At 44.8% G+C, this 223006-nt stretch overlaps 1 protein-coding gene across 1 annotated transcript; it reads left to right on the top strand.

Annotated features, from left to right (window-relative positions):
- The first annotated feature begins 12720 nt into the window (after window positions 1-12720).
- Window positions 12721-199758, top strand: Map3k5 (mitogen-activated protein kinase kinase kinase 5). Its single transcript, XM_051164552.1, has 30 exons — window positions 12721-13301; window positions 69425-69564; window positions 82669-82692; window positions 86790-86983; window positions 87844-88012; window positions 89994-90100; window positions 93300-93470; window positions 114806-114918; window positions 124710-124869; window positions 127116-127269; window positions 133335-133442; window positions 142021-142070; window positions 144569-144664; window positions 147413-147497; window positions 156465-156598; window positions 160789-160916; window positions 161334-161470; window positions 163589-163694; window positions 167086-167243; window positions 168841-169018; window positions 169749-169769; window positions 177040-177217; window positions 177311-177479; window positions 184201-184386; window positions 186984-187089; window positions 191331-191580; window positions 195344-195456; window positions 196513-196625; window positions 198214-198290; window positions 199457-199758. Exons 1-30 carry the CDS (start codon window positions 12851-12853, stop codon window positions 199515-199517), a joined length of 4137 nt encoding a protein of 1378 aa, XP_051020509.1. The 5' UTR covers window positions 12721-12850; the 3' UTR covers window positions 199518-199758.
- Window positions 199759-223006: the final 23248 nt, after the last annotated feature.

The raw sequence follows: 223006 nt of genomic DNA, 5'->3' as shown, positions 1-223006 counted from the left end.
TGGAGTGGGTGGAAAGGCCCCATGTTATTTTCAGGGTCCCCTTTCTATTACCACATAAGCTGGGACTCCAATTGAGATATGCAAACACTTAGAGATGAGGCAGGCAGAATCTTATTCACACACAAGACAAAAACATAATTACTATGTTTGGTTACAAATAGTCATAATGGAATGATAAAGCTGTCAGAATTCATTGATGGGGGCTCAAGAGAGAACTCAGCAGTTAAAAGCACAATGAAATAGTTCTCTTGAGCAGAGGACCCAGATAAGGTTCCCAGCACCCATACTGGGCAGCTGCTTGTAACTTGAGCTCCATGGAATATGATGCCCTCTTCTGGCTTCCCCAGGCATCTGCACTCACATGCACATACCCACCCATAGGCAAGCATGTACACACGATTTAAAAATAGAACATAAATCTTTTAAAAGTAATTTGTTGTATAAACAGGAAGTGCTTTTGCCATTCAGTAGTTCCACTGACTTGTCCAATCCCGTTGACGCTGGGTAGTAGGACTAGAGACCACAACAGTCTCTCTTGTGCTCTTTAATATTTGAGTACTTAGGGAGTACTAATAGAGTCACAACAGCTAAAGGAAACATGGGTGGGAATAATGTTATGGAATTCATCTCAGAGCTGTTAGGGCCAGCAAATTCCTCAAAGCCACGAGTTAGTAGCCATGGATCTCTGCAATGGCTGTCTGTTTCTTCTGCCCACACCTTTGGTTATTCTTACCACGGTTCTTATGGGAACACTCTGGACCCATACCTATGAAAGACCCCCGAAGGGAGACCCTCACTCAAGCCTCGGGATGGCGCACACCCCAAAACACACAAACGACCGTCTTGCTGTAAACACATGAGGCAGTTTATTGGCGGAGCTCCAGATCGACACGTATCTCACGCAGGAGACAGAAGGGTCGACCCGGAAGCCCAGGGGTTTAGGGTTTATATGGACAAAGGTCAGGGGGAGCGGGAAGTTTTGGCGCGGCCATACACGATTGGTTGTTTCAAACATTTGAACATCAGCAAATTGTGTAGGCAGATCTGGGGTAAGGTCAGACTTAATCACACGGGAACAGTCCTTGGTTCCTGTTTTTCTCAGAACCCGAGGGTAGATGTTTATCTGAGCTAACAACACATCTGGTTAAACTCAAACCTGGAACATTGTGTGCGGGCCTCAAGGGGGGATTAAGCAAACATCATAAGATCAGATGAGGGGTCTTAGCTCATAACTCACTTGACCATGTCCGGTACCTGTTTCTCTCAGGAATTTGTCCTTGTGTATCCTCCCTATCTTTTACAGGCAGCCGGTCCCTGGAACACTCAATAGGCCTTTGTCTCCTAGCTCCACATTCTTTGTGACTTATCATCTGGGACCTTGGGCTGGCATACCTGCCGACCTGCACTTATGAGTTAGAGAGCTCTGCTGTTCTGGTTGCTTTAATGCTAATTAAAAATTTTCCCTTTCACCTACACAAATCTGGGCTTAAGACCAAGGCTCAGCCTCACATAATATATGTGAGTCTGGGTCTGTGCATGGCCCGTGAAACAATAGTCAAAGTCAACCCTTGTTGAGATGGGAGTGGGGGATTCTTTCTGTTTTCCACTTTGAAGAGGAGCTGGCCAGAGAGAATGTTCTTGAAATAGTGGGCTTAGAGTGACTGAGATGTGTGGCTTATAAAAATGCTGCACTACATTATCACTTATCCTGCTCTTTTTGCTTTTATTTTTCTTTTATGATTTTTGAATTATTTTATTTTATTTTGAGACAGAGTCTCTTTACATAGCTTTGGCTGTCCTGGAACTCAGTATGTCAGCCAGGCTGGCCTCAAACTCATAGAGATCCACCTGCCTCTGCCTCCCAAGTGCTGGAGTTAAAGGCATGCTCCTCAACGCTCAGCTTACCCTGTCCTTATATGAATAGAAAACACCTCATCTGGAGAGGCAAGGTGTTAAAGTTATTTTTATAAAGCTGTGTTTATCTCTTATCCTGGCTATCACACACATAATTGAGACTATTATATTATTTTAACAAGCTTTACCAGCACAAGAACTGAGCAGTTATTACTTTATTCTTAACCCTCTAAGCTAATCTGGCTTCCTCCAGCTAACATCCCAGTGATACTTGCACTTTGTAGCTTTTCCTGTCCTAGCTCTATCTCCTGATGCCACCAAGACATTTTCCCTCAGCTCAATCCCCATACTTCCTCCTCTAACTTCTCCTCCCCTGGCTGGCAGGAAGTCCTGTCCTCTCTCCCCTGCTCAGCAATTGGCTGTAAGCTGCTTTATTGCCATATCAGGGAACAATTCAGGAGTAGTGTTTACATAACACTGAGACAGGAGATTCTCAGAACAAGGATTGCAACCAAATATGGGGCAGTGGGGTACAGAAATCAGCATTTGAATTACACAGTAACCTAAGCCTACAGCCAAGAAATTACCTTCTGAATAGCCTGGGTATCTTAGAAATCAGAAGTCAGAATAAGCCTAGAGTATAAAGGATAATAGGACTGTCTGTATTTGAAAAGAAGAATTCCAGAGAAGCAGCAGGCAGAGTTAGCACCAGATTTTAAACATTTATAAATGCTAAGACGTGGGTTTATAGAGTAAGGTCACTTGTTTTACAGGTAAAATTTCCAGTTCTTTCCAAAAAGAGCAAGGACTGCTGTGAGTCACACAAATGCTGGAAGTCTGTTGGATTGGAAAAGACACTCAGAAATCTCAGGGTTCATGGGTGATCATCCGAAGTCTGCACCCTCCAGGCATGCTTAGGCTGTGGTGGGTGCCTGATTCTCTCACTGAATACTGTTTTTATTCAGAAGGGGCAACTAGGAGTGCATCTGCATGAAACTAAAAGGTGAAGTTTGTGGCAAGTGCAAAATACAAAATAAAATAACAACAAAAACCAGAGGGAAATGTAATAGTGCACAGGAGAAGAACAGAGACATCGAAGACAGGAAAACAAGGAGCGGCAAGGAGAGCGGGGGATGGTAATTCTGCATCTCCTTCTATGGCGAGGTCTCTGATTTTACAAAGGTACAAACTGACTTGCCCCATCATTGGCAGAGCACCTTTGCCTGCTAAACCATCTTGTTAGCCCTTCCTTTCTTTTAAACAAGCCATGCTATGTTGCCCGGGCTGACATTAGACTGCTTTAAAAATATACATTTGTCCTTTTGCAACTTACTGTTTTTGACATTTATTTAAATATGTCTCCTATGTATATATACTCATATATGCAAATACACACATATATATGTATTTTAAACACACTTATACATGTGTGTATGTACATATACAGGTATACAAGATGTATGCTTATAAATACATATATATAGCAAAATGACAAGTATATATTTTAAAAACTATTATTTGGTAGCAACACACACTGTTAAAGCAAAAAAAAAAAAGAAAAGAAAGAAAAAATTCAGAGTAATATATTTTCTTCCAGGGGGGAAAGTAGGGATAATCAACTTCTTTCTTGGCGTGCTCTTATGTGGAAGATATCACACTTCCTTGACATAGTTGACTTTTACTATTTCTACATCCATAAATGAGGCTAGTATAGCTTAGCATTAACAATACTGAATTTTCTTTTATTTTACTTTTTACTTTTCTTTACACACACGCATACATGCACACACACAAACATGCATACACAAATGCACATGCATACACACACACACACTGTCCTGATTTCAGATACAGTAAGCACGCCATTTTCACTTTTCTTTATAATTATACTTGTTAGTTTTAATTATTTAATTTAATATAAAATTTAGGATCTGTTTATCCAAAGCTTAAGTTAGTTGAGTTTGAAATTCATTGACTTTACAAATTGAGGTCAATATAAGTTAATCTGTCCTAGGCTTTCAGCTTTACCATGCATATTTATGAAAAAACTATTATTTAAATGCTTTATTTTTTTTATTATTTAACAATAATTATTATTGTTACTTATTATTTCTTAGTTTATTGTTTATTAGAGCTTATTATTTTTTGTTTCTTGGAGTGGAGAAATTACAGTGGAGAGATTAGTATGTCAGCAAAACATTTCTCTGTGCGTTGCCATCTTCTTTTAAAATTTTTCCTTTATTTTTGAGAATTTCTTACATGTATACAAAGAGATATAATATACAATCATATCTACCCCATCCCTTCCAACTGCCTCAAAATTCCCCCCCCCCCTTCTAATTTTGTGGTTTTGCTTTTGTTTCTAATAATCCATTAAGATCAGTTAGTACTGCCTGCACATATGCCGGGGTGTGGAGCTGTCCACTGGAACACGGAAAATCCACTAGTGGCCACATCTTCAACAAAGGATGGTTCTCCCTCTCAGCAGCTACCCACTGCTAGGAGCTCCTCAGTAAGGGGTGGGGCCTGGCAACCCTTTCCCCCATCTATACTGGGATCTTGGCTGACTTGATCTTGCACAGGTATTTGTGCCAGTGAACACGGTGCTTGAGTTCACGACTGCAATACCCGGGTCAGATCCAGAAAACTGGATCCCTTCCATCCTCCAGCTCTCACATTCTCTTTGATGGTGGTGGGGTTCTATTTCGACATCCCATTCAGGAGCGAACACAGAGTCTCTTATTCCCAGCCCTTTGACCAGTTATGTGTTTCTTCATTGTCTGCTGCACACTCCAGAAAGACGTTTCTTCAACCAAGGTTGAGAGAAGTCCTTGTCTATGTCTATAAATACGAATTTGTAGAAGACAAGTGGATAGCATAGCCACCTAACAAAATAATAGTAACTGTTTCCAACCTAGGCCTTATAAGCTCCCCAGGGTGGACTTTTGGCTAGGATCACGGTGCCAGGAATGAGATGCAATTCTATGAAGTAATCCTCCAATCCAACCCAGAGAGTGATTGGGTACCCCGTAACTGCCATGCCACCGTTCCATCAGTGGACATATATTGCCAGGCAGGTAACTATTTCATCAGGCAAGGTCCTGGGTTGAGTAAGGCCTTTGATGTTTTTTCTTTTTTTCACTCCTCCAACAGAACAGCCTCCTACCACCATCAAGGAAGACATTTCCTGGTCAGCTTGAGACTGATTTCTCTACGTTCTGCCGTCTTGTTTCATTTACGCTCTACACAATTTTACTTTCCTTCTAGTTTTGTTTGCAGTTTTGGTTATTTGTATGTGTGTGTGTGCAGAATTTATGTTCATATAAATAAATTTTTTACAATTCACAATGACCCAATAGTATTTATAATAGCAGCCAGAACAAAGTAAGGCACATGTCTTTTTGTTGAGGTTTGACTTTTGTTGGTTGCATCCCTATGGTGTACTTACTTTCACATGTTCCTTTGTCTTCTATTAAAAGTATTTCGATCTAGACACATGTCCATGTTTATAATGAGTTTTTATTTCTTTGTAGGTGAAACTATTTCCTAGCCAGTGGTGGTATGGCCTTCTCTCAAGAGCCTTTGAGCTGTTTGGCCTGCTCTCTTTTTCAGACACTGTTAGCAGGTGACAGTAACTCATTAAATGCTGCAAATGTTTACATCTTAATCCCACCATTTGTCCTTTATTTGTTGGTTAGGCTGTGTGTGTGGGCACTCCCCGAAACAGCCGGGACATGCACGTTTTTCCTGTTCCTGTGGGTTTTACTATGAGGTCCTGGAAGGCCTTGAACTCATGGCTCAACAGCCTCAGCTTTATCACAGGACCGACTGCACCACTATGTCCAGGTCACGCTGGGCTGAGGGAAGTGGCATAGACATTTAATTCTTCCTTTTCTTCTTGCCAGGTCAGTGATATTATCCATGTTTAGCCAATTAGGTTTTCTAGCTTCACTATTGACTCACGAATTTAAATGTGGACAGTGTGTTTCCATTAGTTGGGCTTATTGTCCTTATGCCTTCAAATTCTCCCGTTTGGTCGTGTCTGTGCAGATTGTCTCGTGACGCAACCTATCAAATAGGATATGCCCTAGGTTTAGTTAGTATTGTCTTTTTTTTTTTTTTTTTTAAATCGTAAGCTTCCTTTATTTCCTTTATTGTTACAACGGTGTATAACAATATATATTTCCAATGTTTTACTCATGTCTTCTCTACCGATTTCCACCCTCCCCACTGTTTGCTCAGAACTCACTGTGTCGTGCAGGCTGGCCTTGAACATGTGGCTCCACAGCTCCGCTTCTTCTTGAATGCTGCGATTATAGCCCTCTCATCATGCCCAACTACAAACCCACGTAACTATTCAATAAAGTCAGCCATTATACGCACCCTGAGGCCAAGCTGTCCTCTCTAGAGAATGACTTCTGTCCCATCTCCTGTCACTGTGGGGTGCAGCAGCCTTTTCGACATTCCATACCGAGGTGTACATTTCTGCTACTTTCATCTTTCATCCACGATGATGCTTTTGATTATCCAGTGTTGATTTCGTTATTATTCACACAGCTTTTAGAATGCAAACAACTTTATTACATCATAAGCGATGTCAGTAGAGCACACACACTTCTGCTGTACGGCTTGGAACTATTCTGAGGGTTAACAGGCTTAAGACTGCTATTCTTAGAAATGTCAGAGTTCAAGGTTGGGGTTCCTTTTTTTCTCTTTTCTTTTTTTTTAAGATTTGTTTGTGTTTCCCTCTCTTACCTTTACTCCTTTTCCCTCTACCTCTTCCTCTCTTCCACTGTCTCTGTGTCACTCTCTCTGGGGTACCCCTCCCCTCTTTCCTCCTCCCTCATGCTCATTTAATAAACCTCATATAATCTAGAAAAAGAGATTTTTATTATTTTATGAATGAGTGCTCTATCTACACATATGGCTGTATGCCAGAAGAGGGCATCAGATCCCAGTATATAGGTGGTTCTGAGCCACTATGTGGTTGCTGGGAATTGAACTCAGGACCTCTGGAAGAGCATACAGTGCTCTTAACCACTGAGCCATCTCTCCAACCCCAAGGTTGGATTTCTGAGCATTTTCTTCATCCCCTCCTAAAAATATCTTGCTGTGCCTAAACTGTGTGGCTTGTGCTAGGCACCTGTTTTCCTTATGGACTCCTGAATCTTTGTGAGCTCCTGGGTACCCACTCTCTGAGCTTCCTGGGTAGGTAACATTTCACGTGTGTTGCTAGCACGCACTGCTGAGAAAACTGTCCTGAGTGACTACCGGGAAAATTCCAAGTTTGAATCTTGTGCCTGATTTCCTCTGGACTTAAGTTCAAACCACATGCTGAGCTGTGTATGTCCTCTTAGTGAATCTTGTACTTAGAGGGGATCTTGAGGTAAAATTTGACATTGAAATTAAATTGTGTATTTATGTATTGCTTCTATGACTTCATTGAGCTGGTCTTCCACGGTGTCTAATTTGTTAATTGCATCCAATTAAAAGTAAAATTTAGGGGTCCCGCTCAAACTATGGCACCAGCCAAGGACAATACAGGCCATAAACTTCAAACCCTTACCTAGATCTAGCCAATGGACAGGACATTCTCCACAGTTGAATGGAGAGTGGGGTCTGACTTCCACATGTACTCTGGTACCCCATATTTGACCATGTCCCCTGAATAGGGAGACCTGGTGGCACTCAGAGGAAGGATAGCAGGCTACCAAGAAGAGACCTGATACCCTATGAGCATATACAGGGAAGGAGGTCCCCCTCAGTCACAGTAATAGGGGAGGGGAGTAAGGGGAAAATGGGAGGGAGGGAGGAATGGGAGGATACAAGGGAGGGGATAACAATTGAGATGTAATATGAATAAATTAATAAAATAAAAATTTAAAAAAAAGTAAATTTTAATCTGGGCATGGTGGTACACACCTTTGATCCCAATACCTAGGAGGCAGGTCTCTGACTTTGGGGTCAGCCTCGTCTGCAGCGTGAGCTCCAAACAGCCAGGGCTACACAGAGAACCCTGTCACAAAAACAAAAACAAACCACCAACCAAACAAATTTTAGACACGGTTTCTACACCATTCCATTTTTCTGTTTTGTTTTGCTCTTCAAGTTGCTCGGGCACTTATTTGCATCCTATATTTTCAGTAATTAATAAATGAATTTAAAGTCTTTACTACATCACCTGTTCATTTCTGTGGCTGCATTTTGCTGCTTATTCTCGTTATTTTTTTTTTTATCTTTTTTTTTTTTATTAATTTATTCTTGTTACATCTCAATGTTTATCCCATCCCTTGTATCCTCCCATTCCTCCCCCCCCCCATTTTCCCATTATTCCCCTCCCCTATGACTGTTCCTGAGGGGGATTACCTCCCCCTATATATTCTCATAGGGTATCAAGTCTCTTCTTGGCTACTTGCTGTCCTTCCTCTGAGTGCTACCAGGTCTCCCCCTCCAGGGGACATGGTCAAATGTGAGGCACCAGAACACGTGAGAAAGTCGTATCACACTCTCCACTCAACTGTGGAGAATATTCTGACCATAGGCTAGATCTGGGAAGGGGTTTAAAGTTTACCTCCTGTATTGTCCTTGGCTGGTGCCTTAGTTTGAGCGGGACCCCTGGGCCCAAATCTGCCTATCATATTGTTCTACTTGTAGATTTCTAGGACCCTCTGTATCCTTTTATTTTGCTGTTCTCCCATGCGTCTCTCATTTAGAGTCCCAATAGGATGCCTTCCCCTCTGTCCCAGTTTCCTGGTAAGTGAAGGCTTTTGTGGGACATGCCCCTTGGGCTAGTATGCAGATATAAGTGAGTATATACCAGTTGATTCTTTCTGCTTTTATTCTCGTTATTAAGTGCCATGGTTTTCTTGTTCAGTGAGCTTTAGTACACATCACCTGTGTTTTACCCATCGAATACTTGTTACATCCTTCAAAAGTTTAGGTTTTCTGTTTATATATCTTGATTACATTTTTCTGATAAGTAATTAGTTACTTATGAGTGAAAAAAATTTTTTTTTCTCATGAGACAGAGTTTGTCTGTGAAGCCTTGGCTATCCTGGAACTCACTCTGTAGACCAGACTGGCCTCACAGAGACCCACCTGCCTGTGCCTCCCCAGTGCTGGGATTACAGGCATGCACCCCCACTGCCTATGTGAACGTTTTGGTTTTTAAGCTGATCTAGGACATACCTAAAACAACCTTTAGAATGATCTGATTTCATTTTTAAGTTGTGGTATTTTGGGCTCGCTTCCAAGTGTCCGGTGTACTCTGTAAGGTCTCTAACCTGGCTAAGGGAGGGAAGTCCTCCCTGGCTCTGCGCTGGCTATGGAAACTGCCCACTTTACACCCACCTGATGCCCATGCTGTGCCCAGAAGAGGCTCTTGCTTGAACCGAAGCAATTTTTACCCTATATGTGTGCTGAGTAACATTCAGCAAAATACCTAAAGAGTCCTGTATACACATTCCTGAAGTTCTTCTCTGCTTTCTTCTCTTGGAATCTAAGTGCCTCAGCCGGGAGGAATTCTAGCTCTTCTGTGCTCACCTGAGGGCTGCTGGCCTCTCTCTGTCCTATTATCTAGAAGGTTCCTTTTCATCTGAAGGCTCATCTCTTTCACTCTCCCTTTTCCCTTCCTTTCCCTGTTGATTGTGCAATATTAAAAAAAAAATACTAAGGGGATGAATATAATAAAAATACATAGTATGAAATTCTCAAATAAGTTATAACAATATTTTAAAAGAACAACATATAGACAATATATTGCCATTTGCTTAAGGAAATGAGATATAGTTTTGGTTTCTCAGTACTCATTTGAAAAAAAAATCTGTGGTGTGTGCGCACACGCACGCATACATGCATGTGCACTCAGTGTATGTTTATGTGTGTGCATCTGCGTATTCAGGTGCATATGCAAGTGTGTGTAGAAGTGCACATATAGGGTCTCTCATTAGACCTGGAGCTCATCAATTTGTCTGGGTGACCAGTCAATAAACTTCAGTGATCTATCAGTCTCTGACCTCCCCTGGTTCCCAGTGTTGTAGATGCAGACACAGGCTGTGTGCCTGGCTTTTTAAAGTGCTGGGTGAGGAAGCAGGTTGGCGGTGGGGGGGGGGGTCCCAAGTCAGGTTCTGATGCTTGCATGACCCCAGCTCTTGTCTTGAGATATGTTGGATTTCTATGTCAAGCATAAATGTGTATTTTTGCTAGATACTAACAATCTCAATCTCTCTCTCTCTCTCTCTCTCTCTCTCTCTCTCTCAATATATATATATGACAAGTTCTTGCTAGGTAGCATAGGCTGACTTCAAGCTTGTGATCTTTTTGGCCCAGCCTCCCACATGCTGGGATCACAGGCGTGTTCCAACACACCCATTGTTTTCATTACTTCCTATTCCACCAGAAATAAGAGTGTCTATTTTCTTACGTCCAGTCTCAAGGAGTGTGTTGTAAAACTCCAGGAGTTTTGCCAATACATTTGCTGAAAATGGCTATAATAATATAGATTTTAATTTGCACTTATCTCGTTATGAATAGAGTAGAATTTCTTTTTATATAGGGAAGAGTCACTTGCGTTCCCATGATCATGAACTGTGTATGGCTTTATGTTTCTTTCTGAAGAAGTTTTAGGGGCAGGAGAGATGGCTCATTAGTTAAGCACACACACTACTCTTACAGAGGAGCAGGACTTAGTTCCTAGTACCTACATGAGGCAGCTCACAAACACCTAACACTCCCTGCTCTCTGAGGCCACCTGCACCCACATGCACATGCCCACAGGCAGACACAAGCACAACATATTTTAAAAAAGAAAACTTTTTATCTTTTTCCTATTTTTAGAAACTCAGATAACATTTTATTTGTCTACTTTGTGCTCCATTTGCCATGGAAAGATTTTGTTATCGAGTTTATATATATATATATTTTCCTTTTAGATTTTCAGGTCCCAGTCCTGGCATTATTTTCATTCCTATGATGTAAAACACTATGATGTAAGCTCCATTTTCAACAGGTAAAGTTCACCCGGTGTGTGGGGTGGGGAATGAATCCAATTCTATCCTTGTGTTGACCCAGGGTTGTCTCCCTCACCCCACCCTCGGACTCATCTAAACGGGGGAGACTTAAGAAGCACTGGTAAAACAGCCTGGCAATTGGTATTTACTACTTATAAATTGGAAGTGACCATGCCATTCAGGAGAAAATGAACTGAGTGACTGCTTTAAAGGAATTGGAGTGGGCAGATGAGTCTTCCAGGTGTCCACGGTTTGTTTGGGGGAATCCAATAAAGTCAAAAAAAGGAAAGTATTATTATTTGGAAGCTATCAATAAAATGCTATCACAATTTAAGATTTGGGCATTGTTATGGTCTGAATGTGTCCTTTCCTTACAAGTTCTCCTTACTTAATGCGGTATGAAGTAAGGCTTTGGGGAGCTTGACATCCAATTTGCAGTTTTTTCTTCTTCTTCTATAATTTGACTTACTAACCCCGAGTTAGGAAATCCAAGTCTTTCATCTCTTACAACTTGCACTGGCTTTCCTAACACGACCTACAGCATTTTGGAAGAGTTCTCTGGGAATTTTCACATCTGGTTTTGCTTCCTAAAATAAATGGGGGGGGGGGACTTTCTGATTGCGCTCAAACAATCGACCCATTTCTTTTGTGTGTGGTGAAAGAAAGAAAGAAAGAAAGAAAGAAAGAAAGAAAGAAAGAAAGAAAGAAAGAGGAAAGGAAAAAATCAACCACATACCTTCTATCTTAAGTATCTGGCATTTTGGGGGGTAGGGGTGTGTGCCTTTAAGATGATAAACGAAATGAGAATATTAAATCGTTCGGCAGCGGCGCTAATCAATTACTCATTAATGATAACAGCGTCAGCAACTGGAAATTGTACCGTGAAAAGTACCAGCGGCTGCCACGATAGATAAATTTAGCCGACCACTTCTAAATTTAGCGCCCCTGTCAGTTATAAACCACTTTCCACTCGAGGCCTGGGCTCTAGGGCTCCTGCTGGGATCCTACCACCTGTCGGCACGGGGGTCGCCACCGCGCTCCCAGCGCCACGCGCGGTCCGAGCGCACGTGGGCCCCACCGCCAGCTGGCTGCGCGCAGCGCTGCAAACGCCTAGTGGGCTGACGCCGACGGTGCGGGATAGAGAACGCTCGCTCCTTTAGCGCCCTCCAGCAGGCAGAGGTGCGCGCTCCGGGCTTCAGCCCCCTTTCCAGGTTCTTAGGGGTCCGGGAGCTGTGGGTTCGGTCGGTCCAGCCCGCAGCTTCCTAGCAACGCCCTCCGCAGGGGCGGGCCCGGGCTCTCTGTGCTGCTGCAAAGAGTAGGCGGCCGGAGGCGGGTGGCCGAGAGAACTCGCGGCTGCCAGACCGAAGCAGGGACTCGGAGTGCGCGGCGGAGCGGTGAAAGAGGAGGGGAAGGAAGAAGACGGAGTCGGTGCAGGCAGGGGAGCTGCTGTGGAGTAGAGAGGCGGGTCCTTTCGGGCGCGGCCACCACGGTTCCGGGACGAGGCCCGGGGCAGCCCGCCCACCGCGCGTAAGGTGTTCTCCAGGTGGCGCGGCACCCAGAGGGCGCCCTAACCCGGCCCGCGCTCCGAAGGGCGACGCCTCGCGGCTCCCCGAGCGCGGCGCCCTTGAGCCGCCCCGGGCCGCGCAGGTTGGCCCGCCGGACTGGTCCGCCCGCCGAGAGGAGGAGGAAGCGCTGTCCCTTCCCGCTCGCCTCGGCCGGCGTCCCCACCCCGTGGACTCTCCACCCCTGTGCAGCGGGCGAGCGGCGCGGCCACGGAGGCGCCGAGGAGGGGCGAGCCGCCGCCGGGCAGCGGCGTGGCCCCGGGGGACAGGGCGCCCGAGCGGAGGCGTCGGCGCGGCGGCGGCGAAGGCGCGGCGCGCGATGGCAGCTGCCTAGCCCGGCGCGCGCGGAGCAGCCCGGAGCTGTGGCTGGCCAGACGGGGCGTGTGGACTGGGGACCCCGGGGTCGACGCCTCCCGGCAGGCAGAGATGGGTACCGAACCCGGCGAGGGCATCACTTTCTCCGTGCCGCCCTTTGCGTCCGCGGGCTTCTGCACCATCCCGGAGGGCGGCAGCTGCCGGAGGGGAGGAGGAGCGGCGGCAGAGGGTGAGCTGAGCCAGCTGCCTCCTCCACCGCCGCCGCCGGGCAGTTTCTGGAACGTGGAGAGCGCGGCCGCTCCTGGCACCGGGTGCCCTGCTACCACCCCCGGGAGCAGCGCCACCCGAGGCCGGGGCAACACTGGCAGCGGAGGCGGTCGGAGGACCACCGTGGCTTATGTGATAAACGAGGCGAGCCAGGGGCAGCTGGTGGTGGCGGAGAGCGAGGCCCTGCAGAGCCTGCGAGAGGCGTGCGAGGCGGTGGGCGCCACCCTGGAGACGCTGCATTTCGGGAAACTGGACTTCGGGGAAACCACCGTGCTGGACCGTTTTTACAACGCAGGTGAGTGGCAGCTTCCTCGCCGCCGTGGTCAATGGGTTTATTCCGGCCGTCTTCGCGGGGGCGGGCCAGGGGGTTGTTTTGTTTTGTTTTTCTCGTGGGCGGGAAGCAAGCTTCCTATTTACACCGCGTCTCATCTTGGGAGCAGCAGGAGGGGTTGCGGGACTAATCTAGCGCGCCGGGGCTCCTCGCAGAGACGGTGGGTGTGCTGGTGCAAGAGACTATTTGTGCGGGAGGTCCTCTGGTTTATTCTTCATCCCGCGGTGGAGCCTCTTGGGTCCAAGTCCAAGGCATGAAGGACCCCCCGCCCCCCAGCACTGCTAGGTAATTGCTTCAACCCAAGTGTTTCCTTGGATTTTTCTTCTTCTACACACACCTGTGGCCCTCTGAGGCGATGTGCATTACTGGGTGTACAGAAATGCCTTACGCCAAGCAGTGAGCTGCATGTTTGTGTTTGCATGCACGTTGCGCGTTTGAGTTTTTAAAGCATGCCCTGACCTTTCCCAACTCATTTCACCGTCAAGTTTTTGGCGGCTTGAATTTCCTGTGTCTTACCGATTTAAACGGTAAAATAACTACACCCTAGAGTAAGAATACTGTGAAATAGCCAATTGTGTAATCTTTGTTAGAATCTTAACAGAAGAACCAGTTAAAAAAAAAAAAAATTACCCCAGATACTGTGGTGGGTGGAAGAGTTTATAATTTAATGTCGTTTAAAGAGTTTCTATGCTATTTTAATGATAGATTCGGTTGGTCATTAACGTAATTGCTAACATAATGGAGCCGGGGATGTGCCCCTTTTAGGCTTTTTCAGGTTTCAGAAAGGACTGAAGCTCTGTTACTAAGTGGCTTGCTTCATGCTACCAAAAAACAGTGAAATCAAAGAAACAGACATACTAATTTTTATAATCGTGGTGGTGGGAAATCTCATCTTTTGTCTTCAAGAACAGTAAGCATCTTAAATTTGTGATCACAAGGTTTTATATTTCAATCTAATTCTCTTACAGCCTCCTCAGAATACCTGAAGTAGGCTTATGTCTGTTTTGGAATTCAGCCGAAGCTGAGTATTTTAAGAACAAGAAGAACTTAATGTTAAAGAAGCCAGACTAAATAAACTGAGACTTTCTGGTTTGGGTTTTTTTTTTTTTTTTTTTTTTTTAAACAGTCTGTGTCTTCATAACTGAACATGAACATAATATATTATAGCTTGGTTCTTGGGGGTGGCTAGCTATAAAAATTACACAAACATAACTTTTCTAAAAATTATGGCACTCTTATTTTTGGATTATAGTTTGGAAGAAGCTTCAAAGAAGCAAATGATATGAGAGGCAAAAGGCCAAATGAAAACTTGAGCTTATTTTTATTGCAATGATAGAGTGGGCACATTTTTCCTAAGAGCCCAGGGGGAAAAAAAAAAGTAAATGCTCTGCTAGTATGAAGGAAAGTTTCCTAACAAGGCTGCCCTCTGTTACTCTCCCAATACCATCTCTGCAGAAGGGAGAAGGACGTTTGAACCCTGTCTCACTTTGCCCTGTGACCCGGCCTGGGTGAGTTGACGAGTGGTTCTACAGCCAGTGCACAGTGCTGACTCAGAAAGTTTGCAGGGTCCCTAGCTCCATTATGTAGGCGTACTATTAGAATCGGGGCGGGGGTCGTGGGATCAAGAGCTGGTAAAGGTCTTCAGAGACTTTTAGGTATTGTGAAGAAGAGGGGAGAGAACGTGCTGGGCTCCGGGGACTCCTTTATTGGTAGCCATCCTCCCAACTCACTGTTTCTTTCAGCTGAGTCAGGCCTGGGTCTAATCTCTGCCCAGCTAGAAGATACCTTATTCGGCCGGCCCGAGGCTGGGATGGAAAGAGGAATGGTCGAGGTTTGACCCACCCCCACTTTGCTTTCATGATAGTCCGACTTAAGTTTTCCCCTGATGTCTAAGAGAGTGGTCACTCTCCTTCCTTCCGTCATGAATTGGTCACCTGTTTTTGTTGTTCTTTTTCTGTCAGAGGCCAGGTAGTAAATACCTGAGCCCCTGCAGGCTTTCAGGTTTCTCTCACAGGTATCCAAGTCCACTGCGAGAGCCGCTGTAAACACTTGTCTAAAGAAATGATTTTGCCGCTGAGAGTTTGCGGCCAGCCTGAGCTACACAGTGAGTGAAACTCTTTTTCAAAAACAAAAACCAAAGCAAGCAAGCAAGAGAGTATGGCTGTGTATAATAAAACTGCACTAGTAGACAGTTTTAGCTTGTAAGCTAGCTCAGCATAGAAACTGCAGGCCCCTGGGCCATGCTGGCCTTTTCGTTTTTTTTTTTTTTTTTTTTCCTTTTTCTAGTTTTTCGAGAGAGGGTCTCTCTGTGTTAGCCCTGGCTGTCCTGGACTCACTTTGTAGACCAGGCTGGCCTCAAACTCAGAGCGATCCGCCTGCCTCTGCCTCCTGAGTGCTGGGATCAAAGGCGTGTGCCACCAAGCCTGGCATGCTGGCTTTTTCTATACACCCCTTCCTTCTTCTGAAGAGTGAGCCCTTGTGATACCCTTGGAAGGGCACGGCCCCTCCTGGTGGAGCCGAATGTTTATTCAGTTCTGTGAGAAAAGTTTTTCCACACCTTCCAGTAGAGTTTCTTTATCTGAAAAATTAACCAAAGCAGAAGTGGCGGGAGAATGGAATCACATGTCTAAGATTCCCCTAAGATCCCCTGAATCCGGTACAGGTCTGTGAAAGCAAGAAGGCATGAGCATTGAAACAAGAGCTCCGGTCCCTGGATTCTGGTCCAGCTTCTGTCATTTTGAATGAGTCGTTCAAACTTTTCAGAGAGTAGGCAGTTGGTCGGAGTGATCTGTGTTGTTCTGTAAAACTTCAGCATTGTTGCAGCAGGTGACCCTACCGTGCATCGTAAAGATCTGTAACTGCTCATTTATGGCCTATCGGTGGTTCTGAGATCCGAGTTTGGGGGCCTGTCACAGAGCCACAGGTTACCAGCACTCAGAGCTAGGTTGGGGGGTGGCTCTTTAAAGGAAGTGATGGGAAGCCAGAAGGGAAGAGGCAGGGAGGACAGCCCAACCTGTGTCTCCTTTAGCAGTTTTTTCTCCAGTGTTGGGAATCCCACCTGGAGGCCCTTTGCCTGCCTAACAGGAGCTCTGCCACCGAACTGCAGCCCGGAGCCTGGCCTTTAGCAAGGAAGGATGGAACCAAAGTAGTTCAACTTAGTAGATCGCTGATTAACAGAATAAAGGTCGCTGGTATTGTGTGTACCGGTGTCTCTTTAAAGAATACATCGGAGTTAAACGCTTTCACTTCGTTCTGCATTCTCTTGTTACTTATTTCTGGCTTGCTTCCTGACTATATTTGTCATTCTCTTATTCTGTTGAGCAAAAGTGGATTTGTGCTTAATTAACGCTGCTATGGAAAACATTTAGGCGTCTTAAAGATAGTTATGGCTCTACATATAAGAGGGTGTTACTCAGATGGTAGATACCAAGCTAAACCGTGCCTGCTCCAAGCCTCTTGCATGGTAGGCAACAGGTGTCAGCGACCAAGGTGCTGCCTTTGTGGACAGGCCTTACGTGCTGAGATTTTGTACTCACTACACCATGGAGCATGACCTTGAACATCCATTTCTCTGGCTTCCATCTCTTGAGTGCTGGGTTTACAGTCACCCATTTATGCAGCACAGGGAAGCGAGCCCAGGGCTTCATGCATCTGAGGCAAGCCCTCTACCACCTGAGTAACATTCCCAGCGCCTAAAAATACTTCATGAGCACTAGTTTTATGCGTATTGCTGGAATGACCTTCATTATCTCCTTATTTTGCTTATGAAAAACACTGAACCGTGTAAAGGCCCTCTGTGTATCCATCCAGGTGAATGTATGATTTAAGATTACTTCACCCTTTTCCTCAGAATCAAGTATTACAGGTAGCAGATGCTGGAACTCGCCTTCCGAAGCCTTGCTAGCTCAAGCATATGGAACCCATTCGCTCCTCTGTAAAATGTTCAGGAAATGATGTTTCTGATACCTTACACTGGGGCTCTGATAGACTTTTCTGCGGGTTAGTTAGGCGACTTTTGCTCTCATGCAGATTTTGGTTGTGCTGTGGCCACTGGTAGGAGGAGCATCGACTTGGATTTGGGGAGGGGCCAAGAGAAAGCAGAGAAAGGAAGATGCCCAGTGAGAGGGGCTGCCAGCAAGACGGCAAAACACTTCCATCTCTTTTAGTTTTCTTCCTATCCTTACCTGCTTATGGGCCTTCACCTCCCTGCTGATGTAAGGCTTGGGGACCCAGCGTCCTTTTGGTGGGCACTGAATCAGATGGACTGCCCATTTCCCCTTTCCTTGCCATGAGCCATTCTTGCATCTGCCAGGGCCTTCCTTTTATAAAGCCTGACTCACTGCAGATCACAATCTCTTACTCGGTCTTTCATGGTGTAGCAGTAGTGGGGAACCGGAAGGAAGTGTGTGTGTGTGTGTGTGTGTGTGTGTGTGTGTGTGTATGCGCGCGCGCGCGCTAGTTGAAATTCTCAGCATTTAGCTTTTCTATTTTCATCCACATTGTGTTTTCAGCGCAGCAGGGTTTGGGCTAAAAGTGGCCCTTATGCTGCTTGGCCGGACTGCCACCCGGACCTTTCTGGCCTTTTTCTTGTTTGTTGCTAGCTCACCTTCTTAGGGCTCCCGGTTTTGTTCGGTAAAATAAAAACATGACCCTTGTACCTGTCTACCTTCGACTGAGTTCTTGAAAGTCTTGCTGCTGACTTCTGCGTTTCTGCTCTCAAGTCTGGCCCAGATTTTGTAAGTATTGATTGTTGTCATTTACTTTGAGGGAGGGGATGAAGAGTGCATGCCTGATGAACCGGTGTTTCCCATAAACAGGTAAAATGGCTCAAGTGAGCAAGTGCCTGCTTCACAAGCTTAAGGACCTGGGTTCGGATCCTCAGAGTGTACACACACACACACACACACACACACACACACACACACACACACACTGTAAGAGTGCACTCACACAGTTTAGGAGGGACTGGGGAGCATAATTCAACGCTAGAAGGCTCTGCTAGCTTTTGCGGGAACCTGATTTCAGTCTCCCGCACTGCAGACAGCGACAGCAACAACCACAACAATGGGGGGGGGGGGACAATAGCAAGACAACTCTTTAAGTGTGGTGTTCTAAGCCTGGGGGTGGGGACCAGGGGATTAGGAGTTCAAGGTCACCCTGGGCTACACATAAGACCATGGGGTGGGGGATGAGGGGAGAAGCAAAGCAAAACAAAACTAGGTAGGACACAACCTCAGAAGGAAGGATAGGTCTTTGCATACAGTAAATGTATGGAAAAACTCAGTCTTACTCATTTTCCCCATAATACCTTGAGTGAGTGAAAACTTGTGTTTTGTCAGTCAACATAGCAGTTAGTGTTTTTTAACCTCTGGTCTGAACTGCCCCGCATCCTCTTTGTAATTTTTAGTCACTGTAGTTCTCGAGAGAGACAAGCCTTAGTATAGACTTAAAAAGAAATAATGGTAAGTTCATCAAAACCAAGAAACCTACCGACGTACCTCTGGTAAGTTAGACTTAGAAAAAAGAATAGCCCCTGTGGTCACCCACACATGTACTGGCATACCTTTGGGTCAGCTATTGCTGCCCCAGCTAAACGCAGAGCACAGTGCTGCCTCTTGGTTTCTGGAATAACTGGCTAACTGAAATGAGGTATGCTTTTCCTAAACAAACTTTAATAGAAACTTTGGAGGGGGAAAAAAAGTGTGGGGTGAGGAATCTAAAAGCAAAAGTTGTCAGTATAAAAAACAGCTTTCTTTTTAGAGCTCCCATTTCTTACCCGGAATAGCCAACTACACAGATCCTCACAACTGGCCATGCTTCCTGTTCCCCAACTTGGCTGGCTTGGCCTGCTTGAGACATTGCCAGTTGATAGCCAGAGTTGGTTCCCTCCCTAGGTGAGACCTATGTGTGATGCATAGCACCACCCTGTGTCACCGGCGCTCCAGGCTGGTGCCAGTTTCCTGGGAGATCGCAGACATAGGTCAGTTCCTCTGCCCTAGCCACAGGGACTATCCCCTGCTTCCTGTTTCAGGGGCTTGGTTTGAGCCCTGTTTAGTTCCTGTTTGGGGCCCAATTGGTTCATAGTTTCTTTGTGGTGCAGTGGGAAATTCCCAAGCATAAAGCCCAACAAATGATATGCAGGTCTTCCCACAGTAAGGTACCAAAGCCGTGTGCTTTCTTAGTGCTTCGTCCAGCCCATCTCCTCCAACACTAGCCCAAAACAGCACTACTACAGGGGACTGCTTTTTTGGCCAGGGTTCTAAGGCTCTTTTTCCTCACCTTTGTTTCCTTTCCCTCTTCTCAGTTTGTTTGTTTGTTTGTTTGTTTGGTTGGTTGGTTTTTCAAGACAGGGTTTCTCTGTGTAGCCTTGGCTGTCCTGGACTTATTTTTAGACCAGGCTGGCCTCAAACTCAACAGCGATCCGCCTGCCTCTGCCTCCTGAGTGCTGCAATTAAAGGTGTGTGCCACCAACCGCCCGGCTTCTCTGTTATATATATATTTTAAAGCACAAAAGCTAAGAGAGGAAAAAAAAAAAAACCCAAGCTACATTGTGGTGATTGTCTTAGGAGAGACAAGAGGGAAGGGAGAGAGATACAAGTGTGAGCAGCATCTCCTGTAGAGCAGAGCAGGCCCCTGTGACTTAGAGCCATCCAAGCCACACAGGATGTCAGGACGTATTCCTTCCAAACAAATCTCGTGTCATGCGTGGGTAGTCAATAATGGGGAAAGCCACTGCCCCCAGCACGTGATTCATTCATTCAAGGAGTTGTATCCTGTCACACAGGGGCTCCGAAAATGCCTGTAAGCACTTAGTGCTTGCCAGCACCCTCAGTGCCTTTCACACCTGTGTCCTTCTTGCTCAGCAGACACACGGGAGAGCCACCCCAGTATCAGGGAATGCCCATCTGTCTGCTCACTGACCACAGACTGTTTGAAACCAAGTGTTTCCTAAGCCAGAAAGCTCTTCCTTATTTAGAAATCTTGATTCCATTGGAGCCTGGGAGATGACTCAGTTGGTAAGGAGCCTACTGTGCGAGCACAAGGACCTGGGTTTAGATATCCAGAATCTACGTTAAGGAAAGAAAGGAAGGAGAGAGGGAGGGAAGGAAAGGAAGAGAAGAAGGGAATGGAGAGGAGGGGAGGAGAGGGCTAGGCGTGGTGGCTGATTTCTGTATATGCCAGAGGATGAATTTATAGGAGAAGACAGATCCCTGAAGCTCATTGGCCAGCAAGTCTAGCCAAGTCACTGAACTTCAGGTTCACTGAGGGACCCTATTTCAAAACACAAAGAGTGATGGACAAATGACACCCTGGCTTAACCTTGGACATCCACATGTGCACACTCCCCCATATGCACACATTTATACCAACAAGGGATTGAGAACGTACAACACACACACACACACACACACACACACACACACACACGATTAAAAAAAAATCTTGATTAGTTTGTTACCTAAATTGTGGGCTGTGGCTGGAGAGATGGCTCAATGGCTAAGAGCATTGGTTGCTATTACACAGCTTTGTTGTTGTTTGAGAGGGTCTCACTTTAACCCTTCTCACACTAGCAATCCTCCTGTCTCAGCTCAATGTTGGGATTACTGGTATGCACTGTTCTGCCCAGCTCAAATGCCTGTCGATGCTGTATTCAAGATTTCTAATTTGTTTATCGTGAAAAGAATAGTTAAGAGCTGGGAGAGCCAGGGCCAGGGCTGTCATTCCTGTGGTCATTGCTTTCGCCTCCATCTTGGCATGTCTGTGTGTGTGCTGGTCACACTGGTACACGGATCCCTGAAGCTCATTGGCCAGCAAGTCTAGCCAAGTCACTGAACTTCAGGTTCACTGAGAGACCCTATTTCAAAACACAAAGAATGATGGACAAGAGCACTGAACTTCAGTGCTATGTCATCCACTTTTGACCATCTTCTTAGCTGAATAGAAGAGATAGACACAGTACTATTTTGTCCATATTTTAAAGATACATATACACACAGACAGACATACAGACAGACACATATAATACATCAGCATTAATCAAGAAATTGAATAGAAATCAAATATTCCCACTTTTTTAATGACTCAAGTTGTTTTCTTCCTGTAACACTTGGTATATGTGTACTGTGCTAGATACTGCAGGTGTTCTTTGCAATAGTGGACATTAAGGACCAGGCTGACATCTTTGTCCACAGTCGTGGACTAAGCTTCATTCTGAGGATGAGCAGCCACTGTGGCACCTCACTCTGGTCTCTTTTCGCTAATACATTTCAGTGTCTTCTTACCAGTTCCATGACACCAGCTGGGGAGACAGAGACCTAGGTCAAATGCTGATTGCCAGTTGCTGGGACCCTTTTTTTTAATTTTTAAAACCAGGCAATTCTTGAGCCAGATTCTGGGTATGAGAGTCAAACAGATCACAAATGTTGATAAACCAGAGAAACCTTTCTGTGGAAAGGTTGCACAGAGAGAGCCTCTGATCATAGCTTGTTCCCACTTTCCTGTGTAGTTCTGGTTCCTGCATCTGATTTGCTTATCCACAATAAGATAGCACAAGCCTTTGGGAGTGAAAAGGTTGATAATGTCTGTCTGTTTCCATGGGAACAGCTGATGCTGAAGAAATCAAGAATGCCCTATATTCCACATCCCTCCCCACCCAACTAACTAGAAACAGCAGTAACAGTCAGAACAGCCTCGGGGCCTGGAGGTGTGTCTCAGTGGTGGAGGCTCCATCTGTCACAGCAGCGGCCCTGAGATGGTCCCCAGCACCACCAAAATAAATAAACAGTCTTAAAATGGGACCAACCATTTCCTTAGTAAAAATAGCACCACAGAGGTGCAGCAGACGACAGACATGCAGCCTCAGCCTGTATATCAAGGGTGTTAAACACATGGAGAGATGTGTGTAATTTCTCTCCCTTTTAGAGCCTTTCAGGAGAAAACTAAAAGCCCTTTTCTCTTTTGTCATTCTCTTTTGTCAGATTCTTTTCCTGGGAAAACCCTTTCTTCCTGGGAAGTGCCATATTGTTCTATTGTAAAATATGCTTTTCAAATGCATAGAACCACAAACCCACACATGTATGTCAAATATTTAATTAAGCCATTTAAAGTCATGTGTGTGTGTACATGTGTGCACACACCTGGGTGTAGAGACCAGAGACCAGCCTCCAGTGCTGTTCCTCAGGAACTGCACCTCTTTCTTGCTTTTTTTTTTTTTTTTTTCTTTTTAAAAAAAATGGTATAGGTATAGGATTTTGGTGTGTTAACCAAACAAGTCTTCAAACTTGTAATCTTCTTGTCTCAGTCTCTTGAGTGTTGGTCACCACACCTAACCAACTAACTCATTACTTAATAGTAAACCAAACATATAAGTGTGTATATATACATATAATAGATATATAAACTAGATCAAATGAGATGTTATATCACATATAGATATACACACAATCAGAAAGGTAGAAATGAATTTGCTAATAGATGAAATACTGATTACTGCTGTGTAAGGCAAGTCTGTATATGCAGGTATAAATATTGAATATAAATACATAGGTACAAATATTGAAGAAATTTTTTTTATACCAGAAGATGTTCGAGTGTGTTCCTATGGAGGGGAAGCGTTTGCGTTCCTGTCAGGTGTGCACATTACCAGTCGATGTTGCCTAATACCCGGTTAGTGTAGGGACAATCTAAGGACCACTGATCTTTCACACTGGGTCATTAATTCCCAGACGATATGCTATGAATGCCAGCCCCCCAGGGAGAGGATCCTAACACTCTCTTTTGCCCACACATGTGCCTTTGACCATGTCTGGACTGAACTTTGGTCAGTCTCTCCGTCCCTAGTGCTCTCTCCCGGGAGCTCTGTCTGACCTAAAGCAAGTGTTGCTCCCTTCTGTCTGCTGCTGGTGCTCTCTGAAGCTCTTCCTGCCCTGAGGAGGCCCTAGAAAATGTACTGTGTGAGACACTCCAAATTGTGGTTGGAGTTGTGGTACCATTTGAACAGCAGGATATTAGTCCCCAAGGTTTGAATGTGATGAGAGGTACAAGGTCTGTGGTAGAAACCCATCAAGAATATGTCAGGGTGATTCCTGTAGGGCCTGAAAAACCCCACTTCAATATGTTGGAAAACCACTGTTGTTAACCAGTGGCCCTGGTATTCCACACAGCTTCGGATAGGTTTACTTTTTTGATTGAAAACAAACCTGTTGCAGAGGGCTTGTAGATGCTGTAAAGTTCTACGTGCCAAAGACATGACTTCGGCCTTATAATTTCAGGCAGGTCATACCTAAATAAACAACATGACTGTGTACGCTTGAGTGCTGTGCCAGGGGCTCCACTCGTGAGATCTTACCCAGTCTTTAAAACAGCTCCAGAAGGCAGATAGCGCTAGGTGAATGCTAGGTTACTGAATGGCTGGCCCACAATGGGAACGGTAAACAAATAAAATTCCATTTAGATAATGAAAGGCAAACACAGATTGGAGACATTGTTGGTGGTGAGCCACAGGTAAATTAAGATTTAGGCGTAAAAAATGAGTCAGAGGGCCTGGGGGGAGGGGGATGCCGGAATTGCTTAGCAGGTAAAGGCACTCGCCATGCAAACCTGATGGCCCAAGTTCATTCCTTGGAACCCATAGAAAGGAAGGAGAGGACTAACTCTACAGAGTTGTCCTCTGCCTCCACACATGGACCCTGTCATGTGTGTAGCCAGACACATACACACTAATCTATGAATTTTTTTTCTTTTGTTGTTGTTTTTTTTGTTTTGTTTTGTTTTGTTTTTGGTTTTTCAAGACAGGGTCTCTCTGTGTAGCCTTGCCTTGCCTTGCCTGTCCTGGACTCATTTTGTAAACCAGGCTGGCCTCGAACTCACATCGATCTGCCTGCCTCTGCCTCCCGAGTGTTAGGAGTAAAGGTGTGTGCCATCACTCCTGGTCCCCCCCCCCTTTTTTTTTTAAATGAGGCAGAAGTATGCATTTCTCTAAACAGCATTGTGCTTGATGATAACTAGAGAATTTCTCTGGTAGCCTGCGTAGCACCTTCTAGTACTTCCAGCCAGCAGGGATAAAACTTCCAGGTCCACACCAGCGTTTGTGGTGTCTTCAGCAATAGAATTCTGGAGGGTAACCAAGAGCACTGGCACTAGCTTACAATATTTGAGGGGTCTCTGGGCCTAAACAACTTTATGGATACCCCGTCTAGTTACATTTGTAACTATTTGGGGGCAGTCACATAACATGTACAGAGTCGACCTGTGTTAATCTCACTATGGCAAAGCCTAGGTTTGGAAGAAGTTGTCTTGGGAAACTAGATTGATCTAGTGACAATTTCAGTCTTCGGTGCTGGACAGTAGAATTTTATTTTCCCCCCCAGAATTCCTCATTTCTGAGGTGTACCTAGTGTTTACAGTTTAGCTACAGCACAGTAAGAAAAGGCCTACAGACCATCTAAATGAGCAGGAGGCTTGGCATACAGACTTTATTTATTAGTGTGGGCGTATATGGGTAGCTGTAAAGCAGGGTTGGGGTACAAGTCACTTGGCGTGGCCTACTGAAATCAGAGACCAGTGTTGTGCGTGCGTGCGCATGAGTCACGACAGAGCAGTCAGCTCACCTCTGTTTCCAAGCAGACCAGTGCTGCAGATGTTTTCTGTGCTTCAAGCGTACTTGAGTGTTGTTGGTAAATCTGAAATAAAGCCTGAAAGAAAATGCTGGCCTAGGTTCCCAGTAGAGTTCTATACCCTTCTTTGTCTTACAGCAGTGATTCTCAACCTGTGGGTCGCAACACCTTTGGGGGTCAAATGACCCTTTTACAAGGGTTGCCCAAGACCACTAGAAAACACAGATATTTGTGTTATGGATCGTAACAGTAGTAAAATTACAGTTATGAAGTAGCAGTGAAATAATTTTATGGTTGGGAAAATCACTACAAAGGAGGAACTGTATTTAAGGGAAATGGTATTGGGAAAATTGAGAACCACTGTCTTTTAAGATCAGCAGTGTAGAAAATTTATTTAACTGTAACATATGACGTGTGTGTGTGTTCGTGTGTGTTACCCAAGGACTGATCCTTCTGTACGTACATAATGTCGTTCAGCAGATCCATCTTTGTTGCTTCTGAAGTCAGTGTTATGAAGTCTTCACACAGACACTCAGACTGTTGACTTTATCACCATTAATTTATAGGAAGTCCATGTTAATACTCAATAGTCCATCTAGCACATACTAGAGTGGCACATTTGCATCATCAATATTAATTTTGTTTATATAAGATCAAAAATTTTAATTTACTCTGTGTGTGTGTGTGTGTGTGAGAAAGAGAGACAGAGAGACAGAGAGAGAGAGAGAGAGACAGAGACAGAGAGACAGAGGGCGGAGGGAGGGAGGGAGAGAGAGAGAGAGGCAGGTGTGGTGGGGAGGGGTTGGGAAAATAAACCTGTGTGGATGGCAGAGATTACACATGTGGGGTTGCTTCTCTGCTTCCCCTGGGTTATGGGGCTGGAACTCAGGTCCTCAGGCTTGCATTTTTCAGGTGCTGAGACTCTTTACTTTTTAAATGACAAAAATTCACACTATCATGAACATAACGTACACGCATAGTTTATTTATTTATTTACTTTAACATTCTTTTGAAGAAGCAAGTTAGATGCAAAGACAACACTAGCTCAGAAGGAAAATTGCATTTTAAGGCTGGTGACATGTAAGTGGTCCTCAGTGTTCATTAGCAGCAGGCATAGAGGCGGGCTTGCCTGTGTGTACAGCTGTCGGTGTGTCCATTAGTGGCGGGCTTAGAGGCAGGCTGACCTCCATCCCTTTAGAAGTCCAGACCTTCTGTAATTTTACTCTGTTGAAGGCACCAGATGTCAAGTGAGTGGCAGACAGCCCCAAGCTGAGGAATTAGTAGGTGTCTGAGGCCAGGGAACCCTCTGGAGTGTCATTTGTTGACGCCATCACCTGGGGCTCATGGGTCGTCATGATACCTTTCCAGAAGGCTTGATATTGTACAAGTGACGCTCCTCTATGTCAGCAAAATCTTACATCCACTTGGAACTAAGAGATTTGACTTAATCCCCAGTTTGCCTGCAACACTAGGTCACATACTTTTATGGTTTTGTGACATATAAATAGTAACGGAGAGTGCACCCACCACCCGCTCCCTCAGCTTTTAAGCTTTACAGAACCATGCGTGGTGAAGAGTTCTATTTCAGAGTCATGTTCATCTTGAGGAACAGTGCAGCTCTTATCGATGGTCACCCCTCGATGCTCCAGCATCGGCTCGTTGCATTACATACTCTCAGGCTGCACGGCTAATTCTCCTGCTTCATCCTTCAAAGCGTTGGGATGCCAGGACGCGCCGCCCCACGTGGATGTAGAATCTTGGGAGTGTTCCTAAGAAAGCAGGAAGTTGTTCATACTTAAACGCTGTTGCCCGTTGTATTGTGACACTGCCTGGGGACCTTGAGGCAAACTTGTGCTGTCTGTGCATCACAATGCCTTCATTTTCCCAGAGTACAGCTGCTTTGATCACGCTTTTGTTTTCCCCTAAAAAAAAAAAAAATGCCATTAGGCACACTGGAATTAGTTTGCAAGGCAGACACACGATGCAGCCCTCACTTTTCCGTTTATAAACTCCGCGCTCTCTGCTTTGTTCTTGGTTCATTTGTCAGACAGACATGTGTTGCCCTAAGAGAGTTCTGTGCCAGAGGATAAGCCATGTTACATTTGAGAAGATTTTCCAAGAATGTAAAAGAAGAGGACATAAGCTGTGACTTGCGGCTCTCGGGACTAGTGTGCTTTTAGCCTTCTGTTACCTGCTCTAAGTCCTGGGAGATTAACTTGAGACTTGGGCTAAAGCAGAAACTGCTGATGACTTTATGAGAATTATCTTTTCAGCACTCGCAACATTCCCATTTACCCACAAGAGCCTCTTAGCCAGCTTTTGAGCTATATATCTGGTATGTGGTCACAAGGGAAATTCCTCCTGAGTCCAGCCTATCACAGAGCTATTTATAAATGCAACCTTAACATCCATTTTCACTTAAGTTAAATAACCACTTAACGATTTATCTTTCTCTGTTTCTCTGTTCTTTCTTTAAGAGCCGTGTGATTGTAAATTGCATGTTTTGTTTAGTAGCTTTACTTATTCCCTCTAAACCTGACTTTTTGTTTTGTTTTGTTTTGTTTTGAGACAGGGTTTCTCTGTGTAGCCTTGGCTGTCCTGTACTCACTTTGTAGAACAGGATGGCCTTGAACTCACAGCCATCTGCTTGCCTCTGCCTCCCGAGTGCTGGGATTAAAGGTGTGCACCATCACACCTGGCAAAACCTGATCTTTTTTTAAAAAAAGAGGCTAACTAAGCTTTGATTTTCTTTCAAGATCCAGTATGCAAGTCAGAGTTGGTTCTTTGTGAGATATTAAAAATGCTGTTTAGTAGCGTGTGGTGACATATGTCTGTAATCCCAGCACTTGGGAAGTAGAGGCAGGAGCTCAGACCCACCCTGAGCTACATAAAACCCGGTCTCAAAAAGCAGAACAAGGTGCTGGGAAGATGGCTTAGCAGGTGACGGTGCTTGCCACACCTGATGGCCTGAGTTCGGTCCCTGGGACCCACATAAGAAGCTGGGTATGGATCTGCACATCTGTCCTCCCAGCACTTTTACAGTGAGTTGGGAGGCAAAGGCCGGAGGTTCACCAGAAGCTTATGGACCAGCTGGGAAGCCTGGCGTATACAGCCCGGTGACAGAAACAAGAAAGGCCCTGAGAGGAGAGAACTGACTTCCAAATGTTGTCCTTTGACCTCCACACATGACTTAAGGAGTCCCACGAATGTATATGCACATATAGTCGTGTGTGTGTGTGTGTGTGTATGTGTGTGTGTGTGTGTGTGGTGGCAAAGGCCTTTACCTGCTGAGCCATCATCTTACCAGCCCAAGTCGAATGTTTAAAAGAAATAACTGCAGTTGAAGGCTGTAGAGTTTTAAGTAATTTTCGTCGGGGGAATTTCTGGAAAGTAACCGATGTTAGGTGTCCGGCTGACTGCTGGTGAATAAGCCGAAGCATGTGATTTTGCAAAGTATGTTTTTCAGCCAGTGAAATGGCTCCGCTGGGCAAATCACTTGCTGACCGCCGGAGTTCTGTGCCCAGATCACACAATGGAAGGGGGAACCAACTCCGGAAAGCTACCCCTTGTGCTGTGCCATTCCCCCTACCACCTTTCATTCACACACACAAATAATAATAATAATAATAATAATAATAATAATAATAATAATAATAATAATAATAATAACAACAACAACAACAACAACAACAACAATAACAACAACAACAATAATAATACAATAATAAAGTGAAAAATTACAGCTCAAAGGACAAGTACTTGTGAAAGGTGCAGAAAGGGAAGATAGTGTGGTAGGAAGCAGTAGAAACTGCTATGAGCAGAAGGTACCTCGCTTTGCCCTACCGTCGACGGCCTGAGAGTCAGGATGGGGTCAGGATGCCCTGCCTGTGATAGCGTGGAAAACAAGTTTCCAAGTCCATTTCCATAGGAAGAACCTTAGGTTACCATAGTAGTAAATGTATATAAGCCAGATTCAGTGTGCTGGAGTTTTTCGCTAAATTTATTTTGTAAAGTGTAGTCGGTGTTTTCTTTAGTTGATTTGATTTTCCGGGGCTTGAACCTAGGGTGCTGTGGCAGATGAGACAAATGCCCTACTTTGAAGCTATACTGGCTTTGGCATTTTCTTCTAACTTTAATTGGTTTGAAATAGAGTTGCTTTTCTGGTGCCCTTCGATAACTCAGGTGTCTGCAAACTTACAATGAGACACCTTAAGCTCAGGACTTCGTTACTGGCGAGACTCAGTTTATGTAAGTGTGGGACCTGTTCAGGGAGTGAAGGGAGAGATATCTGAAGCCAGGTAAGTTTTTATCGTCATCTCTTCCCCTGCAGCCAGATTTCTCAGGCTTTCCCATGTTAAAGAGCAGGTCCTGGAAGCCATATGCTCTTGCTGTTTTTTCAGCTACTTGGAATACTTCATTGCTTGTAGCACCGGCTACGTATAAAACGATTTGCCCTTTTAAAATGTGAGATCTCTTTGCTCTGCTTCCCTCTTTATAAGTCCACAGTGGAAACACGTCACGGTTTTCAAAGCTGCTTAATGTTTATGCTTTCTTCACTTTAGCCTCTTTCTGGCCAGGGCTCGGTGGAAGACTGCTCTGACTGCATTCTTAAGTGAGCCCTGGAGTACACGCCTGCTGCCAGCTGTATCTATTCATTTGTAGCCGCTGCCTATTTGTCCGTTGCAAAAAGAAGCTGCCCAATCAAAAACCAATCCTGCTGTGAAGCGCTGCTAATGTTTTTACCCGTATTTTTGGGATCAGCATCCTTACTGTTTCACATACTGCGCCGAGAAGAGCGCCCTGCACTGACTGGTGTTTCTGAGGATGCGTGCCATCATCTTCTGTGCTGTGGTCACCACGGTAGGACACGGACGGAGGATGCTACATAGAAACATCTAAAGCTTCTTATGTCCCTTAAGGGTGACTGTAGCAGGGACGGGGTCTCCTGGGTTTGTATAAAGTGTGAAAACATACATCCAAATACAGCTTTATAGTGATGCTCAGGTGCATCCTCGGCAGCCCCCTCCACATCCAGGAGTACCAAAATGCAAGGATGCCCACACCCTGTATTTAAAATGGTACGCTATTTCAAATAGCCTGTAATGTGTGAGCACCCCCATAATCTTCAAGTCATAATGCCACTGCAGCATAAATGCTGTGTTAAGTCCTTCATACAAGAACAACAGCCACAAAAAAAATCAGTACATGTCTAGTACAGATCCATTTTTCTTCCAATTCCCTTATTCATTTACTTATTTTTCAGTCTGTATAGCCCAGGTTAGCTTATAATTCCCAAGCCTCATGCTTCAGCCTCTCAAGACTACGTTTCCAGGCTGAAATTAAGATATTTATATGGGAAAAGAAATCACAGAAAATTGCTTTTCCTGTATGAGACTTACTAGCTTGTACTTATTCTGAAAGAGTGAACGCATTAGCCTGGCTTTTGAAGGCTGCGTTTTGACATTCAGATACAAGGTGAAGGAGTGGAATGTATTAGGGATTGAATTTGGTCTCCTGATTAGTCTAATGAGACTTTCCCTGAGGTGTCACATCTGATGCAGGAGGTCACTGCGGCATACTTTTGCTCTGTAAGTCTTTTAACAGCCCTGAGCAACTTCTCATCACCAATACTGATCTGTCCAGTTTGCTGAGCTAGAGGTTATAGTTACTCAAGCCCTAAAACCCACTTGTGGGCCCATGCATCTGATGATGAAGGGAGGGAAAACCTGAAGGAACCTCCGACTCGGCTGGTCACAGTGGGCACACTGTGGGGCAGAGCAGGTGGGGAAGGGCAGAGCTGTCAGGATCCCTCATCCCCACTTTGACCCACTTGCTGTGAGGTCAGTGGTGTCCAGCTATTTTAGTTTGCAAATCTTAAAGTGTTCCCGGAGATGATCTTCGTTCGCATTTCTTGGCTCGTTCTGGCCTTGCTTCGTTTTTTGTACCAAAAAGAGTCTGGAGCCCAGAGCCAGAAGGGTTTTCTGTAGAGCAGTCGCAGATAGGTGGGCGAGGTGTTCAGACAGTTCCCACTTGCTGGGGTGGGGTCTCGGCGGGAGCAGTTCCCGTGCTTTAGGGACGGCATCAAACGAATAGTGTCTTGCCTATCTCATGACCTGTAGTGTGGCCAGGATGGCTGTCTGGGGACAGAGGTTATTTCTCGAGATAAGTGCAGACCCATGTATCCCCAGTGGTCAGAAGGGGAAAGAGTCCTGTTAGTAGAGTTGTGTGCATTACATACACACTACATATAGACCAAAACTGAGGCCAAATTGTGAAGACTTCTGTTTTTTTTTACATTATTAATTAATTAATTAATTTTTTGATATTTCGAGACAGGGTTTCTCTGTTGTAGCCTTGGCTGTCCTAGACTTACTTTGTAGCCCAGGCTGGCCTCGAACTTGCAGTGATCTGCTTGCCTCTGCCTCCCGAATGACTTCTGTTTTTTAATCTTGGTCCTGCCAGTTCCCAACTCCGTGTTCGTGCTTCTTACTCTAAGACGCCCGAGTTTTTAACTTGTGGTCTGTTTCGCTAGGGATTAAGCTTTAGGGCCTTGCATGTGTCGGGCAAGTGCTTGGCACTGAGTTCCTTCCTAAAGCTCCGAGCTTCTTCCTCTGTGCCGTATCTGCAACTTAGAAATAGAGGCAGTTACAGCTCTGCAGGCTAATTGAGAACTCCTTACAGGCATGGTCACATTTGTTAGCTTTCCTGTATTGTACACAAAATATACCCGAGATAATCAATATAAAAAGAGAGAGGGGGGAGGTTTATTTTGAGTTCATTTTAGAGTTTCGGTGCATGGTTGATTGGCCCTGTTGCTTTGGGGCCTGTTGCAAGGCAGCGTATAGCAGAGGAAGCCTGTCAACTGTGGGCTGGAAGGGTCCAGCGTTCTTGTTCCCTACCTCTAGTGGGCCAACTGCCCCTCTCTAGGCCCTATCTCCTGAAGAGGCCAATAGAGGCATGGCTCGAGGAGCAGACTTCCAACTGGGGTCTCTGGGGGCGACATTCAGGATTTAAATGGTAGCCTTAGGGATTAGTGGCTGAAATGGTAGAGGGACCATTGTATTAGGAACCCAACCTGGTCACAACGATCACAAAAACTAGACAGTGATGTCTTTCATAGAGCTGAGAGTTGACGTCATGGACTCGTTCGTCCTGGCATCTGCCGTGCAATGGGAAAATCCTACTGTCTAGAACCAGGAGGATGGCTCCGAATGTCAGTCCTGCCTCTTCTGTATTCGTTTGACAGCGAGAAAGCCGGCATTTTAACACTGTTAGGAAGATCAAGCCGAGAAACATGTACAAAGACAAGCAAATGTTGGCTTGACCAACATGTATGTTTCAGTGCTGCCTTATTTTGAGAGGTCCGCATTCCGTTTTTCTGTTGTTGTATCACCACACAAAACATATTGGCTTCAAACAGCAACCTGTTACCTCATAGCTTACTGGGTTGACTAGGCCCCTGGGTGTATCCCCGCTTTGTTGGGTCTATAATCACCTGGAGTCTTAACTGGGCTGCAGTGTTCAAGAAGGCTCATTCTAATGACTGCATGTTGACACAGCTGTCTGCTGGCCTCGGACAGACAGCCCTCCTACGTCTGCTGCATGGTCTTTCCGTACAACTAGGTTGGCCTTCTTGTATATCTTCTGAGAGGAGCATTCTGTGAGTGACACTGCCAGTCACCTCAGGTTGATCTCAGCTTTTAAAGAATGTTCCAGAGCAGCCACATTGCCAACCTGGAGTTAAAGGAAGAGAGATACCTCAATGGGAGAGAGGGCGTGTTCACACAGAGGGGTCAGGAGTTGATGGTGGCCATCTTTGGAGAAACATTTGCCAGAGTCTGAAGTTCTTGCCTGTGTTACTCAGATGTGCACAAATGCAGCTGGCTGACCAGCAGGTCAGTGGCTTTCATTCTGTTTTGTGCATCCATCTCATAGCCATGTCCTGGAGAGGAACTGAGGCCATTACCTTTTCAGAAAGTGGCCACTGGAAATAGAATAAGAACGATTACAGAGCATGGAAATGTGTTTTCCTTCTATGAGTTTTCAGTGTCTTTAGCTAGGCCTAGTAGAAAGTCATTGGGGGAGAAAGGAGTCTATTTTAGCTTACAATTCCAGGTTACAGCCCATCATGAACCAAGGCAAGAATGTCAAAACAGTCACATCACTTCCACAGTCAAGAATAGAGAGAAATGAATGCCTGTTTGCTTGCTGTGCTTTGCTCAAATTCTCCTTTAAAAGACCACCACCATCACCACCACCATCATCACCACGACCACCACCACCACCACTATGACCACCACCACCATCTCCACCACCATCACCACCACCACCACCACGATGACGACCACCACCACCCAGATGTGTCTCATTGGGCCGGCATGTTGCCTAGGACTTATTCTGGTAAACCAGGCTGCTCTTGAACTCCTAGAGATCTGCCTCTGTTTCCCAGGTGTGCACCACCACGCCCAGCAAGGCCTCTGTCCTTACACAGTACAGCAGTACCCCTTGCCTCCCACATCACTTGACTTGATTAAGGCGGCTTCTCACAAACCATCCACAGATCAGCACAGTGCAGACAGCCTCTCTTTGCAACCCTGTGCCCAGATGATGCTAGGTTGGGTCAAGCTGACAGTTACAGCTAACCATTGAACTGTCGAAGTGAAGACCTGTTGGCTTATATGTTGTTGACCTGACTCCCTATGGTTGAGCATGTTGTGTGACATAGCTGACCAGAGACGGGGCAGCAGCAATCCGCACTGGCTGATTTGTGAGATGGAGGCAGTGAACAAAACTGTAAAGATCCTATTTATAGATGAAGTGCTGCCCAAAAGCCAGTGCTCCTCAACCTTCCTAACGCTGTGACCCTTTAATACAGCTCCTCATGTTGCCGTGACCCCGAGCCATGAAGTTATTTTTGTGGCTACTTCATGATTGTAATATTGCTGTTGTTATGAGTAGTAATACAGATATCTGCATTGTCCAATGGTCTTAGGTAACCCCTGTGAAAAGGTCATCCAACCCTCAAAGGGGTTGAGACCCACACGTTGAGAACTGCTGCTTTGAGCTAACTACTTATACAAAAAAGTTGGGATTATTACCTTTTTGAAAAAGCATCTTTGTGAACTACTTTATTCCCCCTGCCAATGGGCTCATTTGTCACCTTTATTTTCTCCCTTTGGAAAAGGCGAAGAGGCTGGTGGTGGTGTAGGTTTTCAGAGAACTTGGGGTAGCTACAGTGGTAGAAACCTTGGAAGTCAGGGAGTAGGGAGAAGCCTTTTCTGCTGGTCAAGTGCAGATGCAGGTGTGTGGTTCCTGGACTGGTTTAATTTGCAGACGTCCTGCATCTCCAGAGGGTTTTGCAGCCAGTGTTGGTCGGTCTCTAGAGAAAGACCAAGAATCCAGGAGGTTCCTCAGGATTTTTCCCTGCTCTATCCCACTTGGCCTTAGGAACATAGTGAGTTTATTTTCCTTTTAGTAATTTCCCTAATCTAAATTCTCCTCAAGCCTTGTCCTCACACACTTGCCGTCTTATTTCTGGTACAGTCTGTTGGCAGGCTGGAGCGGTTAGGAGCAGGAGCCAATCCCCCCTTTAATGTTTGGCTGGGGCACTCTACACCTGAAAGTCATGTGCAAACACAGGACAGTTCTTGGCTGCGTGTCTTATCTATCGTCTGTACTGTTTACATTTGGAAAAAGCATTGGTTCTTCCTATTGGGTGAACAGAATGTTTCCAGCTCAGAAAGTTTGCCGCAGAAAGTCAGGAAAGCTGGGCCTTTCTGGAAGTGACAGTCTTCTCACCTCCACCACCCCCACCCTGCTTTCCTGCTCTTTTCTTCATTTCTCGGGCTAGCTGTCAGTATAGATTTTCCTTTCTTAACTTTTGTCACTTGCTCCACATGCGGCAGTGAGATCCTCATCTCAGACGAGAAACAATGCGATTTTCTTTAAGGCTATTGATTTTGAGTTGTATAACGGTTGGAGAATTAAATTGTAAAAAATCTTGTTTCTAATGTGAACGAACCCTGCTTAAGAATTTTTTTTTTTTTTTAAATTATTGGGTAGATTTGCTGGCTGGTTCGAAGAAGATGCTACAGTCCTTGGGCTGTTTCTGTCCTTTGCCCTTCTTACCTCTCTCTCCAGTTTTTCTCTTCTGAGCTGAGTCCGAAAGGACTTTCTTAGCATCCTTCTGAGCTCCCCTCATTGGCCCTTGACCAATGGAAAGGACACTTGTTATAACGCCCACCATGTAGGGCCCTGGGAGGTCATTGCAGCCCTCTGTGACCAGGCTTAGCCCTACCCCTGCCTGCTTTCCCCTGAGCTGATATCTCTCAGGGGTCTCTCTATTCCCGCTCCAACAGCCCTCTGCGTATCCTTCCCATGTCTCCCCTTGAGGGCCCATAGCTTTACTGTGCTGGGACCAATAATTTAGGAAACAGGAGGATTCTTCTAGATGCTTTGGTGTAGTGACAGTTTTGAGAGTTCCGGAATGTTGGTTTCATTAGAGAACGCAGGCATACTATAAGAATGAATGTGCTTTCGTTTTAAACCCAAGTCTAGGTATGTTGGGGCAGCTTTGGACTGTCTGCAGCTGACAGTGATTGGCCTCGTGCGCTAGCAGAGCCACGGTCTTGCCAGCTGCAGACAGTTTCTGCACTTGTGTGACATTTGGAACTCTGGGAACTTTTCAGGGGGTATGTAAATGCTAGCCCCTCCCCTGGCAGGTGCGGGGCGGGCAGTGGTTGTTGGTTGTTCAGGGGGGTTTGGTTGCTGTTTGTTAGTGGTCCTGCACAAAGAAGGAACAAAAGCAAAGAAATTAGATTTAAAGATCCTCCTCCTCTTCTGTCTAGTGATAGGGGGTGGATCTGTGGAGGGGAGATAAAGCGTGGGCAAAAGAAGGACCCACAAAGTAGCAAAGACCAGCTACAAGAAAAGAAAAAAGAAAAAAAAAGGAGAAATTAGGTCAAAAGTCTCTCCCCCCTACCCTCCCCACCCCCCGCTCCTGTCTAGGGGTGGGAGTGGGGTAAAGGGTGGGATAAAAGGTTACTCTTCAGTCCTTCCTTTCTGGAGACTGCCTTCTGCCGGTCAGTGTCCTGTGGTCCTCCTGACACAGCCTGCTCTGCCTTTCCTGCCTGTTGCAGTATCCCAGCTTGAATCCACTGTTGGATAATGCTGGTCCCCCCCCCCCCACAAGGCATGTGTTTTTTAAGTTAGGGTCACTTTGTTCCTTGTTGTGTCCCTAGAGCTGGCATGTGACTCTCAAAAGCATTTGTCATAGCATGTTCAGGCTTCTGTAGGAAACTTCTGTAGGCTTTGTGGCTTATAAACCGACAAGATTTTCTCACAGTCTACAGACTGGGAAATCCAAGATGAAGGCACTGGCAGATTTGGTGTCTGATGAGGGCCACTTCCTCATAGACTGAGTCTTCTAATTATAGCCACAGGTGGCACAGGAGACATGGTATCTCTCTGGAGTACCTTTTATAAGGGCACTTATTCTGTTTATGAGGGCTTGTGTAGTGCACTGAGTGGACCATTAACACATGGGACTGTTAATTAAATTCCTCCAGCAGATGTGATTTTCCATCAACAACTCAGGAAACCACACCTGTGATCCCAGCACTCAGAGAGGCAGAGGCAGGCAGATCTCTGTGAGTTCAAGGCCAGCTTGGTCTACAAAGGGAGTGCGGGACAGCCAGTGCTACACAGAGAAACCTTGACTTGCAAACCAAAAAAAAAAAAAAAAAAAAAAAAAGAAGAAGAAGAAGGGGAAAAAAAGGGACTCAGGAAATTTTCTGCCATATCTTCTATTTGTTGCTGTGGCCTAAAAGGGGAAGTTAATCAATAAGGAACCAACAGTGCTTGTAGTGTAGTACAGACTTACAGATTGTAACTGCCTTTTATTGTTTCTGGAAGAAAGAGAAATCCAGACTCGTGGCTGTTAAATTCCGTTGACTGCATGCTAGTTTGTGCTGCATAACTTTGATAGTGCACGCTTACCCCATCTTAGTGCACACGGAGCTTACTGAGTGGGAGCGTACAAAGGCACCGCAGTGCTCTTGCACAAGATGACAGAAGGCATATGGACTAAGTGAATAGTACTATGCGTCCTGTCTGTCACCTTCCCTGTCTATAAGAACAGAATTCAAGTCACGCGATGGTCTTACTCCTTACAAAGCAAATGTGCTGTATTTGCTTAGCACATTTGGATATTCTACTAAAAAACTTAGGCAAGGACCTCCCTCCCCTCTTCTTTCCTCCCTCCCTCCCTCCCTCCCACCCCCTCCCTCCCCCCTCCCTCCCTCCTCCCCTCCCTCCCACCTTCTGTGTTTTTATAGAAGGTGTCTAGTATCCTAGGCTGGCCTCCAGCTCTTCAGATCCTCCTGCCTGAGCACTATCTGTATCACCAAAACCATCTTATGCGGTGTTGGGACTTGAACCCAGGGCCGTTCTCTGCTAGGCTAGCACTCTACCGACTAAGCCACATCCCCAGCCTGTGTAAGTTCAAAGTTCTCTGGGATTTTCTTACGAGAACTGTACACAGAACACGTTCTTGGTGAATAGGAGCCAGTTTGTATACAGAGTGCTTCTTTTTTCTTTTTTGTTTTTCTCCTTCTCTCCAGACTTTTAAATTGACTTTATGTGTTGCTTCAATGTAAAGATATCTCATGAAACTCTTTTCAAGAATAATGCAAATCCAGGATGGTGTTACTCTTAGTTGCAGCATGGTTTTTGCCGCTGATCTCTGCTTTTTGCCCACAGTGGAAATGTGGGTAGCTTTTTATTCACCTTTGTTTCTTATTGGTTAAGAGGAACACCAGGTGCACGATATTTATTCAGTAAATGCTTACCAAATGAATGAGGAAATAAAGTTACACAGAGTAACAATTTGCTTTTGTGGGTCTGTATGTAATAACCAGAAACACAGAGACAGGATTCCTCCTGTGAAGGTACAGTGCCCAGAAGCCCACTTTTTGGCAGGGTGGACAGGGTCTCACTATGTTGCCCTAACTGACCTCTCAAGTTCAGGGATGAATAAGTGAGCCACCATGTCCTGCTCAAACCACAGTTTGCCCTCCCTCCCTCCCCCTCCCTCCCTCCGTCCCTCCCTCCCTCCTTTTGCGTGTGGGGGGGCGGTATCTCATCATGTAGCTATGGCTGTCGTGGTCTTCACTTTGTAGATCAGGCTGTACTCAAACTCACTGAGATCTATTTGTTTCTGCCTTGTAAGTGCTAGGATTACATATGTGTGCCACTATGTATTTCTTAAGATAGAATACATATAAATATAATAATTGGCTACTTAAACAAGTTTTTTTGGGGGGTTCTTTGAGACAGGGTCTCTCTCTGTTAGGCTTGGTTGTCCTGAACTCGCTTTGTAGACCAGGCTGGTCTCAAACTCACAGCGATCAGCTTGCCTCTGCCTCCCGAGTGCTGGGATTAAAGACATGCGCCACCACGCCCAGCTTTTAAACAAAGTTGCTAAAGGTTTTTTCCCCCCAGTCTCTTATTTTATTGAGTTATTTGCTGCATAGACATGGGAGGCAGGGGGAAATAAATTGCTTCAAAGTCCTAAGGATCTGGATTGATTGCCCAAAGTGTAAATTATTTGGTGTGGCAATTGAAAATATTGAGTAAGTGGGTGAATCCTAGTTTTTTTTAAAAATAAGAAATACATATTACTTTTTAAAAAGTTGTATTTTTACTTATTTTACTACTTTATTTTGTGTATTCATGTCTACCTATCTGTGTTTGTCTATATATATGTCCCCAAGAATGCCCACGGAATCCTGAAGAGATGTTTGGATTTCTGGGAGCTGGAGTTAGATGCAGTTGCGAGAGACTTATAATATGTACTAGGAATTAGGTTCTGTTCCTCTGGAAGAGCAGCAAATGTTCTGACTGCCGAAACATCTCTGTAGCCCCACACCGCAAAAGGTGTTGTTATGGGTTGGGGCTATAGCTCAGTTGGCAGAATACTTGCCTACAGTCTTAGTTAGGGTTTTATTGCTGTGAAGAGACAACAAGTCCATGGCAACTCTTATAAAGGAAAACATTTAACTGAGGCTGGCTTACAGCTTCAGAGGTTTACTCCATTTTCATCATAACGGGAAGCACGGCAGCCTGCGGGCAACATGGTGATGGAGGAGCCAAGAGTACTGTATCTTGTTCCACAGGCCGCAAGGAGAGACGGTGTCACCGGATGTAGCATCAGAGCCTGCCTCCACAGTGACACGCTTCCTCCAGCAAGGTCACACCTACTCCAGTAAGGCTGCACCCCTACTAATGCCACTCCATGTGGGCCAAGCATCCAAACGCACGAGCCTGTGAGGGTCGTATCTATTCAGTCTACCACACTTAACATTCACAAAGCACTGGGTTTGATCCCAACCTCTGTACAAGCCAGGCATGGTGGATTAAAGATATATCCACCACATAGCAAGATTGAGGCTAGCCTGGGCTACATGAGACCCTTTCCTTAAACCACTTCCTCTGTCCCCTCACAAAGAAAAAAAAAAAGGGTTAGGGTTATGCAGAGTCTTAGAAGAATGTCTCAAGAGAGCCCTTGAGGCACTGTAACTTCCAAGACAATTTTTTATTTTGGTTAGATTTTCATCGCTTGTAAAGTTAAAAGATGTTAAAATATGTATCATGGGCTATCATAAAGAATTTTAAAAAATTGTTAAAACAATAGAAGTGACTGGAAAAACTGCAGGACTTTGTTATATAATAACTAAAATTAATAAGAAAGAATGAATGCTGGAGCAAAGAAAAAAACTGATGAAGATCATTTAAATTTTATCATGATATAATGACACTAAATTGCAGTATATTTAAGTGAAAGAGAAGTGAAAATAGTATTTGTTACTAAATTACTAAAGAACCTAATGTACTCAAGATCTTTTCTCAAAAATCTTAGACTGGCTGCTGGTATTAAAATAGAAAGACTGTTTCTGTAGTTCTGATAATTTTATGTAACACTCCTGCTACCACTCTATCCCTTTGAATGCTTCACTTTTTTGTTTCCCCAGTTTATACCCAAAATGAATTCATTCACATACTGCAGTGTATGGAAACAGTTCTCCAAGACATGTAGTGGGTTTCTGGCTAATTCCACTGGACTTCCAGTATTTCTAATAGGCAAACACGATAGCAACAGTGAGTTGAGAATGATTAGTGTAAGAGCCATACTCACACGTGTGTGGACCTATCTGACCAGTCAGAGCACGAGTCCATAAATTCTTGCTTCCTAAGACTGATCCAGCTCCTTTGACCTTGTTTCTCTAAAGCCCTGACTATCTTCCAGTAAGCTGTGCTGAGTCTGATAGGCTGTTTGAGTTGTATTTGGCTAGGTTGCTAAGGAACACCACAGTCTTGATGAGAAGTCTAAGAGGTGGGCATGTAGTCAGAAAATAAAACAAGGAAAGATAGCCCTTGGTTACTCAAGTGTCCTGCCTCTAGGTCCCATGGAGAACACTGCTGAGCCAGGCTGCAGCTCTGCAACTCTGTGGACTGTGCGGCCTGCATGATTTAGAACAAAGCAAGGAAAATATCCTTTCTACCCATTTCTTCTGTAGCGGAAACAGGACTGTCTTTAGATCGTATTACTGACTCCGTGGAAGACCCTAACAACCCTGGAAAACCCCAATGGCCTGGGGTGACCGTGGCAACAAAGCTCATGTGCCCCTAAAGGAAAATCTTCTAGGAGAGTCCTGGGTTGATTCTTCTGACAAATAGGAAGAGGGAAGAGAGTTTATTTGCACATACTGGACTTGAGGCTGATGTAGTTTCTATCCTTTGGTCTCTGTTCATCGTCTGACTCCTGCGGCATCCTTTGTCCCACAAGCTAGCTTTCTGTCACCATAACAAAATACACAAGATAATCAGTTTCGTAAAAGGGAATAGGTTTGTCTGAACTGAAAGATTTAGGAGGGTCAAGGCCATGCTTGATTCGACCTCCTGTGTTTGAGACTGTGGCAAGGCAGCCTATCGTGGTAGAAGCACATGAACTACCAAAACAGCGTGCGTCATTGCTAGAAAGCAAAGCAAGCAAACAGCAACAAAACCTCACAATGCTCTCTAAGGGCACCCCGCCACGACCCAGCCACTCAGGAGGGCTGGTGACAGGCTGTGACAGGTTCCACTATCAGTAATGACAGCCCAGAATCAACCTTTTAACATCAGCGAGGGCTTCGGGCGTTCACGATGTTGCCTGTTAATCTTCATTCCCCTTAAAGGGGATCAGTAAGACTGGCAACCCCCTTTTTTCTTGAAGTACTCTTCTCTCATCTTTTATGGAACCTGGAATACAAAGATGGGCACCATGTGGGTAGACCCCGCAATGTGCCCACTGTCTCTTTGGAAAGAGGTGTTTCCATGTGTCCGACGTAGCTTTACCATCCGTGACCAGCTCTCTGGAAATGACCATAAAGGGCTTTACATGTGCTGGTCTGTCACCAAGACCCATCTACAGTCTTTTTTTTTTTTCTTTTCTTTTCTTTCTTTCTTTCTTTCTTTTTTTTTTTTTTTTAATAAATCTGTGGTAACACTAGGCTCACAGACTTTCATGGCAAGACTTCTAGTATTAACAGCGACAGTGTAATAAAGGCCATTGTTGTTTTGGTAGAATAACAACCAGATAGAACAGTTCTCAGGCAGATAGTGTTTTTGCATAGTATTCATGAGTACTGCAGTGTGTCTGGAAAGAGATCACGCAGTAAGCAAGCAGGCAGCAGTACGTTTCTCGTGTCTCCCTCTTGGCACAAGTATGATGGAGAAGAACTAATGCCCCTCGCTGCTGTGGTAGAATGCCTAGCAGAAACAGCGATGACTGGAAGAAAAGGTGTTCATTCGGCTCAGGGCTCAAAGGGATCCGTGTATCATGGTGCAGAAGGCATGTCGGTGGCCCCCGGGCAGTCTGCGGCGGCAGGAGCTCACAGCGGCAGTGTCTTCACGTGGAGATGATAAAGAAGCCGAGCCAGACTGGAAGCTGGGTTGGTCTGTACCCCTAAAAGCTCCGTCAGCGCACTCCACCCCCACTCCCTTCGCAGCCCAATAGCTCCCCCCCCCCCTTTCCACACATCTGCTGTTTTAGCCACCCCAACTTCTGCACTTTTCAGCTCTGCCTCTCTGTGCTTTCCTCTGTCAGGAGCATGCTTTCTCTTGCTTGAGTGAACTCGCAACCCTAGAACCTACACGGAGCATGGGCTACCCGCTCCTGGCTCCCCACTGTCCCCTCCCACCTTCTATCACTTCTCTCCAGGGAGGTATAGTCTCTGCTTTCATGGCTTCCTATGCACCGTAGACATTTGTCAAATGGCCCCTTCTGATTTAAATTACAGAGGATTTCTTTGAAGTTCTCCTTTCCCCTCTAATGAAGAGTCATTAAGGGAAGGGAGCGAATGTCACGACCATCTCGGCTGTAGCACTGCTGAATAAATGATGAGGAGAAAGAATGAGGGAAGAAAGGGAAGTAAAATTGTTTTTAAAAAGAACCTTGAGAAAAAGCACATTTAACTTAAAATTACACCTGAGGTGTTTCACTTAATTTAGCTAGCAATCAAGTGATTGACATGGTCACTTTGATTGCATCGAGTCATAATCAAACTGAAAATTCACCTACATTTCTAGGGTGGCGACCTCCTGAAAGTAGGAGTGGCTTGGCATTGCCTTTTTGAAGTCAGCATGTTTTCAGTGTTTTACATATTTGGTGGGTTAGATTACAAGAATGCTCGCCCGAGTCTGCTTTCTGTATAACCACATCCCTTCCAGCCCGGGCTGGAAAATAACACTCCAGGCCAGAAGACAAGAAGCTTGACAGTTTGCTGTTCTCTTCGCAGGCAGTGTGCTGAATCCCTGTCTTCAGATTTCACAACACATTAGAGCTTGATTGTTTAGCGAACGAGAAAAGGCTGCTCAGTCTGCACTCGTGGGCTGTAATTGCCTGAGGATTGCTGGATCTGGGGACGCTTGGATACTTTTCCTGTCCACTGGACAAAAGGAAGAAGTAAATAGATCTTTATAGTACGTTCCTTTTTGTCTGCGTATATGGTGTGTGCACATGTGTGTTGGTGTTCACTTGCACATCTGTGCACATGTGTGGATGGAAACCAGATGTTGGTGTTGGGGGTCTTCCTTAGTTGCACTGCACTTTATGTCTTTGAGACAGAGTCTCTCCCTCAACTGTGAACTCAGCTAGACTAGCTAGTCATAGAATTGCATGCGTCCAGTTGTCCTTTTTACATGGGTGCTGGGGGTGTGACCCTAGGTCCTCATGCTTGCCCAGGGAGCGCTCTACTCACCGAGCCTCTGCCTGGTCCTTCTTTAAAAGTCACTTCCAGGCCTGGGAGGATGGCGTAGTGGATAAGGGTGCTCGCTGCCGCGCCTGATAAACAGATTTGAGCTGTGAGTTTTACGTGATAGAATGAGAGAACTAATGAGTGGAAATTGTCCTCCGACCTCTACATGTGCATCACATGTGTGCATACTCGTGTGTAAACACACACACACACACACACACACACACACACCAGATAAATGTTACTAGTTTTTTGCTTACTTAAAAAGTTATTACCAGCTTTAACAATGAATGGAGGCTAGCCACCCACTGGAGTTAGGGGTGATGGGAAAATTCGATGTAACAGGGGTCCCAAGAAGAGGGGAACATTCTCCGAGCCATCTTTCTGACAAGCGTAGTTGAAAAGTTAGAGCATGAAACTTTGGAACTTCAACAATTCCTGAAATACTTTGGTAAAACATTCCTGGAAGAGCAACAGTGGGGAACTGCATTCTTCAGCCGAGTTTCAGAAGATGGAGACAGTTGGGTAAACATCCTGCAGGTCTGGGAGGAGGAACAAGATGAAACATAGGGGAATTACAGATTAGGAACAAGCTTCTCCATCAGTTGGAAAAATAAGGAAGCGTAACTTTGATGTCTGTACTCAAGACTGCTTTTAAAAGGGATTTTTGAAGTGAGCGAGGGGCGGGGGAAGGAGGGAGTGTGTGTGTGTGTGTGTGTGTGTGTGTGTGTGTGTGTATGTGCGCGCACGCGCAGTTTGGGTGCTCACAGAGTCCAGACGAGGGTGTTGTGTCCTCTGGAATTAGGGTTACAGGGCTTGTAAGCCACCTGAAGTGGGTAACGTGAGTGCTGGGAGACTGAACTGGGATTTTCTGCAAGGTCAGCAGTTTCTCTTATTAACCACTGAGCCATTTCTCCAACTCAGAAAGACAACTTCAGATCAGCACATTCTGAGTCTTGCCAAAGGAGTCATTTAAGGTGTTTATTTTTATCAACAAAAACACTCAAGTGCCGCATGAACTCCAGCACTTGGCCCCTTTGCCATAGGGAACTGATGGTCCTCACAGTTCTTAGAAACCCCTAACTGGTCCCGAGAAAAGTAGATTGTCTCTCAGAAGCCCGCCAGGGTTATCTGTGGACTATTCCATATTAGCTAATGAAAGGCAGGAAAGCTCAGCATCCTGTAACTCGCCCAGTCAGTAAGGTGTGGAGGCAGGTGTGGGGCTGGGATGTTTGTGGGCACCGATGGATTCAGGTGCTCCTCTGTGAACAGCACTGGGCGTCACCTTAAATCTCGGCGTCACCTTAAATCTCGGCCTCCCCACCAGCTTCCTCGTCCTTCTGGTCTGTGATTGATCCCAGCATCGTTCATCCTGTCACTTGGTCACTCGCTCAGTAGACCCCTGATGAGACTCATGTGATGTTATGTGTGTTAGGCTTGGTGCCTACCTGAGGAGTTCTTACTCTAGTGGACAAAACTGACAAAGGACAAGTTCTGAATTCATGGCAATTGCTAACTCAAGTTGGCTTTGTGGGTAACAGGAAGTCATAACGATTTCTTTGAGCTTGACCCTGGTGTTAAAAAAGCACTTCATAAATAGAGGATCAGCTAGCTACACCTACGACAGTAGGTCTTCAGAGAGCAGTTACTTGAGATAGTGGCACCTGTCCAAAGGGACTATGGAGCGATTACATTTTCTCTGAGGACAAAAGCTACAAACATGTGTAGCTTTTGAACATATTGCATAACTTTTTGTCTATTAGTTTACTTTTATTCCCTTCCTCTCCCCTCTCCCTTCTTCTCTTTTCTGACAAGGCCTTAATGTGTAGCTGGGGCTAGCCTGAACTCAGGATCTTCTTGCCTCAGTCACCAAGTGCTAGGATTACACGTGTGTGCAGTCATGTCCAAACCCAAGTTTTGTTTCTTCACAAAGTGCTGTAATTTGCCTATGATAATACTTGGTATCTGAATGGTACTAAGTCAAGCCTCTTCGGCTGACTGAACTGTTTTATTTTTATCATGAAGATATATTCATGTGCAGGTGTCCAAGAAGTTTAATTGGTGCTAACATAAATGAGGTCATTTTTAAAAGAACTCCACACCCCTTTCCTGAAAGTATCTCTCTCGATAAGTTTCATTGTGAATCACTTTAAATTTCCTTTGAATTTTAAAGTCTTAATTTTAAAAGTACTTTTAAGATTAAAATTTAATCTTTAATTTTAAAATGTTAAAATTTCAGATTTATTTCTATCTTTATTCTTTTAAAAGTTAACCTTAAATTGATATCATGTAGTCTTTTTTTTCCCCCTTCCTTAGCTTTTGTTTACCCTATGACTTTCTTTGCGTGTGGTTTGTGGAGGCCCTCTTCTCAGATTTTTCAAGGAAAAATGTCTGTAGGTTGTTTTTAATGAGTATATTTGAATGAGCATATAGACGCCGTGGGAGGTCTTTTTTTTGGGATAGTTGTGAAGTCCAGGTATGGGAATCTAGTGGTAAATGGTAACATTTCCCCCAGCATATTCTTTGTCCAAATATATTCCAGAAGCTTCCCAGATAGGTATTCACTCTTGGTGCAGAAAGATGGGCCAGAGTCCTGGGTAAGGATGAAACGTGGAGAGCAGTGATTATTCTGTGCCTTCGCGTGCACCCACACATAATTCAGGGACTCCCGATTTCTTTAGGATTTCTTACTTTGGAGCAGGCAATGCATACATCTGTGATTCTTTTAGAGACTCTGGCATTTTGGTCTCTCTTGATTTGTTCATGGTACTGGACGCAGGGCTTCCAAAGAACCACAGTATGCCTGGTAGAGCTGCTTTTACTTATCTAGTAACCGGGCACACTGGCTGGTTCGCTCCATAGCATGCTTTTAACATGCCTTTTACCCTCTCTGTGGAATAACCATATGCTGATAGCTTGTGAGTGTCATGTTAGGCTCACATTCAGGACTTCACATGTGGTAGGTAAATATCCCTAAGCCACACCCAGCCTTATATTAAAATTCTGCCCCTGCACCTGCATTGACTGTGTCGAGATAACAGTTTCTACTTTGGCTGTCCAGAGTGTGACGCCTGTACTATCATCCTGCCTGTCACTCATCCGGATGCTCATGAGAAGGGTAGGTTCTTGTAATTCCTGCCTGTCACAACTGAATCAGAACCTGTTTTTGTGTTTTGTTTTGTTTTGTTTTTAAATCAGGACGCCCAGCTGCTTCATGTACACGTTACATGTGCATACTAGTCTGAACTTGGTTTTTTTTTTTTACACCTTACAAACTCCCACACGTTCTTTGATTCGTTATTTTTGTCTACTACATCTGAAGAAGAGTCTAATGATCTATTATTAATAGTGAACCATGTACAGTGCTCTTGCCCGTGTCACACGTTCCCAGCAGGCACCATCGTGTAGGTTAGTCAGTATGCAGGCTCTATTAGGAGTTACATAGTGAGTGGTAGCTTTGCCTTGTTCTCCTCCAGAATGCCCTTTGATGGTCATTGGCTTCTTGTACATTCCTGGGCCACGTTATACCCAGAGTAGCCATGTTAAATGAGATTAGGAGCCCTGTTGCCTTATGAAAGGACTAGAAGTGTTGTGGCCAGGAGGAGCACCTGTCAGAGATGCCACGGTCTTTGTTCTTAAATGTCTGAATGTTTCTGGAAGAAAGAAAATTTTACTTGATTTTTTTCAGTGTTGTTTTAAGAAAGCAGAAATAGAAGCAGTGACTAAGAAGTTAGAAAAAAAGGCAAGGACGTGGCTCGAGGATGGAACCCCTGCCCAACATGTGGTAGGCGCAGGGGTAGCTCTCCAACACTAGGAAGGATAAATGTCAAACACGGGCTGGAGAGATGGCTCAGCAGCTAAGTGCTTTCTGGGCTTCCCGTTGACCCAAATTTGGTTCCCAGCACCTGCATCATCCACTTGTAACACCCCCCCCCCCCCCCCGTCTCTCTCTCTCTCTCTCTCTCTCTCTCACACACACACACACACACACACACACACAGATGGCAGGCATATACTCACACACGCATGTGTGAAAAATGTTTTTGAAAGAATTTAGCGAGGAAACATATCATACTTTCCTGTTGAAAGATAATTTTTAAAGGATTTGGATATTCCAGTAATGTGTGTCCATCTCTTAGGCCACAGAGATGTTCAAGATGAAGGCCATGGGTTGTGCTGCAGAGAAGTGGTGGGAAGGGGCCCCTGGCGATTCCTACACATCGCCTTCTCGATCCTAATCCCCGTTGCCTTTTCTATTGCAAAAGCAGAGAGGATTCTGTAGACTTGGGCTTTCCTCTCAGTCTTAATGACATGTAAGGTTTGTGTTAGCACGCGACATGGTTTTCCTGTGTGTGTGTGTGTGTGTGTGTGTGTGTGTGTGTGTGTGTGTTGGTGTCTGTCTGCTGCTGAATTGCCAGGAGGCTGCACCACGATCCACTATGTGTTCAAGCCTTTCATCTGGGATCAATGCTCTGTTCCTCACTGGTTATTTTAAGATGTTTTACTGCATTTGTTTATATTTGTATGGATGTTTATGGGCGCGCGTATGCCGTGTCACACATGTGGAAGTCAGGGGACAGCTGGTGAGGTTATTACCTTCTGGGCTGTTTAATCAGACTTGCTGAGTACTTTAATCTAAGGAGACCATTGTCAAACATTTCCGTGGAACAAGCTCAGAAATTTCTGTCTTTAATGTAGTTGCACCCAATAGTGAAACTACCATTGTAGGACCTGCCATTGTAGTTTTTGTTTTCTCTGTGTATGACTTTTTATGGATCTAGAAATGGACACAGCCGTATTTTCCCGTCCGTGCAAAGCTTCGTTAGACTTCTTGCACGGATCCTCTTATGTGTAGTTTTAAGCAAGAGGCAACTTTAAAGATCATGGTAACTTAGAATGTGATAAAGAAACCATGGGAGGAGGGGTCAGGGAGAAAGTATTAGCCTTAAGACCTGAGTGTGATCCACAGAACACACATTAAAACACATTCAAGCGGTGGTGGGCACCTGTAATCCCAGCACTCCGTGTTCCTAGGTGGGAGACTTGGCAGCAGGAGGGCCAGCTAGCCTGGAGTATGAAGTGCACCAGCCAAATAAAGGCAAGGTGGAAGGCAAGAACTGACTCCTGAAAGTTAGCCTTGATCTTCACAAGTGGCCAGTGGCACTTCCTACACACGCGCACGCACACACACATGCACACACGCACACATGCACATATGTGCACACAGAGAGAAAGAGAGAGGGAGAGAAGCTTACTTACTTTCTAGGGAACCCTTACACATATTAAATTACTGAAACTACAGAAAGGACAGGTCATACGTATCTTTACTGTCAAATAGCACATGCAAATAGCACATGCAAATCTGAACTTTCCTACATGTCTTTTCTGCATGAAGTACCGAGTGAGCAGGCGACAAAACATACATGGTTCTTGAAGAGAAAACGGAAGTGAGGGAAAGAGCAGGAGCCGGGCTTGCGAATTAAGAGGGTTTCCGCTCACAGTCTATTTTGTGAACAGGTTTCTGTGATTTTCATGGTTGGGATTGTAGGTGTGCTGGGGGCTCAGGCACTGCTGTCCCCTGTCCCAACGTTCCTTTTGGCCCAGCAGCCTGAGCTGCTAGCTTTTCATGTCATGCTGTGTGCCCCAAGGGGAAATGTCCAGGTCAGGGCTATTTCATTATCATAAATTATTATCATTGTGTTCATGACGGTGGAAAGTTGAAAATACAAGGAAGCAACTTCTCTTCCCTGAAATTCGTGTGTAGATAAAATAAACGTATTTGAAGAAGTAACAACTTAGAGAAACTGCTAAACAGGACACATAACAGATGCAAAAACTCCAACTAAATGTCTAAAAAGAAAACGGTTTAATGACGGGCAAGTGTGTGCCAGCTGCTGTCCTGTCAGCCTTGTGACTGGGAGGGATTAGGTTCCATCCAAATTCTGCTGACGCTGGTTTACGCTAGAGGAGCAGCAATTTATTTCCAATAATGTGAAAGTGAATATTTGCTGACATGTTTTCTGAGGAGCGTGGAGTGGGCAGCCTGTTCTCTGCATGGGTGCGGTGAGTGGGCATTTTTTAAAGGCAGCTTCCAAATCAGTGGTTCTCAGTCTTGACAAAAACTAGAGTCACCTGATTCTAAAACAAACAAACAAACAAACAAACACCTGGTTGTCCACACCACTCCCCGCAGTAACCTAGCATCTCCTGGGTGAGGACTGGACTCGGTGTGTTTTGACGCCCCTCTGATTGCAGATTGCAGTGTGCACCGGAGGCCGGGCACGAATCGTGCTCTGCATGGCAAGGCCTTGCAAGTACACTTTGTCTAGCCAGGGGTTCCAGGTGTGGGCGCTGATGAGCATGGCGCAGGACTGGATGCCGGTGTATATTGGAGTGTGTGGTGTCAGAGGTGCCGGCTGGTTTGCTGCTGCTGGATTGGTGGCCTGGCCGGATCTTACTTTTAGCAGGATCTTGATGTAGCCTGAGAGTGCTTTGGCTTTTGTTAAATTATCAGCAGACTTCCTCGTAATCCTGACACTTACGCTCACAGATTTCGGGGACAGGCAGGAAGGAGGTCTGTGTGTGTGTGTGTGTGTGTGATTTTAGTGTATATATGACTATCCTCTTTTTAGAATATGTTGTATACATACATATAAATCATGTTTTAGAGAAAAATATAACTCCATAGCAATAAAGAACACACAATATAGGACCTCTCTTAAACCCTCCCTATTCCTGCGGATATACCGCCACTCCCACTGTCAACCTCCTTGACATTACAACCGATAAACTTTCGATAGCTTCTTGTCACTGTCCCAGATCTATACCTTGTGGCTTCGGTGGTATAGTGGTGAGCATAGCCATCTTCCAGATCTACACCTTACGATAGGATTTATTCTTGGTGCAAATTCTACAAGTTTGGATAAATGTCTGATGTCATATCCCTGTAATTACCATACTGTACAGAAAAGTCTCACTGCCTGAAAAAGAGCCTCTGTGCTCTCCTTGTTCGTCCCTCTCTGTCAGTGCCGATCCCTTTGCATCCCAGTGCGCCCTCCCGACACGGTCTCGCCATTGCACCGGGTGACATTTCACCTTGTAACATGCATTTGCTCCCATCTTTTCATGGCTTGGCAACCCCATTTCTCATGACCCACGGGGACCTCAGTTTACCCATTCCCTTTACAGAGAGGTATCTCGGCTTCTAAGTTCTGACAGTTAATGAGTGAAGCAGTTAGCGCACACCTGTGTGCAGAGATAGTGTCTCTTTTGTCAGTGTGAGTTTCAGCTCACTGGATAGAGTGTAGAGGAATAGGGTCTCTGGATATAGGGACAAGCTGCCTAGCTGACTTCCACAGCGCTGGGCCATCCTGCCCTCCCGCCTGGAGTGTGTGTCCGTTGTTTGCACCCTTTCTCTTCATCTTGCTGGCCACACGTCCTGATGCCATACAGTGCCGGTGCACTGTTGTTTCATTTGCACGTTCCTCGGGGCAGTAGGTGCTGATTAAATTTTCATGTGCTTTCTTTTTTGCCATCTGTTTATCCTCTTTGCTAAAGTGTGTGTTCAAGTGTTTGGTGTACTTTTCAGTCTGATTGGTTTCATTGCGGGTTTCAAGAATTTTTTTTGTATGTTTTTGCATAACTACTCTGTGTCAGATACGTCTCAACTATCTATCTCCTACTCCGTGGCTTGTGTTCTGATTCTTGACAGTGTCTTCTTCATTGGCAGCAGAAGGCTCTGTGTGTGTGTGTGTGTGTGTGTGTGTGTGTGTGTGTGTGTGTGTGTGTTTTGTTGTTGGTGGTTTTAGTTTCTTTTTGTTTTGTTCTTTTGAGAGAGAGGGTTTTACTATATTGTCTAGCCTAAAACGTACTGTGTAGATCAGGCTGGCCTGGAACTCACAGCAAGCTGCTTGCCTCTGCTTTCTAAGTGCTGGGATTAAAGGCGTGCACCACCATGCCTGGCCAAAGCAGCAGCCCTAAATTCAGCCTAACCGTTCTTTCTTTTGTGGACCAGTCTCTCGCTGTCCTGTTTAAGAGGTGACCACCCTGTCTGTCGGTGACCACCTAGTTATTCCCTTGTGGTATCTTCCAGGAGATTCAAGTCTATGATCCATTTGGGTTAGTTTTTCTGGAGAACTTAAGGCCTAGATCCATTTTCTTTAACATGTGGACACGCAGTTGCTGTAGCCCCATTTATTGCAGAGCCTGCCTTTTGTTCCATTGTACGGCTTTTGCTCACCCTGTTTGTGGGGACTCATCTCGGGTTCTCTTTTCTCTTCCATTCAGCAGTTCATCTGTTTCGTTTGCTTGCTTTTGCTTTCACCGGTAACACGTTGGGGGTGATTTCTGTAACTTCATAGTAAGCTGTGACTTTGAGTAACGCCGGTACAATGGCCACCTTGGTTGTCAGCCCAATGCGCCTGGCACAAAGGGACCTCAGCTGAAGACCTCCATCTGACTGGCTTGTGGTTATATCTGTGGGGGCACGGTCTTGTCTGATGATTGATGTGAGGGTGCTCAGGGTCAGCTGAGCGGGTGGTCCTGGGGTGTGTGAGAAACAGGCTGAACACCAGTGAGGGAAGCGAGCGGTGACCTGTGTTCTTCCCCCGCCTCCAGCTGCCCTTGATGATGGGCTTGTGCGCTCAAATAAACCCCTTTCTCCTCAGGTTTCTTTTGGTTGTGTTTATCACAGCAACCAAGAACCGAACTAGGACAGCCAGTTTTGCAGCTTCAGGCTTCATCCCAAATCCTTTGTCTCTTTATGTAAACTTTAGGCCGGTGGCAGCTCTCAACCTTCCCAGTGCTTGCTACTCTTTAATACAATTCCTCATGTTGTGGTGACCCCCCTCCCCAACCACAAAATTATCTTCATTGCTACCTCGTAACTGTAATTGTGCTACTGTTATGAATCATAGTGTAAAAATCTGACCTTTCCAATGGTCTTAAAGGGGCCGCAACCCACAGGTTGAGGACCACTGTGTTAGGACCACTGCTTGCCAAAATTCACAGGGCACCCTACAGAGATTGTTCTTAAAATTCCTTTCCCTACGTGTGTGTGTGTGTGTGTGTGTGTTGGTAGAGTGTTTACAAGCATGAGGACCTGAGTTTGGTCCCCAGAGTCTACTTAAAAGAGCCAGGCATGGTCAAGATTCTAGTGTGGAGAGGGACGGGGCTCACAAGCCCCAGTTCTTATCTGAGGACCTTTTGACAGCTGATAGCTTGGGGTGAGAGCCAGTTTTTCCTAAGAATGCGGCCAGTGGTGGGCCGACCATGCTTCAGCTGATGGCCCCACACCTGTGAGTATATAGGTTGCACAAATTGGACTTGGGTGGTATTTTTGTTTTGTTACGTTTTGTTTTTTTAAGGCATGCTCTTGGTAAGGGGAGAAGAAGCAAGAGATGGACTTGGAGCTGTTTAAACACAGACTTTTATCTTCTGACTCAGTAGCAATTGTGAACATCTTCCCTAGGCTTCCCCCGCTGCAGGACAGCATTAGAAGGGGTTATTACTGATGCATTGTTTATCGAGCAATAGTAATTTTCCACCCAAACGATATGGGAATATGTATGATAATGCATGAATGAAATGCACCAACATGTCCGGTATTTCTGCTTGATAATTGAGTTATCTTAGCAAATATATTCTGTGACAATGAGGATTATATATAACATATATACATATATGTATATATTTAAGACAGGTGTCATATTGCTGAGGCTGGCCTTGAACTCACTGCAACCCTGTCTCACCCTCCTGAGTGATGGGATTTTAAGTCAAAGGCCACACATCTTTAGATGCACTGTATTTTTAAGGGCTATTAACCTTGAAACCATTAAATTGTTATCATTTACCTAGATGTACATTTCCTCTCTGGTGCATTTTATTAATGGTGACATTGCCACAGTCAGCCTGCTATGGAACTAAGCGAAGCTGTTGACAGGAACGTATGTGCAGTACCATAGTGAGATGTGTGGTAAGGGCTCCTGGAAACCCAACATCAAGACTAACAGTGGGTCTAGAAGTGAAAACATCCACCACTTGAAATGATCTCTTATTCCTCCCCCCCCCCCAAAAAAAAAAGTTATACCCAACTGAATGGCCGAAAATTACTTTATTTAGTACTTAAGTTCATTTTCTTTTCTTTTCTTTTCCTTCCTTCCTTCCCTTCTTCTTCTTCTTCTTCTTCTTCTTCTTCTTCTTCTTCTTCTTCTTCTTCTTCTTCTTCTTCTTCTTCTTCTTCTTCTTCTTCTTCTAAAGTTTTTTGAGGCAGGGTTTCTCTGTGTAGCTTTGGCTGTTGTGGACTCACTTTGTAGACCAGGCTGGCTTCGAACTCCCAGCGATCTGCCTGCCTCTGCGTCCCAAGTACTGGGATTAAAGGCATGTGCTACCACCACGCCGGGCCATCAAGTTCATTTTTATAGTCTGTTGTCTGTGATGATACGTTGAGCCAGCAGTCCTTGGGAACCCTTGTACGCGCCAGTTTGTTAGTAGTGGGATTGTGCGTGGTAGGATTTCAGGTTATCTTATTCCTTCTCTGCCCTCCTCCATATCTCTCCTCCTTCTCTGTCTCTGTGTCTGTCTCTGTCTCTGTCTCTCTCTTTCTCTCTGCCTATGCTCCTCTGAAATAAATCACAGTGGGCCAAAAGAACTGTGGAGAGTACAGTCTGGAACTGGCCCTCTGGATCAAACTGGTTCCCAAAGAAAAGTGTGAACTTTCGGTTCAGGTCAAGGAACATATGGTCTGACTCATAAAGTTACTTTGTCTTGTGGATGTCTGAAAAAGAAAACCTTAGCCTTGGCGTGGGTGCTTCCAGTAAGAGATGACAAATACAGAGCAGAAACCTGTGGGGACAAAGGTAAACTCTTGGAGGAGAGCCAGCAAAGGAAGTCAAGAAAGGAAGAGGAATATTGAGGGGAGGGCAAGTAGGCCTTTTCACGTTCCTCCCTCCACTTCAGGGCACTGACAAAAGCCAAGGCGAAAGTCTGTACTGGATGAAGTGCATTTTATCCCCAGGTATGGAAGGGCTTACGTTTAAACCCTGGCTGAGGCCATCCTATACCATTCATGGAATATTTCTTCTTTCTTTTCTTTCTTTCTTTTTTTTCTTTTTCTTTCTTTCTTTCTTTCTTTCTTTCTTTCTTTCTTTCTTTCTTTTTTTCTTTTTGAGACAGGGTTTCTCTGTGTAGCCTTGATTGTCCTGGACTCACTTTGTAGACCAGGCTGGCCTCGAACTCACAGAGATCCACCTGCCTCTGCCTCCCAAGTGCTGGGATTAAAGGCGTGCACTACCGCCGCCGCCCGGCCCGGCTATTCCTTCTTTCTTAGGCCTGGGTCATTTGAAGGATGCAGCTTGTCTGAAAGAAATGAGACTAGTCTGTGGCTGAGTTCTTGGTCCCAGGACAAGTGCACTGGGTGACAGTAGTGTGGAGCGTTCTCACTGAGGTTTTAGGCCTCTGTGGGCGTCTTGGCACTGTCCCTTGGCGGAGCATTTGCAACACAGCCTCTGCCCCCATTGCTCAGATACTGGAGAGCGAAAAGAGACTCAACTAGAAACGGTAGTGGGCTGGGCTGAGATAGTGGGATCATGGGCGTCTGGGGCTGTATGAAGGAGACTAGGATATGTATTCAGCTGTTCGTCCTCGTGGTTTCTGGGACCTTAAAACTAGCTGCTCTCCAGACCTTAAAAGTGCCTGCAGTGCCTGCGGCGTCCCCAAGTCAGAGTCTCCAGAAAATACTCTTTACAGATTTTTGTCAAACCACCCAAAGTTCATGGGAGGAGATTCCAACCAAAATTGCTGATTACACAGGCCCTGTAATTAGGAAGAGAGTAGAAACCTGTCCGTGGCCTGTTGTTGACAGGTCCCTGTGGTGACAGAAAGGTGTGAGTGAGGGTGCCTCCCCACCCATCGCTCATTCTGCAGCAGTGACTACCAGTCGCTAAGAGCTCATTGTTGATGATCCCTTATCACAACAGGGACTGTCCTTACCCTCATATGACAGGCAGAAGTATGAGCTTGAGGGTCTGGGGCCAGGGCTCCTGGTATTGCTTGCCGCGTGGTGCAGCTGTGGACTTGGACAGCCTGACTCCATCCAGCTGCCCCCACCCCCCTGCAGGAGGTGGACCTTGACTATTAGTCAGCTCTGCCCATTGATGAGGCATATTGCTTCCCATGACTTTTGTTTCTGCTACTGCTTAGGATTTGATCACCTTGTCAGGGGACCTCCCATATATCAACCAGATCTGTATCTTACAGTTCAAAGTGCCCGGCATCTGCTCAGCACGCCCACAGCACTTTGCTTGTTTTTTTATTGTCTGTTCTCTTGTCTGTCTTATCAGCTTTCTGGGGCCATAAATCCTGCGTACATCTGTGTGTGTGTGTGTGTGTGTGTGTGTGTGTGTGTGTGTGTGTGTGCGCGCACGCTTTGTTTGGTTTATTTTGAATCCCCAGCACTCAGCATATAGCAGAGACTTAATGAACATGGGGTGAGCTGGTGATTGCACTGGTCTCCTGTGTGTTGGAGCTGATGTGGCTGCCAGTCACGCAGTCTGAGAGCAGATTGCTCCCAGCGCAGGCTTACCTGACATCTCAGAGATGCTCGCTGTCTTTTTTTTCTTTTTCTTTTCTTTTCTTTCTTTCTTTCTTTTTTTTTCCTGCTGGCTGCTTTGTTTCCGATGGTTAATTAGGCAGATAGGAGCAAATGCTGAGGATTTAGGAGATAAGTAACTCTCTTTCAAATGAATTTTGTCCATACCTTTGGAAATTTTACAGTTTGTCTCTCAAGGCCTCTGACTCTGTCCTGCTGGTATGGTGACGTTGTGTGGACTTGGATTTGGGTGATTCTCGGTGAATCTCTCTGGCTGTTTTAGGCAATGGCTCTTTTGTTTGTTTCTCTTGTCTTGCTGGCAGAATCATATTTACACACCTATTGTGTCAGAATTACAGAACCATTATGAGAAGATTTGAAATTCTGATCAGGGGTCAGTCATTCGTTGACAAGGCTTTGAAAAGATGTGTGACAGAAGGGAAAGACCAAGCACCTCTTGGCACCTCAGTGGAAGCCCAGGGAGAAATTGCTCTTGCTGACACCGTAGGAATCCTGGAGCTTTCAGGGATCACTCACACCTCTGAGATCCAGCTGGATCTTATGAGCACAGGGAATAACCTCCCCATCCCACCACCCCCTGCCCGTGTGTGTGTGTGTGTGTGTGTGTGTGTGTGTGTTTCCTCCAGGCTGGCCTGCTCACCAGGGTGGCATTCTCTGCCAGATAGGCGATGTGCGTCTTGTTTCATTTATTTACCACGTATCTCATACATGCTAGACAAGTACTCTGATTACTGACCTGTACCCTGAGCCCTCGAAATTATAATCTTTTAGACAAAGAATGCATGTATCGTGTAGCTAGACACCACCTTTCATTTTTATCACGCAGACAATTTAATTATCATGTTATATACCTATTTTCTAAAAGATAAGGCTTACTGCCATAGTGTCTTGTGAGACTTAGAATAAATCTTTTATTTTTTTCCCACTTTATTTTATATGTAACGGGTGTTTTACTTGTATGTGTCTGTGGAGCACATGTGTTCAGTGTCTTTGGAGTCCAGAAGAGGGAGTTGGGCTGACGTTACAGATGGTGGTGAGCTGCCATGGGGGTGCTGGTCATCGAAGTGGGTCCTCTGGAAGAGCAGCCAGGGCTACCGACCTTTGAGCCATCTCTCCAACCCCAGTAAAATAGTTATTTTCTTAATGTCGTGAGATATCCTGTCCATTTTCAAATTTTTAATTTTTACAAAGCTGATGAATCTGCAGTTTGTTTTAGTAGAACACGGATAAGATCTACATTGCAGTTCACTCTGTCTCTTTAATCTTTTAATTTCTATTTTTTTCTCCTCTCCCTCATGTTTAAAAAATAAATAAAGCCAGATAATCCTTCCTATATATTTTTCTAGAGTCTGAATTGTGCTGATTGGATCACTGTGTTGTAATAACATAACACACATAAATGACAGCTGGAATTTTTTCCCCCTCACCAAAGATCGGAAAATATTTCAATCAAAATAGTCAAACATGATGGAATTGCCATGGCTGATTTTGCTGGAGAACACGGTCAAGGGGGTGTGAAAGTTCTTCCTGGCTGCACTCTCCTGTGGCTGTGGAGAAGTCGCTACTGTCTAGAATGGTAGAGACCAGCGTTCTGCTGAGGATACACACCCACGGAAAACAGTCAGCCATCCCAGCCGATTGCCGGAGGTTCGTGCAGCTGCGGTACCTGCCGGTTCGCCGAGGCCGGTGCGTGGTTTGGGTCGGGGAGGGGGAGGGGTCTTGTGTAAGATTCTTACAGTTACAGAGGTCTCTGTGTGCTTGAGGCCTCGCTGAAGCATGGTTGAAGATGGGAGCTTGGAGGACTTAATTAAAGTTGAGCAAGAAAGACAAGAAACAAAAAACACACTTCAGCGACAACCCAAAGCACACCAGACTCTTAAAATAGACTGCTTAGCCTTCCCAGCGTCTTAAGATAGATTAATTATTTAAAGGCTGCGATATATTACACGATCCAGGTTTATAGAGAGCTGGATTTACGATGATTCAAGCCCAGAGTACCTTTAGGGAGTGTAAGAATTCTGAGGAGGAAAACAGCAGTTTGCAGCGTTGATACTGACATTCGTACTGTGAGGCCTCGTTATCCTGTTCCTACCACTTGTGTACAGGGTGTTCCCTGTCTTATAACAGGTCTTAGGATTTTTGACTCCACCCCACACACACTTGACCTCATGGCCATCGTCCTGCCCTGCTGGCCTGAGTACCAGGATCACAGGCACGCCACACCGTGCCCATCCTAAATCGTCCCTCAGTCTGTTGTTATTACCACAGTGTTAAGAAATAAACTCTTAGCCAGATGTAATGACCAGAACCTGTGATGTGGGTACCTGAGAGGCTTAGGTGGGAGGCGTGCTTGAGGCCACCATGGAGCTATGTAAGAAGACACAGTAGATAATATACGCATAAAATCTTAAAGTATAATTAGATCCTATTCTAACTGCGAAAGAGATAGCATGTTCTAGTATAAGACCCAGTTTTGTGTCTCTAATAAGCAGAATTGCACAGGGGACTGTCCTGCGTGTGAGCACTCTCCCCCTTCAGTGTGCGATGGCTGAGTCCTGTGATGTGTGTGTGAGGACCTGAGTTCTATCCTCAGAACCTATATATTTCTAGCAGACAGGTATGGTGGTGCTCACTTGTAATCCTGGTAGTGAGCAACGCGTTGACAGGCAACCCCTGGGCCTTTATGGCCAGCCTGACCTTCTTAGTGAACTCCCGGTTAGTGCGAGGCCTGGTTCTAAAACAAGGACATAATGGCCTAGGAGTGACACCTAGGACTGTCCTCTCCCCATATGCTGCCACACGCGCGCGTGCACACTTGCAGAAAATATTCCTTCATAAAGTATTTGCTGCCTACTAGAAGTTGCAAAGGTGGATGTATCTAGTCGCTCCTTTGTGAGCTGATGTGAAGGAGTCCTTCAAGACAGAATTTGGGTGCAGACTTTGCCATTTAAATGGCATATGCTCAAGATTGTTCTTTGCCAGAAAGGAAGGATTCTTTGCCAGCCTGTAACTAAGAAGGGTTTGTCTCTGAGAGTGAAGTTTCTCTGCCTGGATCAGGCTTTTGTCTCTGGTCGTTGAGCTCTGTGGGATTGACTAGTCTTGGGCTCCTCTCATTACGCCCTTTGCTCCTTTACACAGAAAGTGTAGGGCTTTGGGGTCTCCTGAGTGTTCTCGTCTTTGTTCAGTTGCTGTGGTACCAGTGTCACTCCCGCTAGTGACAGAAACACTAACAAATCCCTCTGAGAGCAACTGAGGTATGCAGGCTCTCAGGCAGGTCGCCCTATTTGGTTGGCCATGTTTCCAAGCATGCGCCCAGGATTCAGGCGAATCCAGCTCTACCTGGTTGGGCCTTTCTCTCTAAGGAAGGGCCCCCAGCTCTCTGTCGGAGAAGAGTCACCAGCGGAAGTGAGAGGCCTCAGGGTGCTCCCTTCCATTTCATTGCCTTCTTGTGTTTGCTATTAATCCTCTTTTCTGCCCTTAAAATATCCTTTCTTTATTAACATTTTCTCTCTGCCTCAGAACCTAACTCTAAATATCCTGACAGGAGGTACAGGAGGCATTTTGATATTGCATGCACACACAGCACAAGCCCTGGCGCTCAGACACTTAGATTTTGGACTTTTGATCTTCAAAACACAGAATAAACTACTGTTGTTTCCTGGCATAAAGGTGTCCTTTAACATTCTGGGCCAAATGATTAACTGGAGATGAGTTGGTTTCCACCAAGTGAACATGCCCAGGATGCCAGCACCTAGATGTAGAGGCAGAACCTCACTGGCACGCCCACCAGAAGGCCTTCCTTGTCGTCGTCCCCCCCCCCCCCCCCCCCCCCCCCGTGTTCACTGCTATGACTTTTAACACTGTCACTGTCACCCCATCCACCATCTTCACATTGTACCCTTTTTATTTCTCCTCTTAGCGGCTTACACACAGGGCTGCAGTAAGCATTGTTGCACATCTTTTGGTGAATGTGTATGAGTGTTTCCGTTGGGTACATAGCAAGGAGGGGAATTCCTGAGTCCCAGAAGCCTTCACGGTTTGTTCCGTGCTGACGTGACATGCTCTTCTGTACTCACCACTTCCATTATTACCTGTCGGCTGAGACGCGTACATCTTTTCCTCTGATTCTGATCTTTTCGCTGAGAGTCAAAGGTAGCTGTCAGTGTGTGTGTGTGTGTGTGTGTATACATATGAAGTGTAACAATGCACACCCCCACACACATACATGCACACATGTGCGCATGCATGCGCGCACACACACACACGACATTTATTATGAGTCAGTCTAAACTCAGTTCCTGCAAATGTATAATAATTCTTTTGCTCTGTGTCCCTTTCTAGGTTCGTGTCAAATTACCATCCTTAATTATATGGGTTCAGATCATAATCTCTCATTTTTCTTTGCCTGTATTCACCCAAACTCTAAACCCTACCACTATATTTTCTCTATCTTATCTTGGGGCCACATTTTCTGCTGGATAATTCGTAAATGATTCCTTCTCCTCCTCCTCTTCCCGCTTGTCTTCCTCTTCTTCTTCCTCCTCCTCCTTTTTTTTTTTTTTTTGTCAGTCATCCATCTATAGACTGTAGGTTTAATACTCTCAAAGCACAGCTTTGATCCTGCACATTCCTCCTTAAAACTCATGCACAGGGGTAGACTATAGAGTCATGCACAGGGGTAGACTATAGAGTCATGCACAGGGGTAGACTATAGAGTCATGCACAGGGGTAGACTATAGAGTCATGCAGAGGGGTAGACTATAGAGTCATGCACAGGGGTAGACTATAGAGTCATGCACAGGGGTAGACTATAGAGTCAAGGCATAACTGTTTATCTTAGCTTTCTACTCATGTTTTTATAAACTTGACTTCAAGATCATTTCTCTGTTCTCATAGACTCATAAGTCTTTACCACAAGATATTGTCTTCCTAAATATTTTTATGCTACGTTGCTCAAAGGGCCTCCCATGAGCATTTCTTGCACTGGTTACATTTGATTATCATTCATAAAATCTTTACTGTCTTTAGCACCCATAAGATCCTAATAGTTTTATACAGTTATTACTACTACCATTGTTATTATTGTATTGTATATGTGTACACACACGCGCATGTGTATGTATGTGTTCGTTCGTGTGTGCCTGTGTTTGTGGAGGTCAGAGATCAACAGTAGGTGTCTCCCTCAGCAGATGTTTACCTTAGTTTTTGAGACAGCCTTTCACTGAACCTGGAGCTCACTGATTGAGATAGCGTATCTGCCCAGTGAGCCTCAAGGGTCTCCCTGACTCTGCCTCCCCAGCGCCGGGATTACAAGTGTCCTGCCTGCTGTACTGGCTTTTTTATGTGAGCTGTGAGGTTAGGACTGAGGTCTTTATGCTTGCAAGGCTGTTTGTAGCTAAGCTACCTGCAGATGCTAAACACCCCTCCAATACCAGGCTTGCTTCTCAGGTAAAAACCCAACAGCAGCAACAAACTTCCTAGGTCTAATAATAAGGCATTAGCAACTAAGCAAGATAGGACTAGGTTGGGGAGATTGCGTTTGCACCTCTTTAGCAGTATAAGAATGATTAATGGGTGGGGGCGCCTGGAGAGATAGATGGCTTGCCTGGCAAGAATGCTTGTTCTCCAGAAGATCCGGGTTCAGTTCCCACCACCCACATGGCAGTGTACAACCATCTTTAACTCTTCCTCCAGGGGAGTAAGCACCATTCTCAGTTCTCTGTTGACAGCAGGTATGTGTGGTGCATGTGTGCATGTATGCATGTATGTGCATGCACACATACACAGGAGCATGTGTATAAATTCAGGCAAAACACTCATACACATAAAATAAAAATAATAAATCCTTAAAAAGAAAAGAGTGATTTATTGATGTAGATATACTTCAGTGGCAGTGACTGACTGGTATGCCTAAGGGTCTGAGGGTCTAGTTCTACTCCTCAGTGCGTACCTGCGCGCGCGTGCACATACACACACACACACACACACACACACACACACACACACACGGGGAAGCAGGCAGGGAGAGGGAGATGGACAGACAGAGACAGAAAGAGACAGAGAGGGGAGGGAGGGAGAATGTTTCATGTGGGATGCATGTTGGAGTTTGGTGATGAGGCCAATGTGGGCCAACATACACAGTTGATAGAAATGTACATCATTCTACATGATGGCGTTAACCACGTAATGACTAAGAGACTGAAGCGATGCTGCCCAAGCTGAGTAGGTAGTGATTTTTGTAGGAGGAATTGACACTTAAACATGACAGCGATAGATTCTTCTTTTACCCCTCTTGAGAATTCCCACATTCTCAATGTATAATAGGAATGGTGGCGTTTTCCCAATAGCATATGCTTGTCGCTTGTGAGAGGGAACACATCAGGTCTTCAGAACTTTCATAGGCCACTGCTTGCAGGTCAGGAGCGATAGTTTAGACATTGCCATGAAATGGTTTAGTTGTAACTTGCGTCAAATTGTTTCATGAAATGGGGAAACCAGTAGAATGCAGGTAACCCTTCTTTCAGGAATCAAAGGACTGGTGTTTGGGGGATGGCAGGCTCCTTAGGGGGGCATTCTTGCTTCATCCTTTGGGAATGCTATGCGTTGTCCACTCTTCTCCAATCCCCAGGCAAACAATACCCTGCTCACATGGGTGTGCTTCGCCTATCCTCACAGCACTGAATGCCCTAACCCCTGAGTTCCCCTATTGATTTTTCCACAGTGCCAGCTGCCTTCATCTTTTTATCAGCGCTTGCCAATGTGTGTTTCTAACCACTCCCAAAGGAGGCAGAACTATATTTCCCTGTTAACTCTCGTAGCACATCCAAGATAACAGTGTGTGGTAGGTGTTCAGGATGTTTGCCAAATTAAATTGATGTCAGTTAGTTGCCTTGCGAATGACCCCATTGTGATTGGACAGGAAGTGTCTGTGTGGTAACTTGTGGATCTCTTTTTTGATTGTGGTATTTGCTGGGGAGGAGGGCAGCACCCTGTGGACTGTGTTGTACTAGCCACGTTGGTTCTTGCTTTGTTGTGAGTGACTGTGCACACGCACACACATAGTGAGTAGATAAAGAGTAATGAGAGGTTTTGGGGTTTTTGTTTGTTTGTTTGTTTTGTTTTTTCAGCTCTGGCTTTTAGAAGCAGCGGTAACTCATGGGATATTTAACAAACATACTGTGCCACGAAAGGAAAATTCAATTAGAGAGGAAGAAAGCAAACCTCACGCACTCTGAATCCTGTTATTTGATGATCGAAGTGCAATTGGCCTCAACAGATTTGCGATTGCCCTGAGCTTCAGTGTGCTTCAGTAATCTTCCTGGAAGCCTAATGTTCTGCTCCATTTAACATTAACCCGGTTGGGAAAAGGAAACAAAGTTCGCTCTAAGTAGAAATCTTGGAGATTTTTTATGTTTTTGGATTATTTAACATGACAGCTTTGCTTGCGCTGTTACCATAGAACTCAGCTGGGCGGTGATTAAAGGCTCTTGCTCCAGCGCTGAGGCCCCGTCATCAATCCTGCACTCAGTAATTAGAGGCAAGCTCATGTCTCCGGGTTCAAGGCCAATCTGGTCTGTGTAACGGGGGTTGGGGTGGGGAGATTGCATTTACTCATGAATCACATGACAGGAGGAGTATGCTTTGGTCCTCAAGTTTCCTTTGACCATGTGACCATCTCACTTCTGTTCTAAGATCACGAACTTCCATCCTCCTGCAGTTGTGGGATGTCACTCAGGGAAGGTCTAAGAGCCATATCCCTGCATCTGAATTCTGACGCTTCGTTCCACCTTTTTAGTCAGTCTTTGCAGAGACAGCGTCTGGTTGAAGTGCCCCGAAATCCTAATATGAATTACCGCCGAGGGCCATCCTGAAGGTGAATTGAGTTCATATTCGAAAGCGTGTTGTGCTTGAAGCGTAGTAAGTACTAAAGGCGTCAGAGATGCTCAGCTGCCCCTCCTGTGAGTGCCTTCGGGAAGCGCAGAGTGTCACCTGTCTTCTCTGTAATGTCATCCTTCAGATTCTTGTCAGGCCCTCAGGTTGCCTCTCAGGGAAGCTCCGTCCCAACTGTTCGTATCGTACTCATGAGAAGCTGCCCATCAGAGTCAGAAGGTTGTCATAAAGATGCCTTTTCCAGTTAGATAATGGTATATGGGTTACTACAGTAACTGCTGGAAGCCCTAGCTAAGGAAAAAGCAAACAAGAGATGTCAAAAGCACAGACATTGGATGAGAAGAAGCAAAAACATTGTGAGTCACAGATGACACAGCTGTGTAAAAAGCTCAACTCGTGCACCAACAACACACTCATATGTGCACAACTGGGCTTCATCTTATAGAGCCGCACGTGCACAATAGATATTAGACGCTTGGAAAAGTGCATCATTTACAGCAGCACTCGAAGTTTGAAACATGTTCATTTGACAAATTATGTGTAAGATCGATATATTTTGAAATATAAAATACTAATTAAACAAATCAAAGAAAAACTTAAAAGATCTGTCCCATGTTCACAGATTCAAAGATTCACTATGTTAAGATGATTATTTCCTCAAAATGATTTTTATATTTAACACTCTTAGAAAGATTATTTTTATGAAACTGTCAGTTTGCAGTTGTTCATTACCAAATGAACTCTAAAACCTATGCAGGAAAACAGCTGCTGAGTACTGGCCTCAGAATTAACCAGGTCTTCCGTGGCCAGGGCATAGCTCAAGTCCCTTTGTGTACACATACCCAACAGCGTTCACCCTGACAGCGTCTGTTGTAGGCGCCAGGAGCTCCTGTGCTGTGCCTTCTTTCTAGGAGTAGCCAGAGAAAGGGGGGGGCCTTCCAACCTGTGGAGGTGAAACCTCACTTCACTCCGGAGTCCAGCCTGTCTGTTTGGTTGGTCATGTTGCATGAACCGTGAAACTGGCTTCGAGTCAGTTGTGAGGGAGGGGACTCACAGACTGGAGAGAGCCCAGGTACTCGTTGGTCCCTTGGGTCCTGAAGTCTGGCAAGGAATGGAAACCCACAGGTAGCAGACACCATCAGCCCATGTTCTACACCCTGAAGCTGTGAAGAGCATAGCAAGGGTCAGACGCAGAGTGAGGGGGAGGGAGCCGGGGGGAGTCCTCGTGGCTTGTGCAGATTCGCCTGGACTAGCTGTGGCTGTCGCAGTGCCACGTACAGAGAATGAGGGAGGCTACCAGGAGGAATCCTTTCCTTTACCTATAGACTGTATTGGGTAGTCTTCCTTGTTCTAGTTCGTTCAGGCCCTATTGAAGAGTAGCCTGGGCAAGGTCCTTCAGGAAAGCTTTACTTTCCTGAAGGGAATGAGACCTTGTTATCTTGTAACATGACGGCTGACAGCAGTCTACTGTCACAGCTCCAAGGCCTTTGGCTCTCACTGAAGAGCTGTCCCAGACAGAGGTTTTCAGTTGCCCAGTGCTCAGCTGACAGCTCTAAGCACCAGAGTGAAGAGAGGTCAAGGGAGGTGAAGAGAGCATTCTCCATCAGGCATCAAAAACGTGCTGGGAATGAGAGGCTCAGGGCATGGTGGCAAAAGTATCAGCCAGACCAGAATCGACACAGAAGTTTTAATAAAGAAAATATGGAGCTGGCGAGGTGACTCAGTGGGTAGAGCATGTGCCGCACAAGCCTCGGGGCCCGAGTTTTCATTTCCCGGAACCTGTGTAATGCCAGACATGCTAGGAAAGTGCACGACTGATCCTAGCACTCCCACAGTGAGGTGGGAATAGAGCCAGGAGAATAACCGCACAGGCCAGCCTGCCGGTGTAGGCATTGCTGAATAAGAGACCCTGTTTTAAGCAAGGATGGGCACCCAGCTTTGTCCTGTGACCCCCACATGTGCAGTGATACGCACAGGCCTACACCCATACACTTGAGCATGTGCAGAGAGTCTAAACAGATACTAGTGTAGGAGACAGACAGAAAGCACAGCAGGTGAATTCTCAAAGGAAAAGAGAGAGACTCTCCCTACTGCAAGGGAATAGAGATTTAGCAGTTAGAAAAACTTAGTTACTGTTCTGTTGTTGTCATGAAACACCACATGGCTGAGGTGGTTTGAATAAGAATGGGCCCTTAGGCTCATATATTTGAATGCTTAGCCACAGGGGAGAGGAACTGTTTGAAAGGATCAGAAGAATTAGGAGGCGTGGCCTTGTTGGAGAAGTATGTTACTGGGGGCGGGCTTTGAGGCTTTAAAAGCCCAGCTAGGTCCAGGCCCAATCCTTATGTCTCTGTCTCTGTCTAGGTCTCTGTCTCTCTCTCTCCCTCCCTCCTTCCCTCCCTCCCTCCCTCTCCCGCTCTCGCTCTCTCGTGCCCTCTCTCTCTCCCCCCTTCTCTCCCCCCTCTCTCCCTCTCTCCCTTCCTCCCCCTTCTCACTTTCTTGCTGGCTCTCTCTCTCTCTCTCTCTCTCTCTCTCTCTCTCTCTCTCTCTCTCTTCCTCTCTCGCTCTCTCTCCCTCTCTTGCTCTCTTCCTCTCACTCTAGCTCTTTCACTTACTCCTTCCCATCCCCTCTCTCTCAGGATGGATAGCTCTTAGCTACTGCTCCACACCTGCCTCCATGCTCCCTGCCATGCTGATAATGGACTAAACCTCTAAGCAAGCCCTCTATTTAAGTATATGTTCTAAGTATATGTTTTTGTTTTAATCCCAGATGTGGGATATGGGGCTGCTCCACAGCAGCTGACTATGATTTGCCTCGTGCTCTAGCAGAGGCGTGGTTTTGCCAGCTGCAGACAGTTTCCACAGTTTGTGACATTTGGAATTCTGGGAAGTTTTACTAAGGCCCCAGGAGGTGGGGTTGGTGGTGGTTGGTCATTCAGGGGGGTTGGTTGCTGTTTGCTATTTGTACTTATCGAAGGAGAAACAAGAAATCAGATTCAAGGCTTGCTTTCTTGTCATCCTCCCCCCCCCCCCCCCCCACCAACAAAGACAAGCTACAAGGTTTGGCATGTTCTAAGTTAACACACATAGTTACCATATGGCCCAGATTTCTGGGTGTTTGTCCAAGACAAATAGAAACACATCTGTAGAAGGTCTTGTATTACAAGAATAGCAGCCTTGTTCAGTTTTACCACCTGGAGACAGTGCACATGTCCTCTAACTACTGAACACACATCTAGGGATGGATCTCGGATGGCTCTTGCGAGGTGAAGGGAGCCAAACCCCAAAGGGTCTGAACTGTGTGATTCGTTTTGACGATGTTCTGGAAAAGGCAATACTGTAGGGACAGAAATCAGATGACGGTCACCAGGGGATGGCAACCTGAGAGGAGAAGCTGGAGGGAAGGGCATATTCTGCAGCGTACAGAACACAGGACAAGTTGCCTGTCAGTATTTAAAATGGGAGAAGATGGAGCCTCTTCTGAGTTGCTATATTATGTGACAGGGTTTTAAAATTTCTTCTTAATGTCTTGGGTAGCTTCCTCCTTCAATGTTGGCATCTAATGGCTAGACCCCAGCGTACTTATGTCACTTATCTTTAATATCTAGTTTCTCTCTTCATCTGAAAACCCTCTGCAATGTTTTTATTTTAGCATCAAATTCCAGAGTCCATCCGTCCGTCAGTCAGTCAGTCTGTCTGTCTGTCTGTCTGTCTCTGAAAGCTCCCTTCCCCTTCTATTACTTTAACTTAACTTGCTTTAATTTTTCTTCCCAAATCTCTTATTTCCCATCATCCACTACTCTGCCTGCCTTCGTTTAGCCCCACTCAGGCTCCCCCTGTTTAAGGTTGTATGGCTGACTACTGAGAGCTGGTGCCTGGGGAAAGCAGAAGCTTTGTCCAGGCAGGAGGAAGCTGGGTGCATGAGTGGAGTCCCACGATCTGTTTGTTTCTTGTGTTGTTTTTTTTTTTTTTTTTTTTTTTTTTTTGATGTGTAAATAAATGTTAGGGATCCCACCTCCCCTCAAGATAAGACCTGGGTCATGGTTCTTGCAGTCAGTGTTAGCTTCGAGGAAGGGGGCTTTGTAAGCAAGTTTTTCATCAGTAAATCTGTGTCTTTTACCTTTGTTGTATCCTACTTAAATTCAGCTCACTATGTAAGTCAGAGCCTCCGTATGTTTAAAGTCCCGGGTTCTATCCCCAGCAGCACGGAAAAGAGAAGGAGAACCTTATTCCTGCGTTACATTTAGTCACGGTTCATTTCTAACTTACACATCGGTGTTCGTAGGAGACACGCTGAGAAGTGGTAGGGAGCATAGGGAGAAAAGCAGAATATCCTTCACCATGATTTACACTGTGGTGTGAACGTTGCCGGCTACTTTTTTTTTAATTTACAGGAATATACCTAAAGAATGTCTGTGTTATCTTTTAGTGCATTAAAATTTGATTTATTTCCCATTTCTAAGCAGTTTTCTACCTTCTGATTTTTGGCTGCTACACAATATGCTTGAAATTATCAGCATAGGTATATAATAGACAACTTCATTATTCTGTAAGGACATATATAACCATTCTTTTGCTTGTTTGATTTTTTGAGACAAGATTTCTCTATGTTATCTTGGCTGTCCTGGACTCACTTTGTAGACCAGGCTGGCCTTGAACTCACAGTGATCTGCCTGCTTCTGCCTCCCAAGTGCTTGGATTAAAGGTGTGCGCCACCACCGCCTGGCTCTATATAACCATTCTTTTACATTTTTATTAGCATATAACTTACTAGGTTTCCTAATGGCAATCTTAAAGTGAAGTCTGTTTTTATTGATAGTCTTCTCTGATCTTTTCCACCATCCCTCTTTTCCCTGGCGGGTCCCCTCCCTCTCTCCTTGCTGGGACCCCCATGACTGCCTTTGCACTTCGGAGTCGTGTGTCCCTCTGCCCTTCTGCAACACCTCCTCTCTCAGCCTCTCATCTCCCAACTCAGTCTCATCGCTGTATGCCCCCGCATGTTCGGTACCTCACGTCAGTTTCTCTTACACATCGTTATTTATGTGCATGAATGAGTTGGAGTGTAGTCTCAACTTTATTCCTGTGACGTAATCTCTAATTCTGGGATGAGATTTTTGTTACGTGATATGAGGCGTCATTGAATTGTGGAGTATTTGCATCTGTGATCATATTGTTCTTCCTAGTCATATGGATCTGTGCCTCAGATTTGCTTTCTCCATAGTAGTTGCCGCAAACTGACCCTACAATAATAACAACTAGTTTTTAAGATAGCTGTGTACTAATGAATTTATATTTTTAAAAACAACCTTACGTTTGTGACTTCGATATCCTATGGACCATTTGAAGGTTTTCTTTTAACTTGTAAACTTACTTTGTTGTAACGTTGAAATTTGACAGAAGCTCAGCTGCTGTTTCTAACCATTGCATGCGTCCCTTAATTTGCAATGCTTGTTTGATTTTTTTTTTTTTCTTGTTAAAAACAAAACAAAACAAGTACAGGTTTGTTGAGTTTTTTAAAAACCCACTTCTGGTAGACCTGCATTCAAAATTCAGGGTAAACAAACAGGGAAAGCCCCTTCCCTACCCTTCCCTTCGCCTGTCGAGTTACTGAAACCCAAATGTGCTTATCGGGCACGATGCAGGCATCGTCTTTGAGTGACTTTTTTTTTCTGCTTGCAGATATTGCTGTGGTGGAGATGAGCGATGCCTTCCGGCAGCCGTCCTTATTCTACCATCTTGGGGTGAGAGAAAGCTTCAGTATGGCCAACAACATCATCCTCTACTGTGACACCAACTCAGACTCTCTTCAGTCCCTGAAGGTAACCAGCAGCGAGGGGGGGCAATTTCCAAAACGCTTAAAGTAGCTTACCTTTGGGAAAAGTTACTCTCCTTAGTGGGATGACTGGGCAGGGATCATTGCTAACCTTGTGAGGTCTATCAAATCGAGTATAAAAATGCGATCATGAACGAGTGGAGAAACTTCGTGTGGATGTCTGAGTTACAGGTCAAATGACACAGCTAGGAAGAGTGTGTTAAGTCATCATCAGTGATCACGGTGGCTTGTGTCTGAATCTCAGCTCTTAAGATCTCTGGGCAGAAGGATTGTGAGTTCTAGGTCAGCCTGGGCTATACAGGAAGAGATCCTGTCTCAAAAACACCAAAAACAAAACAAGTATCCTACAGTAACAAAACTCACACAACAGGAAGTCATCAGTCCCCATACCTTGAGAAAGCAAGCTTGCATGAGATGTGCCGGGCCTAACCGGACCACTAGGGACTCTACTGCGCCCTACCTGGCACAGCCTGAAAGTGTGCTTGCTTCTTGAAAGTGCCTTCCTGGAACTTCTCACTGCATAACCCCAGAAACCTGGCCACAGTTTCAACTAAGGTGGGAGAGGACAAGAGAAGCTTTGCTTTCTGTAAAACAGTTGACTGAAAAGCCCTTGCCATGAGGGGTGTGGTGAGGAGGCACAGGCGAGTGGTTCTCTGTGAGCTCGAAGCCAGCCTGATGGATCTATGTAGTGATCTCAGGTACAGCCAGAGCTACATAGTGAGAACCTGTGTCAAAAACAACAGGAAAAAAAAAAGAAAACAAACAAACAAACAAAAACAACCATAATAAAGGGCACTTGCTAAGCAAGTGATTTTACACTGTGCGATTCTTTGAAAAGCTTACTGTTAAAAGAAAAAAAAAAAAAAAGACTCATGTCATTTGTGGAACCTGCAGTGAGCTTCGTGAGGCTTTTCCTCATCTTCATCTTCCAGGTTCCACATCAGAGTCAAGCTTGGGAGATGGAGCTTAGCAATGGTGTCAACGCCTCCAGCCAAAGAGCCATGCAAAAGTCTCAATACCAGCTCACCTTTATCTGAGCACTGAAGGCATAAGCAGCGTTGCTTCCTTTCTCTGGATGGCTTGCCAGACAACCCTAGTTCTGGGCATGAGAGGCACATCCAAGCTCAGTCCCAAGACATTCCCACCTATGTGGCCTAAATCTGTTTTTCACCAGGAACAGTCCTTTGAGAAACCTCTACTTAATTTTCTCTCAGATTCGATCTTTGTCTTACAGAATGCCAACTTGTACCTTTTTTCTTTCTTTCTTTCTTTCTTTCTTTCTTTCTTTCTTTCTTCCTTTCTTTTTTCCTTTCTTCCTTTCTACTTTTGTTACGTTAGCTGTTGATAAAAGAAAGGGATTGCTTTATTTATTCTTGGTGTTCATTTGTCTTGGGATCAAACTCCTTTAGGGTTTTACACTGAGAGACTTGGTCCATTGGAATGGATTTTTGTGCAGTGTGACAGATACAAACAAGGCTGATTTCATCTTCTTCCTGTGGACACCCAGGGTTTTCAGCACTATCTGTTGAGGCCGTTGCCTTTCCTCCAGTGTGTTTTTGACATCTTTCACAAATATCATGGCTGTAATTGTGTGGGTAGGACAGAGTACACCCTCTCGGAACTCTTTACCTTAAAAAAAAAAAAAAAAAAAAGACAGGGTCTCTCATTGGCCTATAGCTTGTCAAGTAGCCGCGGCTGTCTAGCAAGCCCCAGGAATTAGCCTCTCCCCATTTTTTTCTAAATGATGAGATTACACTTGTGCACCGTCACACGTGGGTTTCTTTTCTTTTCTTTTTTCTTTTTTCTTTGGTTTTTCGAGACAGGGTTTCTCTGTGTAGCCTTGGCCATCCTGGACTCACTTTGTAGACCAGGCTGGCCTCGAACTCACAGCAATCCGCCTGCCTCTGCCTCCCGAGTGCTGGGATTAAAGGCGTGCGCCACCACGCCCGGCTCTTTTCTTTTTTTTAAATGTGGGTTCTGGGGCTTGGAATCTGGTCATCATAGCTGGATTGTTTATTTAGACTGTTTGAGCAAGGTAGTCCAGTTGCAAAGGCTGGAAATAATAGAGGGTAACTTCTGTAGCCTCAACAATTTCCTAAGTACTAAAAAGTTCTGTGCTACTGAGAAAGGGGGGGCACTTGTGCAGGGGCCAGTTGCTGCTTCACTTTATTTCTGTATGTTGTAGTTTGTGGTGAGTGTGACTAGGCTGTTCCTACTGTCTTCTGCCAGAAAGCAGAGCTGCAGTGAACAGCAGCAGCTGTTGACCACTGTGTACCATGGGAGAGGCAAATGAAAGCAAAAGTGAATGCCCTCCCGTGATTCCTGGGATTAGAGAGCTGTTCTCCTCATTCTAGCTTCACTTAGAGATGTGCCTTGGACATCAAGGAAAGTGCTGCTGAGCCTGCTTCATTTTCATTTACTCCTCGGCGGTAGAGGGAAAAAAAAAAACCAAACTTAAATATGTAGGCTCCTCAAAAAACTAATTAAAAGAAACTATAAACACTCTTTTTTTAAAAATCTATGGCTGAATTGTTTAAAAGGATATTTAGAATCCAACCGTGTCATGCATTTGTGGTAAAATTTATAATTGTTTCTGGTTTTATTGGAAATAAAATTTTCATACAGCATACCTGATCATGGTTCCCCTCCCCAACTCCTTTTAGTTCCTCCCAATCTCCCCACCCACCCACCTCCACGCCCTTTTCTTCTCTCTCTCTCTTTTTAGAAAGCAAACAAACCAGAAAAACACACACACACATACACACACACACACACACACACGAACAACCATGCAAAAAGTAAACCCATAAAAGCATAAAATCAGGACCCACAATGCCCAAGCAAAAGTCTAGTGAGCCAAAATAAATAAATAAAAGTCTAAAAAAACGCCCTATGAGACAAAAATACCATTAAGTTCATTTTGTGCTGACTGAGGCCTGCCCCCAAGCGTGGTTAGTATACCCATGAGAAATAAACTCTTTTAAAAACTTTTCACTTGGAGAAACTGAAGTTGACTCTGCCTTTCACAGTTTTCTACGAGTACTTACAGGATTCTGTGCTGAGAGCCCTCCTTCTGTAAAACATGGACTGCTGCTGACCATTAACTTCTGACTTACTTCATGCACGTAAAGTGGTCACGGGTCACTCAGCGTGTGGGAAAGGGTGTCTGGACGCCGCTGGCTGTGGTGCAGAGGCACGCTTTCACAAAGACATTCCTCCCGTCCTCTGACAGCATGATGACCAAGTCTTCCAAAAGAGAGAAAGAGACAGAGTATGAGAGGAGGCGTACCCATCTGATAACATGCGGGCACGCAGCTTACATGGTGTACAAGCAAAGAAGGGCCGAGAGCCGAAACTTCAGCACTTGGGAGAGGGAAGTGGGGGATGTGTCCAGTTTTAGAGGATCGAATGGGTTTTATTTCCCCTTCAGCATGTGTACGTGCATGTGCACATGTGAGTGTGTCCTTGTGTGTGTGTGTGTGGTGTGCTTGCTGTGTATCCGTGCCTTTACATTGTGTGCATGTGTGTGGATGATTGCACATAGGTGCAGTGTGCATATGGAAGCCCAAGGTTGATGCTTACCTTTTTCGTTGAGGTGTCTCAGGGAAAGCCGGAGCTTGTTGCTATCATTAGTCTTGCTAGGTAGAGACAGAAACGACAGGAGGGCTGCTGTGCCCGGTGGCGGTCATTTATATGGCTTTCTGGGGTTCTGTCCTTAGGTTTCCACACTCCTATGGCAAGCCCTTTTACCTCTGAGCCATCTCCCCAACCTTGAGTGCAATGTTTGTGTTTAGTTTTCGGTGCGAGGAATTCAGCCTAGGGGTCTGGTGCCATGCAGGTGCTCTACCACTGAGCTGCATCCTGGGCATTGAGTAAAACAGGTTTTTAGGGCTGAGAAGTAGCTCGAGAACAGACACTAGCCTAGGCCGCGGTGTACATGGGCTTTGAATGTGGCATGTGGTGTCAGTTCTAGATTTTCTTCCTGCTATCTGCTAGAGGATCTGGATGTTAGATAGATAAGGACATTAGAGAGGGGAGGAGAACACACACACGGGGACACACACACACACACACACGGGGACACACACATACACACACACACACACACACACATTTTAGTTCACAGTGACCAGCACAGCAGCGTCTCCCTGGCATATTGTTTTTGTTGAGTTCCAACAACCATTTCTTTCATCACCAGAAATTCTGTTAAGGGAAAACAAACAAACAAACAAAAACCACTGTACCCCTTACACTTGTTGTCTTCTTTTTTTTTTTTTTTTAAGACTTATTTATTTATTTATTTATTATGTATACAGTGCTCTGCCTGCATATAGACTCACCGGCCAGAAGAGGGCATGAAATTAACACTCTAGATGGTTGTGAGCCACCATGTGGTTGCTGGGAATTGAACTCAGGACCTCTGGAAGAGCTGTCAGTGCTCTTAACCACTGAGCTGTCTCTCCAGCCCTCACTTGTCTTCTTTCTGCTCCCTCCCTTCATCCGGGGACACCTCCCACGCACATCTGCTCTGCTTGTACAACAGATTAGAATGAAAACAGTAAACACCGCTGCTCAGCATCAGATGCTGGGGAGCTGCAAGCTCTTGTAGACACTTGGGGTGTGGATCAGTGGTAGAGGCCTTCCCCTGACGCTGTGTACCAAAGTCAAAACTGAAACCCGGAAAACCTGCTTGTAATCCAGACAACAGGGCTGTTGGACTTGAACATGCTCCTGGCAGCCAGGTATATTGGCAGCTTCTAATAAAAGAGCAATTTGGCAGTGCCTTATAATGTCAAACACAGCGAGATGGGACAGTTTTCACCCTGGATATGTATTGTAGAAGACATGGATGAGGGAATACCACCAAGAAGGGTTATATAACATAATTTTATAATCCCTCTTCTGTGTGGAGGAAATAGTAAATACATCTAGCAGGAGAGTGACTTTTTGGAAGTTATTTAATGGAGAATTATGGTACACGTAAGGCAGACCAACTAGAATTGTTACAAATCTACATCAGTATATTCAGGGTCACGTGTGAAATCATATTACATATGTGTAAGGCGTCATACTGGCTAATCAAAGTGTAATGATGTGTGTGACAGTGGGTCATACACATCTGCATTAGGAATGCATAGATGCATACTTGGGGGTTACAGGCAGCATTCAGAATAATCACCTCTCTGGAGTGGAGGAGGGGAATTGAGGGGTGAGACGGCATCAAGTACATCTGTAATGTAACACAGCTTTAGGTGGTAGACGCGGGTGGGGGGGTGTATGCTGGTATATTAGACGTTTTATATACTTGAAACTGTTAATAGTTCTGAAGGAAATGATTGTGTATACCTCATTTTTTATGTACATCAGGATAACTGCATATGTTTGCCTACATCTCAGGCATTTGAACTCCCAAATAATCTTAGCTTCATTTTCCTCATGTTCTGGCTGTGGTTGGAAGTCTCAGAGCCATCTTTTCCTCTTCCTGAATGATAATCTGATTTCCTCCTATTTGTTCCACCGCAGCAGAAATGCTTCTCCAGAGATGGGAGTGTATGCGGCAGGTGGCGATGCAGTTTATGCCAAATGTGACGACTGTGTTGCTTTTTCCTTAGTTGAGGAGTTTGGCTGTGTTTTTCTCTTAAACCATTGCCTGGAAAGCGCTTTACAGACGGGACTCTCCTTAACAGACCATTGCCTATGGCCGTCTGACTGTGTCCTTGCCCCATACTCTTTTTGCAGGATATGGTGGATACACGCTGCTTCCACACACCCTCTCCTTGCCTCGGTTCATCTATTTTCTTTTACTTGGCATCTGATCAGCACCTCTCTAGAGTGACACTAAGCAAACCCACATTTGTAACAACATCATTAAGTCATCTCTTAAAAACCAGCTGCTTCTAAACAGCAGAGTAGTTCCTAAAAACAGTAAAAAAAAAAAAAAAAACAAAAACAAACAAACAAACAAAAACCAGATTCAATAGCATGATCCAGCAGTCTTGCTTCTGGCTGTGTACACAAAGGGACTAAAAGCAAGACACGAAAGAAGTATTTGTAATGCCTGTGTTTCTAGGAAACGTTACTCATGATAGCAGGGAAGTGGGAGAGAGACAAGATGTCAGTGATGGAGGAGTGGGTAAACAAAATGTGCTGATGATGGAATACCAGTCAGTAATGAAGGAGATTCTGCCATGTGCTACAGTGCGGATGACCTTTAATTAATGAACATGATTGGCCTTCAAGCAGTTCTGTGCCATCTTTGACCTGTGACATTTTTCTGTGGGTGCAGAGATTTAATTTCCTTTAAAACTCATATATGAAGTTGGACATTAAATCTTGTTTTGAGATCCACACTTATATATAACTGAAGTAAACAGATATTGTTTAGAAAGACTTATGGTATCCATATTTTAGATTTTGATATTTATGCTAGTTTGTAGTAAATTAGAGCATCAGAGTGATTTTTATTACAAATACTTTTAAGTTTAAACTGAATTCGTAGCTGTACTGTATAAAGCCAACTTCCTGTAGACGAGCTTCAGGAAGAGAGAAGAAAAAGTCTTGGTGGTTCTGAGGTTAGGAGAATTGAGGCGGCAGGCAACAGCTGGCCAGAGGAACCACCTGTTGGTTAAACAATTAGCTAAGGGAACTAATTGTTGAAGAGCTTGAGGAATAGAGGAGAAAGGAAATATTGAGGCCCATGCATAAATTGTGGTGCAAAACTGAAAGGTCTTCTAGCCCAGGAGAACTTTATTTTTCTTCTGTCTTCTTTGGGCCAACCCCAGTACTTTATTTAAATTAAAGTTCAATTTTTTTCATTACAGATTACCTCATGATTTTCTTATCTTTTACAATCAGTAGAGCATTTAAAAATCAATAGAGCAAGAAAACAATCTAACAAAGAGATACAAACAGTTCTGTATAACCTACAATAAAGCATATAGCATAAGTCAATTGATTTCCAAGCAATAGTCAACATGACCTGATTATTATTTCTTAAACAATACTTGGGAAAGTTTAACCATAAATTTCCCAGGGCTAAAGCCATTGTGTTTACATGATAGTCATAGTAACATAGCTCGAAACTAAATATTCCTAACACGGAAAGAACTTGACTTGCTTCCCATCCCAAACCAACAGGTGTGCTATCCAAGCCTAGGCTAACTGTCAAGGGGTCCTCTATTGTAAAATATCTGTAAAGCATGACCTTCCAGGCCCACCTTCTAGTGCTCTCAAAGCAGATCCTAAAGAAACTTTTTTTATTCATTATAAGAAAGTTTTACTTTTTTTACAGCTAACAATATCTTGCCATGTACTATTATGTCAAAGTCCTAACTTTCTTTTTAAGAAGTTTCTGCCTGACTGATCACAATTGTCAGAGCCAAGACTCTCTCATTGTCTCACGCTTTGGGCCAGATGCCTTCTTTTTTCAACATTCTCTGTGGGGAAAAGTTACAGTGTAAATTTCATTAGGGCTGAGAAATAGAGAGAAAGGCAGTTTTAGGAGAAAAAGCAGATTTCAAAGTAGTTTTTAGTTTAGGCAAAATTAGACTGGGACCATAGACAATATTTAAGGGCGTGATCAGCTGTAGATCTTCAGAACTTAGTCAAGCAAAGCCTCTATGACTTGTCCTCATGTCTCTGACACCACTCAGATTCCAAAATGCCATTTTAAAGTTTATTTATTCACTTTACATTCCTATTGCAACTCCCTCCCTCCTCTCCTCCTGGTCCCACCTTCATATCCTTTCCCCCCTTTCCTCTCCCCTTCTTCTCAGAAAAGGGAACCCCTTCCACCATTATATCAATCCATCCCAGCACATCAAGTCACATCAGGACTGAGTGCATCCTCTTCCACTGAGGCAAGACAAGGCAACCCCACTAGGAGGAAGTGATCCAAAAGCAGGCAGCAGAGTCCATATCAGAAACGTCTCCCATCTGACTTGTTAGGAGACCCAAGCTGCCCATAAGCTACATATGTGTATGGGGCCTAGGTCCAGACCTCGTGTATGCTCTTTGGTTGGTGCTTTAGTCTCTAAGTTCCCCATGGGCGTAGTTTAGTTAACTCTGTAGATCTTCTTGTTGAGTTCCTGCCCTTTCTGGGTCCTTCTATTCTTCTACCCACACTACCACAAGACTTCTGAGTTGTGCCCCAGCTTTTGGCTGCAAATCTTTTAAACATGTAAAAACAACTCCAAGTCTACAATATTGCTTCCTTCTCTTAAAGATTTATCTTTCTGGAATTTAATTAAAATTTCAATTATAGTTAAAACTAAACTTAACTTTTACAAAGGCATATGACTCTAAGCCTACTAATGGATGTTCCCAGCACTTTAAATATACCAACTTAGTTGGTGGTACAAAGTGATCACTCATTAAAGCTTCTTTAGAAGCCACTTAAATATGTCTCTATGAAATCCTCTCAAGCAGTGAACTGGAAGCATTGACCCCAACCCTTTAGTCAGCACTGCCCGTGACCCCTCCCACATGGTTCACCAGCGGTCATATGGAATCAGCGCTTCAAAAACTGGCATTCTGACCTCCATGTTCCACTCATTTACTGTGTCACAGGAAGCCTATATCCCATACACTTACTGTATCGCAGGAAGCCTAAATCCCATACACTTACTGTGTCACAGGAAACCTATATCCCATACACTTACTGTGTCCCAGGAAGCCTATACCTCATACACTATGTCATAGGAAGCACTCCATCCCATACACATACTTGCTATGTCACAGGAAGCTCTCTATTTCATACATTTATGATGGATGCCACAGGGAGCCTTTTTGTTGTTGCTGAAAGAGGAAACCTTTTGTTTTCTTCAATTTACTTATTTCAGGATTACTTTCATCTGAGCTGTAATCATTCCTTATTCAACTTGAGGGAAAGGCACTTTGAGGGAAGAGCAGAGAGACCCTATGTACACCAGTGCTTTACGGAGATTTCTCTAAGGATCTTAAATCCATAGGAACTCAGCAATGTCGCATCTCCTAAGGTATTAGCTGTGGACTGCATTAAACAACACTCTCCATTTTTTTTTGTAACACCCACTCCTACCCCACCTGCCCACCCACTCCATCCAGCCTCTTATTGGCATTTGTCAAAGGGAAAATATAAATTGTGGTCTGCACAGGAGCTGGCAGATGTCATATTCCTGGGTTGACACCAGTCATTGGCATCATTTGGACAGACTCCTGTTAGACAGTGTGAGTCTCAGTATCCTAAAGAGCAGAAGAAGTAGAGCAAGCCATCTTGTCCATTACACAGTGGTCCTTGCTGTGGAGTTCGATAGTCATGGGAGTTCAACCCATCATTCCCTCTGGGTCCCTCATCTTTGAAATTACCAGTGATTTCCTATGTCAAGTGTGACTTTCTGTAGAGAAAGCTTTTATACCTATAACTTTTTAACAATATTTTTCTTTTGAAAAAATTTTATTTGCAAAATTCTATACCAGTGAATTAAAAATAACCTTGTGAGTGAGAATTGAGGCATTAAGTTGAGGAGTAGATTCACTAATCTACTTTTTGTTCTGTCTTCCCTATATATTTCTACATTCCCCCTTCTTTCTTTTCAACCCCTATCTCCAAACCTAAGAATGTCAGGTAAGGGGAAAGAGAGACATTGTTGAGTCTAACCTTGTTTGCTTTCTAAGTAAGACCAATAATAACTTGTAACCAACTCCCATAGAGAATAACCCTCCGTAGCCCAAGAAACCAACCTGACCCCCCTTAAAGGAAATGGTGTATTATAATATTTTTAATATAAATGTGTACTAGGATAATTTGGTTCAATTAGGTGTCACTGAAAGAGATAGCTGGTGGCAAAAACAAACAAACATACAAAAAAAAAAAACAAAACAAAAACAAAACAAAACAGTGTAAAATGAAGTTGGTGTTGAAATGTTGTCAATGCTGTATGGGAAAAAATGTCATTCATGAGACCCAACTGAGAGAATATGCCTACCAGTGGCAGAGTTCTCCCAAGAAGAGTTTTTAAATTTTTATTTTTTAAACGTGAAAAGAAAAAGCTAGGGAAAAAGAGGAGGAGGAGGAGGTGGTGGTGGCAGCAGCACAGAATGTCTTTTTCCCAGCTTTGGTGTAATAGAACTTGATTTTGACACAGATTATCTTAAGTGAAAGAGTCTTCATATTGTTTTTTTCCTAACCAAGAACAACACAAGTGCACGGTGTCCCTAGGTCTGATAAGTAGGAATTAAGTTGTTTCCTCTGATGTGATTAATGTCTCATATTGCAGATGGCTTTTAAGTACTTTGGATAACTTCACAAACTTACGTCGCTTAGTTTTAATATATGATCCAGTGAGAGAGACAGCTTAAGGATCAGAAAAGATTTTCTTACGGTTAAGTAATTAGCCCAGGGCTACAAAATTTAGGGCTCGAGCAGCTGGCGAGTGTCAGAGTGAGGACTCCTGCCTTCCTTGGTGCATCATATAATCTGTGATTTATTACCGTGCTTGCACGACGTGGAATGAACACACAGGACATGTAGGCTCAGTTCTGCAGGAAACAGCGTGCGGGCTGCAGCCAGCAGAAGCTGTGGTGATGTTCCCCCAGCGTCCTCAGTCCTATCACTTCTCTCCCCTGCTCCCTCGATGCCTGCGTCTGCTGTACCAAAGCAGGGACAATGGAGAAGGAGCTCCTATTTCAGGGATGTTAGGATATACTATAGTTTATTCAACCAGTTCCTGGACAATGGACGTTTACAGTGTTCCCTGCCTCTGCAGTTGCACTGCACCGGTGTGTTCCCAAACCACTCAGCATGAAGACTCTTGAAGGGGCTAGGTGTGCAGATCGGTTGACAGAGTGAGAGCGATGGCCTAGCATACAGGAAGGCTTGGCTCCCAGCATCACACAAGCTGGATGTGGTAGCACACTCCAGAAGCAGAGGCAGAAAGGCAAAGAAGTTCAAAGCCATCCATGGCTACGCAGTAAACTTGAGACCAGTCTGGCTTACATCAGGATTCTTTCTCAACAAACAACCAAACTCCAGTTGACCACTGAGCGGTTGCAGGGTTCTTTGCTTTGTGCCTAAAAGCCTTTTCTTCACTAAGGCCTAAAATAACATTCTCTCCTTATTTGGGGGTTAAAATGAACATTCTGCTATAGATCAATGATTGTATTGAAACTCCTTTTCAAATACTTTTTTTGATTATCTATATATGCCTCCAAGTGAAATGTCTCCCTTGGCTCCCAAGGAAGCATTTACTGACAATTCCTTGGTAACATGTATTGATTCCCCCCCCCCCCATGAGCCTCTACTTTCCATCTGTCTCCAGAAACGATACCCACCCTCCCCTGTATTGCCCTTGTAGTTTTCTGTTCTGCACAGCTCGGCTTCTGACCCACCTTCTTAGCTGACCTACAGCTCTGTAAGAATATCTTCTATGAGAAACCATAGCTTATATGCCACATGCGTTTCTCTTCTGCCTTCTGTCATGTATGGGAGTCCCTCTGTGGTTGTTACCTCTCATTGCTGTGATAAAATATATAACAAGAAACAAATAGTGGAAGAAAGGAGTTATTTTAGCTTGTGATTGAGGGGATGGCTCATTGTTGCTGACGTTCATGGTAATAGGAGCGTAGGGGCTGGGAATCCTTACATCAGCGATACAGAGACTTGGTAGATAAGTAGATGATAGGTAGGTAGGTAGATAGATAGATAGAGATAGAGAGAGAGAGAGAGACAGACAGACAGACAGACAGACGGATGTATAGACAGACAACAGGCAGAAGTAGAGTCACCTTCCAGTGACTCTTCCATCTAGTCCCTGTGTCCTAAAGGTTCCACAGCCTCTCAAAACAATACCACCAACGACCTGGTGTTCCAACACGTGAGCTGGGAGAGGCTGTTTCACACTCAAACCCTAACAGAATATGTGTGTGCATGCATGTCCACCCAGACGTCCTTTAAAAAAAAAAAAACATAAAAAGGTCTGTTTGTTTGTTTGATTGCTTGAAACAAGGTCTTAACTCTATAGCCCAGGATGGCCAGGAACTTACTGTATATCTCATGCTAGTCTAAAATGTGTGGCAAGTCTTTTGAATTAGCCTCCCAAGTACTGGGATTACAGGTATGAGCCTGGATTGCAAGCGCTTTGTACCAACAAGATGGTGAGGTATTGAAGGGTAAACACACACACACACACACACACACACACACACACACACACACACACACACACACGGAGGGTGCTGGCTCCCCTTGTGTCGGATGCTGGCCACTCTGCTGGGCTCTGTATCTCTGCTTGCACCTTGCTGATCTGGCTGCTCTCCTTAGGCAGATGGACTCTCCAGAAAGACTCCACATGTGCCTTATACTTCCTGTCTCCATGACAACAAACACCCCATCTTTCCTTGTATGCAGTCTCATTTTCTATTTTCTGAATCACGATTCCCTCACCACCAGTGGGGCTAGTATAATAACAGCCTTTTCCACGGTCTCTCCCCAGTGTCTCGAGTTATTGTAATGTCTAGTAATAATAGGAAGAATGGCAGGTGCCTCTTACTAAGAACTTTGGTGTGGAAAGCTGCATATCTAAATTATTTATTTTCCTCACTGCTTACAACCTAGGAAATTGGGATATTGTCCACGTGGTGTATTTATCCCATTACATGTCTCACTGAAAAATGTCTAAATGACGACTTTTGTCGTCAGATGTCCTTATTATCTATGGGTGAGGTTGCCATTGGCCAAAGTGCCCTCTCTTATCTCCAGTTACCCAGCAGGACGTGCTCTGCTTGCTAGCCCAGTTTGTGAGGGAGACCAGGGTTAGGCAAATACAGGTCTTTTCTCCAGAAGTAAATTTTAGTTCACGCTTGTGTTGTTGTCATCAAACTGCAGACAACACTCTTGTGTTCTCTTATCTCCCCTGGATTGTAAATTTGTCGTATGCAGAAACTTAAATGTCTTGATTTCTGACTGTAAACATGATTGCTTTTGCCATGTTCCTCTGACATTTCCAATTGTTGATACAAGTGTTAATACAAAATTTACCCACATAGGATAGTTAGAAGGGCCACAGGTTTTTGTTATAACATTTGCTAAGATTTTTTTTCTCTTATTTTTTAGGAAATCATTTGCCAGAAGAATACTGTGAGTATTTTGCTTAACTTTACAAAAACTTAAATCTTTTCTTTCCCATTAATTAATCTGTTATTTTTAAATCTTCACAGATTATCAAGTTTTATTTCTTTTAGTCCTTTTTAGAGCTTCTTGTATATTTATATAAACACAATTATATTCTCTAACCCGACATAGTGAAATATAACTGTTTTAGAAAAAGCTTTCATGGTACATTCAATCTTAAGGAACTACAATTGGTAATCAAGGCATATATATATATATATATATATATATATATATATATATATATGTGTGTGTGTGTGTGTGTGTGTGTGTGTGTGTGTGTGTGTGTGTGTATAATGTATAATCTGTAAATACGTATATAACACATATTGTCTGTGGTTTTATTTGTCTATAATGTATCTTCTCTTCTGAGACAGTCAGTCAGATTCTTAGGTTGGCTCTTTGGTTTTGTTTTTGCTTTTCCTGGTGCTGGGGACTGAACCCCTGACCATGTGCTTGTTAGGCAAGTGCTTTTCAGATGAGCTAAACCCCCAGCCCTGGCTCCTAAGCACTGAAGTCTTTCTTTGAGATTACACTACAGAATGCTAACCCCTCATACAGCATTAAATTAATAAGAAAATCAGAGACATTTAAAATTTTAAAATTAAAAAGACTGCATAAAAAATGTTGAATTATTACAGTAGAGATGGGAAGAGCCGTGCGGGCCAGTGGTTGTGTATATAAGGCAGTCTTTAAGAACCCTGAAACAGATATGCTTCTATTACTTATTTTATTTTTTGTTGATAATTAATTTTTATTAATTAATTAATTAATTTATTTATTTACTTTACATCTTGGTTGTAACCCTCCCTACTCTCCTCCTAATTCCCCCTCCCTACGCCCTCCCCTATACCTCAGAAAAGGGAAGCCCCAGCCACTCACCCACCCACCCCCAGTTCATCAAGTCCCATTAGGACCATACCTACAATTTATAGAGTGAAAATACTATATGACGTAAGACCACACATGATTTCACACGAGATTATGAGACTAACGTTACAATTGGTACTTTTTACTTGGATCAGAAAACTTAAAACATCCGGTTACGATTTCAGCCCGAGGAAGGCTCGTTGCAGCGTGGCTAATGCTGCTCGTATCTTTCACATCTCATCAGGAAATGAGCGCTAATCGCCCCATGCTTCAGTGAGGCGTAACGCGTCTTATTCAGCAGGTGTTGGCCAAACACGAACTGATGTACGCCAGGACCTGGGCTTGTTGCCTACCAAGGAGGCTCGCACTAGTGGTTGAGGAGGAAAACGGCCATATTTGTAACTATGGCGTGTGATGAAAAAGTAGGAGAGCTAGTGTGTAGCTGTGAAAGAATACAAGTCAAAGAGGCACATTTTAGGAAGTGAGGGCAGCGTGGCCTGCTGCAGAGGTGATGGTTGTCGTCATAGCAAGGTACATCAAGGGAGGTCACATTCCCTAAGCTTAAAGAGCAAGAAGGATACTTACTTGGTGAACAAGTTGATTTGCCAGTTGATTTAGGTTCTGCTGTGATCTGGGGACAAGGTGTCCTTTAAAAATCTGACTTGAGCACACTTCCTTTGGCATGTTTGAGAGCTGTGACCGTTTCCTTCCAGGTGTTTGACTCCTTTTCCACACACAATTTTGTTCCTTCATACACTTCCTAAAGATTGAAGAGCAAGATCATCATTCTTAATTTTTTAAAACAGCAGAGATATAATTTATTCGATTAAGACTAGCTTTTGGTGGCTCTTCTATGCTTTGGATTCGATCAAGTATAGGTTTGAGATTTTGAGCATCGGGATTTAACACACACACACACACACACACACACACACACACACCACGCACACGCGCATCACGTTACAGCCTTTTCCCTCTTTCCTGCTTGGGCAGTGGCTTGAGCAAAGATTTAAGTTAGTAGGTTGTGCTCTGAGATCCAGGTAGCCTGGTAGAAGGACAGGTTCGGTTTCAGTCTTCCCGGTTGCTCTCCCATCCCCGTGAAGGACAACGGTGACCTGTCCACGTCTCCACCCCTGTAAGTTCTTCTCCTACTCACATGACAGTCTCATTTCTGCTTCACTGCCGATGAGCGGGTGCTTCAAAGCATAACGTGCTCATAAATAATTAACTCTGGCCATAAAAGCACTTGGCATGAGCTGTCACTTAGTGCATTCGGGTTCCTGTGAAGGTGACCATTGGGTGGGAAGGCAGGTGGACTGCCCTGAGAAGCTCATGTGAGACTGTCCGTTCACCCCAGCAGCAACCACGTGCACTGCAGATAAAGCACTCGGACTCGAATCTTAAATATACAAGGCCAAGTGCCAGATCTAAAGCTATTTGTCACCTCACCTGTAGAGTGGAGCCATAGCCTCTTTCTTATGTTGTAGTCATTTGAGCTCTGAGGTTGTAGTGACAGTGGGGCCATGCTTGCTTCTGCACAGGTCCTGAGCGAATGTTTGCTCTTGCCAGGCTAGGACTCCTAGTGATGTCTGGGAGGAATTTGTTAGCGTCCAGTCTACTGCTCAGCCCTCTGCATGTGCATTTCTCTATGGGTCCCCAACATTTCATTCAGAGTTTTATCAAATAATACCCCGACCCATGCTTACATTCCCATCACACACCCCAGATCCTCTTGTGGAAAGTTTTGCATTCATTCCCGGTCCCTTTGATCTATGAAATCCATATTCCTTCAAAACGAGTACCCTACTGCAGCCCACCACAAGTTTCAGTCTCTTGAGGTATTCTCACAGTTTAGCTGGGGAGCTGACTCTGCATCGGGTTTGTTACCTGTGGTTCCTCAGAGAGCAGCATGCACATCAGTGAGTCCTCCAGGGCCTGCAGGCTGCTGCATCCTTTGCTTTCTCTTAATGTAACCAATCTTGTAAGTATGGATTTACCTTTGGCTCCTCCTCCTTTCTCCTGTGTGCAGGTGGCTGGTTCCCTGACCCAGGGATTCTCCTTTTGGGGGCTGCTCCTGTCTGTCTGTGCCAAGAAGCTTCCTGCCTTCTTTCTTTAAGTCGTGGCCCTTGCTCTTCCAGTCCATCTTGTTGTCTACCCAGAATGCCAGAGTGCACAGCCACTGTTGTATTGTCTTTCCTGCTCAGGACCCTCTGTTGATTCCCCACTGCTCAGAATATGTAGTTGAAAATTTTTTCAGCTTGTCTTCTGGTCCCTTCCTTGGGCCCTACACTGCAGTCATCAGATCTGCTCACTCATCTTCCCAAGAGTGCTTTTCTTGGCACAAATATCCCCTCGATCTGGCATAATCCGGAAACTGATAGGTCAGCCAACACAGGCCTCAGTGACTGGAGGGAGAAGGCACAGGCTGCAGCTAGCAAAGGGCAGGATGTGAAGGGGTCAGGCTCCTGTGGACAGCGGTGGAAGCCTCCCTTTTATTACAGGCTCCCGGGGCGGGGGTGGGGGGTGCCTCTGGGAACCCATGTGATGGACATGTTTGTGTAGGGAAAAGATGGCAGGCAGTCAATGTGGGGGCGAGAGTGGAGCAGGGAAGTCAGTGAGAGCCAGTGGCAGAGAGGCAGATAGGTGTGAGGTGTATGGACCTCGGCGCTTGCAGAGAGGAGGCAGACAGGGACACCTGAGACCCATTGTAGGGGGTAAATAGCGAGGGCTCTGACAGTCTCAGGGGAACCTGGAGGGAAATGGCTGCATCTGGGCCTTGCTTCCTGCACGGCCTTCCCAGGGACGCCTCATAGCCACAGTTCTCAGTATTTCACTCTCCTTACCTTGTACCTGACTGAATTTCCGATTCCCTGGAGGCTGGAGGTTATGCTTAAATTATTCTTGTTTTAGCATGCATCCTAGTAGCTATGTGCGACAGTGCTTACATATTTAACGCCCGGTAAAAGATATAACACGTAAGTCCTAATCACATTGAAGTACGCAGTTAAGGAGATTGGAAAATTCCATTTTCATGAGCCATCAATCAGAAACGAATCTCTTCTGTTGACCTTTGCCGTCAGAGTTGCTACTTCAAATAATAATCTAAGTCACTGAAACACGGCCTGGCATTTCTTTTGTCGGTGTGGTGTCCCCTAGGCACGCTCCCTACTGCCTGGTGCCTCCTGTCTCCACAGATGTGCACTGGGAACTACACCTTCGTCTCCTACATGGTGACTCCGCATAACAAGGTCTACTGCTGTGACAGCAGCTTCATGAAGGGCTTGACGGAGCTCATGCAGCCCAACTTCGAGCTGCTGCTGGGGCCCATCTGCTTGCCTCTTGTGGACCGCTTTGTTCAGCTTCTGAAGGCGGCGCAGGCGAGTTCCAGGTAAGGCTTTGCGCCCACACTGGGTGAGGACCAAGCCGTGCTGTTCTGCCTCATTTGCTTGTATATCTTGTCACATGTTTCAAATTAAGAGCCAGGAAATGTTTATAGTATCCTCTGAGTGGGGAAAAAAAGAGATGTCATTTTAGTTCACAAGTTAAACCTCATTCACTTTGCCTATAAACAACTTGGCTCCCAATCTATTAACTGTTTTATAGTCATGACAAATATATATACACATATTCATAGATATATATTATTTATTTTAAAGTAAACTTATCTATTTATATATAAGTGTATTATTTATAGGTATACATATACTTATATATACACACAGAAGTACATATACATGCTATAAGTAAGAAATGTAAAATGGTAGCTGGGTGCAGTCACACATGCCTGTAATCCCAACACTTGCGGAGGCAGAGGCAGGTGGATCTCTGTGAGTTCGAGGCCAGCCTAGTCTACAAAAACAAGTCCAGGACAGCCAAGGCTACACAGAGAAACCCTGTCTTGAAAAAGAAAATAAAAGAAATGTAAAATATTTTCTTAATTCAATATAGCTCTGGCTAGCCTGCTACTTTCAATGCATTCTCAAACTCTTTATGAAGGTGGGCTTTCAATGCTCAAATGAGCAAAAGGAACAGTGAAGTTCGGATGTTTTTTGAAATACGGCAGAAAGTGAAAAGAGATAGATGGCCTCCCAAAGTTTTTGATAATGTAAATACGTGAGCTGTTCATTCAGCATGTCTCCTTGAGCTGAGAACTACTCACAGACAAATGCCGTGCACACCCTTATAAAAGCGGCTTTCACTGAATTGTCTTCTAGGGTTAAATCTTTGCAATGTGTGCTTTTTCACCAGCCAGTACTTCCGGGAATCTATACTCAATGATATCAGGAAGGCTCGGAATCTATACACTGGGAAAGAATTGGCGGCTGAACTGGCAAGGATCCGGCAGCGAGTAGACAATATTGAAGTTTTGACAGCAGACATTGTCATCAACCTGTTGCTTTCGTACAGAGATATCCAGGTGAGAAGATGCTCCAAGTGTCGCTCAGGTAGCACGTTGGAGGAGGAGGGCATGCTAGGGTTGAATTTCTGTTCCTTAGTAAGTCATCTGTGGTGCTGCTCGGAGCTGACTGGCAACTTTTCACTATTCGGTTTTGTTATGAGTGGGAGAGTCTCACACGTGGCCACAGGTATCGGGGATTATGACTGACTGGTGTCTACTCTTCCTCAAAATCTGATTGTATACCTGCCCCTTGGGGGTCTGTTCTCCTCTGTGAGCCTCTGGCACACCTGTCAGCCAGCCAGTGAGGGCTTTGATTTGGCAAACAGCAGAGATTCTTAGCGCTTTCTGGATATACTTTCCACTTCCTGAAGTTACGCTACTGAAAAGTGCCAGCGCCATGAGCAAGAACCGTTCGGCGGATGTGTTGTGAAATAGTGGCAGTGCCACGGTCCGACTTTATCATTTCTATTGGCATGTCTTAGGCTTTTTAAGATCTGGCAAGTGGACTGAAATCTCTCAGTGAAGGGTGTGGGTTAGCGGTGTATCCTAAAAGCCAGGCTGTCTAGCTTCTTTGCCTGTGTACATCTCACCCAGGAGAAAGGACCAGGCCAGCCAGGAGCCCGTGGCTAGAGCGACTCACTCACAAGAGATGAAATAATTTTGCTACTTGCAACAGGAGTCCAGTCAGTTGACCCGTGACCTTCAAATTTTTAATGACTTTGATGGAACCATTTTATCGTCCTTGATGTAACCCTGCCAACCAGGAGCCTGACAATGTGAAAAGAGTCAACCATGCTTCTGTGGTTTATTTGTCTTGTTTCTTTGGGTTTTATCAAAACACATAACTATATTTTTTCATCCCTTAATTCATGTTATTAGGAACTTAGAGGAAACACAGGTGTGGCTTCTAGGATCTTTAAAGATCTCAGAACATACTTTTTTCCCCCAACATAATACTTTCATTGACTGTTTGGGAATTTTACATAACATTTCACTATCACACTCACTCTCCAGTCCTTCCAGGTGCACCTTGCCTCTTCTGACCTTCCCCCTTCTGACCTTCCCCCTTCTGACCTTCCCCCTTATGGCCTTCCCCCTCTGACCTTCTCCCTTTAGACCTTCCCCCTCTGACCTTCCCCCTTCTGACCCTTCCCTTATGGCCTTCCCCCTTCTGACCTTCCCCCTCCTGACCTTCCCCCCCTCACCTTCCTTCTTCTGACCTTCTCCCTTCTGACCTTCCCCCTTATGGCCTTCCCCCTTCTGACCTTCCCCTTCTGACCTTTACCCTCTGACCTTCCCCCTTCTGACTTTCCCCCTCTGACCTTCCCCCTTCTGACCTTCCCCCTCTGACCTTCCCCCTCTCACCTTCCCTCTTCTGACCTTCCCCCTTCTGACCTTCCCCCTCTGACCTTCCCCCTCCTGACCTTCCCCCTCTCACCTTCCCTCTTCTGACCTTCTCCCTTCTGACCTTCCCCCTTTTGACCTTCCCCCTCTGGCCTTCCCCTTGTGACCTTCCCCCTTTTGACCTTTACCCTCTGACCTTCCCCCTTGTGACCTTCCCTCTTTTGACCTTTACTCTCTGACTTTCATCCTTCTGACCTTTCCCCGCACCAAAAAAAAAAAAAAAAAAAAAGAAAGAAAGAAAGAAAGAAAGAAAGAAAAAATATATACTAAGTCCATTTTGTGCTGCCCACATACTCACTGGAGCATGGTCAAACTCCCAGCTGCCGGCCCTTTGAAGAAAACCGATTTCTTTCCCACCCTCAGCCCTGTGAAGCCCTGCACCTCAGCATCCCTGTCACAGCTTTTAAGAGTTCTCTTTAATGGTTTCCGGTCTAGACTATACCTTGGCGGAAGAGGGGAGAGGAGCTTGTCACAGCCGCCTTCCCTCCCCCTCAACAGGTCTAACTTTGCATTTAATCCCCTTCTCAGCTTCAGATGCTGTCTTGATGGGGCTTCTCCTCAGGGTTTAATTCTGTGCTGTTCTTCTTGTTGAAAGGACTATGACTCTATCGTGAAGCTGGTGGAGACTTTAGAGAAACTGCCAACCTTTGATTTGGCCTCGCATCACCATGTGAAGTTTCATTACGCCTTTGCACTGAACAGGTAATCTAGTCCCTTCTGGGATCCTGTGGCATGATGGTTTGAGACTTACCAAAGCCCCCCAGCTTCCCGGCAGCTCCCAACAAGAACATGCCTGTACTGTGTCTACCTTAGCCGTGTGAAGCACTGAGGCATGCCTTCTGATTTCTCTCCGATTTTTGTGTGTGTTTGGGGGACAGGGTCTTGCTGTATATCTCAGGCTGGCCTTGAGTTTTTTTTGTTTTTTTTTTTTTTAAGATTTATTTATTATGTATACAGTATGCATCAGATTGCATTATAGATGGTGTGAGCCACCATGTGGTTGCTGGGAATTGAACTCAGGACCTCTGGAAGAGCAGTCAGTGCTCTTAACCACTGAACCATCTCTCCAGCCCCCTGGCCTTGAATTTTCGATCCCACTGCTTCTTTCTTTTCAATGCTGTTATTTTTATTTATTTATTTATTTATTTATTTATTTATTTATTTACCAACCTGTGTGTTTTTCCTCTGTCTCTCTGTGAGTAAAAGCCTCTCATGCTATTTTTAGGTTCAACTTTTTATAATTCCTTTTTCCCCCCCTCTGACAAAGTTTGTATTTACTATTTATACTTTTATAACATTCGATATTTTATCAATAGGACACTACTTTTTTAAGCAAATATAGTTGTTGTTGTGTATTTGTTGGAACTTGGTTCTAAAACCCTTTAATGGTACCCAGCTCCAAGGATGTTCAAGTCATTATTTAGTGGCATAGCATCTCATGTAACATGTATAGTCTCTATATATTTAAAACCATCTCTAGATGAGTGTGATATCCAACACAATGCGTCGCTATATAAATGGCTGTTGTTCTGTAGGGTTGAGGGGTGAAATCTGTGCATGTTCAACAAAGCCATTTCCCAAAATACTTTCAATGAGTATTTGATTGAAGCCACACGAATGTAGGACCGCCTTGACAGCATGTGTTCCTTCTTCTACCAGTTAGCTCAAACATGGGGGTAGTTAGGAGGGACTGCGTGTTTTGCTCATCCAGACACAGGTCTTCCCAGGACTGCCGTGAACATAGTTATGACCAAAGCTCTGCTGGTGACATTTTAAGTCCTGTGCCCACGCGCCTGTCTGAGTCACTTCTGACTGAGCTTCTCTTAGTCCCTCCCGATCCTGCCTTCTGTCTGCATAGCAGCACACCTCAGTCTGCCTTCCCAGCTGGAGTCGTCAAGGAGGGTCACCTGTGCTCTCACCATGAGCTCTGAGCAGTCCAAAAATTACTTAGCTGTGCCATTTTCATCTGCCATGATAATGCAGAAGAAAGTTGCTTTTTGAAAAAAAAAAAAAAAAAAGGAAGGGATAGTTAATTTATATAGAGCACACTGTGTGTCTTATAAGCCTTAATTTCCCTCATTTTACAGCTAAGGCCACTGCAGATTAGAAAGATTGAGTGTAGCTGTCCCTGAGGGTTCCCAGTAGATGCATGCTGTTCTAGAAAGCCAGCATGGTGCTCAACCAGAACTGCCTTGTTTCCTTCACTATCCAACTAAGCGGAGACCTTGCCAACTTTCTCAACTAATGTGGAGTGAAAGTCCCCACAGAGCTTGCCTGCTCTCTCCTCAAACACATCTTTTTTTTTTTTTTTTTTTTTTTTTTTTTTTTTTAATTTTCTGAGTAAAATATATTTTGAAACAAAGTGAGAAAGTCCCGAGACTCTCTTAGAATTTTATTTTGTGTGCTTTGTCTCGCTTTCCAAAAGTAACATGTTTTTATAAAGCAACAATCTCAGTTCAAGATAGTAAGTATAAAAGCTAATGATCGATTTTATGAACAAAAAAACTTAAATAGTTGAGAGTATGAGAAAGCATATGATAACTTTTTTGTTTGTTTTTTGTTTTTTTTCGAGAAAGGCTTTCTCTGTGTAGCTTTGGCTGTCCTGGATTCACTTTGTAAACCAGGCTGGCCTTGAACTCACAGAGATCTACCTACCTCTGCCTCCTTGATTGCTAAGAAGGCGTGCACCACCATGCCCAGCTTCTAATGATAATGATAACTTTTAAGATAATAATTTTATTTGAAATGCATTTCATATATTATATAACTTACTCATTTAAATGTCATATATCTTTGATTTTAGTATATTAATTGAGTTATATAACTGCCATCCCTATGAATTATGGAGTAATTTTTCAACCTTTTGCAGTCACCTTTTCCCACATCCCAGATCCTCCTGCCCCTGGCAACCTCTAATGCCCTTCCGTCTGTCGATTGTTCTATTTTAAAGATTTTATGTAAGTAGAAGCATATTGTTGGTGGCCTTCTGCGACTTATTTTTCAGTTAGCATAATATTTACATCATCAAAGAAATGCATGGTTTTGAGAATTATCTACACCTATTACTTAAAAATGAACTCAGTGAGTTCCTGTCTCAAAAGTAAAAGTGAGAAAAAGACAAGGGACATGGCTCAGCAGTAGAGTGCTTGTCTAGCATGCATAAGGCCTTATCTTCAAGTTCAGTACAGTAAGAACCACATGAAACAACTTCCGTGAATGCTCAGCTGCATGGAAAAACCAGTCAGCCCTTGGGAGGACTTGGATTTTGGCAATACCTGTGAATTAGTTTTCTTGTTGTTTTGGAACAAAAGCCTTTGAAAACTAATGTCAACACTTTCTCCTTGGACTGGAGAGATGGCTCAGTGGTTAAGAGCACTGACTGCTCTTCCAGAAGTTCCGGGTTCAATTCCCAGAGTCCACATGGCAGCTCACAACTGTCTATAACTCCAGTTCTGGGCCATCGGACACCTTCACATAGACATACACGCAGGCAAAACACCAGTGCACGTAAAATAAAAATAAATAAGTTATTTTTAAAAAGAGTTTCTCCTTCTTTGAAGTAACTGGTTCTGCTCTGTTCAGGACACAGGGTGCACAGGTAAGAGAATTTCACCCCCTTGAACCTGCTCGTAGGCAGCAGGGAGATTAGGACTGTGGGTGAATACAGAGCCATCATGTTGCTCACTCTCAATTCACAAGAGATCCTTGGCAGACCCAGCAGATGTGCCCTAGAATCAGGAAGCTTAGGACTGAGTCCGTTGAGGAACCTCAGCGTCTAATTTATTTTTATTCTGCCAAACTTGACTGATTCAAATCAGTACATGAAGTAGAGTTTTTATAAGACAGCTGGTCTATAATTGCCTTTGTGATCTACATGGAAGCAACGTTTCTTTAACTTCAGGAGAAATCTCCCTGGAGACAGAGCAAAAGCCCTGGACATCATGATCCCCATGGTAAAAAGCGAAGGACAAGTTGCCTCGGATATGTATTGTCTTGTTGGCCGCATCTACAAAGATATGTTTTTGGATTCGAATTTCACCGACACTGAAAGCAGGGACCACGGAGCATCCTGGTAAGACTGGGGATGGGAACTGTCTGCTCGCTCCCAAAGTCCATGATATGTCAGACCGTGTGGGGGTGAGAGGAGGAGAGCATTCCCACTGTCTCTGATTGTGTATCCTGAGCTAAATTTAGATTTTCTAACTTTAGTATATAATCTGATGAACTCCATTCAACATGTTGCTCTACCAGATAGTACAGCCCACTGTAAAAGCTGGAGTAACGAGGTTGTAGCACCACTGTAGCCTGGGCAAACAAAACACCTGAGCAAAATAGTCTATATGCAGGAGACCAGATTTGTGACAGGGAGTGCAAAGCTGATGGGCCACAGGAGGTTTGGACCTTTGGTAGTGGTACTAGGAAATAGATTTATCTCATCAGAAACATAAGTAAAGTTGGATCTCTATTTTAACTTCAATCTTATTTTAATTTGTTAATTGTTTCTGGTGGTAGGGATGAAACCCAGGGCCTTATTTATGTTGGGCTAGCCTGAGCTACAATCCCAGCTCAGGATCTCTCTCTTAAGCTTTCTGCAAAAATGTAATTCTAAGTGAGTTGAAAGATCCAAAACACACACACACACACACACACACACACACACACACACACACACAATGTTAAGGAAAACACTTTTAGCTTAAAATCTGAAAATTATCTTTATGTTTTTGGGTTGGGAGTGAATTTTATAAACAAGGCTTTGAAATGCTAAACAAACGCGCAAGGAAACCCCAAGGAACAACACACAAAAAAGAAAAGCAAAGCTTCTGAGGAACAGACTATATTAAAATGCACAGCTGCTCCTAAGGTTCTGGCTTCTGGGAGGGACAGAGTAGTTTCTGCTGTGTTAATCTTCCAGTGGATGACAACTACAACTGTTGGGAAAAGTTAGGCAGGAGTGAGGAGTCACCAGAGGACCAGAACCTGGAGGGTTTTGGTCCTTGGATAAGGGAAGCACGTGGACTTGAAGCCTCATTAGCTGATTTTCACCCGGAACTCTCTCTGGACCTCAGGGCATAGGACAGTTGGAGCTCAGATAGAAAATCACAGTCTTAGCGGCCTAAGGAGTCGATGTTAGGTGCCCGAGTTTCCAGAAGGAACCCTGGAGTAATGAATATGCCACAGAGGGAGGAGAACCCTTGGCGGAACCCTGGGTGTGTTTGCACAGAGTGAAACCAAAGTAGCCTCCAAGTGAAATGGCAGCTGGAATGCTGTCTGCAGACTGGCTCAGAAGTCTCAGCAGCTGCCCATTGCAGAAGAGACAGTCATTGAGTCATTGAGTCATTGAGTTAGAGAATCTTAAGTCTTTCAACTGAAACTCTGTAAGGCCAAGCCTAGGATGAAGGGCGAACAGTGAGTTAAGACCATCACAGAACTGTGTTAATAAAACTAAAACCAAGGCTCAATACACTAAGACACTGCTAATGTTCTATTTGTGTCTTATAACCTATGGAGGTTTGAATAAGAATGGTCTTCATAGGCTTAATCACCAGGGAGAGGAACTGTTTGAGAAGGATTAGGAGGTGTGGCCTTGTTGGATGGTGTCTGTCTGTCTTTCTGTCTCTCTTCCCCCTTCCACTCCCCCTTACTGTCCCTGTCCTCCCCCCTCTCTCCCTCTCCCCCTTTCCCCTTCTCCTCCCCTTCCCTCTCCTCCCCTCCTCCTCCCCCTCTGCTCCCCTCCCTCTCCCCCTCTCTCAACCCCCTACCCCCTACCCCCTGCTGCCTGTGGATCAGTGTGTAAAGCTCTCAGCTGTGCTCTAATTCTGTGCCAGTCTGCTTCTTGCCATGATGATCATGGACTAGATCTTAAAAAATTTAAGCCAGCCCCCAATTTTAATTGCTTCCTTTTATATTTGCCTTTGTCATGGTGTCTGTTCACAGCAACAGGACAGTCACTAAGACAGAAGTTCATATTATAGATATAGGTTTTGTTGTGACAAGCCTGACCATGCTGTTTGTTGGAGGAATATGGAAGACTTTGGGCCTTGGAACTAGAAAAGTGGTTGAAGGCTTTGAGTAGGACTTCCTGGGCCTTCGTAACAGCCTGGAAGACAGTGGTGCTGAGGGTGCTTGGACTGTGCAGGCCCTGCTCAAGAGGTTTCAAAAGGGATCTGGCCTAGAGCCCATTCTTGTGATATTTTGTCAAAAAAATGTGGCTGCATTTTGCCCTTGTCCTAAAAACATGGCGGGGGGGGGGTGGCTAAATTAAAGAGTTTTGAATTAATGATGTTGGCAAAAGAGATTTCAAGACAGCCCAATAATTACCGGGTCACATGACCATTCTTATGCAGATCCACAAGGAAAAGGAACAAATGGAGCAAGGAAAAAATACAAAACGTATAGTTTGAGGAGAAAAAGAATACCAGAAAGTGTAATGTTGGAGCTAAATCTAGCGTTGAAGGAGGTAAACTAAAGAATAGCCTGATGCTAACTGGAGTGAAGGGAGTGGTAACCTCAGGGCAGGACCACACCCAACTAACCTTCTAAGTGTGAAATCTGAGGGATTTCCTAGGCCTAAACCAAGGAAGGCTTACGCAAATGTAATGCAAGGAAGGGGGGTGGGGGTGGGGGTTGCGCAGGTTCTAGCTCTAGCAAACAGAAGAACTTGGCAGCTTTGGCCATGTTATTCTGCATTTAAGTCAAGAAGGGTTAGGAGTAAAAGGGTTGTAGGCTTCCTCTGCTGGTTGAGGAAAGCCACTGAGGCGTAACTCGCGGGAGTCACCTGCAGAAGCCATTGCATGAAGCTGTGATGGTGAAGCCTGGATTGCGTTGGAGATCTCCAGATGTTGGCGATGCCAGAGCCCTGGGATACAGCCAGGGAGGGCTGCTGGCAGAGTATGAAGCCATCCCCAAAGAGAGAAGCGAGAAATGTGTTACAGTCAACAAAGCTGGAAGGAGATTGGACGTTGCCGCATACAGAATTTGGAGTTTGCCCAGCTGGGTTTTGCTCTTGCTTTGGTCCAGTATTTCCTCCACTGTGCTCCCTTTACTCCCTTTTATGATGGTGATGTAGATTCTGTGCCATTTTTTTGTTGGAAGTCTGTGATCTGCTTTTTTATTTTGATTTTATAGTAGGTTATAGTTCAGAGATTGCCTTCAGTCTCTCTCAGGAGAAGCTTTGGTCTTTAGGCTTTTGAACAGTGTTGAGACCGTGAAAGACTATGGAGAGTTTTGAAGTTGAACTGAGTGGATTTTTGTATCATGATGTGGGTACAGCCTGTGGGGTGGGGTAGTAGAATGTGGTGGTTTAAAAGAGACCGGCCTATATAAATATATGAGAATGACTCATGTATTTTAAAGCTTAGTCACCAGGGTGTGGAACTGTTTGAGAAAGATTGGAAGGACTAGGAGGTGTGGCCTTGTTGGAGGAAGTCTTATCACTGAGAGAGGGTTTTGAGGTTTCAGAAGCCCAGGACATCCCAGTCTGGCTGCTCCCCAAACACCTCACCCCACCCTACCTGCTGTTTGTGGAAGAATATGTAAAGGTCTCAGCCATTGTTCCAGCACCGTATCTGTCTTGGTCATGATGTCGCTTTACAGCAATAGAACAGTAACTAAGACATAACCAAACTCTTAAAAAAAAAAAAAAAAAAAGGAAAAAAAAGGGAGAGCCCGGACTCTACAGCGTATCCACTATGTCTGTTACCCCATGAAAAGTTAGTGAAAGTGTAAACAAGTGTGATCCACAATCAGGAGAAAAGCCAGGCATAGAAACACATCCATGGGGTTGGTCATGTTGGTGTGTGTATGCCTGTAGTCCCAGAGGTAGAGACAGCAGGAGGAGAAATTCAGTGTAAGTCTTAGCTACACAGTGAGTTTGCGACCTGTCTGGGTTCCATGAGTCTCAGATGAAGGGAGGGAGGCAGGGAGAGGGCCAACCTATGGGCAAGGTAGGTTTTGGAACCATCAAAAAGACAAGGACATAAAAACAATGATAAAATATTAAAGAATTTACGTGAAAAGATGACCACGATGAACAGTAATATCAGGAATTATGGGATGGGAAGAAAACAATAAAAACAACAAAGATTCTAGACCTGAAAAATACCACATTAGAGGTTAAATATAATAGGTTAGGGCTGATAGCACATAGGTCAAATATAATATAAGAAAAGGTCAGTAACCTGGAGAATAGGTTATTCAAAATCAGATTGGAGCAGAGGGAAGAAAAAGATTGAGAAATTAACAGTCACAGTGCTCTGTGGAGAACATTGCTGTATCTAAGAAGGAAAAAGGCTTGAAGCATTAATGGCTGATGGCCACCCCAGCTTGATTAAATGTATGCATCGCCCTCACCCCCAGGAAGCCACTCACAGACTAAACAAAGAAAAGCGGGTATTGACACACCAGAGTGAAACTGGTAAAAATCAGAAATGCAAGATTATGTCATGAGTACCCTAAGGGAGCCTGTGTTGCGTAAGGGCGAGGACCCAGTTCTCCTCAAGGGAAGCCACTGGAAAGTGCTGAAAGAAAAGAAAGACCAGCAGAGGACTCACACACAGTGACATTCTGGGCAAATAAAGTTTGGCGTCTTTTGTTTTAAGCGGCTCTTCCTTAGAGGAATGTTACAGGTAAGTCTTTAGGATGAAGGAAACTTGAATATATAGGAAAAAATATAGAGCACTGGAGATAGTAAATACATGAGTAACTGTAAAACCCGTTGAAGACAGGTAGTCTGAGGTAAACATGCACGTAACCGGTATAAGACTGTATTCAATATATATGGCCTCGCCTAAAAATATAAATAATTATTTGTAAAAGAGAAAGCACCAGATACTTTAAATATGTAAAATAAAGGCCTTTTATAGCCCAAATGGTGACATACAAAATTACACTATTCAGATTTTCCAAATTTTATTATCTGACAATATTAGTTTTTGGCAAGGTTGATAAAGAAACAGGAATTCCATTGCTGGGTGGGTATTTACTTTCATAGCCACCTGGAGACATTGGCACTGCCCAGAGAAGTTAGCAACTCTAGACACAACAGATGTGTAACTTAGAGAATGTTGAGACTTAGGAAAGCCTTTTAGAACAGAGACAGGGCAGGGAATGTAGCTCAGTGGTAAAGTGCTTACCAGGCATGAACGACGGCCCGCATTCTAGTACTGATTGTGCATGTGTCTGTGTGTGTACGTTGAACAAAATTGGCCAGCGGCAATTTCTTATCTTATTTATAGTATTTATAAGTGTCATGTGTATATAGATCAGTATAGATGCATGGATGGGTACCATAACCTCTAAATCCAGTATAGTAGGTACCGAGAGAGAGGAGCTGAGGGAGAGCTAGGAGTGATTCACATGCTGTTTTAGGAATATTTAATACACTTCATTTTAAGCTGGATGGTGGCTGTATAAAGGCACTACTTACATTGTTGTCCTTTTGCACTTCCTACTATTCCGAAAATAGTCACCAATTAATGTATAGTTTTCTTTTTTTATTAATTTTTAAAGTATATATATATTTATATTATTACACATATATACAATAAACTACCTATAGCAAGAAGAACCATGGCACAATCAGGAATTATATTTAAATGTTACATTCTTAATGTTTTGGGTGTTTGTATTTGACAGCCTTGAAGAAAACATCTTTCCTACCTTGGTGCATCTAAAATTCTGAATGTGAATCAATATCTATCATATCTCATTGTTATTAACTTAAAACATCTATCTAGACCTAAAAACATCTTTAACCCCTAAACAACTAAGCTTAACTCTAAGACAGCTGTCTGGTCTTCAACGCCATCAGAGACTTGAAAAGGAATAAAATTGATTACCTGAGTATACAGGAAGTGGGTAAAATAGTTAGATAAGGTCTTCAAAAAACCTCAGAGACATACAGAATATGGGATTTAATAATGTATGATTTTCTGTTTACAACTGTACTGGTGCATCTCGTCTGTCTGTCTGTATATTAAAGGAGATTAATCCTTCAGGAGTTCCCCATAGCCAATAACACATTGTTAATATGTGAAGCTGAAATAATCATATTTAAAATTTGTGTCATCCTAGTACCTTAGCAGGAGATCATAAAGAGCAATGCCTTGGGAGTCTGGGTAAAACTAGAGGGACAGTGATCTGCACCCTTCACGGGACGCTTTGGTTTGAAACTTTGAGTTTGTACCTCAGATTATTTCTACAGTGCAAAAAACTTTGTTGTGGCTCTTAACCTTGGTTTTTTTTTTTTTTTTTAATCCCTCTCTCCTGTTGCAAAAGAGGAATGCAATTACGCAGCATGTTTATTATTGTGAGGTTTACTCACTAGATGATTCCTCATGGTAGGGGCATTAGAATCTGTTGTTTGGGAAGCTTTGTGCCCACTTGGATGTGGTTGAGACAGCCTGCCCACAGTGCCCCAAACAACTTGTTTTCACGGTCTGTGAATTCAAGTGGAAAATGTGTTCAGGGAAGTTCATATGCATCTGGCTCAGGAGCAGAATAGCAGTTTCCGCTTTTCAGAACCGGTTTGGACTGCTGAGAGACACGTCAAGGCTGTGTTAGGGTCACTTTAGGAAAGCAGGGATTTTTCTGTCTTCTTCTGGTTTAGTTTCAGTTCTTACTGGTTCCTTTTTTCATGCTTCCTGTTTAGCCTGAGATTAACTGTCTTCAGAAAAACTTTGCGGTCAAGGTCTTGAGGGCCAGCAAAGATGCCCCTGTTTTTATGATCTCATTCCGAGCTACCTCTGAATTTTCTAGTAATAGGAAAGGCTGCTAAGAGTCAGCCAACTCAGTGGCAGACCTTAGGAACTGATCTCCACCACTTACTGACTTACTTAGCGATGATGTCACTTCATCAGAGTGCCTGCTCATAACTTACCTTTAGCGTCTCCACATCCATTTATCCTGCTAGACACTAAGACTGGCCCTATTTTCAAGTGGATTAGTTTTAATGCTTGTACACTTATTTAGCCGTTGCATTTTCTTACTGTTTCAGTCCACCTCGTAGGGCATGCATGGCCTTTTCTCATTAGCACTGGCCCTTCCCTTTCTGTTAGAGCTGAGAACGAAGGCTGCCCCCATTAGGGTGCTGACATTTAAGGCACCGCCGAGTTTACCAAGCACCAAGCCCTAGTATTCACATCTGCCCTGGTGCCTCATCCCAACCTGATGTCTCAACTGACCTTCTTTTTTTTTTTTGTGAGTTGTAATCATCTGAGTCTTTGCTTGTCAACTGCAGGTGCTGGGATTAAAAACTACAGTCAAGTCAAAACTGCAAGCAGTCAGCCCCTCAAGCCTCAGTCATAGCCTGAATCATTTTGTGTTTGTTTGAATAAGCTGTGATCCATGCGCTGTAGGAAGTTTAAAGACAAGGGCTAGAGAGTTGGTTCAGTGGTTAAGAGCACTGTCTGCTCTTCCAAAGGTCCCGGGTTCAATTCCCAGCACCCACATGGCAGCTCACAACTGTCTGTAACTCCAAGATCTGACACCCTCACACCAATGCACATAAATTAAAAAAAAAAAAAAAAAAAAAGAGCTTCAACTCAACAGAGAGGACCCCACCCACCTAGGCAGTCGGGATGGCGTGTCTCATGGAGCCCTTCCTGCAGGTCTCCTTTAAATATTGTTAGGAAGTCCAGGGTTCTGCTTCATAGTGGATAGTAAAGGTCCCATGCTCCTTTGCGTGTCACCTGACATAGGGGCCATGCATGGCATCCTTTTACTGCACTGGGCACACTCCAATCCACAGCTAAGTCCAGTTAGGGATACAGAATGTCAAGATACAAAATATGAAAAAAAGGGGTATTTTTTCTTTTAGTGATGCACATTACGATATGTCGTTAGTGAACCCGATGGGACCCAAAGGGCAGGGTTGGAATCAATATGTGGATTCATCCCAATGCAGATTGAAGCATTAGGAAAGAATGTGTTTTAACGTGTTTCTGTGGTCAGTGGCTTAGTTGTTTTATTCATTGAAGCTAGTGACGTTGGCTGGAATAAAGTTACTACATTCATTCTTTGGTGTCCATAGGGAGTTAGTTATTGAGGAATTAGTTATTGACACCCAAGTATCCAAATCCATGGGAACTCAAATCTGTAGATGAAATGGTGTGTAATTGCATAGGCCCTATTCACACAGTCCTCTATGTACCCAACTTCTGTCTACACTGCTTAGAATACCTGACACACTGTAAGTTCTACACTCATAACTGTTTCACTGTATTGCTTAGGGGAAAGGGACAAGACAACATCTGTACTAATTCGGTATTGACATAATATTTTAATAAATATTTTCAACCTGTCATGTGTTAAATATTGGGATGAGGAACCTATAGATATGGAAGTCCAGTTGTATTTCTATATGGACATTTCTGTGATCTAGGTTAATATTGCAAAATTGTGTGTGTGTGTGTGTGTGTGTGTGTGTGTGTGTGTACATGTATATGCATGTAGAAGTTAAAGGACAACCTTAGATCTCATTGTTCGGGTGCTGTCACTTTCTTTCTTCCTCGCTCCCTTTCTTCCTCCCTTCCTCCCTCCCTCCCTCCCTCCCTTCCTCTCTTCCTCCCTTCCTCTCTTCCTCCCTTCCCGCCCCCCCCTTCCCGCCCCCCTTCACTGGCCTGGACCTCATCGAGTTGGCTATGCTTGCCAGTGAGCATCAGGGACCTTCGGCAGTGCTGGCCACCAAGGCCTTCCTTGGTTCTAGAAGTCAAACTCAGGTCTTCATGTATGGACCAAGCTGTCTCTCATGCACTCGAAATGACTGTTTTTCATCTTCGTGGGATGAGTCTGTGGTTCACTTTTTAGGCTATGCCTTTTTTTGTTTTGTTTTTTTTTTGTTTTTTTTTTTTTGTTTTTGTTTTTTGAGACAGGGTTTCACTGTGTAACCTTGGCCATCCTGGACTCACTTTGTAGACCAGGCTGGCCTCGAACTCACAGCAATCCGCTTGCCTCTGCCTCCCGAGTGCTGGGATTAAAGGTGTGCGCCACCATGCCCGGCAACATCATGGATGGTAAATAAGTCAGGGAAGACAGCCATGGGATCACACTGGCTAGAAGATGTTTGGGAGGTGTAGGAGACAGTGAGACGAGACAAGGAGAGTGAAGCAGGAAGGGCAGCGAGCTTTGAGAAGACGTGAGGCTTTGACCCGGGAGCCTTGGCAACCCCTGAATAACTCTGATCTGACATTCTTCACAGTTGGAAATGTTCCGAGGGGATAAGGACGGACCGCCGTGCCTTGAGGACCACAGAAATGCTTATTGGCAGGATGGACACCACGTCTCCTTTAAGACCTTACCTATAAAGAGAAAATGATATAATAGTTAGAGTTAATTCTTTGGTGGCACGAGTGGCTTAGAATATTAATATTGTCTTTGAACATACATTTGAGGTCTCTGGAATTTCATCTGACTCAGTCTCGCTAGGTGACATTCCTATACGGCTGCTGATTTTTTGAGAACTTGTGTTGCCATGGTTTCATGTTTTCCATGTATCTCTATTGGGATTTATACATCTGCTGTCATTTTGGGGGGGGGGCTTGGTGTTTTTGTTGTTGTTGTTGTTGTTTCTGTTGTTTTGTGATTTTTGGCTTGTTTGATTTTGTTATTTTGGGTTTTTGTTTTGTTATTTTTTGAGGTTTTTTTTTTTTTTTTTTTTTTTTTTTTTTTGGTTGGTTCGTTTTTTATTATTTTGGTTGTGTTTGTTTTGTTTTTTAATCAGCTCTATTCTTTCCAGTGAAGTTGCCATGCTCACGTGGGACTTGGCTGTTGTGGATTTGCATGTGCAGTTCAGAAAATAATTTCTCAGACCAGAACTCCTTGGTACCTGGCATCAATGATTTGCTGTTTCCGAGTAGGATATTACCTGGCCTAGCAACCACAGCTGCTAGCTATAACCACAATGCAATTGTTGTACTAACCAATTAATGACAGAAGCCTCTTTGACTTCAGTAGCTGTTGGAGTATCAGGGCATTCAAATTATTTCGTTATCTCTTGGCAAAGGGAAAAGAGATGAGATTTTTTTTTTTTTTTTTTTTTTTTTTAACATGGGCACAGTGTGGAAGTCATCTTGGGTATATAAGTCAACCGTATCTTTCTGGGATGCAGTGTGGCATTGTGCATCTAGAGCTCCGAAAAAATTCATGTTCTTTGATGCAGTTATAGTATTTGGAGCCTATCCTAAAGAAATAGCAGATGCAACACAAAGTTTATTAACAGTGACCTTCACTGCAGTGCATGTGTGGTAACAAGAAATAAGCCTAGATGTTAACTTAAAAAACAAACAAACAAACAAAGAATAGCATCTTTACATGATGGAGGGTCAGTCTCCCAAAGTTGTGGGGCTGGTTTCTTTGTGTTGTTTGCTTTGATGGTGGCAGTACATAATGTGCTTTAAAAGAAATTTGCCACCCTAACCAGTTTTGAGAATACAGTTCAACAGCGTCAAGTGTGCGTCTGTCATACTGGTGTGTGTCTGTCACCACTACCCATCCACAGACCCATCTCCATCCTACAAAGCTGAAATTCTGTACCCGTGAGATATTTCCACTCCTCCCTTATCTCCGCCCCGGCAAGCGGTTCTACTTCTGGTTTCTGTGACTCTGTTGGAGGTACCTTATATTTGCTTTGTGATTATTTTAGCTGACTTACCAGCATATTGGCTCTCTCATCTTCTGCACATTGTGAAAAGTGCTGCTATGAGTGTGTTGAGGTACAGATGTCTCCTTAGAGATCTCAATTTCAGTTCTTTTGGGTGTTTGCTCAGAAGAAATATGTGGCCTTTAAAGAGATGATATATCAAATTGAACAGCAGACCATAACACAACATGGCTTTTCTCTTTTCAGGGGGAAAAAGCCATTTTTTATAAGTGGAGGGAATAAATACTGTTTGGAATTAGAGAGAAGGCTATCCCCTGGTCAGCAGGTCACCTTAGCTGATGACTTGACATTCGTTTCCTGCTCATACTGTTCGCTTTACCTTTGAAAGTTCCATGGGTGATAATTTCAGAAGTCCGTAGATACATTAAGGAGCTTGGCTTTCTAGTTTAATTGCCCCCGTCTTAGTGGGAGAATCGCAGCTGTTACGGCGCAGACAGGAATGACAGTGAGATGGACCGTTGAGTCTGGCAACTCCCAGCTGGAGAGCACGTCAGGAATACTTGTCTGTACTCAGGGTTAGACACTTGCTCGCTGTCTTGGCCACGGTGAAAATGCGCAGAGTCCTTACTACAAGAACACCGCTCACTGCCAAGGCCTCGCTCTGCCACAGTCAGCTAAGGGACCGGGCCTAACTACAGGAAGTTCTTAAGCCAAGTCTGTTACTTTGGGAGTTTGAGTGAGAAGTGCTTCACTTTAAATATAGTCATGATATAACTGCGTTTAGATGCAAAGTATTGCTTGTCGGATGTAATAGGAAACTGGGTGTAGCACAATGCACTAGCTCCCTTTCAACAAATGTTTAGTGTGAAAGCAGAGAAACCGACAGGAATGGAAGTGACTTCATGCTGTTATATTATCGTAATTTTCTTAACATGTGACTGTTTCTTTCTTTCTTTTTGTGTGTGTGTGTGTGTGTGTGTGTGTGTGTGTGTGTGTGTTTGTTGTTTTTTGATACAGGGTTTCTCTGTGTAGCCCTGGCTGTCCTGGACATACTTTGTAGATCACGCTGGCCTCGAACTCACAGAGATCCTCCTGCCTCTGTCTCTCAGCGTGCTGGGATTACAGGTATGCACCACCACACCCAGCTATGTTTAGTTTTTTTGCTAAAGTTTCTTTTTTTCCCCAAATGAAGTTATCTTGATTTGTTTTCTATTGCTGTGATACAGTGTGGCCAGAATACAACTTACAGGAGCAAAGGTTCCGTCATAAGGAAGCTAAGTTAGGAAGTCGAGCCGGACGCCCAAGACAGGAACTGAATGAAGCAGAGACCACAGAGAAATGCTGCTTGCTGGCTTGCTCCCTTGGTTTTTTCAGCTGGCTTTACACGGCATAGGACCACTGCCTTAGGGATGGTGCCGCCCAGAGTGGCTTGGGCCCTCCTGTGTCAATTAGCCATTACAGAAAAGCCTCATGGCCACACACCCAAAGGCCAGTCTGTCTAGGCTGTTCAGCTGAGGCTCCCTCTTCCCAGGTCATTAAGTTTGTGACAAGCTGACAGCTGAGGCTGTGGCAGAAGTTCCCTCTGCTTTAATGTTACTCTCAGCCCATCATTTTAGTTCCATCTTAATAATTGTGCCCTGCTAGCCACTGTAGACTTCTTGACATAAAGCTACGTCCATTTGCCCTCCTGCTAATTGGATTGTGAAGATTTTGACGGTGTAAAATGTCTTCTTTGACGTTTTGTATGGGCATATTCTAGTAGTGCCACCGTAACAACTTCTTAAGTATTAGTTTTTAGCCCAATAAAACTGATGAAATATGGTTGGTATGAAAACTCCATTTTCCTAGAATATATTAATATCAATAGAAGATACAAACATTATTCTTAATAGAAACGCAGTTCTTTCTACCTTCTCCTCTTCGGTTCTTTTATGTTTTCCTGTCCAACTCACCTCTCTTTTACTGTGTGAAACAGAAGAGGCCAGGGATATGTCCCTAAATACAGAACACTTCCAACATAGGCATGAAGAGAGTCAGATCCACAGCACCCCCTGAAAAGCACCGTGGTGGGGACAGGGTGAATTCGAGAGCTTATTGGCTAGTTTGTTAGCTGATTCACTGAGATACCGTGTCTCATAAAGTCAGTCAGAGACACCTTACGTTGACCTCTGGACTCCACATGTGTACCCACACTCACACAAGTACATGCAAGTGCATGTACAGGCACCCATATGTGTGTGCGCGCGCACACATGTAATAAAAAGCAACTAAACTAGTTTTTAAAGTACAAACCAAGAGTGGCGAGGGATAGAGGAGAAGGCTTATACTGTGGAATCCAGAAAACAAAGTCAAGTTCCTGCTTGACCGCTCCATATTGCATAACTTCCTTCCTTGCTTACAGTTCCCTCTGGCTTAAACAGTTGTCAAAGTTGTAAATACTGGACCCAAAGGTCGCATACAGAGCCACTGCCTAGTAAAACCTCATGAATGGGAGGCTGCTACTTTTGTACTCAGCATTTGGGTGACAGCCACAGCCTTTTCTGGTGGACACGGTGACTGGATTGCCTTACTAGAAACATTCTCTGTAGGAAGAGCACACATCCCTACTCCAGACTCCTAGGCTTGGTGTACATCTTCATGGACATTTTAACCTGCAAGAATCGTTTGTGGTTGTGATTGTAAGCATTTTTACCCCTGGCCGTTCCATCAGTGGCTGCTCCTTTTGGCCAGATCTCAGAGGGATGGCAGAGCAGGGCAGGCCAAATCATCTGCCGAGTTCATGACACAGAAGTGCAGCACAGACATGAGTTAGGATGGTTGAGCAGTTCGCTTCCGCGGCTTGCTTACTCTAAAATGACTCAGCTTCACCCGAAATAGTTTCATTAGTTTAGCATCCGTGTGTAGTTTTTACCCAAGTGTGAATCTTAAATACACACAAACTCGGTAGATCTCAGAGAAAATGAATGTTTGAAAGGGATTTGTAGGGAGGCAAGTAGGGGTTAGTTTATAAGAGTGGGAGGGTAGGAGGATTCTAGTCATTAATTCACTTTATATGTGTATGAGATTGAGGGGGGAGAGAGAGAAAGAGGAGGGACGGGCGGAGGGGAGAGGGAGCGGGGGGGGGCAGTGAGAGGGGAGTAACATCAAGGAACAAGAGAATACAATAACATAATTGTTCTTAATATTGATCTAATAATTTGTGTGACAGATTTCTAATCAGTAAGCCTTTTAGTGATGATAAATCTATACATTTTCTTCAGGAGAAACTCAACCTAGCTGCAAATTAACTTCTAGCAAAAAGTGTTACACGGGGAAAAATATCTTTTTATGAATAATATCCTCAATATGTTTAATAGACAATAAATTCCAACAATATTAAAATATGACACAGGGAAGGTGGAGTGCAAACCACCAATTTAATGCTGTCCTAGGATGTATTTGATGGTCCTGCAGTTTGTGAAGATGAAGGGCTGAGAGCTGTAATGGAAGCCAACGGATCTTCTCTACATTGCATGACCTGCTGTGTGCGTCACTTCCTGCCTTTGGTTCTTGGGAGGAAGTGGTACCTTCATTGCACAGCTGCGTTGATTGAGTCAGGGCCTGGGGGTTCATTGCTAGCAGGAACTGCAAAGTCTTTGCTGGCGCTCACATTCTAGGAGGGGATGGATACAAGGATCACTTATAGTTAGTCTGTGCTCTGGGACAGCTAGGAGGAACCAGGGATTGCTGTTCTCTTGCACCATGATATTTGGTTTTCAAGAAATACTTTCATTTCATCCACACTGTTATCCTCATTGGCATAACATTGACTGCTCGGAAGTGGCTTTTGATCTTTTTTTAGTATCAGTGTGTGATATACATACATATATATATGAGATACATTATATAGGATAATATATGATACCATACATATTAGAGCTATAATGATGCCCCTCTTTGTTCCTTTATCTTGCAATAGCTTCTCTTTCCCTCCCCTTCTCTCTCTCTCCTCTCTTTCACACTTTCATTCTCTATTGAACTCTCTGTTTAGGGGTCTTTCCATTTTACTGAGTTTTAAGTTGCATATCTACTTTATATTTTGTATATGCATGTATAATTTTTTTAGACTTCAGGAATAATAGCTGTTTTTTTTTCCAATCTTGTTTCTTTCCCAACACATGCATTTAAAGGTGTAAGTTTTTCTACACCCCAGGAATGTCGTTGTATTGGACTTTCTGTGTAGTTCCATTCAAACACAAGTGCCAGGGTGATTTGTCCTGTGATCTTCAGAAGTGGATTGTCCTGCTGTTGTGTGTGTGTGTGTGTGTGTGTGTGTGTGTGTGTGTGTGTGTGTGTGTGAGAGAGAGAGAGAGAGAGAGAGAGAGAGAGAGAGAGAGAGAGACACTGACTGCCTTTTCCCCAGTTCTTTGAAGCCTGCCGAGAGCTCCTTTCTGCCCAGGAGTTCTGCAGGTGTTGGGTGCAGGGTCGCAGATAAGACAGGGTAACCTGGTTTACCCCCACACATCTGCTGTTGTTTTTGTTTACGTGTTTGCTCATTGTTGCTTTGGGGTGGTTGTTTGTTTGTTTTGTTTTGTTTTTCTAGACAAGGTTTCTGTGTGTAGCCTTGGCTGTCCTAGATTCAGTTTGTAGACCAGGCTAGCCTTGAACTCACAGCCTGCCTCTGCCTCCTGAGTGCTGGGATTAAAGGCATGCATCACCAAACCCAGCCATTGTTGCACTTTTAACTTACTTGTGTCCTTATATTTAAAGTGTCTCTTTAAAATATATGTATTTGTGTCTGTCTTTCTTCTTTTCTTTCCCTCCCTCCCTCCCTCCCTCCTTCCCTTCCTTCCTTCTTTCCTTCTTTCCTGTTAAATTGTTTGGGGAAATCTTTGTATTTTAAGTCATTTACATTTAATGTGGTAACTGAAAACTGGGGTTATATTTTTCACCTTACTGTTCATTATGTCATGTTCTTTGTTTTTTGATTTCTTTTTTAACAAGATAATTGAGCATTACGTTGTCTTCTCTACTAGCTCTTTAGTAATACTTTTCATGCCGTTCCTTTAGTAGCTCCCTAGTGGTTACAGGATTACATCCGTCAGGGCTCTCAAAAGGAACAGACAGCAGTGCTTCTCAACCTTGCTAAGGCTGCGGACCTTTAATATGCTTCCTCATGTTGTGGTGACCCCCATCCATGAAATTATTTTCATTGCTACTTCACAACCACAATTTTGTTATGAATTGTAAATTTCTGGGTTTTTTTTTTTTGTTGTTGTTGTTGTTGTTGTTTTAATGTTCATAGGTGACCCCTGTGAAAGAGTTGTTTGAACCTGGAGGGGTCATGACCCACTGGTTGAGAACCACAGGCTTTCAGTCTGGCGTCTGGCAGTTCTAACATTGTCTCCCCCTGGAAAGGCCAAGGATCCAGTAGTTATTCAGCTGAGTGTCTCTCAGGAGACCCAGTCTGGCAGTGGAGTCCTAGGGGATTCTTGGAGAGCTAGCTATTGAACTCTTCTGTGTTGGAGTCACAAAGAAGTAGGTGAAAAACAGTGAAGGAATGCCTCAGCAGCAGCAGCAGAGAAGATGAGCTTACCAACAAGAGTGAGGGCAAGCAGGCAAAAAGCGAAAGCTTCCTTCTTCCGTGTCCTTTTATGTAGGTTGTTACTAGAAAGTGTGGCCCAAGTTAGGTGGGTCTTGACTTCTCAAATAATCTGACCAAGAAAGGCCTGGGTGGCGCATACCTTTAGTTGCAGCACTCAAGAGAACTCTGTGAGTTCGAAGCCAGCCTAGTCTACAAAGTGAGTCCAAGAGAGTCAGAACTACACAGAGAAAACAAACAAACAAAAACAAAAAAACAAAAAAAAGAAAGAAAGAAAGAAAGAAAAGAAAGCTTAATTTAAATAGTCAATAGACTCAGTGCTATAGTTAGTTGACTTTATGTATAGTCATGTGTTTACCCATTTTGATGCTTGTTCTTTCTGCAGTTCAGTATTTCCGACTAGAATCAGTCTTCTTTTGGTCTGAAAACACTGGTGTTTGTGGGGTGGATCAGCAGGCAACGAGTTCTAGTTTTTTGCTTGTCTCAAAACATCGTTTCATTACCCTAGAGATGAAGTCCTGTTTCCTCTACTGTCTATTGTTTGAGCTGCACAACCAACTCAGTTTTATTGGTTCTTTGAGGATGTTACTCCTTTATTCTTCTCTGGCCAACTTCCTTTTCTTGCTTTTTCTTCTTTCCTGTCCCCCACCCCCACCCCACCCCCGGCACTTTCTTCCTTCTTCCTCAGGGGTGATGGCTGGACTCAGGCCTCTAATAAAATATGGTAAAGGTTCTTCCACTAAGCTATGCTATAGCTCCCCTCTGGTCAGTTTTAAGACTTCATTAATTTATTCAGATTGCATCCCAGTTGTTATCCCCTTACTTGTATCCTCCTATTTCTCCCTCCCTCCCCTCTTTCACCCTATACCCTTCCCTTCCCCTAGGTCTATGACAGAAGGGGACATCCTCCCCCACCATATGGTCACAGCCTATCAAGTCTCAGCCTGGTAGCCTGCTTATCCTTTCTCTGAGTGCCACCAAGCCTCCTCACCAAGCGGAAATGGTCAAATAGGGGGCACCAGAGTTCATGTCAGAATCAGTCCCCACTCTCTACACAACTGGAAAATGTCCTGTCCATTGGGTAGATGTGAGTAGGGATTCAGTGTTTACTGCATGTATTGTCCTTGGTTGGTGCAGTAGTTCGAGCAGACCCCCTTGGGTCTAGGTCCACCCATCATGAAAATCTTATTGTGGGATTCTAGTACCCTCTGGATCCTTCTATTTCCCCCCTTAAACCCGCTTGAGCGATGCATACCTGTAGATGGGCTGAGACAGAAGGCCACAGCCTGACACCGGCTGGGCAATAAAGCTAGGAGGCCACACGTGTCCACAGCCTGACACCAGCTGGAAATTAAAGCCAGGAGGCCACACGTGTCCACAGCCTGACACCAGCTGAGCAATTAAAGTCAGGAGACCACTCATGTCCACAGCCTGACACCAGCTGGGCAATTAAAGTCAGGAGGCCACTCGTGTCTACAGCCTGACACCAGCTGGGCAATAAAGCCAGGATTTGACTCCACAATACTTTTTCTCTGTGTGCTTTTGGGTCTTGGCATTTGCACTATTTTATTTCATGCTTCTTGCACTTTTCTAAACTTCCGAAATCTGTGGGCTAATGTTTTCAGCGGCTTTTGGATATTTTTATCCACTTCTTTGAGCTATTTCTTGTGTTATGTGTTTGCTTGCCTTTCTTCTGGAAATACATGAATACATATCCTAGGGCTTTTAACTAGGGTCCCATATGTCTCCTATGCCTTTAAATTTTTTCCTCTTTTTTTTTTTTTCTTATTTTGTTTCTGTGCCTAACTTTAAATACTTTATTTACTCTTTCGTTTTGTATTTTACTTCACCAACACTGTCTTCTGTGGTGTTCAGTGTGCTCTTAAGCCCATTTTTATTTTCAAGTATGGTGTCTGTCAGGTGTATGTATATTTTTAAGACTCCGACTCTGTTAAAATTGTTAGTCTTTCATTCATTTTTTCCCCCATCTTTTCCTGTTTCCTTTATCTTACGTGTAGTCATTTTAAAGTTGGTGTCTTAAAGACTCCAACCTCTGGGCTGTGTTTTTCTCCCTGGCTTTTCTCATTGGCTTTTCTCCCTGGGTTGACCCCGTTAGTGGCTCACTCGCCTCGACTCTTTCCAGGCTTCATAACTCTTCATTATACACAAAGCATGTGTGTTCCAGAATTATATTAGGACTAACAGTCACTTTGCTTTCTCTCACAGAGCATGTAGGTCAAAAGGCTGCCGGTGTCAGCGTGTGCAGCTGGGTTGAACTGTGTCTGAATTCAGCTTGGGTTGAGCTCATCTGTCTGTTTCGTCCTTGTCTCAGCTGTGGCCGTCCTTGACTTTGATGGCGAGCCTGGAAGGCTTACCTCTTGATCCCTTAAACACTATGGAAGATTTTTTTTTTTTTTGTCCACATTTTGGAGTTTTGAGATTCATATTTTTATTCTTTAGCTCCAAACTTTATTAAATCCCTCGTGTATTGAATTGCTTGTGTGTGTGTGTGTGTGTATGCATGTTCTGTATGTGTGCTTTGAGACATGTATATAAATATGTGTCTGTGTGGAGGCTAGAGGTCACCGCAGAGTGTTTTCCTCAGTCTTTTTCCAGCTTATTTTTTAGACAGTCTCTCAGTGACCCCGGAGCTCGCGGACTCAGCTAACCTGCCTAGCCAATGCGGTCCAGGTACCCAGATTTTTTTGTGGATGCTGGCAATCCAAACTCAGGTTCCCATGCTTGATAAGACATCTCCCCAGCTTCAGTAACATCTTTAGAGTGAGGCCTTTTATACGTTAAGTCCAAGCTCTTTTGCCTAATGAGGCTTTAACTGAGGACATGTGGGCATTACCTGGCATCAGTTTTCACCCTGCCATCCAAGCATGCCCCACCCAGGCTTCTGTAGAACCCAACCTATTCTTCAACATGTGTGCTATGGGGGAAACTTCAGCCATATTGTCTGAGGTTCCTTCAAGTTTCCAACCTATACAGTTAACACAGCACATACTCCACTGGTTTCACTTCTCCATACCATGGAAGCAGAAGGCCAGGGAGACAAGCACTGCCCAAACAAAGTACCTTCGGGCAGCTGCTGCAGTGATGAAACACCGTGCCCAAAACTAACTTGGTGAGGAAAGGGTTTATTTCCACATCAGAGTTCATCATCAAAAGTAGTGAGGGTAGGAACTCAAGCAGGGCAGGAACCTGGAGGCAGGAGCTGACATAGAGGCCATGGAGGGTGCTGCTTACCGGTTTGCTCCTCATGAGTGGCTCAGCCTGCTTTCTTAAAGAACCCAGAACCACCAGCCCAGGGATGGCCCCACCCACCATGAGCTGGGCCCTCCCCCATTGATCACTAACTGAGCAGATGTCATACAGCTGGGTCTCATGGAGGCCTTTCCTCAATTGAGGCTCCTTCCTCTCTGATGACTCCAACTTGTCTTCAGTTGACACAAAACCAGCCAGCACAATATGAAACAAAAGTCTGCAAATTGTATGACGGGCACCTACCATTAGGCATGGGACCTACTCTTAAGTGTAGTTAATGTGCCTAGTGAGACTTCACTGGGGTCTTTACTCTAGAATTTTAGTTCAGTGATATTGTTGTTGCTTTTCATCAATCTCCAAAAATATATACAATGCAGTTCATGTGTATGCCCCTTCCCGCTCACCTTGTTACTTTTCCTGTTGCTGTGAGTGGGACACCTGACAGAAGCAACTCAAGAGAAGAAAGGCTTGTTTGGAGTCAAGGGCGGGGCGGGGGGGGGGGGGGAGTTATACGCCATCACGGGTGAAAGTCCATGGTCATCGGTTCTTTGTTGAACAGTGTTGTGTGGTTTGATGTTACTTGAAGAAAGTAAAGTTTTGTTTCTTTTCCTACACTATTCTTTTTTATTGGAAGCATCCACTCGTCTGTGAACAAAGACCTTTAAGACATAAATGAGAAATTGTAAGTTACGACTTTTCTTGATATGACCTTTTTTTCCCACTTAGGATGGAATTATCTATATTTCTTTAAAAGGTATAAATATTTTGTATAGTTGGAATTTTGTTTAATAGTCTGCAGATGTTTATCTAAAGAGCCAAATGACTTGGGGTTTTTTGGGTTTGAATTTGGACATTTAGTCTCCTTTAAAGTCAGCCACTTAAGGAAGATACAGGAGCCTCAGCACTCAGACAGATGTGTTACTGTCCAGTGTTGAGCTTATTTTAAAATGAGAAATATCAAGTAAATACACTACTGGTGCTTTGCCTTCCACCCCAGTTCTGCTATTTCTATCTTTGAGCTGTGATTTAAATAGAATAGTTTCTGTACTGCCCTTTTCCTTATGTACTTGTCTTTAAATGTATCTTCAAATGGTCAATCGTTGGGATTTTAGTCTATGTTCTTTCATTCTGATTTTATTTTTGAATAAAGATTCTCTTTTCCATGTGCTCATCTCAAGCAGATTCTACTGGGGTCTAGAATGTTTATCTTTACATTTCTTCTAAATGTGTCCAAATGAAGTAATAAATCGATATCATCGCCTGCTTAATATTACGTGTGTGGAGCCCCTTAAATGGGTCCTAGGCTGTATCACCTTGAAAGCCGTAGGAGATATCCAAACTCTGGTCCTTCTGTGCCGTAGGCTTTCCAAGCGTCAAATGCAGACTCGTGTGCGTTCAGAAGTGGTTTCGCGCCCTTCCAGCCAAAGTTAGCGTGCAGGAGCACAACCATGGGCTTGGGAAATTTCTTCCTGTAATTAACCTTTAGTCACTGTTTCTGTCACTTAATAGGGACCCCATTCGTTCAGGCTGTTGCCCAGATGATCCTGCTCAATGCTTTGTGTATCTTAAGACAGAAACAAAACAAACGAGCAAAAACCACAAACAACCCAAAAAGCTAAAACCAAATTGTTCAGAGTTTTCATGTTTAAGCTTTCTGTCACACACACATTTACGCATTTCTGGTAGATGGTTGGAAACAAGGCCTTTTTCAAAAGGTCAGTAGGTGGAGGATGAGTTAAGTATCAGGGTCAGAGCATCTGGGGCATCTAGGGTATGCAGTCACTTAAGCACTAAATCTTAATAGCATACTAGAATCTGGGGTGGAAGCCAGTGGAATAGTTTTTGCCTTGGGCACTGGAGTTAATGCAAACAGAAGTTAACTGCACATCCAGGGTTTCATGATTGAGAAAGTAAACTTGTACATTTTGTCTTTTTTGCCCTACCCCCACCCCCATAGGTTCAAGAAGGCATTTGAGTCTGAGCCAACCCTGCAGTCGGGGATTAATTACGCGGTCCTCTTGCTGGCAGCTGGGCAGCAGTTTGAATCTTCCTTCGAGCTTCGGAAAGTTGGTAACTGCAGCTTGATTTTTTTTTTTAAAAAGGAAATCAAGAAACTAGACCCAAAGTTGGTGCAAGGGAAACTTTGAGCTTTTCATTATATCTCATCTAAATTTCAGGGGCCGTGCCCCAGGGAGGGGTATCAGATCCCCTGGGGGGGGGGGGTCAGAATTTCGTAATGTTGTACAGAATTCTAGTATCGGGTTATAATTCATGTTTCTACTTCATCTTTCTTTTTTTTTCTTTAAGTCATTGGTTCACATTGTTACAGCTCAATATCATATTGATGGTGCTTGTTCTTCATTCAGTGCCCAGTTTTAAGGCCCCTGTGTACCTGCTTTCAAAAGAAAACAAACAAACAAACAAACAAACAAAAACCAAGGGACCACTGGGTGGGTACAGCGATGCAAACCTGCAAGCTGGCACTTGGGAGGTGGGGATAAGAGGACCAGGAATTTAAGATCATCCTCAGCTACATAGTGAATTCAAGGATAGCCTGGGCTACACGAGACTGTGTTGCAGGACAGCAACAAAACTAAAACGGAAGGAAAGGAAGGAAACAGAGAGAGGGAAAGGGGAAAGATGAAAGGACAACAGCAGGCTGCCTGGCTGACTTCTAGGTTTTTTTTCTTCTTGTTGTTTATGGCCTCAAACACAGCTGCCCCTGTGATTTCTTGGTGGTGAGGGCGAAGCCTGCAACCCCCCCCCTAGAATTGCAGTAAAGTCGTTGACGCTCTTGGTGGTAACTCGTCCCCTCAGGCTGCTTTTGCGTTGTTGCCCCTGATAGAGCGTGCTGCTCCCTCCTTGATCCGCAGCATCGCTTCATCTGCTGGTCTTCTTCCAGAGTCTAGGGTAATTACGAGTCACATCCTTGTGAACCAGTTTTGAGTGATTTAGGCTTCGATAGCATTTTTAAATGAGTTTTGATTTATGCTTCGGTAGCATTTTTTTGTTGTTGTTGTTAATGTCTAGATCCTGGCAGACCTTCTGTGGTGGCCAGACTTTGTTCTGGTGAGTGGCTGAGCCCTTCCTTAGAGACCTTCCCAGCTCTTGGAGGAATTATTACCGCAGCCACTGAAGTCTTTGGCTTTATTTTCACAAGAGGAAAAAAAAAAAAAAAACCACTTAATCCTAATTAAATTATTCATTATAAAAGGAACATTCTTAATATTTTAAACCTGAAAATTGTTTAGGTGTTTCTAAGGAAAAATAAATCCCATGCTTTAAAAAACAATTTCCACCATGTGCTGTGCTAAAGATATTTTGAGGGTAGAGTCCCCAGCTCAAGGAATGATGCAATCTAGTGGCAGCCACTGCTGGGTTGTGCTGGCGGTAGACCAGAACGCCCCACTTGACCTTGTGTGTGTGACAGTTGGCTCACTCTCCACCTTTTGCCTATAATCAAGTGAGATAGTTTTTTGTTGTTGTTGTTGATGATAAAAAACAATCAGAGAAAAATAGACATCAACTTGTGCCTCTTAGAAATGACACTAAAGTGGCAAATCTTAATGTAAAAGCTCTGTCATAGCCCAAGCTCCCCCTGCGTCAGTGCTCCGAACATTTTCATTGCTGTCCCCTGGAACACAAATGAAGTTTTGTTGGAGCCGTTTAGTCCTCGTGGGATCTGATACTGGTTTGCATCTGTAGGTCAAGCAGTAACAGTGGTTTGGAAATGGGCTTTCTCTGGGTCTTATTTTTTTTAGGTGGGGTGTAGATGAGACCAGTTAACACTCTGATGTAGGGAGAACTATAATGTCACCTCACAAGGTAAACTGTGTGTTCTGGTCCAAGAAGAGAAAGCTCATAACACGTGTTCAGCAAGTATGTAGAAACAGGAAATTGACTTTACATTTTGAAGACTGGTCTGGGGAGATGACTCAATTGGTAAAGTGCATATGCCATGCATCAGGAAAACTTTTACTTTGACCCCTCGCCCCCACCTGCCCACCCGCAGGGAAAAGCTTGATGTAATGGGCCATTTGGAGTTCTCTGTGTTGGGGAGGTAGACACAGACAGGAGTGATTCCTGGGGCGCCCTTTGTACACAGCATAGCCTGCATGGTGAGTTCTAGGCCAGCAAGAGACTCTAACTCAGAAATAAACAAATGCTAAGTAGCATGACACCCGAGGAACCACACTGGAGGCTGACTGCCGGCCTCCATATCATTTCTGTACACAGACCGCCCCCCTCCACATAGATGCACCTTCTCACACACAGAGACACGCGCGCACACACACAGAATTAAATTATTTAAATTTGGGAATCTCACCATACATCAAGACTCACGTTATGACTTGAAGGTGAATTTTAGCTGCTATAAGAGCTAAGTTTTAGGCATATACAATGCTCTCATGTACACCATAAATTGTATACCTGCAAAATGGTATTTAGCATTCTAGGTTATATTTCATTTTATCATAAGTCATGCCAATCAAATCTGGGTTGACCTAAAATTAAATTTTATATAGTAAGATTGGATTATGTATATATTTTCAATAAAAAATGGTCTGGGCAAATAAATTCATAAGCTAATATAACAACAACATTAAATAGTATATAAGGAAAAGAAGGTTTGATTTATTTTAGAGATTTTTTTGTATTTATTTCATAACTCTCTAATCAAAAAAAATTTAATTTATGTCCTCTTCCGTTCATCAGGTTGTCACCCTAAAACATGAATAAGTCTGAATGGCTCAACTGTTGTAATAACCATATTTGTTTTCATTATGTCCTTTCCTTGCTTTTATGAAGGAAAATCTTTAAACTTAAAGTATGGTAAGAAAAATCACTAAACCTGACACTTTCTTGGCATCCTAACTTTAAAATCCCTGATGTAAGAAGTAACTCCCAACTGTCATGATCTGTAGCCAAGGGCTCTGTTAGTCCATTTTCTGTCTCTACAACAAAAAGTCAGAGGAAGATTACTTTGCAGAGACCACAGGGTCGCAGGTGCAAAGCCTGAGGGCTTGGAGTTCCCCCGACGGTGTCCTCACAGGTCTCCTGCTGTAAGTCATGGAGGATGTCAAGAGGGAGCGGTCACGTGATTGTGCAGAAATGTAGGTGTGATTCAGTGCCTAGACTTGCTCTTTTTTGTGTCACGCCTCACTCACAGGAGCTAACGAGGGCCCCATTAGAACTGCCTGGATCCCTTCTGAAGACTAGCTGACCATCTCCCTTGGGCTCTGGTTATTAACGGCTCTCACACTTCCCAGTACACTTCACTAAGCCCCCAAGCTTAGTGATACAGACATTCAAGCCGCGTCCAAACCATCACAGACTCTTGATTATAGTCATATGGGTTTGTTTAACGTTGCACTAATTGCTTCATAGGTCTTAATTTTTGGATAATAATTGATGGTTCAAATACTTAAAACTAGCATTTAAAACACGGGACCGCATCTTAAATCATCGGTTTTCAGTTTCCTCATCTTTAAAATTAATATTCTAGCATTATCTAAATGAAAAATAGTTTCTCACACCGTCTGTAGGGTTTTAAACTGTGGCATATTTTATGGAGGGTCAGAGTTACTATTTTGGGTCCACAACAGTGTTGATGCTGTAGGGAAAAGAACCTTGTGTTTGGAAAAGTGATCAACTGCTCTTTTAATCTCATTTTCTCTGAACGCTAAAATTATGGGCCAGGGCCAGGACTGTAGCTCAGGTTGGTGCTTGTCTGGCATGCAGGAAGCTTTGGGTTCAAATCCCCAGAACTACCACATAAATGGCCTGGTGGTTACACCTGTGGCCCTAGCATCCAGAATTGGAGGCAGGAGGATCAGACGGTCAGTGGCAGCCTTGGCTGCCGTTGAGAACACTGCCCTCTCTACTTTAAAAAGCCCAAACCAAAGAAGAACAAGCAAAACCCCCAAACAAAATATAAGTAATGAAATACAATAAAGTTATTACTGAATATAAAAATCTTTGTGTCCGTGAAGATAAGAAAAAAAAATTTAGACGGAAACAAAGTGTGTTACCAGCCACAAAGAACTCCCTTGTCCCTTACGGAGGCGGCCACTGTCTCAGAAGGGCAGAGCTCGGAAGGGGTAGATTAAAATAAGAAGCTACGCTGGTTTACCCGTGTTGACGCAGTTCTCCACTTGAAGATTGTTACAGACACTTTCACTCCCAAGGAAGATGCGTTCTTCCGGAGAGTCCTGATTAATAAAGCTGTCGATGACAGCGCTGTCACAGTAATTTGCTGTGGCAACGGCTTTCAGTTAGAACCAAGACCATTAAGGGAAGACTCTTACTAAAGAGCAGACATTGTGCCACACTTACGTGGTGCCTGAACTACTGCCCCCCACCCCCCATGAAACTGCCCATCACAAAAGGAAAAAACGTGCACGCATGTGCTGCACAGATGTGTGTGTAGGCAGGACGCCCGTGCACATAACAAATAAGCAAATTAATAAATCCTCAAAAACAAGTAAAAGAACAGATGTGTCTGTGGAAAGGGAAGGAGCCTGCAACGTGACCAAGCTCACATCACTGTTGCAAGTGGTTACCACAGTTGCATGGTTCTCTTAATCTGACGAAGCCATAGTGTCTATATTCTCACCAGAAATGTTGCCCTGTAAGCATAAGGCCTAATATCCACCCAGTAGCAATCGGGAGAGCTAATGAAATAAGTTAAGCAATACTATGAAATGCCAGTGGACAGGCCCAGAATAAAAGGACGTCAACAAAACGGCACCTAAAAAGCATATGGGAATAAAAACATAGCTGGGTTAGGTAGGTTAAAAGATATTTGGGGTCAGAGTCATATCTACCAAATGAAGTTAAATGACCCTTTGTTGGACCTTGGTTGTGGGGGAAAAAAAACCCTATGGGGGACATTAGAGATGATAATTAGAGGGTTTATTTTAGTCAGGACAAGCTAATATATAACATGAGGGAATTACAGTTCTAATGGGGAGAGATTTATAGGGGGATTTTAAAGATTCCTCATAATTTGTAAACATGTAATGTATCTTTGATTTATTTAGTTTTAAATGGTTCAGCAAAAATAATTAAACTGGAGTGTTAACAAAAGTGTTAACAGTTGTCATAAACTGGCCATTGCTTTTGGTGCATATTTATGTATGTATATGTACATGGACATGCTTTGCTCCCTGTGTATGTTGGGCATTGTGCTTGTTAATCCAGTGCTCTACCGCTGAACTGCACTCCCTACCCCGCAATTAATAGTACATTTTTCCAATTGCGCATGCTAGAATTTCTTCATAACAGAAAGCCATTTAGGAAGCTACCAGCTCTCTCTGGACTTTGTTCTCCTCACGGTGGTAGGATGTAGCCCCTCTCGCCCGTTGTGTTGTGTGGATTGAAACAGCCAGCAATTTTTAGTGTGCTCACTGCTAGGCAACTAATGAGTGTCTGCTCAGAGCTCTGTGGCCTCCTTTCTCCACTAAAATAGCCTTGAGTTAGCAGCCACTGGGTGAAAATACTCTGATAAAAACACTACTATTGAAAACTCTGTTCAGAGTTTCAAGTCAAGCAGTTCTAACAAGAGCTGGAGGGGAAAAACTCAAACTGCATAAGCAGGCAAGTCAATGAAAGAAAGAAACGAAATTATTTAAAATAACAAGAAAACAACACTTACTGTTCATAACTTTAGCCAAAAATTTTTTACATAGACAAAATTTGCTTTATTGGTAACAACTTGGTAAAATTATAGTTGGTGTGGTTTTATCAGCAACCACACACCTGATCCCAGCCTAGAGCCCAGTATAATATTCCTTAGAAGCTCAGCTCTCTGGATATACCCTAGATTCACTTTTATATACTAACATCTTTAGTTTTATATACTAAGATCTTTAGTTTCATAATATATAAATGAAAATAAGAAAAAAATCCCCTAAATATAAAATCATTGGAGGAATAGGAAGATGGCTCAGTCAGTAAAGTACTTGCCTTGCAAACATGATAACCTGAGTTCACTTCCCAGAAGCTACGTTAAACAACAAAAAATACAATAAGCTGGTGGTGGTGCGCACCTCGAAACCCAGCACTCGGGAAGCAGAGGCAGACGGATCTCTGAGTTTGAGGCCAGCATGGTCTACAGAGAGAATTCTAGGGCAGGCAGGACTACACAGAGAAACTCTGTCCCAGAAAACCAATAAAACAAACAAACAAAAATTGTCGAAGCTGAGGTGCCGGTGTGTTTGTATGATCTTCCTCCTGAGAAGGCAAAGACAGATGGCTCTGCTGGGCTTGCTGCCCAAACAGCCTGGCGTATTCAGCGATTTTCATCACCTGAGTAATAACACCGTAGGTTGTTCTTCATCCTCCACATACATGCACCATGTGCATGTGCCTGTGCATGCATGCACCCGAACACACGCACACACACACACACCATGTGCATGTGCTTGTGCATGCATGCACCCGAACACACACACACACACACGCGCGCGCACACACACACACACGCACACACACCATGTGCCTGTGCATGCATGCACCCAAATACACACACACACACTCTCTCTCTCTCTCTCTCACACACACACACACACCATGTGCATGTGCCTGTGCATGCATGCACCCGAACACACACACACACACACACGCGCGCGTGCGCACACACGCACACACACACACCATGTGCATGTGCCTGTGCATGCATGCACCCGAACACACACACACACACCATGTGCCTGTGCATGCATGCACCTGAAAACACACACACACACACACACACACACACACACACACACACACACAATGTGCATGTGCCTGTATGCACCCGAACACACACACACTCTCTTTCTCTCTCTCTCTCTCTCTCTCTCTCTCTCTCTCTCTCTCTCTCACACACACACACACACACACACACACACACACACACACGTTAGAGTCATGGTCTTAACACCAGTTTTAAAAGTCTAATAGTTTCATGTAAAAACAGGTTTTCTGCATCATATTTGAACAACATTACAAATGCTCATCTGAAAAACAAACACAGACAAGAAAAGGTGGTTGATCACAGGGCCTTAAAAAGCGGGCGCGGGGGTCAGTGTTCTCATGGCTCACACCAATGGTCCCTGTACTAGTAAGTAAAAACAGGACGAATATGGACTTGAGGCCGGTCTGGGTTACCTAGTAAGATCATGTCTCAACAAAAATAAAATAAAGCAAGATCGGTAATGCTGAGTGGCCATGGTAAGTCTCATAACTGCCAAGGGATTGGACAGTGGTATTTTGAGTTAGCTTTGACATAAAATGAATAGTCTCCAAAAAAAATCATCACTTGGAACTTCATGATGAGAAGATAGCTGAGTAAGTGCACAGAGGGAGGCGCGCAAGAACGTAATAAAACATGGCTGTCCATCTGGGTTTGGGTATATAGGTTATGACACACTCATATGCTAAAATACTGTTTCTTATTAATTATAGTACATGTTGAGGCTGGTGAGATAGCAGTAGGTAAGAGCACTTGCCACAAGGACTGAATGTGATCTTCAGATTCCACGTTGTTAAAGAAAACAGCCAACTCTGTTTTTGCCCTCTGACCTCTACTGTGGCATGAGCATGACCGTGGCATGGCCATCCTGCGTGCGTGCGCACGCGCACACACACACACACACACATACACATAAATGTAAAAAAAAATAATTTAAAAAGCATTTTTGTCCAAATGTTGAGAGGCTGGTATCATGATCTTATGACAGATTTCTGCTATGGTTGAAACCAAGTATCACTACCTTAGAGTGACCTTCTGGGTACAAAAGTGCTGAAATTTTATTATGTTGTTGTTTTACGTCTGTTCGTTTTTGTAGTCATTTAAAAGTTTGACAGCAGGACTCTCTGTTAGATTGCATCTGGACTGCACTGTTTTTCTAGAAGTGTGGCACAATGAAAAGTTGTTTGTTTTCAACCAAGATTGGTAGACATGTTTCTAGCATCTTATTTTCTCCTGCCCACTTTTTAAACATTTTTTGTTATGTCCAGATCAAAGATCTGTGGTGTGTTTCCATGTGTAGGTGCAACTGTTTCTAACTTGTGAAATTTTCTGTTGGCAGTTTTAATTTAATTTAATTAAAACTGCCTTTTTAATTTATCCTCACAAAATGTGAACAATGCCCAATTGCTCATTTTCTCCTGAAGAACTTACGGTTTAAGTAAATTATGTAGTTTTTTTAAGTAACTTAAAAAACGTAAAAGGTTTTGTTTTAGTTACAATTTCAGAAGGATAAAAGTATTAACTCTCAGGAAATATTAAATAAACATAGGTAAATGATTTTTATCTACTACTTTAATGTGAAAACCTTAAATACACTTCTTTGTCTCTTGGGTGGCAGAGGCAGGTGGGTCTCTTGAGTCCAAGGCCAGCCTGGTCTACAGAGCAAGTTCTAAGACAGCCAGGGCTGCACTGAGACGCCCTGTCTTGGGAAAGCAAAAACAACAAAAGCAACAAATTAAAACCAAGCCAAAATGAAAGATTATATGTCTGAGTCAAAGACTGTTTAAGAAATGATAAAATGACTTCATAAGAAATATTAGCATCAGATTTCTACTTCTAATTATTTTGAAGCTGGTTTATGGTCCAAAAGGCCACAAAACCTGGGGATTATATGTTCCACTAGACAGGAATTATTTGTTTGTTAACTGGAAAAAAATTTACAAGTTAATAAGTAAAATTTATTAATGAACCTTTAACATGATCTACCACTGAGCTATTTCCTCACCCCACCCCTGTACCCTCTTCTCATTCTGTGACAGTCTCACTAAGTTGCCCAGGGTCATCTTGAGTCAGCTATGTAGCCCAGGCAAACCTTGAAAGTTTGGACACCTCCACACAAGCTGGGATTATAGGCATGTGCAACTAGGTCTGGTCTCAAATAATTTTCAATGTAATGGATATTAGTAGCATTAAGCAGTTGTACAAGGATATATGTTCTAAGCAAATCAAGATAATGCACAAATAATACAAGACAGTTATACTAAAATGGTTGGTGGATTCACAGGATTATCAAGTCTTGTTAGTCAGTGACGCAATGGGTGGGGGATGCAGCTGCTAGAATGCGTGCCTCACACGTGCAAATCCTTTCTAGCACACCAGAGGAATGGCATGAGACAGTGCTTTCTAGAGTCTCTGGCTTTATAGGTTCATAGCTGTGATAACACATAACATGTGTGTAATATATATGGACCCTACACACAAACACACATTTGTACTTAAGTTACTGATAGATTTTTCAACCTACAAAACACCAGAAAATTCCCTTTCAAATTATGTCATAATACATGGCATAACAAGAAAGGAAATATGTGTACAGCAGTGTACTGGGTTTTCTCATCTTATAGACATGTACAAGTACATGAAAATCCTAGACTGTGGTACATACATGACTGTTGAGATTTTCAGTTAAAGACATTTTTTTTTTTGCTGGGGCTGGAGAGATGGCTCAGCAGTTAAGAAGACTTGTTCTTGCAGAGGCCCCAGGTTCACTTCCCAGCACCCATACTTGGGCTCACAACCATCTGTAACTCCAGTTCTAGAGGATCTGCCGCTCTCTCCTGACTTCTGAGGACATCAGGCGTGCACATGCAAGCAAAAACACGCATACACATAAAAGTAAACAAGATAAAAACAAACACAATTTTAAAAGATGTTTGCTTTCCTCTGTATACATTTTTGTTTAGTAAGACGCGATATCCTTACAGTGAGTTTGAACCACAGTAGTAATCAGAAACTTGAGGCTGTTTTGATCTCTAAGGGCAGTGAAAACTTAATTTCACGTCTCAGTGAAAAGTCAGCTCTGCCCGGCTGCGGGGTAACGCTGTGCTTCCTGTTCATCTAGGAGTGAAACTGAGCAGCCTTCTGGGTAAAAAGGGGAACTTGGAGAAACTTCAGAGCTACTGGGAGGTTGGATTCTTTCTGGGAGCCAGTGTCCTGGCCAATGACCACCTGAGAGTCATTCAAGCCTCCGAAAAGCTATTCAAACTGAAGACGCCAGCATGGTAACAATCAATACCATTACATCTAATAAATAGCCATGTACTGTTCCTGAATTTTATAACTTATAGTACATTTTATTTACTTTTAGGCTAATGCCAGAATCGGTAGGAAAAATAGGATTTTCATGAAGAAAGCCTATTGCGTTAAAAGTTCTGGTGACTTTGGTGAAGTCACTAAAGCATTCCTGTGTGTTGGACAGCCCACTGGGCCACCTCGACCAGTGTCAGTCACATGAACTGCAGAGGCGGCACATCCTGTGCCTTCCAGTCTGACCCACAGGCCAGATCTCAGACCACATACTCATCCCAGCCTCTCTGGGCTCCGTTCCAAGCACCACGTGCACTTTGTTTCCTTTATGATCCGGTCTCAGTTTGGGAATTCCCGGTTTTGGTTTTCACTGCCGCTCACTCCTAGTGTAATAGGCACACTGGAGCATTTCCGATGTGTGTGCTTTTTAAGTTTGAGGCTATTTTTTTAAGAAGGTATCCAAGTCTCATTATTGCTTGTGTAGTAGGAGAGAGAAAAATCCCTTCTGCATTTGAGACTTATTTTTAAAAGATAATGCTAATTTCTATACTGCAACACGTGTGGTGACTGACCATCGAGGGTAAAGGTGTGACAAGATTAACAGCCGTGCAGAGAAGGGCCCCCTCCTCGCACAGGTCTGAGTCCAGGCTCTCACTGTCCGCATCCCAGAAGCCGACAGCCATGGTGGCTTCTTACAGGACTTCTTCATCTTCAGGTCTTCTTTAACTAGTCCTCGCTCACGGCGGCATCCTTGCAGCGTGGTCTTTCTAAAATCCAGGCCGACCTTTGTTCCTCATAGAAAGCCTTAAGTCATACAGTTTAGTAGTCCTTGGAGCTGAGGAGAAAGTCCATCTCCTTGTTTTGCCAAGCAAGGTTCACCTCAGCCCTCCCAGACTCGCTCTTGCTTGGCTCTGGTGTTCACGATGCTCTCTGTGTAAGGAGCAAGCCTCAGTGTGCTTCTCCACCTTAGAGTTCAGCACTTGCCTAAAGATGCCTTTTCCAGCCTCCTTGTTCATGCACCTTGGAGAATTCCCAACACATCACATGTCCTAAGTCAGATACTAACTTCAAATCCTCATGCTGGCCATCCCCTTTCCCCCCTCCCCTCCCACATTCTTGTTTCTGATGTTTTTTTTTTTTTTTTTTTCAGTAAGCCTCTGTCAGTGTTCATGTCTTTCTTTACAGTACAGCCCCACTGATTTTATTCATGGTGTTTTGTATTTGTCTCCATGGCACCGTGTGCACCTTGAGGACGGGCTGTACCGACAGTGTTAAGCATGTCCACAGTGGGCTTGACCCGTAAACGCACGGGCTACATACAGCCACATGTGCCATTTCTTTTTGACGAATATTCTGCCGGCACAAGTGGAGACTGAAGTATGGACTCACAGAGCTCTGGCTTTTCCTGCCTTCTCTTGACACCGTTCTGCACAGTTACTGAAGCAGCCACACAGCAAGGCCTGTTTATAACGTCCACGTCCGTCCACAAAGTGCTTACGTAGCCTCCATCTTGCATAACCATCCTCTTCCCCGTTTCTCCCTTTTCCACTTGAGGCAACATCTGTCCTCTTTGGTTTGAGGACATTTGTTTAATACTCAGGCTCAGTGGTTCAGAGTAAAATAATCTCTCATGAAGGATTTATTTCAGAGCCTTACCTTAAGGGGGCATATTTAAAAGCAAATGTGCTCAAAACAAAACAAAACAAAACAAAACAAATGTGCTCACCTTGTCTTCAAATTGAATATAGGCATTTAAAACTTGTGTGTTACAAATGGCCATGCGCGCTCACAAACACACACACACATGCACATGCACACACACACACACACACAAACACACACACAAAAAGTGTCTCTGGGGCTGTAGCTCAGCTTTGAAGCATTAGCCTGGCATACACAAGGCCTTGGTTTGATCCCCAGCATAAGGGCAAATAAAACATGTTTTAGGGAGATGTTTGGCGTGAGGTCCAGTTTACTTACTTAAGCCTTCTAAGCCTGAGCTTTCACGTCTTTCAGAAGCATGCTTTGCAGAGTTTTTGTGAAACTTAAACATATGAAGGTATCCGATATGTAGCATAAAGTGGAACGTGTTGATAAACACGAAGGTGCAGGAATAAGTCCAAGGACACTCCGAGGGTGGAAAGCACTGCTAGGATGAAAACAGGGTTGAGGGGAGGAGGTGGCCCTGCATGTGTCCCACCTCATGTCCTTCCATTCCCAGGTACCTCAAGTCTATTGTGGAGACAATTTTGATATATAAGCATTTTGTGAAACTGACCACAGAGCAGCCCACGGCCAAGCAGGAACTTGTGGACTTTTGGATGGATTTCCTGGTGGAGGCCACAAAAACAGATGTTACCGTCGTGAGATTTCCCGTGAGTACGCTTGCTTACATCCGACTTCTGTTCAGTTCTGTGTTCCTTCTTGACGTTAAGGGGCTTCTGGGGCTTCTGGCAGCGTGAGTTTAACACTTGTGATGTGCGTGACTTCCAGACCCTGTGTCCTAGTGCACACAACATGCATACGTATTTTCTACAGATTGATTTGTTTTGGTTTACTTTTAAGCGCTTTATTATTGCTTTATATTCTGAGACTGGGTCTGGTTAAGTAGCCCAAGCTGGCCTTGAACTCCTCCTGCCTTCTGCATGCTGAGTGCTGGGATCACAGGCACCTGCCACCATGCCCAGTTTAGTTGACTTTTCAAAACAATAACTTTCCAAGCCAGAGAAAGGAGGCGCATCTTGATGTTTGGGGGAGGGATTTGAGCTGCTCCTTCTGATAAGTCCTGAGGCATGCTTAGAGAGCGATAGAGAGAGCAGATTGTGCCTTAGTCGGGTCAAGGCACCTCTTGAACCCAGACAGATGGATGTTGTTGGAATCCGTCTTGGATTATCAGCGTTGTTATGGTGAAACTAAGAGCACAGCACTTGTTCTGCAGTTCTCTCTCAGCCGCTCTAAGCCAGGTGGGTCAAAGTTGCCTTGTCGCCACATGTGCTCATGTGGCAATCACTGTTTCCAGGCCTTTGACTCTGGACAGCGATGACTTGCAGTTTAGTATTCAATTCAGTTTGGTTTCTAGCAGAAAGAAAGAGGGGGTGGAGGGAGGGAGGGAGGGAGGGAAGGAGGGAGGACACGACTGAGCATGTGTGTATGTATGGTAACGCAGACATAAACAGGCATAGACATATAGATGTATAATTTATATTACATATACATCTTTGTGTATGAATATACACAGGCATAGGTATAGACCTGTATATACACACATGTTGTCTATATATAGCACAGATGCATATTTGTGTGAGTGTGCACGTATGTGAGTGCATACATGTGTTTGTGTGTCACCATTTCTAACTAATTTGAATGGGTTCGATACAAACTAGTCTGTTGTAATGTAAACAACTGAACAGAGAAATAACACCCAGGAAGTTTTGAGAGGTTATGAGATTATAAACTTGAGGCTAAAAAAGACTTTCTTTTCTTTCCCCCTTTTTGAATCTCTCTTCTATTTTAAATGTTCTCTGGCCATCCCTTCTTCTCTTGTCTGTACTCAGGATCAGACTCAAAGCTAAGCAAGCGCTCTACCACTGAGAGACACCCCTGGCCCTTCTTTAAACTGAGATTGTGGGGAAAGGGCGAGGGGGGGCGCAGAGAGAACAACCAGACCTCACTACACAGCAGACTGGCCTTGAATTCCCTGTGTACTCAAAGCTAGTTTCAAACTTGGAATTCTCCTGCCTCCGCTTCAAAAGTATTGGCATTACAGCCACATGCCACCGTGTCCATCTCAGAGACTTTACTAAAGGAAATTAGTTCTTCAGAGAAAATATCATCTTATCCTAATTGATTTCACTTTAAAATGGAGGAGCTCTGCTTCTACTCTGCAGCTGTGAGAGCCTGAGTCCCACCTGGAGAACCTGTATTTGAAAATCTGGATCCAGGGTTGTACACTTAAAACCCCAGTGCTGGGGAAGCAGAGACAGGAGGATCTTCTGGGCTTGCTGGCCAGCTAGCATGGCCTACTTGGAGAGTTCCAAGCTAGTGAGAAACCCTTTCTCAGAAAACAGGGTTGGGGCTAGAGATGTCTATGGCTCCTTGATTAAGGGTAGCACAGGGGTTTGATTTCCAACAACCACATGATGGCTCACAGTGGTCTGGAGTTCCAGTTCCAGTGGATATGACGACCTCTGCTGGCCTCTCCAGGCACTGCACACATGTGGTGGACAGACAGACATGCAAGTGAAACACACACATGAATAAAAATATATTTTTTAAATGGTTGGCTGATCCTGAGGAAACATACCTGATTTTACCCTCTGGCTATATGAACACATGTGCACACTTACCCAAATATACATATGAACCCACACAGACACTCATCTATACCTATACACTCACACAACAAAGTGGAGGTTCTGAGGAGGTATAGAAGTATCATGTATAGAACTGTAAAATAACAAAAGGAAACTGCCGTAAACATGTAAAACAAAAAACATTGAAGCAGGAAAAATACTTACTACAAATGCTGTAAAATGGACAATTTGCCTAATATGAGAGTTAAAGAAGATGATCCTATGGAAAGGGAAATTAGCCAAATTAAGTAGACAGGAAAATACAAATTAAGTTCAGAAAAAGGTTTTGGTCCGCTGGACTCATAAGTAAAACCTTTACAGTCAGCAAATATTCGAGGACAGGGACATTTTAGATTTCACTGGTGGGTATAAGCATTGCAAGGCATTCTGGGAAATTGTCTAGGGAGGGGATGATAGGATGTAGAGGGGACCATAGGGACTTCACCTGTCTTCTTAAGGTCTGTTTCTTTAAAAGGTGTCTTGACGCAAGCGTGGTAAGGCGTTGGCTTTGTGTTCCGTGGACAGAGGCACAGAGCACACGTTACAGTGCAGACTCGTTTATGGTAGCTTGTTTTGCAGCATTCCCATTTGTTCTTGAAGCCTCGTGGTTTATTTGTGGGTGTCTGTTTTTGAAGACACTAGAAGAGAGTGTTTTGTGCTTGTTTCTTTCACTCTTACTCCAGAATACATAACTGGAAAACTCAAAACTGCTTTCCCATGCTTTGTTGTTACACTGAGTTCAAAATTGTAGTTTTCTAATTTTTACTTTACTGAAAGAGGGTTAGACACTCTCAAGACCCCGCACCGCACCATTCTACCCCTGACCCACACCATGTCTCTCTGTCACTACCCACATCACAGCTCTGTACCACTGACCCACACCATGGCTCTCTACCACTGACCCAGACCCACCACTTGTTTTGTTTTAATTTTTGAGACAAGGTCTTACCATGTATGATATGCTAGTCTAAAGCTTTGCATCATGCCTCAGCCTCCAGAAGAAGCGTGCCTCACTGTTCCTAACTAACTGAACTTTTCTTACACTTTATTTTGTTTCAATTCCAGAAAGCCTAAGTCTACCAAGAAGTTCCAGATTTGGTAAAAACATATTTTTATTTAATCATGTGCCTATTTTCCTGTATTTGAATGTATGAATAGGCATTGCAGAAAGTGCACATGTATCATTTGCAGAAATAAGGAAAGCATATGGTAAATGTATAAAAAATAAGCATGACATAGATCGAAAACAGGCAGAGAAGGGTGGGAGAGAGAGATGTGCATACTCAGATACATACGCACATATGAATTTGGGTAGTAAGTTGTCGTTGTCTGGAACTGGCCACTTACATTCCTTTACAGAGGGGAAGGAGCCCGCTGGGCTCTCTCCGTCACTGTAATATGTGTCCTCACAGTAGCCTCCTCCATGGCTCCTGATTAGGGGATCTTTGGTCATCTTGACTAGGATGGCCTGGTTATCCTTTATAAAGTCAGTCTGACTGAAACCCAGTAGCTACCACATAAGAAACTGTAGACTGGAATTGTTTCTATATATCTCATTCCTGTAGCGTTTTTCTGGGGGAGGGGGCCCATGAACACAATCAAAAGACAGTGGCAACTTTGTGAAATGATTTGCATGATCCTATTGATAAGCGATAGACTCCCTTCCCTAACCTTCTCCTGGGGGCAGGGGTAGATTTGCTCTTCACCTTGTGCAAAGCCTGAAGCCAAGAGGACGCAGGAGCCTGGTGCTCTGAGACCCTGCAGAGACCTAGATGTGCACTGCCTGCTGACCGCTCCTCTCGTAGGCCTCGCCCTGCCCTCCTACTTCAGATACGTGAGGTTGGCAGCCACTGTAGTGTTGGTGCGAAGGACAGGAAACCGAGAGCTGCGTGAGCTGCATGAGCTGCGTTCGGCCCCGTGGCTCTGTTCAGCAGCCTCCTTTTTCTTAGTGGATCCTTCTCTTTTCTTCCTTTTCTTATCTCCTACTTTCCCTTTTCCCATCCATTCCTCAGCTGCTCCGTGGCTCTTGGACGTGTGCCTCGGTTCCTCCTCTTCTGTCATTTCAGGTGCAGATCAAAGGGCTCCACGAACGTTAGACAGTGGTAACCTTGTCTTTGTCCCATGTCTGTCCCACGGAGAGAACACGTAGTTCAGCGTTTATCTATCAGGAACACTTGGGAGACAGTGAATGCGTACTTGAGCAGGAGAGGGAGCTCATCTGAGCTCGTGCTTTTCTCAAGTAATGAGCTTACAGAACCAGAACAGAAGGTTCTTGTTTGTTGCTGAAGAAACCTTGGAAGATCTTTTGGGAAGCCCATCTTCTGTTCTCTGTATCCTAAACACTGGGTTATTCAGACACGACAGTGCCATTTCTACAGTGGTGGTTGAAAATCAATCTTTGGTCTCACTCCGTATCTCTGAGTGTGACTTACTAGAATTGGAGACCCGCTTCACCTGGTAAAGGGCGTGGTCCTAGGCAGGACTCGGACATCTCTGTGAAGTTTGTGATAAAGCATCTCTTGCCTTGTACATAGCAAAGGCCTGATCAAGAAATAAACTGCTGACATCTAAAGCTTTTGTACTCAGGGTAAAGGCAAATATGGGAGCTCTCTGGCCCCTCTTGTTACATAAGCCTACTGGGTTCCTGGTATGTGGCCCGAAACCAGTTTTCTGACCCATATTCTGGTACTGCCTTGCTCAAGCTGCATTGTATGTTTTTGTGTATTGGGGGCCTGTTATTTCTTGGTGGCAGGGCTGTAGGGCTGTTTTTCTCTCCAGTTTTATCTTGTGAGCTTGCTTGATGCACTGTTACTTCTGAAAGTAATTTTAGTCGGCAGAGTACAAAGAGCCACCGTAGTTTCTCTGTAATGAAGTAACGGCTTTTCTTTCTTCTTTTTAAACATTCTTGGATGCCGAAAAAAAAAAAAAAGGTTTTGGCGCTGGAGATGTAGCCCAGTTAGTAAAATGCTTGCCCACATGAGTGAGTTTCCTGTCGAGTCCCACACACCACTAAAACAATAGTGCAGGCCTATGACCCCTGCATCTGGAAGGTAGGGTCAGAGTGACCAAAAGATCAAAGTGGCAAGTTCAAGGTCAGCCTGGGATACTCACAACCCTGTCTCAATTTTTTTTTTTTGGTAAAAATTGTCTTTAAGGATGTATTTTTTTTTTAAAAAGGCCTCTTGGAACTTTAAAATCAGGGAGTATATGGTATATTGATGTCATTCCCTCTTGGTGTAAAGTATTTGTAGTAATAAAAGTTTTTTATGTAACTTTTCAATGTATGGATCCTCAACTTGCTTATCACATGCTCTTCATATGTCTCTAAAATGTGAGGAAATTTTATTTCTCTTATTGAAGATTGCAGTTTCACATTGAAGGGAATGCAAAGATTATTTTTTAATTTCACATAGTTATATATGATTCTTTGGTTTATATATAAACCTTTTCTGACAAAACCCCAAATTATTTATAAATCCATTTTCATGGCTACAAGAACCATACTGCCGCCTCCTCATGATAAAGTGTGACAGCAGAGAGCCTCAAGTTTCTATTCTAGAAATAGACTCCTTTTAGGGAACAGAAATGTTTTTTATCATGTCTCTGTCATTCTTTGACACACTTCTTTTCATAGAAATAGCATATGTATTACAGGATGGTTAATTCAAGCTTTGGGCATGAGGTATGTGCTGTGTTGACACCTAAGCTGGCCTGGAACTCACTGTGTAACTCAGCTGGCTTTGAACTTGCAGTGCTCCTCTGCCTCACGAGAGCCGTGGTTATAAGCATGAATCACCATGCCTGCGGAGGTTTTTTTTTTTTTTTTTTTTTTTTTTTTTTTAATGGATCAGTACGTTCTCATAGAATAGCTGAACTGTGGAACGTCGAAATATAGCTTGCCCTTTCACAGTAAGAGCTGGGCCTTAGCATATGTGTATATCGTAAACCACTCAGAAGACCCCGGAACACATCAGAGTTAAGACGGTTTCTACAGATGTGGAGCCTGTAGCCTCTCCCACATGGTGTTGGATTTACTGCAACAGCTGTCTCTAACGCAGGCCTTTGCTTTATTTTTTTTTTTTCTCTAGGTGTTAATATTAGAGCCGACCAAAATCTATCAGCCTTCTTACCTGTCTATCAACCACGAGGTCGAGGAGAAGACAATATCTATTTGGCACGTGCTCCCTGACGACAAGGTGAACTGTGCAGTAAGATGAGACCTTATGCCTTTCTTACCTCAGTAAATGTGCTAATTAAGAAGAATAAGTGCATGCGGTAACATAAGCAACGCTAATTTGGTGTTAGGAGTTTCATCAACTAGTAGGATATACTTGAAATAATTCAGATTGTTTAGTATAGATGCTATAACTGTTTCAAGCGTGCTGAAAATTGGCATGTTTCTTTGTTTTAGAAATTCGTGCTGTAACTAAGTTATGCCCCCGAAGGAGTACTTTTTCAAAATTATGCCAAAGAAGTACTTTTTAAATAATTTATGTTGCAAACGTCATGTCTCTCCATTCCATGGAGCCTGCTAGAGCAGAGCCACTTGTAGGCTTGCCCTGGGCCCACTCGAGTTATCATTGCGTCTGCTTGTTTATCTAAATAGCTGGTAAGTTTCAGATCAGCCCCGACGCAATGCAGTTCATTCCGATTTTGTTTTCCTCTGGTTCGAGACAGAGTCTCTAAACATAGGCTAGGCTGGCCTCTAAACTTTCAGTCCTCCTGCCTCAGCCTCAAGTGCAGAGATTGTAGGCCTGATTTTATGAGTTCTGGTGCACATACAAGCTCCCTTTAAAAGGCAGAAACACGTGGGACCTCGTCAAGCAATGGGAGACAACACGGGTGCTAGAGAAATCTTAGGAGAAAGTTTATTTGAGGATTTTTCTTTTCTTTCTTTCTTTTTTTTGTAGTTGTTTTCCACAATACTCTTTTAATTGTCTTTAAACATGACTCATTCGCTTGTTCCCTGAACGGATGTTTGCTGAGCAATCACTCTGTGCCAGGCACTACCACATGCTGTATTAAACAGTGGGGGAAACACTTTATAGTAGATAAATAAAACTCCTCCCTTCATGGAACTCCTTTCTTCCTTGGGAGGCAATACACCAACGAGTGAATCCTGCAGATACAGTCAGTGCTGACAAGGGAAAAATAACATGTGAGGAGCTAAGCACGAACCAGGCATGAGCCTGCAATACTGTTTAAGTTAACAGACCTGAGTTTGTTTAGATTATATGTGACGTGGATTCCCTAAGCTGCACTGTCCTCATCTGTAGAAGGGAAAACAACAACAGCAACAATATCCACCTCAGAAGACTGTTGTAAGCAGACACTGTTGCCATGTTTGTAGTCCCAGGACTTGGGAGGTACACACAGAAATACCAAAAATTCAAGGCCGCTGTCAGCTACACAGTGAACTCCAGGCCAGCCTGAGCCCTCCCCCACCTCTAAGTGTGTTGTGAAGATTATATGAAGAGATGCAGAAAGAGTGCGTTTCACAGAGCCCTTTGTTATAATGAGCGCCACAGATATGTTAAGGGTAATAACAACAAACATCAGAAGATGACTGCTTTCTTTTTAAAGCTAGGGCTGACCCCTATTTTTGAAGACTTCAGAATTTAACCTTCCTTTATTCTTTCAACAATGTGAGATTATCATTTGGGAGAGTGTAAGTACCCAGTAGGCACAAATTGAGCTCCTGTTCTATAACCCTGTGGGTTAACTACACGTTGTGATCTTTTTGTGCTATGCTCAGAGGGAGTCCTGGGTGCTCGTGTGCATGCGTGTGAACACACACACACACACACACACACACACACACACACACACACAGAGAGTTAAAAAATCACCATATGATTCTGATGTGTAGCCGTGATTGAAGACAAGTTTAATAAAGGTTGTGGCCATACTAAATGACTCAGTGGTAGCCACTGATTTAAAAAAAAAAAAACCAACCATTATTTCTTTGCCTTTCTGACTAAACTGGGTCCTAGGGATTTTAATTTTTCAGAGGATGACACCTTGGAACCTCAGCATTTGGGTGCCAAGAACTGGTTTAAAAGTCTGGATTTCTGCTCTGTGTGTCCCACCAGACATGCCAGGACTTAATTGCATTAACCACACTGTAGGGATCTCAGCAGGCCCATCTATACATCACATTTCTAATATTGGAATAATACCTCATGCCCTGGAATATTCACATCAGCTGGGCTCATCCTTTCCCAGATATCAGTCAGTCATGGCCAGGCCCTGTAACCGCTACCCAGACAGCGAATCTATTCCATGCTGCCTTGTGCAGAAGGCCCTCTTGGGACCGTGGGTCTGTGACGTTCAATGACGAACAATGAATAGGGCACAGTGGCTCTGGGAGGCTTCAGCGAGGACTTGGAGCCCGGGCAGAGCTAGAGGAGGAAAGGGTGAGGACCGACCTCAGATTGGAAGGACAGCCAATCCCAACGGGGGCACCATATGCAAATGTGAGCATGGTGTGCTAGGGGCTGGTCAGGAGCCTTTTTGGCTTACGGACGGGAGGGGGGTGCTGGCGGCGGGAAATATCTTGGTAGGCAGGATGGTACAAAATTACAACTCGTCTCCTCAGTAAGGGGAGAGAATGTAGACATGTGCTGGTAGGGAGTAGTGTACCATTGAAGTTGCCTGAAGCCTAAGCGCTGGCCAGAGAGCAGCATAGCGTAGCCAGGAGCAGGGTCAGAGAGAAGCCGCAAGGGTGGCAAGGCTGGTTGCCTGTCGCTGCTGGCTGGGTGACCTGGGCAGACCAGGTGACTCTTCCTGTAGCCTCCGTATATGAAGAAAAGACAGTAAGTAGCCTTATGAGAGAGTAGACGAGATAATTACCAGGAATCCACCCAGCACAAGGCGAAATGTCACAGAACACGTGCCGGTGCTGTTGCCCCTGTAGCTGTCGCCTGAGAAGATCACTGACGGGAAGAGCTAGAAATGAAGTGGCCGAGACGCGTAGGCCAGGGCAGTGGGGTTGCAGCTGCAGAGTGACAGGTCATTTAAAAAGAAAAAAAAAAAAAAAGATGTATGGACTCAATCACTCATGAGGAGGAGAAGCAGGAAGAGCAGGTGTTAGCGGTTCAAAGTCTGATTGCGATAGCACCAGCGGGGTGTTTGGAAGGAAAGGGTGAATTGTACAGGAATTGCATTTTTGGACCCTCGTCCGTACAGCTGACGACTTGCAGGCATCTACAGAGATACAACTTCAGAGACCAAATTGGGCACGATCAATGTGATTACGCATGTGTTATCGTTACAGTGTGTTATATACAGTCATGTTGCTTTTAAAGTGCACACTTTAAAGTAGATGCAGACGTGTTCTTATATTGGAGGGAGAGCAAGGCTGGAATAGATTTTTCAGAGGCTTGACCGGAAAGAGCAAGGTTACCCAGGGACACTTGGAACGGGAATGTGGCTAAAGGAATTAGCGATGAGCGAGTTCCAGAGAACGAGTGCAGAGCCAGTAGAGTTGGGAAGGCAGGAAGAAAGCCAACTGCAAGCCAGAGATTTTTGGAAACAGTACTGCTTCCGACTGGTTGTTTCTGTTCGCTCTTTCGCAGAGGTTCTCTGTCCAGCGAGCTGGGTGTGGTATGGATGTTTTTATTCCCGCTGACAGTTACTGAGGCAACTGAGGCACGAACAGGCACAATGAGGAAGGGTTGCTGGCTTAGGCTGTGAATTACCCGGCATTTGCTTCTGCCGTCTTCTTCAAAAAAAAAAAAAAAAATTATTTATTTTATGAGCATTTTGCTTGCATGCATCTGTGGACACTGTATGTATCTCTGGTGCCTACAACGATCAGAAGTGGGTCCCAGATGCCCTGGAACTAGAATTATGGATGGCTGTGAGACACCCTGTGGGTGCTGGGAACTGAGCCTGGGCTTCCTGCAAGTGCTCTGAACTCCTCCAGCCCTCCCACTGTCTTTGGATGTACATGGACTGCACTTGTGCTATCCCACCGCCTGTCATCTTTATGGTAAAACTGTCCTCGTTCAAAAAATCTACGCTTTTGCAAACCAATGCCCTTTGCGGCTGCAAGTTGTTGCTCTCTGAACACTCATGCTGCCCATCATGCGTTTGCTATTACTGTCGGCTTTTTTTTTTTCCCTACCTTTTAACAACAGACTTGGCAAGATTGCAAAAACAACAAGCAATAAAAGGCTTTATTGCCCATTTTAAGTCTGTAATTAACAGGTAAAGGACCAATTTAATAGACCTTACAGTAAGCAGGAAATTGATTATTCATGACATAGCATGTGTTATTTTTTTTCTAGAATTGAGACTATTGCTTTTCATTTACCATGTTTATTTCTTTAGCCACTCAGCAGTTTCTGACTTGTGGGATAAACTATTCTATTGTTTTATGTACCATGTACTTTATACTGCAATCTTGCAAAACTTTCAGGCGTTGCGTGCGGATTCCCAGGATGCTTGAAGAGCTGCTTTGCTTCGTGGCACACAATTAATGAATCCCAGCCTTGGGCCTGTCCTTCTGTAGGTGTTCGCTGTTTAGACTCAGCACTTGAGAATCTGCAAGGGTACTGTGGAAGAAAAACCCGGATCGAGAGAAGCCACATGCAAGACGTTTTGTGTGGTTATTTCAAGTCCCTCCTTCCCTTTTCGGGTTAAAGTTTAAGCAACCTGTGTAGTTGGCCTGTGCTGTGGGCTTCTCAGTCCCAAGTGTGGCTGGCAGGGACCACTCAGCACTTAAAGGCTACCTGCCCTCTCTCACCTCAGCCAGTGGCCATGTAGGGAGGACAGGTACATTGTGTGAAGGCACATCCTTCCAGGCAGACACACTCTGTCCCATCCGTGATGTGTTCGACTATAAAACAGCTCATTTGATAAGGAAACGGATCTCCTACCCTGAGAAATTCAGAGATTTTTTTTCCTGAGGGGGATTCTGTATCAGAGTTCTGAGCTGAATTTTCTGTAAGCTGTTTTGGTGGCTGTCATCCCATAGTCTTAAACAGCTGCTACAGGCATTGCCTGACACAGACATCATTCTACAAGGCAGAGTCCAGCCCACTCCTTCACCAATAAGGACACTGAACTTATCATGGCCATTTTACACCAGATTCACTGCCTCACTAGAATCTAAGCCAAACAACAACAAACTTTTGTTAAATGGTAGCTGGGAAGGATGAGGGACTAGAGAGAAACGGCTGCTACCTCAAGTAGCAATAAAGCCTGACAGAGTACAGTTATTAAACCATCACTGTGACGCTTGGGGTTCAATCCTAGTTCTTGTCTTTGCCCTGGCTGGGGTGGGCAAATAGGTAAAGACGTTGTGGGGTCTCTCCAACCATCTAATCACTCCAGCTCTGCATCTCTGGACCCTTGTCATTTATTTTGCAGCTCACCAGTGCCTCCCTGTGGTGAGTCCGAGCAGCCGCGCAGGTGGGGCCTCTTGCAGTGTAGGCTTTGAACTTAAGAGCACCTTAGTGAAGTGTCCCAGCAGGGCAGATCTTTGGGGAAGCAGATACTTAGGAAGCGGTCTGCTTCTTTCCCACGCAACTGGCCCAGTCTGTCTGGGAACCCGTCCTCAGATTCTCCCTGAGCAACTGATTGACCAGTGTCAGCTTACCAGTGTTTGTACTTGCCGTGTTTAGTGGCTGCTTTCCGCACTAACCCGCCTGCCTGGCTCTCATCCCCACTTCCCACCTGCCCATGGTCTTGGGTAACAGCTCAGTAGCAGGCTTTAGAGGTATGGCTGTCTTGTGTGTGAGTAGTAAACAGGTCATCAGTGAAGCCTCTGGGTTATAGTTATTTAGACATTTGACCGGAGGTTGACAGACTTTAGACGCTACATACTAGATTGACAGGAGAGGCTACAGGCTGCTGTTTTAATTTGTTCCTGCCAAGTACTTGGTTACTTTATGTGGCTCTTTTTTTTTTTTTTTTTTTTTCAGGGCATAGTGGCACATGTCTTTAATCCCAGCACTCGGGAGGCTAAGGCAGGTGGATTGCTGTGAGTTCAAGGCCAGCCTGGTCTACAAAGTGAGTCCAGGACAGCCAAGGCTACACAGAGAAACCCTGTCTCGAAAAACCAATATATATATGTGTGTGTGTATATATGTGTGTGTGTGTGTATATGTGTGTGTGTGTGTGTGTGTATCGTATATACGTGCATTTTCATGTGTGTACCAGTCCACACATGCATGCACATGCATGGGTATATGTGTGCAGTGCACATGTATGTATACATGTGTATGAAGGCTGGAGGCCAACCTCAGCTCATGTCCTCATGAGTGCTGTCCACCTTCTTTGCAACAGGGCCTCTGAATGGCCTGGCACTCACCAGTTGGGGCAGAAGGGTGCTGACTGGCAGGGCCCAGGGGTCCTCCTGTCTCTGCCTCCTCAGTGATGGCATTGTACGGCATCTGCTGCTCCCTGGCACTTTTCATGGCTTCTGGGGATCAGCCTTGGGTCTGTGTTTGCAAGATAAGGGTTTTAGTGGCACAGTCATTCCCTCAAGTCTCCATTAGGCCTTTCCGCACCGTCCTTCCTCCCTGAGTCTCATGATACTATGACGTGCTCAGATCCCAGAAAGGTGCACAAAACATTGGCTTTTTTAGTAATGTACATCATACTTGAGAGGACCTGTCTGCACCCCTGGTTGCATGGTTACATGGCCCTAGCCAAGATTTAAGAGCAGGGGATAGAAATTGTAGCTTTTTTTTTTTTAATTGCTTTTGCCAAGAGAAGGGTTCTGGGCCACCTTAGACACCTAGCCATGCCGAGACAGCAGCGTCACAGCAGTGGGTATGGAAGAGCTTGCTCTCAGGGTTGTTGTGCACATCATGGTATTGATTGTATGTCATGGCTGAACACTTGGGGATTTTCGTATTTCTATTACAGTTTCCACTGAGGGTATGGTTAAGAAAATAAATAGGGTAGTTTTGTCCTTATGGGAGGAAGGGACCAGACAGGGGAGCCATGTGAAGAATCCCAGGCAGCCTTCGGTATGGGTTAGTAGCAAGACTGATGGTTTTTATCGTTGTCGTCATGAGATGTAAGGCCATTGGTTTGTGGATGAGCTTAGACATTTTTCATTGCTTAGCGTAAGTTCAGAATCACCCACCAGATGTTTTCTATCACAGCCAGGGTTCTGTAGACAGACAGGTTAACTCTAGTTAGCTGTCAGACTCCGGAATGAGGAACAAATCACCTGGGAGCTGTGTAAAGGAAATCGGTTAAATTCAACTTCTCCATTGACAGTTTAAAAGAAAAACTGAATCCTGTCGAATCATTTTTATAGGACTGTCTAGCAAAGTTAAAAAAAAAATGCTTGGATGTTCTGAATAATTATTAACCAAAACTGGTATTGATGACAAAGTATCTGGTGGCCTTCTTCAGTCAAGGTGGTTAGGGCGTGCACCCTAGAATTAGCTTGTGCTAAGAGGGAGAGTTGAAAGCCGGGGTAAAGGGCATGGCCCACTGACCTAGCATGCAGGCCCCGCACCAGCCCAGTTAGGCAGGCTTAGGTTCAAGGACCACCCCTTCCTGTTCATTGCATCCTTTTATGTCAACTCAGGAGAGGTTGAGATTTCTAAGCATTTCTATAGGGAAGATAATCTAAGAACAATTATTTGATGATACTTATGATGATTTTAGTCATAATTGAGAGGTAAAATTTCAGTTTTTAAAATATGGACCCATCTATCACATAAATTAGATAATAATCCCTTAGAGATATAATGGGCACTCTACATGCATACACACACACACACACACACACACACACACACACACACACACACACACACACACACGTTAATTCCTGAGAAAAGAAACACATCAGTTGAGTTGAAATTTTTATCTACGTTTAGTTCCAAGCTGGCTGTGCTGGTACAGTTCTGGAAGCCCAGCACTCAAGAAGCTGAGGCAGGAGGATGACAAGTTCAGGGCCACCCTGGGCTAGAATGAGCCCCTCTTTCAAACTCAAAAGGGCAAAGATAATTCAGAAATAATTATTTGTAAAGCCGTACAGAGGCTTTGTTCACATTAATTGTGTTTCCTTCTCAGAAAATAAATATTGCTAAATCCGGGGAGATAGCTCAGTCAGTTAAAATGCTCCCCACAGTGTGGGGGCTGAGTTCTGGTCCCTGGGCCATCATGAAAAGGCCAGATGTGACAGTGTGCATCTGCACCCCCACACCTGGGGAGGTGGAGACAGGCAAATCCCTAGGGCTCAAGTGACAAGCCCCAGGTCAGGGGAGAAGTCATCAGTGACTTCTCTCACCTCCACATGCGTTTGCACACATGTGCTTGCAAACCCCACACTTGTACTCAAACACACAAATACACACATACATACAAACATACATACATACATACATACATGGAAGATAATTATACAAAAAGAAAGCAAATTGCTGTTGACTATAGCAGTCTTAATTACTGTGATCACTGTTTTGTTGTTGTTGTTTTATTTTGTTTTTGTTTTTAATTTCAAGTGCAGTAGATACTGCTAAAATTAAGTTTATAACTTAACGACAATAATTTTTCCAGGCTTTTTGAAAGCTGTCGTCTTGAAGTGCAGGAATTATTAAGTAAACATCACCCTTGTGAGCTCAAGATGAATCTCAGACTCCCCGCCCCACCCCGCCAGATAATTTTACACATGAAGAATTAGACATCAGGAAAAATGACTGTGTTTTTAAAAATAATAAAACAAGTTTATGTTACGGGGTTATTTTCCGTTTGGATGATGTAATGCTTTTTTGTTGTTGCTCCTCCTCTCTTGTGTTCCAGAAAGGGCTACATGAGTGGGACTTCAGCGCTTCGGCCGTCCGGGGAGTCAGGTCAGTCCCCCTGCCGCGCTTTCTGTGCTTGGAGGGCATCCATAGGACTTGAAGGCAACATTTAAACGTGAAAAGCATGTCAGAAATCCTTCTCTGCCACAAAGGCCGAGCCCCTCAGCCTCTCTGTCTCCATTGTCAATAGTTCCTCACCGCCATGGAACTGACCTCATGCTTATACGCCAGGGTGAATAAAGCCATGGCCTGGAATCAACCTGTGGCTAACAGGGAGCTGTGTGGAGGTCCGCGTCTGCTGCCTGGCCTTTCATTGAAGTCCATAAGATGACTTTCTGTCCTCTAGGTTAGCAGGAGCTAATAATAGTACCACATCCGAGTTCTGCAGGACAGACATCTACCCGGCTCCTCCCTGGAACGAGTATTAATGGTGACAGACAGTTAGGGAATTCGTTAAGTTTTTACCCAAGGTCACCACTGATGCAGCTGTGTTTGTGAGGTCACAGTGACAAACTTCAGTTCCATGCTGAAGCCTTGTCGTAATGCCAGTGGCTCAGGAAAGGAAAAAAAAAAAACAACCCCCCCCCCCCCCCCCGGCTCTTTCCTAGGAATTGGAAATAAGGTTTATCATTCGGGTTCTGTTGTTAAGCGGTCAAGCATTTGAAGCTTTGTCAGCCAGAAGCCTGTGCTGCACAAACTCAGTCAACTCTCAAACCAAACAGTGTTTACTGCTCATTGTCCCCCCCCCCCCCACACACACATAATGGAAATGGGAGACGGGCGACTTCTATGAGCCGGTTGTGCAACATCCTGTTGCTTTTGCAATAACAGTAATTGGGTTTGTTGGAGCATAAACCAGTAGAGCGGTGAGTCACAGGTAATTTTAGTTTTCCTGGTGGAACTACCTGTTACCTCATGGACAATCCAAAGAGAAACAAGTGAGATGACGAGGCTGAGTCGCATTTTTCCAATCAATGCCTTCTCAGATAAAGCCTTACACTCTTGGTATTTAAGCCTCAGATGGCGTATTATTTACTGCTGCCCTTTTTCAGCCACGAATGTAGTGTAGTAAGTAACCTGCATTTCCCCTCATCGGATCTGGTTTACAATGAATTAGCTCTTGTCGATTAGGCCTGGCAGCCCTTCCCTGCAATTCTTGTGACTCATGACTTGTATACAGAATGCCTCCATCTGGTGATTGCTGGTTTACATGTTGGGAAACTCTGGTTCTGGTCCGTGACTTCAAAGCTGGCCAACCTTTCCTGGCTTCCTCCTCTAGAAAGACGGACCGAGGAACAACCCAACTATGCCAGCAGTCTGCCTGCATCACCTCAAAATATGCCCAGCTAAAGTCAATGGCATTTTTTGAACACCAGCTGTATGCCATATTGAGTCCTGTTCTGCTAAACATAGTAACAAGAAAAAAAATGAAGTCATCTTGAATAATTTACAGTCAGGTGGGAAGGGGGACAGGCGTTTTAACAACCAGTGGCCTTGTGATGCAAGATGGTATGGCATCGTAGAAATACATTCAGAGAGGAAAAGCACAGAGCCCTTCTGTCCGCAGTAGAAATAGTATAGCCAGAGGGGATGACTTAGATGATGACTAAACTCTTTTTTTTTTTTTTTAAAGTTTAAAAGTATAAAATGTGGGCACGGTGGCACATGCCTGTAATCCTTGTCTCCAGGAGGCCAGGGCAAGAAGGTCATGAGTTCAGGGTCAGTCTGGACTTGGTAGCGACTCTGGGGCTACCCTCAGGCACATTAGGTAGACCATTTGCCAAAAAACAAATATGAAGCCAAACTGCATTCCAAACTGAAAAAATGGCAGGCACCGAGGGGACCAAACACGACCTCCTAAATTATGTTCATGGACCAAATATGGGACCTTTGCTTGTTTTATCAATAAAGTTTTGTTAGAGCAACAGCCACAGTCTTATGTGTAGCTAAGGCTTCCATGCTCCAATAGCTGAACTGAATGGTTTGATCTGTAAAGCCTAAGATATTTTACTGTCTGGCCTCTTACAGAAAACACTGGCCAACTCCTAGCATAAACCACTCAAAACTGTTCCTGTTGCCCTAAAGGAAAGTATCTGACATGTCTAACTCAAGTGCTGCTCCATGTTGCTTCACCTCTTTAAACTCTACCACTAGTCCATGCCTTTACTTCCTTCTAGCTCCAGAAACATCTCCCATAAGCCCAGAGCCATCGAGGCTAGCCAGCTAGTTGGTACGTGTGCTTTCTTCTCAGCAGCAGTCAGTGCTATGCCAGACAGGACTCATTTCCATGCCAGACCCAACGTGTGGCATATGTGTAGTGTCAGCACCATGGAGCAGCCCCATTCTGCAAAGACAAGGAGGAGTAATACATAATTTTAGTATTATGGTATGGGGAACATCAGTCTTGGAAGTGCTATTTATAGAAGTGACAGCAATGCCATCATAGGGTTGGATATAAAAAGTTGGATTTTTCATTATATATATATGGAAGTATTGATATTTGTCTGAATATTGTGTGTGTGTGTGGGGGGGGGTATTTGTTTCAGTATCTCCAAATTTGAAGAACGATGCTGCTTTCTTTATGTGCTTCACAATTCTGATGACTTCCAGATCTACTTCTGCACAGAACTTCACTGTAAAAAGTACGTATTTGTCAGTACATGTGAAAGGGGGATGTTTTCACTTGATCACTGTTTTTAAGTAAAACAAAACATGTGGCTTTTGTGAAGAATTAACTACAAGGCGTTTGGTTATACAAACACTTTATTTTGGATACTAATTTGTAAGCATGTGGTATTGGATTTGGGGATCCTGTTTAGCAAATCAAGCCTTTGCTTAGTCACAGTGTATTTTACACAAATAAAACATTAGCCAACTGGTTAATTGTTTAATGCCATGCCTCATTGTGGTGCTGTTTAATTAAAAACGAAGCATGATGATCAAATTCTTTAGCGTAAACTCACTTCTGTCTGCAGCTGTGACTCTTTACCCTGCCTCTTACCATGACTACCAGGCAAAGCATAGACAAGTTCCTGAGCTCCGCCTCAGACGAAGGGTACTGGGTTCTCTGGTGGCCACATAGCCTGGGAGATATCCACACCAGTAAAAGAAATATATCCCCCTGCCCCAGAGTCTGTGAGCTTCACTATATGTTTGTATTACTCCTCCTGGGTATATTTCTCTTAGTTATTAACTAATATTTCATATTCCCTTAGAACACAGTGACGGGCAGTGAGGCAGAGAAGTGAGTGGCCACTTAGAAGACAAAGTGTAGGTGAGAGCCAGCCAGTGAGGACTGTTCTTTTTCAGATAGTCTCCATAATAAATGACCGATAGGCTGACTCAGTAGACAGTGATTCGTGTTTATCTTGATGCTCATCCTGAGCACAGAGTAAATTTTAATCTTTAGGGGAAATCCTACTAGATAGGTAAGGTTACCATCTTCAGGAAAAGAAAAAGGTGAGTTTTGAGAGATAACCACCTCAAAATCATAACCAACAAGTATACACTTGGGCACTTGACCCAGGCAGGTGTGAATTTGCATCCATGCTTCTGATATGCACAGAGGACTGCCACCCCACTGTGCGGTATATTCTGTTAGGATGGCCATATGGGAAAGTTTCCCAGTAACGGCTGATGTGCGTCTTCACCTCAGGTCTTAGGCGATTTCTAAAAGTTCTTTGGCTTTATTTTCCACCTTGACTGGCCTTACTCTTGTTTCTAACTCACCATGGAAACTTAATCGTACTCAGAGTTCACCATTATCACTATCAGACAGGGGATTTTGTTTGTTTTGCTTTTGCTTCATTGACTAGGGATGGAGGATTAGAACCGGGGGAGGGGGGAGGAGGCGCACATCATGGCGCACACCTGTAATCCCAGCACTCAGGAGGCAGAGGCAGGCAGATCTCTGAGTTTGAGGCCAGTCTGGTCCACAGAGTGAATTCCAGGACGGTACAGTGAAACCCTGTTGCCAAGGTGGGTGGGTGGGGGGAGAATTGGGGAAGGAGGAAAAACATGATGCAAATACATTGTAAGAAAATTTGTTTTTAATAATAAAAGAAAGTAGGCACAAGTGAACTTGGTAAACAGTCTGCTAACTCCCAGCAGCCCTCACTCTTTGGCGGCCATAACTTAGATCAGTTTTTGGCTCTGGATGCTCAGTGAGTATTTGTTGAATGGGTGGATACATAAATAATTGGGCAGATGAAACGAGACACAGAAATAGAGTTCCTGAGTCCTGCAGCTGAACGCATCACATGATAGCTTGCCTATGTGGTTAGCCTCGTATATGGCCGCCTGTAAAACCAGCAACCCTTGCGTACAGCTCTCTCCTTGCTTTACTCAGGGCAGGGGACAACTTCATTTCTCAGATACATTGCTTGGCTCTGAAACGGACCTCAGAAATAAAAACTTTTAAAAGCGTTAAGTTAGAGGCGTCTCTGTCGCCAGTGCACATGTAAGTCAGGCCACCCTAGTTCACAACAGGGTTTCAGACTGTACTTACAGGGTCCACGTGAGGAATATTGAAGCACCCCGGCAGAATATTTAGTAGCTGACAGACACTAGACGCTCTGGAGCGTTCAGGATACAGGTATTTTGTTGTTTTTAAATAGCAGCAGCAGCAACAAAGCAGCATCGGTGTCTATGATCGCGGTCTGCTGTGTGCGCACTTGGCAAGTATTGCCCTAAGGGTCTTCCCAGCCTGTGAAATAGGTGTGTCATCTCCAAGAGGTGGAAAAGCTTGCCTGAGGTCGCATAGATAGCAGCGTTCTTGCTCTGATAGCAGCGGTATCAATAGTCCGCGTTCTCAACGTTTCTACGACTTCGTCCAGCCTCAGTGTTTCACTCCCAGGCTGTGTTTATTGTTATTTGCAGTCAGAAGATTCTAGACGGTCCTACCAACCTGAGATTTCTTTTTGTGTTCCCACCCCCACAGCCCCCAACACATATACTAGACCCTGATGTTTATTTGCCTAAAAACTCTTGGCTCTCCGTTTTTGCTCTGAAGTAGACTTGGGGGTGTGTATACTTGTAGTGCTTGAGCGAGAGCGTGATGCTTATTCAGCAGAGACCTCACTTCCTGCTGCTCCTCAGCAAGGTGACCAACCAATAGCACTGCTCTGTGCTGGGCTGTCAGTTAGACACACGCATCATATTCACTAAGACTCATTGGACCGTTTGGTTCTTTAGGAACTAGGCTTGTGTTCCATGTATTGAGTAATAGACAAGTTCTCAGCACATTAGAGGCAGGCCGGACCGAGGCAGGATGTTTGGTGGGTTTAGTGTCCAAATGCTTTTTCTGCCTACGATATTGTCAGCTCATGACGGGCCTACTGTGCGCGTGCACGTACCATTCCAGGCGCTCTGAATACCGACTCTCTTTGTAGGTTCTTTGAAATGGTGAATACCATCACGGAAGAGAAGGGAAGGGGCACGGAAGAAGGAGACTGTGACACCAGTGACTCTCTGGAGGTAATGACTGGATTAAACATGGGTTTTCATCACTGAGTGGCGGGGTGGAGCATGGAGGCACTCAATCACAGTCTGAGTTTTCTCTTAGTAAGAGGGGCTGGACGGGTTGAAGTAAAATTGAAAAAACAAAAACAAAACCATAAGCTAACACCCATGATCGGTATATATGTTTTTTGGATCACTTGATAATTTGATTCCATTCACTGAACTAAAAGAAAATTACTATTATTTAATCGATTAGCAGTTGAAGGAAAAATTAAATATACTAATTGTTAAGGCTATCATTTATAGGTAGATTCTGTAATATCTAATGGTTAAATTTTATATTGATAAGGAAGCCTATGCCTCTTAAAGCTAAAAGATGGTAGATATAATTTGGGGGGGAAAGGGAACTTCTCAGTGGATTAGCTCGCTGGTCATAGAAGTATTTGTATGCATTTTACATTCTGTACTTTTATATTTTTGGATCAAAAGACTGTGTTGGAACTAGGTCTCTTAACTCCCATTTCAGTGTTCTTTTGACCCTTAGTATCTATGTTTTATTTGTGCTAAATTTAGCATCACTTGATACAAAGCAGTTGTCATGGTAAAAATAACAAGAGTGATCACTAAAAGTTATGAAGGCTTAGACAGGAAAATCCATAAAATCTTTTGCAATGCCAAATGTTTCTGGATTTTCTTTCTTTCTTTCTTTCTTTCTTTCTTTCTTTCTTTCTTTCTTTCTTTCTTTCTTTCTTTTTAAAGTAGGAACATCTACTTATCTTATTTTTCCCCTTTGAGGAGCTAAATACATTTCAACAAAAATATGTATGTATCATAGCCAGGCTATGGTAGCTATAGATAGACATGGTTGATTTTGTGATTGAACCACCAGCTTAGGGACTAGGAATGAATTTAAGTACATGTACCACGTAGCACAGGTGTAACTGCTGCACATTTGTGGTTAATCTGTCTAGCCTGCGCCTTGTGTGTAAAAGGGAAATAGGTGAGTTTGCAAAGAGCCGTGTTTGGTGGTAGCATGTGGGGCAGTTGTCGTGAGAGGCCCTTCCTGGCTGAGCAAGTCTTTTTTTTTTTTTGGTTTTTTTTTTTTTTTGGTTTTTTTTAGACAGGGTTTCTCTGTGTAGCCTTGGCCATCCTGGACTCACTTTGTAGACCAGGCTGGCCTCGAACTCACAGCGATCCGCCTGCCTCTGCCTCCCAAGTGCTGGGATTAAAGGCGTGCGCCACCACGCCCGGCTGAGCAAGTCTTTCAGAAGCATCATAGCCCACTGAATAAGGAAGGGGGATGGGAATGCTTCCTCCTGGGAACATCTAGAGGGTTCTGTGAGGTCAGCTGACCTCTCAAGACCTGGTAAATACATGTGATAATGCGCTGGCTCACCAAAGCGTCCCCACACACCCTTCTCTACTCACCATGGGAAAGCCAAGCTTTCATGGTAGAAAACATTCTTGTATGTCTACCCTTGGCATCGCATCAGAATAGTGAAAACTCCTTGACACAAAATGGTTTCTGTGATATTCTCAATGGACTTCATAGCTTTGTCCAGGAATTCGAGTATTGTTGGGGATGGCTTTGTGGACTGCGTTTCCCAGTGTTCCGCGGCTATTGCTAATGTTTTTGCCATAGTTGTTCCCTTGACGTAGCACTCATGACTATGGTTGCAGTAACCTTCTGGACCGAAGGATGCTGAGACCCACCTGGGTTTTTCCTCTTAGTGTTATTTCATAGCAATAGCTGTATCATTAAGCCTTAACCTACATTTTTGCAGAGTGTATAACTTTACCGTATATATTTGATGGTGTTTCTGAAATATTTTCAACACTTCCTATTTAAATTATTTTATTAGCACGCTAGTGGATTAAGGTGAATTCCTTCATTCCCTGGCCTCAAACAGAAGTCAAGCGTCAGTCCGCATATGATAAACCAAAAATAATCCCTTCTCTTCTCAGCCTCTATCCCATTTAAGAAGAACTTTATTAGAGGTCTTGGAGATTTATATGCACAGTTATTTTGTCTTCACTTCAACTGGAATTCAACACACATACCAATCTGTGAAGGCTTTGCATACCTTTGCCCAACAAAGTGAAAATACTGGGAAGGATGGTTGACCAGGAGATAGATGCTCCTTAATGTTTTCACTCTTAGGATGCTGTCAACATTCAGCAGATACTGTGGTTCCGTAAGCCCTGAGTCGTAGCCAGCAGCACAAATCAGTAAGAGCATGTTGCACTGATGCGTCAGGCCTCTGCCCGCTGATGCATAAGAAAGCACTAGTATGACAGTCCTCAGTGTTAAGGGGAAACAACGCAAGACTTGGGGGCGGGTACACGGTAGGAGGGGTGTGCAGTTTTACTCAGCGAGATGAGGAAGTTCCTTGAAAAATAGCTTCTTGGGTTGGAAGTGTAGCTCGTGGGTAGAGCACCTGTCTGACCTGTGGGAGGCCCTGGGCTTCATCCCTTACGGAGTTACAGTTGAGTGCAGAGCTGAGAGAGGCAGAATCTAGTATACCAGATGCTTGTACCTACTGGATTTGACATCCTGTTAATTGTATTGATGGTTATTAGTGTGTTTTCACATTTATTTCGGAGATGGTATAGACGCAGTACTAATAAAGCAGCTTTCTAGGTCCATGAGGTTGCTGCTTAGATGAAGTAATTCAGTCCCAGAGGAAAGCATCTGCGTGCTATGAGGGGATGCTTGCACTGAGGGTCTTCTGCCAGTGCAAGGGCGGGGTGAATCACCCCTCTCCTCCATGTCAGGCTCTCTCTTCAGTCCCAGTTGAGATTGTTCCGGACAGACAACAAAAGAGAACGGTTCCACATGTATCCCCATCGTTGCTTTGACGTGCTCCTGCTGACTCCCTTAGCAACCACCTGGCTTGCTAACCTATTGCCATAGAAACAGAGTACCAAATCCGTAAGCCATGCAACCAGGTCTTTTCAAAGACCACCCTTCTTTCCCCACCCACTTTTGTCTTCCCATGTCTGTCATCTAACAAATTGCTTAGATTATCCATAGTGTTTGTGTCAGGTACCTCACACTCACATCCAGGCAGACTACTCTGGGCAGGACGCCCTTCATCCCTAGGTTAAACACCTAGCATAGGAGGGTTGTCTAATGGCTCTAGCCACTCAGAGTGGATGCTCAGTGCTGCCATCAAGCACACTGACACCTCCCAGCCCTCCTGAGTACTCAGCCCCATCCTATGCTCAGTTTTCTGTCCATCCCATAGATAATTCCCTGTCCTTACAGAACAGCCAGCTTTCTATCTCAGCTTCCTTTCAGGATTACCATCTCAATTTATGTCTTTATTTTATAACAGAAAGGTAAGCAATGAAAGCCTCGAAGCGGTAAATGCTATTGAGATGGTTTTATTTAAAACATACTGTTTTTATTACAAGATCTTCTGAATTTTATTTATGTCTTGCTTCTCCCTCCCTCCCCTCCCCCGCTGCCCAGTGGGAGTCAACTTCTATACCTAACTCATAATTCAACAAAAGTAATTCTTGGATGTTGAGATTCCTGAAGGAAACTAAAAGTCAACTAGCTCCATCAGGGGCTAAATCAGTGCCCCTATGGCAAATAGACTTTGAACCAAAACTAAGCTGATACTGACAGGGTCTCAAAGCCCAAGCTGGCCTCCAATTATAGTCAAGGCTGTTCTTAAACTTCTGACCCTCCCTATCTGATCCTGACTCCAAATGATTTGTTACCTGCTTTTAAAAGTTCCTACTGTATTCTAATGTAATTATTAAGCAGATAGTTACTGAGCGCCACTGCTGGCCAAGTAAGGCAAAGATGAGGGATGATCTTGCAAACAAATGGGCAAGACTGGGCCAGTGGGAAGGAAGTGTGAGCAGAGGGCTCCAAGTATGGCTTCTTAGATGAGCGCTTTCTGGCATGCACCACACCTTGGGTTCAGCCCCTAGCAAAACAATGATAACAACGACCAGAGGAAGAACAGAGAATCTTGGAAGCACATCAGGTGATCTTGAGAAGTCAACGGATGGTCAAGGAGCTTGTTCCTGCAGCATGTGTGTGTAGGAAAAGCAGCTTCTGGAGTCATCCCCACTGGAAGAGACTAAGGAGAAAAGGCAGGAAATAGGTAGCAGGAGGCCAGAAGGACGTTCATGCTGTGCCACGGAGTTAGCATCTGACTCTGAAAACAACAGCGAGTCAAGAAAGCAGAGTTGGTGGTCTTAACATGGAAGATCACTTTGGGATTTGGGATGTTGCAGAGTTGAGGGTCGCCCTCCTAGGAAAAACTTAACCAGAGGAAAAAAAGCAACAAAGGGGGGAGGGGCGAGGGCTAGTACAGACTTGTGAAGCTCGGCTGTTAGCACTGAGGACAAAGGTGGAGCCAGGTACTGGGAGGCTGCACAAAGGAAACCTTAGTATTTGTCAATGGATTGGATGTAAGGAGTAAGGGAAAGAAAAGCTGGAGCCTGGGAGGGCACAGTTACCGACCAGACATGTGCTTGAAAAAGTGAGTGCATGCTGACTGGGTACAGACAGCACACTGGAGATGCTGGTGTTGAGAACAAAATTGATACTTATTTTTAAGCTTTCTGTGACAGAGTTCCCTATAGCACGGTGTCTTCGTTACTGTTCTATTGATGTGAAGAGACACCGTGCCCAAGACAAATCTTACAGAAGATAGCATTTCCTCAGTGGCTTGCTTACGGTTTCAGAGGGTTAGTCCGTGATCATCCTGGCGAGAGGCAGACAGGCATGATGCCAAAGTGCCAGCTACGAGATTTACATCGTGGCCTGCAGGCAACGGGCAGAGAGAGACTGAGGCTGATGTGGGCTTTTGAGACCTTAAAGCCTACCCCTAGTAACATACCTCGCCCAGCAAGGCCATACCTCACAACCCTTCTCAACAGTTCCTGGGGGCAAATTATGTAAATATATAAGCCTATGGGAGCTGTACTCATTCAAGCTACCCCACATGGGTAGTGGGAAGGACACCACTGAGGATCTGGCTTTAAACCACAACTCTGACATTATCATTAAAAAGAGACTTCTGGTCCTGTGTGTAGATTAATGGTGGTTGGGTGTCTCTCTTACTGGCAAACAAGGATTTTGGAGATCAGGTGAAGAAAGTGATTTGATTTCTTTTTTTCTTTATGTTTTGAAGTACTATGCTAACACAGAGTGTTGGAGGTCCTCAGTCTAGCGTGTAGGTTTGTTTGTGTGAGAGGGACATCAGCAAAGTTGAGTTTCTTCGTTAGTGGTCTTCGCTGGTAGGATTTCAGCCAGCACAGCATAGCATTGCCAGATTCTAGACCACAGGAATTGGGTGTGGTGTGAGTTGAACTCCTTGGGTGGTATAGTTGAGCCAGTCTTACTGCATCTTTACAAGATCCTTGTTTCACGTTCCAAGCCTGGGCAGATTGCTAGATGCTTCCTGCTGGGTGTCGCATGTCCCACCCACACCCACATGGTTGGCTTCTCTCAGGCGGACCTCCCTGGTCATCTGCTTTAGAAAGGCTGTACCCTTCACCTCTACCTTAGGCATTCATTCCTGGCATAGGAAGGCTCTGTAATGCAGCTCTGGTAAGTTCACAGTACATGCTCAACATCATCAAAAGAACAGACACCTTCATCCCAGAATCTGGCCCATGTTCTAAGAGAGAGAGAAGTCCATGAGGGAGTCCTGCCTACTCCCACTCTAACAGAGTGATTTGGCCAGGAGATACGACCCAACTGCTTTCCACAAGGGCTTCAAAACCTGTTGGAAAGAACCTGGAGCTGAGGTCAGCCTGTCCTGTTGGGTCCCCAGAGTCTAATTAACATCCTGTCTTGGTGACTTGCCCTTTTTATCTTTGCTTTTATTTATTCATTCATTTATTTGAGACAATATCTCATATAGCTCAGGATGACCTTTGAACCCTTTATGTTTCCAAGGATGAACTTCTGGTCTACCTCCCAAACTTGGAGGTCTTGGCTAGAGTTACTGTTGCTCTGATGAAGCAATCAAAAGCAAGTTGAGGATGAAAGGATTTATTTGACTTTACACTTCCAAATCACTATGCACTGAAGGAAGTCAGCACAGGAACAGAAACAGGACTGGAACCCGGAAGCAGATGCCACAGAGGAGTGCTGCTTACTGGCTTGCTCCTCATGGCTTGCTCAGCCTGCTTCCTTGTAGAACCCAAGGCCACCAGCCCAGGGATAGCACCACACCATGAGCTGACCCCCGCTGCACCCCCCTACCATCATTGATCAGTAATTAAGAAAGTGTCATGCAGGCTTGCCTACAACCCGACCTTATGGAGGCAGTTTCTTAATTGAGGTTCCCTCCTCTCAGATGACATCAGCTTGTGTCAAGTTGACGTAAAACTGGCCAGCACAGTGTGTATACTCAAGAATACATGCAACTGCACATAAGTGGAGGTCAGAAAACAATTCAAGAGTCAGTTCTCTCCTCCCACCATGTGGGGCTGAACTCAGGCCATCTGGGCACCCACTCTAAGTTCCTTGCTCACTCAGTCGTCTTGCTGACTTCCTGCTCCTTTTAATAATCTTCTCTGCCTTTGGTGTTCTGTTTGATATTTTATCATTTTCCTGTATCATGTCTGTGTGAACTTACTTAGGACCCAGTTCCTAGAAGTTGCATTTGGGCTCCAAATCTTTCTAGTCTGTTTTATTCTTTCTTATTTTAAAATGTTCTCAACTTAAATCTTTATGTACATGGTTTTCAGTTTCATTGTCATTGGAACTTTAAATTTGTTTCCTAGAATTAGCAGGCGAGGTGGTGCATGTCTGTAAACAATCCCAAAAGGCAAGAAACGGGGGCAGGGAGATTAGGAGCGCAAGGCTAACATGAGTTACAGAGCAAGACCTTGTCTTTAAAAAAAAGTACCTGTTACATATATGGAGTTTTGTCTACTTTTCTTCTTTTTTTTTTTTTTTTTTATTAATTTATTCTTGTTACATCTCAATGGTTATCCCATCCCTTGTATCCTCCCATTCTTCCCTCCCTTCCATTTTCCCCTTACTCCCCTCCCCTATGACTGTTCCTGAGGGGGATTACCTCCCCCTGTATATGCTCATAGGGTATCAAGTCTCTTCTTGGTAACCTGCTGTCCTTCCTCTGAGTGCCACCAGGTCCCCCCCTCCAGGGGATGGAAGAATGGATAAAGAAACTGTGGTACATATACACTATGGAATACTACTCAGCTATTAAAAACAAGGAATTCCCGAAATTTGTGGATAAATGGATTGAGCTTGAAATTATCATAATGAGTGAGTTAACCCAGAAGCAGAAAAACTCAAATAGTATATACTCACTTATATCTGCATACTAGCCCAAGGGGCATGTCCCACGAAAGCCTTCACTTACCAGGAAACTGGGACAGAGGGGAGGACATCCTATTGTCTACTTTTCTTTGTAAGTTTATCAGGTGTGCTGTGTGTGTTTCAAGGCCATTTTTGTAAGCATAACAATTCATGACCATGGCCATCTTCATGAGGGACCTATCGGCATTTAATGTTAAAGTTTCTGGCTCTTAAATGTATAAAATCATTGTATTTTTTTTTAAAGCTTATAGCAGAGATCATTCTGTGAGGCAAACCAATTGCCAGATCTGCCAGACAGCTATAGTGAGGGGGAGTGCCTTAGGCCCCTCCTTTCCTGTCTGCGCCTCTTTGCTGGGTTCCTGCAGTGACACAGCTTGATCATTAGAAGGTCTAAACTGCTGCAGTTCCTGTCCAGGGTTTGAGTCTCGCCTTTCTGTGTGCTGCACCTTTGCTGTGCCGCCTCAGGTCTGAGGTGGCCTCTGTGAAGTGTTCTCTGTCCTTCATTAACTTGGATCCAGTTTTCATATTTGACCAATATGGTTGATCCTTGGAGTCTCAGGACTATAAATGATTTTTTTTATATAAAAGATCAAAAATTTCCTCTATTTTTCATTGTAAAAATCCCTTGTGGCTTTTGAGTCTTGTGCCTATCCCAGGCTCATAGCCATTCCTGGGAGGGTTTTTCTCGTCTTTGTAAACTGTCTCATTTCGATCCACCAAACAAACAAAACCACCTCATCTTGTAAGACCGATGGTAAAATCAAAATAAAATTCACATTTGCATCACCAACCACTAGTCTTCCCACCTCCACCTTTCTCATCTTCAAGCTCTTTTGGTGGCTCTGTTTTTGTGGCAGTGTGTAAAGTGCTTTAGAAGCACCCAGAGCGGCACGAGAGAGGGAAGAGCAGCTGGAGAGGTGGAAGGTGCCAGGTGCAGTGCCAGGTAGACACTGGAAACCCGGGCCCAGTGGGGGAAAGAGTGTGAGTGGCTTCCTGAAGAGGCACCTTCACACCCCAAGCTACGAAGCTACATGGTGTTTGCTGCGTGCACTTTCTCAAACAACAACATGCTGCCTGCCTTGAGATAGCAGTGTCTGTTATTTTAATCAAAATATCTTTGGAGCTTTTCTTATTTTAATTTATTAATTTTTAATTAGTATATAAAATAATGGATTTCACTATGATATTCTCATCATATAGGTCATTATGCCTTGTTTATGGATTACCTTATCCCTCCTCTTACCACATACTGGCCCCCTTCCTCCCCACTAGTGGTTCTTCCTTCTGTTTTCATGACATAAATATTATACATATATGAAATATTATATATAATGTTATATATAATGGATCATACATACGAAATATATTATAAATGAATATATAATATATAAATATATACACACATCACTTACTCTTGTCCCGTAAGAAGTCCATATTATTCTTTTACTTGTAAAGCTATTGTTAAAATGAGGAAGATGTTTGTGAAAAGGCTCGGTAGTATCAGATATGCCTTCACTTGGGAAGGAGAGGCAGGAGGATGGTAAGTTTAGGATCAACTAGGGCAAGACCCTGACTGAAACAAACAAATTTTTTAAAATGGTATTTTAAATGTCTCTTTCAACTGATGTTTCAATCTTCTGCCCCTCCCTCACCTTTTACAGTATGACTACGAATACGATGAAAATGGTGACAGAGTCGTGTTAGGAAAAGGCACTTACGGGATAGTCTATGCAGGTCGAGACCTGAGCAACCAGGTCAGAATTGCTATTAAGGAAATCCCGGAGAAAGACAGCAGGTATGGCAACTGTCAGTGTAAAAGCTGCATTCTAAGGTTGGGGTTGCTAACAGTGCGGTAGAAAAATACTTGGCGATTGTCTTATTGTCAGAACTGTCTGGAAATCCGTCGTCGTAATTCCATCTTAGGTTTCTCTGTTCATTTAGTGATTCCTACAAGACTTGCTGAGGAGGCAAAAAGATTCTAGGTGGGAAGGGAACGGCTTTCAAAGAGCAGAAAGGAGAGTGGCCCTGCGTGTTGGGTGTGGGTCTTGTTGGATCAGGGTGGTTCATAACAAGAGAGATGAAAAGGCACAAGCGTGGTTTCCAGTCTGCCCTGTAAGGAGCTGCAGTATCTTGCCCTTGAGCAAGCAGATCACCGAACAATTAAGAAACCAACAGCTCTTTCAGGCTCCATCAGGGAAGACGGGAGACTGCTTCCTGAACTAGAAAGAGAGGAATTGCAGACAGTCACAACTCGCTACAGCAGAGACCTCCAGGGGAACCAGCGTGGGCTGGAGAACCAGGACTCTGGCCAACAAACTGCTGGAGTTGCAGTGCGGAGCAGCGTAGAGGCTTAAGAATCCCAGGGGGACCCACTCAGGGGCAGCCCCATGTGAATGTGAGGCTCACTTTCTAAAGGTCTGCCACAATTTCACGTGCCTCTCATGCCAAGAACGTCACATTTACTTTTCAAGAAATACATAAGGCACACTAAAAGGCGCACACACACCGGAGAGCATTAATGAGTATCAAAACCAGAGGCGGATTCGGCAAGTTGGAGTTAGCAGACTGGGGGCGGTGGGGGAGTTTAAGATGCCGAGTCTTCTGACTGAAAGAGTTGACAGCCTGCAGGGGCAGGTGTGACAGAAGCCCCGAGGCTGGAGTTCTACGAAAGGAGAAGAACTGGGAGGTCACAAACACTGTCACAGCAGCCACACACCCCCTGAGAAGCCTCCGTGGTGCATAGGACGTAGTCGCGGACATGCTGACAGGAACTTCCAAAACTGAAAAGCAAAATGAGGGGCACTTAGAAAGAAGTGGCGGGGACAGGATATCAAAGAGCTGTGGGACCGGGTACAAAATAGATACGTTGAATGCATCACCAGAGAGAAAAGAGGAGAGGGACAGAAGGAACATTTGAAGAAGCAACTGCAACTATACAGGAGAGGCCAACTAGCCTGGGCCATGTATTGAGACCCCATTTTCAAAAAAAAAAACAAAATGGCGATGATACTATCCGAGGAGATGAATGGTGGATAACTGATCCTGCAGTGACTTACAGATGAGTAGTAGTTTTTTTCCAAGCTAAGTATATGTAGTGTCTCTGGTGGCACCATTTCTTCTGTTTTTATAGCTAGTCAGAACACATATGGCTTTCTTGCAATTTTCCTAATGGAGCCTACTTTCTTGACCTAAAAAGTTATTACTTCATATTTACATCTTGGCACTTTCACTAGTGAAAATTGCTGAGTTTTCACAGTGTCTTCCGTGTTGGAGAGGAGCATTTGCCTATAGCTCAGCTGCACTCTTGATTAGTATTGTAAGTTTTGAACTAGCCTTGGTTTAAACAGTGTGATTTGGATGCTTGCATCACTTAATCTTAAATGTAGGCATTTATCATTTGGTGGTCAGTCGGGCGTCAGGAGGTAGGATGCCTTTGCTTCAAGATAAAGTGAGTCGTTGCTGATACCAGGTTGATGATACTGATCTCCTAAACCTGTAGAGTGGAGGCAGCATGTGCCACTAATGCATCTCAAGAACAACCATAAATAGTCTGAAGTGTCTCACATCCTAAGAAACAGCAGGTGCCACTAGTGCATCTCGTTTAAAACAACCATGACTAGCCTCTAAGTGCCTCTCATCCCTCCAGAAGTCACTTTGTCGTCACAGCAGAGAGGCGTTCATTTTGTAAGAACTGTTACTACTCTTTATTGGTTGTTCTTGTGTTAACTCATACCATGTTCTTTCTGTCGCTAGCTGATACACTGTAGGAGGATCACTTTTATGCCTGCTGTTCAATTCGTATACAGTTCTGAAAAGGGAAATAAAAAGGCCATATGTATGAGACATAGGGGATTTTCTGTTTTCTTTTTTGTTCCTGGCCAGCTTTCTGAGAAGTATTATACAGATAATTAAAGTTTATTTCAATTAAGTGAAGTTAGATCTTCATAAAGTAAGTGCTTCAGTTAGAACTTACCCAGCACTGCTTCAGGAAAGTACTATTTTTATTTGGTTGGTTGGTTGGTGGTTGGTTGATTAGCAGTTGGTTAGTTGGTTGATTGGTGGCTGATTAGTTGGTTGGCTGGTGGTTGGTTAGTTGATTGGTTGGTGGTTGGTTGGTTGGTTGGTTGGTAGGTAGTTGGTTGGTGGTTGGTTAGTTGATTGGTTGGTTGGTATGTGGTTGGTGGTTGGTTAGTTGGTTGGTTGGTTGGTGGTTGGTTGGTTGGTAGCTGGTTGGTTGGTTAGTTTTTTGAGACAGGGTTTCTCTGTGTAACCTTGGCTGTCCTGGACTCACTCTGTAGACCAGGATGGCCTTGAACTCATAGAGATCTGCCTGCCTCTGCCTCCCAAGTGCTGGGATTAAGGGTATATACCACTGCTGCTCAGCATGAAAAACACTATTATTCAGCACTGACTTTTACAATTTGTCATTTCCCTTCTAAAAATGTCCAGTCTGTTTAGTTGGATTTGTCATTGGATGATCTGAACATTCATTAGGAATATGCCTGAAACATGAGTGAGGGATCAGGTTTATATTTAATACGCCTTAGTGTAATTAGAGCCTTTCATACCTGTAGCCTCTATGGTGTGGGGGTGGGGGAGGAGAGAGAGAGAGAGAGAGAGAGAGAGAGAGAGAGAGAGAGTGTGTGTGTGTGTGTGTGTGTGTGTGTGTGTGTTAGGGATTAGCATTGACTCTGGCTATGGTCACCGGTAACCCAGCATATTTATCTTATTAAGTAAAGCTCATAGAAGGATGTTGATTTGGACTGCCTATACTAGACTACAACAGATCAATCTAAAACAGAATTATTCATGTTCAGGTTTGATGTCACCTATACCTAATCTGTTTATTTGTAAGGCCTGACCTTTCCATAAGTCAAGATTTACAACGCCCAGTCAAAGGAGCCCACCCAGTGTAAGGCACCAGAATAAGGAAGTCCCCTCTGCTCTGACACATACAAGAATAATAACCTGAAGTCAGCCGGTTGCTTTTTGCAACATTGCTGTTTTCTCATTCCTGCTTAAGCTACATTAAACCCTGGCTGGTCTGCCATGTGCAGTAAAGTTCCTGTCCATTTGGACCAGACAGTGACACGAACCACCAGTGAAAGCCAATTAAATCGTCAAAAGCTGATTTGTTGAAGTCTTATTATTTGAAAGGCTATGGCAATGTCTACATAGGTGCTCACTGATCTTGGGAGTCTTCAGAATCTGTAAGCTCTCTGGTGCTTCATCTAACGACCAGAAGTGCTGTGCTGCTTCAGAAATGTAGCACAGCTTCATAATTTGATATGACCACACACGCTAAGCACATGACCTTGAACTGCTGGCCTTTTAGTGCAGAGGTCTGTTTGGGATCAGGAAGAAGTCATGATGTGATGGCCTTTGTGGATTTGGAAGATGAGGGGACTTTAAGGTGTGGCCTGAAAGAGATTGGAATATAAATGGTTTTGTGGTTTCTACTGAGGAGTTGGTGAACATTTGGGAGGTTGTAGGTGAACATTAAAGAGACTGGGAACGTCCTGCCTTCCTTGACAAGAGCCCCCCAGAGTAGTGTTATGTTTAGGAAGCCAGTGGAACAAGATGCCATAATATCCATAGTATGCAGTCTGTGTAGATGGTATCTAATCTCCTGGGTCATGCCGTATATTTGTCACTAGCTTTGTGACCTTGGATCATCATCCTCTCTATGAATCATTTTTCTCATCTGTAAACGGGAGTCTCTAATAGTATGTTTGGTTAAAAGAAATTACTTAATATATAGAAGGAGCCTTGAACGGCATCTAACACTTTTCTCCTGGTCCTGCTGCAGCCGCAGCGTCATAAGATTTATGAGAAATAAAGGCCTCGGACGGCCATTGATTTTTTTTTTTTTTTTTTGGGGGGGTGGGCACAGCTTAGCTGGCGTTTTCAGTGTGTGCGTTGCTTACATTAGCACCCTAGAGTCTGGCTGGCTGTTCAGCACACTGGTGTTTACACATCTTCCAGGTACTCCCAGCCTCTGCATGAGGAGATTGCTCTGCACAAGCATCTGAAACACAAAAACATTGTTCAGTATCTGGGCTCGTTCAGTGAGAATGGCTTCATCAAGATCTTCATGGAGCAAGTCCCAGGAGGTAAGAGGTGTTTTTCTTCTTATTCTCAGAGATGCAGATCTTTGCGGCCTGGAGGGAGGGCTAAGTTGAACGGAATGTGCTAGACTACAGGTCTTCATTTATCTATGTTGAAAGAAAAGCCAGATAGATGCTGTGGCACTTATTAGCAGATAGTAAAGAAGTTTTGAGACCATTTTGGTTCGGGTCACCGTGACTTGGATTAAAGGCAGCAACTGAGCCCGTGTTAGACCGTGTTGCTAAGGACTGCCTCCAGAAGAGGGGTGTTGTCACGTTTGTGTTTGGGCCCAGGTAACAAGGCGTTTCTAGCCCATAGTGAAGAGGCAGTGCATTCTGACTTAACCTTGGGTCAACATTATGAGTATGCTTTTAAGAGCTCAGCTGGGTAAGTCTCACCCACTGTCTCTCTTCATTTTACAGGGAGTCTTTCTGCTCTCCTTCGTTCAAAATGGGGCCCATTGAAGGACAATGAGCAAACAATTGGCTTCTATACGAAGCAGATACTGGAAGGATTAAAATACCTTCATGACAACCAGATAGTTCACCGGGATATAAAGGTAGGGTGCGCCATGACTCATCCTCCTGGGGTCCTTCCTGGGTAGTTATTTTATCTGAAAATGTCAGAGAACCCCTGTCTTGAAATGAAGACAAACAAAGAAAAATTATCCCCTGCTTTTTCCATTTTCCCCTTCAAGTCACTTGCACCCCAATATTTCTCTCTCTTGTTCCTCCCGGCCTTGTTGCTTTCCTGGCTTCTGTGGTTACTCTAGGTTGTGTGCTCAAAGCTGAAGACAAGATGAGAGAGAAAATGGCACGTTTATCTTCCTAGGTCTTGAGTAACCTCCCTCTGTGTGAACTAATTCCATCCACTTTCCTGCAGAGTTCATGGTTTTGCTTTTCTTTACAGCTGAAAAGTATTCTGTACTGTATATGTATTTCCATGTATAGGCACCACATTTTCATGTATATGTACCACATTTTCGTGTATATGCACCACATTTTCATGTACATATGCCACATTTTCATTACCTGCTCATTACTCGAAGGACATATAGGTTGTTTCATTTGAGTGGAGCTGCAGTGAGCATGTAGTCATGGCTGAGCAAGCTGTCTGTGGAGTAAGATGTCCGGTCCTTTGGGCACATGCCTGGGAGTGATATAGCTGGGTCATGTGGTAGATAATTAGCTTTTTGAGGATTCTCCATAAAGATCTCTATAGTGGCCACAGCAGTTTGCAACCCCACTGACAGGGACCAGGGGTTCCCCACACCCCTCAACAACTGTTGTTGTTTTGTTCATTTTTGCAGTTCTGACTGGGATCTGAAATCTGAAAGTTATTTCAGTTTGCGTTTCCCTAATCACTAGGGACAAGAACATCTTCTTTTTGAGATATTTCCTAGTCATTTTTATTTCTTCTTTGGAGAACTCTGTTCAGATCCCAAGCCCCCCTTTATGAATTGGTCCTTTGTTTGTTTGCTTTGACTCTTTGCATTTTGAGTTCTGTATATATTCTGCATATTAATCATCTGTCAGATGTGTAGCTGGCAACGGGTCTCTTCACTGATTGTCTGCTCAGCTGGGTTCAGCTGTACAGAAAGAAGATTTTTGGTTTATGAAGACCCACATGTTGACTGTTGGGATTAATTCCTGAGCAAATAAAATCCTGTTCAGGAAAGTCTGTTCCTATCCCTGTGTCTTTTATGTACTGTCTGTGTTCCCTACTAGCAAAAACTAATGACTTTTGACAGAGCCTGGCTTACTCCAAGTGTGTTCCTTTGGTTAAAAACAAACAAACAAACAAACAAACAAAAAAAGAGTTTCCTTTTTTTGGTGAATACAAAGTAACAAAGTACAACCAGCAGATAAAAAAGTGAAGGGCATTTCATTACTTACAGCAAGCAAGGAGAGTTGAGGTTTTTTTCAACTTTGAGGACTTTTTCTTGGGGAGTCTGTCCAAACACACTCATATTGATATTGGAAAGTGCACATGCCTGAGGAAGTGTGATTTAAGGTGTTCATCCTAACTGTTCATTTTAAGGGCAGAGGTCATATATTCAAAAGGGAAAAATGGTGAACATACTTCGGAACTAGGAATTTAGAATGGTAACAAGCAAAGATTACTATGGGCTACCTAGGAGAACGGGAGTGACTGTGTGACTCGTTCCTCTTCAGTGTCTTCAAGAGTGTTAGCCAAGACAAAAAGAACAGCTTTGAAGGCCTTTTAAACAGGCCGCAGTCTTCTGTGTGCATTGTGGGTGTTTGTTTCTAATGCACCTGCTTGCTTGGTAGCTTACAACCCTGAAACCAACTCAGATGTCCTAAGTAATCCAAGGAAAATAAGAAACAACAAGGAGAAGAAAATAAAGTGACTGGGAAGTTAAGAAACTTATTTATATAGGTATTGTACACAGGCTAAGTGTAAACTGTGGTGAGCCTTCCCTCAGAGCCATGTGTGACCTTGTGACCTGAACAGAAGATTATAAACAACTGATAAGATATAAATAAATCATAATATAAGAACTCTATACTGAAAAGAATTCTCTACTGAGATAATCTGCTAATGAGGAACACAGTGCGCATGCCCTTGTTTGTTCTATGGGCACTTCTTAGGCTTAAGTCGACCACAGACAGATCAGTAAAAAGATAACATTTTGGTTGGATTTTTTTCCCCCTAGGGTGACAATGTATTGATCAACACCTACAGTGGCGTTCTCAAGATCTCTGACTTCGGGACATCAAAGAGGCTTGCTGGCATAAACCCGTGTACCGAAACCTTTACAGGTAAGTTTTCACACCAGCGATACAGATCTTGGGTAATTAATGACATTGCTGAGCCTGGGCATAGGGTGAGAGATAAGCTAAGTCAGGGTTCCCATGAACGGGAATGCCGGGATCAGATCGCCTGGTGCTTACAGGACAGTGTGCTGTGGGGCCTGGCATGCCCGTCTGTCTTCGTGGATTTCTGAGAATGGCTCAACCTGCTGCATTATACCACTGAAGATTACTTTTCACTCTCGACTTGTTTTTCTGTTTCCTGTCCCTTTTCTCCTGACGGGCTTACAGCCGCTCTGACCCTCACGGGACTACTACTTACAAACACTCTCCAGCCCAGCCTCTCTGGTTCTTACTCATTCCCAGACCACTTCCTATCCCGGCTCCAGGTTCCCTCTTGCCTCTCAGGAATCAATCCCCCTATTCCACAATATAAATAACCCAAAGATTTCAGTTCAGAAAAGAGGAAGTGACTCATCCACTCAGAAGAAATGGGAATGAGAAATTAGGCAACGCAGTGATTGAGCTGCCTCTGATGCGAAATCCTCCTCGTAGGGTGGAGACGGCAGTCTCCCAAAAGTTGGAGGCAGCCAAGAGGAAAGCGGAGCAGCACAGATGGATGGCTGCTCCTGAGATACCGGGCCTGCTAACTCGTCCCTGCTCTGTGTTCTTATTCTGTCTCTCCAGGAGCGTTAAGTTCTGTTATTAGAGAAGGGAGGAGGGCCAGAGATTGAGAGAGAGATTAAAAAGAAGAAGAATTAAAGAGTCAATGACTAACTTCTTATTTAATGTAAAGCAAAGCGGCCAGAGGTCCCCATCTCCCAATCCCCTGTGGTAGGTAGATGGGGCATTGGTGGAGAGGAAAGGGCGGTCTCTCCGGTAGTCGTGGCAGTTTGTGGATGATGGAGCTCAGGGTTTCAGCTCAGCCTCTGCTCTTGTCACTGGCCTTCAAGCCTCAGGCTGTCTTCCTCTCCAGCTCCCTCTGCATAGAGGGTCCGTGTGTCTCTCAGATCCTCCAGTCAGCACAACCTCCCACACTCCACACACTGTATTTCGGGCCCAGGATTACCCATATTTACAATTTAAAAAAAAAAAAAAAATTCAAACCTACCTACCAACTTCCATATTTCCGTTTCTTTCCTCACTCTCTCTCAACTTGGCAAGAGACGATTAAGATGATGCCCAGACTTGGTAACTCGGGTGTGATAATCCCTATTTCTATGATGGTTTTGGGGGCAGGGAGTTGAGTTAATATCTTCTTCTCATCTTTAAAACTCGTATTTAATCCCCAAGGCATTGTGGGGAAGGAGTGCTCAATGGGGCCCTGTGGCTGTAACTCTTCCATTGGCCACGCATGAAGGTGACATGTACAAATGTGTGACTAATGGGCTCAAATCTCTCTTTAGTGCTGATCCAAGAGCTGTGACAGACAGGCGTTGTTTTTTGTTTGTTTGTTTGTTTTTGTTTTTGTTTTTGAACACAGTGGGCTTTGTAGCCATGACTGATACTGTAGGGGCCAGCATACCTCATCGCCTCTGGTGAATGCACTGGGAAGACCTGGCTCTGTTTGCCTTGGTAATTTGGGCAAGGGAATGGCAGTGGTCGCCGTCATTTATGGAGCACTGGCTGCATGCTTCACTTGGGTGCATAGGGCATTATACACTCTGAAATTTGTACCTAAACCCTAATCATGAGCTATCATTATCCTGGTTTATGGTGAGAACATTAAGGTTCAAAGAGTTTAAATAACTTGCCCAAGGTCACAAAACTGTTTGGTAATAGATCTGAGGTTTGAACTAGACCTAACATGCTAAGTGGAATGAATTGCCCTCCCCCCGAGCCTTTCCCACCCACACTCTTCCCTGTCTCCATTGAGGGACACGCTGGACTTTGGCTGTCGCTGCCACCTTTTCTCACGCTGCAACCCAACCGTCATGGAAGCCTGCCTGTTGTGGCTTCGGAATATGTCCAGGCGTGGGATAGGCTGTCACCTTTCCAGGGCTGCAGCTCCCCCGTCACACACCTGCCTCGCTTGCACAGCCTCTTGTTCTCTGCTTCCACTTTTGCCCTCTCCTGCCCTCGTGCCTAGGATCCATTAAAAATCCATTAAAAGCTCTCAACCTTCCCGATGCCACGACCCTTTAACACAATTTCTCATAACTGTAATTTTGCTACTGCTATTAATCATAATATAAATACTTGATATGCAGGGTATCTGATGTGTGACCCCTGTGAAAACGTCACCGCCCCCCCCCAGGGGTCATGACCCACAAATTGAGAACAATGCAATAAAATCTTTTACTAAAAAACCACAGCCAGGAATTGTATATATTTAATATATAGAATCAGATTCATTGGAAATTTTTGAATTATTTTTTACCTGAGAATCCTGGTGCTGTCATGAGTAAGCGATAAGGGCTTACTCTTTTTTCTGTTATTTTTGTCTGTGCTGGGGCTCACAGACACGGTAAGCACCATGCCACTGAGCCATATCTATATCCTTACGGGTTTCCCCCCTTGAAACATGAGGAATTGTACAACTAATGGGTGCTACATCATGTTTGAATACATGCATATGTCGTTTAATGTGGCATGTCTGTCTCCCCAAACATCTAAGCATTTCTTTGAAAGCTCCGAGTGTCCTTTCTGGTTTCTTGGGTTTTGGAGGGGTTTTTTGCTCATTTGTTTGACACCATATTGATTATTGATTGGTGCTGCCTCCTGCCACTTTGTTGTGGATTGGAAACCAGGACATTTCGTTCCTGACTGTCACTTAGTGCTGACTGTACTACTGTTGCCCACATCCCCCCAGCTTCCTCTAGTAACCACTGTTCTGTTCCCACCTTTGATGACACCAGGACTTGTTTCACCTACTGTAATGGTCCCCAAAACGGGAACATATGAGTCAAATATTAGGTTTGAGAATTGGGAACTATATAGCTTGATCAGTGAATGAGGAAGCTGGATTTTCTCAGGAAAAAATACACACAGAGGGAGTTGTCATATATTGAAAGAACTAAGTGCAACAATAAATATTGTGTTTCCTACTGTTCTCAACAACAAGAAGAATATAAGCAACTTTGGTCAGAAGTCTCTAAGATACCCCTTAGGGGGGTAGATCAGCCATATACGACCCATAACCACATGCTATTTGGTGAACTATTTTGTTTCACTGATAAAATCCATTATAATTAATTATAATTATGTTTTATTATACATATAATTCATTATAATCTATTTCTACTTTTATTACCTGCAAAGAAAAACTGAATCTCGAAGAAGAGACATCAAGGCCTGAATTGTGTTCTTTTCATTGTTGTGTTTGTGCAGAAAATTCAAATGGTCATAAGGTATCATCCTTTTCCTTTCTAAAGTGGAAATATGTTTGCATTATTTTCAGGTACCCTTCAGTATATGGCACCAGAAATAATCGATAAGGGACCACGAGGCTATGGAAAGGCTGCAGACATTTGGTCTTTGGGCTGCACAATCATCGAAATGGCTACAGGAAAACCACCATTTTATGAACTCGGAGAGCCGCAAGCAGCCATGTTCAAGGTCACACGTCATACTAGCCACAAAGGGATATAGATTCCTGTAGCTAATGGGTGTTTTGTGCATGTATGAATGTCAGACTTGGTTAAGAAAGAAGCCTCAGGAAACATATGTTGAGCCACAGCCAAGTTCAAAGGGATCCGTCCTCCCCCGCTGCCATCCATACCTGTGCCTCAGCCTTGGTTTTCTTGGTTCTAAATGGAGATTTGGTGTAACCTTTTTTTTTTCTGGGGGCGAGGGGGCGTTTTTGAGACAGGGTCTCTCTGTGTAACCTTGGCTATTCTGGACTCATTTTGTAGACCAGGCTGGCCTTGAACTCACAGCAATCCGCCTGCCTCTAACTCCCAAGTGCTGGGATTAAAGGCATGCACCACCACGCCTGGCCGGCGAAACCTTTTTACAGCCCAGTATAGATGACACAGGACTCTAAACTCTTTGGGAAGTTGTGTTGATAGTTCCCATGTAAGAAAAAATATAAGAACATCTTGAGGCTCTGTGGTAAACCATTTTTCTATAATCCCTGGTTCAATCCATAGTACCTTAACATACACATGCACACGCGCGCTCACACACACACACACACATACACACAAAGGCACACATGCATACATACCTACACATGCACACACACACACATACATGCACACATGCATGAACACGTGCACACATAGGCACGTATTCATGCACATACACTCAGGTGCACATACATAAACACACACATGGCATTCATGCACACACAGGCACACGCACATACACATACATACACACTCACACAAAATTCACAACACAACATTTAAGTTTGCTTAGAAGTTAAATCAAGTTATTTTCCTTATCTCTCTACCGCAATCCATTTTTTACAAAGGATATAATTACCATCTTAAGTGATGCAACCTTTTTCACACGTCTGTTCTTTTAGTCTGCTTACCCATAAGAACTTCCGGGAAGTGAGAGCATGCCCCCATCCTAGCCCAGTATAGTAAGAAGTAGATTCTAATGATGGTTTAAAATGTTTTAATCTCAAAGTGCTTTTAAGTATTTCTTAATGTAGGTGCTTTGAGATGTGAAGATAGTTAAAGTCTTGCTATAGGGGAAGGAACATGGGCTTTAAGCAGAACAACTCAAGACGCTTCTCTCTGAAGCCTTGCTTTCCTCGTGGCCGTAAGAGGGACAATATTTAGTTCACTGAGTCGCCGAGGGGATCCAGCGAGGCGCATTCATCTTGGCTCTAGCACATTGCCTGGTGTGTGAGCTTCTCTGAGCAACTCGGAGATCCCTACACAACGCCCTCTTTCTGAGCGCAGTGTGTACTAATGGGTCCTCCCGTTTTGAAGGGCAGTCTTACTACTTTGTGCTGCATGCGTCTTCAGCTGAGTCACTCTTCCAGCATCATTGCTAAAGCTGCAGAAGCCCTCCGTAAGCTTCCTGTGATCTGCAGAACGCACAGCCCAGATCATCTGGAGAAAAGCCGCAGGCAGGGCGGGGACACTCGATGCATGGAGCTTTGGGCACCACCCAGAGAAGGGGAGAGAGGGGGGACGAGGTGATGGGGAAGAGGGAGTGAGGATGTGGGAGGCTGAGTGTGCTTTTGATTCCGCCTCAGGTGGGGATGTTCAAGGTCCACCCAGAGATCCCAGAGCCCATGTCTGCTGAGGCCAAGGCATTCATACTGAAGTGTTTTGAACCAGACCCGGACAAGAGAGCCTGTGCTAATGACTTGCTTATTGATGAGTTCCTAAAAGTTTCCAGCAAGAAGAAAAAGACACAGCCCAAGCTTTCTGGTATGTTGTCCCCTCTCCGCCAGGAGGGTGTGCGTCAGCTTCTGAGTATTAAGCTTTTAAAAGGCAAAATGGTTCCATAAGTAAGCATCTGTTTACTGTATCACCGGAAATTAGTGTAAACAGCACCTTGTTCTCAGGCATTTGGTTCTATATCAGGAAGTCACGTTACTAACAGTTTCACAAGTGCTGGGACCTTGTGCGTAGCGATGTTCTCTCACATAGATTATAGTCACTGCATCAGCCTCTAGTACATTGTGGGTGCTGGGAAATAAAGGTTACAGTGTGAAAGGGACAAACTATAGACCTTCAAGGTTGAAACTCCACATTGCCACCAGTGGGCTACTGGTAGTAACAGAACTGTTAAATTTCCAAACGTCTTTTAGTTGTAGGCAATAGAAAATACCTGCTACCTCTCAGAGACTACAGTTCTGAATAACTACCTAAAATGGAAGGAAAGAAAGAAGAGACATAGGTGGACTGGTTGCTAGCAGTAGTTAAAATTTCAATTGTAAGTGAATTTTGTCACTGATGCCATAATTTATTTCAGAAAGGAGAGTGGGGTAAAGGGTCCATTTGTCCTTGGTGTTTGGGTATTTATCTCGGATAAGGATGGGCAGATGAATATTGGGAAAGGACATTGATCCCTTTTCAAGCATTCAGTTTTTGTTTACTGCCCAGTTTAACATGAAAGCTAATACATGCTTCTGCTGTTTGCTTTCCCCCTCCACAGCTCTCTCGACTGGATCAAATGGTGAGTAGGCTTTGCCTTGCCCCCTGACCTGACAACTGGCAAAGTATGTATGTGGCAGCCTCCTCCTCCTCTCTCCTCGCTTACCTGGGAGGTGTCTGAGCATTGTGGGTTCTTGCAGCTGTGAGCCTGCCTCAGCTTCTTGCTGCTCAAATACCCTTCTTCCATGAAGGAGACCCGAATTACTGTTCCTTGAGCGCAGGGTCTGTTTTTTACTTCATCATCGGTTAGGTTGAGGTCTGCCATCTTTTCTAGGAGCCGACTGGCTGCTGTGGCTTCTTGGAAAATGTCAGTATTATGCGGCGTCTTCTGGCATCTTAGGACAGCGCCCTGTACTCTCGTGGGCCACGGGTTGTGCTTTTGTTTCCTTGGGTTAGCTTTTGAAAGCCATAGCCAAGGAGTTGAGTTGTCCCTCAAGCCAGTTATTTCAGAGAATAATAAGGGAAAGAGCCAGCTGTGGATGCATGGCTGGTGGGAGTGGGAGCAGCTATATAGCTATTGTCCGTCCGCTGTGTCAGGAGGTTAGCATGGCCAGGTCTTAGCAGCTTGTTCAGGTGCCTCAGAGCCAGTCAGCCGAGCGAGGCCCATTCATCGGGCTCTCCTGGGCACAGCTTCCCTTCTGCGATGCTGAGGTGGGGACAGGCTCTAAGATGCAGAGAGACAAATTGATGGTGCTGCCTCCTTTCTCCTAGGATGTAGAAAGAAGCCCCTACATTTTCTCAGGGTAGACCCCACGGCAGCTTCTTGGGTTTCTGAGCAGCCTGCTTTGCACAGAAGTTTTGATTCATCCAGACCTCTTTCCCCCTCCCTTTTTCTTTTCCATATGTGATGTGCAGAAGCATATTTGTTTCAGCTGGCATTCTATGCTGGTAACCATAGATACTTCCCAGATTTGATTCTGAGACTAAAATACTGCCCTGGAAGAGCCTTGGAGCTGTGTGCAGCCTCTCAGTCTCACATCGTTTGGTCCTTTTCATGTGCCATGGTTTTCACTCGCAGGAAATCTTTCCCACCACACATACGTAAACTTCCATGAACTCAACAGCGCTCACCTCTCTACCCACGGTCCTCTTGCTGAGCATGCGCCTCAGACTGAGGTTATCACTGCTGGTCCACTGTCGCTCCCATGTCCTCTCCCTCCGCATTCAGGGTAATTCTGCAGGAATTTAGGCTCTGGCCTACCCTTATAGTCTTAACTCTAGTTAAATTACTAAAAGATCTTAAATTTTTAGAGCATCAGGGGATGGGTATTGGGGTCAGAGTTGGGTACCCTTGACGACTGAGTGGCCTTGAACATGATTTACAGCAGCTGCTCACAGATTTGTGAGAATGAAATGAGACCATGTATGACAGATGCAAGCACTTTAAAGGCAGTTGCGACTGTTCATACATGGTTTCGGTGTAGAGCACAGACACTCCCCTGTCTGGGTACCTTTACTGTTGGCTCAGTGTTGCTGGTGGTCAGTGTGAATGCAGAAGGGACAAAGCTGGACAAGATGTTCAGGCTTAGATCCCAAGGAGCTCCTCACGAAATACTAAAGAATTAGCAAAGAGGGCCAGAGAGCCAGGGAGGGTTGATTTGCAGTGGTGTCACCACCAGCACCGGGTCCACAATTTTTTTGTAGTAAGAGAAATGCCCTATGTCTTCAACATCCAGGACATCAGCAACTAGACCGTGTCCAAACATGGCGCCTATGGCTGAGGCACTAGTCTTTACTTAAATGGTACCGTAAATAACCATCTGAAGCTTCTAGCTACCGTGGGGCAGTGAAGCCAGTCGTCCTGGTCATAGCTGGGTGGATGGTGGTTTGTTTAATAGCATTGGTTCAGTAATGCTGTCCACTTAGGACAAGGAGAGTCAGAGGTGGACAGTCGGTGTGCAGAACTGACTCGGACTGAGGTCCTTCCATCCGGGCTAACCATGTGCTTGCTAGTCATTGAGATGCCGGCCTTTCCCATAGCCTGGACATGCAGCCTGGACTGCAGTTCTCTTGTGGAAGCTCAGCTAACTCTGTAAGGAGCTGAGGTGTAGGGACTGCTTGCTGGGCCTTGAGCAACTGGACGCAGGCAGGCCGGTTGGGCAGGAGGCTTTGTGTTGGATGGGAGCTTTGTCCCTAGACTGAGAGGAGAACCCAGAAGGTCCCCCTTGCTCTTGAATAGCTGTTCTAATCTGAGCTTTCCTCCCCAGATGGAAATTCTTGGCGATGTGGGTCCCTTCCACACATGGGCCACCTGCCCTCTCCCCAACCAAACCCTGGCCTTCTGATAAGTTTTCTTTGAAAGGATTGTGGACTCTTACTCTTTTCCATCAACCCCTAAAACTCAGAGATGCAGATCCCTCTCTAGAGACACACCTCTGAGGTGACCTGGCTTTGGCGAGGTTCATTCGGCCTCTTCAGATTTCCGCAGCCAGCTCCCCATAGCCACAGACTTCGTGGGACTTGGCAGGGCGTTGGCAGTAAGGCTGCCAGTAACCGGAAACCCTTCTCAGCTCCCGTTCCACGCCTGAGAGCCCCATATCTGGACTCCCATGTCTGAGTTGGGATCCAGGCCTCCGTGCTGGCCAAGGCCTGTCAGCTTGTTCCTGTGGAAGCACAGATCTTCCTCTCAGGCCTGCAGAGCTCCAGGCCAAACAATCTAGAGTAGACCCCCATGAGCATGTCAGCAGACATGTTTATATTCCTTTTGCTAGCCCTAAAGACATACAGCATACATCAAAGGCCAGGAGCCCAGCGGGGTCCTTTAAGCCCAGCCTCCTGCTCTGGTTTAAGCCTGTATTGCTCACCTCCATGGCTTCTGTCGTGAACTGATCGTCCTCTAACCCCCCTTGCCTAGAATTCTGCTTTTTTGTTTGTTTGTTTGTTTATTAATTCAGATTACATCTCAATTGTTATTCCCTCACTTGTATCTACCTGTTCCTCCCTCCCTTCCTCTTTCACCCTATTCCCCTCCCCTAGGTCTGTCTGTGACAGAAAAGGACATCCTCCCCCATGATACGGTCACAGCCTATCAAGTCTCATCCTGGTAGCCTGCTTATCCTTTCTCTGAGTGCCACCAGGCCTCCCCACCAAAGGGAAGTGGTCAAATATGGGGTACCAGAGTTCATGTCAGAGTCAGTCCCCACTCTCCACACAACTGTGGAGAATGTCCTGCCCGTTGGTTAGGTCTGAGTAGGGGCTCAATGTTTACTGCATGTATTGTCCTTGGTTGGTGCAGTAGTTTGAGCAGACCTCCCTGGGTACAGATCCGCCTGTCATGATGTTCTTCTTGTGGATTTCTAGGACCCTCTGGGTCCTTCTATTTCTCCATTCTCCCATACTTCTCTCACCTAGGGTCCCAATAAGATGTCCTCGCATCTATCCCCATCTTCTGGTAAGTGAACGTGGAGAAAGGGGAACACTCCTTCATTGCTGGTGGGAGTGCAAACTTGTACAACCATTTTGAAATCAATCTGGCACTTTCTCAGAAAACTGGGAATAGAGCTTCCTCAAGACCCAGCTATTCTGCTGCTTAGACTATACCCTGAAGATGCTCCACCATACAACAAAGTCATAAGCTCAACCATGTTCATAGCAGCCTTATTCGTAATAGCCAGAACCTGGAAACAACCTAAATGTCCCCCAGTCGAAGAATGGATAAAGAAAGTGGTAAATTTACACTATGGAATACTACTCAGCTATTAAAAAACAAGGGAATCCCAAAATTTGTAGACAAATGGATGGAACTAGAAAGGATTATACAATGTGAGTTAACCCAGACCCAGAAAGACTCACATGGTACATATTCACTCATAATTGGACACTAACCCAAAAGGGATGTCCCATGAAAGTCTTCACTTACCAGGAGATTGGGATAGCTGCACCCTTCCACGCCCCCACCCATCACAGATTCATGTCGTGAAGTTTAATACTTCCAGGTCTTCTCTGTTCTATATTCCTGACAGTCTAGTATTTGCGCTTCCACTTGACCTCTGACCCCACTTCAACTAAACCTGCCAGTAAGACCCATTGAAGCAAATCCAACAAGAACCATCTCAGCACTCTCCACTTCTCAGTGCTTCCTTGCCTGAAAGCCTGTTCTCTCCTGTTTCAGCCATGCCCTGGGCAGGCCTCTCTGACGCCTCACCCACCTCTTCTCTCGTGCCGTGGCTGTTCCTCGTCTCCTTCTCCATTGCTGCTGCTTCTCACTCCCTTCCTGTAAGATGCTGGTGTTGGGAATGGTTGTGTTTTGTGCTCTTTTTCTCCCCTCTCCCCACATTCCGCCATCTCTTGCTTTAAGTCCCTTGGGACAAGCTGAAGCCACACCTCTGACCCAGACTTTGACTGAGCTCCCAGCCACAAGGCCTATTTGCTCTGTTCACTTTGCAAGTTGAATAGTCAGATGCCACCCTTGTCTACTGAAAAGGATTTCCCCGCCAGCCTGTATTCTTTGTCATCATAGTGTGTAAATAGAAGCTACAGAAACCTCGGCGGCATCGTGAATCCTCATGAGGCTGGGCTTGACATGGGAAGCAGTTCAGAACCAGATTAATGGATTGACTCTCACCAGGCTGAGGATGAGCCAGGACTGCGCTTGGGGTCCACAGAAGTCCTTTTCATTCTAAGATGAATGACGGGGCCTGGGTTCCACCCTTGCACATGCACACCTTTACCCTACGAGACTACCTTTTAGGCAGTCAGTATCCATAGCAACCTTAAAATTCATGAGACTTCATGGAATTTCTCATTGCTGGCTACTCAGACCATATAATGGGACTAGAGAGGTAAAAATCAGGCTAATTTAAGGCCTTGTCCCTCTCTGTAGATGTGCATATGTGTGTACCTCACGAATACATTAACAGAAACACAGGATAGGAGTGCCTTACCCTGCTGTGCAGACTGTACAAGACATCAGTTGATCATGGTGCTGACTCCTTCTTTATCGGGGAAGATAGACGACTCTTGGTGATTTAAAATTTAACACCTGCCCTGGCTTGCAGGGAGCTTGGTATCCCTCTCCCTCAGTATCCCAAGTGCTAAGATCACAGCATGTGACCCTCGGGCCTAGCACCATCACTAAAGCGCTTTGGCTAGCTATTGAATATCTGCTTGTGGAAGCTACTTTAATACAATTTTTCTGACCATAAGAACGTCCATGGACTGTTCTAGTTTGTTTTAATTGCTGTGGTAAACACAGAAGCAACTAGGGGACCAGTGTTTACCTGGCTCACTGGCTACAGTCCTTCACAGAAGGAAGCCAAGGCAGGAGCTCGAGGCAGGAGCGATGCTGACTGGTTGCTGCGTTCCCTTTCTTCTGCAGCGCAGGCACACTTGGCTGCCTAGGGATGGCACCTCCACACTGAGCTGGGTCCTCCTACATCAGTTAAGACTGTGCCTCACAGACAGGGTCAAAGGCTACTCTGATCTAGGCAATCCTTTAGCTGAGGTTCCCTCTTTCCAGGTCACTTTAGGCTTGTGTCGAGTGAACCATGACATGAGCTGAGGAGACAGCTCAGCCAGGCTAGTGCTTGGCAATGAGTTCAGTCCCTAAAACTCAAATTAAAAAAAAAAAAAAAGTCAGGCATGGAAGTGCACACTTGTGATCCCAACACTGGGGAGCAGAGACAGGGGCATCTCAGGAACTCTTGAGTTCCAGGCCAGTGAGAAAGCCTGTGTTAAATGTGTGTGTGTGTGTATTACATATGACAAACTCCAGTATTATTTCCTTAGGTGCTATGTGTGCATAATATATATGATATATATTTTTATATATTAAATATATATGTATATATATAGTAAATATATATGTGTATTTATACACACACATAGCACCTGGGAAACAATACTGGAGTTTGTCCTTTGAGCCCTACACATATGCACAAACACATGTTTACACATCTGCAAACACACATGTACCTGCATGCACATACAAAATACTTGTTTATTTTAGAAAATTTGGAAAATGTTTCCCCCTCAATCCTATTTTCTAGAAAGAACTACCATCAGTAGTGTGTGTGTGTGTGTCTAGAACCTAAAAGTACCTGGAGAAGCAGAAGGAAGAATAGGAGGCTTGTTTTTCATTTTAATTGTCAACCTAACACAGTCAAGAATCTCCCGAGTAGAATGTTGGAGTGAGGGGTTGTCAGGTTGGCTGCTGGGCATGTCTGCAGGAGACTGTCTTGATTGGCGTGAAGACCCACCCATTGTGGTCACCACATTCCCTGGGCTTGGGTCCTGGACTACCTTGGCCTCCCCATAGTGATGGGTTTTACCCTAAGAACCCTGTCTTACCTAGGCTGGTTCTGCCAGGATTTATATATAAAATGACAGTTTGCTTTCTGGTATCCGTGAGCCAGAGAGAGTAGTGGGCAGTCACAGATGTGTGCGTCTGTCTGGTGGCCCATGGCAACATCCTGGTGACGGCTGCTGACTCACAGTAGTGGTGAACCATGCAAGAGGGCCACTGCTGATTAACCATCTGCTGTCTTTGAGACCCAGGTGAGTTCAGCTCAACCCAGCTTAAGAGAAATTAAATAAAAAGAGGTTTCCAAGCAACCACAGATCCTTTTTTTTTTTTAAAATAATAACTTCACACTTGCCTTTTTTAGTAAAAGATGTTTGTAGTCTTGAGACATTAAAAATGTTTCTGGCAAAAGTGACTGTCTTTAAAACCAGTATGGAATGAAATGTAGGGATTTCCTGTTATGCTGTCTTAGACTCCATCAGAGTAAAGCAAAGGCCTGTGTTTGCCACGGAATTGGTGTCTGGCAACTTGGGATGGCCTTAGAGGTCATTCAGTTTCCAAAGGTTTTGTTTTCTTTGTTTATTTTTAGCAAAGAATGTTTTTCTTTTCGTCCTCATGCCATGCCATGTGGCAGTCAGCCTGTTTTTCTTAGGTAAAGCATGGTTAGAGCCTGTCCCTTACACCTTACTAGACACAGATGTGCAGGTGAACCCACACACCTGTGAGGATACTTTAAAATTGTGCGTCTCATCCTGTTTCTAGATGTGGGAACGAAGACCTGTAAATGTGAATGGGACCCCAGGACCTGGTGACTCCACCTGCGGCCTGGCTCTACCACCCTGGGAGACATTCCTCTCAGGGTCCAAGAGGCCCCTTCCTGACTGAATCCTTGCCCACCTACCCATCTTAGGCATGGGCCATGATCACGTGACCAGCTTCTTAACACTGGCGTGATGGAGGGCGGTCTCTTTCACAGAGAGGCCAGCGTGTGTGACATTCTTAAAGTGTTTTCTACCTTCTCTCTCTCTCTCTTTTTCTTTTCTTGTCACAGAGTATCTTAGAAGTATTTCCCTGCCGGTCCCTGTCCTGGTGGAAGACACCAGCAGCAGCAGCGAGTATGGTTCTGTGTCTCCCGACACAGAGCTGAAGGCAGACCCCTTCTCCTTCAAAACCAGAGCCAAGTCCTGCGGGGAGAAGGATGGGAAAGGGATCCGGACACTCTTTCTAGGGTAAAGAGCTGACTTAGTGGTGCCGAAACGGTTACCCTGTGAGTGTGCCTCTTTATAAGGAAACCCTGCCTCACGCTGCACCCGTTGTTACAGCATTCCAGACGAAAACTTTGAAGACCACAGTGCGCCCCCGTCCCCCGAAGAGAAAGACTCCGGCTTCTTCTTGCTGAGAAAGGATAGTGAGAGGCGGGCTACCCTTCACAGGATCCTCACAGAAGACCAGGACAAGGTTGTGCGGAACCTCATGGAATCTCTGGCCCAGGTAAAGCCTCAAGGGACTTCCTTCCTGAAGATTCACATAGGGGCTTCTGTTGCTGTTTGGTTTGGTTTCTCAACCAAACCAAGTGTGCAACAATAGTGTTTGTGCTCTTGTTTCTTTATGTAGCCCTGGCTGTCCTGGAACTCTCTCTGTAGACCAGGCTGGCCTCAAACTCAGGGACCTGTCTGCCTCTGCCCCCTGAGCACTGGGATTAAAAGGTGTATGCCACAACTGCTCAGCTAATTTAGTTTTTAAAAGATAGACTTTAGCTGTCTGGGCTCCAGGTGACCTTCTGCTCTGTCTCCTGATCGGGTGGGGCCATGGGTGTGGACCACTGTACCCCAGCCAAACTACAGATTTCTTCTACCTGTGTTCCCACAACATGGAAGTGTGAGGAGGCTGTAGTGTGCTGAGCATTAAAGACAAATCTACCTGCCGAGTGTCCTAGCATCTGAGAGGCTGAGGGGGGGGGTGGTGAGTTCTAGGCCACCCTGGGCTACATAGGGAGACCTTATTAAAAAAAAAAAAACAATAAAAACCCTCCTTTAGGGTAAACAAACAAAAAACTTTAAACGTAGAAACTGTTTGTGGATGTGAGTTGACGTACATTGAGAGGAACATCGTTGGCTCTTCTTCTTGCTTCATATTCCGTCCCTACCCTTCGTTCCTCTATCCATCCGTCCTTACTTCCTTCCATCCTTCCTTCGTTCTTTTCTCCTTCCCTCCCTCCCTTGCGTCCTTCCTGTTCTTGTACTTTTTTTCCCCAGAGGCGGACTAATACAATTAAGGTATTTGCACTCCTACTTGAAATAGTGAAACGTTGATACTAATAGACTGTGCAGCAGTAGTGTTTGTGCTGTTTCACTAACAAGTCAGTGTGCATAACTTAACATGTGCATCACATATGTATGTGTACAGTCCTTGGATGGCACACGCAGGTTCTCATATCCATGAACTTCCACCTAGTCCCTGCACACGTCTTCTGTTCACCCATTTGCTCATCCATTCAGTCGATACCTGAGGACTAAGCCACAGGGGTTGTTGGCTTTGACGTTAGCTCCAGGCTGCCTGCCAGCTGTTCCTCTGATCACCGGAAGAAGCATCAGCAGGTGTAGCAGAACCACGTGTGAGGTCACTACACTCACATGGGGAGCTGGGGGTAGGGGTGGCAGTGAGCAACTGTGTAGGATGCTAGAATTCCTGTGTGAAAAACAAGCAGACAAAAACCTTGCCACAGACACTACTGTTCCCTAGTACCTTGGCTTGCTGGGACAAAATGCCACAAGCCAAGTCTAACTCAGCAGAAATGTGTTTCCTTGCAGTTCTGAAGGCTTGCAGTCCAAGGCCATGTTCTGTCTTCAGGGAACTCTCCCTGCGTGCTGCTGACCGTCCTCTCCCAGAATGCCCACATGGCCTTTGCTCTCTTTGTGAGCACCGTGAGCCCACACACACCAGAGAAAATAAGGCAAAGCTCAGACCTCTTGTGAATGCAAGCTTTCTTCCCATGGACATAGCATATCCTTAGCACAACATAGGTCATCCTCTCAGTCCTGTGACCATCAGGGGCCTGACCTCCTGACATAGGTCACCCTCTATCAGTCCTGTGACCATCAGGGATCCCACTGCCTGTCCTTCCACCCCAGCCCCTCCGCATCACTGTGAACCAACTGCTCATAGCTGCGGTCAGTGTGGACTGCATATAGCTTCTTTCTTGCTTTGGTTCTGGGAAAATGGCTGCCAAGAGAGTAGAAGGGTAGGCCAGGCTGTTCACGTGTGTCAGTCCAACAGCTGGCCTGCTCTTGTCTTTCATGGGGACAGACGAGGAGCCGGGTTCTTGTTCATGGCTCTTGTTGTTCAGACCCAGTTGTATCTTGTCAGACCCACTAGGCGGCTTCTGTGCCGTTCGTGGAGCCACTGGAACATTCTGTCACCATAGGAATCCCCTAATATCCACCTTTGGATCCCATAGAAAGAGCCGATGAAGGCTCCAGCTACAGGGATGCCATCTGTATGTTCTGAGAGAAACCTACTGTGGCCCTAGTGGAAAGATGTCTCAAAGAGGGATCCCGAGGCCCAAGTAGCAGGTGTTTTCACACGAGAAGGCAGTCCAGACTCCAGGTAGGGGGTTAGGGCAGTTGTCAAGGTGTGCCCGTGGTCGTCACTCAAGAACTGAGAAAAGGACAGATTGCAGTATGGGAAACCTAGTTTAGATGGATGGAGGGGTTAGGTGCATGACTTGCGGCTCATTTGGTCATTCAGCAAACAGTACAAACCTACCAGACAACAGTGAGCAAAGTACAACTCTGTGTCTCACTGAAATTGACATTCTAGCAGAGAGATAGAAATAAAAGGAACTGGTAGCTACAGATTAGGCGCACTGTAATCATAGCGAACAGCTCCTCTGGCCATCGCCTGTAAGGTGTGTGCCCTTCAGTCCTCACGTGCCAGAACGCATGTGTTGCCCTAAACTAGCCGTCTCCTCCAGGCGAAGAGGGCAGCGCATTAGGGGACTTGTGTGGCTCTGCCCCGGAGGGATGCAGTTGGGGTTTGAATGTAGACACTGTGGCTGCAGGATGTATAGTCTGCCCTGCCTCCCAGTATGGCCAATGGTGGAGCAAGCAGGGTGGAGGCTCGCCACTGTTATCCACCCTGGAATTAAGGCTTCTATGGCTACCGGTTTATGACATTTGCTTTTAGGTCAGGCATGTGTGAGACCCAGGAATGCCTAAATTACTCACATTACTAAGAGGAAGTTTTCCAATACAGAAGATGTCTTCTTCCTCTTCCTCTTCCTCCTCTTCTTATTCCTCCTCTTCTTCCTCCCTCCCTCCCTCCCTCCCTCCCTCTTTTTTCTTTCCCTTCGACTCCCAATGCACTGTAGCTCCAGTTGTCTCGGTCATCACTGTAGCACCATTTTTCCAAAACAGTCACTCCTATGACTGCTGAAATTCTGATGAACTGGCTAATTGGTTGATTAAATATGAGTATGGGATTAAATCTGAGCCAACTATATCTCAAGCACATGTTCTACCACTGTGCTATAGTTTAATCTCAAATCCTTAAAGTGTAAGGGTTTTTTTTTTTCCTAAACTGTTTTCAATGGCATAGCATATCGTAAGTTTTTGGAGCCCACTGGAGTGTTTCCCTGTGAGAGGAAAGATAGAGGAGCCCTTCCCTGTCAGCCTTAGAGAAGGCCGTCGATACCAAGAGGAAGCTCCCGGAAACTCCTAGTCAGAATCACACACTCAGCCCCGATGGGCAGATGACAGTGGTGGACCGCTCTGTCCAGGACACTGTGAATTCCTTAGAGGGACGTCTGTCACACCACATGGTGATTGGGTGGCAGAGCAGGTCTTGGCTGCAGTTCATGGCTAACTGCAGTGCCAGCATGTGGCAGGTAGGGTACATGGCTAGGAGCTTGGGTTCAGTTCTGACTTGCCTCAGAGCCCTAGCCCCATCCTTTACAGGCCATCTGGGTAGGTTACCAACCTCCTCAGCCTGAGCTGCTTCACAAAGCCTCGTGGGATTGCTAACAGGACTTGCTGAGTCATGGACAGTTTAGGTCATAATAGAAAACACTGTACAAAGGTGAACTTGTTCTCATCAACCTAATAATAGTTACCTAGTTTCTTTGTGGGGTTTTTTCCCCTACATAACCAGACAAAAATAATTTTCTTAATTTGTTTTAACCTTTCTAGAGAAATCTTTACATTTCTGTCTATACTAAACAAGTCCCAAAGGTAATTATTAGTCAGGTCCTTAGTACCGTAACCCAGGACAAGCTTTTTTTTTTTTTTAATGTATTTTTATTCTGGGGTGTGTGCATCTTGTGTGTGTGTGCTGTGTGTTTTGAGGTGTGTCAGGGGATGGAGGTAAGTGTGTGTGTGCTGCACATGAATGTGCAGTGTGTGCACATGTGCAAAGTACAGCAGAGAGATCTTGCGCCTTCTGTCACTCTCTGCCTGACTACTTAAGACAGGATAGAAACTTACTCTGCTCGGCTGGCCAGCCAGTGAGCTCGCAGGACCCCACCCATCTCCTTTCCACAAAGCTGGAATTACAAGCAGGTGAAGACAAGGCCTCCTCTTTCCATGTGTGTTAGGGGTTTGATCTCGGGCCCTGTTTTACAGAACCCGTTCTTACCCACGGAGCCATCTCCCCGGGCCTCAGTGCCGCTTTAGTCTGTATCACCGGCTACAAATCCACTCACGGTTCCAGGAATGAAGAGAAGGGCCTGGGGAGACCGTTCAGTGGGCAAGAGCACTTGTGAAAACAAGAAGCCTGAACCTCCGGCACGCATATAAAAGCTGAGCTTGGCAGGGCATACCTATGACCCCAGCATCTCTGAGCGGACATGGATTCTGGGAGTTTACAGTTAGCTGGCCTAGCAGAGGGAGTGAGCTTTAAATTCAGTGAGAGACCTTGAGGTAATAAAGCAGAGAGTGATAGGACATACTCAACACCTGCTTGTGCCCTTCACAGGTGTGCATTACACACACACATACACACACAACATACACACACATATGCACACACACATACACACCCCACACCACACCACACCACACCTGTACACACGTCTTAGGGTTTCTATTGCTGCAATGAAACACTGTGACCAAAAAGCAAGTTGGAGAGAAAAAGGTTTCAGCTCACACTTCCACATTGCTTGCTGTTTATCACCAAAGGAAGTCAGGACAGGAACTCAACCAGAGCAGGATCCTGGAGGCAGGAGCTGATGCAGAGGCCATGGAGGGGTGCTGCTTACTGGATTGCTCCTCCTGGCTTGCTCAGCCTGCTTTCTTATAGAACCCAGGACCACCAGCCCAGGGATGGCCCCACCCACCATGGGCTGTGCCCTCTCCCATCGATCACTAACTGAGAAAATGCCTTACAGCTGCATCTCATGGAGGCCTTTCCTCACCTCAGGCGCCTTCCTCTCTGATGACACTAACTCATGTCAAGTTGACACTAAACCAGCCAGTACAACAGTAGAGAGGACTTCTGCAGAAAAATCTGTGAATGCTGAATGCACGGGAAAGGCTTTATTATCAAATGCTACCATTCTTTTGAGCAAGTGCCCTTGAAGGAGTTAACACAGAGGGACTGGAGTTAGGACAGAAACAGTGATGGAGTAAGTGGATGGACTAGCACCATGGACAGGAAGTGTTTCCCAGAGTAGAGACTGTTCTTTCGTAGGGTAGCAACATGCACTTCCAAAAACCCAGAAGCAACATGGTTGTTTTTTGTTTTGAAAAACAAACCTGATGTCAAAAATAAATGCTTGCCCTTCAGGCTGCTGACAGATCTGTAGTTGATTGTTCACTGAGCTAAGATTCCAGTATCTGAATAACTCCGTTTTCCTTCCCGATATTTTCCTGGTGTTAATGAAGTTGTCGGTGAATCTTCCCTCTGGCTGTTGTTTAGTTTGTGGCAAGGAAAAAGACAAAGCGCAAAATTGTTCTCGGTGTAATTTTAAAACGTTTCTTTAATGACAGCCTTTAGGCCTCTCATTTATACTTTTCTCATGAGAACCTAAACATGGGACCAAGCTCCCAAATCAAGGATCTTTGTGGAGAAAGCATTTAGTGGTGCTTTCTGGAAGTTTTGATGAATTCTAATAATTGGAATTTCATTGGCCCAGTGGAGAAACTTAATTTTATTATTACAGTAAGAAAATGCAATGTGAAATAGAAATGAGCTTAATGAAAATTCTGTTGGTTCTTGTCGTTCAAGGAGGATAAACAGCATCCTTATTAAATTCATTTTGAAGGAGAGAAGTATTTATAAACGTAAACTTTTTCCTTGGTCCATTTTACATTTTTACAACTGTTCCAGAGGTGGAGTCTGAGCTGGCCCCTTCTATGACAAGGAATTGACTTTAACGGTGGTGAAAAGATCAAGCACACGTTGTAGATACACATGGCCGTGAGGGAAGTAGCCTGAGGTACCCAGCTGAGCCTGGCGGAGAGGGACCTGGGAGACTTAAAGCTCCAATGGTTCCACCTTTTCTCTTGCCTCTACTTCTCTTTTCCCTACCCACTGTCATTCTCAGCCCCCCTGCGTCTACTCCCTCGTCACTGGATGCATTCCTGACCCTACTTCATGACCTTTCTTTGGGCAGATACATTGAGGTTATGATTCTATGGCTCAGCCAGTGGTGGTGGCACATGCCTGCAATACCACCGCTCAGGAGGCAGATCTCTGTGAGTTCAAGGCCAGCCTAGGCTACTAATTGAGTGCAGGACAGCCAGGGCTACACAAAGAAACCCTGTATGGAAAAACAAACAAACAAACAAACACAAAAAGATTCTATGGCTCAGTGCCTCTATCTCACTCTAGTGTCCAATTAAGACTTATGAAAACAGGATTTATTTGCACTGCCTTGGCTTATGCCCGTTAGGCAAAGCTTTGTATACCTTTGTCCTGGCTACCGAGGTGTGTGTGTGTGTGTGTGCGTGCGTGCGTGCGTGCGTGCGTGTGCGTGTGCGTGTGTGCGTGTTTATAGGGGGTGGGAGTGCTGTCTCTCCAAAGGCTGGTTACTTCTGGCAGAAGTGATGGCTACTAACAAGGAGCCACAGAGTTCAAAACCTGCTCTTTTTTTTCCCCCCATTAGCAGGAGGCCTCTTGGAGCTCACATCTTCTGAGAAAAGACTGAGAATGGGACAGCTGAGGCGGGTGTGTGCAGTACAGAGTGAGTGAGGCTCTGTGGGGTTTTTATTTTCAGGGTGCTGAAGAGCCTAAACTAAAGTGGGAGCACATCACAACCCTCATCGCGAGCCTCAGGGAGTTTGTGAGGTCCACAGACCGGAAAATCATCGCCACTACGCTGTCAAAGCTGAAGCTGGAGCTGGACTTCGACAGTCACGGCATCAGCCAGGTGCAGGTGGTCCTATTCGGCTTCCAGGATGCGGTAAGTACCATAGTGTGCCACCGTTTCCCTGCGAACTCTGCTAAGGATACAGTTTAAATTCTGTTCCCTCTCACGTGCATGCCCCCAGAGATAAAAGACAGGTACAACTGAACCGCCATGGAAAACAGCAAGACTCACAAACATTCCCAAGTGCTGGGTTACATGTGTTTTGTAATGCTGTACAAGAAGTGCCATCTAGTGGCCACTGAGGGAAGTGCACTGATGCACGGGGAAATGCTCACTGTTGAACAGGTCCCCACCACCAACCCCTCAGGATTTTTCTCTGGTTTCCATATAGAACATTCTTCACAGATTTGTTTCATAAGTATCCACCATTTCCAAGCCAGATACCTAATTCAGAGTGCGGGCAGTTGACGAGTGAAAATTAATCCACATGATCTAATGGTGACCATGCGTGCAACACAAACTAAGAGGTATTCTGCAAGTCTGATGCAGAACCCTTCCTGTTGTTCTTGAGTAAGGCTTCTCTGTAGACTGTCATATGCCAGACACCTTACGCCACCCTCAGACACCCTTACAAGGTATGGGAGACAGAAATAAAAGATCATCTCGATGGGGCCTGTGATGTGAGTATGGAATCATACTGTCTGGTCTTACTTAAAATTTTTTAAATTAACTCTTAAAGTATTATTGCTCCTGTATTTGAGGATCTCTTGACATTTGTGTTTAAGTAATGAGTTATCCTCCATTCAGAGCTAAATCTTCATCCATCAGCAGCCACTGGTGTTCTGACTGGGGTTTACTTGGTCTTTCTGCTATATGTTGAGTGGGGACAAGAGCCCTGACTGGATGAGGTCACAGTATCAAAGCAGATGGCAGTGCCTGTCACTAACATTAGATGCTAAGTCATGCTTACACTGCAACTAGGGAAACCTAGCCATCTGCAAGAAAGTGCAATGGTTTAGCTGATTTGCGCTTGCCCACATACTGGTTTCCAGGCAAGAGGTTGGAAGGCCAGTTGGCTGTAGACTTCAGAGTAAGAGCTACTTAGCTATAATCCTGGGCCTTGGGCAGAGACACGCAACTCACTCCCCCCTGCGCAGCCTGTGCCCTGTCTAGTCTTTTCATTGGGGCTGTGCGGGGCAGGGCATGGTCACAAAGGGTTCACACTTGAGAGGAATGCTCCAGTTTGCTGAATGATGTACAGGCAGGTCACTACATCTAAGAAACGGAGGCATTTTAAACTCAGTCTGAAAGGACGTCCCAGAACAAGCAAGGTCCAAGACATAGTTATTTCCTTGGGAGCAGCTACTATGAGGAAGTCCTCAGGCCAACCCTCCCCTAAATGGTGTGGTTTTGATGAGGCTGGACCAAGGGAAAGACTAAACGACTGTTGGTCCAGTTCTTGGCATGAATTTTCAGCTCAGCCACCATTTCCCGGCTTCCACCAGGCTCTCTAACCACAGCCTCCATAACCGCCATTGTCAGTCAGGAAGTAGTAAGCTCAATCCAAATGCTAGGTGTCTCACGTGGCCCTACGATAAAAACTTGTCTTTAAAAAGTTAGTGCACACAGTACTGTGTGCAAGGGAATACTGTTCAGTCTTAATTCTGACACAGGCTGTGCCATGGGTCACTCTTAAGAATACCATGCTAAGCCGAACAAGCCACTCACAAAAGGCCAAGTGCTTCATCCTGAGACTTCAGTGAGGGACCTAGAGCAGTTGGAGCACGGGGTCAGAAGCAGGTCAGGTGGGTGAGACCGCTGCCTGAACACCGAGTTCCAATTCCTGTCAGAGGAGAAGCTCCCAGGATGGATGGCAAGGGCATCTGAGCAATAGTGTGAGGGTGTGTAGTGCCTCAGGTGGTTAAAATCACCAGTTCTATATAATTAAGACTAATCTGAGCAAATAAAAATGGTTAACATTGGAAATTTTATATTATGTATATTTCACCACAGTTTTTAAAAGGAACAGAAAGGTCAGGTGTGTGCTTGTTTCAGTGTCTATTTAGGTGGGTGGAACATTTACCACTCATTGTAAAAAAGTTACCTTTACAACAAAGGGTGTGTGTGAGAGAGAGAGGGGGGTGGGGAGGGAGAGAGACAGACAGACTAACTGACTGACTGACTGACTCTGACTACGCTTTTTGGAATATTCTAGAAGATTATTCCTCTGTATAGAGAGGCATCAGCAATGGTAAAGGGAAAAAGAAAAAAAGTAAAAAATAAAGATGAGGATTGTGGCAAGGTGTAGGTAGTGCACAGCTGTTAATTTCTACCCTCCTCCCTTGATTTTTCCAAATTGTGAATGTCGGTGTTAACTGGCAGCCCTGACATGGCAGGAGAGGGTTTGTCTTTCCTAAAAATCCCTTGAGCTCTCCCTGCTCTTAGGCCTTCCATTAGCCCGGCTGAGTGCCAAAGATACGACCTTCCCATCTCGCCAGAGGCCTTCCCTGAGCCTAACGACCTGAATTCAACACTGGGAGCATACGTGGTAGACAGGAAGAACTGACTTCCACAGGTTGTCCTCACAGTAACACACACACACACACACACACACACACACACACACACACACGGACCCCATGTGTAATAAATAATATAAAACATTAGACTGAAGGTCACTGTTTCTCCAGGTCAATAAAGTTCTTCGGAACCACAACATCAAGCCACACTGGATGTTCGCCCTGGACAGCATCATCAGAAAGGCTGTGCAAACGGCTATTACCATTCTGGTGCCAGGTCAGAATTATTTAATTACTGTGTAAAAATAATTAGTGCTTGTGTATGTTGGGCTGCTCCGCCTCTGTCATTTTGTTTCTGGTCTTTCTTCTAACAGCACTTGTTGCCATTTTTTTTTTTTTTAAGTCATTTCAGAGTTACTGCCTTACTCACTTTTCTGTTGCGGTGATAAAACACCATGACCAAAGCAACTTATACAAGGAAGGGCTTATCTGGGCTTTCAGCTCCTGAGCAATAGAAGGCTGCAGCCACCATGGGGGTGGAAGGGTGGGGGGAGCATGCCAGAAGGCAGAGCTCACAGCTTGAACCACAGAGGCAGTAAACTTGAAGTGGCTCAGGTCTTCAAACTCGTGAAGCCTGCTTGCTCCCAGTGATACACTATCCCCGGCAAGGCCAACACACCTCCTAAGCCCTCCCCAAATAGTGCCACCAGTTAGAGGCCTGGTGCTCAAGTACATGAGCTTCTGGAGGTGAGTGCCTCATTCTGACTACAGCAGTCACCAGGTAACGTTTATCCAGTACATCCACTGTGCGCAGCGATAGGCTGAGCAAAGCGGTCACTATGGGTGTGGAAGATTGGCTTCAGACAGCGTGCTTGGACATGAAGAAAAACTAGAAACCGTAAAATGCCCTAAATAGCTAAGAATTTCAATGTACCCACGAATATGTTTCCTTGTCACTGTTTTTAACCAATGAGTCTCAAATCTTCCAATGCCTTCAGCAAAAATCATAGCTCTTGAGCCCATCCCAGAACAAATGGAGTTGTTAAGAAAAGGGGAGGGAGGGAAGAATGGGAGGACACAAGGGATGGGATAACCATTGAGATGTAACAAGAATAAATTAATAATAAAAAATTTTTTAAAAATGAAAAAAAAAGAAAAGATTCTCTTAAAGTTTTAATCACAGAATTGAAAGTGCTGTCTCCTATATGTGCCAGCATGTGTTTAACTTCTCCCAGCGTGAATGTTCCCTACCTGAAAGGCACACTGGTTACAGTCGATGAACTTGGCCTAGCCGCTCCTAGTCACCCAGAGCCCATGCGCGTAGGTGACTCTTAGAGCTGTCCAGTCTATGGACATGTTCTAGCCGTGCTGGCGGTTAAACACAAAAGGCAGTGCCGATGGCGAACCAAGGTTTGGGAAGTGAGCGAGGTGTGTCTCCTACTGTAAGACAGACCTCTGAAGTACCTGGGCAGTCTACTCAGTAATGAGAACTTCCTTCTGGCATGTATGTAAACTGGCGATGTCGCTAGATAGGTCAGTCCATGGGTAGACTTACACACAGGAGCTAGGCACGTGTACCGTTGCCGTGTTTCAGAGCTGCATTCTAAAGGTAGAAAACAGAAACCTAAAGGGATGAGTGTGAGCTATTTTAGAGTGTCACCAGCCTTTAAGTAGTGTGAATCCTTCCACGTTGTGGGATTCCTGCTCTGTTCTAAGGATGCCTTGTTTGGCTTGCAAGTGTGGGCATAGTGTCTCTACTACCTACACTTCCTAAGTATGTCTGGACCTAGGTTGTGCGCTTCCTCAACATCGTCCTCCAGCAGAGTTTGGGCGGCCGCTGGAGTGGCTGATTTTATGCCTGAGGTAGGAGAAATATAAAATGAGCTTGAGACATCCTGTGGTGACAAAAAGTAAGGAAGCCTTTTTGCGGGTGGGGTTGGTTTTGTTTTGTTTTTGAGACAGGGTAGCCTTGGCTGTCCTGGACTCCCTGTGTAGACCAGACTGGCCTCGAACTCAGAGAGTCCCCCCCCCCCCCCGTTTCTGCCTCCCCCAGTGCTAGGATTACAGGCACGCGCCACCGTGCCTGGCTTAAGGAAGACTCTTAAGGTCAGGGTTTACTAGAAAGACACTGGATCTAACATGAAATCCCCACCAGTTCATGCTGCAAGAATTTAAACGGCAAAATGAAATGAAGTAAACATAGTATTGAGTTATGGATCTGTGTTGATAATTTTTCTATCACCATAGAAACTTCCTAAGATAAGAAGTTTATAAGAGAGACGATTTATTTCGGCCATGATTGGCCATTGCTTTGGGCTTGTGGTGACACAGCCTAGTGAGAGCAGTTGGCAGAGAGAAACCTCTTGGTTCATGGCTGGGAAGCAAGAGGCTGGGTTCCACAACCTACAGTGACATATACCTCCTAATGACAGCAGCTCCTAAAGGTCCCACTACTCCCATTAGTGGCTGCTCTAAGCATTGAGCCTTTACTACCTGTACCTCTGGGGGGTGCTTTAAGACCCAAACTATAGCAAGTCTAACAGGACAAATACCTGTGAGTCCAGGGTGAAATAAATAATTCAATAAGTAAACACATGTGAGGGTCAGCCCTTGGCTATAATAAAATTCTATTTGACAAATGTAGAGGGAATGTCTTAGGGTTTCTATTGCTAATGAAACACCGTGACCAAAAGGCAAGTTGGGGAGGAAAAGTTTATTTGACTTGCATTTCCACATTACTGTTCATCATCGACGGAAGTCAGGATAGGAACTCAAACAGGGCTGGAGTCTGAAGGCAGGAGCTGATGCATAGGCCATGGAGGGACACTGCTTATGGCTTGCTCCCCATGGCTTGCTCAGCCTACTTCTTATAGAACCCAGGACCACCAGCTCAGGGATGGCACTACCCACCATGAGCTGGACCCTCCCCCATTGATCACTGATTGAGAAAATGCCTTACAGCTGGATCTCATGGAGACATTTTCTCAACTGAGGTTCTTCCTCTCTGATGACTCCAGCTTGTGTCAAGTTGACACTAAACCAGCCAATACACAAGCACCAGCAGTGATAATTATTGTAGACAAGGGCTGTCAATGATGGCTAAAATTAGTAGGCAGAACAGTGACGAGACACAGGATAGTGAATGGCTTCCACGTCTCTTCTTATAAGGTACTGACTAACTACAAAGGGAAAACAGCAACTCTGTCTTGGAGAAACCTGGATCCCTCCTTAACCAAGGAAATCATCTCAAGTAGTAACAAGGCCCGTGCATGATGGGACTTTTTTTTTTTTTTTTATTTCTGGTTTTCCAAGACAGGGTTTCTCTGTGTAATAGCCCTGGGTGTCCTGGACTCCCATTGCAGACCAGGCCTCGAACTTGGAGAGATCCGCCTTCCTCTGCCTCCCTAGTGCTGGGGATTAAAAGCGTACGCCACCATGCCCATCTATGTATCATGCACCTCTTGAGGCGATGCACGTAAGAAGGGCACAGCATCATGTCTGTGATTTTTTTTTTTTTTCAAAAATGCAGTCTCTACTTGACCACGACAGTTCATCAAGTGTACCTAAAGTAAAGGGCATGGTATAAAATATGTGAACAGAAAGTGCGATGTTCTTGGGAGACTAAGGCAGGAGGATCAGAGGTTCAAGGCCAACCTGGGCTACAGAGGACCCTACCTGAACAAAAAAAAAAAACTAAGACAAATGAACGGGGGAGGCAGACGTGAGTGGGGTGAAGGTCATGAGAGCTAGCACAGGAATACTAGTCACAGATGGGAAGAGACCAGGATAGCTGGCACCTCCTCACAGTGAGAGAACATCCACCAGAGAAGAGACAGATCCAACGGGGAAACCGCTCACAGATTGACGGTGTGCTGTTGTGCGAGCCTGTCATCCCAGCGCGTGGGAGGCTGAGGCAGGATGGTGGAGACTGTCAGGCCTGCCTAAGTTACTTAATGAGATCCTGTTTTTAAAAAACGAGGGGGCGGGGACTTGTTAACAAGTGCCAGTGTTGGTGTCCAGGTTTGGGCACCAGTTCTGAAGTCACTTGAGATGTTCAGGTTACAGTGAGCTTCTGGTAGGTACAGAGGAACCGCTCACTCTGTATTACCAACTCCTCTGCTGCTGTAAAACTGCGTCACAGGGAAAGTTTTAAGAAGCGTCACTCTTCCAAAGTGATTGCACAGGACAGAGTGCAGTGGGCATCCCTTAGGAGCTCTCTTCGCAGGCTGAGTGCAGTGGTAACCAGGCAGAGAAACGCTGAGCGTAGAAGCCAGGGCAGCCTCTGGGAGTTAGAGCTGATGATACAGGCACACTTCCTGCATTAGGCATCATCTTTAGAGCAGTGCAACTGCTTGCTGTTCCCACTGCAAGAACAAATCCGAACAGGTGCATGGAAATCCCGCCTTCACCTGAAGGCTCAGTCTGGGTGGATTGCGTGGGGGCTGGGCTGGTGCATCTTAATGCGTGAAGTCGATGAGTCAGCGGCCATACTTATCAACGCTGTGTTTTGCCATGTAGAGTTGAGGCCACATTTCAGCCTTGCGTCCGAGAGTGACACGGCTGACCCAGAAGACTTGGATGTTGAGGATGAGCACGAGGAGCCGCCTTCAAACCAGCCTGTCCAGAGGCCTCAGGCCGTGGTCGTTGTTGAGGACGCTGTGGCTACCTCGGGGGTGAGCACGCTCAGCTCCACTGTGTCCCACGATTCCCAGAGTGCTCACCGGTCGCTGAGTGTGCAGCTCGGAAGGATGAAAATAGAAACCAACAGGTAACTCGAGGGTGCAGGGTGGGCTCTTTTTTCCCATTCCTATTAAAAGTGAAAGCTGTGGGTCTGCTTTAAAAGTCGGACTTGGCAGTTCTGTCACCCCGTGGCAGAAAGGGAAAGGCTGCTCTTGTAAAGCAAGGTTGTGGGAGTGGGTTGACACTAACCTCTCATAAAACAGTGCTCTCTGCCTCTAGCAAGCTGAGCTCAGCTGCTTGCCTCTTTGCCCTAGGAGCACTGGGGTTTACAGAGTAACGGGTTGTTGCCTCATGAGCCCTATTAGAAACAGACTCAGGGAAGTCTGTTCCTCCCAGGAGACAGAGGAGAGAGAGAACAGAGTGCCCCAAGAATTTGGGGCCATAGAGCCCATGCACCCCAGTTATCAGATGAGCTGTAGGTACTTCCTGTTTCTCACAGATGGTGGCACAGTTCAAAGTCTTGAGTCCCTACGATGTATAGCTTCCTGCGCTGGTCCCTCTTGACATGTGGGAAACTGATTTTATGGCTCTGGTTCTACAATGAAAACTTCTTTTTAGTGAACCAATAAAACAAGTTCAAATATTTAGAAACCTTAGTTGAAGATACAGTTGTTCACCAGGGTGACAAAAGTTGCTTATTCCTTATCGTTAGTTTGAGTTTCTGGAAGTCAGACTTTGGTGTGAAACCTACTCGACTTTGGTGGTTTTCATGGGGAAACACTTCAGAATACAGTGACATGGGCTCTGGTGTCTGTCCCAGCCTTGCCCTCTGCCATCCAGCTCAGCCTTGCGCTGCCTCTTCCAACCCTCCATTGTAGCAGCTTCTTGGTCACTTCGCTTCACTCGGCCACCCAGTCCCGACTGGAGTTGATCTCAGAACCCATTCCCTGGTCTCTGGAGGAGGAGCTTCTTGGCTGCCTGTGCTGCTCCAGCCCTGCGCACCCATACCTTCTGCTCAGATTGATTCTGCAGGAAAGCTCCTCTGTTTACCAAAGAGCTGGTCTGCCCCCAAACCTCTGCCCGCCCACCCTGGTGTGCTGGTAGCACCTACCTCTCTAAGTGCGTGTGGCTTTCCATTTTCTCCTTTGCCTGTTTGCGTCGCCTCCTTCTCACCATCTGGCACTGCCTTCTGTCTACCATGTTTATGACGTCTGTAGTTTCCAGGAGCCACAGTTCCCACATCGACACATGTCTTTTCTGGGGTCCTCTTGGCTCCAGCTGAAGTCTTGCTTCTCAAAATCTATCCATCTCTATAGAGAGGGTCTTGCCGTGTTTCTGTGTTACACTCCCACCTAGCTACCTTTATGTAATAATCTATACATTTATGCTAGGAGTTCAATCTGTGAAATCCGAGGACCACTGGCCTACTCTTTCCTTTACGGTAGTAATTCCCAGGTTCCCTGACCCTCAGGAAAGTGAGACAAAGTATAGTGTGTTCCTTACAAATTATTTGAAGAAAGGTGAGTGGACAGTTTACATAAAGCAACAGGCAGCCTAAAGCAGGGGCAATGCCTGTCTTACTCCTTCTATGCTTTCAGTTGATGTTATTATTATTTCTAAATATTTTAATATTTTTTCAATCTTTTTTTTACACAGTGTCTCATGTAGCCCAGGCTGGCCTTAAATTCAATCTGTTTCTGAGGATGCCCTTGAGCTCCTGATTTCCCTGCCTCTACTTCCCACGAACAGAGATTACAAGCTATGACCTACACTTAACCTTCAGTTGGATGTTGGTATGGGTGTGTGGCTGTATGCTTGCCTAGCATGTACAAGGCCCTGGTTTCAAGCCCTGTCCCCCTCCTCTACAGTGGAGTGGGGGAGATTGTGTGTGTGAATATGGGGGAGATAGGAGTGTATTTTAGGGAAGGGCCTAATTCTGGTGCTAAGAATCTTAAGTTTAGTGGCTTAAGCTGGGCAAGTGTGAAAAGCTGAGTGAATGAACTCAGAAGTCACTGGCTGGTGACCTAATTTCCCGGCCCTGTGATTCCAGAATTGCGCCCAAGCCCACCTCATAGCTGTGCTCACCTGAGTTAGAAAACTGGCCTCACGGTAGTTTCTTGCCATACTTTTCTGAAACAGAAAGGAAGGCAACTGTCACCCTTACACCATATTTCCCTGCTAACTCGCATGCGGTGACACTAAACCCATGAGCTAAATACACACTTAGGGTACGTGGTCATAAAGCTGGACTGGGGACAGCTGAGGCGGCCTAGCAAGCCTGGTCTTCCAGTGTGGTGTTCTGTCTTTTAAAGATGGAAGAGATCTGCATGGCCTAAATAAGTTCCAGAAAATGCCCATGTCCTTTGAGAAGGCAACAGCAACCTGCAGCCACGTTTTTATAGGTCTGTAAACCAGCAAGGTGGACAGAGATACATTCCAGACCAAAAACCACCCATTTAAATTTCATCCAGAGCTTGATCACTGGTGCTGGGGTAGATAGAAAGTCTCACTCTAGCCCTTGGCTTGGGGCCCATGCTGCGATCTCTCTGCAGGTAACTTTGCTTACACGTCTTCTTCAACCTGCCTCTCGCTCTTACTGTGCCTCGCTTTTGTCCCACCTCTGCTGCCGACTCTACTATGGTCACTCTCCTTCACAGCGATCTCAGGTCCTGGATGGAGTAGATCGTGGAGCTCAAGATAGGAGCCCTTGCTTGGACTTAGTGGTTTATATATGTTGTGTTGTGGAATTCTCAACAGTAATCCTGCCTAGAGGTTTTCCATTTCGTTTTAACTGGGAAAACGGAAGCCTAGAGGCATTGGGAAATATGTCTAAGGTGAACGTAGGAAGTGTGTGGCTGAGCCAGTCTGCAGGCCCAGGCTTATCTGTCAGCTGCAGCGTGCTGCCTTCCCAGCATGCCAACGGAAACACACTTTTGGCTCTACGTGGCCCTGAAATAAATCTATCAATGGTCAGAAAGTGAGACAGACAGCTTGCTGGGAGCTGTGGGCTGTGCAGCAACTTGTCTTAAAAGTCTTGTTAATAGTTATACATTTTATTTTTGGATTTATTTAATATGAATGAGTGTTTTGCTAACATGTATGCCTGTGCACCATGTATGTGCCTGGTGTCCTCGGAGGACAGAAAAGGGTATTAGATTCTCTGGAACTGGAGTGAGGGATGGTTGTGAGCTGCCGTGTGGGTGTTGAGAATTGAACCTAGGTCCTCTGTGAAAACAATGCTGTGCTTTTAACCACGTGGCCATCTCTCTAGCCCCCGTTACATATTTTAAACTTACAGAATTGTGAATCAGAATTACTGAGGTAGTTTTCTAAAGACCCAGAGTGCAGGCTTCCATAAGCTGCAGTGTTCCTGCCCAGAAACACGATCGACGGTTGGTTCTCAGTTGCTGAGTGGGCTTCCTGTGGGCAAAAGTGATGCCAGGAGGCCAGAGTTTATCTTTGCATCTTGGGAGTACACCAGTGCCACTTTAGGAACAGAATGTACCAGGGACACGGCTGTCTCTTTAAATGCTTCACTAGCCTTACCCACCCCCAGAAGTGAGACAGGAAAGAGCAGCAGTGACAGTCGCAACAATAACCATTCACATTCATTGAGCCCCTGCCTCGTGCCAGACACCCCAGCTCTTCCTCAGGTTTTCATAGTTTAGGAAGGATGACTTAAGTCCCCACACAATCTGCCTACTGAGCTCACTATGCATGCCACTGGCACCGAGTCTTTGAGTTTTATAAAACTCCTGTGCTCATAGCCTGAGAAAGAAGCCTACGCTTAGAAAAACCACTGTCACCTCCTGTTCTGTTATCCCTTCACCCGACCCGAGTCTCTCCTACAGACTACTTGAAGAGTTAGTTCGGAAAGAGAAAGAGCTGCAAGCACTCCTTCAGCGAGCTATTGAAGAGAAAGACCAAGAAATTAAACACCTGAAGCTCAAGTCCCAACCCATAGGTAAGCAGCAGAGAAATTCAGAGTTATCCTGCTTAGGCATCTCTGTTCAGGCGGCTGCCACAGAAGGCTGGGGAGGCCGGCAGGCAGATTGTATGGTACAGCTTCATGAGCAGCTGCCCCCCCCCCCCCCCCCCCCGTTTCCCCCTACCCCCTGCTAGAATTCCTTTTTTAAAGATCTCCATTTTAACTGTAGTAACCCATTGTGTTCTGTGAGCACAGCAAAAACACACTCTTTGGAAGATAATGCATTGTTGAGGTAAACAAAGTATCTCCACTGTTTTAGTCCTTTCTTTTTTTAAGATTTCGCTATGAGGGTGGTGGTGGTGGTGGTGGTGGCAGTGGTGGCCCTCGATGTCTTTTGGTCCTAGCACTCAGGAGGCAGAGGCAGGCAGACCTCTGAGTTCTACAGAGCACGTTCTAGGACAGCCAGGGCTACTCAGAGAAAACCTGTCTTGAAAGGCAGGCCAACAAAAGAGATAGCACAGCGAGAGTGCCAGAATAAAACAGTGCTACTTTTCCTATTTAGCATCCATATCCAGCATATTCCAGCTTCTCTCCCATCTAATTTGGAGAGACTTAAATAGGATAAGCTTACAGCAAGAAAAGGCCATAGCTTGAAACATTAAAGAAATACAGTTATGAGAACTTGCAGGTGAACCTTATTTGCTAATTATTCTGAAGCTGTATCTACAGTTATTCAAGTATTCGGCTCTTCTGAATTCCTTTACCAATAGTGAAAGGGGGGATTACAATTGTTACTGTACAAACTGTTCGTCTTAGTTGCATGAAAATTACAAGGCATGCCTTGGGTACACAGAATTAACCCTACAAAACTACAAGCTCCACATCCAAGTCTGAGGTGGGCGTGGCTTCCTGTTTACTAGTAGAGTGGCTGGCCCGGGTTTTATTTACATCATCATTTCTAGAGCCAGCCTCAGTTTTCTCTGTTACTCTCTAGCAGTCTTTAATAACTTAAAATTAGCAACAAATTTCCATGGATCCCGAGGTCCCACATCACTTCTGTGACGCTAAAGATGACCCCTGTTTTGGTTCTAGATATCCCAGGGTTTCCTGTGTGCCACCTGGACTCTCCTGGCACAGCCCACGAAGATTCTGAGCTCGCTGGCTGGCTGAGAGCGAATGGAGCTGATGAAGACACTATAAGTCGGGTAAAGAGAAAACTATCTGTGGGACCCGTGGTGTTCCATGTGTCTACCTCAGGATGAGTGTTTGCCATGCGCTGGGTACCTGAGGCCCAGGAGCAAGCCAGAGCCACTCCTGCCCTCCCCAGATTCACACATTAGGACAAACGAATTCCACTGATTAAAACAAAACAAAACAAACCTCTTAGAATGGCACCTTCTGACACAGTTTTCAGGCATGTGTGACTGTGTGTGTAGTTTTTAGGTTCATGTATGTGTGTGCCCCGTCTCTCCCAGAGGGTCGTGAAGCTAGGCCAGCTATGTACACAGGGACGGGACAGACCAGAAAAGGGTGTAGTAAGAGATGCAGAGGCAAGGAGGGAAGGTGGACCACAGCACTGTTGTCCGCAGCCTCCAAGGAGTCTCTTGTTTATAGACTGGAAATGAGGAAGTGTGGGGAACTAATGGAGCGAGAGCTACAAAAAAATTGTCCTCCTCCTGCTACTACCACCTTTGGTCCATTTTTAATTCCTGTGCAACGTTATTGATCTCCACTAGGCAGTGGCTGTTAATTGCTACATGACAAAAGTAGATGTAGCTGGTCAGAAATACTGTCTATGCAAATCACATTATGTCGATGACAGCCTAACTCTTCTCTCACCATCATAGACTTACAGTTAACATGAAGAGTAGTATTTGACTTAAGATCACATGGATGACACATATATACATATTAAGATGTACTTGAGAGTTGGAGAGAGCCTGTGCGCTGCCCAAGCCTGGGTTTGGTTCCCAGCACCCACATCTGGTGGCTCACAACCACCTGTAACTCTAGCTCTAAGGGATCCAGTGCCCTCTTCTGGAGTCCAGCCATACCTGCTCTCTGTGCACAAACAAATACACGTACGTACATAGGTAGAAATAAGACCTCTTTTTTTTTTAAAGATAATAGTTTCCATTTGCTAGAAAAGACCTCTTAATGATACTATACTGCCTTAAGATTTAGGTATATAATTTTAAATAACTAAAATAAAATCTTATTTTTACAACATATGGACTACATAAAATGTATGGTCTCCTTAGAAATATACCTTTAATACTTTCCTGCTAACTACATTAAAATACCTCTCTTGCTAAGGGAGAACAATATACCCAACCATATTCTCCAAAACATTTATCCCCTTGGGCTCAGATCCCAATCACGGGAGAGTGGGTAATGACCCACTAAACCGCTGCCCCTTTTATCTGCTTTAAAACTAAAAGCTCCTTTTACACCCAGGACAGACTTTGTAGTGTATTACAGGAAGGTCCCTGTCACTGGCTAGGAGAAAGTGGGTCCACAGAGACTGCAGTAGGCAGTAATGTCCCAAGGATACTGTTTGTCTACTTGCGGACAAACAGGGCTGTAGAGCACTAGGCTTGTTGGATGCAAACTCTATCGATGGGTTTCTAATTCTGCAATCAGCAGGCTAGTCCTCTAGTAATTCCAGGAGGTTGGTTTTTTTAGACCCATTCTCAGTTACTAGCAGTGCTTGTCTTGTGGGCAGATTCATCTGTTAGCATGGTACCAAAAGCGTCTCAGTCTCACTCCCTGCGTGCTTTGCTGTCTCTGCAGTTTCTGGCCGAGGACTACACACTGCTGGATGTTCTCTACTACGTCACACGTGATGACTTAAAGTGCCTCAGACTAAGGTACCACTCTCCCCCTTGTGTTTGGCTGTCATGAGGGAAAAAGCCCTGGGTTGAGAGCAGGAAGTCTGGGTTCCTGCCCTGCAGGGTCTCCCAAGCTGCTCCACAGGCTCAGGAAGGGCCATGTCTGGCTTTCAGCCCTCTGAGGAGACTCAGTCGGCTGGGCCAGGCTATTCGGGGGAACTCTGATGACTAGGATTTCTGTTTAAGCATGTGCCAATCAACTAGAAGAGATTTCTTTTTTAATTAGTTTATTTATTCACTTTACATCCCAATAGTAGCCCCCTCCCTCTTCCCCCATCCCCTTTCCCCTATTCCTCAGAAAAGGGGATACCTCCACCCCACCCCAGCTTGTCCTTGGAAGAGATTTCTTAAATAGGAGTGCAGACCAGGATCATGGAAACGCTCTTAACGTAGCTCATGGTCCTGTGATAAAACAGTCGATGCTGCGCTTACTTACCTACCAGCGGAAACACTTTGTATAGTCTGCTATGATTTCTTGTCAGTTTCCTCTCCCAGCCAGGGTAGATCCCTAACAACCACCTCTATAAAGACACATTTCTCGAGGGGCTTGGGGGTGGTACAGGCCTGTAATCCCAGCACACAAGGTGGCAGAGGCAGGCAGATCTCTTGGTCTACAGAGCGAGTTCCAGGACAGCCAGGGCCACATGGAAAAAGCCTGTCTCGAAAAACAAAATGACAACAACAAAAAATTAGTTAAATTAAAATTTTTAAAAATTTTCAGAAATGTTGGGGGTTGGAGAGATGGCTCAGCGGTTAAGAGCACTGTCTGCTCTTCCAGAGGTCCTGAGTTCAATTCCCAGCAACCACATGGTGGCTCACAACCATCTATACCTTCTAAAGCCTTCTTCTGGTGGACAGGTGTACATGCAGATAGGGCACACATATACCCAAAATAAATAAATAAAATCTTGAAAAAAGACTTCAGAAATGCTGAAAATGTGAAATGATGTCTTGTGCCTTGTACTGGGAAGGAAGAGAAGGGCAGGTGGTGAGGACATGCTTTGCTAATAGAATATATACGGCCTGATGAGCCTGGGACCTTCACTTTCCCGCCAAAGGGGCTAAGTGCTAGAAAGTCCCTTTCCTCTGTCAAGGGCAGTTCCGAGTGACAGCACTCTTCACCTTGTTCTTCTGTCTTTAAACAGGGGAGGCATGCTGTGCACGCTGTGGAAGGCCATCGTCGACTTTCGGGACAAATGCACCTGACATGAGTACAGAACTGCTTGCTCCCCTGTGGGACAAGGAGCCAAGGGAGGAGAGGAAGAAGCTGCACTTTAAACCCAGTGTTTGTTTACTAGTGTCAAAAAAAAAAAAAAAAAAAAAAAAAGGACAAAACTCATTGAAATTTCCCAAGTTCTATTTCTACAAAATTCCAAAGGACTCACCATAAAGGTTTTCAAAATAATCCTAGTTAAGAGCTCTAACGTCGAGGACTGTTTTAGTCTACACATTTAGCTACACGTTTTGAAATATTTTTGGGTCAGCAGCTGTTGCATTTCAGCCCAGTGTTTACCGCGGAGCAGACAGAACCTTTAGTGTGACTGTGCACCACTGGAAGAAAACCTGAATGTGACCACATCTTCTTAGGGTTCTGTGTGTGTGCGCGGTGTCCCCTGAGTCTCTGAGCAGAGATGCATAATTTCAGTCGTTGTATAAAGTTGTTTTTTTTTTTTTTTTTTTAAGTGTGCAGAACCTAAGAGCAATGGTTGTTACTCTGTGTACTGACTGTCTTATTGACTGTTTTGTAACTTAAGTTTCTGGCCTGGAGTGTTTGCCGATGGAGTTCGTGTACTACTGAAGGGCCCCGGTCACACACGCCTGGATCACGGCCATGTTAGCTTGTTCTAAAGCTATCCATTGTGTCATATTTACCTGAAGAGTAAAACGATGGCCGGCGTGCTACTTTGACAAAGTCCAGAGAAGTCTTTTTGTTCTGATGAACTAAATGACTGGCTTAAAATTTAGTTTTGGTTTGTGTTGTTGTTGTTTCAACTATAACGTCAAGTAGAACCTGTCTCTAGTCTAATGATAACAGGACGGCTGGAATCCAGACTGTCCCTCAGGGTCAGCAGAGGCCAGAGAAAAGAGTGGTGAAAGTGAACATTTTAAACTCAGTGAATTACCCAGGCTGTGATGGCGCACGCCTTTAATCCCAGCACTCGGGAGGCAGAGGCAGGTAGATCGCTGTGAGTTCGAGGCCAGCCTGGTCTACAAAGTGAGTCCAGGACAGCCAAGGATACAGAGAGACCCTGTCTCAAAAAAACAAATCAAAACAAAAAACAAAACAACACACACACACACACTAAATTCCGTGTATTTCCTCAAGACCCCAAGTTACCGTGAGACAGTAAGCCGTTCCGTATCTTAAGAGGTTTACAGGAGGATCCTAATGGACGTAACTGTCTTTTCTGTCTCCTTAACGTTGTTCTCATATGTGGGGAATTTTTCGAGCCAAATAATATATTTTTATGAACCTTCCCGTGGTGAAAGGGATGAGATCAGAAGCTCCTAGATGGATAAACAGGGTACATTTCCTATACATAGAGGAACGTGCTTACTGCATAGGATGGAAATCACATAGAGGTGTTTGAGTATCATGACTTGACTGATACAAGTCTCCAATCAAATAGAAATAGTCTATGTGAAAATAAAAGTGTGATGCATCATGTTGCATCTGAGTATACAAAATATTCTCTGGAATATTTTCTCATTTGACAGCAACAGGATTGATCTTTAAAAGACCCTAACTTCAAGGGCATTAGTCTCTTAAATCCTTTTTGGAAACTGAAGAAAGTCGGTCCCCTCAGCGTTAAGACACAGTTTGTCTCATTAATTCCAGTGTTTTCGGTGGTCCTTTTATACTGCATGTCCACAAGATCAAGATACCCACTGTTTTACCTTAGGTCTTCCCACACCTCCAGGGTCTGTCTGTTTCTCTAAACAACCCTGCCCCCATCTCTCTCCTTTTCTCTGAGCCTACATAACACACAGTATTTTCCCACATCACCATTTTGTTAACACTTTTGTCCTGCTGTGGATTGCAGTTCGTGAAAGATTCGTACCGAGAAGGCCTTTACGTCATCATGCCAGGGCTTCTCCACCCACGTTCATGTTCAGATGACCCAGATACTTACGTAATACCTCGGGGCACCTGCTTAGCCCTATGTGAGATCACGGATTCAGTTCAAGCAGCTCTATACACCACAACAAAAAGACACTGATGTGCCACCTTAAGGACCAGGTGCCTTGGGAAGTGAGGAAATGGCTTGGGGGCTAACATTGCTTACTGTACTTCCAGAGGATCCGGGTTTAGTTCCCAGTCCCACAGCAGGCAACTTATAATCTGCCTTTGGCCTCCATGGGTACCCAAACTCATGTATACACCCATACAGAGACATACACATATACATAACTTAAATCTTTTTTAAAAAATGAATTATTAGTGATTTAAAATGATCAAAATTACACCTTAGTTCTGGGACCAATGAAAAGCAAAGAGGAAAATGAACTCTAAAATCCAAATAAGGACAGCACAGGTATAGCACTCGGCAAGTGCTCAGCATGCAGTAAGAGCTCTGGTGCTCACAGGATCGTCTGTCACTCAGAAGCATTTGTTAAATACTGACTGTAGGCCAGGGAGGTGACTCGGTGAGTAGAGGTGTTTGCCACACAAGCCTGGCAGCCTATGATCAATCTGCAGAACCTGTGGGAGGAGAGAGCCCATCCCACAGCTGCCTTCTGACCTCCGTGTGTGTGTGTGTGTGTGTGTGTGTGTGTGTGTGTGTGTGTGTGTGTGAGAGAGAGAGAGAGCTGAATTCCACACACATCCTACACACAGCACAGTAAATAAACACCGGGCAGTGCATACTGCAGCGTATGTGTAAGACATTAGTTCTTGCCACTGACGGCCCATTGTCAGAAGTGCAACCAAAAGTGTAGGAAGAACTTCTCCCACTTGAGTGGCTATGACGAACCAGGCACTGTAGCCCCCTGGAAGAGAAACAGCACCAACAGTGCCTGCCAAGTGCAGAGACAGTGCAGGGACAAATAAAACAACTCGCAGTTCCAGACTTTATGGAAACTCCCCAGAGACACGAAGAGGAGACGGAGTCCCTGACATCAAAAATGAGCATCAGATTGCAGACCCAGACTTTCACCAGACCCTCCCACGTTTCACAGAGCAAGTGTTAAAGCCAGCATCTGCTAGTGAAGTGCAGAGGGTAGGCCCACTGAGGCAGGGCAGGTGGATACACTCCACGTAGGAGGATCCATCCTTACCTGGGCCTTTCAGAGGTGACAAGTCAGAACCAGGAAATCGCATGGACAGACAACAGAGTAGAGAGGGGAGGTCCAAAGCATTCTAAGGGATGTGAGTAAAACCCGTAGGCCAGAAACTGAAATAATGGGGAGAAAAGTTAGAGGAGGGCAGGGGTTCGAGGACCTCCTCAGGAATGAAGAGGAGGGAGGAAGTCTAACATCACAGTATTTGGGGACAGAGAATCTACTTAAAAAGGGTATTTTTTTTTGTTTGTTTGGTTTTTTTTTTTTTTTAGCCAGAAAGAGCTGTGTAAAATGGACATGTGTTAGATGTATAATCTAGTGACATGGTATAAGTGAGGGGAACCAAACAGGACAGTTCCAAGCCTGTCTCAGATCATGAGTCAGGCTACTGGGAAGTGAGGGTGGCAGGGATGCACTGTAACGATTTGGGAACTATGGGCAGCGGGGACAAGGGAGGTGGTGGGATAAACGCTGAGCCTGTGTGGATAAGAGATTCCAAGGCAGAAACTTAGCGGGGTAGGGGTGGCGTGTGCTCAGGGGATGTTGACTTCATAGCAGAATTGTTCAAAGAATATTGAAAGAGGGGCTGGGAAGAGATTTTTAGCACTTGCCTTGTATGTTGAGAACCTGAGTTCAACTCCGAGAAAAAAGAACAACAACCAAGCCAGGCATTGGCGGTGTGTGCTTGTCACCTCAGCACTGGGGAGGCCAAAAATGGCAGGTCTCTGGCCATCCATCCTAGAAGCAAGCTCCAGACCAAATGAGAGAGCCTGTCTCAAAAACCAATGTGGGCAGTGTGCAGAGGGACACCAGACGTTGCCCTCCGGTCTCCACACTTCCACACACGGCATACCTATGAACAAACACACAAAAATCTAAAGCATCCGAGAAGGTTGGCACTGAGGTCAGGAGTATACAGTCTAGACCTGAGAGTCTCCAAGGTGGAGTTAATTATAAACAGAGGGTCATGAGAGACAAAGCAGAGATAGGAAAGGTGTGGCCTGAACTCTGCAGAGCATGAAGATGTCGGGAGGAGCAGGAGAAAGGAGGAAGACAGATCTATGTCAACAAAGGAGACTGAGGAATGAGAAAAACCTAGTTAGCGGCCAAGTGACCCAGTGGAGGACAGTGCGGCATCAAGCCCAAAAACTATCTCGGGGACGTGGGGTGGTTCTGTGCTCCTGTCATCCCAGCCATCAGGAAGTGGAGGAAGATGTCCAGGAGATAACTGATAGAAAAACACTCAGCAACTGCATGTTGTGATTTGGAAAACTGCTATAGATGAGCAAGAAAAACTGTGCATCTGTTTTTTTTTTTTTTTTTTAAATAGCTAAGTCTCAAGAGCCCATAGGGTTATTACTTCAGTTGGACAAAACATGTGACACTAGATGAAAAGTCACAAGAATGGACTTGGGAATCAAATGGCTCTGGGTAGACTGGTATCCAGGTGACAGGGAGAGCAGGAGGCAGAAGGGGAGCGGATGGTGCCAGCGGCTCAGCTCTACCCCAGGGAGGGAAAGCATGCCGTCTGGAGAACTTCTGAGTTGGATGTGTGAGCTCAAGGCAGATGGCTTCTGTGTTCCTAGGAAAGTACAGCCTGAAGGACGGTATGGTGGCATCTGACATTTAACGGATGACATCACTTCCCTACTGTGTGGCAGACACTGCAACTTAGGTTTGGAACAAGGACTCTGTCTAAGGGCCAGATTGGTCTCCTTGTTTCATTAACTTGGGACAACTGACACACAAATTATCAGAAAATTAAAAAAAAAAATGCCACTGAGAACAAACACACATCAGTAACCTCTTTTGCTTTGTTTTGTTTTGTTTTTTGAGACAGGGTCTCACTATTTAGCCTAGGCTGGCCTCAAACTCCTGATGATCCTCATGCCTCATGCCTCATGCCTCAGGGATTAAATTGGGATAGAAACACCTAGTATGAATGTCTTGACTTACTAATGTCAACCAGAAGGCTGAAAACAAATCACCCTCCTTTTCCAGGGGTCTCTCAAATAGTTGACTACATACATTCAGCTAAGAGCCTTTTCTGCTGTTCAGAAAACGGTGTCCTGAACTCTCGTGATTTCACGAAGTGAAACATTTGCTGAGGCCAATTAGTGCGTCCTCTGCTCACCTGGGGCTTTATATGTACTGACCGGAAGTGTAGTAAGATCGATCTGAATATGATGTAGTGCTATCTCATAGTTCTACGGTCGTTTTTTACTCTTCCACTGCAGGCCTGGTGCTTTGGGGGAGAATCCAGAGCCGACCAGAAAACCTGTAAATGAAGTGACACGCTCCAGTCCTGGGCTTGGGCTGACAGCTTTTGCTAACTGTGACACTGTCTTGACTGACACTCTTTAGTGTCCCGCAATACGTTCCGTGGGGTTTCAAAGTGTAAAGAGTTCGTGGGTTATGTTCAGCTGATCAAGGATAGTAGGGACGTGTCTTTCAGTTTGAAGAGGCAGCACTGGCAGGCAGCTCCGTTCGTTCTTTTGTTCTGTCTGTTTCCACCCCCTCAGCGTTTTGTTGCTTATCATTTATTTTGCCTTGCTCGGGCAGAAATTCGTTTCTCAGTTGCTAATGTTTCTTTTTTAAAACACTGCCTTCCCCACTCCCCTGGTCCATCCAAGCAAAGTCACAAGACAGTTTACTAATCGGAAACCAAGAATAAGAAAAGCTACAGGACAGTCAGCGCAGGTTTCACAAAACCTGCCTAGTGGGACTTATTGGGGACCCGGAAAAGCCAAGGGAGCGCAGACGGAGCCGGGATCCCCGGTGTGGAACCCAGCCAGTGCACTTCAGCTCTCCACGTGGCATCGGACTCTTGGGCGACCGAGCGCTCGAACGCCCTCTCCGCACTAGGCTGCGTGTGGATCCGGGCGGCGACCTCGGGCGGCGGTGGCTGGGAGAAGAGGCTCGACGGCGGCGACCTTCGCGGCGCCTGCGACGCCGCACCTGCCCACGAGGGGGCGCGCCGAGCCCCGGCGGCCTCGGGCCAGCGCTCGCCGTCCCCGCCCGCCGGCGCAGGCTGCCGCTCACCTGTCTGGGCCGCGGGCCGGGGAGGCGGGGGCCCCGGCGGGAGTGAAGCCGAGGAAGAGGGCGGAGCGGTTCTCCAGGCGCGTCATCGGAGCACCATGGCGGAGCTGGGAGCTGGCGGCGACGGCCACAGGGGCGGCGACGGCACTGCACAGAGCGACCCAGGTGACGGCGCGGCTGGGGACGGGAGAGGGTCGTCGAGGGGGTCGCGGGAGTGGGCGGGGGGCTTGGTCCCCACGGCGACAGAGACCCTCGGAGTCCGCGCGACTGGCCACCGCCGAGCGCCCTCGGGGCCACAACAGGTGGAAGCAGGCCTGAGCGCGCGGGGAGGTCGCGGGCGCGCGGGGAGGCCGCGGGCGCGCGGAGAGGTCGCGGGTACTCGGGGAGGTCGCAGACACGCGGGAAAAGTTGGGGGTCTGGGGAGGTCGGGGGCGCGGGGAGGTTGTGGGCACTCGGTGAAGTTGGAGGCCCGGGAAGGCGAAAGAATCCGAGCCTCCGAGCGACCAGGCGGCGGGAGCGCGCGGCCAGGTGCGCGGCTGGTGGGGTGGGGTGGAGTGGGGGTGACGGGGGAGCGGGACGTGCAGGACGAGCAGGGGTCGGAGTTGAGGGAACCGGCCTGTGGGTGCGAGCCGCCGCCGCCCCGCTCCGGACCTCGCCACCCGACCTTCGCCCGGAGCACCGAGAGTGCGGTCTCCGAGCCGGCCTCCTCCGGGGCACCGAGCTGGAGCGTTGGCTCGGCGGCGGCGGTTGGCCCTCGGGCCTCGGTGTTGACAAGCCGCCTCCGCCGCCACCACCGCGGATACGCAGGGATGTGGCTCACACCCTCAGAACACCTTCCCACTCGTTCCCATCTCACCGTAATATAAAGCCATCCCCCCCCCCCAACCTCCCACCACCCGTCCCGCCTCGTGATTTTGTTTTTGGTCGTCCGGAACTGTATTGCAAAGCATACCCTTCGTCTAACCAACCCCCTGTTCTATTCCTGGCCCGTAAACAGTTTCTTGTACCTACCTACACTTGGCATGGGGGCGGGAGGCGCTTTTGTTATTTTAAAGAAATGTTAAGTTGCAGACCACGCAGTTGCAAGCTGTTAACAGCTTCTGTACACCCACAGCCCGAAAGTGAGTTGTTTTCTAAATGCAGAAGTCGCTCCACCTCCCAGCCCGACCCCCTACATACCGCTTACGGACACGAGGTCCATGGAGCTTAGCATTGTTTTCCCAATTATGTATCTGCGATTGTACGTAAACTCTCATGATTTACACCTGAGGGTAAGACTGACACGGTGCCCTGAATTTATTTCCATGTCAGGCTGCATCCTGTAGAGTGGCTGAGTTTGTCTTACCGCGTTTGAAAGATCGGTGATCATTATTTTGGTCTGGGTGGAGAAGCGAGGATGCCTGAGTAATTGAGGAACTTGATGAGCTGGGAGCTGTCCAGACTTCCCAATCCAGGGCATGCTTGCTTGTGAATAAGGCACAGATAAGTAACAGCTTCTGGGGCGGGCACGGGGGGGGGGGGGGGAGGTTGTTATAGTGATTTAATAGGCATCAGTTTGTTCTTGATTGCATTGGTGCTTGTTCAGACATAAACGAACTTGCAGCTGGAGTATATTCCGTTCCTATGCAACTCAACCAGGCGTCACTGTAATGCTTTCTTTTTAAAAGTTACATTTATTTACATTGGGGAGGGGGGGGAGTTGCGTGCATGCCACAGCAAGCATGTGGGAAATCAGAAGGTAACTTGTAGGAAAGTTGGGCCCTCTCTTTCCATTATGTGGCCTCTGGGAATCAAACTCAGGCTTGGCACCAAGTGCTCTCTTTCGTTTAAGGTGGGATTTATTTATTGGTCATCATTTCCTTCTAGTAAACAGTTCCTCCACATCTTTGCCTAGAAATTTAAATTTCCAGTAAACGTGTTCCATAAATGACTAACACACATGTGCACAGGTATGTGTGTATAGTCTTGTATTCTGGCCTGTATTTCCCCACTTTTCTATACTTGCTTTTAGTATTGGAAAACACTCCTGCCAGTGGATGCTGTAAAGCCTATTTTTGGTTTAGTTAGTTAGTTTGTTCGTTTTGTTTGTTTTTTGAGACAGTCTCTGTATTTACGTACACGCTGGGCTTTAACTCTTTCTACATCCCAGACGGGCAGCTAGCTCAAGCTGTTTCTGCCTGGGTTGGGATTACCAGTGTAAGCCATTATGTTTGGCTCTCAGCATATTTTTAGTTGCATTGATTTTGTGTTTGTGTGTGTGTGCACTTGTGCGTGTGCACACACATGACAGGAGCACGAGTGTGGGAGTCAGAGAACAACCTGTGGGAGTCAGTTTTCTCTTCCCACCTAGTGATCCGACTCAGATCCCTGGGCCTGGCAGCAAGCACCTTTACTCACTGAGCTGTCCCATCGGCCCTGTAAATATACATATATTTAAATCCAGGTACTGCTATTCTGAGAGAACACCTGGGGGTGTTTGAATGTTGGCAGCTGTGCCCTCCTATGTATGTATAAACCATGACCTGTATCTGAATATAAAACTAGTTTAACACACTAAACATTATATACAGTGGGACAACTTCAGTTCATTGTTTTTTAAATCACAGGTTTATGTGGGATTTTGTTTGTTTATTGAAGAAGAGGGTGCCTAGGCCCATCTTTTATCGCCACTAGAAGGTAAAAGTCACCACCTCAAAATGCCACATTTTTTTCTTTCCTTTCTATCTTTGTTTTTGTGTGTGTTTGCTGGAGATGGGGGTCTTGCCATGTGTTCCCGGATGCTCCTACCCCCACCATACCGCCCTCCAAGTCCTAGGTTACCTGTGTGCCGTTCTTCTCGGCCACAAATGGCAATGCATTTCTTGAAGCATTCATTTTGTTTTCTTTTTATATGCAATTATTTTGAGGTAGAACCCAACCTTAAGTGGTTGTTAAATTTTATGCCTCTGTGCGAAGGTTGCAATTTTAGGGCTCTTCAGATTAAAATCTCAGGTTATTACAAAAACAATGCCTGGGATATGTTCAAGATTATAGGCCTATGTGTAGGCATGTGCAGGATTTAGGTAGCATGAACTTTATCTGCACAGTATGTATTTAAAGGGCACTATACAAATGCAACATTCAAAAACCCTTCTGTGGATATATGTTTAGCTTTTGCTCAAGGGTTGCAATTATATTCTTTCGGTTCTTTCAGTATCCTGTAATGTTTTCCTTGTCTATAGTCAAAGAGAAGCAAGAACTAAAATAGACAATTGTCTTGGAAATAAATTTGTATTTCACCACTAGAGGATGTCAAGTCCTTTTCTTTTAGAATATTATTTTCAGCAAATTCACAGGCGATCACATCACAAAACTATCTGAGCTCAAATATCGCGCTCACGAGCTATGGAAAGTGGCTACACAAAACAAATCCCCCTTTGCCAACCTCCTTTAAAACACACACACACACACACACACACACACACACACACACACACACACAGTTAAATTTTAACGCTGCTTCCCATGTGCCCAAATTTTGGTGTGCAAAAGAATAAATTAGTAAAATCATAAAAAGTAAATGTAAATGAATTAGTAAAAAATAAATGTAAAATTGGTGGGTTCTACTGCCGTTCTTTTGGAGAAATTACTTAGAACCTAGAATTGGGTTTTTGTTTCATCTTGGGGAGGACACTGGTGGGAGAACTTAGACTTCTTACCTTCGCCATGTATCTCCTGTGAATCTTTGCAAAATAAAAAAAGATCTTTCTGGTCACACTTGGGGCCTAGGTTAAATGTCTGCAAATGCACAGAAAGCAGATGCTTGGGGCTTCCCGTGATGCAAGCCCTGTTGAAACTCAGAGCCCAGAAACTAGAAGCGCGTCACTCAGCTGGCGAGCTCTACATCTTGCTAAGTCGGCGGTTCTCAGCCTCCCTAACGCTGCGGCCCTTCAGTACAGCTCCTCGTGTCATGGTGACCCCCAGCCATAAGATTATTTCCACTGCTATTGCATAAGTGCAATTTTGTTACTGTTATGAATTGTAATGTAATTATCTCCTATTCCTGATGGTCTTAGGCGACCCCTGTGAAAAGGTGATTCAAGTCTTAAAGGGTTCATAAGCCATAGGTTGAGAACCACTGTCCTAAGTATTAACACGAGGTAGTCATGGTGCTGTCATTACTTAGGCATGTGTGTGAAACACTAATCTACATTGCCAGATATAAATCAACACGCTTGTGTCTTGATACCTGAAAACAAATTATTCAAAGAACTTAAAAAAAAAAAGTCTTATGCTACTACAAGGATAAAAATATCAAGGCTTAGAATAATTTGGCCAAGAGTGTGTACTTTCTATAGATTACTAAAATTATGGAGGGTGGAAGGCTAGCAAATATGATTTTCAGATTTAGTAAGGAAATCCAGATGAATATGGGCAGGTTGTGAGGGGTTCCGTGGAAGAAGGATTGCTTCTGGCCGTGGTCATCTGGGAGCACCTACTGCAGATAGCACTTAAATGCCTATCAGCCGGTAAATGATTTGCAGTTAGCTGGAGGAGGAGAGAAAACGCAGATACAAGTGTGGCGAGGAACACGAGTTTAGCAAGGGGCACGAGTTCGGTCATCTTGACAGACAAACGTGAAAGGCTCCGAGTAAGTGTCCGGGAAAATCAATTCAGAATGATGGCGCGTTGAGGGCAAAGGTCGAGCCAAGAGGTTGGCACAGTGCGGGGAGAAGTGTGTCTGTCCATCAGATATTTTCTATGCCGGTTAACTGTGACTCTCGGTTGCCCACTTTAGCACAAAAGAGCTCTGCTGTGCCTTTAACACAAACTGATCGCTCCTAGGAGAGGAATTTCTGTTGTTGGCCCAAGGGTTGGGGCGCCTTCATTTATAAGTGGTTAATGATGATCCAGTAGTTAGGTAGCAGAATAGCCCAGTGGACCTTTCCAGAAAGGTTGTCAGAGAAAGTCAATACATTGAGCATCCATGAGTAGAGGGATTGTTTTTTTTTTTTTTTTTAATTTTGCTTTTTAATTTGTATATCACCGTTTTGTTCCAATACACAGTTAATGCAGTTAGATGTATAGCTAGCTATGTTGTTGCCATCACTATCAACTAGACTTAGAAGAAGAGTCCTGTCCCCAGCGGAACTCCCTCAGGCTCACCTCCCATCCACTGATCTGTTTGGCATCTTTGGCCTTGACCTTTTCTGGTCTCCAGAGTGGAAGCGTACAAAGTAACCTTTGCAGTGGTCCCCCGCCTGCCCAAACCTGCCCTAATGTAGTGTAGATTTGACCACACTGGGACGGGCATTGTTAGTCTCCTCTCCTCACTGATACAGAAGTGAGCAGGGGAGTGCTTCCCCATCCACCTAGGTTTGGGAGGGAGGAACAACCCTTTTGCAAATGGCTTGTATGCTGCCTGTTTTCATTTGAGGCATTACGTCACCTGTTTTCATTTGAGGCATTACTGTCTTTCTTACATTATTGTCTGCACTGCGATTACAGAGGTTGCCACACTTCCAGGGTGGCGCTACAACTTTTTCTGTGAGCATCACATGGGAAATAATTGCTGCACATCCTCGTCGGCCCTTGTATATTTTGTTGGTTTGATGGTTTTCATCTTAGCCATTCTGCCAAGTTTGTGTGTCTGTGTGTGTGTGTAAACTGTAATCCCCTCAAAGTGAGGTATTCATATGCTCCATGCTAAGGCAGTCAGTCTCTCTAAGGAAGTCAGGTTGGGCCCAGAACCCAAGTATAATGCTGAGTTTCTTTTCGGTGGGTCTTCTTTGTTCTGTGATTCTGAGAAGTGAGCTCAAGCTCACGGTCACCTGCTTTCTTCTTGCTTTGCCCCCTTTTCTCTTTATCCCCGTGGACTTTCTCACTTACTGTGCAGCCCGTGCCCTGAGATTACGAGCTGCAGCACTTTCCCACAACAGCACACGAGTCAGTGCACTTCTCTCTTCCTCCCAGGTGCTTCTGTACTCTCATCCCTCGACCTTGGAAGGGGCTGTTGTGTTAGAGAATTGTAAGTAGCCTGGCGTGGTGATGCCAGCCTTTAATCCTAGTGCTCAGGAGGCAGAGGCGGGCTGGTTTTCATGAGTCTACATAGAAAGGACCAGGCCAGCCAGGGCTATATAGCGAGACCCTGTCTCTAGAAGAAAGAAAAGAAGGCAGGCTGGAAATACTGGTTTATGTCTTGTCTTGTGGTGTTCCTATTCCTTGTGGCATACTGTGTTACTGAGATGAATACTTTGTACTAATCTTCAATTTGTGCAGTGCACTCGCAGTGCCTTGTGGTCCGTCACTAGGCACTCCCCCATCAGGGACCAGGCCCGTGTGCCTGTGGTAATGGTTTGTTCTTCCCCAGTTTCAAAGTCTATCTGCTCTTTAGTGATGGTGCCTATCACCTTATATTAGTTATTAGTTATTACCATAAATTACTATTTATAATTAGTTGTCCCTATAATGCTTAGTTGTACTCGTTTGCAATATAAGTTAAATGACGTTTGTTTTTTCCCCTATATGTTAAGGATTATTCTCTTTAATATATTTTTAAATTTGAGAATTAGCCAATTGAAGAATTAGATTTTGTTTTATTAGATGCTGCTTTGATTTTTCATTTTTCATATTTTTTTGTGTGTGTGTGTGTATGTGTGAGGATGGCGTGTATACTTGTTGTGTATGCAAGTGTGCAAGGTTCATCCACCTGTGCGTGTGAATATGGAGGCCAGAGGGCATGGGTCATGCCATCCTGTCACATTGTACCTTATTCCTGTGAGATAGGCTCTCTTGTTGATTCTGGGAGTTTAGCTGACTGCCCCCCCCCCTCAGTCTCTCTGCCTCTGCCCACAGCTCCGGCGTTCTAGGCGCCCACATTCACGGCCACATTCACACCGGCGTTATTCCTGGATACTTGACATTTAGCTCAAGTCCCCGTGCTTCTGCACGCGCTCTTGGCTACTGAGCCATCTCTCCAGCCCTTTTTCTTTTTTCTGTAGAGCTAAGGATCAAATGGTCCCCAATGAGCTGCATCCCACGCTAGTGACCTTGAATGTTTTTGATGATATGAGAACAACTACATTAGAAAAACAAACCAAAAATAAACGATTCTGTTACACTCAACATTTCCTCGTCTTTGAGGTTTCTTTGAGGTTCCTCCAGAGGTAGTTATCAGGCCCATATTTATTGCTACACTGTTTAAAAGAGCCAAGAAACAGAACTGACCTAGATGTACATCAGTATGTGAATGGATAGAGAAATGTGTCCCGGCAAGGCATGGTGACACACACCTTCCATCCCAGTGCTCAAGAAGCAGAGGCAGGTGCGTCTCTGGGAGTTCAGGGCCAGCCTGGTCTACACAGTGAGTTCCAGGACAGCCAGGACTACACAAAGAAACCCTGTCTCAAAATTAATTAATATATGTGGCCCTGTATACCCAAAGTTTGTTTGTTTGTGTCCAGCCATAAAGAAAATTGAAATTAGCACATGCAGGAAAATGGATGGAACTAGAGAATATTGTTAAGCAAAATAAGCCAGACACAGACAAATATATTTTCTCTCATGTGTTGAATTTATCTCTAAGAGAGGGTGTGATGGCCCTGTAGTCCTAATGCTTGAAAGGTGGAAGCAGGAGGGTCAGAAGTTCGCGGCCAGCCTTGGCCACGTGAGATCCTATTTCAAAACACCTGGTTGGGGAGGTGACCATGAGTGAGCAGGAAGACATCTAGAGGGGGGTGGGGAATGATGGAACCCATGTGGGGAACCAGCAAAGTGGGGGGTGGATGGGAGGTTACTCAAAGAAAGTAAGCGGAGGCATGAGCCCCGCTACTTTGTGTGATAATTTTAAAACCCAGTTGCATGAGAAAATGCCCAAGAGGGTTGGCACAACTAGCTGGAGAGTACAGGTGGGCACAGGTGGGCAAGAAAGCAGAGTGGGCGGGTTTCCATATGTGAGCTGCACTTTGTAAGCATGGTTAGTGAAAATCGCTGTTTCTAAGGCTAGAGTATTCCCATAGGAGGTATCTTAAAATTCCATGGCTTTTTAGAATTTGCCATCAAAACCTCCTGCTGAAAGCTGGCTTTCTGGTAAATAGGACCATCCTGTACTGTGTCATATCCTTCTGTGCATAAAACGTGCGTCACCGACACCACACTGAATATAGAAAGAAGCTGGACTCCAGGGTTAGTTCAAATTTCAAGGTGAAGTTCTAGGAAGAACCCCCTTCCTCCAAGCGGTGCTGGGTGGCTCTGAAATGCATAATAATTCAGCTATAAATAAGATGGGTTCCCATTGCAGGAAGCTTGGCTGCTTCTCAAGATCTTAATCTCCACGGTGTTTCTCAGAAGCTCCTGGCCTGAGCCTTCCATGTGGCAGACAGGGCAGACAGGACCTGGCTGATCGAGTTCTGCCTTCGCTTCAGATTGGTTTCTGTTCATGGTGGCAGATGCTCTACATTAGCCTGGTGACACCACAGCCCTAGAGTGCTCATTTGAATAAGGTTCGCCCCTTGGCAGAAGAAGGTCTTGCTGTTGAGACAGTTGCTGAGGTCATGTGCTAGAGCAGCATTACTTCAGGCCCGTGGTGCTTTTGGCAAAAAGTTAAAATCACTCGGAGACCTAGAACTCCCACAGTGCCCAGGCAATTATCAGAGAATCTTGCAGGTGGGAGCCAGGTGGCAGTGGATTTAAAACTCCCCAGGTGGCTCCTGTGTGCAGTCCATGCTGAAAACTGGTTTCAACCCACTTTCCGCTTCGTGATCTTCCATTTGACTGTCTGCGTAGGTTTAATTTGGAGGTGTCAGGAGGTCCTCGCTTACAGCAACCTGGAAAATCTTTACAGCTATTGTTATCCTGAAGTTTGTACACTTTGTTCCATTTCTCTCCCCAAAACTCTTTGAAGAATATATAGATATAAAAATAGATGTGAGTACATTTGCATGGACAAATAAACACACACTCAATGGCACGCTTGTATGTGTTTATATATAAATGGGGAGCTAGTCAAAATGTCATATAATGAGCTTTTCTTCTCTCTCTCTCTCTCTCTGCTTCCTTTTTACTCTTCTTCCTTCTTCCCTAAAAAGGGAAAAAAGTTAATTTGGAGTGAGTAGCATTTTGTCAAAATATAAATACTCGTCTCCAGAGAAGTTGCTGGTGACCTCGTGGCCTCTGTTTACCTTGGTTGTTCTGTCATCTATAAATAGTTGACAGGTATGACCTCCTCCATCTGTTCCCTGGGAGACTGGATGCCCATGGCCTTTAGGCGGACAATCTCTCCCCTCTGCCTCCCACCAGGCTCTGTGGTGCCCGAGGCTAGAGGGCTTGGTTTCCTACCAGGCTCTGTGGTGCCCGAGGCAGGAGGGCTTGGTTTCCTTGCTGTTTTCACATGAAACTTTTTTCTCTGCATGGCTCTTCCCACTCCAGTTAATATCTGACACCACAACACTCCATGTGCTGAAATGCCTAGCGCTCTCCTGTGCAGCAGTTGTGTCTGTGCGTTTGCAAAGCCATCTGTTGCACTCTGAAGTGAGGCCTGACCTTCAGCATCCCTGCTTTCCCTGGCTCTTTTTCTCCTGGTAGCTTAGCCTTGTATGCATCACCATAAGACCTAGAGCCAAAATAACAAGAACTGGCCCCTCAAAACAATGCTTTTGATTTCTCCACAAGTTCATACTGAAAATAATTTAATGTGACGCCAGACCTTGCAAGGACAGAGTGAGGCCTTGCTCTTTGAACTGAAACTGCTCAGGAATTATACTGAGCACTTGGTGCAAGAACACTGAGGCCTCCGTCACTTGCTCTAACGGGTTAATGCTGCCTTACCATGCAAAGGTGGGCATACCCTGACATGTCAAGTTTCTCCCTTAAGCAAGGCTCTACTGAACTTGGTGAGCTCACTGTGTTGAGGGCGTTGGAATGCAGTGCTGACTCAGAACGGATTGTAGCTGTGTAATCTCACTGTCCCAGGTAAGGCTGGGACCTGTCAGAATGCTACCCAGCCTGCTTATTCTTTCTCTGAGTGCCACCAGGCCTCCCCACCATGGGGAAGTGGTCAAATATGGGGCACCAGAGTCCACGTCTGAGTCAGTCCTCACTCTCCACTCAACTGTGGAGAATGTCTTGTCCATTGGCTAGATCTGAGAAGGGGGTTCGATGTTTACTGCAAGAATTGTCCTTGGTTGGTGCAGTCGTTTGAGCAGAAGCCCTGGGCCCAGGTCCGCCCGTCATGATATTCTTCTTGTACACAGCCTATGACCATATAGTGGGGAGGAGGTCCCCCTCTGTCACAGACATAGGGGAGGGGAATAGGGTGAAAGCAGGAGGGAGGGAGGGACGGGAGGATACAAGGGATGGGATAACAATTGAGATGTAATCTGAATAAATTAATTAAATTTAAAAAATGCCAACCAGTGTTCTGTTCAGATCGCTCTGTACTAGCCTGTGGGACACTTAGAGCATGTTGTGTTGTTGAAGCAGGTGCCAGTGTTGGCACCTCTTGGCTCATTCTCATCTCACTTTTATCTTACACAAAATGATTTAGTTATCTTAAGTTCTCTCTTAAAATATTATTATTACAGAAGCTAATTTGATTCATGCCACGAAGACAGACTTACCCTTTGACCGCGAGGATAGGGTCCCCAGACTCCTTCACGCTAAAGCACCACCTCTGAGGAAAACAGGGGCCTGGGTAGCTCATCTTCCACTAAGCTTCCAGGAGAAACAGACGACAAATATGGCTTCATGAAGTGATTTCATTTCTCAGTCACCAGTTTTAGAAGGAAATTCCTTAAGTTGCAAAAGCTCATCCTGGTTGTATGGAGTACAGATGTGAGAGACCATTTCTCCCTAGGAAATGATTTGTGCAAGCCAGGCTTGGTTGTAATTTAGGTTTTATATCTCATTAAGAAAAAGCAACAACAACTTAACAAAGTTAAAAATGGGTGGCCTCCTTGGATGGGTTCTGATTTAGAGTCTCTGAATAGTTTCTTCAGTGTTTATGTGCAGTAACCAGTGTGGTGCCTGATGAAGCAACTGTGCTTCACGATACTGTAGAAGTATTAAAATGTATCATTCCTCAATTACAGTACATTACAGGAAATGATTGTTTAGTATATTCAACATTACGATTTAATCCAGGCCCCATGCGGTAGTGCATGCCTGTAATCCCACCACTTGGGAGGCAGAGGCAGGTGGATCTTTGTGAGTTTGAGGCCAGCCTGGTCTACAAAGTGAGTGCAGGACAGTCAGGACTACACAGAGAAACTCTGTCTCAAACAAACAAGAATAAATCCAGAATATGTTTTTCTAACAGTGACATTATACTTTCAGGCCCCCTTGTGAAGATACATTCTTCCTATATGTTCCATGCTCCATAAGGGACTGTATAAGTAAGACACAGGCACTATTAAGAACCAAAGTGGGAGTGGGAGAGATGGCTGTGCCATTGGAAGAAAGTATTCCAAGAAGTTGAGGAGGAGGAGGAGGAGGAGATGGAGCTGCTTCAGTGCAGGAGATCTGTAAGATTCAAATGGCGTTAGATAGGGAAACGGTAAGTGTGCATCTCGCCCAGTGAAGCCATAAAGGGCAGAGCCCTTCTCCAGCTCTTCACACTCTCCGTGGACCTCCTGCCCCCGGGGTCACAGCCAGGCGCTCCGTTCCAGCTTACTTCCAGGTGAACAAGTCCAGTGTGTACCTGCTGCTCATCATAAGCACCTAGAGGGGAAGAAACAGCTCTTAACACAAAACCTAAACCCTTTATGTAATTAAAGCCATACAGAGTGGTGGAGGTACCACAGGATACGTTGCTGGACATAAGAGAAAGCGGACAGCTTACAAAGGGAGAAGGGATGTGTGAAATGTCAGAAGAAATGGCAAAAGGCCACTGTAAGTCCCGCAAATGGTTCAGGCTAGAACTTGGAGTGTGGAGCTCAGACAGCTAGGAATTGAGTTTCACAAAACACTGTAAAGCACTGTGTGCTTTCCAAAGCATTCAGGCCCTAAGGGTAGAGCTTGGAGGTAAACCGCTTACTTAGCATGTACAAGTCCTGTATTTGATCCCAGCAACCAACCAAACAGTAAACAATTACTTTAAAACAAAACAAAACAAAATAAAAAAACCCCTAAAGGACTGGCTCAGTGCTTAAGAGCACTGGCTGAGTGATTAACAGCAGTGGCTGCTCTCTGGGAGGATGTAGTTCCCAGCACCCACATGGTGGCTCACAACTGCCTGTAACTCCAGTTCTAGGGGATACAATGCCTCTTCTTGCTTGTGAAGGTGCCCGACACGCATATGGTGCACATACATATATGCAGGCAAAACACTCAGGCACTTAAAATAAAAGTAAATAAATCTTAAAGTCTTGGAATGTGTGTCTTTCTGTCTGTCTGCCTGTGTTTGTGCCTATATCTATGTCTATAAGTGTATGTACATTAATACCTATACCTGCCATGGTACGTGGTCTGCAGACAACCTAAGGTGTTTGTCCTCAACTTGCACTTGATTTGCGTCAAACAAAACTCTTGTTTTTGTTTATTTCCTTCTGCATATACTAGGTTCTCTGGTCCATAAACATCCCATGATTCTCCTGTCTCCCGTCTCCTGTCTCCACATGTGTGTGTGCTGGGCTTGAAGACATGCACTACCATGTCTGACTTTATATAGATGCTGGGAATTCAGTCACATCCTCACACTTGCATGGCAGGTGCTTTACCCATTGGGCCATCTATCTCTTCAGCACCCCCACCCCGACCCAGTCACTTTTTCAGTTCTTGTTATAGACGTCCCTGTCTGGAAATACATTCCTGAACAGATTTCAGTATCCTGATATTTTTAAAATAAACAACTAGTTATGTAAACACCTGTCCCTTTGTTTATAAGCATGATCTTTTCCCAGTGAGCCGGATAAATTAAACCCTTCTCAGGATATAAAGGGATTAGTTTCAAGGGTGTGGTATAGGGAGCAGGGGAGCTCTGTGTCTAGAACAGTTTTCAAAGCACTTCAGAGGTTTAGTAGACTTAACAGAGTGTAGGCATTTTGCCTTATGTTAAGACGTATAATGGTAAGATTAGGGTGTTTTAAAAGGAAGTTCGCCAAATAAAGTGTACATGGCACAGACTTAGATGGTGGGTGTGAAGAGTGAAAGGACTTTAGAGATGAAGAGGGGCCCAGGAAGTGCTTGCCAACTACTCATCTCTCTGAGGAGTTATTTCTTCCCACATAACGCACCCCCCGCCCCCCGCTAAAACCTTCATGGCATTAGCTCATTCAAACACAAGAGAAAAGTGTTTATTGAAAATAAACAAGGGCACAGCTTTGGTAGCAGTAGCCAGTTCATGGGAATTAAACAAATGCTCCATATCTTGCTTTTATTGAGAGCAGTGATTCTGCTCAGAATCTTTTTTTCTTTACATTTTTCTTTACATTCTTTTGAGAGCATCCGAGCTTTCCATTGAATCCTACAGGCATCTGCCTCTTGTCTTACAGTCCAGCTTGCGGTGTTGTATGTCTGTTTGGCTGCTGACAGTAACACTTGTTGACAGTTCTCACTGTCGCTTTGACTGACTGAAGAGTCACCCTGCCAGGGTTATATCACTTGGCCGTTCTAGTCGGCACTACTTCCTGTAGGCTACTTTCAGAACGATCTTGGAGACCGGTGTCCTTCGTCAGAATTGGTTCTAGTTGTCAAACCATTAAGTGTCTACTGTTTAGCATCCAGACCTTCATGTTCTGTTTTGTTTTGCTTTCCATCTTCCAGGCAGGGTCTCACAGCTGCAACCCTGGCTGCTTTCAAACTCACAGACAGTCCGCCTGCCTTGGCCTCCAGGTGCTAGAAGGACAGGTGTGAGCTTCCTCCTCACTCCCAGCTGCACCCTTCATGTACTTTTTACCTTCTCACAGAAAAACACGCTATCCCCAACTTGACTTCCCTGTACCCTATGCACAAAATTACACACTTGAGTTCCTAAATGAGATGGTGGGTTTGCTTTATGATAGTGTGTGTGTGTACTCTACATTCCACTTAATACTGAGAAAACATGACTGCTTATCTCTCAAAATGACAAGTGATTTATTTGCTAATACTTTTAAGCTTACCATTAGATTCTTAATGGGAGATCATTTATAAAAATAAAAGGGGATTTGATAGGTCTGGTTTGACGTGTCCTGATCCCAATCGTATGACCATCATTGTAAGAGTATTACCATGCTGGGGAGTTATATGAGTAACCAGTATCCATTCTACCCAGTGAAGTTTATGGCCACTGACATGAATGTGGGATGTGATAGACCTGTGCAGTCATCTAACTTTAAGTAGATATCCTTGGATATGTGGGTAGGTAGGTGTGACCCACTCTATTGTAAGCGTTAGCAGCAAAAACTGGGGTTTCTTGGGAAAGGAATTCTGGCTCAAGACTGCAGTGGAAAAGCCCTACGCTGCAAGTCGCAGTTGTTTACACTGAGAAACATAACTCAAAACAGATCTTTGTACATATGTTATACCTTTATTATGTGTTGAGCCAAAGATGCTGGCGCTTTTGTTTGTCTGGGCTGATACTCAGGCCCTCAGAAAATCAAGTTTTGCTCAAATCATTTAAATTATTTCTTAAATGATACATTTTGAAAATAAATTCTGTCTGATTTGTGAGGTTAAGAAAAGAACATTAAACCTTTTTTCTGGGGATTGAACCTGAGTCTCAGCACATCCCTGGCCCTTATGCTACCCTAATGTCTCGGGGGCAAAGCACATCTCTATTGCTTATTTTGATGTTAGGAAATTTTAAGGAGAAAGATTGGGGAAAAATGAAAACAGCAAAGTTGGGATTGAGCGGAAATCTCGGCACATTGTGAAATGAGTGTTGAATATGTTGTTATGTGCCCAGTTCTGTAATGATCTAAAGACAGTGATCACTGTCCTTAAAGTGCCCATAAATAGCAAAGTGTGTTGGTTTGCTAATGTTGTGTATTGCTCGTTACCCGAAACCTTTAGATTTCCTCTCAAGTCGCATAGTTGCAGTGAGCCACCCAGAATAAGTTGTCTCTCTGAAGAAAGAGCTCTGTAATCATCCTCATTTTCATGTTTAGTAGGAGAATGAGGGGATCTGTGCATTCCAGGTGCGAAAATCAGCATAGTACAACTGTGTCCTGACCAGAGGACAGTGGATGCTCCAGCGTTCTATTACTTAGCATTAAAGCCCAAATCTCTGGGACTGTCAGTGCAGAAAGTAGAGCATCCTGTATCTACTTGCAAAATGAACCACCTAAGGTTTATTTTTATGGGTAGGTGCAGAGATTTATCACAACAAAAGGGTTATCTGAATTTGGTTTGTTTGTTTGCTTGTTTTTCCCTTTGTCCATTTCCTTCTGCGTATATAGCTGTACTTTCCATCTTCACCAAGCAGGAAGCACAGATCAGAAAAGGGCTGAGGCCTTAAAAGCCCAGCCCATACACAACACATTAGTCTAACATCAGCACCTCAGGTCAGCATGTGTGCATGGCTGCCCACAGTGATAAAAATACAACTTGTTACACTCGGTCAGCTTCCAGCCACTGGTCTTGGTTTTGTCTTCCAGATCTACATTAGAGGTAGAAATTCTGCCAGGCATGGTGGTGTGCCTGTAATCCTAGAACTGTAGCTATAAAATAAGAGGCTCATGAGCTCATCATGATCCAGCCTGGGCTATGTAGTTAACCACATAACAGCCTGGGCTACAAAGTGGGAGGATGGGCTAGAAATCCCTCCATATGATAACACTGATTCTGTTATCCCCGAATCTTGTCAACAAAGCCCACACCTCTGCTGTGGCCTGGATGCCTGTGAGTCCTGCGGTCCTTCAAAATGTCATTTGTCATCTCATCTGAAGCATTTTGTTCACAGCCATGGAGCATGAAGACCAGAAAGTAAGACTGTCCTGCTCTGCATGCTGGACACCTGCCGACACCTTTTGATACTTTGGGGGAAGGGTGTTTATGGCCTCCTCACGTTGATGATGTGTGGTGAGTCTGTTGCCCATCCACGTGCTGTAGCAGCTCCATTTTGCTGTCTGTGAGGTTGACCCCTTCTTTAAGGATTTATTATTACTATTGCCATTATCATTACTGTTGTATATGTGTGTGTCTGCATTTGAGCATGTGCACATGAGTGTGGGTGCAACAGAGTCCAGAAGAGGGCATCACATTCCCTGGAGCTGGAGTTAGAGGCCGTTGTGAGGTACTGGTTGGGAATCAAACCTACTTGCTCTACAAAAGCAGAACTAAGCCATCTCACCAGCCCTCCAAATTGGATATCTGTTCCAGGAGAGGCCCTTCCATGCACAGTTCTTATCAAGTTCGGAAGTCCATGTAATGTGTGCTCATAAGGTGTCGCCAATAAGAATCGTGAGCAAGAAGGCAAGAAGCATTCTAACACCATCCTACGTTAAAGTTTAATGTGGTGGGGCTGGAGAGACGGCTCAGAGGTTAAGAGCACTGGATGCTCTTCCAAAGGTCCTGAGTTCAATTCCCAGCAGCCACATGTTGGCTCACAATCATCTATAATGAGATCTGGTGTCCTCTTCTGGTGTGCAGTTATACATGCAGTCCAAACACTATATACATAATATTTTTTAAAGTTTAATATGGCATTTGATAATATTCCCAAGTTAGCAAGTAAAACTTAGGGTTTAAGGAAGAGTCAAAGAAAGCATTATGTACTTACAGCCATATACTTTGGCCACGGTAGAACAGGCACAGGAAAATGCACTCTGTTGGCATTGTGAAGTGCTTAGTGCTATGAAAAGCACTGCAGGGCTCTGGCCCTTCTTGGCTGATGGCTTTGCCACTACTAGTGTAGTACTTTCAGTTTCTCTCATGTGCCCATTCACAAAAGATGGTCAAAAAAAGAAGATCAAAGCAAAACCTCTCTTTTGAGTTTCCTCTCAAAGGGTCAGCATCTTTTTGTGCAGTGTACTTTGTGACTCTTAGAAGCTATACTGCTTCAAGATAGCAGAATGTGGTGCTTTTGTTGCCACAGAAGCAGCAGCGCCCTAGAAAACTGTGAGAGAGCCCCTTAACGTGAAGGATGGGAATGGCTGGGCCCCCTTGTTCCCTGGGAGTGGCTTGATCCCATATCAACCTGCCACTTTCAAGCCATATGAGGTTGTAAACTTGCATTCCGGTGTGGGTTTCTAAAAACCCCTGCTGAAGGTAAATTACCGCTTACCTTGAGGGGGGATACATCAAATATTTTAAACATTACTAAATTCAGTAGTTTTTGAGATTAAGCACCTCATTTAATAATAAAAAACATCAAAGAGAATTCTGATATTTCTGGGCTCTACCGAAAAGTGGGTAACATACACACATAGAACTTATAATTTGCCAGTGGCAGCCACTCAACCCAGTGGTGATAATTTCTG

Source organism: Acomys russatus, chromosome 21 (assembly GCF_903995435.1).
Source record: "Acomys russatus chromosome 21, mAcoRus1.1, whole genome shotgun sequence".
Classification (NCBI taxonomy): domain Eukaryota; kingdom Metazoa; phylum Chordata; class Mammalia; order Rodentia; family Muridae; genus Acomys; species Acomys russatus.
This window is presented reverse-complemented; position numbering and strand designations above follow the sequence as displayed.

What these genes read in the sequence shown, in the direction of transcription:
- Map3k5 (XM_051164552.1), top strand. Translation starts at nt 12,851, where the DNA reads ATGGGTACCGAACCCGGCGAGGGCATCACTTTCTCCGTGCCGCCCTTT. An exon ending in TTTCGTACAGAGATATCCAG is followed by an intron (nt 88,013 to 89,993) that starts GTGAGAAGATGC and finishes TCTTGTTGAAAG; the next exon opens with GACTATGACTCTATCGTGAA. An exon ending in ATGAAAATAGAAACCAACAG is followed by an intron (nt 191,581 to 195,343) that starts GTAACTCGAGGG and finishes TCTCTCCTACAG; the next exon opens with ACTACTTGAAGAGTTAGTTC.